Below are 267671 nucleotides of genomic sequence, written 5' to 3'. Positions count from 1 at the left end.
AGTTTCTCACGTCCAGAGGGGCTGAGTGGCTACAACTTTGGGATGAAGGGATGAGGGTGAGAGAGGCTAACAGTGGGGAGATACCATCACACATTTCCTGGGAACAGGCAGAGGTCTTCCAGGAACTTGGTGCTACCCCTTTTGCTCTTTTGTAGTCTGGTGTTTCCAGTCATGGCTGCTGACAGGTATCTTTAGCCTTCAAGGGGGAGGAGAGAAACCAGGCAAATCTAGGTCAAGTTAACCCTATACTACAATTCTGAACACATTTGTCAAATGACCAACATGTCTGCCTGTAAAGCTGAATGTCACCCAAAGGTTAAGGCAGCCCAAGAGGCGGGCACAGTATGAAGTCAGAGATGCCAGGCCTCTTCATCCCCTTCCAGCCACCCCAGACATCTGCAGACCCAGGGGACAGTCAGTGTTTTCAGCAAAAGTGGCCGGCACATCCCTGAAAAGCAACCCAGGCAACTGTTTCCACACTGCACAAGGCTGAGGTATTATCTAACACCCACGTTAGTGGGAAGTCATGTACTGCTTGGGTGTGACCTCCCAAATTAGCGATTCTTAAGTCAACTAAGATCAAATAAGCCCGCGGGTTTATTTAGGTTTTTCCTCTGTAATGCAAAGGGAGAGAGTCATTTTGAAGGACTGTAGTTTTGCTCTCACAGACGCCTGGCTTCTGAGTCAATTCTGGAGGTTTTGAAGGGCATTACATGGGAAAAGGGTTTCCTCAGTGATGTGGGAGACATTACTACTGGCATTAAATTAAGATGGTCATAGGCAATTCTATAACAATTGTACACAAGCCTAGATGAAAAGCACGATTTCTTTAAAACATATAATCTATCAAGATTGAAAAATGAAGAAATGGAAAATCCAATTAGACCTATAACTAGTATGGTACCAAATCAGTCATTAAAAGCTTTCCAAAAAAGAAAAAAACCCTGGTCTAGATTGCTTAACTGGTAAATTCAACCAACCATTTAGAGAATCCTTCTCAATTTCTTCCAAAAATTGAAGACAAGGGAACACTTCCTAACTTTTTTTCTAAGAGTTCAGCCTTACCCTGATCCCAAAGCTAGACAGTGATACCAAAGAAAACTACAGGTCAATACCCTTATGAATACTGCTGCAAATGTCCACATGAAAATGCCAGAAAATCAGAGATGGCAGAGTGGCTTAGGTAAGTGGTAGAGCAACTGTCTAGCAAGCAAGAGGCCCTGAGTTCAAACCCCAGTACTGCCAAAAAAGTAAAAATAAAAAGACATAAAATACTGGGAAATCAAACTCTGTAGCCAATTAAAAAGAATTTCACGGGGATCACCGGTTTCCGGGTCCCCCTGCATTCTCAATATGCAGTCTTTCTCTTCTTTTTTCTCCAACTAAATTCTCTGCAAATAAAATCTTTCTGACCTCTGCTAAAAAATAAAATAAAATGAAAAGAATTTCACACCATAACTGATATTTATGGAATGCATGGATGGTTCAATATATGAAAAAAATTAAAGAATCAATTTAAAGAATGGTGAAAAAAATGGTCATTTCAGTTCAGACAGAAAATTGACAGATTTTAACACCTTTTCATGGTAAAAACACTCAACAAATTTGGAATATAAGGCACATGATAAAGACCATGTATAGGCCAGGTGCTGGTGGCTCATGCCTATAATCCTAGCTATTTGGGAAGCTGAAATCAAGAGGGTCAAGGTTTAAGGCCAGTCCAGGGAAATAGTTCATGAGAGCCACATTGCTCTGAAATAACCAGAACAAAATGGACTGGAGGCATGTCTCAAGTGGTAGAGCGCCTGTTTTGCAAGCACAAAGCCCTGAGTTCAAACCCTGGTCTCGCCAAGAAATATAATTTTTTTTAACAAAAAGGAAAATAAAATCATGCATTTATAATAGCTTCAAAAAGAATAAAATACTTAGAAGTAAATTTACCCAAGGAATCAAAATTTTGTACACTGAAAATTGCAGAACATTACTGAAAGAAATTAAAATCCCAATGACTTTTTAACAGAAATATAAAAAGATGTCCTAAAATTCATTTGGAAATTTTTTTGGCAATTTTGGCACTTGAACTCAGAGCCTTGCACTTGCTAGGCAGGCACTCTGCCATTTGAGCCATGTTTCCAGTTCTTTTTGCTGTAGGTTTTTTTGTTTTGTTTTGTTTTGTTTTAAGATAGGGTGTCACTTTTCTCCCTGGCAGTCTGTGACTACAATCTTCTGGCCTATGTCTCTCCTGCAGCTGAGATTATAAATGTGTGCCACCATACCTGGCTTGTCTGTTGAATTAGATTTTATATATTTTGTAGTTATATTTTCATTTTTTTATTTATAGTTATATTTTTTAAGTGTATATACCCAAATTCTTACCATAATGCCTGATTTTGTTGAGATGGGGTCTCAATAACTTATTTTGGGGGGATTGTGGAATTTGAACTCAGAGCCTTGTGCTTGCTAGGTGGGCGCTCTACCACTTAAGCCACACCCCCAGCCATTTTTGCTTCAGTTACCTTTTGAATAGGGGCTTGAGTTTATGCCTATGCTGACCTGGACCACAATCTTCCTGTTTACATTTCCCACATAGCTGGGATGACAGGTGTGTACCACCATTCTCGGCTTTAATTGATTGAGCTAGGGGTCTCTCAAACTTTTTTGCCTGGACTGGCCTCAAACCATAATCCTCCCAATCTCTACCTCCTAAGTAGGTAGGATTACAGATGTGAGCCACTGCTCACATTTATTTCTTTTGATATTAGTGATGGAACCCAGGGCCTGTGTGTGTAAGCTCACAGTATACCACTGAACTACACTGCAACCCCTATCTGGAAATTTTTGTTTGCTTATTGTCTTGATATGTATCCTAGTCTAGCCTAGAACTCACTGTGTAGCCCAGGCTGGCCTTACGCTCAGAATCCTCCTGCTTCTGCCTCCCAAGTGCTGGGACAGTGCTTTCAACAAATGGCACAGGGAAACCGGACGTCATATGCAAAAAAAGCCAAAGTGAACACAAAAACCTTATCTTATTACCACATACTTTAAAACTTAAGTCAAAATGCAGCACACTCCACACCGATGAGTCAGTTTCCAGGGATGAGCCTGGGCATGGTTCATGGCTCCCTACATTATCCCAACGTGCAACTTGGTGGAGAACCACAGATGTAGCCCCTGCGGCCAATGGAGCAGCATACATGGCTTACGAACTAGTCCTGGGACAAATTTCTGAGTGATTTTTAGCAGTGACAGTTGCCTGGGTTCCCCAGTTGACTCTTCCAAAGAAGCGAGACATGACCGACACACACACAAAAAGATGCCCCACATAACTAGCCGTTAGGGAGATGCACAATGAGACACTGCCTCGCACCCAGTGGGACGGCTTTCATTAGCACATATGCAGTGTCCACGAAGTCAGCCTCATCACCGTCTCATTCGTAAAGAAAGGCTTGCTAAATTTTAAAACAGAGACGCAAAAGGGAGGAAGTGCTTGTGAAAGGATGAACACACTGGAAGCCCAGTGGCCCCAGGAAAACATGGAAAGCATGACTGGAAGTCCTTGAAGATCATGTCACGTTTCTATACCAGGTGCTGAGTCAGAATATCATGTAAGAAATGGTTATTTTCTAAAACATGCTAAGAAGGTAAGCAGTAAGTGCTGATCGTCACAGAGAGAAAAAACATTTAGTAATAGGTAGCACAATTTGTTTTGGGTTTGTTTTATTTGTTTACTTTTTAATAAATGGTATTGGGGTTTGAACTCAGGGTCTCATGCTTGCTAGGTAGGCTCTCTATCAATTGAGCCACTCCACCAGCTCACAATTCTTTTTATCTGTTTCAACAACAATCTTCTATTTCTCATTCAAAACCCGATAGCATCTCCTATCGTGATAAGAGTGAGCTGCTATGTTGCACAGGACAACCCTTAGAATCTAGACAGAAATAAGTCAGCAAACAAAACAAAACAAGTGTTTTTAATTGTGCATGGTGGCTCATGCCTGTAATCCCAACTACTTGGGAGGCATAGATAGGAGGATCATAGTCCACACCAGCCCAGGTTAGCAAGACTCCGTCTGAAAATAACTACAGCAAAAAGGGCTGGGGGCATGTCTCAAGTGGTAAAGCACTTGCCTAGTGTGCACAAGCCCTGAGTTCAAACCCCAATACTGAGCATTTCATATTCTAAGAAGAGAATTCTGAGATGCCCTAAATTTCATTGCAAGGGCCCAAGGGTCGAGGTGTTAGGAGAGAAAGAAAGTTGATCAGTTTCGGCTAAGGCTGGATCTGAATCTATGTAGACTGCTGTCCTACCCCAAGCTTTCCCTACTTCCTGTCATCTGGGCCCTCCTAGCAATGATTGATGTAGGCCCGACATGAACAAGTTGCACTCTCCTCCCCTCGTTTATAAAAACACCCTCAGCTCCAGGTCTAGCAGCACATTTCCAATCTCCCCTCGCCTAGCTGTAGCTGGGCGAGTGGCCCAGGACCTCTCCTTTCTGGCTGCCATCTGTAATGGTTCAACAAGCTTGAATTTCAGAGATCCCTTCCTCTGAAGAGTTTTGCTTCAGCCAGGCATGGTGGCACACACCTGGAGTATCAGCATTCAGGAGGCTGAGGTGGGAAGATCACGAGTTCAAAGCCAGCCTGGGCTACATGGGAAGAACTTCAAAAATGATGACAATTACAATGACAATGATGATAATAAACAAAAACAACCCAATTAAAAATGAGCAAATAATTCAAATAGACATTTCTCCAAAGAGGAGAGAAATGACCGACATACACATAAAAAGATGCCTCACATAACTAGTTGTTAGGGAGATGCACGATGAGACATTGCCTCGCACCCACTGGGGTGACTACGGACAAAAAAAAAGTAGGCTCACACCTACTTGGTAGGCTGAGACCAGGAGGATGGAAGTCTCAGGCCAACTCAGACAAATAGTTCACAAGACCCCTATCTCAAAACTATCCAGAGCAAAATGGACTGGAGGTGTGGCTCTACCAATAGAGCACCTGCTTTGCAAGCATGAAGTCCTGAATTCAAACCCCAGTTCCACAAATAAATAAATAAATAGATAGAACAGGGAATAGGGATATAGGTCAATGGTAGCATGCTTGCTTGATGTGTGAGGCTATGGGTTCAATCCCCACACCCCAAGACAGTAGGATTAGAAGAGAAAAGCAGCCTCCAAATAAGACTACTCCAGCCACAAAGTTAGAGAAACAGCCAAGACAAAGTAGTCAGCCAAATAGCATTGTTTCTTATCTTTTATACCACGTTAGTATAATTTGTTTTATCTCAGGATTGTGGGAAGAATGATAAATTCCTTTTATAGAAAGAAAAACTGAGATGCATGTCTCACAACCTAGTTAGAGTCGATCCTTCAGTGTGTTGAACTCATATTTTTGAAGGCAGGTCTCTTTTAGCACAAAGTGCACATGTTGCATGGTTCTGTGTGAATGAAGTAACTAAAATAGCCTAATTCACCAGCACTATGGCAGAGCCAGCAGCTGAAGGAAGAGGGCAATGAGAATTGTGCTTAGTGCTACCAAGCTTCAGTCTAAGATGAGTAAGTTCTGGGATGGATGGTGGTGATAGTTGCACGACAATGTACAAATGTCCTTAAGACACTGCTCTATACTCTACAAAATAGTTAAAATGGTAAATATTAATTATGTTTCTTTTACCACAATATTTTTTTAGCTAACAAGAAACAAGAAAAAATACTCTTAACAGCTCCACCAACAGTTGTGTTAGCAAAAAATTCTTCCCAATTACCTAATATTACTTGCCATCTTCATTTGTCAAGAGCAAATGAAATTGCTTGCAGTTATACTGATTGAATCTGAAGTAGTTAAAAGTATTAACTTTGGTGCACTAATAAATTAATTTTCAGAAAAGCAAGTGAAAAAAATCTTATGATCAAGCAAGATATCATATATTAATAAAGTATTATGCATTATGTAAAATTATGACATCAAAATTGGAGGTATGGGAAGGGCAGTGGCTCACGCCTATAATTCCAGATACTCTAGAGGTAGAGATTGGGAGGATTGCAGTTCAAGGCCAGCAAGGGCAAAGAGTTGTCAAGACCTCATCTCAACCAACAAGCTGTGCATGGCAGTGCATGATGTGGTTCCAGCTATGTGGCAGGCATAAGAAGGAAGATTGCAGTCTGAGGGCAGCCCTGGACAAAGTACACAAAAAGGCTGGGAGCATGGCTCAAGTGGCAGAGTTCTTGCCTAGCAAGTGTGGGGTCTGGAGTTCAAACTCTTATACCACCAACAATATTTAAAAATTCATATTATTACCAGTGTATCACTACTATCCTTATTATTTCTTATAACTAAGACATTTTCAAAGAAAAAACCTTTATGGTATCTTTAATGGCACTTTTCCCTGGCTTTTTTTCTTTTTTTTTGGCATGGTGCTGGGGATGGAACCCAGGCCCTTGGACATGGCAGGCAAGCGCTCTACCACTGAGCAACAGTCCCAGCTTTCCCTGCTCTCTGAAAAAGAGCCCTGCAGTTTTGACTGTGCCTTAAATGATGTAGCTGGCCCTGTTCCAGCTTCACCACTGGCAGTCTGCCCAGTGTTAAATGCTTTGAGCAGAGCATTTAACCTCTGTGTCTGGGTTCTCACCTCTCAAATGGGAACCATATTTACCCCACTTCATGGAATTGATGTGATGTGAGTGTGTGAGTTCCTGTGTGTGGAAGAGAGAGATGTGAAAAAGTGCAGGTTCTTTAAAATATTTGGTGGTACTGTTACCAATTTTTCCTTTTAATTGGCACATAATAATTGTACATATAATGAGAATTTTTTTAACCACTACCCTTCCTGGAGTCTTCAGACAAATGCATTTATGTAAGATGAAGAGATTTAATTCATTTATTATTTTCTAGGGGGCTTTTCATACTTTGAGAAAGAAGCTAAATGATTCGTTTGGTCCATAAACGTATCATTTTCACAGACTAATAATATTACAGATAGTATTTCTTCACACGACTAAGTGCCAGCTATAAACTGAAAATTATGCCAAAACACTGGACCCCAGTCAACCATCTTAAAAGCCTGAGTCTTGGCCTTGGGAATAAACTCTCCATCTTTAAGTAGCAAAGAAAAGATGGGCAACAGCAGAGCTGAGTACCCCCTCCCACCCTCCACCCCTCCAGGAATAGTCCAGATTAGGATCTGAGATCTCAAACTGCTTATATACAGAGGCTCCTATAAATGGAGGCCTGAGGGCCCAGCACTGGCAAGGGCTACACTTAGGGCCTCTGCCAGGTGAGGATCCTCTCACCTGAGGCTCAGAGCCCCGCAGCATCAAGGCAGAAGCTGGGCCTCAGCTCTGAGCTCCTACCTCACACACACCTAAGGGCATATGCCTTCTGCTGGTGAAGGTGACCCTGCTAACCAGTCTGTCCCTTTACCGGCCTTCCCCAGCCTCCCAGAGACCAGGTGTAGGGGACTGGCTCCCAGGTGTGGCTAGGACCCCGGACAAGATCCTGTGTCAAGACTCTGGCACAAACGTTGGGGCGACATCCCGAGGGCTCCCTGCTCCTAGGAGCCAGCATCTCCCCCTCCAGGGCTGGGGACAGGGAAGTCCCCTGGGCCGGCCACCCCCAGGCGGCCCTCCCACTGCCTCACCTTTGCCCTCTTTCTAATTGCCCTGATCTCATCCCAGCCTCCCTAGCGATGTTTAAAGTCCACCTCTGGGGAACACAGACAGAGTGTGCCCGATAATCACGCTCCTGGTCCTGCCCCACATCCCGTGGTGGGCTGTGCTGTGTCCCTGGATTTCCTGGGACACTGGCTGGGGTCTGAGAACAGAACCCGTGGTGCCCACCTGTGTACAGGATGAAGCTGGCAACCGGCCCGTGGCTTTTGTGGCTGAGCCTGGGGGGTGTCCTGGCTCTGGGCGACCCCAGCCCCAAGGCAGAGGAGTCCTACTCGGACTGGGGCCTGCGACACATCCGGGGCAGCTTCGAGTCGGTCAATAGCTACTTCGATTCCTTCCTGGAGCTGCTGGGAGGGAAGAACGGAATCTGCCAATACCGGTGCCGGTTCGGTAAGTGTCGTACCTGTCTCCTGTGTCACCCCTCCCCGCCCTTGGCAGACCTGCCAGGTTCAGGGCCCACAGCGACCCTGAGCAACTAGGTTGTTACCGTATGTCCGATGACATGTTGGGGATCTGGTTATCTGACACACGCCTTGCTGAACCTGATGAAAACCTCCCCTGGGGCCACTTTTTGGGGTTTGGTGGAAGGTCCTTAAGCAGAGTGGGGATCTAGGGTGTGGGGGTCCCCTAGGGAACCCCGAAGCTGATGGTTCAGAGGAAATTCTGCCAGAGTGAGGGGCTCTGAGCTCAGCTGGGAAAGACACCTTTGGCTCGCCGGGCAGAGTTCCAGGCACTGTCCTCTCGCCAGGCGCCAGAGGCAGCGTTGGGAAGTGGCATGGGCACCAAGCCCCACCTTGCCACGGTGCACCTGGGGCCAGTTCCTCCTCTTCTCCCCCTTCCCACTCCTAGCATGGTGTCATTTCACCTGCAGATGAACACTTTTTTCTTTTTCTTTTTTAATGTGGCGGTGAAAGGGGGGAAGTTTTGAACCCAGGCCGTGGGCATGCCCAGCGCGCTCTACCACTGAGCTGCACCCCAGCCCCACGCTATGTCTTTCCAAGCTACACTTTCATTAGTCTGATGGCCAATTATCCAAAGTCCTCGCATGGGGTCAGAGCTGGGCCAGGCCCTTAGCCTCACAGGAAGACGTACTTGAGAAATACTTTCTCCAGACGCCCAAGAGAACCCAGCTTTCCAGAAGGACCCCAAGACCTGAGTACTTGTTGGAGTCACTCTAGGTCTTTGTCCCTCATCATGGGCAATGGTAATGGCTTCCTTAGACACTAAGTGACCAGGAGATAATGGCTGAACACTGCTGTACAATCCAAGGTTTGCCTCAGGAAGAGTAAGCATGAATGGTGAGGCGAGGCCATTGCTCCCTGTGAAAACCTCCCAGGTCAAAGCTGGACCCCCAAGCCGCGGATCTGTGCAAGATGAACTGGAAAAAACCGCAGAGGCCTCGTCCCACCCGAGGCAGGAAAGGGTTAACTCGCTTCGGAGGTAGAATCAATCCAGGGGTTTTCACTAATACCTGGAGCAGCAAACACCTAACAGCAGGAGACCTTTTTAGGGTATTAAAACCAAACCCTCCTCTTCCTTCTCTAGCAAAACGGCATCCGAAGAGCTCAGTATGTTTGGCTGGCAGGGCCCTCGGTGGGGCAGGGCGGATGTCCCCAGCAACTGGTGGGGGATGGGAACAGTCAACAGCACAGAAGGCAAAACACTCTGCTCGAGGAGGGGGTCTCACAAACACAGGAAAATAAGGGGTTCAGCCGAGTCACCTTTGGAACCCTGTGGGGCTGAACCCAGGGCAGTGCTCAAGTTGCTCGTGAACAAGCCATCTTTCCAACAGATCACACCTAATCACTAACCGTCTTCGCGACCCGTTTCAGTCTGCTTTGTGATTTACCTCTCACGCACAAGGCCTCGCTCCTCTCTTCAAAGCAGTGCTTCTCAAACTCCTTTGGACACCCCGCCCTTGGCGGCTTAAACGGTTGCTGGCCCCACCCCCAGCGTTTCTGATTGGTAGGTCTGGGGTCAGTAATTTGCATTTCTACTGATTTGCATATCACCTGGTCTTGATGCTGTGGGTTCACGCGAAGAAAAACAAAAACCTGCTTTAAAAACTGCCATCTTGCCAGTTTCGCAAACAGTCTACAAGAAAAGTAGACGTTTCTTGGTAGGTAGTGGCTAAAGCATTGGTGGTCTACCTTGGCTAGGCATTAGAATCACGTAGGGACACAGCCTGCCACTGAGCTACACCCCCCCACACACTCCCAGTCCCCTGCAGCTGCACTTTTAACAGGTGGTCCTTAACCCGGACTTTGAGAAATCCTCATAATGGCAAACTCGTGGGTTTGAATTTTCGGTGGAAATCCCATTGGTGGTGAATTTGGGCAAGTTAACTAAGCCTTGATTGCCTCCTAACTGTATTCAGGTTCTTCTAGATGTCTTGCAACATTAAGTTAAAAAAAAAAAAAAATCCCAGTGGCTAGACACCACCCTCTCGCTCTCAACTTCTAGAGGAAATGCCTGAAGCAATGTGGATTGCCTAAGAAGGTCTCTGGAGGAAGGTCACTGGGGCAGTTTCTGGGCCTTGTAACTACTGTCCACAGAACTTAATAAAAAGACCTCGAGATAAATTCCTTCCTAGGTTTAGTTTCTAGGGGGAAAAAAAAGACACTTTTTTTTTTTTCTTAAAAGTGTCTGTAAGAGCCGGGCAGGGTGGTACACCTGTGATCCCAGGTACTCAGTAGGAGGCTGAGGCAGCAGGATGGAGAGTTCCAGGCCAGCCAGGAAGAGACCCTCCCATCTCAAAAAACAAACAAAAAAAGTGTTCTCAAGTATCAATCTTTAAAAGGTTTTTACATTGAAAAATAATCACACTGTGTATTTGTGAGGTTTCGATCTGTGTATACATTATAGAAAGATTCTTTTAACAGTTTTGAAGTACACAACACATTATTACTACCTGTGGTCATCATGCAGTATAACAGATCACTACTAATTATTCCTCCTGTCTAAATGGGACTTTGTACCCTCTGGTCACCATCTCCGTTTGCTCACTCCCTCTGCCTCCTTCCAGCCTCTGACTTATACTTTTCTACTCTCTATTTCTACACAAATGACTTTTTTAAAAGGCTCCACACATAAGTGAGGTCACATAGCATTTGTCTTTCTGACTTGTTCCAGTGTAAAGTCCTCCAGCTCTACCTATAATATCAAGAAGTTCAGACTTCCTTCTCAGCGAGACTGCATAGAATTCTATTGTGTATGTCACGTTTTCTTTATCTTCTTATGCTGATGGATAAGAAGATCGATTCCTTGCCTAGGCTATTGTGAATCATGCTGCAATGAGCATGGAGTATGGATGTCTTTCGATAGGCTAAATTTACTCCCCTTGCATATATACCAGTATCGGATTGCCCGATCGTATAGTAATTCTATTTTTAGTTTTTTGAGAAGCCACCAGAATGTTTTCCAAGATGACTGTACTAATTTATATTCCCATCTGCAGTGTACAGGGCCAGCATTTGTTGTCAGCGCTATACTTGATAACAGTCATTCTGCAATAATGTTGACATTTCATTGTGGTTTTAATTCGTATTTCTCTGGTAGCAAGAGGTGCTGGGCACTTCCCCTGTATCTGTAGCCCATTCACAGGTCGTCTTCTGAGAAATGTGTATTCAGACTTTTGCCATTTCTAAGTCAGGTTATGTTTTCCTGCTAATGAGTTATTTTTCATCTATTTACACATTTTGGGTATTAGCTCCTTATCAGATGGCTGGTGGGAAATATTTCATCCCCATCGTGGATTATCTATTAATTGTTCCCTTTGCTGTTTAGAAGCTTTTTAATTTGGTGCAAACTCACCATTTTGTTTTGTTTTGGAGAGACCTTTGTATCTGTCTGAAACCTTACAGCAAAATTTTACCAACCTACGAGTGTCTATTTTTCCAACCTTTATCAGATTCTCAAGAGAATTTAGAGCCTCAAAAAAAAAAAAATGCCCACTGGCTTGGAGGGGAGTAGATAGTCCCTGTGCCAGGTGGCCAGCCTCCCAGTTTGCTGAGGACAGAGGGGATTCCCGGGATTTGGGACTTGTGTTATAAAACAGGGCACAGTCCCAGGGGAACCAGGATAGGTGGCTCACTGGCTCACCCTACTTCATGTAGCAACTTAGTCTATTTTAGTGCTTGAGGCACAGAGCCCACTGCTCTGGAAAGTTGGCACCAACCTGCACTGCTCCTCAGGGGTTTCTAGAGGTAGGCAGAGGTCCGTTTCACATAAGGGGAACTTCATCTTCCAGGGGAACCAATGAGATGGGGGGACTGAATGCCTTAGGGAAGACAAAACCCTTGACCTGGGACCTAAAGTCCCAAGAGTTTCCCATTCTTTTCAGTGACAAACCACAGAGAGAGAAGAGCCTGGTCCAGGGTGCTGTAGACATGGCTGGTTTCATGGCTAACTCTTCCAATAAACACCCTCCTGTTTGTCTGCAAGTGTTGTAGGGCATTTCACTTGATTCAGAAGGTTTTAACTTTTATGAGATTGAATCAGTCTCTTTCTTTATGACTTCTGAATTTTATCTTTTTTTTTTTTTCTGGTACTGGGGCTTAAACTCAGGGCCTTCACCTTGAACCACTCCACCAGCCCTATTTTTGTGAAGGGTTTTTTTGAGATAGGTGCTCATGGAATTATTTGCCTGGGCTGGCTTTGAACCAAGATCCTCCTGATCTTTGCCTCCTGAGTAGCTAGAATTACAGGCGTGAGCCACTGGCGCCCAGCTGAATTTAATGTTTTGATTAGGAAACCATCCTCACGTCAAGATTGTGACAATATTCTGTGATTTTCTTCTGTAAAAGCAGTCATAGTTAATGCATGATAAATCAGCATGGCTGGGTTCCAATATAACCTCTTTATGGGCACTAAAATTTGAATTTCATATAATTTCCACATGTCATAAAAACCATCCTTGTTTTGACGTTGTCCCAAACCATTAGAAATATAAACCCCATGTTTAGCTGGCAGGCTACCCAGAGGAGGCAATAGGCTGGGCTGAGCCACACAGTTCGCCAGCCTGGCACCTTGCTCTCTAAGCAGCTCAGGCTAAGAACGAAGCACATTGTGGACACCTTGGCCCCAAGTGTCAAACCTGAAGCTGTAACTTGAGGATGTGGTCATCATATCTGATAGACTCCAACCAGTACCTTCTTTGGTGGAACTTACCTGTCAAGCTTCACTCCGAAACAGATTTCTCCAGTTACCATAAAACATATGTACAATAAAAGTCACCTCCACCACGGACAGGCCAGCCAGACAGGAATTTCATTCCATTATCTTTCAAACTGTGATATCAGACTTTATTTTTTAGGAGTTCTTAAGTGCAAAAAGGTAGAGGGTGACCCAGGAAGCTGCTCAAGTCTGTTGTGAATGTCTTTACCTGCAAAGCCATGCAAAAATGTGTTGCTGCCGAATGTGGACGTTGTTTCTTCACTTAAAAGTATTTCCTTGGTGCCTATGAAGGTAGTTTATGTAGGACACTTTTAAAAGAGCAATCAGAAGAAAAAGAAAAATCACCATAATTTCACCCCCAAGAGACAATCGCATTTAATCCTATGGCAGTGTAATTGCGTTCATATGTGTACAAAGACTGGGTTTTTTTTTTTGGGGGGGTACTGGGGTTTCGATTCAGGAACTTCACCTTGAGCCACTCCACCAGCCCTTTTTCGTGATGGGTTTTTTCGAGATAGGGTCATATGAACTATTTGCCCAGGCTGGCTTCGAACCACAATCCTCCTGATCTCTGCCTCTTAGGTAGCTAGGATTATAGGCATAAGTCACTGCACCCAGTTATTACTAAAACTGTTAAATCTATTCTATGTAGTCCCACATTCCATGTGTTACACACACACACACACACACACACACACACACATTAATAAAGAGACATCTTCAAGTTGCAGAAATGAAGAGGAAAGGAAAAGCCAAAGTGGTGAGCAGGGCCTGATGTTGCCAGTCCTCTGGAGGTTTCCTGTCGGGGCATATGGAGACCCCAGGGCCAAGAAAGAGGGTCTTAGTGCCCAGACAGAGAAAGGAAACGTAACCTTCACCTGTTAGAATTGGGAAGCTGAGCCTGGTGCCAGTGGCTCACACCTGTAATCCTAGCTACTCAGGAGGCAGAGATCAGGAGCATCACCGTTTAAAGCCAGTCCAGGCAAATAGTTCATGAGACCCTATCTTGAAAAAAACCCAATGCAGAAAAAGTACTGATGGAGTGGCTCAAGTGGTAGAGCACCTTCCTGCAATTATGAGGCCCTGAGTTCAAACACCAGTACCGACAGAAAAAATAAAAGAAACAAAAGAATTGGGAAGTTGGAACTGAGTAGTCTAGATAAAGCTGGAAGCCTGAGGAACTGCCTAGTCTTCTGTTTAAAGAGATTACAAAAACTCTACTCATGTTCCAAGGTAGCCAGGTGCTTCCGTCTACCCCAAGCATGTCCCTTGCCCAGGTGAGGGACCTGAATTCACACCCTACGTAAGTGTGGCCTGGGGTGAGCAACCCAAGACAAATAATTAAGGTAAATACTGGAGTCTCAACCATCTTGGAACTCTTATAGTCACAACACAATCAGCTGAGAAGGGCTTGGGGAGTATGACTCGGTAGTAGCATGTACAAGGCCCTGGATTCAACCCCAGCACACCCTCCCCTGCAAAAAAGTAATTGAGAAACTACTGTGCAGTTGGGTATATGAATTCTTCTGAAAACAAGCCTGACCAACGATAGGATCTTACTAAAAAATTCCATGCCATTTAAACAAATTACATGCCATTCATCAAAACAGAGCAGTAGACACTAAAAATACAAGGATTAGCCGGTTGTGGTGGTGCAGGCCTGTAATCCCAACGTTCAGAGGCTGTCACAGGAGGAGGACTCAAGGCCAGCCTGAGTCTCACTTTGAGACTCTGTCTTCAAAGTGAGAATTAGCACCAGAAGGACTGGAGAGCACAAAATAATATAATAAGAACTTAATAAGAATAGAAAACAAAACTCAATGAAAAATGAATATACCAATTTAAGAGAACAATAAAATAGAATTCTAAGAAATTAAAATGATTGTTACTGAAAAGAATATCTCAATGGATCAATTAAATAGTAGATTAGTCAACCTAGAAACAATAAAATGGAAAACAGATTTGATGAAACTTGCCCAAATTCAGTACAGAGAGAGAAAGACAAAAAATGCAAAAGGGAGATTAAGATACATAAAGGACAGGTGAGAAAAGTTCCAGCTTTTGACATTCCTCCCTCAGAGGTCTCCCTGCTCTCCAGATTGAGAACCCCGAGCGGCCCGGCAAGGCAAGGAGAAGGAAATTTTTCTACAGTGGCTGCACATTTTCCAGAAATGAAAGGAACTTGCAGCTTCAGATTTTTCCAGGCAGGACAAAGAAAAAAACTCCATCTAGATTCGCTGCAGTGAAACTGGGAGGGTGTGGGGAAGATAGAACCACTGTTGGTTCCTCAAAACATGAAACACAGAATTACAAGCCTTCTCCTTAGACACTATCTTAGTTTTTCATCACTGTCAAAAATACCCGAGAGAAACAATTCAAAAGAGAAAAGATTTGTTTTGGCTTACAGTTTCAGAGGTTTGGGTCCAAGGTTGGCTGGATCCATGGTTTGGGCCTGAGGTGGAGCAGAACATCATGGTGGCCTCACCTCATGATGGCCAGGAAGCAGAGAGACAGCAAAGGGAGAGGACAAGACATCCATCAATGTCACTACCCAGTGACCTGCTTCTCCAACTAGACTCCCAGTTTTTAGCCACCCCCTCAATTGTACTATCATATAATAAATCCATCAGGAGATTAACCCATTGATTAGGTCAGAGCCCTTGGGATCCAACCTCCTTCCCAAAGACCCTCAGCTGGCAACCAAGCCTTTAACACAAGGGCCTTTTGAGGGACATTTTGTATCCAAGCCATAATGAGTATATGGCTCCCCAAATTGCAAACAGATATTAAATAAAGCTTACACACAGTTTTTCATAGCAGCACTATTCATAATAGACAATCCAAATGTTCACTGGTGGATGAATGAATAAACCAACTGTGGTATATCCCATGGATGGAATATTATTCAGCCCTGCTGATACATGCTATGACACAGATGAAATATGAAACGTGCTAAGATGGCAGTTATAGATGTTATAGATATATGATTCCATTTGTCTGAAGATCAGGTAGTCAGCCTATAGAGACAGAAAGCAGATTGTGGTTACCAGGGCTGGGGGAAGGAGAACAGTGTGCATATCTGTGTCTCACCCCCAATTCATAGGTTGAAACCCTAACCCCCAGTAGATGGCCTTGGGAGGCAACGCCCTTGGGAGATAATTAGGTTTAGGTGAGGTCTTAAGGGTGAGCCCCAAAGACAGGATTAGTGTCCTTAAAAGAAAATTAAATCCATGTGAGGGTACCAGGAGAGGACAACAGCCATCTGCAAGCCAGGAAGAGGGCCCTCACCAGACACCGAATCTGCTGGTCACCTAGCCCTGAAATTCCCAGCCTCCAGAACTCTGAGGAATAAACTTGATGTTTGCACACACACCCCAGTCTATAGTACTTCTGTTACAAGTACTTCAGCCCAAGCTGGCTGAGATGTCTTAATGTACAAAGTCTCCTTTAGGAGTGGAGAAAATGTTTTAGAACTAGATAGAAGTAATGGTTGTGAATGTATTGAATTTTAAACTTTTTTTTTTTTTTTTTTGGTGGGACTGGGGTTTGAACTCAGAGTTTCACACTTGCAAAGCAAGAGCTCTATCCTTGAGCCATACTTCCAGTCCATTTTGATCTGGCTATTTTGGAGATGGTGTCTCACAAAGTATTTGTCCAGGCTGGCCTCAAACTACAATCCTCCCTATCTCAGCCTTCCAAGTAGCTAGGATTACAGGCACTATCCACTGGTGCCTGGCAAATTTATACTTTAAGATGATTATTTTTACAGTATATGAATTTCATCTCAATAAAAAAGAAAACAGATTCTATCAAGAAAGTGAAAAGACAACCCACAGAATGGAAGAAAATATTTGCAAATCCTATCTTACAAGCATTTGTTTCCAGTATGTATAAAGAGCTCTTGCAATTCAACAGTCAAAAGGAAAGTTCTGTGAAGGTAGGGGATATAAGGATATGTATTGAAAAATGGGGGGGTGGGAGGTAAAAGGGTAAGGGAGTGTCATGGAAGGGACTGAACAGACCAAAGTAAAGCACATTCACAGTGGGCATACATTGAGTCACCCCTTTGAACATTGATTTAAATATTAATAATGAAAGACAGGACTGTAAAATAGGCACAGTGTGTGTGGGGGGGAGAGGTACTAATGGGAGGAGGGAGGGTGAAGGAAGGAGATCAAGGTGACGGTATATGGTAGGTGGACTTCATATGCCTATATGAAACAGAACTAAGACACCTCTTGCAATGGCTTTAAGTGGAATGGGAAGGGGGCTGAGGGGGAGAGACGATGGGGGCAATGTAAATAATGTACAATATAAATCTAACTAGAATTTTCATTACGAATTCCCCCCCCGTATAATATTATATCCTAATAAAAAATTATTTAAAAAATAGATAGGAGAAAATATTTTTCTGAAAAAATATATCCTCCAGTTCCATCCATTTTGTTAAAAATAACAGGAATTCATTCTTCAAATTATGGATGGATAATATTCCATTGTGTATGTATTCTACATTTTCTTTATCCATCTGTGAGTACCTTTCTGTTGTGAATAGTGCTGCAATAAACATGGCAGTGGTACTTGTGGGAGGGGGAGAGGGAAGGAAGGAGACTAAAGTGAGAAATATGGTAGATGGACTTCATCTACCTATATGAACTAGAGCAAAGAGACCTCTTGCAATTGCTTTAAGTGGGACAGGGAGAGGGGCAGGGGGGAGACAGAGGGGATGATCTAACCAATGTACAATATAAGCCTACTTGGAATTGTCACAATGAATCACCCCTGTACAACAAATATATCCCAATTAAAAAAAAGAAAAGTAAGCCAATTATAGGTTGGGTGGAGGATTTACATATCCATTTTTCCATATCTAAAGGGCCAGCATGGGGGGAGAAATGGCCCTGACAATGTATGCACAAATGAATAAATTAATAAAGAAAAATAAATAAATAAAGGGCCAGCAAACATGAAAAGATGCACAGACATTAGGGAGACACAAGTCACAACTCTATGAAATGTCACACCCATGAGGACAGCTATGATAAAAAAAAGCCATAACAATGAGTGTTGGTGAGGACATGGAGAAACTGAAACCCTCATATACTGCTGGTGAGAATGTAAAATTTTGCAGCTGCTCTGAAAACAACCTGGCAGAAACTCAAAAAGTTAAATGGAGTTATTACACGACCCGACCACTCCACTCCTGGAGAGAAATGCGTGCTCACAGGAAAGCCCGTATAGAGACCCTGGTAGTAATGATATCTGCAACAGCCCAATGTGCCAAAAATCCAAATGTCCATCAACTAGTAAGTAGACAAACAAAATCTGGCATAGTCACAGAATGCAATACTTTCTTGTAATAAAAAGAAATGAAAAACTGACACATGCAAGCATAGATGGATCCTAAAAACATGGCAAACACAAAAGCCTGCAAACTGTAGGATTTAATTTATGTGAGCCGGCCAGAATATTAATAGAGATAGAAAGTTTATTCAGTTGTTGCCTAGGGCTAGAAGAGGGGAGATGGGGAGTGATTTCTAATGGACTTGGGGTTTTCTTTTTTGAGATGATAAAAATGTTCTCATAGATTGTGGTGGTGGCTGCACAACTCTCAGTGTAGTAAAACCATGGACTTGTACACGAGTAAGTGAATTGTGGTATGTGAACTGTATGCCAATAAATCTGTAGAAAATAATGAAATGGAATGGAACTCAAATCATAACGGCCACCACAGCAGTTACGTGTTCCAAGGTATCCCATAACTCAGCAGTTGAATAGCAAATGTGGTTTCACACAGCTTCGGAGGACCAGGAATCCTGAGTGGCTTTTCTGGATGGCTCTGGCTCTGAGTTCCTCCTGAGGCTGTAGTCATGCTGCCAGCTGATGCCACCATCCCCAGGATAGCCTTCCAAACTGATATGGCCATTGGTGGGAGGCTTAGGTCTTTGCCACATGGTCCTTTCCATGGGGACTATTCATGACATACTCCCCTCCCCACAGAGACAGAGAGACAGAGAACGCCTCAGACAGAAGTCACAGTCTTTGTACCCTAATCTTGGGAGCAACATCCTCTACTTTGGCCATATTCTTTTGGTCACAGACCAATTTGGGGACAATATACAAGGATAGAAACACCAGACCGAGGGGCTCACTGGGACCATCTTGGATCACAATTTTACACACGTTATACCACAGCAACAAATACCCAAACACACCATGGCAGGAACTGCTTATTGTCCCCCAACCCTGATTCTTCCCTTTTCTATGGTAATAGTAACGCCCTCCTCTCAATTTTTAGCTGGGCTCATGGCTGCCCACACTTAGTAAAGACTTCATTTCCTAGCCCACCTCCGGGACTAGCTGTGAACAGTTGATTAAGGTCCGACTAAAGGAAAGTAAGAGGAGGTGAGGTGTGTAACACTCTGGGGTATGTTTTTTAAAGAGAATGACTGGATCCTTCTAACTGCTTCCATCCTGCTGCTGGTAATATGATGTTTGTTGAGGGCATCTTGGATCACGAGAGCCAGGGCTACACGCTGAGGCTGCTAGAGCAGAAATCTAGAAGCAACCTGTGTTCCAGAGGAGTGCTGGTTTCCGGTACTAGATTGATGGTTTTTAATTGCAGATGGGCATATTCCCCGCTGTTTAAGGATCTGAATAATGGGCAGAAGCTGCTGCTGGAGCGTCTGCCCACAGTAAGCCCCACTACAGTGAGCAGACCTCGCCATGGCGCTGCAGCTCGCCCAGGAGCGAGGAATCACCCTGCGCGGCAGTGCCGAGATCGCGGCGGATTCTTCTCATTTGGCATCAACAGCATTTTGTATCAGCGAGGAATATATCCTTCTGAAACCTTTACTGGAGCAGAAATATGGACTCACTTGCTCGTCACTACTGATCCTGAGCTCATAAAATATCTTCATAATTGGTGGAACAACTGAAGGGTTGGCTATACAGTGTTCTGTTCAGAAACTGGTGGTAGCTATCTCAAATATTGAAAGTGGTGAGGTCCTTGAAAGATGGCAATTTGATACTGAGTGTGACAAGACTGCAAAAGAAGAAAGCACTCCCAGAGAAAAGTCCCAGAAAGCTATCCAGGATGAAATCCGTTCAGTGATCAGACAGATCACAGCTACAGTTACATTCCTGCCACCATTAGAAGTTTCTTGTTCTTTTGATCTGCTGATTTATACAGACAAAGATTTGGTTGTACCTGAGAAATGGGAAGAGTCTGGACCACAGTTCATTACCAATTCTGAGGAAGTTCATCTTCGTTCATTTACTACCACAATCCACAAAGTGAATAGCATGGTGGCCTACAAAATTCCTGTCAATGAGTGAAGGGTAAAAGGTCAGAAGAAAAGAAGGATTGGACTCAAAATGAAGGTTTTACAACTCTTCTGATACCCGTGGGTTACAGAGAAGAACCGTAAAGCAAAAACCGTGAAGAAACACTCTAGAGAGAGAGAAAGTGAGAGAATCCTTACAAAGTGGGCAAGGAGGAGTTTAAACGTCACATTGCTCTTTGCATGCATTATCTCCATCTTCACACAGTCCTGGAAGGGCTTTTATCTCCATGTTACAAATAAAATAATTTACATTCAGGAACAATAATCCGGAATGTATTCCCAAAAAAAAAAAAATGATCTGAATAATGTAAGTATACAGGAGAAATAATAACGTACGGGAAAGCACACCAGCACATAGTGCTGGCCTGTGTTTAGAGACTGAGTATCCTGAAAAGGCAGTTGTCTTCAAATTAACCTCTAAATTCAATGAACTTTTAACCAAAATCCTGACAATATTTCCTGCAGAATTTGCTAAGTTGACTCTAAAATTCACCTGCAAGGTAAAAGTCCAAGAATAATCCAGACACTTTTGGAGGACTAGTAAGAAGGGTGACTTTAAAGCAGACTTATTATTTAAAAATTAAAATAGGAGGATGTACAGCTCAACTGTGCCTGAGTTGTGACATTTAATTAAATAGAAAAAAATATTTATACCAAGTTTGACAGATGTTAACATTTATTATGCTTGCAATACTTGGGTACATGGGTGTTTATTTCTCTGACTTCAGTTTTGAAACAACTCATAATACAAAATAAATAAAGATAAAATACCTGGTGGGAGAAGATTAAAAGAAAGAAGGAAAGAAGGAAGGAAGGAGGGAGGGAGGGAGGGAGGGAGGGAGGCCCTGCTGTGGGCCTCACCATGAGGACTGATTCAAAGGTTTTTCCTCAGTTTCCTTGCTGTTGCATCTCCTACAAAAAAGACAGAGAAACAGCAACAGAGCTTAGAAGCAGGAAGTCTGAATTTACATCCTGTTCCCCTGCTTACCATGTGACCTTGGGCAAATTTGCAACTTCTGAGTCCCTGTTTTCCTTATCTGGATAATGGGATAAAAGACCTATTGCAGATGACTGTCTTGAGGTCATCTTATGAAACCTGCCCTTGGCACATCTGACAAAACTTCTCTGCACACATTTGCAAGATGATAAAAGAACTCAACTGCCATGTAGAAGAGAAGAAAGTCAAAGCTTTCAGACAAGTACTGTTGAGTTCAAGGATACAAATGGCTGAAATGTTGAAGCTGGGGCTTCTTTGCTCTTGAGTCAGTAATGCTTTGTCTACACCTGTGGAATCTAACTTTCTTCAGCCAGCCTTAAACACTTTTGGGACACTGTAAACTCTGATTCTGTTAGCGTGTGACCAGGTAGTGTTCTGCTTGCTGTGTGTGGTATGTGCTCTTACCATGGCCAGAGGAATAAGAAACTGTGAAGTTGTTGGTTTCACCTTGGCCTTTACCTTTAAGGTCATGCACTAGGGAAAGGGTAAAACAGTTACTAACTAAATTCTCAAATTCTTTGAGATGAGGAGAAAAATGCCAAAATCACCTGAAGGTTATTGTTCTTTTATGATGTCATCATCAACACTATCTAAATGGTGATACTTGATGTGGAATGGTGACTTCTAAGGGAAAAATGGAATATGATTTTGGAAAATTATTATTTGATGAATGTTCCTAAATACTTCATTTCTAAATATTTCTTCCTGTTCTCCCCTCTCTTCATTCCGCTAGGAAAGGCACCGATGCCCAGACCTGGCTACAAACCTCAGGAGCCCAATGGCTGCAGCTCCTATTTCCTGGGTCTCAAGATACCAGGAAGTGTAGGTACCGCCACTGTTATTTTCTTGATTGACGGGTTTTCTGGAATCGAATCAAGCCATGTAATTAGGAATTTAAATTGGATCTGGAGGAAGGGAAAGAATTTTCAAAGATTCCTGACTTCTTTCTCAGAGGCAGCTGTCCCTCAGAAAAGCTTCTGATAGTGGATCAGAACTTGGAAATCACCAATGACATTAGCTTAAACATAATTTAAGCTGGGTGCCGGTGGCTCATACCTGTAATTTTAGTTACTTGGAAGCTGTGATCAAGAGGATCATAGTTCGAGACCTGCAGGGCAAATAGATTGTGAGATCCCATCTCCAAAATAACCAGAGCAAAATGGACTGGAGGTGTGGCTCAAGAGGTAGAGCACCTGCTTTACAAGTACAAGGCCCTGAGTTCAAACCCCATACCAACAAAAGAAAACACCGTAATTTAAAATAGATCTGCCAGGGTTGACTTATCAGTGAGCCACTCCAGTGATGGACTGAGCCGGCTGGAACTGGCCAGATCAGCTTGATTTCCAGGCACTGACTTCACACCGATAGCGCCAGACCAAGTTAATGTGGCGTTCTGACATTGTAGAGACCTGCATTCACCCACCAGGCTGCTTGTGAACATTTGTTAGCATACCACAGGCCCTTTCTCAAACCATTGACCTCTCCTAAAAACAAGCGATGAGTTAATATTTCTTTTTAAGACTTCTCCGAAGCCCTTTGACCTTCCCTTTAGAAAAGACAGAACTGTAAAATGAGGCTAGAGAGAATTCATATGTAACCTATGCTCTTGAACTATGTCTTAATAAGGCTACCCTTCATTTTTATGCTGCTTCAAGAATTTTTACTTTGCAATAATTTTCTTTTGGAGCAGGTCAGTGGGGAAGGGAAGAAAGGGTCTCTCTCACTATGTAACCCAGGCTAGCCTTGAACTCAGTCCTTCCTACCCTTTCCTAAGTGCTTAGATTACAGACGGGTACCACCGTGCCCTGCTACTGTTCAGTAATTTTCTAAGTGATATAATGTTTATTCTTCTCATTGAAATACCACTCACTTACATGGCATTTCCATGCAGATTATAAAAGATACACTTTCCTCAGGATGATTTTCTCCTGTCTGTCAGAAATGTGTCTTAATATGCGGATTTAGTTAGACAAACAAACTTGACTGCTGGCTGGATATTTTTCTTAATCAACACATAAATCTAATGTCTCAGAGGAAGATGCTCCCTAAATATGGCTCCCTTGTGCCTTGTACAACCTGTGTGCCCAGTCTTGTCCATAATCACGTTTATATTAGAGAGACCACACATTTTTCAGCCATGAATGTAATAGCTATGGAAGTGGCACGCACACTGTTATCTAGAACTAGCTCATGAATTTTAATCAAATTGAATGGTGGCCTCTGCCCTCATGTAGTTTACAGCTACCTCTGACCTGATGCCTTTTTAGTTTTGGGGCCAAGGCAAGGCCCCAAAACCTTGCCTTGGCCCTGATTTCTTCAGGTATCAAAAGGGAATTTATCCATAACTGTAGCACCCAGGCTTGTGCCTCATCTAATGATTTGGATTATCTCCTAATTCAGTAATGCTTTTTGGCTTAAAGGGGCATTTTAAGCTGTGAAAGTCCTTATTCTGCTTTGGTGGCCTTGGAATCAAAGATGCCCAAATGCAAAAGACCTGTAATTGCTGATAATCATCCCTTGGCCATACCCTGAAACCAGATTTGCATAGCTTTCATCCAAGCCCAAGTCTAAGTTATCAGAAAAACTGCAAGAGATTCTAAGCTGCATTCTGTCTTGATTCACCCTGCTGCATTCTGTCTTGATTCACCCTGCTCCAATCTATTTCATATGCCAGACAGTGACCTCTCCCCTTTGCTATTTTCATTGTATCCCCTCCTTGCTCAAGATTCCTTACTGACTCTAGTTACTTTGGAAGTCAAGGCTATTTGTCAATTTGCCATTCTCCATAATTAAAAAATTTGGGGCTGCACCTGCATCCCAGCTAGGTGGGAGGCACAGTTAGGAGAATGGAGGTTCATGCCAATCTGGGCAAAAAATTGAGACCCTATCTGAACAATAACAAAATAAAAAAAAGGACTGGAAAAGTGGTTTAAGTGGTAGAGCACATGCCTAGCAAGCACAAGTCCCTGAGTTCAAATCCCAATACCACCAAAAAAAGTTTTGTTCTGTCTTGTAGTGCTGGAGTTCAAATTGAGACTTACATGTTAACTATCCCGAGCTATACGCAAGGTTTTTCTATACACACACACATACTCGCACACACACACACACACATACTTTCCTGCTAAGATCTTTGGAACACTAAACAAACTGACTTGCTCCCATGTGATCTGTCCAGTTTTCCTTTCTCCGTGTGCCCTTTGCTGAGTCTACCCTTACTCCTCGTAATCCTCTCCTGGTATTCTTTCAAGACCCTCTTCAAAAATATTCCTGTTTTAAAACATGTGGCATTTGTGATCTTGCTCAGTTTATGCCAAAATGCTCACAACTGCTTATAGGAGACTTCCACATGCACGTGTGTGTGTCTGTGTGTGTACACACTTACAAACCAGACTCCTTGTGGTCGGGAGCTGTGCACTCTGCACCCTCCTTTGCTCCTGACACGTATGCACACCTTAAAGTGCTGGAGATCAGATGAACTGAGGCGAATTTTTCTAATTCTTAGTCTTAGAATCCTTTTCTCAAACAGAGTATCAGGTGGAAATGTTAACTTTTAATTGAATGTGGATGTCCTGAAGCTCTGTCCTTTTGACTTCCCTTCTGGTCTCTGTTTTTATCACCATAGCTGCCTATGGGTTTGAAAATTACCGACATCTCAAAGAAAAATGGGCCAGAGTCACTTAATAAACTCATAGCTAAATGATAATCAAAACTTAGCATCCTGTGACTCAGAATGTCCCACCAAGCCCTCCATGTTTCTGGGTTGATCTGAGTAGGTGACAGCCAGTTGAGAACTGGCTAGTCAATACTGAGGTGGGCAAAGCTGCCCGAGGTCCTTGGTCTAAACGTGGCATTTTCTTCCTCCTGCTTTCTCCCTCCCTTTCACAGATGGACCTGGGCATTCCAGCAATGACCAAGTGCTGCAACCAGCTGGATGTCTGCTATGACACTTGTGGTGCCAACAAATATCGCTGCGATGCAAAATTCCGATGGTGTCTCCACTCCATCTGCTCTGACCTTAAGCGGAGCCTGGGCTTTGTCTCCAACGTGGAAGGTAGGTCTCTTAAGGACATTTACGGGTGACAGGGAGTTTTGCTCCTGTTTCCACACAGAGAGGTAGCCAGGGCCTCTTCACTCAAAGCGATCATCCGAGCTCACTGAGCTTGCTTTCTGGAATGCTGTGCCCAGCTCAGGAAAGGTGGGGCAGAGGCTGGGCTCTGCTTCACTAAAGTTCTTTCTGTGCTGCCCACAAACTGCTGGCACAATGCCTGGTGGAAAGGACCATCCCAATGCCTTCCAGGGAAATAAGAATCGTCCTTTAAGACTGGAGAAAGAGTTGCCCAGCTGGCCTGGGCTACCCATTCCACAGTTAAATAATTTTCCATATCAGCAGTTACTCTACGTAGGACTACTTGGTTTGGCTTAAGCCCCTTTCTTCATATTTTGTCTGGGTAGCAATTTTTTAAAATACCTCTTTTAAAAATTTGTTTATATATTTATTCATATGTGTATACATTGTTTGGGCCATCTCTCCCCCCTGCCCCTCAGCTCCCCTGCCCCTCAGCCCCCCTGCCCCTCAGCTCCCCTGCCCCTCAGCCCCCCTCCCCCTCACTTCCAGGCAGAACCTGTTCTGCCTCTTATCCAATTTTGTTGAAGAGAAAACATAAGAGATAATATGAAAGACAGCATTTTTGCTAGCTTGAGATAAAGATAGCTATACAGAGAGATTCCTAGCATTGCTTCCATGCACATGTGTATTGCAACCCAAATTGATTCATCTCTACCTGACCTCGTCACTACTTCCCAGTCACCTTCCCATAGTGGCCTCTGTCAGTTTAAGATTACTTTATTCACTCTACAGTGGTTACATCAACCACTTTCAAGTTTTAGGTAAAAACCTCTCTTTTTATTTGTAAATATACTTGAGAATAATTATTTTTCAACACTACTTAACTACTCAGTGTCTAGCACTGACTCTGAAATCTTTTTTTCCCTAATTTACTTAGGAAAAGTTTAAATCTCTCAGTTTCTGAAGCCAGGTATCATTAGCATCTAAATATTTAGATGGTAAAGGTTGAAATTCAGGCTTACAAAGACTGGCCCTGTGCTACTGAGCATGCCTGCAAAGAGGAATGGTGAGAATGATTCATAGATCAATGTCTAGAGTGTAGTCCTCAAGTAAATGCGTGATAGCTGGGGATATGAATAATTAATTGGGCCCTGTAAAAGGAGATCTGTTCTATCTTGTGTCTACAGAGGCTGAAAAACAGCTTGCTGCTAATCTAAGGTCAGGTCAAGTTACTTCCTCTAAACCGTGTCCTATTGGTTCTTTCTCCTAAATATTTCTCTGCTTTCCACTTGCCTGGTTACTGCAAATTAACCCTGTCTCCGTGTTCCTTCCAATCCATTCTCTCCACTGGGACCAGCTGTATATACCTGTGAATTTGATTGTCCCTACCCCCAGGACAAGTCATTCCATGGTTTTCCTTTGGTTTGACATGCCTGCCCTTCCTGATTCAGCCCTAGGCTACCTCCTCCAGCATCACTTTGGATAGTCCAGGTTCCTCTCTGGACTCCTGCCACTACACACTCTGTGGGGGCTGGGGGGGTGGTCCATACCTTCCTGTCCCTGCAGTTCCCTCTGCTTGAAACACCCTGGTCATTCCTTTGCTGGTTGTGTCAAAACACCTTGTTTGAGTTGTAATTTGTACATAACTCACCCACAGAAATGCTTGTTGAGTATGTTCCCAGAGTTAATCAACCCCATGATCAATTTTAGTGCATACTCATCCCCAAAAAGGAACCCCATAGCCATTAGTAGTCCTTCCCCTAACTACCCCTGCTCAAGTCAAGGCACCACAAATACACTTTCTTCCTCTGTAGATATGCCCATTCTGGACATTTCAAATAAATGGAGTCATATGATAGGTGTTCTCTGTGCCTGACTTCTTTCACTTAACGTTTCTCTATACTGTACCAGTGCTTCATTCCTTCGTATCGCTCACTAAAATTCCACGTGTGGCTTTAGCATATCTTCTCCAGCCATTCATCAGCTCCTGGAGATTTGCATCGTTTCCATCCTTTGATGGTTGCTATGAAGATTATGTAGAAGCTTTGGTGAGGGACTACGTGTTCATTTCTCTTGGACACGTATGTCAGAGAGAAACTGCTGGTATTCGTATGTAATTCTATGTTTATCTGGAGATTTGCCAAACTGTTTTCCCAAACAGCTGCACCATTTTATATTCCCACCAGCAGTGTATAAAAATTTATCCATAGTCTCACCAACACTCAGTATTATCCATCCTTTGTATTACAGTCCATAGAGCGTGTGAAGTTATATTTCACCATGGTTTTGATTTGCAGCCCCCTGACACTTAATGGGCAAGCGTCTCGATGCGTGTTGACCATTGACTATGTGCTTGGGAGAAATGTCGATTCAGATCCCTTTGTTCCCTTTTGATTGGGTTGTTTGTCTTTTCTACTGAATTCTAAGAGTTCTTTATTTCCTGTCCTCCGATAGATACATGATCTACAAATGTTTTCTCCTACTGCTGCTTTTTCTCCCACTTTCTTGTATGACAGGAATTTAGCATTTTGATTAAATTCAGTTTATTCATTTATTTTTCTTTTGTTACTTCTATTTTTGGTGTGATATGTAACAATAAGGCTTTGCCTACCCACGGTCAAAAGATTTACTCATGTTTTCTTGTAAGAGTTTTGTCCTTTTTACTCTTACATTTAAGTCTAGATTCATTTGAGTTAATATTTGTCTGTGATGTGAGAAAGGGGATCAACCTCATTCTTTTCTCTGTTGATACTCAGTTGTTGAAGCACCATTTGTTGAAAAGAATATTCTTCTGTTGCACTCTGTTGAAAATCAGTTGACCACAAGGATAAGCACTTATTTCTAGATGTTACATTTTATCCTATTGAGCTACGCAAGTACCATACTCTCTTTACTGTAGTTTTGTAGTAAATTTTGAAATCAAGAAGTGTCCTTAAATCTTGTTCTTTGTCAAGATTGTTTCTAATATGCTGGACCCCTTACATTTCCATTGAGTTTTGGGGTCTTGAATTTCTGCAAGAAATGACAGTTGTAATATTGATAGGGATTTTTTGAATCTGCAGATCAAGTTGAGGAATAAACTTGAACAAAATTATGTTTTCTGATCAATGAGCATAAATGCCATTCTGTTTATTTAGGTCTTCCTTAATTTCCTTTCATAATGTGTGATGGTTTTTATGGCACAAGTCTTGTACAATGTCCCCTTTTAGCTTTAGTTAATTTGGGGATAGGGTCTCACATTATGCCCAGGCTAGCCTGGACCACTATCCTACTATTTGTGCTTCCCCCATGGCTGGGATGACAGGTATGTAACACTGCACCCAGCCATTGGTTGACATAGGGGTCTCATTAACTTTTTACCTAGGCTGGCCCCCATACAACCCCCTACAGATCTGTGCCTCCTGGATTCCAGGCTTGAGCCACCATGCTTAGTCCCCATTTTAGTCTTTTTGATACTATTATAAATGGAATTGTTTTCTTGATTTTATGCTCATGTCATATATTGATAATGTATACAAATACAATTGATTGATTGTATATTGACCTTATATCCTGCATCCTGAAGTGATTTATCACTTGAATAGATTTTTAGTGGATTCCTTAGGCTTTCCTGTATATGAGATGTCATCTGCTCTCATTTTCCTTTCTAAGTGAATGTCTTTTCTTTCTTTCTCGTGCCTAGTTGCCTTGGCTGGAACGTCCAATACAGCATTGAATAGAGGCGATGAGTGGACAGTCTGGTCTTCTTACTTGCCTCAGGGTAAAGCATTAGTCTTTCACCATTCAGCATGATTATTAGCTGTGGTTTTTTCTAGATGACTTTATCAGGTTGTAGAAGTTCTCCTCTTTTTCTAGTTTGTTGTTTCCATCATGAAAAAGTGTTGCATTTTTTAAAATGTCTTTTGCATCATGTGGTATTTGTTCTTTATTCTATTGATATATATGTTATTATATTAATTGATTTTATCATGTTAAACCAACCTTGCATTCCTAAGATAAACGCTGCTTGGTCATGGTGTTAATTCTTTTTATTTCATGTTACTGAATTTGTTTTCTAGTAGGATTTTTGTTTGTGTTTGTGGTGCGGGGTTTGAACTCAGGGCCTGTGCTAGCTAGGCCATCTGAGCCACACTCCCAGCCCTCTTTGCTCTAGTTATTTTCAGATAAGGTCTCACGCTTTTTGCCCAGGCTGACCTGAGACCAAAATATCTCTACCTCTACCTCCCACATAGCTGCATCTACAGGCACATGTCATCACACCTGACTTGTTTGCCATAAAATTTGTCCTTTTACGATGTGTGGTTCAGTGGGTTTTTCGTATATTCAGAGCTATGTAACCATCAGCATAATCTAATTATAAAATATTTTCATTAGCCCCAAAAGAAACACCAAATCTGTTAGCACTCACTCCTTATCACCTCCTCCCACATCTCCTAGCAACACCAATCTACTTTCTGTTTCTATGGACATTTCACGTAAACAGAATTACACAGTATATGGGCCTTTTGTGACTGACTTCTTTGACTTAGTGTAATGTTTGCAATACTTTATTTTTGCGACCATTCTTGAAGTTTAAATGTCTTATTTCCTCTGAGTTGCCATCCCTAAGAGCCATGCCCCCAAAGGGACAGTAACCCTCTCTGTGGGTTCCCACACCACCTCGGGGTCACTTTCATCAGGGTGCAGTGTAACTATCTGTTGCCTTGTCCGCCCTGATCACCTCCTGGTGAGGTCCTTGAGCTAAGGATGGTCTTGTGTCTCCATCACTGGCTGACCAACGAATTTAACACACACATATGTTTTCAATCGATAAGTGATTTGCATCCCATACTTGAATAGGGAAAGCTCAGAAATCAGAGGTGGTGTCTGAGGGAGTATTTGCACAATGGTGTGAGCATAATGGTATGGGAGATTGATTATTTTGACTAGGGATCCTTCTTTATTGGATTGGATGGAATTTTCTGGAGAAGATTCTCTTAAGTATAGGCTTAAAAAAAAGTTCTCTATTCAGATGACTGCCTCTACTTTTCTCTGTGTGTTGTGTCATTTTTGGAGACACACTGCCTCTTCACACTTCTGCTATGTGGGCTAGTCCTCTCTTGACATTTATGATTCTCCTCGTCTTTTTCAAGTAGCCTGCGATTCCCTGGCTGATACTGTGTTCAATACTGTATGGACCTTGGGCTGTCGACCTTTTATGAATAGTCAACGGGCAGCTTGCATCTGTGCAGAAGAGGAGAAAGAAGAGTTATGAGGATGAATCATCCTCACAGTTTTGAGTGATACCTTGGCTGTCTCAGAGACAGTAGCACGGCAGATGTGTGTCATCCTTTCTTCCAACAGTTTGGATACCACAAAGCAGGAGAAAGAAAACAGCAAGTCTTATCCTTTGAGGCAAGCTGAGAAAAAGGTGTGGCGAGATCAAAGACTGTTGTTCACCTTAACAATGGTCTCCCTAACGAAGACACGTTTGCCTGGGAGTTCTCTTCTTAGCTTACAGACTAGATGGCCAGCAAATCCTGCAATTCCAAGACCCAATTATTATGACCATAGCAAAATTATGGGGAGTCCAACCATTTGGGAGACAGTGACTTTCCTCTGGCCCATGTTCCAGTTGCCAGTGAGCACCTCACATTTAATAAAGTGTACTTTTTAGAAAATTTGAAAAGAGATGAATGAATTCCATGTTCACCTATGTTTCCATTTCACTTAGAAGAGGACAGAACCCCACCTGGTAAGTTCCACCAATGGTAAAAATGATTCCCACTGGTGCTAGAGAGATAAAGACAGGTGGAGAGGGAAGGCTTACCTGATGGAGACGAAGGTCAGGTGGAATCAGGGCTCTGTGGTTCTGGTTCTCCCTCCAGTGGCCTGTTCCGTTGGTATTCCCAGACACTAAGCCATGTTTGAGTCGGTGCTAAGTCTTCAGATGCATTTGGTCAGGGCTGGGGAAAGTTCCTGCCAGCTCTGGGGATTGAGGGACAAATGCCTTTTGGTAACTGTTGCGCTCAGCCTTGATCGTGGATTAGTACCACCTGAGGACAGTTTAAAGCAAGCCAGTGAGGACTCAGGCTGGTGGCAATGCACTGGCATTTATTAGTGCCCTCCAGGCGATTCTGATGCCTGGGGAAGGCTGAGGGCCACTCATCTAGATCAGGTATTGTCCAGCTAAGTCCCAAGGTCCACATTTAGTCCAAAGCCTGTTTTTGAACAGTTCTTTGGAGAACAGCCGCGCTCACATTCGCTTGCCTTGCGTTTGTTTGCAGCTGCTCTTGCCCCGTGACCTTAGGGCCAAGTTGTGACAAGGACGGGACGGCCAGAGAGCCTAAAACATTTTCAGATCAGCCCTTTACAGAAAAAAGTTGCTGACCTCCGCCGAAATCATTTGCTCCTTCCCTGGCTTTTGTTAATTTCACGGGTTCCATTTAGTGGCCATCATTGTAGCCACTTCTAACAAGCAAAAGGGAAACTTTTTCGGGTGTGATGTAACATTAATTGCTGTATCAAGGAATTGGATTGAACTGCAGGTAACATTGAGCTTTGTGGTTTATATTTATTTCAATAAAATTTATTAAGCACCTGCAAAATAGAGTACGGAATAATTATATGCCTTTTCCTATTGTCTTGCTGACCTGCGGGCACCAAATACCAACACACAGGACAAATGGGACCACACTTTGTTTATAGTTCAGTCATTGAACCAGTTAAATGCATGTTGATGAATTTATTAATATTTGTTAAGTGAAAATATTTCACTTTAGGCAATATGAAGACATCAAAAAAAATAACATGCAAGAGAAAAACCAAACAGCATTTTCTTATTACACATGGTTTTATTGATAAAGTTCCAAAGCTCCTATAACTGTTTTGTGTTTGAATTGAAATTTTAGGGTATAATTTTACTTAGACATTTAGGGAGCCATTGGGTATTTAAGTCATAATTTTAGTAGCAATTTAATTTTTTAGGTTGCAAACTTGAAATATCATATCCAGCTTCTAACTTGCTTCATACTTAATCGTAGGAAAGAAATGGGGGAGATGGAGTGAGCTCCCTTCTCGGCTGTCCACATCAGGAAGCCGGAGCCCCACCCAGGCCACATTGGCGGGCAGTGCTGTGACCTGACCAATGCAGGGACCAGCATCAGTGAGTCCGCTCTGGGCGTTTGTCTAGCCTCACAGTACGTGGTTATACGAAGGCAGGCCTTCTAGGAGGTTCTCCGATGTTCTGCACAGCATGGGGAGAAGTTCCAAACAGGCCAGCCTGTAGCCGGGCCTAGTCCTCCCAGTCGATGTGGATGGGGCCGCCCGTCAGCGTCTGGCTCTCCAGACCAGCCCAGTCCTCATCGGCCCCTGCCTGGCGACGCACTCGCCGGTGGCATCCCTGGGCGCAGCGGGAACGCTCGTCCAGCATTCCACAGACCAGGACCCGGCAGTGCAGAAACACCTCCTGAAAAGATGGCAGTGATCCTTAGTGAGAACATCGTGGGCAACAGCTAGAAGCCAGACACCAGCTGGTGTTCCACAAGCATTCTCTCGCCTAATCCTAAAGGCAGCACTCTGCTGCATTTTGCAGATGAGGAAGCTGAGGCTTAGGATAGGGAACGTGCCCAATCCACGCATTTAGTAATGTGGCCAAGTTGGGGTTGGAGTCATGAGGGCGATTTAAAACTTAGACCTATAACTTCCGCATTGGCCTGGGGCAGAAGAGATGTGTTTGTGCAGCAGTGTCTCACAAAGAAGTTAACATCTTCATTCTCCATGGCAAGGGCTGGGAATAACACTGGCTGCTTGCACTTCTGTTGTGAAATGACAAATCCTTTCTGTAAGGAAAGGCTCACACCTAACAGAGGAGGGAAGTGGGGGTTAGCCATCACCGTCAGCACTTGTTCTGGGGTAATGACAGAGGAAAGCAGTGATATGAAGGCAGTGTGAGAAAGAATGTTGGCCTCTTGAACTTTCTGTTGTTTAAATGTTTCTAGGACTATTAAAATAACGAAACTTCTGCCTTGTCACATGGTAGCCTTTTTGGGAGAGCCCCTTATAACCTATATCTATGGGAATATGTGGTTTTTGTTTGTTTGTTTGTTTTTTAAACTGTAGCATGTTCAATATACAAATAAACTGTTAGGGCAATAGTTTTTTATGTCCACCTTTCCCATGTTTATCATTTTAACAATGGCTTAATATTGCATTAAGTTGATACATTGTGGCCCTTGGTTTAATTTTTTGAGAACTTTTTGTTTTCTTTTGGCTTTTATCACCTTAAAACAATGCTCTACACACACATTCAACAAATCATTTTTTTTGGTTTTTTTGTTTTTGAGAAACTGCCAGAATTGGACTTGTTAAAGAATTATGATGATATTGTCAGATGACTTTCTAGAAAGTGTACCAATTTTTATTGCCAGTGTATATGTCTTATAACTTTGCAAGCATTGTAATTTTTAATTTTTATAAATTTAATAAGTATAAAGTGGTATCTTAAAGTTGGTATTTTTAGGCCCTGTTTTTATTTCCCATCTCGATACTTGTTTTTTTCTGTGAATTTCCCACCCTATCCTTTGCTGTGAAACTGACTGACTGCCACCATGGGGGCCCTGCTATATAACCCAGTCTGGCCTTGAACTTGGGCTCCTCTTGCCTCCACTTCTGAATACTAAGATTACAGGTGTGTACCACCATGCCTGGCTCTGCAGTGGCTTTTTCACCCCTACCTGCCCACAATGACTTCTAATTATGAGCCTATTGTAGTCTCTTTGAATAAGCACTGTTGTTTTGTGTGTGTGTGGGGGGGGTGGGGGTGATAACTGTGACATGCATGATGGCATTAAACCTCTCTACCAGTTTCACCGTGTTTTTCCCAGAGGTGAAGCAGATCCTTACACTGGGCTCTTAGAATGTCAACACCCTCGGACACCAAGAAGCATGGTTTAGGGCCTGGATTACAAGATGCTTATGTTCAGCTCACCTTGTGGTCTTTGCCCACAAACTTGAAGACAGGGACCTGGAAGTGCTTTGCTAGGTGATCTCGGGATGAGTACTGCTTCACTGAGTCATCAGAAATGCAGCTGAAAGCAGGAGAGACAGCAGATGAGACCTGGTCATTTCCACAGAGGTGGGAAGCAATTCTGTCCAACACATTTGGCTTAAGGAGAGGGACAATGGGTGGAGCAGGCTGGGCTGCACTTCAGCTTTTGGAGAATGAAGGAAGGAAAAATGAAATCCCCTCCCAGTGAAGGCATCTTCAGACACACCCTACTCACTATGACCACACCACTCTTCACCTGCTGACCCCACAACTGGGTACAGCACTTCCTGCTCCATTAACTGGTTAAGTATTAGCAATATGTACAACATTCGTTTCAGAGACCTGTGGCTGAAGGCTATCTCTTTATTTGTGATACATTGCAGGAATTCTGACTTTGTGTAGTTTATTATTGATTGAATAATTTATTAAATTATTAAATTTAATAAGTGGTAACTGGACAGTACCAGACACAAACCACTGAAGGGGCTGTAAGGGGAAAAAACCACAATACATATGTCAAGGAGCTGCAATCTGCACCTAAGTTTCTTATGGAATAACCAGTTTTCTTGGGGAGCAGTCATTCACCTGGAAGTCTTTTAACTCCTCTTTTCTCAAATGTATTGGTAAGCTGCAATTTGATAGGGTTTGGAGACTTCATCGTAGGTCTACTGCTTACAGTGTAATTTCCAGATTCACCTCGGGGCTAGCTTGGAAAGGGAGTTATTGATGCCCCTCACTGGGACCACACCTTTAGATATTGCTGAATATTTTTTCCTGAAAGGCCAAGGGTCACCATTCCAAATTCTAAAGGAACTTTTTTTTCCTGGTCAGAGTTGCCTTTTTATGAATACTTAAATAGTTTTTTTTTCCCCAGTGGGCCAGGAGAAAAGTGGGAGTCAGATATAAAAGCCTCTGAAACAAGGTTCTCACAACACATGCTCACAAAACCACTTTCTAGTTATTGCTAACTGCTGTCTTGGTGCTGTTAAAAATATAATGAAGTTGTTTAAAAGGAAGGCATCATGACTGGCATTATTGCTAGACTTTATTCTACCACACTGGAAAGGATCTAAATTGATGATGTGGGTTTTTGCTGTTTCTTATATTTATCCATTCTTATTTCCTGAGATAAAATTAATTTATACATCTTATGCTTTATAATAAACACCATTTGCACATCTGGATGTGGGTAGGATCCTCCCTGGGTGTCACATCGAGCATGAGTACCACTTCGATGGGGAGGCAGCTCAGCGGGGCACTGGCCTAGCATGACCAAGGCCCTGGCTTGCTCCCCAACACCCCCCCAAAAGATGAGTAATATGGTCTGTAATGGGCAAGGAGTTTACAGTCTACCATGTAGGATAACAACAGCAACACTTGATCTTGATAATAAAATGGTACCTTCATCTGAATGTCTCAGCGTTTTCAATTTATCTAAAAATACCATATTTTTCTTTAAAAAAGAAAATAAGGCAGAGAGGGTTACTAGAAGGGAATACACTAAGAACAGAACCAGGACAAATTTTGGCTCCTGACTTGGTTTTTGCTGCGATTAGACAATGCTAGTTCTGACAACTCCAAGTTCATGTGCTGAAAGAAACAGGGCATCGGAGAATCCACAGTAATTATTTATCAAATATTTATCAAACTTTGTTCAATACTTGGTTTTAGTATTGAATTTTCTTTTTCTGAAGATTCACTTTCTAATTATAGTTTGCTTGGGCTGGTATTAAATTATTTTGCATTCTCAGAGACATACCAACTAAAACTAGAAAGAAGTGAGTTGGATCTGCTCGATAGCAGAGGGATACCAGCCTGATTTAAATCTAAGCTGAGGACAATGAATACCTTTTAAAATGAGCAATAAAACAAAATATATATAAAGTGTATGATGTTTACTCTAGGTTTGTTCATTGGCCTCATTACTATTAAAAACACTCATCCAGTAGTTAGCTTGCAAATATTTACTGGGCCTCCCCCGCCCCACACTCACACACTCTCTTTGCTAAGCTTGAGGAAGAAGGGAAAAGAAAGAGGCTTCTAGTTCACCACAGGATAGAATCAGGGAAGGCTTCATGGAGTAAAAAAGCCCTTCAGAGTCTTGAAGGGCCAGAAAGAATCCGACAGGAAAAGAAAGTTTCAGGCAGAGGAAATAGTATGTGCTACGTCAGGAGGCTGCAAGGAACACCAATTTAGGAACTGTCAGTAATTCCCTCCAGCAGAAGCAGAAACTGAAGAAAGCTAGGGTCAGAGGGTGAGGCCAGTGAGCCAGGCTGAGTCAGGTTATCTCCTGAACCTTGCTCTTGTCTGTCACTGTGCATGGCAGTTTGCTTACAAAATAGGCCCACTCCTGTGGTTTTTCAGTTCTTGCCTTTGCTTCTTTCTTCTTCTTTTTTTTTTTTTTGTGGTATTGAGGTTTGAACTCAAGTCCTCAAGAATGTTAGGCTCTACCACTTCAGCCATGCTCCCAGCCTAGCTATGCTCTCTGCCACACACACATTTCTCTTTTGTGTGTACTAAGGGTTAGAAAAATAAATAGTGCATTTTCTTAGAATGGCCTAAACAAAGGGAATAGTCCTTCATTGAGAGTCTAAATAACAAATATGTAAGCAAATTTCATAGCATTATTGAGATTGCAGGTTACTCATTCCTAGTAAGGGAGTTGTAATTATATATATATATATATATATATATATATAAAATATATATATTTTTAAAGGTAAATAAGAGGGACAGGAGAAAACATTCCAGGTGAGAGAAACGTCCATTATCTTGATTACAGAGGTGGTTTCAGAGAGTATACTCCAGAACTTACAAACCATACACTTTAAATACATCCAATTATTATATGTGAAGAGTATTCTTTTAAAGCAGTGAAAAAACAACAACAACAAAAAAAAACAATTAAAAGGAACAAAAAGTCCATGCCCCTCAAAAGTAAATCTAGCTGGGAGCCGGTGGCTCACGTCTGTAATCCCAACTACACAAGAAGTAGAGATCAGGAAAATCTTGGTTCTGGACCAGCTGGGGCAAATAGCTTGCAAGACCCTATCTTGAAAAAATCCATCATAAAAAATGGCTAGCGGAATGGCTCAAGTGGTAGAGTGCCTGCCTAACAAGTGTGGGGCTCTGAGTTCAAACCTCTGTACTGCCACAAATGACAATACTAAAAAAGGCATGGCTCAAATGTTAGAACACATGCCTAGCAACCACGAGGCCCTATTTCAAACCCCAATATCACAAACAGGAAAAAAAAGATAAATTTTTAATGATGCTTCTACTTTCTGGGGATCACTTCTGGATGGCACACCTGAAGGGCTGTTGATCCCTGTATTCCAGACGTCCACAACTGGCCACCTGAGCAGCTCAGAATGATAAATTTGCCCTTCTCTGTAAACAGCTGTGGGAATCTGAGGCCAGAAGCACTCAGAAACAGCTAAATTTACCAACCAGTGGTTGGAAGGAGAGGGTATAGGGTTTTGCAGGGATGTGACAAGATCCTATTTTCCTTTTGAAGGATTTGGGGGAAGGGAAGAGCCTGTGAGGCTGAGCTTTGAGAGGTGGGTTTGGGAGGCTGTGCCTGGAGGCTGTTTCCCTTGCCCAGGCCTGGAATTACAACAGGAGGAGTGGAATAGAGGAGACAGGGTTGGACACTGCATTTTTTTTTTCAAAGATTCTCAGCTGACTCTTTTGTGCATCAGGGATTGAAAACTCACTGTACAAGGGATCGACTGAAGCAGGTGATAGTTGCTGTGGTGAGTGACACAGAGACGCACAGGTAAACTAGAAATTTTCAAGAACCCGCAGGTCAACAGCCAAGGGATTAACCCGAAGCACACTGCACCCTGCCTACTAGACCCACCCAATTCATGGAACTGCACTTCTGACCTGGCCTGAGATGTGGTCCACCTGACACTTAGAACAAGGGAGAAACACATGTGATCCTGCTGGGGCTCAGGGACAAAGGCTGTGAGCATTGTTAGCTTTTCAGCCACACCTCAGGACGTGTGCAGTTCTCCACCTAGATGCTTAAGAGCTATCCTGAACATCTATGTTTTCCTCCTCCTAGAATCCGCCAAGCTTCTCATCTCTCTCCTTCGTTACCACATTTCTCTTCTTGCTCTCAGCCACCAGAACAAGGCACAGCCGGGACTCACACCTACCTGTCTCTCTGTATAGGCTACTAGACCTCACCATTCCAACCATAAGCAGTGAGTCTCTGACCTTCACCTTCAGTCCTGATCTTGTTTCTGAGCCTCATACACATTTCCAACTGCCCACCATGCTGCTTGTGCTAGGTATTCACAGATATTTCAAGTGTAACATTATTCAATATATTATTTTGTAGGATCAACTCTTTTTTAAAATCTCATTCTACTTTTCTTACCTAATGTCTTTTCATCTTGGTTAATGGCCTCTGGTCAGTCACCTGAGCTACACAGCCGGGTCATTTTTTACCCCCCTCACCCCCCCCCCCCACTAACGCGTTGAAACGGGTCCTGAACTATGAACTATGATCGTGGTGCAGGTTTAGGCCTGGGGACTGGGGGACGACGGTCCAGGCAGCATAGTTACCCGTCCTGGATAAGGTAGTACTTGAGGATCTCATCGATCTTGGCAGTGGGGGTGGCAAAACAGGTCTCCACCAAGCTTTCCAGGCCGCTTACGTGCACCAGCGGCTCAATGCCGAAGTACAGGGAGTCACGGAGCTTGAGCGTGGGCAGGGCCTCCCGGTATGGCTCCTCAAACTCGTTGTCCTTGAAGATCTCCAGCGTGAACGGGAAGATGCCATGATTTCGGCCCACCATTTCCAGGGGCAGGTTTCGGAGGTTGGGAACATAGCCCTCGGAAATGGTGTACAGGCGTGGGAACTCACAGGTCACTGGGATCAGAAGCTTGCTGGTCCTGATGATGATGTCCCCGCTGCTCCCCGGAGTCTGCTTCGGTAGACCTGTCACAAGGTTGGTGGCCACGATTTTGTCATTCACCACCTGTGTCAGGCCAGTGCAAAGAAAAATCTGTTTATTTCCACAGTTTCTCCTCTTCTCACCTTTTTCCCCTAAAAATCTGATACATCAAAGCACATTGCAGACTTAGTAAAACACCTGAAGGGTTTTTGGTTTTGTTGTATGTTTTTTTGTTTTTGATATGTGATCTCCTAGTGTTGCCCAAGTTGGCCTTGAACTCTTGGGCTTAAATGATTCTCCCACTGCTGCCTCCCGAGTAGCTAGGATTACAGGCACTGAAGCTTTTTTTTTAATTGTGTCACCCTCCCCCAAGCAATACATCCTGACTTTTAAGAGTTTTATGCAGGACTTCTTAAGCCTACACATTCCTTTCGAGCAGTGCTCATGAAAACTGATCCATGCAGAATCAGCAAATTCCAAGCCCTGGTGTTTGAGAAGAGGACAGCGTCCACATGTTGTTTCCTCAGGAGCTGGAGACCTGGCGATCCTGTGGCAGGTCCAGCACTGTGCTGGGCTCGTCCACACAGGGAACTCAGCACCACGTGAATGCAGGTGATTTCAGGTCCTTAGCTCCAGTTCCCTTGGCTTTCCTGTGTACCAGCCTACTGCAGGCATCAACATTGGACCATCCACACAACAATCCAAACTGGAACACCTGTCCCTTGTTACCTGCCCCGTGTCTCACCGAAGCTTAATTAGCATTCTGGTTTCACTTAGTGGAATTGATAAATAAATACTCATGCATGCAAATGAGAGCCAAGGACTCTGCACTGACCTGTATTTGGGTCCTTTGTGCTCCATCCATCATTCTGGTTAACCCACCATCCTGGTTACCCTATTTCCATGGGGTCATGCCCAGATGCCTCTCCCCAGCATACAGGGCAGGCCTTTGGAAGTGTTCTCTATTGCCTGCTCGCCAGCCTGAGCTCCCTGCCAGGCAGCCTGCACCGCACCATTCCCTCAGCACAGGTCGTATGGCCCTCTCTCTAAGACTTTGCTCACTTGTTCTCCATCTGAAAGGCTCTTTCTTCTCCTCTTTGCTTGTGTAATACACACACACACACACACACACACACACACTCTTGTCCCCTTTCTGGACTTCCAGAGGCCCTTCATCTGTCTCACTATTCATCCCTCGTTTATGTTTTAGGTGCTGTAATATCAGTGCTGTGTGAGCACCTAACAGTCAGGAGTTGTTTTCCATATTCCCCTCTGACTCTCTAACACAGGACTCTGTGAAGATTTGGGGTAAAAGAATAAACCTTTTCCTTCAACCGGGTTCAATACTTGCGCCCACTCACTCCCCACAGATGAACCATCAGCTCAGTCTCTTTCTCCAAATAGAATAACTGGCCAGAGGGGACATAACCCACCTCTCCGTACCTCTGGCACACTGAGACACTAGTGGCTGTTTAAGAAAAGGAATGGCAGAATTCTTAATTCCATCTTCTCCCAGTGCCAGACAGGAGCTCAGTGACACACTTGTTAAATGAATGACATCAAGTGTTTTGAGCTTCATCCATTCATTTATGTGGAAATATCTCACCTATGAGATAGTTACACTGCACTTCTCTGTCGACTACCTTGCAAGAAAGTGGGTTTTGGTCATTTGCCATGTCCACAAAAGGAACTTACATCAACCACTGTGCCACACGTCTTGAGGGAGAAGAGGAGGTTGACATGGGTGCCGTTGGACACTCCTCGGCAGGAGGTATTGGTCAGGAAGAGCTCCAGGCCACCGACCAGCTCCCTGGGGACACTCACTTCAATGGTACTTGACTTGCACAACACTGGGACTGTGAGGAAGAGGGCACCTGTTAGAAAGGGGAACCTGCATTGGGAGGAAGGTAAGGAGGGCTTCCGGGGGACATAACTTTTCCTCACACAACTTGTGCTTTTGGTTCTGTCTTCCAGGAAATCAATTGATAACTAGAGCCAGCATTCCTAACTTCCATGATTATGGTCATATAATACTCCTCAGATATTGTATTCAAGTTTCCATTCCACAAACATTTAAAGTATGGCTAGCGTAACTCCATAAAGTAAAACACCTGGATTAACTTTCAGTGCCAACACAATTTATTGGCAATACAGGAAAAGCACTGCTTTGATATAGGCTCAAATGACACAACAGTACTGGTGATTTTACTGTTAATTATTGCCCCATAAAATAGAGGTAATAAACACAGTGTTAGCACACTTGGGGAAGGCTTCCAAATTGTCCTTTCAGGGCTCAGTAAACCATAAACTCTGACTATAAATTCCACTTTAACTTAATATAAAAAAGATTGCTTTTTCCTTAGTATGTGCGCTTCTCCAGACTCTACAAATACATGAGAGTCCAAAGCATGAGTACACATTGTAACAATGGAATATATTAAAAAATCAGATGTAGGTACTCATTAAATATTTGCTGGGTGAGTAAATTAATATTCAATATTAAGAACAGATTTTCAGAAAACAGTTCTCAGAGGACTGTTGCTGAGAGAAGAAGCCATCCTCAGGAATTCGACGAGGAGGAAGTGTAGCTCAGAGCAGAGGTCCAGCTCATCCGTCTTCTACCTTGACAAGTGTGGTTATCTTCCGATAGCACCAAGCCCCGGGGACACTCGCACTGGTAGCCTTTCTCAGATCCAAGGCAAGAATGGCTGCAGCCGCCATTGTTATTGTGGCATCCTTCGATGTCTGCAGTGAGAACCAACAGAAAAGGGAGTCATCTCCCAGCCACCTTTCTCACAAATTCTGGCCTTAACATCAGGGATTATACTTGACTCATGGCGGTATCCCTGGGATCTAACCCAGTAACTGAGACATGTAGGCAAGCCCACAAAAATGTTTAGTAAATGTTACGGCTACAAAGACCAAACTTCCACCATCCTGCTGTACCCACATAAACTGCTGTTCAGGCTTCTTAGAGGATCTTCTTCAATTTGGTTTTGTCTGACGTTTTTCTCATGGGGTCCTAGGTATTTAAGTATAAATTCAACTGGATGAGCTGGGTAGATCCGAGTTGCTGCAGATTGGCTGGATCATTGGCCCCTCTTCCAGATAGCACACTATAAAAATGAGGCCTGGGGACTGGCGACATGACTCAATGACAGAATGCATGCCTTGTATGTACAAAGCCCTGGGCTTAACCCTGAGCATTACAATCTTCTTCATCATCACCATCGTCATTTTTGTGGGACCTGGGCCTTATCTTGTAGGTTAGGGGTTGTCAAACTAACCTGCTACACATTGTTATAAAGAAAATTTGGTATTTTTTCATACTGGGATTTTAACTCAGGGCCTACACCTTGAGCCACTCTACCAGCCCTATTTTTGTAATGGGTTTTTTTGAGATAGGTAGGGTGTTACAAGCTATTTGCCCAGGCTGGCTCTGAACCACAATCCTCCTGATCTCTGCCTCCTGACTAGCTAGTATTATAGGTGTGAGCCACCAGTGCCCAGCATAAATAAAGTTTTGTTGACACACAGCCACGACTGTATATTTACCTTTTGTGTATGGCTGTTTTCTCACTGTAAGGGTAGAGCTGGATAGTTTTGATTGATTCTGTATGGTCCACAATGTCTAAAATATTTATTATCTTGCCTATTCAGAAAAAGTTTGCTGATCTCTATTCTAGGTTAAGATAACAGAAGAAAATGTTTCAAAAAATCTGAGATGCTCAGGGAATGATACAGTTGATTTCTAGTACAGATATAGCCCTATCAGTTTAATGATAGTAAAAAAAATTTATTTGAAACATCAGTAAATTAATTTGAGCTAAATCAATTTTTGTGAAATACAGAGGAAGAATAAATTTGTGATCAATTAATCTTTGCAAAACTTAAAAGACATTAGGTATCACCTGCTTATAAAGCTATATATTTCAAAAGGCTATAAGCACAGTTCATGAACTTTTGAAATAGTTTAAATTACATATAAAAGTGTGGAAGAAAGTATAAAATAGGCTATAAGATGTTAAAATCAAAATTAATAGTTTTTTTAGTATAGAGATAGAACCCAGAACCTCATATATGCTAGGCAAGTGCTCTACCACTGAGCTGTACCCCAACCTCCAAAATGACTTTTGTTATCATTTTATTTCTCTGAATTGTATTTCAATATTTGTAAAACAAAGGGCTCACCCTAGAGGATCACACAGGATATTCTGAGGTCTAAAAATGCCAAGCCAGAAATAAGCTGAAAATCTAACTTGCCTTAAAGCATTTAAAGTTTCTTAGAAGGATAAACCTCAGCATTTGGAATGGACATACCTGCTGTGGGTCAGTTTTGTTACCTTCCTTCTACTCCTCTGCATTTTCCTATACTTTTATATAGTAAAGCAAAATATTAAAAATCACTTAAAATTTTAAAAAGTTAATTAATTTTTAAAAAGATATAGCTATTAAATAGTCCCACTAAAGAAACAAGTATGCTTAGACTATTAATAAAAACTTAAGGGTTATAAATGGGAGTATTACTCTTCTAGTATAACTCATACATAATTTTTATCTTTTGCTAAAATATTTTTCAGTTACAGTTTTAGGTTTAAAGATTATGTGAGTTAAAATGTTATCATTCGCTGGTAAATGGATGGAATTGGAGAACATCATTCTGAGTGAGGTTAGCCTGGCCCAAAAGACCAAAAATCGTATGTTCTCCCTCATATGTGGACATTAGATCAAGGGCAAACACAACAATGGGATTGGACTATGAGCACATGATAAAAGCGAGAGCACACAAGGGAGGGGTGAGGATAGGTAAGACACCTAAAAAACTACCTAGCATTTGTTGCCCTTAACGTAGAGAAACTAAAGCAGATACCTTAAAAGCAACTGAGGCCAATAGGAAAAGGGGACCAGGAACTAGAGAAAAGGTTAGATCAAAAAGAATTAACCTAGAAGGTAACACACATGCACAGGCAATTAATGTGAGTCAACTCCCTGTATAGCTATCCTTATCTCAACCAGCAAAAACCCTTGTTCCTTCCTATTATTGCTTATGCTCGCTCTACAACAAAATTAGAAATAAGGGCAAAATAGTTTCTGCTGGGTATTGAGGGGGTTGGGGGGAGAGGGAGGGGGTGGAGTGGGTGGTAAGGGAGGGGGTGGGGGCGGGGGGAGAAATGACCCAAGCCTTGTATGCACATATGAATAAAAAAAAAAGATTATGTGAGTTAATCATAATAGTGCTCATGAATAATTACAAATGTTCCTCATGGAATATTTCATTAATATTCAAATATGCAAAAATTATTGCATAAAATAATTAAGATTTAAGGAGAATTCAGGAAATTACCTTTGTTCAACAAAATTTAAAATATATTTAGCATTGCTATAAGGGAAGTAGTTAACAATGTAAATTCAGATGGATGAACACTAGTCATAATTTTTCCTTTTGGGTAGCATTTTATTATTTTGAGTAGGAATAAAGTGAATTCTTATAAGCAGTAATATCACTATTAATCCACAAATTCAATTATCCTGTAGGGAAAAAACAAAACCATTTATCTGTCTGTGTCACACTTTTTGCTGAGAGTGTTATAAAAATATAGTTTGATGAAGGTGGAGGGGATGAAAGTTTAGGCTGTGATACTTTGCAGAGGTAAATGTGCCTTAGAAAAGGAACATGATCTGAGTTTCATATGACAGATTATCTTTTTGTGCTACTGGGGTTTGAACTCATGGCTTCGTGCTTGCTAGGCAGTTGTTCTACCACTTGAGCCACAACTTCAGCCCTAATAATAGGCTGATAAAACATCATGGTATCCCATAAATTTGCACAATTATTATGCCAGTTAAAAAGCAAAGGTAAAAATAATAACAGTAGACACTTGCCCTTCAATTATTTGATACACATGAGGAATTCTTTTTTGTTACTTAGTCATATAAAATGTATATAGCTGTGTACATTTTCTGTTAAAAGTAGATCATGACCAGGTGCTGGTCATGCCTTTAATCCTAGCTACTTGGAGGTTGAGATTGGGAGGATTGTGGTTCGAGGCTACCCTGAGCAAATAGTTCAGGAGACCCCATCCATCCAAAATAATCAGAACAAAATAGACTTGAGGTATGGCTCAAGTGGTAGAGTACCTGCTTTGCAAGTGTGAAGCTCTGAGTTCAAATCCCAGTCCCACCAAAAAATAATAGTAGAACATTTTATTTATCTCTAAAAAATGTATTAATCTCCGATAAATACAAGGCACACAGAGGTAAAAATGGCTTCATATAAAATCAGTTTCCCAAACCTCCAAGACAGTAAGAATCACACATGGAACTTGTTAAAAATGTGACCGCTACAGCTCTACCCCAGCCTGCTGTGGCAGAGACCTAAGAGAGAGCCTAGAGGGGCTGGGTGTAAGGTCCTGTGATTGTCATCAGCAGGGAAGGCTGCCACCTGTGTCAAGCTACCTACCTGCATGATCTTGCTTCTCTAGGTGTGCCCCTTGGAGAGGGGTCACCTAGAAGTTATTTGGAAATGCAGTTATCCTGACCAGATCCCAGACCTACTGAATCAGACTTTGTATTTTACCAAGATCCTACATGATTCATGGGCACGTGTAAGTATGAGAAACAGGAAATACCCTATTTTAATTTCCCCAATAAAAATATGGCTTTCTGCCTTTTGCAAAATTCCCTGCTGTTAAAAATCTTGGAGACAAAATTGACCCTGAATTCTGTCTATAACATACATGCCGTCACTCATCATGAACCCTTCTGTCATTTCTTTAAGCAGCCAAGTGGTTGCTGTCCTCTAACCCAAAGGCAACCTCCCAAATGTCAGAGAACAAGCCAGTTGCTTCCTTCAGACTCTGGACTTGAGCCCCTCCTCACCAGCCTCACCTTCGCAAGTCTTGCCATCACTCCTTAGCACGCGGCCAACCCCACACTCGCAGCGGTAGGAGTTTTTGAGGTTTACACAGATCTCACTGCAGCCGCCATTGTTCTGCTCACATTCGTTTTCATCTGTAGAAGAGAAACTACACCATCACCAACTGCTGAGCAACTCCCTCCAGTCCCAAGTCCTTGAGCAGCTCCCCCTACCTCTTCTCAGATCCTGCTGATAACACTGCACCTCCCCAGCTCTCCCACAATGATCGGTGTCAGTGTCGTCACTTCTGGTAACCTGGTCTCCCCAACAAGTTAATTATTTCATCTCTCTCTGCTGAGCCAAAGGCGCCCAACTGCTTGTCACTTCCCTCCTCCAAGGGCAAAATTGTTGGGAAGGAAAAGCCTGGTGTGTCCTGGATACACCTGTTGATTTGTATTGGTAAACCTAGATTTCTCCAAGGAGTTTCTAAAAAGTTGTTAACTACAAGGTCACAAATCACACTGTGTTTTAAATCATGAAAGTAGCTTATAGTGCAGGCAGAAATAGCTGATGAAATATTTGTGAGCTAGTCTTGGCTTAGAACATGATCAACTGCCTAAAAATTTATTGTAAGTATTGAAATTCTCTCACATTATTCTCAAGCAATGATTGTTCACTGTTTTAAGAATCTGTTGAAATATTTGGACTCTTGCCATAAAAAAGGCATGTTGCAACAAATGTCTACCTCTTTCCTTCTGCAAAGAAAGGGAAGATTGGGAGCTAAATTTGTCATGGCCTCCTGGGATAACCAGCCTAAATACAGGACATAAGTCAAGGACTAGGGTTTAATCACTCACAAGGTGACAGGATGCATGGCCTTGGACCCACAAAAGGAGATGAGTTGGAACTGAAACTCAGCTTAAGTCCAGGATCCAGAAAAGCTATCCCTCTGCTGTGATTTGGATATGGTTTGTGTGAACCCACAGGTTCCTGTGTGGTAAGCTTGGTTCCCAGTGTGGTGAAGGTTCCAGGTAGCAGGACCTTCAAGAGGCAGGGCCTTGTGGGATAGTTAGGTCATCAGGGCACTGTCCTTGGAGGGGATTAACATATTTCTTGTGGGATCCCAGTTGCTCTCTGACTTCCTGTGATCTCTCCCTCCCATATGTGCTCCTGGCATGATGCCGTCTGCCATAAAGCCTTCCTCAGAGCTGAGTGGATGCTAGCGCCAGGTCCTTGAGTCTCCACAACTGTGAGCTAAGTGAACCTCTTCTTTAGGAGCTACCACGCTTCAGGTATTTCATTATAGTAACAAAATGGACTAATACAGCCCTCAATCAAATCAAGAGTAGAACCTTGCAGGTAGCCCAGGGAAGCAATCAGGAGGCTCTCTGCCTGAGGCTCTACATGAGAGAAAAGTCTGCCATCACAAACAATGAAACCTCGAGCCAGAGCCTGCCATGGCTGAAGTAGAGATTTATACTTCCCACATAGTGAGAGGAACTTAAGCTGAAAGACTGATACACAATTTGGCCTGGCCTGGCCTGGCAGAACGTCTGTGGTTCCAGGCAGAAATATTTGACAAACTGTTCAGTGGTAAAACTGCCTTGAGCCAGAGCCTCAGAACAACACTGACAGCAGAGGAGGTTCACCACAAAACACTCCACACAATCCACCAAGAGAGAGGCCACACCAGGCAACAAGAGGCTTTGAGCACCAGAAAGATAAAATGAAAGGAAAGTAGTGACAACATATGTGTAAAAAGACAAGGCAGAACTGAAAACAGAACTCGCAGAAGTGAAGGGTGCAGTCACTAAGACTGGATTCCCTTCTTTCCTGCCCTCACTATGCTGTCACAAAGGGGTGATTAGAGGCCAGTCCTAAATGTGGACGTGGCCACACCTGTACCTGGCTCCTTCAAGGTCTCCATTCCAAGCCTGGACTGCTAACGTTGGACTGAATTTATTTTAGTGTGAGGGAGAAATAAACTGCTATTTATTTATAGCCAGCTTAGACACTCTAAACTCCAGCACTTCTGTTCTTATTGCTATACCCTAGAAAAGATCTCATACACGAAGTGTCATTTTTATGTTAATTTTAAGAACTCATAAAACAATACAATACTCAGGATATGGTGGTGAATGACTGTAATTTCAGCACCCTGAGGCTGAGGAAGGAGGATTGTGAGTTCAAGATCAGCTTGGGCTACATAGTGAGGCCTTCTCTCAAAAAACAAACAAAAACAAAAAAGCAGAAGAACAAATTATATAGTATCGTGTCATGGATACAAACATAAATAATAAATAAATAATAAAAAATAAAAGCATAAGAAGAGGGATCAGAATAGATTCTGACTTCACAGCTGACCTTGGAGGGTGAGAGGATGATGGGATGGAATGTGGCAATTTGATTTGTGACTGCAAAATTCTATTTAAATTTTTTAAAAAAGGAAGAAAAATTTAACCACAGTTAAACATATCTGTTACATATCTGTTTTTATTATTTTCTTACACTCTTCTCTCTGATTGAAAAAATATATAATTTAAAATAAATAATTGTTACATTTAAGTGAAAGCTAAATGAAAGCTGAAATTGACATATGCACATTAGAACAAAAGTCTGCCTTTAATTTCAGAGGACTTGTGATCTCTCTGAAGTTCCACAGACCCTAGGTAGGAACTTGGGGACTTGAGAGGCAAAGCTGTTCAAGATATATCATCCAGGAAGAGATGTATGTGCTATGCTACCTTTGATATAAAAAGAAAAGGTCAATAATCACACAAATATTTGTATTTTTATCTCTGCTTGAACAAACCCTGGAAGCACACACAAGAAATTAACACACTTTTTTAGAGCACACTTTGAAATGAACTTACAGCATATTTAATTTGGATACTAATTTTTCATCAGAAACATTTTGGTCTGTATTTACAGCTACCAAACACAGATGAAAGTTGTCCCAAACATTTTTGGTTTTTCCAATGACTGAATTAAGAATCAGTTTTTAATTTAAAATTAACTAACGTTATGATTTGGAACCTCAAGCACACTGCTCCACTGCCACTTGGGACAGATGGCCACTGCTGCAGATAGTGCAATGCTGGACTGTCCCTAATCACAAAGTAAATCTGGCTTGAACTTTAGTCATGAACGAAAAAGGCAAACATCACTGCAAGTGTTCAGAGGCATAGACTGAAACAGTGATGGAGCACTGAGGAAGAAGAGATTTTGATTTGTCCTTTTGATCACAATAGCCTGTGTCCACCTCATGATTAGTTTCTTACCAAAGCATGTCTGTCCATCGGGACCTAGCAAAGTTCCTGGAGAGCACGAGCACTCGGTGTCCAAGCAGCTGCCCTGGCAGTCCTCGTCACAGATGTCATAAAAATCTGCAGAAGGATAAAGGTCACCTTTCATAAGAGGTGGGGACCAGAGGACACTCACTCTTGAGAGTCTCATGAGTACAGTCATGGGGTGCAAGTTCCCAACCACTATCACGAAAATTCTCCCGGTTCAGGACTTGCACACTCAGTGGAAAGAGAGAAACTGCTCTGGGCATCTCCTGTCACTTAGATCAGTGATTCCCAACTTCAGGGCCACAGGCCTGTAGGTGGTAATAGGGTTTCTGAAAACCTAATGCATCACCAGAAGTGAACTACAGACTAAGTCAGGATTATGCTTTACTTTTCTACGGACTCTTGGAGGGGCTGGGGATGTACCTCAGTGGTACAGCATTTGCCTAGCATGTGTGGGACCTGGGGTCAATTCCCAGTACCACAAATTAAAGAAAAAGTATACAGATTTTGATGGAAGTAATAACACAGAAATTCACTTAAAGGTATTACTGACTACAAGAAGCTTCTTCTCATTACATATCATTTTAATAAATCAGTGGATAATAAACACAATGCCATATGTGCATGTCTGAACACTTACCAACTGATCAATCTAAATATCTTAAAAAAGGGTTCTCTATACTCAAAAACTTTGGAAATCCACTACTGAGATAACCTAAACCAACTTTTCATTTTCTAATATTTTCTTTGAATGGAATAAGCCAAACTAAATTAAAACTGATCAAATTCATAGTTCCTTTTTCCTATTTCTTCAGGAGCTTTTCAGAAATTCTAAAAATAGATCTCAGAAAAAATAATGCCTTGGAGATATCTTGGGCCCCAAATCAGTGTTGTTCAGACTCTGAGACACTACTGCCACCATGACTGGATTTCATGTGGCACTTTTTTTTCTCTTTGATTCCATCTGTGGCCTTGCTGGGGAGGAAAAAGAGCCCAGGAATGTACTCACGGCCACAGTAGACATGAAAGCAGACGCTGGGCTTGGCCAGACGATACACATAGTAGCCTCCAGAACAAGCCTTGACCTCCACTGTGGTGTTCCACAGGCAGCAGTTCCCTTTGAAGCTGGCACAGGCCTGGTGTTGCACAATGCCGTCACTTTCGAGGGGGTGGCTGCCATTGAGCCAGACAGGCGCATGGGTTCCACAGTGGTTTTCTGGTATGCAGAAGGTGGGCATGGCATCTCCCGCCATGCCCGTGAAGCGGTACCACTCCCCGTCCACGTGGTTGTCACACAGAGGTGTGCCTTGAGACTCATCAAATTGGTGCTCAGTGTTCCTCCAGGGTTCATTCAGGCTGATGTAAGCAGAACAGGGATCTAGAGCTGAGAATTAAGAGAGACCTCAGAGCCTCCTCATGATTTTTCAGACCACAAGGCCAACGAATGGCCTAAGTCCACCTCTTGCTCTTGCATTTTGGCTTTTTGGGGGCCATTCTGGGGTTTGAACTCATGGCCTCACACTTGCTGTGCATTTTGGATTTTTTTGAGTTCGTTATCTACAGTCCTCAAAGAGGAATTGTTTGAGGCTCCTTAAACTTGATTTAAACAAGTTTCATAAATGCCCTTCGCAGCATTATTTCAAACCTATTTAAGATTTTTTTTTCCATTTCCTTTATTCATATGTGCATACAATGATTGGGTCATTACTCTCCCCTTCCCCCCACCCCCTCCCTCTCTCCCCTACCCCCTCACTTCCAAGCAGATACTGTTTTCCCCTTATCTCTAATTTTATTGAAGAGAGAGTATGAATATTAATAAGGAGGACCAGGGGTTTTTGCTAGTTGAGGTAAGGATAGCTATATAGGGAGATTCCTAGTTTTGCTTCCATGTACATACGTGTTACTTTCTAAGTTGATTCTTCTTCTTCTCAAACCTATTTAAGATTTACTGTTAGCATCGGACTAGACTTTTTATCTAGAGTAATCGTTTGATGGAAGTCTTGTTATTCATAGTGTTTGCATCAGGAGGCTGCATTTTATGAAAGCAATTGACTAATTTGTCTAGAGGAACTGGCCAGACTTAGAAGGGGTTGTAGGCATTAGTTACTTGAGAAGAAGCTGAGAACTAGTTTAGAAAAAAAGAAGATTGAAGAAAACATCTATCACTTTTCAGAAATCTGGGACAGGGGACTGGTAGTGTATCTCAGTGAGATTGGCAGGAACAAGGCCCTGGGTTCAATTCCCAACACAAAAAGTAAATTAAAAAAAAAGTGGAACAGGCCTGTGGAAGAGGAGTTAAGTATTCTGTTACAGAGTGAAAGTGAATTGTGGAAAAGCACAATTTAGTTCATGGGAGAGGCTATATCTCAGTGTACCTAGCTCCCCATCTTTGGAAATTTTCAAAAAAAAAAAAAAAAAAGGATCTGGGTGGCTATATGTAAAGAAGAATGTTGCATTCGTGGGAAGTTCAACTGGATGAGTGTGTAAAGCTCATTCCACTGAAAAGGAAAAGGCCTCAGACAAAGTTAGCTGCTTTGAAACACACAGTACTCTGGCAAGGGGTCACCAGAGATGATATGACAGTTTGGGACAAGAAATAAGTAGGACATTGCATTTTCTGGAAATAACACATTTGCAGAGCTGCAGAGGGCAGGAGTAACCTTCTCTTTAAAATGTCCCTGACGTGTCTCTACTGAGCCCCAGATGGCTGTTTGATGTCCCTGGAGGGGAATAAATGTCCTCAGACTTGCTTGCCTCTCAAGAGAGAAAAAAATGTCCTCCTTTGCTCTCCTGCCTGTAGCTCTCTTGCCAAGCACAGCTTCCAGAGCAATTTCACAGGTGATTTTAAATTCATAGAAATATTTCACTCATCTCCCTGGCTCTAATTTTATAAGGAATGGTTAGATACTTAACCTTTAATGGTTTCTACAGAAATTCCCGTAATGACTGTTCCATAATTCATAAAGTATTCCTTATAGTTAACTGTCATTTCTTATGTTGTTAACAAGTTTGCTTCCCCTCCTATTGTTGGGGAGGTATGGCATGAGGAAGAAAAATTTATCCACCATCTGCTGTAAAATAACAATAAATTCAAACATTAGCCACTTGATATTTTCTGACATTGAATACTTCCATCCCACTCCACCCCTTTTTAAGACAGTCATTCAATCTTTAATAATCTGACCACTGTGCTAAGTCCTGTTTCCAGCCTGTGTGGAGCCCAGAATCTGGAATTATGCATACTGACCTTGAGCCACCTATACAAAACAGCCTTGTAGGTTCCTCCCAAAGGGTCCCCTGCCTGCATAAGCCTGGGTGGTTCATGAGAGACCAGCTGCAGGGCCCAGAGCACAGTCCCCATCTCTTACCCTAGGGCTGCTGTACCTGGCAAGCCACCCTGGTTTAGTTGAGATCGTCCCCTTTGCAGGCCCTGTGCCCATGCTGGGTTTGGAAGCCTCTTCCCTTCTGCCCCTTCCTTTCCTCCCAGTTCCCACTTTCCCACCTCTCCTATTTCCCCACTCCCTCTCTCTCCTTTTCTCACTTACCCCCTCCTCCCAGGCCCCCAAGTTACCCCTGTGCTGAAAGTACTGGGGACACCGTGGGGAGGAGAAATAGGAGGATATGGAGATGCTGGAGGCAGAGTGAACCTGGAGAGAGGGGAGGGCAGGGAGGGAGCAGCTAGGAGCAGACTTTTATGCCTGAGGACCCTTGGTTAGTTAAGGGCAGCAGACACTGGGTAATTAATGGCTCAGGAGCTCCAGCCTATTTTGGGGGACAGTTCTGATTTACAGAGTAATCGAGAAGCTAGTACGAGAGCTCCCATATACTCTGCACCCAGTTTCCCCTCACACACGGTGTGGATACACAGTGTAGCTTAGCATGGTGTCAATTAATGAAGCACTCTTGATTCCTTATTATTAACTCAAATCTACAGTTCATACAGATTTCCTTAGCTTTTACCTAAATCCCTGCCTGTTCTAGGATCCTATTCAGGATAGGTATATTGTATTTCACTTTCCCATCTCCTTAGGGTCTCAAATCTATTTTTAATGTGTATCCTTAAAGGTGAGAGAGCAAGCCCTAAATCATGGCAAACAAATAAATCAGGGTCTAGTACTGAGCTATGCAAAAGTGCCAAGAAGGATGGTTCCTTTCGCCCTACCTCCACCCCTTCTTGCAATGAGAGCTTCTGCTCTACAGGAGAAAACGGTGAGCGGGAAATGTGCTAGTAACTGAATACCAACTTCCCTTGCCTGGTTGGCTACTTTTGCGCCAAGTCTGGGACCTCTTGCTTGGTATGTGCAAAGAATCACACACATTTTCAAAGGTCAAAACTAGTAAGTTTGTTTTATCCAGATCGGTGTCCCTTTATGAGGACAGAGCTTTCAATCCCCTGCATTCATTAAAAAGAAACCCAACTTTATAAATAATTTTCTACTCTTAAAGTTGGAACTTGTAAAAGTATCTACTATAAAGAGACTGGAATTCTTCTTACACATGCTCCAAGAACTATTTAGGTCATGGAAAGGTGTTAGGGCAGATCTCTGGAAATTTTGCATGCTCACACAAGAGGCTAAATGGAACAAATAACAGAATACTCTGAAAATATATTTTCACAGATTATAAGTGACTTTCCTTACAGGATTCTAGATCCAGGATTTAAAGTACTAAAATCAAATTCCCAATACACACCAACAAATTGCAACAACAAAAGTATATCATGCCAAGTTTTGACAGGAGACTCACCCCTGGGTGACACTGGGTTGACCGTGATGAAGAAGTAGGTGAACACCAGGAACCAAGGCATCTTTCTGGATTAACCACCAGATACAGAATGGAAAATCCTTTTAATACCAGTTTTCCTTTGTCCCCTTCTCAAGCGCTTAAAAAAAAGGAAGAAAGAAATGTCTAGGCTCTTATGAAGAAACACTTTATCAGCACTGGCTGGGTTCTTATCAGAGGAAGAGGATGAGGGGGATAAGTGTCCACTGCTCTGGCCTTGACTCCAGATACAGGCATTGCTTGATACTGTCAACAGGGTCATTTTACTGACATTTTTCTTTAGGAAAAAAAAAAAACCCTCACAATCCCTCATCCTCCTATTGTTTTCTTGCAGACTTCCCTGCAGGCAAACCTCCAGTATCTTATCCAGAAGGGAACTCTAAATGGGGGCCATCCCCTCACGTCAAAGTCTCCTTGTGTGACTTCTAGGAATTGATTTCAGGATTTTGCAGCCATGGCACTGCACAGCAGTCACATCAAATGGGAATAGGATACACCACATTGATGGAACTGGTTGTTAGGAAATGTCTTGGTCAGAAGGTCAAGTAGCTAACAACAGCACACAAAAAAGTAGTGACAGTCTGGGGGTTAGGCAGTAGTCTATCATTTTTTTTTTTGGGCAGGACTGAGGTTTGAATTAAAGTCCTTGTGCTTGCTAGGCAAGCACTGTACCAACTGAGCCAGGGCCAATATGCTCTCAAAACAAGCTCCTGCTTTCTGATCTCAAAACTTTTTTTTTTTTTTGGTGGTACTGGGGTTTGAACTCAGGGCCTTGCACTTGCTAGCAGGGGCCCTACAACTTGAACCACTCCCCCAGCCCTTTGTTAGTTATTTTTCAAATAGGGTCTTGTGTTTATGCCTGGGTGGGTCTAGATTGTGATCTTCCTATTTATGCTACTCCGGTAGCTAAATGAGAGAAGTACACCACCATGCCCAGCTTTTTATTGGTTAAGATGGGGTCTCCGGGACTTTTTGCCAGGGCTGGCCTTAAACCTCAATCCTTTGGATGTCTGTTCCTGGAGTAGCTAGGATTACAGGCATGAAACACCTCATCTTATAGACATGAACTTTACCACATGCTTTTTTTTTTTTTTAAGGTAATTCAAACAATAATACCTAGTGTTTCCCCAAATGATCAAATGCTTCAGTGTTATTTCACTAAAACATGGGGTAAAAACTTAAAATTAGGAATTACTCATTAAATCAGTAATACTCTGGAAAGTTCAGTGTCAAAATTTATGGGAGTTTTACTTTTAGACAAAGGAGGAAAAGTGTAAGGACCTGTATATCACATGTCGCCAGTCATAGCCATAGTAACTTCAGGTGTGAGGGTTACTAGCTCCTTGAGGACAGTGCTGAGGACATCTGAACATTAGCAAGTATTGTTACTGAAGATGATGTGAAAAGGAAGGACAGGAGGAAGGGCAGGGAAAAGGTTGGTTTATTTACTACTACTTTCAACAAAGATCTGAGGGAAATACAATTTTTTTTCTTCTAATCGAATTTTTTGGTCTCAAAGATTGATGCTTTGAACTTTTATTTCTGCACTCTCTCATCTATGTTAATTTTCCTAATAATCAGATTTCTAGTGACTGGGAAAAGAATACTGCATTGGGGAAGCAATCTTTAAACTTGTTTTCATAATCTCTTAGCACTTCCCCCCACCCCAAATTATTGTGGCCTCTTTCCTCTCGAGGCATCAGTTCAATGAAACTTCAGTGCTTTGTAGAGGATAGGTGGCAGCCTAATTCACTGTGTTCTGCAAGCAGTTACAGTCTAGCAAGGGGTTTCTATTCCCTAAACCTGCAGCCAGCCACGTCTCACTAATGTTAGTAGAGCACAGGCAACTTGGGCACTAGTTTGTTAAATTGCAGTTTGATGGCAGCAATGGGTAACTCTGGGACTACCCTCGGCAGGGAAGTGCTGCTCACATGTCAGTGCTTTTAACAGAGAAAATAAAATCCCACAATTTCCTGTCTCTGAGAAGCCATCTGAGTACTTCATATGTGATGCAGAGAAACAGAGGACGTGTGTGTGAGATAAACCCAGATTTGCTGCCAGGATTCATGGCAGGAGTCAAGGACTTTTACTAGATAGCCCTTTGGCTCTGTAAACAAGAATTCTCAGGATGGTAGGATTGTTTTCCCCCTCATTTCCTTTTTCAGTTGACCTGCCTGGTTTTTTTTTAGATGATGGAGAACTTTAAATATGTACATAGAGCAACAATGGGTATCTGGCTGCAATAATTACTAATGTTTTATTAATCTTATTTCATTTATATACCAGTATGAATTTCTAAGATATGGTTTTTCTTATTTGCATAATCATAATGTCATTATTACAACCATGAAAATTAGTAATAACTCCTTAATACCTAATACCACATTCATAAGTTTCAAACATGTCTTTTGATCTGCAGTCAGATGCGTTTTCATTGTGCCACTGGCCTTCATTCAAACATTTCTTTTTACTAACGGTTTGAGTGAGGATTCAAACAAGATTTATGCTGTACATTGCATTTTGCTGCATCACATTAAATTTCCTTTCATCTATAACAGTCTTGCCTCCCTTGTGCCCCTGTCACTTGTTGAAGAAAGCCAATCATTTGTGCTATAGAATGTCCCATGTTGGATTTGGTTGATTGGTTATCTTTCATCTTCCCCTCTCTCGTATTTAATTTTAATGCTTGTTTCCAATTTTTCTAAAGTATTTAGCTATTAGGATTTAAAAAGAGAAATACTCTGGTAACACTGAAGGAATTTATTACACAGAGGGCATTTAGAACACATCAGTTAGGAGGTGGGGACCTCTATCTGCTACTCTGGAGAGCTCTCAGGTAAAATGGCAAGTTGTAGGTCATAACTGAGACATGGGAGTGGTTTAGATTGCCCATGGAAACCAGGGTCCAAGATGGAGTCTTGGGGAAGCCTAACATCAAAGATGTGGACAGATGCTGGGTGCTGGTGGGTCATACCTATAATCCTAGCTGCTCACGAGACAGAGATCAGGAGAGGCAGTTCTAAACCAGTTTGGGCAAATAGTTCATGAAAGACTATCTCAAAAAACCCTTCACAAAAAAAGGGCTGGTGGAGTGGCTCAAGATGAAAGCCAAGTTCAAGCCCCAGCACAGCAAAAGAAAAAAAAAAAAGATGTGGACAGAGGAAGAGGATGCTGTAAAGAGACTTATTGGAGGAAACCCAACAATGGAGTCCCAAGAGCTGAGGTGTGGGCTGGTGGAGGGGCTTGAGTGCTAAGAGCATCTGCCTAGCAAGCACAAGGCCCTGAGTTCAAACACCTGTGCTGCCAAATAAATAAATAAATAAATAAAGCTGAGGTGTTTTAAGGCGATGGGGCTGCTCAGCATGTGATGAGTTTACAAAATATATGCAAATGAAAATGTATAGTGCATAGCTTTATATTCAGTGCTATTAATCTACACATTTACCATAAAGAAACAACCACAAAACGCATTATGGAAGACATGGAGTTTGGACTTATTTGGCAGAGCTAAGAACTATGAGGTTGGTGGCAGAGATAAAAATGAATGACAATACTTACAGTTTTGGTGAAGCTGAGTCCCCAAATCTAAATAGTTTCTCTTTTCTATGAAGTCATTCCAGAGAAGTCAAAAAATTCACCCTAAACATATTTGCTTTTGAAGGCATCTACGGGTTCACCACTACCCTCTGACAAACAGGGTACCACATTAATATAAGACTGGAGTTCTGACTGCATCTTTGTTTCTATTTATCAAAGTCACCATACTCACCAATCCTCCAGCCACTCGGTTTGGATTTATGGATGAGTGGTGACACTCTGTGCTTCAGTTTCCTTCTCTTTAGAGAAAGATTGTTTAGATCAATGGTTGTCAGAATCACCAGCTAGGCTTGTTAAAATATAGATTTCTGGTTCTACTCCTAGATTTTGACTTGCCAGGGAGGCAAGAACTTGCATTTTTAGTGATTCCCAAAAGATGCTGAATTCCTGCTCCAGGGACCACACTCTGAGAACTTGTCTACTTTTTCCAGCCTTGGAAGCCTATGTCCACTCAACACAACTACATTACCACACTTAGCAACAGATTTAATACTGGCCATGATCTATCTCTAATGAAAACTCACTATGGTTTTTCATTGTGACAAAATTTACCACTGTAACCACTTGTTTGGTTTAGTGGCGTTAAGTATAATCACATTGTGCAACTGTCACCACCATCCATCTCCAGGACTTTTTCATCTTCACCAACCAAAACTCCATAGTACCCATTAAACAATAACTTTCCTTTCCCCATTCCCTAGCAATCACCAGTTGTACTTCTGTAAATCTGACTACTTTAGATACTTCATACAAGTGGACTCATAAAGTATTTGTTCTTTTGTGACTGGCTTATTTCATTTAGCATGACTTCAACGTTCATCCGTTATATTACATCAGAATTTCCTTCTTTTATGACTGAATAATATCCCATTGTATGTATAAACTACACTTTGTCCACCTATTCATCTGTTGTTGGACACTTGGGCTGCCATTTTGTTTATCCATCCATCTGCTGATAGACTTGGGTCTGCTCCTGACTTTTAGCTATAGTGAGTAATGCTGTAAGGAAAGGACTGTATTCCAGAAGTGGAATTGCTGAATCACATGGTAATTCTTGGTAGCTTTCTCAGGAACCCTTAGGATGTTTTCCACAGAGCATATATATTTCAATCTCACTAGCAATGGGAAGGGTTCCAGTTTCTCCACATTCTCACCAACGTGTTTTATTTTCTGCTTTTCAGTAACAGCCATTCTAAATAGTTATGATTTGCATTTCTCTAATGATTATAGTGATGCTGATCTTTTCATGTTTATTGGCCATTTATATATCTTCTTTGGAGAAATGTCTAAGTCTTTTGCCAATAAAAACATTATGTTTTATTTTAAAATAATCTTTAAATTGTATTTTAGAATAATCTTTAGTTTGTAAGCTCCCTATAGGCAGGAATTTTTTTTTTCTTTTTTTGAGATGGGGGTCTGAGTGTGTATATAATACAAGCTGGTTCCTACCTCAGCCCCTTATGCACTGGGATTACAGAGCTGTGTCACCATGCCTGGCTGTTTTCATTCCCTGAGATGAAAATATATTCCCTGAAAAAGTTAGTTAACAGAATAAATGTGTGGCATATGTAGATATTATTTGTTGAGATCAAACAATGGCTTAACATTTTCAAACTTATCTTTTTCTATCTTACACATCTGAGACATATACCTGACCCATCTCAGGTATGTCAGTGGTAGGAGGCAGGACCACACTTGTGGAGGCTCTCTGAGTATCACCTCGTACTGCACTAAAGCAACCAGATACTCAATACATGCTTTTGATATGCCTTTGACAGATGTGGCTGCACGGGGTATTTTCCTGATTAGTGATCACTGTAAGTTTGAAACTATCTCTGAAAATAATGGATACTTAAATCTTATCTTATCCTTGAACAACTTTCTAGAATCCAAGGTAATCCAGGTGGTTTGAGGCAATGGAGCTTTTTCCTGTCAAAGGAGATGAGGAGATTGGGCTCAGTTCTGCTGCTGACCATATTTATGTCTACTGAGGTCATGTGACCTGTTGGTGGTGCTGGAAAATTAGAAATATAAATGACCATCTTAGGTTCATGAAGAATTAGTAAAATGTCTGTTTTGACATACAGAGTTTAGGAAAAAAGCTTAATTTGATAATGGTATTTTTATAAAACCCAATTTCAAAGTAAAAAATCTTTCCACTGAGAATCACAGGAAAATAAAGTTTCTGTCTTGTTTTGTTTTAAAGAACGAGATGCTATAATTCAAAAATTGAATAAGTATTTATTGTTCCAGAAGGTACATTGTTTTTTATACATATTTCATAAATGATACAGGATTGTACACATGTTCAATATTTTGCTATTGTAAGGACTTTTCTCCATGTCTTCCCTCCCTTACCTCCCCCCGCCAAAAGGATTTGCTCATTGCACTGTGCTGTTTCTTCTTAAAAAACCCTGCACACAAACAGGATAAATGGTTTAAAAATAATCCACACAACAAAAACAAAGGAGGGAGGGTTGAACAACGGGAAGGAAGTGGGAGGTGGGCTGGGGAGTGGAGACATGCATCCTTTCATTCCGTCATGCCAGTGAAGGGTGCTGGTGAGGCAGCAGCAGTCCTGGCTGGCCTTCAGCCTCTGCAAGGCACGTGGAGTCTGGGTTTGTCATTCTATCATATACAATGATCCCAAAGGAGGAAGAAAAAGAAAACCTTTGCCACATAAGGAGGGATGAATCATGTGAGAGAAAAGAGCCAATCAGCTGTGTGGCAAGCCCCCATCATCCTGGCCATTCTGCCCCAGAACAGTTAAAAACAGGATATTAGACACAGATTCCTTTGACTCTTCAAGTACAGATGCCACCTGGAAACATGGTAGAAAACATTTTGATAGAGTATAAGATTAATGTTTCTTCCCCTCAATTTAAGATAAGAAAAAATAGGTGGAGAAGGTAGGCTAAAGAAAGCCATAGAAATGTATTCCTGTATAAAGATAAACTGCACCCTTTGAGATCCACACCCTTGATTTACAACCTGTGGTGAGGTGGGAGGGCTCACAAACGGAGTGGAAGTCTGTGTCCTTGTACTACCAAAGCCTCCAGACACCTCAGTGCCACCTGGGTGGCCTGGAAGGCTGTCACAAGCAGATAAACAGCAATGAGATTAATTCTGGTTCTGAAATGGCTATTGTGCCATGATTTTTAGCCAATTTATAAACCTTTTATCTTCCTGATTTGGTAATAGAGCTGAATATCCCCCCTCTGATCTGAGTTGTAGAGGGAGTGGGGATTTTTCCTCCTTTGAAAGACTAATTCATAAAAAAACAAAACAAAACAGAAAAACCTCATGCAGTATTGCCAGTGATTTCTAGATACTGATCCAAAGCACGGGATATACAGATAGTCCAAGTGTCAATTACCAAACAGTTACAAACTGGTTCTAATCATCACTTGGATAAAATTAGCATAACCAAAAGATATAGGTAGGTGGTCAGAAAAGGGGCCTAGGAAGGAGACATTCCAGTAACTTTGCAGAGACTGGGTCTAACTTGAAATAAATGTGAATGATAAGGCTAGGACTCTGCTCACCACCTATATATCATGAGGATTTATTTTTCTGGTATATTTACTCCTATGTCAAAAAATAAAAAATGTTAAATTAAAAAAAACAGAGTTGAGTGGGGCGCTGGTGTGGTACTGTTTTGCTGATTCTACAAAGAAGATGCAAGAAACGAACACCCCCAGCATCATTCTCTATGAACCTCTATGAATCTCTATGAATCTCTATGAATGGCATCATTTCATCCAGAAACTGAGGTGCTTGATTAAGACAATAGTCACTGAGCCCTTTGAGCTTATATTCCACAATACCTGATCCTTAGATTTTAACATTCCTTTCTTCCCTAAGATCCTTTTTGTTTTATAATTAAAGGTAAAAACCCTCTACCCCCCACGAGGCTCCCAGCTTCCACCTGCAATGCTTTAATTAAAAAGGCAAGAGTTATAAACAGGTCATCTCTCTGCCGGGATTCACAGGCTCTTTGCAGATCAGTCTTTTTCACCAATTTGTCGGAGGGGCAGATGTACTTGTAATGGGTCTCTCAGTCTCTTAAGGTCCATTTCTGCCTAAAATAGAAACAAAAGGTGAGAAAAACTACTAGTGCAGCTTTCAATGACATTACTAACTTCCAAGAAAAGGAAACTGTCAGGGTGAGTGTGATCAAAGTACATTACACATACACATATATGAAGTTAGCATAATGAAACCCACTAACTACTGCTTGAAAAAAGGGGGGTCAGTTAAGAACAGAATAGAGGGGGTGAGTTTAATCAAAGTACACTGTATGCATCTATAGAAATATCACTGTGAAACCCTTGTGTACAATTAATGTACGCTTACAAAAAAAGCACCAGGGATATGGCAATGAACAACATAAAGTCTCTGTCTGTATGAAGCTTATGCTTTAGTGGAGGATGTAGCCAAACTTAAAAATATGGAATGCATCAATAGTGAAAAAATAATAGTATACTTGTAAGTATGTGTTTTATATCTTTCTTCCTTGTCAGTGAGTAAATTCCATGAGGGCAGAGGTCATGTCTACTATGTTCATTGTTACTTCTAGAAGATTCAGCATGGTGCCAGGCACATAAAAAGCACATAATATGTATTTTTGGACAAAAAAAGGTAAAGAAGAAGAAACTGTATTTGTTCCACTAGTAGAGAGTCAAAGATCGTTTCAGTTATTCTGAAAATCAGAAGACAAAGGGCTTTAACCCAAAGCACAGGACAGCAAAGATGAAAGTCCAGAATAAAACTCTGTCTTTGGCAGTTTCAGCAGCTAACAAAGCCCACCAGAGAAAGGCAGTGCTATCAGAGGATAGGACTCCAGAGCCTTAGGATGTAGCCAACATCTGAGTCTTACATATTGATAGCATCTTTCTAGTGAGAAGCCCTCTCACACACCTTTGCAGGGAAACAAAATTTTAACTTATACTACTTAAGACTACTTACCCAATGTCTGTTAAGTGTTTTACTTAGCTGGTGAATTTCAGTACAAGGATGTACAGTCAACTGCACCACTTTCAAATCCTCCCTTGCCTGTGAGGAGCTGGGTTAATAAGCTTTGGGTGGGGCTGAAGCATCTGTTATCTGTACAATTCTAGAGATGATTATGATTGGGATTACCTCCACACAGCTGCAAACCACACACACAGCAACAGAAGACAAAGTGTACTCAGGCCAAGGCAGAAAGATGGATGAAGCCTATTAAAAGCACAACCTCATCAAAAAAGGCAGAGAAGGCCCAGAGAAGAGCAGGTAAGCATTAAAGAGGATGGAAGAGCTTCTCTAGAAGCTAAACTGTGACCCCCGAGGTCACAAAAGACTATGGAGAAAAGAAATGAGGACTTACTCACTAAAATCAAAGGTATCAGATTGAAGGCAGCTCACCCAGAAATTTGAAAGAGGTATAGGCCTCATGAAAAAAAAAAAAAAAAAACAACAATCTTTTTAAAAGAGATTCTTCTAGTTAAATAATACTTGACCTATGCCTGGCAAAAATTTCTCGTAATCTCTTTCTTATACCTGGATTTTACTTTTGCCCCATTGCTACCAACATTTTAGTTGAAAAGTCTTTGGGTCAATAATTATAGAAAGGAGAAAGAAAAGCAGATAGCTCTAGTTGAAAAATAGACAAATTTAAAGGAACAAAATAGAAAAAAAAAAAAAGGTCTAAAAATTTCATTGTGCTACAATTAATAGGATAGATGGGACCTACCCTCTCTTTATCTGCTCATGCTAGAAAAGCTACAGGAGTATCTACTGCTAGAATAGTCATTTTTATTAGCCGAGAGATAATTTATACAGGAAAAAGAGGATTGGGTCATTCTTTTAAGTTTACCATTTGAAGAACTGTGGTTATGGACAATAATAATGCCACACACGATGGGCCTGGGATTTCTTCTAGTTTTTACAAAACGTACCTGAGCAATTGCATCCTTGAGTTGATTGTATCTCTCTAGGTCAAAACGTGACTTTTTGGCTCCTTTATGGAAAAATAGTAAGTATTGTCTGTCTCTGGCTTCTGGGTAAACATATTCCTAAAAATATAAAGAAGAAATGATCTTATTAGTCCTTAGCATACTATCCTCACAAAATAAGCATTTCCCAACTTGACTGGATATGACACTTAAGCATTCATAAAGACATACTGACATGTGTCATGTTAAATATTTAATTACTCCTTAAACATTTTTGTTTTGTTTGTTTTTGTGTTTTGAGACAAGTTCTTGCTACATTTTCTGGGCTGGCCTGAAACTCCTGGGTTCAAGCGATTCTCTGGCCTCAGCTGGAACTACAGGACATGCCACTGCACCAGGCTAAAATTCCTCTTTTGTAGCTGCGGTCTATTCATTTTCATTGATGTTATATTATATTGTATGAATATTCATAGGTAAATACCCACTCTACTATTGATACACTATGGAGTTATTTTCTGGTTTGGGCTATTATTATAATACTTTCAGGAATGCACCTCCTATGTCATAGGGCATGTGTTCAAATTTAAGAGGTGATGGTGCCGGAAGTGGTAGACCATGTGTGAAATCCCAGCAATATGGGAGGTAGAGATCAGGGAGCTTGAAGTTTGAGGCTAGCCTGGGCAAAAAAGTTAGCAAGACTCCATTTCAACCAACAAGACAGCCATGGTGGCACATTCCTGTGGTCCCAGCTACATGGAAGGCCACAGGTAGAAGGATCATGGTCTGAGGCTAGACCTGGACAAAAACGTGAGACTCTATCTGAAAAATAACTAAAGCAAAAAAACAAAAACAAAAACAGGCCCAGGGGTGTGGCTCAAGTGGTAGAACTGCACAATGTTCTGAGTTCAAACCCCAATATTGTTAAAAAAAAAACCAAAAAACCCCAAAAATGTGATGGTAAACAGGCTTCCAAAATGGTTGTACCAGCAATGATCCTACCAGCAGGATGTGAGAATTGCCCACTCCACACCCGTGCCAACACCTGGTTTTGCTAGTCTAAAAAATGTCAGCCAACCTAGCATTCGAGCAGCAGTATCATTTCACTTTTAAACAGGTTTACTGACACATACCACACATACACTCTACCCACTTGCAGTATATTCAGCAGCTAGTAGTATATTCACAGAGTTGCGCAATCATTCCTACAACTTAAGAACATTTCATCACCCCCAAAAGAAACATTTTATCCTTTTTTTTTATTGGTACTAGGGTTGAACTCAGGGTTTCACACTTGCTACCCAGGCGCTCTACCAGCACTCTGTGACTTGAGCCACACCTCTGGCCTGACATTATATCCTGTATCAGACACATCTCATCTCCCTCAACACCTCCAGTTCTAGGCACTACTAGTCTACCTTCTGTTTCTACAGATTGCTTTTTTGTTTTCATATAAAACGAATCATACAACATGTGGGCATTTGTGTCTGGCTTCTTTTACTTAGCATGATGTTTCCGAGGATCATTCATTTGTAACAAGTATCAGTATTTCATTTCTTTTTATTGCCAGATAATATTCCATCGAATGGATATACCACATTTGTTTCCCATTCATTAGCTGATAGCATTTAGGTTACTTCCATTTTTTGGTTATTGTGACTAATGCTATTTGAAATATCCATGTGCAAGTTTTTGTATTGACATGAATTTTCATTTCTCTTGGAGAAACATAGCATTTTCCTAATCATTCATGAGGCACAGATCTTTTCATTTCATATATTACTGGCCTTCTGCTTGTCTTCTTTTAGAAATGCTATTTGAAGCTCTTGCCATTTTTTTCTTTTGGATTGATTTGTAGATTTATATTCTGCATATGGATCGTTTGTTGGATTTACATTACTGTAAATATCCCCTTTTAGATTGCTTACCCCCTTCCCGGTGTCCTTAAATAAACAAGTTTACTTTAATGTAGTCAAATTGTTTACTCAGCCTTTCTGGTTAGCACCTTTCACTGTGTAAGTCATGCTCTGTTCCAGTCACTCATATATTCTATTTCTCAGGAGCTTTGCTGTGCTACTTTTCATATATAGATCTCTGATCCATCTCAAACTAGTTTTTTCTTTATTGTGTGAAGATAGGGCCATTTCATTTTTATATGGATATGCAATGTCTATAGCACCTTTGTCCTAGCACCATTCACTGAAAAAGACTCTCCTTTCTTTGTAGTGCCATCTTTTAACAATCATAGGTTCATGAAGGCTGGGAACATAGTTCAGTGGTAGAGTGCTAACCTAGCATGTGCAAGGCCCTGGGCATGACACTTCTGCAGAATTTACTCCTCTAGTCATGGACATACTACAGCATTCCACTCATTAAGTCTCCTTTATGTTTTTCTGCTAGAGGCCTTGCAGATCTTTTGCTTTCTAAAGTCTGGGGATATAGCTCAAAGGTACAGTGCTTGACTAGAATGTGTGAGAACCAGAGTGTGATCTATAGCTCTGAAAAAAATAAATAAATGACCTTTTGTTTTATGGTTCTTTTTCTGAGACAGGGTCTTACTATGTAGCCCAGGCTGGCCTTGAACTCACAATACTCTTGCCTCTGCCTCACAAGTAGGATTACAGATAAGTGCCATCACGCATGGCTAAAAGGCCATTTTAAGGTACATCTTAAAAAAAACTTCACTTTCTATGTGTTGCTGGCATACAGATATGCAGCTGACTTACATACATTGACCTATGGTCACTAACCTCATGCAAAGCATTTGTAGATTTTACCTAATTATCTGTATAAATAATTTCATTTATTTCTCCCTTCCTTTTCCCTTTTCTCCTTCCTCCCTTCCTCCCTCTCTCATTTTGTGGTGCTGGGGATTGACCCCCAAGTCCTTACGTGTGCTAGATAAGTGCTCTACCATTGAGCTACACTCGTAGTCCTCTTTTACTTTTTTTTTTAAATGTGCAATATTTATGAATAATGTCACTTTTCTTATTTCATATATTATTCTTGTCTTCTGCATTGGCTAGGGTTTCCTGTTCAAAGCTGAATAGAAGTGGTGCTTTCCCTGTTCCCAGATAACAGAGGGGCACCAGAATACTTTGTCTAGTTACCCACTCCAGAATTACATGACACTGTTGTATATTTCAATACTCTATGTACTTTAAATTCCATAAGAATTTGTCATTATTGTTTTATACATTAAATGTTCATTTAATTCACATATTTACCATTTTCTTTGCTTTTCATTTCTTCCCTTTTCTCACATTCCATCCATGATAATCTTCCTCTGCCCAAAGAATGCCCTGTAGTATTTCCTTTAGTGCAGACCTAATGGTGACAAATTCTGTATTTGTCTGAAAGTCTTTATTTCCCCTTCATTTTGCAAGATTTTTTTTTTCTGAGTACAGAATTCTAAGTTGATGGCTATTTTCTTTCAACACACTGAAGGTGCTGCTCTACTATCTTGTGGCTTTTCACTGTGCTGCACTTGGCCCTTTGAAAATAAGCTTTTCTTTCCCTTTGTGGATGCTTTTTAACATTTTTTCCCTTTGGCTTTGGTTTTGCTATTGATTTTTCTAGATGTGCTGATGTCTTTCATCATTTTAGAAAATTCTTAGCCATTAACTAAAAATGTATTTCTTCTAATTCTTTCTTCTTAGAGTCCAATAAAATTAAGTTTGTTAGGACTTTCCACTGAATCCTCTGTATCTCTTACCCTTTCATATTACATATTTCATTATTCCATCATTATTTGTCTTTAGTTATGTCTAATCTGTTGTTAAATCCATCTTCTATATTTATTTCTAGAATTTTCATTTGGTTCTTTTAAAAAAAATCAAGTTATCTGCCAATATTCTCAACCTTGACTTTTATCTTCTTGAATATATTTATTTTACGGCCTAGCTCTGACAATGCCAATATTTGATCCCCTATCTGTGTCTGCTTCTAATGCCTATTGTTTCTGTAGAAATTTCCCTGTGTGTCTTAGTTGTTTCGTGCATGACTAAACAATTATTTGCAAAATTACTAGTCACATAATTTAAGGTTTAGGATGATGTTATCTCCTTCCAGGCATTACTTACGCTTGCTTCTGCCTGAACCTGTATTCACTTTGGAACTAGCTAGAGTCTAGGATTATCCCAATAATTTATATGAGTGAAATGAATAAGTGATGAGCTACAGTCTCTAAAAGAACCCTACAATAAGCTCATCCTTATTCTACAGATGGTGACTTTCAGAAGTTCAAAACCAAAGAAGGAGTATTTCACTTGCTTTAGTGATCCCTGGGTATTGATCTCTATGGCTCTGGTCCTTCAAGGTTATCAAGGATGGATCAGCTTCTAGGTCTCTCAGTCATCCCCCCTCCCTTAATTGACTTAAATCCCCAGAGGAAAAAGTATACCTAAAAACTAGGCTCACCTTCTTGGGACTCTTATGAGCCTTGCCTAGTCATTTTTGTTATTTTGTTCTCTAGTATCTTCAGGCAGACATGTATTATATTCCATCTAACAGCTGTAACTTACCCTAATGGGACTGGTCTGAGTGTCTAGACCAGTTTTACTGCGACAACTATAAGCAGAAGTAAATATTTTAATTATTGATAGCAAATATTGGATAAATGGTAAGTCAAATGGTCTGTGGAGGCCTTTTAAAAATGGGTAAAAAAAATTTAGGTCTGAGGACTGGAGGCATGGCTCAAGTGGTAGAGCACCTATTTAGCAAGCTTGAGGCCCTATGTTCAAACCTCAGTACTATAAAAAAATAAATAAAACCCTGATGTTTGAGTCAGTAACATGGAGTGAAGGAATAATTGCTGGATTAAGAACTTGAGATAAAGCCCTCTACCATCATCTAAATTACAACTAGGTTACTTACCTATCTTTACCTAGGATGTAAATGTAAATTAAATTTATTCAAATCTATTCTATGCTTTCTCTTGTTGGCCACAAGCATTAACTGAGCAATTATGTGCTACAATCTAGTTTAAAAATTTTGTGATTTGACAGTACACATGCAGATAGCTTAGTTATGAGAGTCAGAGAGGGAGAGGTTAGAAACATAAAAAGTAAACTGGGATAAGACACTAGAAGGAGAGAATGGGATGAAAAGCAGGTCAAGGGGCTGACACTGAATAAGAAGATGCCACCTCTTCTTTGAGCTTAAAGGAAACAGTATAAAAGTAGGTACAGATATAGTTAAACTCACAGGGTTCAGCAATTAGAAAGCTTATATCTATCTGTTAACTTCAATTTTCTACAAATAGGAAGAAACATTAGGGTGGGATGGAGAAGGTCATGTAAATTTTTAGAATACCTGCAGTGGGGGTTTAGGGAAGGAAATTAAATGAGAAACACAAGCAGTGGCCCATTCCACACTAATACATGATTTTTGTCCAGTATCCTGGATATAGGATAAAGGGCTAGACTCATGACAGATTAGGAGTTTGTAGAGTACTCATGGTAGAGAGGGGCAGGGATACTAGGATACTGAGAAGAGAATGGATACCAGTCTAAGTCAGACAGAAAAGGAAGCAATACAGAGCAATATGATGGCTAAAACATTAAGAGGAAGATGCTAGTAGCCTAAAGGTCTGGACGAGGTCAAAGTGGAGAGGGAGTGAGTAAGAGGGCTAGAAAGAAAAGAAGTATGATCAGAAATCAGCACACAGATTCATATTATAAGTGAGGCAGTTCTAGGAAAGAAGGTCCTGAATGGCCACTGAAGTGGTTTGCTGGAATAAAATATAAGTAATGGTTGTTGAAATTGAAAAGATGATGGATAATAAAGGTTAGGTCATTGTTTCTCAACTATGTTTTGCATTATGACCCCTAAAAATCTTCTTCTAGACATTTTATCTTTTCCTGATTGCCCTTCTTCCCCCAAAGTTTAATATTACAGATACGCTGTAGATAGTGTTTATATATTATGACATCTGAGGCACCTTTACTCCCCAAGAACCAATTTTCACCCCTTTGGGACAACATATTCTCTATTGAAAATGCATGGGCTAGACTGTGGGATGGGTGTTCCACACATGTGCTCAAGTCACTCCAACTGTCATTTCTTATTGTCAGACTCCTTTTCCACATAATGGAAACTGATACTCAGATTTCATTGAAATATGTTAGTTAAATTCAAGATTCTACTAGATTTTTTTTTTTTTGAGACAGAGTCTTGCTGTATAGCTCAAGCTGGCCTTGAATTCAAGATCCTCCTGCTTCTGCCTCCTGAGTTCTGCGATTACAAATTTGCACTGCTGTTTCTGGTTCCACTGGATTTTATTATTTGAAAGAACTTGCATCTTATAAAGATTCTTTGGGGCTTAATATATTGTTGGGATATATTCAGATTGCTAAAAAATGCAGCAATCTGCATTTAGAAGACTTTAAGTGGTATTGAAGAGCATTCTGCTTCATAGTTGAAGAATATTTAACACACATTTTATTTAGTTAATGTTTTTCTGTTCATAGTGAAGAGTGACTAAATTGTTTACTACTATTATTTTGCAACTTGTCACTTGGGGGCAGCAACAATGTTTTAGGAAATACAGAAGTGGAACATTTAACAAGTAGGACAGATAAAATATTAAAGATCCAACTATGTGACAATGAGAAGAAAAAAAGTGCTGACGTGTGTTCAAGTCTAATACCAGCATTAATCTTCAGATCAAGAAATCATTTGTAAAACAGAGCTTTTTGCAAGCAGTAATTATTTCCCTGTTTCCCTGTAACAAGACACATTTGAGTTCAATTCCTGGTGCTATAATTTAATGCTTGGCAGATTACTTATCTTCACTTCCCCATCTATAAAATGGGGAACATATACTTATAAGGTTGAGATTAAATGTATGAATGTACATATTCATATTACTAGATGTAAAATGCCTGCCACACAATTAGCCTCAAGAAAGGGTAATTAATAGTAATGAACATGCAAAAGGCATGGGAATTTCACAGAAATTGGAAGAAGGCTTAAACTTCTCAATAATCAAGGAAATGCAAAATCCACAAGGAAATATCACTTTGTACTCAAGTGACTGGCAAAGGTATATATCGGAAGTAGGCTCTAGATATAAGGAATAACTGAAAAGTTCTAGTGCACGGCTGAAGGCATGGCTGGCATTTTTTTTATATCTTCAAGTCAGTGTCTTTTAGATATAAGGTAGGTTGTTACATCATAAGGAAATAAAAATTTAATAAAACCAAATACCCAGCTTTAAAATATATTATAGTCTAGTAGGAGGAAAAAGACATTGCACAAATAATTATAAATAAGATAGCATTGGATGGGTGACATGAGAGGCACAATGTACTCTAGTAAGAGGGAAAAGAGTGAAGCTAGCTGGAGGAAACTGGTTAAAAGTTCATGAAAGATAAGCATTTAAGTAAGCATGACAGGTAGAGATCAACAGGGAAAACTTTCCCAGCTGAAATAATGGTGAGAAGTAAGGAATAAAGTGGTGGGAGACTCAGGACAGCTTGGGGGAATGGAGAATATAATTTGGTTTGCTTGCAACCCATAGGGAAGTTGAAAGACATTTGAAAAGGACAGACTGCATGCAGTTATGAATACTCAGGCTAAAGGGGAGGGAGAGGAGTGAGAGGGAAACAAATGCAAACCATGTACAGAGCAGTGACTAGGTATGATTGGTACCCTATAACAGCTCTGTTCACACAGGGACTAGTGTGAGCCAGACATGGGAGTAGATGCAGCCAACTGTGGGCAGACATCCTAAGGACAGTTTACTTTCTTTCTTCTCAAGTAGATACATTTGGGAGGCCCAGAAAGGTTAAATAACATCCTGTGTTTAATTTCCCACATAAATATAGGTTCATGATCACTGCTCTAACAATAGAAAGAAAATCCTATGTTCAAAAGCAGACATGTAAAATAATGTGAAGCAACTCTCAGCTTTCTTCTGATACATAAGAAAATAGAAATCGTTTCTCATGTGTCTCAGTTATTTCAAATGTTTGCTATTCAAGGCAATGCTAGGTTGGATCTGTGATGGTACCACAGATACAATAATGAGTGATGCTAGAGACTGGGGAGTAGCTCAGTGGTAGAGCATGTGTTTAGCATGTGTGAGGCCCTGGGTTTAATCACCAGCACATAAAGAAAAAATGATAAATCCCTCATACTTCCCAAAGTGACACTATGAACTTCCCAAAATACTTAAACCAGCACTAGCAACACAATTAATTCTGGATACTGGTGTTTAATAAATAAACAAGACTTGGTTGATAAACAGACCAAGAGTATAAAGTGATTAGGTATCTAATTTTTACCTTTTTATGAAGTAAAAGCAACAATTAAGACACTTATTCTTTAACATACATAGATACAGAGTTCAGATTAAGTATTTGGTTAATTATCACCAATTCTCCATTCTAAGAACATGGACGCGTGCGTGCGTGTGTGCGTGCGTGCGTGTGTGTGCGTGTGTGCGTGCGTGTGTGTGCGTGTGTGCGTGCGTGCGTGTGTGTGCGTGTGTGTGTGTGTGCGTGCGTGCGTGCGTGTGTGCGTGCGTGTGTGAAGGATAAATGAGTCCTTTATAGAGAACTGGCCTTGGAAAGACTATGAGAAAAAAGAGAGATACTCTGACTACCAACTTCATTACCATCTCACCAAACTATGTGAAGAGGAATTCTTACCTGGCGCGTCATTACGAAATATGCATACATTGCCATGGCACTTCCATAAGTGATGAAGTAGGTGACTGGCTCCATGATGTCCCAGGAATATTCCCACCAGGTAAGCCGGGCCAAAATGCCAAACTGTGTGGCCATGTAGGCAAGACCACCCCAAAGCACCAAAGTGGTCCTCTTCTCAGCTTTTCTGCTAATTTCAATTCGTACCTTTTGGGAAATCATAAGGCATTCTGACATGGAATTGATTTAAAATTTATTAAAACTGTTCTATGTCCAGTAAAGAAATTTTAAGAAATCAGAAAAAGCACAAATCTAATAGTGGTTGTTCTTTTCTTTAATCCTCAGAATCTAATTTCTTAAAATGAAAATGTAGTTGTGGGGTGGGTATGGTAGTACACTCCTGTAATCCTGGCTATTTTGGGGGAAGAGATAGCAGGATTGTGGTTTGAGGATAGCCTGGGCAAAAGTGTGAGACCCTATCTGAAAAAAAAAACAAAACTACAAGCAAAAGGTCTTAGATGTGGCTCATGTGGTAGAGTACCTGCCTAACTAAGTGTGAGGCCCTGATTTCAATCCCCAGGATCACAAAAAACAAAACAAAACAAAACAACCTCCCACCACCGCCCCTCCTCCCTGCCCTGGCCCCCCTCCAAAAAAAAAAAAAATCCAAGCAAAACACAACCAAAAAAACCAAAACTGTCATACATTGTATAACTATGCATATATGGTGGTGGTCCTCTAAGACAATAGTGAAGCTGAAAACTTCCTATCACAGCTGTTAGAATGTCATAGCCACCATACAGCACTCACATTTGAGGTGATAGTGTATAAACATATCTACTACACTGTTGTCATATAAAAGTAGAACATATACAATTCTGTACAGTGCATGATACTTGATAACAGTGAATGACTATGTTACTGGTTTATACTTTTAAACATTGTTTTAGAGCGTACGCCTACTTATAAAGGAAGCTTACTGTACACTGGCAATAGCCTCATAAATCTCAGATGCATGTGTTCCAAGTGCAACAAGAAGGCATTACAGTGACCGACTATACAATCTAGGTTTGTATAAGTCCTTCTATTACATTCTCACAAGAAGTCACCTAGGGATGCATTTCTCAGAATGTACCCCTGTCCTTAAGTGAACCATGAGTGTACTTCTTGCATTATCATAAAAATTAAGAGTAACATATGTTCACTGCAAAACATTCTGAAAAGTGTAAAGAGGAAAAATCAATCAGCACTCTACTATTCTCTTAGCATTTTAGGATTTACTCTTTCTGATTTTTGTGTGCATGTACATATGTAAGAATAGGAATAGCTATGTGAATAATGCATTTAAAAATTGGATCAAAGAATGCATACTGTTCTAGAATTTACTTTCCTTTTTTTCCCCATCCCATGTCTTCCCATTCACAATACTGACCAGGCACAGAACCTGGGCTGAGGTGTATATGGGATGGGTTTACTTTGCTTCCTCTATCTGTATAGGCAGTGTAAGAGCACAGCCTGTAGTAAGTGCTGGAAGGCCTAGAATTTATTTTCCTTAATGCATCATAAAACTTTCTATAGTAAATTATACTTAGATAATAATTTTAATAGATGCATAATAGTCCAGATAATATTCATTCTTTACTTGGCTAACATCATTATATACCTTTTCTGATAAACAATTATTCCAACCTTTGTTTTAAAGATGTTAATTCTGGTTAAGAGTGGTGCATATAGACCTCAGAGCTCTAAGTCCACTATCAGGCTTCAAATTATTCCTTTTAAAGTTTTCATTAGAAATTTTTTATGGTTCAGTCCTGTAAATTAGTAGACTATAATTTGACTGACATAATTCAATTACATAAAACTTGGAAGAGAAACAGGAACAGGTGAGGAGAAAAGCCTGAGACTGGATTTTCACCTTCTCCAGGGGAGCCAGCTGCTCTTTAAGGACCTCTAACCTCTCGATAAGTTCCCTTTCCTTGTTCAGCTGGTGCTGCTCGATGCACAGAGTGGTGTAGAGCTGCTGGACCAGAGTCTTCACATCATTCAGCGTTGCTGCGTTTTCATGGCTTAAGAGGTCTGAAAGACAGGGGTTATGTTACTTTTTATATCTCTTAAATGAAGAGTTGTAATTCTTGGGACGAGTAGCCAATGACAAGATAACAAAGCAGATGTATCCATTATAGGAACCCTACCTTCAGTATGAAAATAAAGGAAAGTAACAGTTCTAAAAAAAATGAACTGCCCACAATTCCAGAAAGTAAGCTCATATCTGGGTGTCTCAAACATTTTGATAGCAACAGCCACTATTATATAATTAGTCTAAATGTTACTAATGTGTCTATGGTTAAGGAAAACATTAAGAAAAATAATTAAAATAATAATCTTCAGGGCTTGGGGATTGCTCAGTGGTACAGCACTTGTCTAGCATGTGTTAGATCCCTATAATCACAAAAAAGAAAAAAAAATAAAGACAAAAAAGCAAATGTTAAAAATTAGTAAAGAGGTTTAGAATCAATCTGATTATGATATTTATTAAAATGTTGATTTATAATTTATCTGTGGTCCTGCCATTTTAACTTAGTTTTTCTCTTTTACAAACTCCTGAAGAAAAAAATAACAGTATTTCAATTTGCAAATACGAAGGTATAAATAAAAATACTATCATCCTAATAATCTTAAACTCCATACATCTTATCCATAACACACTAACTTTTACTTATTCCTGTTGAGGAAAGACAGAGACTAGCTGTGCGAGCCTCAATATCATATTCTAATGGGGATGAGGTTAGGAAAACGATTCAAAGAGTGAAAGAAATTCTTTGAACATTTTATGCTGTAAGTAGCATGTGTTTCCAGAAATCTAAAAATTATGTTTGGAGAATCTAAAAAAAACTCAGTTGATTACTGTTGCTGAATTAAAAAAAACCCATCAGAAAGCTTTTGTTTTAGACTCTTGTTAGCTTTAAATGTGACATTTTGTTAGGTATGGCATAAGACCAGCTCTCTTCTAAGTCAAACTAAGACACGGTAAGAAATAATCATATACTTCAAATATTCTTCATGGGTGACTTTTAGTATAGTAATCAAAGCAATTCAATCAGTGAAAAAATTAACATGAGAGTGACAAATTGGATTAGCAGAGAGCTGAGATAGTAAAATGTGACACAGCATCTCACATGCTTCAGTAAACATGCACTGAGTTAATGCAAGCAGAAAGAACAACATCCCAGGCCATGAAGGAAATGTAAATTAAAACCATGTAAAGATTCCACCTCACTCCTGTTAGAATGGCTATCAGCAAGAACACAAACAACAAATGTTAGCAAGGATATGCTGGTGGGATAACAAACAACAAATGTTAGCAAGGATATGCTGTAAATTAGTATAACCACTATGGACAACAGTATGGAGGCTCCTCAAAAAACTAAAAATAGATCTACCATATGATCCAGCAACATCTTTTCTAGGGATATACCTGAAGGAATGTAAGTCAGGTTACAGTAAAAGCACCTGCACACCCATGTTTACTGTAGCATTATTCACAATAGCTAAGCTATAGAAACAGCCAAGATGCCCAACTACTGATGAGTGGATTAAGAAAATGTGGTATTTATATACAATGGAATTTTATTCAACCACAAAGAAGAATGAAAATTTGTCATCTGCAAGTAAATGGATGGCATCATCCATCATTAAGAACATCATCTTAAGTGAAGTTAGCCAGGTTCAGAAAGCCAAAGGCCACATGTTTTTTCTCCTAAATGGAAAATAGACCTAATACAAATACAAGCAATATTATGAAAAACAGGTCATGCTAAGGGGAAGTCACATATGAGAGAGGAGGGTAAAAGAAGGAAGTTAACAAGGTGAATATGGTTGATGTACTTCCCATACAAGAATGAATGAAGAATTTAAAAACCTGTTGAAGTCACTGTAAGAAGGGAACTAAGGTAGAAACAAGAAAAACAGAGGGGATGAACCAATTTGGGTTATAGAAATGTCATAATGAAACTCCTTGTATAGTTATCTTAAACAAACAAAAATGTCTTCTTTCAAAAACACAGAACAGGAAGGTAAAACAGGTCCTGTCTGGGGGATGGTGCCAGTGGGAGGGGAGGATATAAGGAAACGGTGTAGGAGGGTGAATGTAGTAGAAATATTATGTACTCCTACACGAAAATGGAAAAATGAGACCTGTTAAAACTATTCCAGGAATGGGGGGAGGAGGGATAAAGGAGAATGATGGATGGGGTGAATTCAACTATGGTATGTTGTAAGAACTTTTGTAAATGTCACAATGTACCCCCAGTACAATAATATAATTTAAAAAAAATGAAGACATAAGTCTTTTCTGGGTACCAGTGGGAGAGAAGTGGGCAAAAGGAAAGGGTGAATGAGGATGAATATGGTGGATGTATTTTGTATTCATATATGAAAATAGAAGAATGAAACTTGGTGATATTGTTCTAAGAAGTGGGGAGGGAGGAAAAGGGAGAAAGATGGAGGGGTTAAATCTAACTAAGATATGTTATAAGCACATATGTAAATGTCACAATGTATCCCCCTATATAAATATTCCAGGCTAATAAATTTTAAAAATAAAAAAATAAATATTTAAGACAAAAAAGGGGAACACTTTGATTTCTGAAGTCATCTATGTCAACAGGGCCTTCTTTAAGCAAAGCCGCAGTGAACGTTTACATATGGCTTTAAATTTGGCACAGTTGCCAGATGAAGAAACTGCACTGTAGAGGGCAGAGATAACCTGCCTGGAAGGTGGGCAATAAGTAGACTCCGTATCTCCTGACTCCTAGGTCTAGAGCTGACACAATGCCTCTACCATTCCCATCTAAATATTCCCCCTGCAAGCTCTGTTTTCTTTCAAAAAGATAATTCCTGAAGTAGATCTGCATTATCTACATTAAAACCCTCTCACAGACATCCCATGTTATGCTCAAGAAAATGACATAAGTAAGCTTAAAGACAAATTTATAAAGGAAGAATCTGAGTCCTAGAGAGATAATAAGAAACATTTTTGTACTAGGTATTGGTGTAGTCACTGCTGGGGGATCAAATAAGAGATGCTTTCTCTCCCTAATGAGGTCTAGAAGTGACATTCACAAAGTCAGTGAGGCACAGGGAATGGGAGATCTGGCTAGTAGCACACAGACTTTCCTATTCTATGCCCTTTCTTTTAACCATAACCTGAGGATCTATAAAATCTGAAATAAGGCTTGGCATTTGTTTAATAAGAAAAGTAAGTTTCTATTAGAATATCATTCACTGAAGACTTCTTAGTTTAAAAACTAACCCTCTTACTATAGGTTCTATGTAGAAATTTATTATTTTTGATTAGTTACTATTTTTTGAGATTGTATCTCATGATATAGCTCAGGCTGGTCTTGAACTTGTGATCCTTCTGCTTCCACCTCCTGATTGCTGGAATTACAGACATGCATCACCACACTTGGCAAAATTTCTTTATTATTGGCAGTACTGGGGTTTGAACTCAGGGCCTTTTTTTTTTTCATTTTTCTTTTATTATTCATATGTGCATACAAGGCTTGGTTCATTTCTCCCCCCTGCCCCCACCCCCTCCCTTACCACCCACTCCGCCCCCTCCCTCTCCCCCACCTCAATACCCAGCAGAAACTATTTTGCCCTTATTTCTAATTTTGTTGTAGAGAGAGTATAAGCAATAATAGGAAGGAACAAGGGGTTTTGCTGGTTGAGATAAGGATAGCTATACAGGGCATTGACTCACATTGATTTCCTGTGCGTGGGTGTTACCTTCTAGGTTAATTCTTTTTGATCTAACCTTTTCTCTAGTTCCTGTTCCCCTTTTCCTATTGGCCTCAGTTGCTTTAAGGTATCTGCTTTAGTTTCTCTGCATTAAGGGCAACAAATGCTAGCTAGTTTTTTAGGTGTCTTACCTATCCTCACCCCTCCCTTGTGTGCTCTCGCTTTTATCATGTGCTCATAGTCCAATCCCCTTGTTGTGTTTGCCCTTGATCTAATGTCCACATATGAGGGAGAACATACGATTTTTGGTCTTTTGAGCCAGGCTAACCTCACTCAGAATGATGTTCTCCAATTCCATCCATTTACCAGCGAATGATAACATTTCGTTCTTCTTCATGGCTGCATAAAATTCCATTGTGTATAGATACCACATTTTCTTAATCCATTCGTCAGTGGTGGGGCATCTTGGCTGTTTCCATAACTTGGCTATTGTGAATAGTGCCGCAATAAACATGGATGTGCAGATGCCTCTGGAGTAACAGTCTTTTGGGTATATCCCCAAGAGTGGTATTGCTGGATCAAATGGTAGATCGATGTCCAGCTTTTTAAGTAGCCTCCAAATTTTTTTCCAGAGTGGTTGTACTAGTCTACATTCCCACCAACAGTGTAAGAGGGTTCCTTTTTCCCCGCATCCTCGCCAACACCTGTTGTTGGTGGTGTTGCTGATGATGGCTATTCTAACAGGGGTGAGGTGGAATCTTAGTGTGGTTTTAATTTGCATTTCCTTTATTGCTAGAGATGGTGAGCATTTTTTCATGTGTTTTCTGGCCATTTGAATTTCTTCTTTTGAGAAAGTTCTGTTTAGTTCACATGCCCATTTCTTTATTGGTTCATTAGTTTTGGGAGAATTTAGTTTTTTAAGTTCCTGTATATTCTGGTTATCAGTCCTTTGTCTGATGTTTAGTTGGCAAATATTTTCTCCCACTCTGTGGGTGTTCTCTTCAGTTTAGAGACCATTTCTTTTGATGAACAGAAGCTTTTTAGTTTTATGAGGTCCCATTTATCTATGCTATCACTTGCTGTGCTGCTGGGGTTTCATTGAGAAAGTTCTTACCTATACCTACTAACTCCAGAGTATCTCCTACTCTTTCTTGTATCAACTTAAGAGTTTGGGGTCTGATATTAAGATCCTTGATCCATTTTGAGTTAATCTTGGTATAGGGTGATATACATGGATCTAGTTTCAGTTTTTTGCAGACTGCTAACCGGTTTTCCCAGCAGTTTTTGTTGAAGAGGCTGCTATTTCTCCATCGTATATTTTTAGCTCCTTTTGAACTCAGGGCCTTATGCTTGCTAGGCAGGTGCTCTACTACTTGAACCACATTCCCAGCCCCTTTAAACTAATTTTTCAGATAGGGTCTTATATTTTTGTCCAGGATCAGCTTTGGACTGCAATCCTCCTACCTCTGCCTCCTGAGAGGAGACTGAGATTACAGTTGTGCTTGTTTTTTATGATAGGGTCTCACAAAATTTTGCCCAGGCTGGCTGTGAACAATGATCCTCCCATATCCAGCTCCTGCATATCTGGGATTACAGGCATGTGCCACAATGCTGAGCCAAAATTTATCTTTTATATCAATCTTTTTTGACTTCCTTCTCACTCCAAGGTTGTAAAAACACTTGTCTTTTTGTTCTTTCAGCATCTTTAATATTTTTTTCTTCTTTAAGATTTAATTTTTTGATTCATATACACTCTGACAAAGAATTTCTAGGTATTTTTATTACATGTACATGAATATACTTCTTAACTGACATACATTTAAAGTAATCTGATGTTGTATACAGACTATAACAAAAGATGAAAATGAGATGAAAGTCCACTAGTAAGTTACAAACTGAACAGATAACAGGTGATATAAATTCAAACAATGTACAACATAGCAGCTGTGAAGCAGAATGAGATACTGATATGATAAGATCTTCAAGATTTATTAGGTGAGAAAAACAATTCAGTGATTTTTATAACTTTTTAATGTGCAAAACTAGTACTGTGTTTCCCAGACTATCCTTCCCTGTCTTGTTCTGAATTGGGGCAAACCCAAAGAGAAATACAGGTAGGATTTTGAAGCCCTTATCCTCTGGAGGATGGTCAGTAGTGAGAATGCTGTAGGTACCTGCAGTGCCTGTTTGCTTCTGCTGTGTCCAGCTGTTCCTCTCAAATGTTACTTCCATTGACTTACAGAGAAACCCAGGCCCCCAATCAGATCTAAAGATGTCCTGTTCAATATGGTGGCCACTAGCCACATGTTACTTATTTTTAATTGATTATCTTAAATTGACAAATAAAAATTGAATATGCTTATTATGAGCATGTTTTGAAATATGTATATGCTGTGAAATGGCTAAATAAAGCTAATAAAGATATACATTACCTAATGTACTTTTTTTGGTGAGAACATAAAATCTACTATCTTAGCAATTTTCAAGGATGTAGTACATTGCTACTAACTATAGTCACCATGTTGTACAATAAAGCATTTAGAAACTTTTCCTCCTAACTGAAATTCTGTGTCCTTTAATATTTCTATAGGCTCTCATATGTTAAATTTAAACTTAAATTAAAAATTCAGTTCTTCAGTTACATTAGCCACATTTTTAGTGTTCAAAAGCCATGTGTGACTAATGGCTACCATACCGGACAGTAAAGAAATGGAACATTTTTAGCATCACAGAAAAGGTGTTTTTTTTTGTTGTGCTTGTTGTTTGTTTTGGCAGTGCTGGGGACTGACCCCAACGCCGGGTGCCAGAAAGTTTTATTTGACAACACTGTCTGGAGAATTTTTCTGACAGTATAGCACTCTATTACAGTGCTACCACAAAAACTGGCTGTGTGTCGATTCCCACATTCCCTGGTCAGCTTTGATTTGCACACTTGTGCTACTGCTTCAAAATGAATGCCTTTGTTCTGATCCTCCAAGCGCTTCCTTTCAGACTCTTACATCTTCAGGTTCATCTACAACTGTACAAGGTCTTCTTCCTATACCTATAATAAATCCTTTATTCTGTAATATTTATATAGTTCTGTTTCCCTAAATGAACAAACAGTATGTATTGCATGCTACTACTTCTTGCATAAAAAGAAAACTATGTATTTACATTTGCTTATGAATGCAGACTATCCTGGTAGGAGACATAAGAAAGTAGTAACAGTGCTTGGTGATGTGGAAGAGAAATGGGTATCTGGGGTATAGGGATAAGAAGACGATTTTTATGTAAAATTCTTTAAGACTTCGGGAATTCAGCTTTATGAATGTATTACCTATTCTAAATAACAACAAAATAATGTGCAACCACAATACTGTCTAACAGAAATGAAAAAAAAAAAAAAGAAAATGATAAATCATAGGAAATCTCATAGATGTGCAATTCCACACCTGGCTGAATAACAGTTATCTTTCTAATTATGTGTCAATAAAACCCCAGCAAACTCAAGATGCTTTATTTTGTCAGATTTTCTTGACTGAAGGAATATGGCTCCAAGATACCATGATGGTGGAGGAGAATATAATCCTGAGCTACTGACACTGAAAAATCTGCCTACAGGGTGGAAGTGAACTCATAGGAAGAGGGAAAAGAAATCTGCTAATGGCTTAACAACAATGTTTTGGGATGATTAGCGGATGCTTCACTAAAAAGCAATTAGACAGTGGGGAGGGGGGGGAAGGAAGAGGGCAGGAGGGTAAGGGAGGGCAGGCGGGGGGAAGGGGGGAGAAATGACCCAAACATTGTATGCACATACGAATAAAATAAAAAATTGTAGGCTAAAAAAATAAATAAATAAAAATAAAGTCTTAATACTAAACCAAAAAAAAAAAAGGCAATTAGAAGTTTTTTAATGTTTCTGTACATGCCATCAATTCCAGGATAATTAAGGTACAGAAAGATAGGGGACTAGGAGTAAACTTAACAAATGATGTGAATGACCTCTACAAGGAAAACTATAAACTCCTGAAGAAAGAGACTGAGGAAGACTATAGAAAGTGGAGAGATCTCCCATGCTCATGGATTGGTAGAATCAACATAGTAAAAATGTCGATACTCCCAAAAGTAATCCACATGTTTAATGCAATTCCCATCAAAATTCCAATGACATTCATTAAAGAGATTGAAAAATCTACCGTTAAATTTATATGGAAACACAAGAGACCACTAATAGCCAAGGCAATACTCAGTAAAAAGAACAATGCTGGAGGTATCACAATACCTGACTTCAAACAATATTACAAAGCAATAACAATAAAAACAGCATGGTACTGGCACAAAAACAGACATGAAGACCAGTGGAACAGAATAGAGGACCCGGACATGAAGCCACACAACTATAACCAACTTGTCTTTGACAAAGGCGCTAAAAATATACGATGGAGAAAAGACAGCCTCTTCAACAAAAACTGCTGGGAAAACTGGTTAGCAGTTTGCAAAAAATTGAAACTAGATCCATGTTTATCATCCTATACCAGTATTAACTCAAAATGGATCAAGGACCTTAATATCAGACCCCAAACTCTAAAGTTGGTATAGAAAAGAGTAGGAAATACCTTGGAACTAATAGATATAGGCAAGGACTTTCTCAATGGAACCCCAGCAGTTCAGCAACTAAGAGATAGCATAGACAAATGGGACTCATAAAACTAAAAATCTTCTGCTCAAAAGAAATGGTCTCTAAACTGAAGAGACCACCCACAGAGTGGGAGAAAATATTTGCCAGCTACACATCAGACAAAGGACTGATAACCAGACTATATAGGGAACTCAAAAAACTAAACTTGCCCAAAATTAATGAACCAATAAAGAAATGGGCAAGTGAACTAAACAGAACTTTTTCAAAAGAAGAAATTCAAATGGCTAAAAACACATGAAAAAATGCTCACCATCTCTAGCCCTTAAGGAAATTCAAATTAAAACCACACTAAGATTCCACCTCACCCCTGTTAGAACAGCCATCATTAGAAACACCACCAACAACAGGTGTTGGTGAGGATGTGGGGAAAAAGGAACCCTTTTACACTGCTGGTGGGAATGCAAACTAGTACAACCACTCTGGAAAAAAATTTGGAGGCTTCTCAAAAATCTAAATATAGATATGCCATTTGATCCAGAAATACCATTCTTGGGGATATACCCAAAGGAATGTGACACAGGTTACTCCAAAGGCACTTGCACACCCATGTTTATTGCAGCACTATTCACAATAGCCAAGTTATGGAAACAGCCAAGATGCCCTGCTACCAACAAATGGATCAAGAAAATGTGGTATTTATACACAATGGAATACTACTCAGCCATGAAGAAGAATGAAATCTTATCATTTGCAGGTAAATGGATGGAACTGGAGAACATCATCCTGAGTGAGGTTAGCCAGGCTCAGAAGACCAAAAATCATAAGTTCTCCCTCGTATGCGGACTTTAGATCAAGGGCAGACACAACATGGGGATTGGACTTTGATCACATGATAAGTCAACAGCACACAAGAGAGGTATGAGGATAGGCAAGAAACCCAAAAAAAAAAAAAAAAAAAGCCAACAAGATAGCATTTGATATCCTCAGTGCAAAGGAACTAATGCAGAAACTTTAAAGCGACAGAGGTCAATAGGAGAAGGGGACCAGGAACTAGAGAAAAGGTTAGTTCAAGAAGATTTAATTTAGAATGTAAGACACATGTACAGGAAAGCAGTGTGAGTCAATTCCCTGTATAGCTATCCTTATCTCAAATAGCAAAAACCCTTGGTCCTTCCTATTATTGCTTATACTCTCTTGTCAACAAAATTAGAGATAAGAGCAAAATAGTTTCTGCCTGGTAGCGAGGGGGTAGAAGGGGAGAGGGAGAGGGTTGGGGGAAGGGGGAGAAATGACCCAAACATTGTATGCACATATGAATAAAAAAAAAGGGGGGGGGGAAGGCCCTAGTGACACATACCTGTGATCCCAGCTACTTGAGAGGCAGAGAAATGACAGTCAGGACTCTCAAGGAGAGTGTGGGGAAAAGCTGGTGAGACCCTGTCTCAAAAGCAAGAAGGCACAATGATCCACCCCTGTGGTCCCAGGTAGTAGGGAGGTGGAGGTAGTAAGATTTTGGTTCAGGGCCAGCCAAGGCAAAGTTAGCATGAACTGGAACATGGTTCAAGTCGAAGAGTGCTTGTCTAGCAAGTGCAAGGCCCTGATTCCAACCCCTAGTTCCCTCAAACAGAAGAGACATGCTAATACAATGGTGTTGAAGATTCTTTTCAGCCACATATATGGTTTGGACTACCTAGGTCTCTAATAAGACAATCATTATTGCTGATGTCTAATTTTTCCCATTCAACTACATCAATTTCCTTTGGATGGATAAATGGGGAACAGGCCTTTAGTGGTGCCAATCAAAATGATTCTCTTAGCATAAACAATTATATCCTCCAATGGTATTGAGAATATTCTCTTCCTTTCCAAGAGTAAGAGAAAGGTAGTTAATTTTTATTTCAACATGGAGGGGGATGAAAGGCTTTTGTGCTTCTTTCTATATCCATTCTGTACTTAAATTATGAAAACATTTAATTGAGACTATTGTTTTCATTTCATCTTGCAGTGGTTGGAAGATCCAGCTATGTACAGCCATGGCTATTAAAAGAATGTGATGAAACTTGCAACTAGTCTTACTGTTATGACTTGTCTCCTTTTTCCAACTTTGGATACACATCCCCTTGTTCCAGCTTTGGGGTTAGGTACAGAGCTGTCGACACCTAAAGGTCTACAGTACCTACAGACTGCCAATCCCACATAAACACAGAATGTAGTTATATTAGACTACATGAATGAGTCCTCTATCCTCAGTGCCTGGTGTGTGTGTATGTGTGAAATTACAGTTTACACAACATTCATAGAGTATTTTTAGTTCCAAAGTTCCCTCAAACAGGGAAAAGAATAAATAAGGAAGACAAATTAAAGTTAAAATGGGCAAGGAATAACTAGAAAAATTTGTGTTAACAATTTTCAGGCTGTCCTGGTTAAGTTTTCCTCTTCTAACATTTATTATATAAAGGAGATGTGTTCATGTGCCTCATATATAAATAAAGCCCTAGTGCTAGTCTTCATTATCTGATTTCTATAGTGCCTTCTATTTCTTTCCCCCATTTAGCCTTTCCTCTAAAGGGTTACAGTGTAGGGAAGAGGAACCTGCTTACTCATCTGCATGGACTGTGTCCCTCTTAAATGGAGAAATTCAAACAGCTCTCTTGCTGCACTCAGTAGAAAAGACTGGTGGTGCCTTGGATGCCAGCAATACCTTCCTCAACCATTCAGGAAAACAATATGGTACAAAGAATGGTCAAACCTATTTTTCATTTTATATGAAAAAGATTGTCTTTACTGTATTTTACGGGAACAGAACGACTATCATAAAAACAAAAACAACAAATGTTGCTAAGATGTAGGGAAAAGGAACCCTTATACACTATTGGAGTTGGAATGTAAATTAGTCTACTCACTAAGGAAATCAGTACAGAGGTTCCTCAAAAAACTGAAAATAGAACTGCTATACGATCTAGTTACACAACTTCTGGGTATGTCCCAAAAGAACCAAAGTCAGCTTACTATAGAGATATCTGCTAACCCATGTTTATCATGGAACTACTCATAATAGCCTATCTATAGAATTGGCTTAGGTGCCTAACAGACAAAGAAAATGTGATTTATATACATATACACAATGGATTTTTTTTTTCAGTATTGGGGTTTGAACTCAGGACCCTCCATTTTCTTGCTAGACAAGCACTCTACCACTTGACTCATATCCCTAGCCCCCCCTTCAATGGAACTTTTTTTTTCGGTGGGACTGGAGTTTGAACTCAGGGCTTCCTGCTTATAAAACAGGAGCTCTACCACTTGAGCCATACCTCCAGTCCGTTTTGCTCTGGTTATTCTGGAGATGGGAGTCTCAAAAACTATTTGCCCAGGCTGGCCTTGAACCACAATCCTCCTAATCTCAGTCTCCCAAGTATCTAGGATTACAGGTGTGAGCCACCAGTCCCTGGCTCACAATGGAGTTTTATTCAGCCACAAAGAGTGAAATTTTATCATTTGCAGAGAAATGGATAGAACTGGACATTATCATGTTGATAGTAAGCCAATCTCACAAAGGCTAGTACAGAATGTTTTCTCTCATATGTAGAATTGGGGTGTGAGGAAAGGACATAAAAATAAGAGGGGGAAGATTAGGGATGTAAGGGGGAAAAGGGAGTAAAGGGATAAGAAAGGGTAATGGAGAGAATGAATTTGATCCAAGTATGCATGTATGGAAATGCTATAATGAAACCCAGTACTCTGTAAAATTTACATATGCTAATAATAAAACAGAGAAAAATAATCAGGGAAAACATAGTGTCGACTTATTCTCATTAGCTAGTAACAGAGCTAAAAGTGCTTTGATACATGAATTTATTTATTTTTTATTTTTTGGTGAGGAGCATTACTGTGTATTTTTATTACAGACTTCCCATCCTGAAAATTATGATTTGCAGGCCTTGGTGGAGCTGAGGAGCTTTCATACAGCCAGGTTTAAGAATCTCTAGCGAGTGCCTCCTTTGAGGATACTTTTTTTTTTTCATTTTTCTTTTATTATTCATATGTGCATACAAGGCTTGGTTCATTTCTCCCCCCTGCCCCCACCCCCTCCCTTACCACCCACTCCGCCCCCTCCCTCTCCCCTCCCCAATACCCAGCAGAAACTATTTTGCCCTTATCTCTAATTTTGTTGTAGAGAGAGTATAAGCAATAATAAAGGAACAAGGGGTTTTGCTGGTTGAGATAAGGATAGCTATACAGGGCATTGACTCACATTGATTTCCTGTGAGTGTGTGTTACCTTCTAGGTTAATTCTTTTTGATCTAACCTTTTCTCTAGTACCTGGTCCCCTTTTCCTATTGGCCTCAGTTGCTTTTAAGGTATCTGCTTTAGTTTCTCTGCATTAAGGGCAACAAATGCTAGCTAGTTTTTTAGGTGTCTTACCTATCCTCACCCCTCCCTTGTGTGCTCTCGCTTTTATCATGTGCTCATAGTCCAATCCCCTTGTTGTGTTTGCCCTTGATCTAATGTCCGCATATGAGGGAGAACATACGATTTTTGGTCTTTTGGGCCAGGCTAACCTCACTCAGAATGATGTTCTCCAATTCCATCCATTTACCAGCGAATGATAACATTTCGTTCTTCTTCATGGCTGCATAAAATTCCATTGTGTATAGATACCACATTTTCTTAATCCATTCATCAGTGCTGGGGCATCTTGGCTGTTTCCATAACTTGGCTATTGTGAATAGTGCCGCAATAAACATGGATGTGCAGATGCCTCTGGAGTAACAGTCTTTTGGGTATATCCCCAAGAGTGGTATTGCTGGATCAAATGGTAGATCGATGTCTAGCTTTTTAAGTAGCCTCCAAATTTTTTTCCAGAGTGGTTGTACTAGTCTACATTCCCACCAACAGTGTAAGAGGGTTCCTTTTTCCCCGCATCCTCGCCAACACCTGTTGTTGGTGGTGTTGCTGATGATGGCTATTCTAACAGGGGTGAGGTGGAATCTTAGTGTGGTTTTAATTTGCATTTCCTTTATTGCTAGAGATGGTGAGCATTTTTTCATGTGTTTTCTGACCATTTGAATTTCTTCTTTTGAGAAAGTTCTGTTTAGTTCACATGCCCATTTCTTTATTGGTTCATTAGTTTTGGGAGAATTTAGTTTTTTAAGTTCCCTGTATATTCTGGTTATCAGTCCTTTGTCTGATGTATAATTGGCAAATATTTTCTCCCACTCTGTGGGTGTTCTCTTCAGTTTAGAGACCATTTCTTTTGATGAACAGAAGCTTTTTAGTTTTATGAGGTCCCATTTATCTATGCTATCTCTTAGTTGCTGTGCTGCTGGGGTTTCATTGAGAAAGTTCTTACCTATACCTACTAACTCCAGAGTATTTCCTACTCTTTCTTGTATCAACTTAAGAGTTTGGGGTCTGATATTAAGTTGAGGATACTTTTTAATCCATGTCAATGAGTTCTAGTCACAGCTCTCCATCCTTAGGAGTTCTACTGGGATGAAGTCACAGTCCACTTCCATGGAGTCATTCCTAACTGCAGCAATGGTGGCCTGAGCAGCAGCCCAGTGTTCTTTCCCCATCTCAGGTGCCCACTGAAATTCTCCACAGGCTCCCTCTCATCTTTGGGTCTCTCTGTGCCTTTGCATGCATTTAGTTTCCCCTGGAAAGTTCCTGTGAGACTGAATCCTCTTCATAGGTCCACCTCCCATACACCCACCCTTCTTTTTGAAAATCCATAATGACTAAACTCTTTCTACCTGTACTCTGGATATTTATACATGCCTTTATCACTCTGATTGGAGAATATGCTTGAAAGAGCAGGGTCTATATCCTAACTCAATTTTCTCTCCCAAAGGCTTTATTACCTATTAAATGATTATTGGCCAAGAAAATAAAACAGAACCAAGGATAAATTTCAGCCCTATGCTCAGGTTCCTCTTTTCTGCCTCAAAATATTCCTGACTAGCAGATGTGTTCATGCCTCTGCTCCCTTGTCTCAGGTACAGTACTCCCAAACAGAACTCCTGGCAGCAGCCTGGCTTGACCTGCCAGCCCCAGGCTCTGCTCAGCTGGGGTGCGCAGCAGCAAAGGATAGACAACCCGGCAGGATCTGGAGCTTTCCAAGCTCTCTCTTTTTTAAAAAATTTTTAATTTTATTCATATGTGCATACAATGTTTGGGTCATTTCTCCCCCCTTCTCCCCGCCCCCTCGCTACCCGGCAGAAACTATTTTCCCTTATCTCCAATTTTGTTGAAGAGAGAGTATAAGCAATAATAGGAAGGACCAAGGGTTTTTGCTAGTTGAGATAAGGATAGATATACAGGGAGTTGACTTGCATTGGTTTCCTGTGCATGTGTGTTACCTTCTAAGTTAATTCTTCTCAAACTAACCTTTTCTCTAGTTCCTGGTCCCCTTCTCCTATTGGCCTCAGTTGCTTTAAAGTATCTGCTTTAGTTTCTCTGCATTGAGGGCAATCCAAATGCTATCTAGTTTTTTGGGTGTCTTACCTATCCTCATACCTTCCTTGTGTGCTCTCGCTTTATCATGTGATCAAAGTCCAATCCCCTTGTTGTGTTTGCCCTTGATCTAATGTCCGCATATGAGGGAGAACATACAATTTTTGGTCTTTTTGGCCAGGCTAACCTCACTCAGAATGATGTTCTCCTATTCCATCCATTTACCAGCGAATGATAACATTTTATTCTTCTTCACGGCTGCATAAAATTCCATTGTGTATCAATACCACATTTTCTTGATCCATTCGTCAGTAGTGGGGCATCTTGGCTGTTACCATAACTTGGCTATTGTGAATAGTGCTGCAATAAACATGGGTGTGCAGGTGCCTCTGGAGTAACCTGTGTCACAGTCTTTTGGGTATATCCCCAAGAGTGGTATTGCTGGATCAAATAGTAGATCAATGTTTAGATTTTTAAGTAGCCTCCAAATTTTTTTCCAGAGTGGTTCTACTAGTCTCTCTTAAAGCCACAATCTCCGCCACTGCCGCTGCCGCCACTCCGCATCCCTCTGGGTCCTGGCCAAGGGCTGCCCTGTGACAGAAGTGCCCCGGTGCCCTGATACATGAATTTAACTATTAAAAAGTTCTTTAAAATTATATATTAATACTGCTACTGAGTTTACCAAATTCCACCCTTCAATTTATAATTATTTCTATAAATTACACCTTTTGCCCTTGCAAATGTCACGCCCTAATCAGCTTCTAGAGAAGCTGGGTAGATACCCAAAAGTTCTGAGATACAGATAAAGCAAGAGTTGTCAGGCTGTCAAATCTCTAGGTAATAAAATATAATTTCCTCCATTTTCAATTTTTTTATTATTAACTTTTCTTATTCAGCTTGGAAATAGCTTTATTTAAAAAAACTACACAATTCATTTCTGTTTGAAAAGCACAGTATTTGACAAATGGTTGGTATTAGCCATTGTTTTAAATAAAACTTTTAGTTTTTGACAACATAATATATGAAAACTCAACTTTCTGATTGCTATACTTTGTATAGGAATACATGAGTCAATTTTTAGAATGTTACCCATAGAAAATCTAAACAGAGTAGATTCTCTAGGTAAATCACATACATCACCACCACACAAAAGCAACCAGAGTAAAGCAGGGCCTGCACTCACGCTGTTTAATTTTGTTGATTGCGCATTATTATTACTATTAGTGGTTCTGGGGTTGAACTCAGAGTCTTGAGCTTGGAATGCAGGTGCTTTACCAGTTGAGCCATGCTGTCAGCCCATTTTGTGTTGGTTATTTTTGAGATAGGATCTCATTTTATGCTGGGCTGGCCTGAACTGCAATCCTATTTACACTTCTCACGTAGCTAGGATGACAGGCAGATGGAACTGCACAGAGCCATTGGTTGAGATGGGGTTCTCATGACCTTTTTGTCCAGGTAAGCCTCAAACTTCAATCCTCCCAATATCCACCTCCTATGCAGTTAGGATCACAGGTGTGAGCCACTGTGCCTAGCCTACTTTTGATATTTTAAAGAGAATTTCTACCCCAGAGAATAAAGAAGAAAAACACATTAGCATAGTTGATATATAGCTAACAGTCCTCAGTATGCACATTCAGTTATTAAAACTTAGTAAAATCTGACTTAGTAAATGTCTTACTATTTAAAGGATACTTTTCTATAACTTTTCTTGGCTAGTTCCTTCTCCATTAACTTGAATGAAGAAGAGAACATGGCTTCTGAACAATTACAACACTACCCATTTAAACTTATTTGGTTCACTCAATATAAACAGACCATCTGAGTCAATTTACAGTGCTTTCTCTCAGAGTATTTTGAAAGAAAAAAGAATAAGCAGAATTCAGAAAAGAATCACTTCTGATTTTTGGGAGGCAACGAAAGAATAGGACCATGCAAGGCATTATGAAAGAGCTACACTGACAATTTTGACATGAGAAAGGCAGAGAAAAGGTAAGCAAACAGATTGCAAAGAAGAGAGCACAGCTCAGAAAACACCAAAGGAATACACAGTGTAGGGAAGGTAGGCAACATGTAGGAGGGAAAGAAAACTTTGTAAGGTAGACATGGACCAATTATGAAGGCATTTAAAACTCTGGCCTTCACTCTGAACTTTTTCCATGTTTGATACAATTCTTAAAAGCAGGATTGAAAACAGGAGATGCAGAGAGGCAGAGATCAAGAGGACTGAAGTTTGAGGACAGCCAGGGAAGGGGATGAGTTCTGTGAAACTCCATCTCAACCAATGAAAGCGGAGTTTGGTGGCCTGTGGCTGTCATCTCAGCTATACTGGTAGTGTAAATAGGAGGATCAAGCAGCCCCCTGCCCCCACACACATAAAAGTGAGACCCTATTCTCTCTTCTAATAATAACTACAGAGAAAGGGCTATAGAAATAGCTTAAGTGGTAGAGTGCCTAGGGAACAAGTGAGAAAGGGATTAAAAAAAAAAATAATAATAATAATAAAAAGAGATGTCCAAGGAGCCAAGGAGATTAATGGAGGGAGTGGGGGTGGAAGAGCCTTCGAGCAGCAGTATGTGAAAAAAGTATCAAGGCAAATAGAGAAAAGTGGTCACAACTCAAAAATGCTGTTTTAGGGGCATTATCCACACTGGGCAGAGCCATATTGGAGCCTGGGATGAAAAGATAAATCAGTAATACTGGCTCTATTTAAAAATTTAAATATTTTTCTCATCATGGATTTTTGCATTGACTTTGTTTTTTATAAACATTACCTTAAAATATTACTTACTTTTATTACTTACTTTGTTTTTCGAAGTTCTTGGCAGCTCTTAAAATTTACCCTTGAGGTGAGCACCTTATTTTTCTTCCAAATAAAAAGCACACACACACACACACACCCTGACTTAGGATTTTTCAGTTTTACAATGGCAAGGAAGAAATATACATTCTAGTGATTTGCAGTAGGATCCTCTCTTGAAGTGCTAGGCAGCAGCAGTAAACTGCAGCTCCCAGTCAGCCTTGCAATTGTGAGGATAAAAACTAATAGTCTAAAATATGCTGTATTGCCAGCATTTTTTGATATTATGTTTTGCATTTTTGTATTCCATCAGGTGTTAAAAAATGCCCATCTACATGTGTACACAAGATAGTCAACATTTTATTACATGGTAGGCTGTGTTAGATGATTTTGTCAAAGCATATGCTAATGTACTTACATTCTGTGCACATTGAAGGTAGACTAGGCTAAGTCATGATCTTCAGTAGGCTGGGCATATTAAATGGATTTTCTATTTACAATGGTTTTATTAACACCATTGTAAGCCAACAAACATCTGAACAATAATTGACTTGTAGGCTGCAGAACTTAAGCCATTAAAAAATCCAAAAAGATTAATACTTAGTACAGTGTTTAAGAGAACAGAGAAGCCCATAATTTATTTTAAAAAGATTTCCCCTATATTACTTTAATATTATAAAAATAGTATGGCTTTCAGCCTGTATGTTGGAAAGGAGCTTAACTTAAGCAGAACATTCATTTATGTGAAACAGTGATAATGCCAGATAAATAAGGCACTTTAGGACCTAGGTAGAATCTAAGTGGTTTTAGTGGACTAACCAAGTGCAGGATGAGCTCAATGAACTCTTCAACTGAAAGAGTCTAATTAAACATGAAACTTTTAGCTTCCTGTGGATACTGTCTATTTCTCAGGATTACCCAGGGAAATACAAAGTTCTTTGTAAAAGCCCTTCCCACATTTCTGAAACCTTATCAAGGCTCCTTTTTTACCTCTCTTTGGTGGTCGTACATGATACGTTAAGTCATTAATGACCAGCTTAAAGTCATCGAGAAGGAGGAGATCTATCCCTGTGGAGGCAGCAACTCGAACGCCATCTGTAAAAATGTAAATGAAACTTGTTATATGTCTATAATTATTAAAGAATGATTAGGAAAAGTAAGTCCTAAAAAAGATTCTTTAAATTTCCTCTTCCCTTTTGTTTTATTTACCTTCTTGCTTCATCCACCAGTTCTGAGTTAAAGTTTATGTCATCTGCACCCTTTGTGTTTGTGTTTAGGCCAAACCTGAAGATTTAATGGCCTGGTTTTCTTTTTTTTTTTAATGGTGATACTGGGGTTTGAACTCAGGGCTTTATGCTTGTTATGCTTGTTAGGCAGGTGCTCTACCACTTGAGGTACCCTGCTAGCCCTTTTTCTGTGATGGGTATTTTTGAGATAGAGCTCACTTTTTTGTTTGCCCGAACCACAATCTTCCTGATCTCTGCCTTTCAAGTAGCTAGGATTATGGGTGTAAGCCACCGGTGGCTAGCAAACAATAAGCTTTTCATGTAACTACATGAAAAATAATGAACAATTACTATACACCTACGTATAGATCTATAGGTGTCAGTTGGAAATCTGGGTCACTTATCAGTATGGGCTTCCCAGTGTTTCCTAAAAATGCAATACTTTCCAGCATAGCCACTGATTAATTGCCAATTAATTCAGTATGGACTTGCATTGCTGGATGAGCTTGGAATACTTGAAGCATAGAAATAAATAAGTACAGAAATGTAGTAATTGTTAACAACTGGTAAATCCAGGTAAAGGGTAAGGGCTACTTACTGAAGCAGTATTCAAGTTTTCTGTAAGTTTGAAAATTTTCAAAGTAAAAGTGAAAAAAATCAAGGCATTTAAAAATAAACAAATATTATATCAAGTGGAAATTTTTAGTTTCTTGTTTTATATTTTTTTCAAATCACATGCTCTATTTTGGTAAACATTTATGTAAAAAACACAAGCTCTAAAAGGAAGCTCAAATATTTTATATCTCTAGAGATGAGGGCTCAACTTGGAAAAATTTATTCTATAGCCAAAGTAATGATAAAAAGTCTCAATAACATAAAAATGTGATTGCCTGCTCATTCTTGCCTATGGCATTTATGAGTTGCTTTTGAAGGAGACTCCCTGTGCACAGACATTTGCTAAAACTGAAAAATTACTTCCTGAGACCCACTGAGAGAGACCTCATTTTCTCTCCTTTACTTGCTAAGCAAAAAATATTTTCTAACTTAACAGGATGACATTCATTTACAGTGACTCATGTATCTGTTGAGAAATATTTTTTGGGGAAATGAGGAGTTAGGTGAGAATTAAAAATGAAGGTGACTCTACCTGATGAATAGATTGCAACTCTGTCAATTCCCCGGTCCTCTTCTTGCAGTTGTCTCAAAAACACACCAACAGAATCGGAGATAGGTTTGAGCGTGAACTGGCAGCGTTCACGCCGGGATGGTAGCTTCACGGATATCACAGGTAACCCATTTTGATAAACCACTGTCACATCTGAATGAAAAAGACCCAAACCATATGATAATCAGATTTTAAGTTAAAGCCACATTACTACTATTCTTATGTGGAGGTCTATCATTATCTGCCAGTGTGGCTTAAGATATTTTCAGAGAAGGTTTAAGAATATACATGCCCCTTTAGTTTTAGTTAAAGGTTATTCTGGGAACTGACTTATGGAAGATCAAACAGATCAAAAGAATTAATTATTCAGATAGGAAAAAACAAGCAAGGAATTCTCTTCTGAGTAAAGAGATGAAGTATAGTTCTTGATATACAAACCCGGTTCCATTTGGCAAGATTTTATTAAATAGTCAGGGATGCTGGGATAGATGCCACAGTCTGTTGGAGGTGGCTGTTAGGATCCAGAGCTGTTGAGAATCCCTAGGGAATGACATCTTCCTAAAATACACTTATAACTGAGACTCTTACTCAAGGACAATCAACTCATATTCACTGTACAGTATTATATTCACACTGCCTGGTAAGTGAAAACTTCTATTGTACAATATGGACATGTTGTGATATAACCCAAACCAATTCCTTTCATGTTCTTTTGAACCTCTTTCTGAGCTCAGCTAGAAGCCAAACCTCAACTCTTTTGGAATTTACAACAAAAAGTTATGAAGAGAAATATTATAAGCTATATAACTGACAGGATCTTTTCTTTTTTTGTGAGTAAAGCAGGAGAGTTTGTGATAGAAAAATAGCAAAGAGTAGAGCACCCAGAGCTGGGAGGGGTCCCAACAGAGGGTGCCCTGATAGGATCTTTTCTACAATATGGCACAGAATTCCTTACTTCCTTATTTTCTTCCTCAGAAGCCTTTTTTTTTTTTTGTGGTGGTACTGGGGTTTGAACTTAGGGCCTCACACTTGCTAGGCAGGCACTCTATTCACTTGAGCCATTCTGTCATCCCTTTTTGATTGGGTATTTTTTGAGATAGGGGCTTGTGGAACTATTTGGCTGAGCTGGCTTTGAACTGCAAGTCTCCTGATTTTTGCCCCTAAGTAACTAGGATTACATGTTTGAGCCCAGTGCCTGGTTCCTCAGAAGTCTTTTTCTTCTTTTTTTTGTGGTATTAGGCCTTGAACTCAGGACCTAAACCTTGAGCCATTCCACCAGCCCTTTTTTGTGATGGGTTTTTTTAAGAGAGAGTCTTACAAACTATTTACTGGCTTCGAACTGTGATCCTCCTGATCACACCCCATTTTGTTTATTCACTCACTGATAGACATTTGGGTTGTTCCTGCTCTTTGGCTACTACGAATAAAGCTTTTATGTGTGGACAAGTTTTCTTGGTATAGTCAGCCCTCCGTGTCTGTGACAGATTCAACCAACAGCATATTGAAGATATTCAGAAAAAGTTATCTGTACCAAACACGTACATTTTTCTTTTTTTAATGTAACACTTCACGAATTTGCATGTCATCATCGTGCATCTTCTTTGTATAGTTCCAATTTTAATATATGTGCTGCAGAAGCAAGCACTGTACATTTTTCTTGCCTTTATTCTCTAAACAACACAGTACAACAACTATTTACATAGGATTTATGTTGCAGTAGGTGTTATAAGCAATCTAAGATGATTTAAAGTATATGGAAGGATGTGTGTAGGTCATGGGCAAATACTACACCATTTTATATAAGGGACTAGAGCATCTGCAGATTTTGGTATCTGCTGGGATTCCTGAAGTAAATTCCCTGCAGATACCAGGGAAGGACTTTCCCATTCTGTTATTTTTTACCTAGTCATATCTTTAAAATGGGCTTCCTATAAGAAGCATACAGTTGTGTCTTGTTATTTTATCTGAACTGACAATGTCTGCCTTTTAACTAGTGTGTATAAAATGTGCATTTAATGTAACTGTCAGTATGACTACGTGTAACATCTTTTTGCTTCTGCTTTGTTTCAACTGTTCTTTTATCTGCTTTCCTCTATTCTTGCTATACATTAGATTATTTATTCTTTATGTTTACATTTAATCTCTACTATAGGCTTTTAATTATACCTTCTTGCTTTTCTGTTTTTTGTTTTTTTCTTGGTCCTGGGGTTTGAACTAAGGCCCTTCACCTTGAGTCACTCCACCAGCTCTTCTTTGTGATGTTTTTTTTTCGATAGGGTCTCACGAACTATTCACCCAGGCTGGCTTCAAACTGCAATCCCCCTAATCTCTCCTTCTTGAGTAGCTAGGATTATAGGCGAGAGCCACCAAGCGCCTGGCTGCTTTTCGATTTTTTAAAGGATCATTCCACAACAGGTGCTGGCAAACTCTTTCTATAAAGGGCTAGACATTGAATATTTTAGACTTTGTAGGTTATAAGATCTCTGTTGCAACTACAAACTGCCACTGAGGTGCAAAGTCAGTCTTAGGTAATACGTAAACAAGTAGGCATGGCTGTTTTCCAACAGACTTTCTTTTAAAAAAATAAGCAATGGGCTGGCATTGGTCTATGATTCATAGTTTGCTGAATCCTGCTCTAGGGCTTATAATTTTCATCTTTAACTTGTTATAGTCAATTTTCAAATAATATCTTATCACTTATGGTATAGTGTAGAGACTTTTACAATATGCTTTCCTTCTCCCTACTTGTATCCTTGTGCTCAGACATTTTACTTCTACATCTTATAAGTCATACATTATTATTACTATTATTATTATTGCTTTGACAAGTGACTATCTTTTGAAGAAATTTTAAAATGGGGAAAATGATCTTTTATATTTACACACATATTTGTCCTCTGATGCTGGTACAGACCCAAATTTCCATCTGGTATTATTTTCCTTTTGTCTGAAAAGCTTCCTTAAACATTTCTTGTTACACAAATGTCTGGCAATGAATTCTTCCCTTTTTTGTATGTCTGAAAAAGTTTTTATTTCATCTTAATCTTTGAGAGATATTTTTACTCTATAAAAAATAATTCTAGCTGACAGTTTTTCTTTTTCATACCTTTTTTTTTTTTTTTTTTTTTTTTTGGTGGTACTGGGGTTTGAACTGAGGGCTCCATGCTTGCTTAGCAGGGCCTCTACCACCAAAGCCACATCTCCAGCCCTTTTTGCTCTGGTTATTTTGAAGATGCAACTTTTTTGTCCAGGCCAGCCTGGACTGTGATCCTATTTTATGTTTCCCTTTGTTGCTAGATGATAGGCATGCGCCATCATGCCCAGCTTGTTTGTGGTGATAGGGTCTCGTGGCCTTTTTTGCCTGGGCTGGCCTCAAACTGCAATCCCTCCAATCTCAGCCTACCAAGAATGCAGAATTATAGGTGTGAGCCTCAAGTGTCTGTCCTTTGGCAGTTTTGAAGAACTCATGCCAATGTCTGGTTTTGCATAGTATATGATAAAAAATTTGGGCATATTCTGATTTTTGTTCCTCTGCATGTAATATGTCCTTTTTCCTCTGCCTACTTTTCACATTTGCTGTTTATCATGGTTTTCAACAATTTGATTATGATGTGCCTTTGTTTTCTTTATGATTATTCTGCTTGGAAACTGATAAATTTCTTAGATTTGTGGGCTCACTGTTATTAATCAAATCTGGAAAAAAATCTGACAATTACTTAAATATTTTGTCTCCCATCCTTCTTCTTATAGGATTCCAATTATACTTACGTTAGATAATGTGCTACTGTCTTATATATCACTAAGGCTTCCTTCACATATTTCAGTATTTTTCCCCTTTCAGTTTCATTTTGGATAGTTCTGATTGTTATATACATCAATGTCACAGGCCTTTTCTTCCATACTGTCTGATCTGTTACTTCTAGCCACGTGGTTCTTCCTTTCAGATATATTTTTCATCTATGTAAGTTTCATTTTTTTATATCTTCCATTTCTTTTCATGTTATGCATGTTTTCCTTTTCCTCCATGAATACAAGGGTCATAGTTTAAATAGCTATATAAACATCCTTGGGTATTAATTTCATCATCTCTGTTATTTCTAGGTTGATTTTGGAGGGGTTCTTTTCCTGCTTCTTCATATGCCTAGTCATTTTTGGTTGTTGGTTATACATTCTGAATTTTGCACTGTTAAGTGCTGTATTTCCTTTAAAGACTTTAAAATACTCCTTTAAGACAGAGAATCTTTTATTCTAGGACCAGCTTCCTCAGTTTAGCTCATTTGGGAGTCTCTATTGAATGTCCGCGTATTCAGTGATGTCCCTTTAACTATATGAAGAAAAGTAAAATGATGCCTTGCCCTTGTATGAGCACCTCAATTCATTCACTTTACAGCTCTTGGTAAAATGAATTTCCTAGGAAATTCTCTAGCCTGGTCTTGTGTTTTAGAATTTAGTCAAAGCCTCATGGGATGCTTATGCAGATTTCTGGAACTCTTTGTCTTTATAGCTCCCTTCTCTCTGGATCAGTGTACACAATTTCTAGCTACCTTCCTGTTCACAAATTCTCATTCCTGTTCTGTCTTCTTGAACTTGGAAGCTGCCTCAGGTTGTCTACTGAGGCAGTGTAGGGGTCAACTGTGTTTTCCTTTCCTCTGGAGTCACGGGATTGTGCTGCCTATTTTCCAAAACTGGACAATAGGCTCTTTCTATGTTCTGTGTTAGTTATAACAGGACAGAAATTCCCACAGCAGTCACTAGTCATGGATACATGATTTAAATTTTTACATAAAAACTAAAAGAAAAAAAGTCCAAAATCTCTATTACCTTTTTCCTTCCAAAGGCATACATATGCTTTCTAAGGAAAAACAGGTCAAAATAATAATATACACCTAACACACAGCATGCACTATCTAACATTTGTAACATCTAGATACATTTTAAAAGTTTGTGGACCTTTCTTTTCGAAAAGAATCCTTAGCAATTAATCCAGTGTTGGAAACTTCTGATAATATGAACATTTCTATCTCTTCTGCAGGCAGTAATGATAATAAGATTATAAAATTAGGAGGTTAATTTATTAACCTGGCATTTACCCCAATTATATTCTTTCTATAAGTGAAAAAGACCCATTCAATAAGTAGAGTTGAATTTAAATAAAAGACAGGAATCTGTTAGTATTAAACATCTAATATTTGGAAGATTTCAAGAATACATCAGTTTCACGGGTAAGTGCTTAGAAATTACTGTTTTAAAATTACTGTTTTAAAATTACTGAGACAAACTGAGGGGGTGAGGGGTGGAGAGGGTGGAGGAGGGAGGCAGGGTGGAGAAATGACACAAACAATGTATGCACATGTGAATAAATGAATAAAAAAAAACTGAAAAATAAAATAACTGAGACAAAGTCAACAGAGAAAGTGGAGGTCTTTTGCACCCAGTTTAACTTTTTGCTTTAAAGAACATGAAGCCTTTCAAATAAATAAAGCATGAAAGCTTTGAGCAACTCTGCACGGAATAATACATTTAGGAGCTGACAAACATTTAGTGTAACACTGCTTTTAAAATATATCCCCAGGTCTCCTTCTTGGGAAAGAATGTGTGGGACACATTAGATTGTAATGTTTTTGTTTTTTTTTTTGGTTTGCAAACAAAAAAAGAACTACCAAGGTACCTCAAGTTTAACAACAGATAAAGTAAAAGGCTGGATGAAGAGAACAGTTACAATAATGACCCTTGTCAGCTACCATTCTCTAGAGAGAAATATTCTTTTAAAGTGTAAATTGCATCAAGAGACTCTTTGGATTTTAATCATTTGCTTTGATTTCCATATTAATAAAATAAAAAATAATCTAAATAGGCTCATCATCAATGAGCTTCAAAGAAGATTAGAAATTCTAAGGCATCTACTGTGAACACTTAGAGCCAGAACAGGACAACAGATTTAAGTTTAAAAACAAAACGCTACAGAACTGTATAGACTAAGAAGAGTAGTACAGGAACTACAAACATTTAAGAATGAAGAAAGAATATATGTATATATATATAATTTTATTTACTTATTTATTTATTTATTTATTTCTGTGTGTGGTACTGGGGCTTGAACTCAGGACCTTCACCTTGAGCCACTCCACCAACCCTATTTTTGTGAAGGGCTTTTCGAGGTAGGGTCTCCATGATCTTCCTGATCTCCTCCTGAGTAGCTAGGATAACTGGCACCTGGCAAGGAATAAATTTTTAAGAAATGCCTTTGAACCAGGTACTGGTGGCTCATGCCTTTAATTCTAGCTACTTAGGAGGCAGAGATCAGGAGTATAGTGGTTTGAAGCCAGCCTGGGCAAATAGTTTGCAAGACCCTTTGTTAAGAATACCCAATATAAAACAGGGCTGCCAGAGTGGCTCAAGCAGTAGAGTGCCTACCTAGCAAGTGTGAGGTCCTGAGTTCAAACCCTAGTACCACAAACAAAACAAAACAAAAAGAACTTTGAGGCATCAGGAGTAGAAAAATAGTCACAAACACCAGGCATGGTTGTATGTATCTGCAATCTCAGCACTCAGGAAGTGAATTCAAAGCCAGACTAGGTGACAAACACAGTAAGACCCTGCCTCAGAAAAAAGATAGTAATAAAATGTAAATGCTTGTCATTTGGTCAAATAATTAAAACAATGCTTACAAAAATTACATAGACAGGGCTGGGGGCATGGCTCAAGTGGTAGAGTGCCTGCCTGCCTAGCAAGCATGAGGCCCTGAATTCAAATCCCAGTGCCACCAAAATAACCCCCCCCCCGCAATCCCAAAAAACTCCATGTAGACAGTCTGGTTGGTGTTCAAAATAATGGGTACAATATATCACTTGATGAATGTAACCATATGCATCCTAAGGGCTTATGATCAAGGAGAATTGGTAAAATAAAGAAGTACATGTGGGTGTTATCTGCAAAGAAATCTGGACTGAACACTGTATGATCTGCCTTGTGATCTGTTTTCCCTTCCCCTTTTGGTAATATTCTGCATTCTATGACATATAATCATAGAATTTTAGTGCTGGCAAGGCAACAGAAGTCATGCAAACACTCTTCTTTTATGGCTAAGAAAAGTAAGTCCAGCAAGGTTAGGTTAACATTCCTAAAGTCACACAATTCATCTGATGCAACTTGGATCTCATCATTTGACTAAAAATTAGGCTACATATTTTAGGCTGCTAAATCCAGTGGAAAATTTACTCCTTAACTTACTTATTTTAGAAGCAACTAACAATGTTAACTACTCCTTCATTTTATAAAAAGTTTTCCTTTTGGTCCTATGATATTGCATTTTTCTGGTTCTTTACTTTTCTGTCTAGACCTTCTAATTTTCCTTTATTGAATATTCTTCCTCAATTCATCCCTTAAAAGTTTCTAAGTGCTTTATCCCAGGCCTCTGTGCTTCTCAATTCGCATACTCTCTAGGCAATCTCATATCCTCCTAAAGCTGCATTCAGTTATCTGCTGGGTAGTGAGGGTTCCCACAGGCACAAATCAAATTCAAACATCTTAAAATTAAATTCATCATCCTCTAGCCACCCATAATTTCAATCAATAACGTTATCATTATTTAATATCTGCCCAAGTCAAAAAGTTACCTTGTATCTTTGACTATTCTTAGAGCCAGACTGGATGCTCCTCCTAACTAACCAGTCATCACTTCTTTTCATTCCAATGCTTCTAATCCCTCCAATTCTCTCTATCACCACCATTTTAGTCTAGGTTTCTGCCATCTCTTTTTTTCTGTCATCTACACTGTAATTAAAATCCTTACTTCATTCTAGCATTGTTCTGGTTCAATTATTCTCAATGAAGCAAGGCGATTTTTCTTTCTCTAAAGGAAACCACTATCCTGAAGTTGGTAGTTGGTGTTTATGATATGATTCATGACACACGTGTACATATATGCAGATACCCTTGTGTGCTCACACATATATCTCAATGCATAATATACAGTGTCATGATAACTGGCTTCTAAGATGGCTTGTTATGATGGCTCTCTTGCTATGAGTATTTATGTACTTGTGTAGTCCCACCCCACACCAAATCAGGGCTGGTGTGTATGACCAGTAGAATACAGGGGAAGTGACAGTGTATAATTTCCAATGCTATGTCATAAAAGACTTTGTAGCTTCCACCTTACTTTCTCAGATTACTTGCTCTGAGGAAAGCCAGTCATCATGAGGATGATCCTGCAGCTCTATGGAGAAGCCTACATGAAGAGGTGGTGTCTCCCACCAAGAGTTAGCAATAATTTGTCACCTGCATTAGTAAGCCACATTAAAATTGGATCCTCCAGCCCCAGTCAAGTATTCATAAGTGGTGTAGCCCTAGCTAACATAGGACTGGAACTTTTTTTTTTTTATTCATATGTGCATACAAGGCTTGGGTCATTTCTCCCCACTGCCCCCACCCCCTCCCTTACCACCCACTCTGCCCCCCTCCCTCTCCCCCCTACCCCCTCAATACCCAGCAGAAACTATTTTGCCCTTATCTCTAATTTTGTTGTAGAGAGAGTATAAGCAATAATAGGAAGGAACAAGGGGTTTTGCTGGTTGAGATAAGGATAGCTATACAGGGCATTGACTCACATTGATTTCCTGTGTGTGGGTGTTACCTTCTAGGTTAATTCTTTTTGATCTAACCTTTTCTCTAGTTCCTGGTCCCCTTTTCCTATTGGCCTCAGTTGCTTTAAGGTATCTGCTTTAGTTTCTCTGCGTTAAGGGCAACAAATGCTAGCTAGTTTTTTAGGTGTCTTACCTATCCTCACCCCTCCCTTGTGTGCTCTCGCTTTTATCATGTGCTCATAGTCCAATCCCCTTGTTGTGTTTGCCCTTGATCTAATGTCCACATATGAGGGAGAACATACGATTTTTGGTCTTTTGAGCCAGGCTAACCTCACTCAGAATGATGTTCTCCAATTCCATCCATTTACCAGCGAATGATAACATTTCGAAGAAACATGGTTATGAGTAGTGGTATATACATTTACACTTGGGTTCCAAGACTCCAAAATGGTTCTCAAGTTGGGTGTGTGAGACTAGAGAGTTCATGATTTGGTTTCAGGGAGTCTATTTCACTATAAAATTATATGTAAAATTTCCTATGTGTGTGTGTGTGTGTGTGTGTGTGTGTGTATATATATATATATAAATTTGTCTAGAGAAAGAGTCTAGAGCTTTTACTAGAGCCTCAGGGTATTTATGACACAAGAAAAATGAAGAACCTGTAAGATTACTTTGGTAGGGAGTTTAAACATTTAAGATAATGTATATGTTTTATATCAGTTACTATAATACAACTAGATTTGTCAAATGATACTTAACAAGCAATCAATGAGAGGCAGTGTAATAATATACTAGGTATATAAGTATCACAATTAAATAATGTTGCATTTTAAACTTTGTAACTTTTTAAAAAAAGTAGTCAAGCCATCATGGGATGCTGAATATTACCCAGCAGCAATGACAAAGAACAGTGTATGATGATAGAAATGCCTGTTGACGCTGACTAAATTCTATTTACTAGAGTGCCTGTATATCACGTAGAGTTTCTCATGATATACTGACCTAAGGTAAAATTAATTTAGAAGTACATATTCAGAAAGATGTAAAGGTAGAAGGTAGTATGGATATTGAGCTGCATTGAACAATTTTGTGCTTTTATTTCTTTTTAGCTAATATGAGCTGGTTTTCTTAAGAACGGCAAATATTGATAGATATTTTGGGAGTCGTTTTTTTTAAAAAGTTGCTATGGAAGGAAGGGAAGGAGGGAGGAAGGACAGAAGGAAGTTTAGTTTTTGCAAAAATACTGCTTTCAACTTCTCATGCAGTATAGGAGTAACCTACTAGAATTTATGCCCTGGGAAAATATTCAGCCATACTCCACTACAACTATACCATCATTAAATTATTGAACTACTTCCATATGGATTGGTATATAGGATTGGTAAAGGATCATAGCAAATGCAATTAAGTGGTAAGATAAACATAAATTCCAACGTAAATTCATTAGCTCAAATTAAATTACTGCCACTGAATTTCATAATAACCAATGGTACTTGAGCTTCCTGATGTAATGTGATCTGGTTGATTATTAAATGTAACTACTGAATATATACTGATATATGCTAACATTGAATATATAATGATTTTAGAGAATATTTTAAAATAAAATTCTGTTAGTTCAGCAAAAACCGAGAGGATTCAGCACTATAAATAATTATTTTTACATTGAGAGAAACTCTCTCTTGAAACTATCTAATGATGCAACAGTAATAGAGGAAGGTAATGGGATCTGGGAGTGGTACAGGCATAGATGTGGACAGCCTCTGTTTGGCTGTGCAGTATACCAAGACAGTGTTGGGGGAAGAGAAATACCCACCCACTGCTCTGGGGGGCTTAAGGAGTGAAGAAGTAGGTGACATTATGGTCCTCTGACTCTCAGCCTTGTGAGAAATTCTGGTATCTAAGTATATACTGGTACTGAGTCTTCACTAGGGGGCAATACACCTCTTTGTTCTCTGACTGCAACAAAGTGGAATGCTGGTTTTTAACTTATATATTAATTGGTTTTTCTTTATCAGCTTTTTTATATCTTTAAGACATAGGAAAAATAAAGCTTCGTTTTGGTTCTGGTCCATTTTTCCTTTAAACCTTTCCATACTACAAATAAGTAAGCATAAAAGGGTATTTCCTCTAAGTTTAGAGAACTTAGCAGATATGAGCATATTGCTTATAAATTTAGATAACGCAACAGCTTTCGGGAAGGGGATTCTGATAACACTTCAAGATATATACTGACTAAATACAGAGGATTCTAAGAGTTTTATGATTCTTCAGCTTTAGGTGACCTTGTAAATTTGCAGGATACTCTTTCAATGCTTGCTATCTATGAATTAATGTTTATAAAGTTGAACTTAGAGCTCTATGAAACTAGATTTTACACAGAAGAATCATTTTACAGTAAAACCCTAAGCCAAGCAAAAGGAATTATAACTGTACAATACCAGGTAAGAGAAATGATAATAAAAGTTAGAAACATGTCTCACTCCACTACTATACAAACAACCAAAGCTTAGACCCCATTGCCAGCTTATAGCATTGTGGATATCAACAAGGGATCACATGTGATCCCCAAGCATCTGTTGACCCCCTCTCCCCATGTCAAGAAAGTAATTGTAGCCCTAACCTAAGGGAAGAGAAAAGATAGCAAGAATAGAGGGTCTCAGACTTTCAATTGCCTCTGTCTAGGCCCTGATGCCACGAGGAGCTAGAGTGTTTGATCATTATCCATGGTGTGAAACCCAAAAGAATACCAAATATGGCACTTCTGTGATCTTCACATTAAATATGACCTCAGTTTTCAAAACATAAATGAACATTCCATAACTTATGATGATTTGATGGATTATTGGTTTTCCTTCTCCTCAAAACTCACTAGATCCTCATCCAAATTTTATTGCCCCTTAACTCTCCCTTCTCTCTTTGACCCCCAAGACCTCCTTAAGTGAAACAGTAAGAACAGGAAGCACTGAGCATAAGGAGGGAAACAAAAAATGAGACATTAAAACAAAATGGATTTGCCAAAACTCACCATCAGAGGGCACAACAGTACTGCAGTAAACAACTCCCAAGTTCTGCCAGGAAGAGAGCCTTTGGTGCATCTATAAAAATAACAGACATATCTACTGTCAAGAAAGAACAACAAATGTTACACACGTTTGGGGAAAATAAAAATAGCTTTTAAGTATGTAAGTAGTATGTATTCTTTATAGAAAAGTTTAAAAATAGAGAAAAAAAGGAAACAAAAGTCTTTCAAACTCAAAACATCTTAACATATCAACAGTGAATATTTTGGTGTGTTTCAATATTATAAATGAACACATGTACATACACATAAACACACATATTAAACAAAATTTGAATTATACCTGACAAACCATTTCCTACCTACTTTTAATTAATACTGATTTGAAGAGCTATCAAATCTAAACTAAATTTTCATGCTTCCTCTTCCTCCTGTTAGCTTTTACTCATTTATTCACTTTTGGTGATATCAGGGTTTGAACTCATACTTGCTAGGCAAGGGCTCTACCACTTGAGCCATGCCTCCAGTCCCCCTGTTAGCTTTTAGATCTGCATTTGCCCCTTGTTTTTTAGACAGATACTAAGTAGATATAACATAAATTTACCATTATTTGGGTCTTTCACTCTCCTTTTTAAAAATTTGGATAGGCACCCTCAGTCCTTGAGTCCTTAATCACTATGTGCTTCAGAATGTCAGAAGAAAATCCATACTCAATTTAGGTACTCATAACTAAAGTAAATTTCAGAAATAATACTAAAGACATTTATAACTTGCCAATGTTTAATTTTTTTTTTGTGCCTTTTCCCTTTCCAGGTCCAAAAAGTATCAAAAAAGGAAGAAAGGAAGACATTAAGTGACTAAAAACCAATGTTTTGTTCTTAGAGTCTGTTATCTTCAACACAAAGAAAAATCATTTAGGACTGACTATGACAACATGTATCTTAACACAACTACAGCACATGGCAGATTTACTTCATTTATGTAAATATTAATTCCCACCTCCTTCCAACTGAGTATACAGAAATGTGAGACTGACACTGACATCTATCTAGCTATCTAGCTATCTATCTAGCTATCAACTATCTATCTGGCGGTACTGGGATTTTTAACTCAGGGTTTTGTACTTACTAGGTAGGTGTTTTACCACTTAAGACACACCTCCAGTCTGAAACTGACATATAAAAAATATAAATTATTTAAAATTTCTTGAGACAAGGTTGTAGCTAGTTTAGTTTTTCAGGTTTATATCTTTGATTTATTAGGAGTTAATTTTAGTTCAATGTAAGAAGTAGAAACATAACTAATTTCCCTCTAATACCACAGTGAATAATTAAACTTTTCCTCATTTATTTGATATGCTAGCTTTATAATTTTCCAAATACCTACTCAGATGAATTTGGATCTATTTCTGATCTTCTGTCTAACAATGTATCTGCTCATGCCCTAGTAACCACATGGTTTCAACATTCTAGTTTTGTACCATGTTTAAATTTTGGGTAGGGCTACTTTTCTCTCATACTTTTCTTTAAGAATTTTCCTGACTATTCCTGCTGATTCATTTCTCCACATCCATTCATCATCTGAAGTACTAGGGATTGAACCCAGGGACTCATGCATATTGGCAAGTTCTCTACCACTTGAGCCATGCCCCAGTCCCTTTTGTATGTGTTTTGTTTCTGAGATAGGATTTGCCTACTCTGCCTGGGCTGGTCTCCAACTCACCAATCTTCCTGCCCTACCAGTACACCACCATGGCAACATCCATACAATCTTTAGAGTCAGTTCATCTAGTTACACACATGCATACACACAATTCTATTAGTTTCAAAAAACAGTACAGTTTAGAGGTCAAAGGCACTTATATAATCTGGAATCATCCTGCTCCAGTTCAGGTTGTAGTTTAGTCAGTTACTCTGACTGCAACCTTAGGAAAGTTTGTTAGCCTCTTTGTGCCTTGGTTTCTATACTGAAAACTGGATCAAGAGTACTGCTAAAACCTCCCACAGAAAGTCTTTATAAGGACTGAGTAATATGCCTGATAAACAGCACTACAATAAACTTTAACCAGTGTTTTAAGATCATACTAACTCCATGAGTTAACATAAAGGAATCTAACATCTTTATGACTTGGAGTCTTTTTAACCAAAGAACCTTGTAAGCTTTTCCCTTTACATCTCTATTTGTATCCTTGAGAAGCATTTTAAAGATTTCTTCAATATTATGTACTCATGTATGAAAATGGCAAAATGAGACCTGTTGAAACTATTCAAGGAATGGGAAGAGGGGGCATAAAGGAGAATAATGGAGGGGGTGAATTCAACTGTAATATATTGTAAAAACTTTTGCAAATGTCACAATGTACCCCCAATACAACAATAATGTGATAATAAAAAAAAGATTTCTTCATACAAATCTAGTATCCTCTTTCTTTGTGTAGTGCTTTTTGTACTGTCTTGCACAATATTAAGATCACAATGTCTGTATTTTTTAGTTTACTGTTACATCTCTGACAGTCCATTCATTTGATTATCCTTTCTGCATTTCTTTTAGGAATGTCTCAGTAGTTCATTCTCCTTGTGATCTAATTGGGGAATCTTTTAATAGGAAAATTTAGCCTCCCTTATTTACCTTTACATTACATACATATTTAATCATTTTTCTATTATGAAAATTTACATGTTGTCTTTATTTCTGCTTTCTTCTTTAAAGTAGTTTACTAAAGCCAGGCATGGTGGTACACATCTATGATCCCAGCACTCAGGAAGCTTCCCCAGTAGTAGTTGGCATTACAGGTATGAGCCACTGCATGTGGCCTGGTTATGCTTTTTTTTCTTCCCATCTACCTTCAAGTTTAGTTTATCGTATTATTTCTCTTAGAGTTTGCTTTTCACTTCATCTATGCATCTAAGTATCAACTACCTACCTTCCTATTCACTTCTCTCCACTCTAACACTTAAGTTGCTGAGTTTGTTTTAAGTGACAGTCTTTGACAGCAGGATATAAAACATGACTTTATACTATTTCTGTCCCTCATTCTCATAACTTTCATTACTTCTATCATTAGTACACTGTCACATTCTGCTCTGTAAACCTAACTTTCATGCTTGTTCTATCTATATTCTATAGATCAATGGGCTGTATGCCTACTGCCAATTCTTCAGCAGTAGTTTCTGCTTTCATTTCGTGGTTGGCTGAGCCTCTCCTGTAGAAGGGCTCATGAGAACTAAATTTCCTGAAGCTTGACATGTTAATTCCTAAATTAATCTTTCCTGGAGGACTTGGTAAAGTGTTAGTGTTGAATGTTGCTCTGGAGTAATCTGAGGCCATCCACTTCCTTTGGGGCATTTTGTACCAGGCCCCCAGCCTGCAACCATAGGTGTCATGTCTTGGAGTCTTTATTGGGTCTGCAGCCTTTATATATTGTGCTTTGGAATTGCAGAGCTCTGCCTGGGGTGCCAGAGATGGACCTTATACTTCTGCTTCTTACTCTCATTCCTAGTTTAAGGTGTGAGAAGAGAAGGGAAAAACCCATGCCTTTACTAGACCATTATCTGTTACATAGTAACTTTCAACATTGACTTTTCAAACATACATAGAAGAGAGCAAAGAGTGAGAAAATCCCATGTAACTGTCACTTGCTTCAATATTTAGCAACATTTTGTCCAACTCAGTTCCTCTACACCTACCCAGTTTCCCCTTCAAGTGTCTTAAAGGAAATTCCAACCTTTTATTACTTCACCTAAAAATGTTCAGAATAGATCTACTGTAACGTTTGAAACCGGAAGCTCTCTGTCCTCTATGATTTTTACAAATTATCCTTACCAATAATAAGAGGTTCTTGGTGAGGCAGAGAACTACATAAATACATGACTATTTATGAGTAATTTTTGTGAGATGCCAGAACATGGGTAGGCAGAGCCACAAAATTAAGCTTTATCAGAATACAGCTAGGCTCACTCATATCTTTAGCTGGTTAATCTACTCTCTCTCTACAACAGAATTCATTAGCTGGAATTGGGTAGCTGGGAGAGAGCTGAGTAGCTGCCACAGAGGCCACATGGTCAAAGCCTAAGATACTTAACAGTCTGGCCCTTTAAGAAAATGTTTGCTGATCCTTGCTATAGAACAAAGTTTCTGTAGTTTTGGGATAATTTGTTTTCCAAAAAGCTTTCCCAGCCAATTTCTCTAATGACATTGGCAATTATAAAATATTATTTATTTATTTATTTAGAGACAGGGTCTTACTATGTTGCCCAGGCTGGTCTAGAACTCCTGGACTCAATCCATCTTCCACCTCAGCCTCCTGAATAGCTGGGACTTAGAGCCACCATGTCAGCTCATTTATTACATGTTCACAAACACACATAAAAGTGCTTCTCTTTCTTTAAACTGTCTCATGGTTTACTCCCTAGCAAGGCCAACAGAAGAAAAATGATTTTGCTCTTGCCTTTTCTCCTTGAAATGTGATAACAACAAATAAACACATAAAAGAAAAACACAGAAGTGATTATAAATGCTCAAGACCAAAGAAACATTATTATTTTAAGCTGTTTTCCGTGACTTTTCTAGATCAAAAATATTTTGTTCTGTAATTGTTTATTCTTAATCTGTAACAAGAAAATAGCTTTTACATTTTTTAATTTTCTTTTTAATTGCAAGCTTTTAATAAATACTTGGCTAATGCTGGAGTTTTCAAAATATGTCAAGAAGTTTGCTGAGGGTGGAGCTAAAAGTGGTAGAGCATGTGTTTAATATGCACAAGGCCCTGGAATGGAGGATGCTGTGCGTGTGTGTGTGTGTGTGTGTGTGTGTGTGTGTGTGTGTGTGTGAAAGAAAGAGAGAGAGAGAGAGAGAGAGAGAGAGAGAAAGAGACAGAGACAGAAGGCAAAAAAATGAAAATTCAGAGCTGGTGGAGTGGCTCAAGTGGTGGAGCACCTGCCTAGTTCAAACCCTAGTAACACCAAAAAAAAAAAAAAAAAAAAAAAAGGCAGAAACATTTGGCAAATGGTATATATTATTCATATATTCCAATTTCACAGCTAGAAACCAAAGTTAAAGTGAAGCAGAGTATGTACAAAAACAATCAGGTTCACACCTGTAATCCTAGCTACTTGGGAGGCAGAGATCAGGAGGATCAAGGTTAAAAGATAGCCCAGGACAAATACTCTATCTCAAAAAAGCCCAACACAAAAACTGGGCTGGGGGAGTGGCTCAAGTGGTAGAGGGCCTGCTTAGCATGTGTGAGGCTCTGAATTTAAACCCAAGTATTGCCAAGAAAAATCAGAGAAGGGGTAACTGTAGGCAATACTAATGCCAAATGAACAAGGAGATTTGGTACCACCACAGTCCCTTGAAAAGAAAACCTAAGTTTATATTTTTCATATAGAATAGTCTACTGCTTTGATAAGTAACTTGCGAACTTCAAGGAAAAGAAGAGCTTTAATGGGCACCCTGTATTAAAACATTTCCCTTTAACCTTAACCCCAGGGGAGGAAAAATGCCCATCAGCATCAATATTAAGCCTCCAAAATACTGGAACTTTAAAACCCCAAGACATAGGATTCAAGTCAGCGAAAAAGTCAAACCTTAGTGTGCTTTGTCTCGAAAGAGACATTTCATGCCCTCAGACCAAATTATTAAATTCAAGCCAAAACTTATTTTTTTAAAGTCCTTTACTTCTATCATAAATTATGCAACTCTCCCTATATTCACCTTTCATAGTTCTGAAGAGCAAACTCCGCAGGCTATTTCTGCCAGCAACACGAGAAGATTGTTGAGTCTAAATAACCTGTCAATACCCCCAAAATATTCATAGCCAATTAGACACGAGATGAAAAAAAAGGAAAAGTGTGGAGAAAAAGAGGAAAAAAATTAATAAAGGAGAATAAGGTTAATTTCCTTATTAACCCAGCTCCCTTTATTTAAGAAAATACTGAGATCTAATTTCATTAGGAAACAAATATCTAATAACTGTATCAAAGTACCCCAAAATATAGTATAGTAATTATATTAAGTAGCTTTAGATAGAACAAATATGTATTTGTCCAAGACTAAAACATTATAAACAGCTTCACTATGCCACAAAATTTAGATGTGTCAAACTATATGCTGCACTTCTTGTTATATTTTCTTCAGTATAACATTGGAATGCCTGTAAAGATGGATTTTTTTAGTACAGCTTCAAAGTCTCTTTTTAAAGACCAGAGTGCTCATCTTTCAACAACTTTGCTAAATTTGTCTCCAAAGCTTATACGCATTCTGCGATTAACAGAGTAAAACTCTTTCAGTTGGTCTAAAGCAAGACATACCTATAGCAGTTTCTATGACTTGGGGTTAGTATGCACCAAGCTCTTGGTATAATAAACATGGAGATCTGATAGAGGGGGGACACCAGTTAGACGATGCGGGCCCACTCGTATAACTCACAATCTTGAATTTCATTTTCCCCATCTGTTAAATCAACAACAACAAAACTGACTATTTCACAAGACTGCTTTTAACTGAGGATAAATGGTAATATAAATGTGACAACACTTGTAAGGCACTTTGTTTCAACACTTTAATGTTCAACAGAAATATAAACTCAAAGCAAATTTTCAGTCTCCTTAAGGGTTCGACTCTTTCTGTAAAGAATTTAAGTATAATGCATTTCAAAAGCCATAATACCTCTACACAGAGATGTTTACAATATAAACACCTTGCAATGTTAAAACATCTCTTCAGGTAGCATGACAGAAACACAGAGACTAAATTCAGGATACATTTATTCTCTCTCTCTCTCTTTTTTTTTTTTTTTTTGCAATACTGGGGCTTGATCGCAAGGTCTCAAACTTCCTAGGCAGATGCTCTATCAATTGAATCATGGTCCCAGCCCTTTTTTTTCTTTAGTTATTTTTCTAGTGTCTCATGTTTTTGCCCAGGACGGGCTTCAGACCTGGAATCCTCCCACACAGCTAGGTTTACACACACACACACACACACACACATCACATCCTGCTTGTTATTTGAAATGGGGTCTCATTAACTTTATGCCTGGACTGGACTTGAACTTCAATCTCTACTTCCTGAGTGGTTAGGATTACAGACATGCTCCACCATGCCCAGTCCTCTTTTATTTTCCTTTCAATAATTTATCAAGGAAATAAAGTTTCTCATACAGTTTAAGTGAAAGTAGTATTTATATTTTGTAAGTTAAATTATATATTACAGCTTAACACAGAAATTACTCATCCCTCGATTATTTATGTTTACTACATTTTATTAAAACATGGGCCAATATTTTCATCTCTAGAATAGATTATAACTTTATAACAGAACTCATGATTCAATATATACCTTTAATTTCCAAGAGAATTTCACATCTATAAAACAAGATCATAGCAATACCTTTTGCTGCATCTTTCAACATCAGTTTTCTAGTTAAGACATCAAATCTACCAAAAATTATCAATGAGGTTACTTAAAAAATAATACCTGTTCACTAAATAGTACTTTGTGAGGATTAAGTAAGAGGATATATATAAGTATACCTTTATTATTATGTTGTATAGTTAAGGTAAGTCTTTAGCCATAAAATTCTTTACCACTGTTGATCTGTCAGGAGAATAACACAACAGAGACCATAGATCTTAACTATAATTAGCTATATATCATATCATTCAACTTAATATGAATTGGTAAAACAGTCCCTTTTTGAGGCTAATACAGACAAGTATCTATTCATTTAACTGTTGTCAAGCACAGCTTGCTAAAGCTGACTTCTCTGACATTAGGTTTTGAAATCAATATTTACATTCCAAGGTTGAAAAGATTAGTGACATCTGTAGTATATCACTACTTATGAAGTTAAGGTAATTCAGTGTTATCTAATTTCGTTGATAAGGAATGTTTCTTGGATTTTGGTATGACCTAGCTGATACTGTGTTAAGAACCAGGGTCCAGTTTCAGGAATTTGTCAGTCTGAGTTAATCCTGCACCAACATTTGGAATGTGTTTACACCCGGATGGCTGCTACATTTGCATTAAGAATGAACTTTCACTCTTGGGGCTCAGGACAGGTATGTTAATGATGCCAGAGCAAGAAATTCCTGCTTTTTTTCCTCCAGGGGAACCAGAGTTTGAACTCAGGACCTTGCACTTGCTAGACAGGTGCTCTACCTCTTGAGCCATATTCTCAAGCCCATTTTGCTTTAGACGTTTTTCTAATAGTCTTGTGTTTATGCCTGAGCCAGCCTGGCCACAATCCTCCTTTTTACCCTCCTATTTAGCTGGGATTACAGGTGTGTACCACCACACCCAGTGTTATTGGTTGAGATGGAGTCTTAGGAACTTTTTGTCCAAGCTGGCCTCCCTCTGCAATCCTCCTGATCTCTGTCTCCTGAGCAGAAGGGATTATAAAGTGAGCCACCATGCCTGGGAAATTCCTGCTTTTCTTAAATGACAACTTATCTTCCCCACTGTAAGTTGGAAAAAATCTTGATTTCATTCCTTTCCTTCTACTTGTTAATAACCTACTACTCATAAGGAAAAGTGAAAAGTGTGCTTAGTGACCCCTTTTTATCATTTAAAAAAATATTTTTAAACTAACATTTTATTATGAAATTTTCAAACACAAAGTTGAAAGAAATTTACAGTGAACGTCCTTATATACTTTGCCTAGATTCTACATTATCATTTATCTACCCACCCTTCCATTTTATACAAATTCTTAATTCCTAAGTTTATTCTTATTAACATAAATTAACTGTCCAAAGGAATTTCACAGTGTATTTCTGTACATGCATATAATGTCCATCCCATTTATTACTCTCTTAAAAATGTATTGGATTTTCACCTTTTTTTTTTTTTTTATCATTTTCCCACACTGCTTCTAGAGTGTGTCCATGTTCCTTTGCATTTGCCACACTGTATTCTAATGATCTGCTTAGACGCCTAACTCACCTCCAGGGTTTCAATCGACATTTTGGTGCCTCTTAGCATACCAGGAGAAAGTCGAAACTTCATAAATATTTACTTGACTGTCGTGTTTTGTCTTCTTCCTTAGACTCAATTTCACTGACAATTATTCCATTGTTCCCTTGGGGTATTATTAATAATTTTTTATTTTACTGCTGGACTACTTTGAGAAATAAGGAAGAAATTATGATTTCTATAGGCATTTTGGGAATATTCAGAGCGGAAATTTCTTCATTTATATGTTAAAAGTCTGTTTTATTTTTGGCTATTGCAGGCTTAAATGTATTCCATGCTGTATTGAGATGGTTTTAAATATACTGATTATTATTTTTAAACAAAAACAAATGCAAAATCCTTACAGACTCATTATCACATAAAACCTAGCATTGTACCTTTCAATAATCATTTTACAAATTCAAAGCAAAACACATATTTAGATTTCAGGGAATGAAATCACAGTGTAAACATGATGAAAATAGGTACTCCCAGGATTTCTTAGATAAATAACATAGACGGCCTGATGTTTTGATTGACAATAAAAAATGGAACTTCATGTGGTTGTTCTTTTGATTGCTCTGCTCAGCAATGGTTCTTTTCTCAGCTGAATTCCTACTTCCTCCTATAGCACCATTAGAGTCTGAGGCATCTCGTTATTTGTTGACATAACAATACTGGGAAGATACTTGCATCTAAGTTAACATGTTGGAATAAAGCTTCCTTCTTAGAAGTGGCATAAAAGTTAGGAAAATACAAAGAACTTTTAAAAAATACTTCCTTTGGCTTGATGGGGAAATAGGTATTAAGTTATATTATTCTCTATACTTCAGGGAACTGCAATATTTTATAGATTTAAAAGTATTTTTTTTCTGCTTTGCTGATACCTGAAAGCCATGAGAACCTAGTGCTGGTTCTATGTAACTGGCACTCAAAATGTTGCCCTTGAATCTGGAGCATGAGCATCACCTGGGAGCCTGCTGGAAATGCAGATTCTCAGGCCCTGCCAGGGGTCCCGAATCAGGACAAGGAAACTCACATGACCAACGGCTGAGGAGCCTGGAAATGACAGCCTGATGGTAGTAAGCTAGGTGAAGTACTCTCAGACCCTCTACCTTTCTCAAGAGCCTGGCATAAGGAACGAGGACTCATGGAGAAATAACAATGTATTGAGAATTCGAAAAACTAAATTCTAGCTTCATGGCCCTGAACCTTAGTTCTTCTCCTCCATAAAATGAATGGATTAAACAATAGACATTATATGATCCTTTCAACTCTGAAAGTCTGTGAATTTAAGAGAATAAGTAGCAATTCCTTCTTTCCTAACACACATCTCACATCACAAAGCAGTTGAGGAAAGTGGCTCAAGAAACGAGGCCTGCTTCATGACATGGGGCCTTGTCTAGCAGTCACTTTATGTTTATTCAGGTTTGAAACTCAAACCTTTCCTTTTCACACTTGGTTTCTGGAAGATGCACAGTGGTGAATAACTTAGAAAGTGGGTGGCTGCTATTAATAATTCCCCTCACTGCTTCCTTTGTTCTTGAATGCTGAGAAAAACAAAGTTAATAGAAAGGATTCCAGAAAAAGACAGATTTTGTATTGTGCACAAAAGCAAGAGAATGTTATTGTTCTTAGGGAAAACATGGCTGAAGGAAAAATGTGATGTCTAACAATTACTTTCAGTGAATTAAGGAAAAATAAAAATAACACGCATATGTGCATATGTACATGTGTGAAGTGAACATGTATGTATGTACACAGAGAAAAAAGCAAATGTAGCAAGATATTAATGACTCATGAATCTGGGTGAAGGGTATAAGACTGTACACTGTACTCTTTCTGCAATTTTTTATAGCTTTGAAAATGTTAAAAATAAAAAACTTGAGTAGAAAGAACATAAATATCTACTGATCCCAATATGTCTCTTTATTTTTCTACTTTTAAAAGTAAGATATATTAGGTTGGGTGTGGTAGTGTACACCTATAATCACAGCTACCAAGGAGGAGGAAAACTGGGAGGATTGTGGTTCAAGGTCAGCATGGACAAAAAGCTAACAAGAGTCCATTTCAACAAACAAGCCAGGCAAGGTGGTGCACAGCTATAATCCCAGCTACACAGGAAGATAGGTAGGAGGATCATAGTCCAAGGCTTGCAAAAGGAAAAAAAGTGTGAGACCCTATCTGAAAACATAACTGAAGCCAAAAGAAGGATTTTCCATGACTCAAGTGGTAGATGCCTGCCTAGCAAGCTTGAGGTCCTGAGTTCAAATTCAGTACCACCAAAAAAATCAAAGTAAAATATATTAGATTTTTCTGTAAACTTAAAAAGGTATCAGAAAAGCTGGCCAAGACAGAAGAAAATCAGTAAATGGGAGATTCTGTAGTTTATATTCCTATGTTGGTTCTTTATCTTGACTTTTACTTTTAGGCTTACTTAATTTTTTCTTAGGTAGGGGAAAGAAATGGTCGGGACAGTTCATCTCACACCCTCCATTGTATGTTAATGAAGTAAATGAGTTCAACCCAGAAGGGGGCCTTTAGTTCTTTCCGTTTTTTGCTCCAGCTTTAGCTAATATTGAAAAACAATGTAGTTACCACTCAGAAATATAAATAACCACAAGCTTTTCTTATTCTTCTGCAATGGGAGGGACACAACAGCTGCTATAAAATCCCTCTCGGCCCTCCCACATGCTAAACAAGTGTAATCGACTTACGACTTATACCGCAAGAACAGAACACAAAAAGAGTTCTAGGTTAGTAGTGGCTTTGTTTCAGAACTCCTTTCCCATTTATGCTTAGTTATTTTACCTAGTTAAAAACCCACTGAGCATGCATGCATTTCCAGCCTAAGTATCCTGCTCAATTTGAATCTCAAACTAAAACACTAGTATCACAATCACTTACCAGCTAACAATGCTACCCAACAGGAATGCCAAGAGAACCACCTGCCATTAATTGGAGATTTAAATTAAATGCTCTGGCTTCATAAAAATGCAGAAATTTTGATAACCTCTCTTCCTTTTCTTTACCTTCAGCTAAGGGGATTTATATCAATTTGCTTGATTAAAAAAGCCTTCAAAAAGCCATCCCATCATTATTTTAGGTCTAGATTCCACACATGAGTGAAAACATGCTACACTGATGGTGACAATAACAAGAACAATAATGGGACATGAGTGAGTAAAGGGGACTGCGTGGGGGGAGCAGTGGGAGAAGAGAGGGCAAAAGAAGAGGGTCCTGGGTGGAGGAAGAGATCAAAGAACATTGTATATGCTAAGTATAACAATGACATAATGAAACCACCAAATACTTTAAAGGGAGGATGGTGCTATAATAGGGAGTATAACAAATGGGATGAACTTGCTCAAAGTGCACATCTATGGAATTATCACAATGAAACCCCCTTGTACTATTAATCTGTGGTAATAAAAAATGAAGGAAAATAGCCATCCAAGGTGTAACTTCAGGTAATTAAGCATGTTTTAAAATTTCAAAAGAATGTCACTAAAATTCTTAAAAGTTGTGCAAAAAGAAAAATCAAGTAAAAAGATGATTTTCTGTCAAGCTAGGTGGGCTTAAGCCTATAATCCTAGCTACTCAGGAGGTAGATATCGGGAGGATCATGGTCTGAAGCTAACCCAGGCAGAAAGTTTGCAAAACCCTGTCTTAACCAATGGCTGGATATGGTGAATCCCTCCTGTCATCCTAGATACTCAGGGAAGCATGAATAGGAGGATCTGATCGAGGCTGGCCCAGGCATAGAGCAAGGCCCTATCTCAAAAATAACCAATGCATACAATCTCTTTACTGAACTGGAGGGAAAAAAACAACGCAAAAAAGGTCTGATAGAGTGCCTCAAGTGGTAGAATGCCTGCCCAGCAAGGGAGAGGTCTTGAGTTCAAAACCCAGTACTGACAAAAAAAAGATGATTTTCATATATAATTTAAAACTGAAAATGCTCAAGCCAGAATGGTTCTCAGCCTACTCTGTCTAACATCAGCTGATCTCTCCTGACTAATTAGGGACCACATGGGGACCAATGACTTAGCAAGCAATTCTAGTCACAGCCTCACACAGTTGGAGAAACTGGCAGATTCATATATATATATATATATATATATATATATATATATTTATATTTATATTTATATTCATATTTATATTTATATACAAAGAAAGATTCCTGGTACTAACATCATTACCACCCTCTTTATTTTGTAAGCAAGCACAAGACCCAATTTTTCCAATTATTTTGGCTTGTTGTAAGCAGAATCTGAAGCAACTAATGACAAAAATATATACCACAAAATAATAGTGGACTATTTAAAACTTTGAAATAGAAATTTATAAGAGCAGGATCAAGAAAAATAAAGATATAACTAGAAAAAAAGATTGGGGACAAGGAGTATGTGGACCATCGAAACCTCCGAATTGCTATTTTAAGGTCCATATTTGGCTCTAAGCCTCTATGGTAGGCAGAATAATGACCTCCCAAAGATGTCTATGTCCTAATTTCTGGAATCCAGATATGTTATGTTATGGGCAAAGGGAAACTGAGATCCCAGATGTAATTATGGCTATAATGAACTGAGTCTAATATATGAAGATTATTCTGGATTATCTGAATAAGACAGACAAATGCTCCCACAGAATCAATCCTTTAAAAAGTTAGAAGAAGATGAAATTGTGGCACTTCAAAGAGATAGCAGCATGAGAGACTTGAGGACACTCCCCAGTGTTCTGGAGGAAGGGGCCATGAGCCAGAGAAGAGAGGCAGGCAGCCTCTGGATGGAAATGGCTTCTCCTCTATAGTCTCCAGAAAAGAGCCCAGCCTTATGGACACCTTTAGTACAGTGAAACCTGTGCTAGAGTTCTAAACTAATGAACTAGGAGATAAACATTTATGTGGTGCACTGGGGATGTAGCTAGGTGGTGAAACAAGTGCTTACCATGCATAAGGGTTTCAATCCTCACCAAAACAACAAAACAACAACAACAAAACGTACTTTTTTTTGGCCATTACTGGGGTTTGAACTCAGGGCTTTCCACTTGCTAGGTAAGTGCTCTACCTCTTGAGTCATGTTTATGGATCAGAATTCTCAACATTGTTCAGTTACTGCTTTTGCCTGAATTCATCTACATATCCAGTATATTTCCGGTGGGGGAAGGGATGATGGTCTTTTCAATACATCATGCTGGGTCATATCGATAGCATATAAAAAAAATAAATTTAATCTTGGCCCCACCTGTTATTAGGCAAAAACCTTGTAAGTAAAATATATATATAAATAAGAAAGGTAAAACAATAAAGTTTGTTACAGAAAACAGAGAAAAAGATGTTGATGACCTTCACAAAGGAAAAGATTTTAATAGGACTATTGTAAAAAAAAATTAAATTTGTTCACTGGGGTAGCATTAAGAAAGAGAAGAAGCAGGCTAAGAATAGAAAAAGGTATTTCATATATATATATATATATATAAGGCCTCCAGCAAATGGCTCATATCCCAACTAAATAAAGAATTTCGATAATCAGTAAGAAAAAAAGACAACGTAACCAAACAGCGAGTAAGAAATTTCTATGGGTACTCAGAGAAGAGTCTCTCCCAGTGAGCAATAAACGCTGAAAAGGATTTCAACCTCACCAGTCATCAAGAAATGGAGCCACTAAGAGATAACGCCATACGCCCACCAGAAAGGCTAAACATTGCAAAATCAATTTCATGTATTCACAAAATGTGGAGCATGTGCAAATTTTTTTTACACTTTTATTAACATATATTAGTTGTACAGGCGGGTTTCACTGTGCCATTTCCATATGTGCTTACAATGTATCTTAATTAGATTCACCCCCCCCATCATTCTCTCTCACCCTTCCTCCTCCACTCCTTAGAAGGTATATCAAGCATATCTGCCCACCTTCAATGTCTTCCCGTTTGCCCTTTCACTAGCATCTGGAACTCTTACACAGTACAACTAGATGTACGGAGTAGCACTTGCCACTTTACAAAATGGACAGTATCTATACATTTACACTGAATACACTCATACTGTATAGTCCAGCAATTCCTTTCCTACCTATACATCAAAGGGTATGCAGATAGGGCTGGGCATGGTGTACACACCTGTAGTCCCAGTTATGCAGAGGCAGAGGTGGGAGATCTTGGTCTGAGGTCAGTCCCAGGCAAAAATGCAAGACCCTATCTGAAAAATAAACCTAATGCAAAGAGAGCTGGTGGCATGACTCAAGTGGTACAGCACTTAAGCAGGCACGAGGCCCTGAGTTCAAGTTCAAACACTAATACTGTACCCCAAAAGTGGAGGGGGCATTCATACATTTCTCCCTAGTCCTGACCCCTGACAACTTCTGATCTACTTTCTGCCTTTATGGATTTGAGTATTCTGGACATTTCATATAAGCAGAATCATAAAAATATGTGGTCTTTCTGTGACTGGCTTCTTTCACTTAGCAAGTCTTCACTTGTTGAAGCATGTTATTAGTACTTCATTCCTTTTAATTGCCAAATAAAATAGACATGACTTTTAAAAAATTTCATTAATCAGTCAATGGACATTTGGGTTATTCCCAGTTTTTGGGCTATTAGGAATAATGCTACACCAGATGCTGGTGGCTCATGCCTTACAGCCTAGATAATTAGGAGGCTAAAACTGGGAGGAGGTCAGCCCTGAGCAAAAAAGTTGGTGAGATCACATGTCAAGGGGGAAAAAAACACAACTGGGGGCCACTGCCCTACCATCCCAGCTACAGCAGGAAGCATAAAATAGGATTGCAGTCCAGGCTAGACTGGGCAAACAGTGAGAACCTATCTCCAAAATAACCAGAGCAAAAAGGGGCAAGAGCATGGCTCAAGCAATAGGGCACCCGCCTAGCAAGCATGAAGCATTTGTGTACAAGTGTTTTGTTCTCCACCAGTACTGTGATGGCTCCAATTTCCCTACATCCTCACCAATGCTTCCTACTGTCTGTCTTTCTGATGACAGCTCTCTCAGTGGACGTGAAGCGTGGTATTGATTTTCTTCTCCCTCACAACTAATGATGCTTAGCATCTTTTACAGTATTTATTGGCCAACATTGTATCTTTAGTGGAGAAATGTCTGTTCAGATCTTCTAAATTGTACTGTCTTTTTTAAAGTTAATGTTGATTTCACAAAGTCATGTTATTCTAGGAGTTTGTCCAATTTATGTGAACTTCAAAATTTATTGGCATAAAGTTGTTCCAAACACCTTAACTTTTTTTTTTTTTTCAGCGCTGGGATTGAACCCAAGGGCTGTGCTCAACTACTGAGCTGTATTCCAGACCATTTTCTTATTTTTTAAATGGCTATAGGATTTGTAGTAATAGTTACTTTTTTCCTTAATACTAGTAAACTATGTCTACTTTTCTTTCAATTTGTTAGTGTTAATTACTATTTCTTCTTTGAGATACATTTCAAATTTGGAAGATTTACCAGTAAAAATGACTCATTCCCATAGCTAGTGATGATGAGTTTAATTCCACTGTGGTTACAGTGTATGGTTTCTATGCTTTGAAATTTATTGGGATTTGCTTTATGGTTCATCTTGTGGTCAGTTTTGGAAAATGTTCTGTGTGCACTTGAAAACGGCAAGTATTCTACAGTTGTCAGATGTGGTATGGGCTTTTAATATCAGCTGAGTTAAACTAACTCTGTGTGTTTGTGTGGGGGGTGGGGAGGGGAAAAGAGAGGGAGAGGGAGAAAGAGAGAGAAAGGGAGAGAGAATGAACAAGCGAGATGGGCTTAACTTTGTTTCTTGACTGATTAGAAAGCTATTATTCTACCCTTGTGAAGTCAGGATCATCTCTAACAAACTGGTGTGAAGAACAGTACAAAAGTAATATGCTGCCATCCTAAACAGAAGAGAATAGAAGGAAAGTAGAAAGGCATATTTGTTGCCTTTTGGTGACAAAACCAATTTCATGTAAAGCATTCAAAGATACAGCAGAGCATTGTGAAACCCTCCTGTAATCCCAGCACTCAAGAAGCTGAGGCAGGAGGATTGCAAGTTCTAAGACAGTTGGGTTACACAGAGATGCTGTCTCAAAAATCAAAACACCCGGGCCTTACAGACCTTTGTGTCTATCCCTAATGCCTGGCACACAGTAGGACCCAGTAAACGTTCACTGTGATGGAGGAATGAGCCAACCAATGCTTCGGTGCTGCAGCATCACCTTCTCTGTTTCCATTTTACCCAACCACTTTACGGGAACTTGTGACTAGTTCAGACAGTGTCGCTCACCTAAGACTGCATTTCCCACGGACTCCTGAGTCAGCAGAGATAGTGGCATAGTGAGTTTTGTTTTGACTACCTTGTAATTGATAGAATTCATGACACCCTCCCCACCAAGTGGGAATGACAGATGTTGTATGTTAGGTGTTGAAAGCAAAATAAATCATTTGGGGGAGAGGTGAGGGATGTAAGTGGAAAGACAAAAAAAAAAAAAAAAAAAAAAAAAAAAAACCAAAACAAAGACTCTAGATGTCTTATTAAGACTAGAAAAAAAGATTGGACTGGGTTGTTTGAATCTCTGAAGTTACGAAACCCAATTAGTTTTTTAAAAGTTTCTTTAAAAAAAAAACAAAAAACCAGGGTCTCATTGTGTAAGACCAGGTTGGCATCAACCCCACTGAGCCTCCTGCCTCAGCTTCCCCAGAGCTGGGATTTTAAGTGTTCAACACCACACCTGGCTTAAACCAGCTTTTTATTTATTTATTTATTTTTATTACTGATATGTGCATACAATGCTTGGGTCATTTCTCCCCCCTCCCCCCACCCCCTCCCTTACCACCCCCTCCCTTACCACCCCCTCCCTTACCACCCAACCCGTGCCCCGCCCCATACCCAGCAGAAATTATTTTGCCCTTATCTCTAATTTTGTTGAAGAGAGAGTATAAGCCATAATAGGAAGGACCAAGGGTTTTTGCTAGTTGAGATAAGGATAGCTATACAGGGAGTTGACTCACATTAATTTCCTGTGCCATCTGTATTACCTTCTAGGTTAATTCTTCTTGATCTAACCTTTTCTCTAGTTCCTGGTCCCCTTCTCCTATTGGCCTCAGTTGCTTTAAAGTATCTGCTTTAGTTTCTCTTCCTAAACCAGCTTTTTAGAAGGAATATACATTCTTCAAAAAATTCCTCACACATAATTCATAATATTTAAACACCACCTGAAATTCAAATTAGCTACTATATTTTACATAAAGGGAGCACTGCATTAGGAAAGTGTCAATCTTTGTATTTTATGCAGGCTTTGGAAACTAAATGTTTTAGTGTGAAAAAATTAAATCCTATAAACCTCTTTGATTTTCATCGTTTCCTACAGAATACAAACCCATCATTTCTCATAGACAAGAGTAATAATCACAGGGAAGGCAGAAAGTTAACAAAAATGTGACAGGGGCTTTAGAGATACAGCAAAAATCAATTGGCGAGTGGGTACTGAATCTAGGAAGAGAATTTGATGTACAAAGTTCAAATTTGGGTCTCAGCACTGAGTTGTTAAAAGGGCAGAATATTGTGTGGAGCCTAGTATCATGTCACCATTTGGAAAACAAAACACTACTTTTTTTTTTTTGAATTTTTTTTTATATTCTTTTTTTTTTAATTCATATGTGCATACAATGTTTGGGTCATTTCTCCCCCCTTCTCCCCACCCCTCCCTTACTCCCCCCACTCCCTCCCTCTCCCCCGCCAATACCCAGCAGAAACTATTTTGCCCTTATTTCTAATTTTATTGTAGAGAGAGTATAAGCAATAATAGGAAGGAACAAGGGTTTTTGCTGGTTGAGATAAGGATAGCTATACAGGGAGTTGACGCACATTGCTTTCCTGTACATGTGTGTTACCTTCTACGTTAATTAGAAAGAGAATACTTATTGGACGTGGTAGGGAAACCAAAACTTCAGCTTAAGATTGTAGGATCACTAAGAAATTCTAAACAAATGGATGAAGTCCAAAGGATATCTACTTGATCATTTGCCAGCAAAACAGCAACTCTTGTTATACCTCTCTTTCAAAGTAGAGTTGAAGCAACTGTGACAAATAATCACCCAAACGTTTACTCTCAGGTGTGAGAGGTCAAAAGCAAAAGTAAGAAGTCACCAACTTTTTTATTTGCTTCCACCAACTAAGCTAGGCAGTCCATGAAAAATTATGAAGAATCAAATCAAATAGTTCTTATGGTGCATAGGAACTTTATCTCTTACTGACAAAATTCTCTAGAAATATTAGCAACAGCAACTAAATGCAAAGCATGTAAATACATACTATACATATGTGTGACACCAATGAAATATTCTTTGAAGTACAAATGTAAAATAAGTGGATCACATCTTTTCAACACATTCCCACTGACAGAAGGTGCCCACTTCAAGCACAGTTAATACTTTTTGCCCTATAACAAATATATACCATTCACTTTCCCCTTAAGACTTTTTTTGCGGTACTGGTGCTTGAACTCAGGGTCTTCACCTTGAGTCACTCCACCAGCCCTACTTTTGTGAAGCATTTTTCTTCGAGAAGGGTCTCTGGAACTATTTGCCCATGCTGGCTTCGAACTGCAATCCTCTGGATCTCTGCCTCATGAGTAGCTAGGATTACAGGCGTGAGCCACCGGCACTGGGCAATGACTAAATCATGTTTTGTTTTGTTTTATTGGTGGTACTGGGGTTTGAATTCAGGGCCTCATGCTTGCTAGGCAGGTGCTCTACCACTTGAGCCACTTTACCAGTCCAGACTTACCGTCAAAGGGGAAATGTGTTCCTCATTTAGTTCAGCAGGAAAAAATATTTTCTATAGGTCAAAACAACTATTCCACTATATTTTTCAGTAGACAATATATTAGTTATAACATTGGGTCAATGTTAAGTTCCTTGAGAACTGTATCATGATTATTCAGAAGATTGTCCTTGTTCTCAGAAGACGTATGCTGAACTTTTTATGGATGAATTGTCATCGAAATCTCAAAAAGCTCAGTATAAGAAAAAGTAGACATCAGCAAATGTTAACAACTTGTGAATCTAGGTAAGAGGAATTAGGAGGTTGACTGTATTATTCTTTCAACTTCTGTGGATTTGAAAATTTTCAAAATAAAAAAGTAGGAAGCAAAGTACTTCTTGAGAGTCCCTAAATGCTAAGGTGGATGAATGAATGTAGACTGGGATACTGCAAGTTCTCACTACTTACAATATGGTAAGCATTCTTTTATTATAAAAATAAGGTAGGGAGCTGCAAAAATCACAATGGGTTATTTTCTTGATCAAAAACATTTTGCTGTACCTAAGTAAAGGCCTAGTGGCACTGGCTCAGGGGGCTCACTCAGGTTCCCGCCACCCTCCTATGGGAGGCGCTTCCTACCTGGAACACAGTGTTAATTCCCTAAGGCCTATCTTTTATTAAATAAAAATGCAAATGTACAACACAGTGTCAAGTACATAAAAGACAGAGGTGCTTATGTATGCCGAGTGAAGGTTTCTCATCTCTTTTCTTTCTCCATTACTACTTTGCCTTCTCACCCTTCAGTTAAAACAGTGTAAAACTTCCTGGCTTACCTCAATGTGTCAAATGAAAAGTGGTCTAAATCCCTCTCTACTATGGTTTTTAGAGATGCTAGTTAATCTAGACACCATTTCCATCAGCTTCCCCCCTGAAAATTTCAAATGTCATCCAACATCCAACATTTTAAATCTTTTTCTGCTTACTCTGCAGAAGAAAGAATTATAAGGAGACAACAAAGTAAAAAATGGCATGTTTATACAGTAGACTGATATTCCTATAAAAGGAAGACTAAGAGCATCAACAGTTAGAAATAACTTTTATTTCCAGGGTATAGCACTGAGTGCTGGTAAGTTAAATGTCATTGAATAGTAAGCATCATTAAGACAATACTTGAACAGGATATAGTGGTACACACCAGTAATTCCAGATACTTGGGAAGCAGAGGCAGGAGGATCAAGAATTTGAAGTCAGCCAGAGGGCAAATTTAGCAAGCCCCTATCTCAAAAACAACAACAACAAAAATCGCCCTGCGGTGGGGAGGGGAAGAGGAAGAACACTCTGAGTCAGTGCTGTTGTACTTGACAACGCTTGTCTTTGAGGATGGCAAGAATATCACCTTCTCCCTCTTCAGATTCAATACTACTAAATAATTCAATAATTGATTTTCAGTAACAATTACAATGAATAAAAGCTGGTCAAGTCTATAATTAGGTTGTGTTAAGAGTTCAAGGTTCTAAAATGGGAATCTTAGAAGTCAAGAAGGCCAAAGAACTTTGGTGGCTTCTCAGAATAGTACTCCTTCTTTATTTTCATAAAATGAGTCAGCAAAAATTCTGTGAGTGTCATAATTACCACAACAGAGCAATCATGGTTTGCTCATACCTAGCTAATCCTCTCCCAGTAATCCTACCTCTGAATTAGCCCATGAAAATCTGAAAAAGTCACAGACGAGAACAATGACCCAGAGGAACTTCTCATTCTAAACCACATTTTAAAAATCCAATATTCTTAGAACAGTCGCTTAATTATGTGTTTAAGTCTTTTGACTCCTCTATTATTTCCTATTATCTAATTCTTTTCCAAGAAGGAAACAAACTGTCAATTCTGTTTTCTAACAGCTGCTTCCCATTTTACAAATTCTAAAAGAATAATGCAAGTCAAAATATTATCCACATTTAGAGGTTAGAGTTAGTACTTAATTGGATTTTGCTAAGGTACTTAGTATACAAAAGGTCATTCAATAAATGTTAATTTCCTCTGAGACAAAAATCTCAGAGCCCTCTGGGTCACCAAAGTTCATTAAAATGTCTACTAATGTCTCACTATTTTACAAATATAAGATAGTTGCAGCTTTTACTGACACTTAAAATGCTTGCTGAACCGGACTGTAAGTCTTCTGAAAACGGGAACAGCAGCATATACTTCTTTTAATGATCGTTTACAGGAGCCGTTTAATAACTGTCAGGTTAAAGACAATAGTAATTCTGATACTCCAGTGATTATCACAAGGAAAGTCTAAAGAACAGATTCACATGCTTATCCAAAGTAGCGTTAGTTCTCCTCAGATAGTATAGCAAGCTACATACCTTACGCTCTATTAGGTCAGTAGAGTCAAATTGATTCACTGCAGGGAAAGGATATTTGATGAGATGGAATTTCATAGACTAACAGATCCTATTACTAAATTCTGTCAATGGTGTTAGGTTAAGAAACAACACACCTGAGGAGTCTATCCTCCAAGGTAGAAGCTTGGTCACTATGCTTACTGTGCCCAGGATGGATATACAGAAGACATTTGCTTTGCAATAGAGGGGCTTTATGTCTGATGTTATAGTAATTCTGTAATGAGCAACAGAAGTGGAAGGGAAACAATCAACCAAAGACTAATCTCCTGCATTTCACTGTTTTTAGGGTGAGTCAGAGGGAGGAGTAGAAGAAACTGACCTCAATAAGTAATGATAAATCCACTAGTAGTGAAAAAGAAAAACATATTATTGTTAGTTGTCTACATAACACGTTTTTATTAGTAAATTAAGTTGTTAAATGTAGCTAATTAAATGACATTATGTTTTTACTCCTTATTATGTTTATTTGTTTGCTTTATTTTTCTGGCTGCCCAAAAGGTTCTTTTGCAATCAAGTTCAGTAACTTTACCAGGTTATGTCATCATTCCAATTATTATTCTGAATTTGTAGGTAAAACACACCAACTGACCAGAAGGGAATAGCTTTCTTTTACTGAAGTGCAGGAAGCCAGAAAAATTCTATTTTGCTTAAATGATTGCTAAAGGTTCTATTGTAATTGACTGAATAACTTTATTTTTTGCCTATTCCTACATGTTATTTTAAGTCTTTTAAAGTTTTCATTAAATTATCTGAAAAGTATGATGCAAAATGGAAGATTTGCTAATGAGTGTTGAATCATGGCATAGCAGTCGTTAAAAGATCCCTACTGAGGTTTTAAAAAACAAAAACATTATGAAAAATATTGAGACTGGCACAATTTTTAACCATGTTCAACTCTAAGAGCATTTTTTGATTCCTATTTATGAAGGAAAAATGGGACACATTTGTAGTTCCTTTTATTCCCTTTTCCCATATGATTTGTTATTTTTATAACATCAAGGTTTATAAGTTTACAGTTTATTCTGACAGTATAATTTCCACTGAGGTATATTAGCTCTGTAATGAACTTACTTCTTATATTATTTTTACATGGTTTATTTCTGAATTCTTCATTTTGATTCATCTTTTGATAGATTTTTATCATGATTTGTTAAGGTCTTATGGATGTCATATTTGCTGAGCTTTTCTATGCTATGCCACATCCGTATGTTGTATTTCTGTTTAAAGTATCTGGTTGGTTAAAAAATCTTGGGTTAACCTCTTGACATGGTAGATATTTCTTCATTGTTTTCAAACACTGTTTTTGCTGAGGAAAAAACTAAGGTAAGCCCAAATCCTGCCCTTCATTCCACTACTTATATCAAGATATGCCTTGAGGGCTGGCGGAGTGGCTCAAGTGGTAGAGCACCTGCCTAGCATGTGTGAAGCTCTGAGTTCAAACCCCAGTACTCTTAAAAAAAAAGATTAGGGCTGCAGATGTAGCTCAGTGGATGAGTGTGTTTGCCTAGCAAGCACAAGGCTCTGGGCTTGAAATCCCAGTACCACAAAAAAAAAAAAAAAAAAAAAAGAAGATATACCTTGATTTCAGTTGTTCAATAGCAATTATTCCTGGGCCAAGATTTTAATTACTTCAGAAAAAATTTCTCCTAATTCTAAATATTATTTTACTTTTGGTTGTACTCTTTTTCTTTTTGTAGGAATGGGTTTGAACTCAGGCTTCTCACTGGCAAAGCAGTGAGTTGTGTTTTTTGTTTTTTGGGGAGATGGGGTTTGTTTTGTTTTGTTTTCTTTTTTTTTGTCTGAAGAGGGAGTTTATTGTCTCACATAGAGGTAAGCCAAGAAGGAGAGGAGAAGGGAGAGCAACCCAAGGGCTGGGGAGGGATGGCATGGGAACTGGCCCTGGGCAGGGCTCAGATGCTAGAGCAGGCTGAGGAGCCACTAGGAGCTGGATGGTACAGCTGGTAGCCAAGGCCTTTGTGGTGCTGGCTGGAGCTGGTGAGGGAGCTAGAACTGGAACTGGAGCTGAGTGGAGTTCTGGAGATGGTTCATGAGTCTGGCCTTGAACTGGCCCCACAGGTGCAGGCTGTGCTTCAGCTTATCATGGAGAAAGTAAGCTGGGTACTCCAGGTAGGAGCCAGTCTGCTCAGTTTCACCTTGGACCAGGGCCAGTGCTCTCTCAGGCTGCTGATAAAGCCTGGGAAGTAGGTGTGCAGTCAAGCATCCAGGAGGGAGCCTGCTGCCCACTTATCTGCACCCTACAGGGTCTCCTTGTCCCACAGATGTGCATTCATATCTAGTGAGGCCAGGAGGCCATTGCATCCCCTACCAAACCTGAGTGCTGCCTGCTCCTCAGTTGTGGTTTTTTTTTTTGTACCAGGGCTTGAACTCAGGGCCTACACATTAAGCCACTCCACCAGCCCTTTTTGTGTTAGGTATTTTTGAGATAGGGAGGAGCTCAAGAACTATTTGCCCAGACTGGCTTCAAATTGTGATCTTTCTGCTTCCTGAGTAGCTAGGATTACAGGCATAAGCCACTGGCACCTGGCTCTAAATAAACTTTTTTAAAAGATGACCATCTCAGGTATTTTTTCACAGTAATGGAAAACTGATTAACACAATAACAAATATGAAAAGTTTAATGATTTGGTTTCAGATTCAAGTATCACAACTAATCTTTCAGAATATACACCTCATCCCTGTTTTGCAAAGAGAAAAGGCACCACCCCCACAAACCAGAAAGAGAAACTTCCTAAGATACCATCAATGCTGGCATCTGAATCTTGCTTGGGCTTTCAGACTCTGGAAATGTGAGAAAATGATTGTCTATTGTTTAAATGCTTCCTCCTCAACCATAACAATGTTATATCAAGTTTTTGTGTAGCATCAGATAAGAATATTCATGGTTATTGGAAAACGCTATTAAAATGCTCTACATATTCATGCAAAGGACACACACACACACACACCACAAATGGATTTTGAATCCCAGTTTCCTCATTTATTAGTTTTGTGATTCTGAGCAAGTTCTTTAAATGCTTCAAGCTTTGCTTTCTGCATCTATAAACCCAGATGCTGAGAGATGTCAAAACACTAATGCACATAAAGCACTGAGTGGAGTATTAGCACTAAAAACAAATTCCTTTTGTTACTATTACTATTACTACAGCAGCCTGTGATCTTGTCTTTCTGATACATCCGTCAGGGTACACCAGGTGCCCTCCATTAAGAATGAATACTCTCTTCAAAACACTTTCATTGCTCCTAGTTGCTTAAAGCACAAAGCCAAAACTTCTCAGGACTTTTTAAAAGCTTTCTAGAAAATGAACCAATCCTCACTCTTCTTCAATGTACTCAAAGGATACATTTTTCTGAAACACTTTAAAAATGTGTTATTAAAGTCTTATTTTTCTATCTAATAGTTATCCATCCTGTAAACATAAAGATTTCACCTGGATATTTAATAACATTTTGGGAACTTTATTCTTTAGTCAAAATTATAAATTTCGTAGGATTTTGCAAGCCTTTGAGGCAAGTGTTTCAGATGCCCATGACTGTTCCTACTCACAAATTTCTACAGAAGACTTATCTCACTTCAGGGTAAACATTTACCTGAATCCTTTCTCATCTGGCTGGTAATGAGCTCTGCATCAGAAGCCAAAGACATGAGGATCGGGCTCAGTTTCAAAGATAGCAGGTGGAAAGAAAGGTAAGCCAACTGGTGAAAACGATGACAGAAGAAACCTAATATCCCCTGAGGTGATGACATGGCACTGTAAAACATCACTTTTACTCCAGATAGATAGGTATTCTCTCTGGAATTCTTTCTGGAAGACTAACTCAAGTTATTCTTCTCCCAAGTGTTCCTTAAAGAAATCATCTATCTACCATGAATAAAATTGTCGTAAGTTTGTCCATAGATTGTTAAACAGTCTCTTATTTCATGCTGCTAACTGATTAAATTGCATTTAAGTGACTGTTCTCTTTGGAAAAGTAGAGGCTTATTAAGTAAACAGAATCTGGACAGAGACCAAAAGGTCTCTTTCCACTTTTCCCCCCCTATTTCTTTATCATGTTAATAATGTGCAAATACATGTTAACAGAATGTTATTTTATGAATAATACACATTTCTGAGTTGTAAAAAATAGATTCTCAGTATACTCTTGTTGGCCAGCCAACCAAAAACTTCAGTTAAAAAAGAAAAAGTCCCTCAGGTCTATTTTCGAAGCATGCCAGAGGAGAGCAAGAGAGAATACCTATCTATCTGGAGTAAAAGGAGACAGAACAAAGTACTGGACTCACTGTTCCAATGAACAATTCAGAATTGAGTCACTCCAAAGCTAAAATTTGGGCTTTCTTTGATTATATCATGATGCTAACCTCTTTGTCTAATAAAAAGGACAAACAAAAAAGAGCTCACTAAACATAAGCAAATTTCATTAGTTCTCTTAGCACAGAACACATTAAAGTTACCAGTTCTAAGGAAAAGCACATTAGGGATTAAAAAAAAAATTTCAGAGCAAGAGCATTTGGCACAATGCAAGTCATTAAAATATTATTAATCTTAGGTAATGTAAGTCTTCAAAATTCTTAAGTTTTAGTTCAACTATTGGTACAAGCTGAATCTTCCTTATGAAATGCTTAGGATCAGAGTGTTTCAGATTTCATTTTTGGTTTTTTTTCTTTTCTTCAGATTTTGGTATATTTGCATAAACATAATGAGATATCTTGGAGATGGGACCAAGTCATTTATGTTTCTTATACACATAGCCTGAAAATAATTTCATCTAACAGTTTATTGCTCCTGAGTTTTGACTGTGACCTACCACAAGTCAACTGTGGAATTTTCTACTTGTGGTATCACGTGTTCATTCAAAAATTTTGAAATTTGGATGGGTACAGTGGCTGAAGCCTATAATCACGTTACTTTGGAGGTGGAGATTGAGAGGATTTCAATTTGGGTCAGCAGGGGAGAGGGGGAAGTTAGAGAGACTCCATCTCAACCAAAAAGCTGGGAGTGGTGGTATGTGCCTGAGATCCCAGCAAGGCATGAAGTAAAGGTAGGAGGATCACTGTCCAAAGATGACCTCAAGCAAAAAATGCAAGACCCAATCTAAAAAATAACTAAAGCAAAAACAGGGCTCAAGTGGTACAATTTGCCTAGGAAGCATGAGGGCCTGAATTCAAATCCAAGTACTATCAAAAAAGCTAAAACACAACCCAGAGAAATTGGAGTAATGTTGCAAAAATCTCACCTCTGTGGTTTTTTTTTTGTTGTTGTTAACTCAAAAGACTAATCAGCACCATATTCATATTTCAAGTTGGCACATAATTTTAGCAAAACATTATCAAATAAGATTAAGACTATTTGAATTTGACTAGTTTTGCAAAATGGTTTTTATAGCTATGTGAGAGCTATACACTTCTCCAACCTCATCATGTACTCTGTCGTCCTCACTCCTTATTTCCCAGCCCAATGCCTTCCTATAAGTGTCCAACCTTGTTCTGGTCTATTGTCTCACATAGTTTCTTTTCTCCACCAAGAATATTCCTCCCACAGAGTTTTTACAGGATTGTCCTCTGATCATTCAGGTTTTACTAAATATCCTCTCCTTTCAGTGTAAAGTCGCTCAACAGTTGATTTGAACACAAAACTCAGCTTTATTCTGTTCTTGGCTCTTGTCACAATGTGATTCTTTCTTTCTCATTGATTTGTTTATTGTTTCCACCCTCTTCCCTCCTGCCTACACCACCACTAGAATGTGAGCTTCCCAACTGGTTCCACTCTACATTCCTGGCAACAAGATCAGTGCCTGGCACATGAAGAACATTTTCATTCAAATCATCAGTGTATATGCAAATGAATTAATGAATCAAAGGCCTCCATCTAACTGCCTGTAAAGCACTGAGGTGCTTGTTTGGATTCTGCTTCAAGTGAACTCACTGAAAACATTTATGAGACAATAAGGAAAATTTAATCAATAGCTAGATATTTGATGTTACTAAAGTGATAACAGTACTGTGGCTATCTTTATACATTAGAAAAACAATGAAGAATTTAACGAAGCATTTATAGGACAGATGATTTGCATAAAATGATGCAATAGGTTGTGTGTGTGTGTGTGTGTGTGTATGTTCAGGGAAACGGGTGAGAGAAAAATGAAATAAGATTGTCCATGTATTCTTAACTGATGAAGGTGAGGTAATGAAATTCATTAAACTACTCCTTCAATTTTCACAATGACTTTCAATTTTCATAATGAAACACTAAAAAGAACAATATAAAATGGAAGTTTAAGGATTTTTTTCACCCCCTCTATTATATCCCCTGAACCCTTTCTCTCCTCTCCCTTTTTGCCCTCTTCCCCTCCCCCAGGCTTTTCAGCTTGCACAGATAAATTAATAAAGGAGGATGTTACTGAGGAACAAATTAAACAGCCTAGATTTACAACTTTAGATTTCATCCTTTGTGGTAAGTAGTGTCAGTTCTTGCCACTAATGCAGCTTCCACAGGCTCACTCAATATTTATCCTAAAAGGTAGATAGAAGTTGTGTGTGTAGGGGTGAGAGTCAACTGAATGAAGAAATAGATGAAATATTAGAGAATTATTACAGGTTGTGATGAAATGGTTTCTAAAACAAACATACAGACAGGAAAAACATAGCAAACGAACTACTTTATAAGCTAAATTCTCTTCTATAATAATATAAACCAAGATGGATTACCCAGATGGAAAAATCCACTTAATTCTGCTCTTGAAACTATTGTTTTAAGCTTACCTTCTCTTACATAAAACCCACAAAGGTTAACAAATACAGAAATGAGTCATAAGTAATACAAATAAAATAAGATATAATTCTCTTGATACACGACCTGAAGGTTGTACAGAGAATGAAACCACTGTTGGTTAAGCTAGACTGAAAAGCAACTCAACACAATTACTCAGGAGTTATAAATATTTCACAAAGTAAATGTGAGTAGTGATGTTCTTGTGAAGGATTTAACAGATTTACCAGATCGCTTTCCATAGGCACTTACAGAATAGGGGTAAATACATGAACAAAAGGGTTTTAATGTTCAAATAAAGGCATAAAACACAAATCAGAAAGGTGAAACTTCACAATGGAATCAATGTTCTGTTTGCTGTTTAAAGCAAAGGCTAAATATTTTGAAGCTACAGACACAGTGTATTTGAGCAGGGCAGGCAATGAGAGCTGTGGCTATCTAATGGCCTTGGGGGGTTAAATATTTGCCTGTACCATAATTTTCCTTTTGTTCAGTTTCAATTCAAACACAAATTTGTAAAACTTTTTCAGGTTCTCACCAATTTTACTGAAGACCTTTTAATATACGATTAAGAAATCTTGGCCAAAGCTGTTAGCTTTGAGTCTCATAAACCTTTTCTGTTCAAGAAATTCAAACTTATATTTTAATTAAGCACAAACTTATTTTAGAGACTGAAAAGTGAAGCTGAGAAGTGTCTTATTAATGAAAATGCTGAAGCTATTGAAGCAATGCCAAATGATTATCGCAAAGGAGGCAAGAAAGATGGGCAGGGGTGTTAAATCCCAAACACTCAGAGAGAGAGAAAGAGAGAGAGAGAGAGAGAGAGAGAGAGAGAGAGAGAGAGAGAGAGAGAGAGAGAGAGAGAGAGAGAAAGAGAGAGAAAGAGAGAGAGAGAGAGAGAGAGAGAGAGAGAGAGAATACATTTACATTAAGAAGTCACCTCTAGAGCCATTTGCAAATGACTCAGTCCTTCAAAATAAAAAGACCAACCTCTTAACTGTGGAACTTTCCTTTTTTGGGGGTGGAGGATGGGCAGCAGTAGAGTTTGAACTCAGGGTTTAGTGCTTTCAAGCAGGCGCTGTACTGCTTGAACCACCTCCAGCCTCTATTCCTTCCTTTATGTTCTGGTTACTTTGGAGATAAGGTCTCACTTTTTGCCCAGGCTGGCCTGGACTGTGATCCTTCTATTTTAAGCTTCCCAGTGTATGACAAGTATGTGCCACCATACCCAGCTTTTATTACACTGAGATGGAGGTTCATAAACTTGTTCAGAATGACTTCGAACCTGGATCCTCCCGATCTCAGCCTCCTAGTAGCTAGGATTACAGGTGTGAGCCACCAGTGTTTGGCTGAACTTTCCATTTTTGAGGTGAACACTTGGAATCGCAATTCCTCAAAGGCCACATTTTTATTCTGAAAGGAAATTTCACTAAGTGTGGAAAACAAGCTTGAGAGTTGTCTAGAATTTATTACCTAGAATCTTCACGAAACAGAATGTTTCTTATTTTCTACTTTTAGAATAAAGTAGTAATTCTTAAGAAAACAAACAAGAATTATCAAAGATCATATAAGAAGTCTGTGAGTCAGTGTTGGTCCTAGCCTCTCAAAACAAAGTAGAGGTTATGGGAAGAACATGGAACTAGGAATCAGAAGGCCAGTATTGGCTAACATAGTACCTCCCTCTAATCCCTACCTCACTCCAAACTTGGGTTTCTCTCTGTGACAGGAAGAGTGGCTTATATGATTTTCAAGGTCTTACAAGCATTTTTGACCTGAAGATTTTATACTATAATTGTAGGTGGTTCAAAACAGATTTATATTCATAATGATGTCTCTGAAGTAGCTGGTAATAGAATCATTCAAGTAAGAATAAGTATATTCATTACAGGGTGTGTGTAAAAATAAACAGCACTGATCATTATCTTTTGGAAACTAACAGCAAAAAGGACTGAAAGTGTTATAAATTAATACTAATTATCTAGAAAGAGATTTAATCAATTAGAATCCCTCAATACTCCCATTTCTAAAGCATTGTAAAATTTCTATCACACACCAGTAGTTACTTTAATATGTGGTATTACATCACACCAGTGAAAGTACTATAAACTTTCTATAGAAATTGCTTAAAGTGCTATGAATATGGTACTTTGGGCCTTCATCCAACCCCATTCCTCCAAATTAGCGATAATATGATGATTTTTTAATTTCTTCTTTCAGTGGAAACTATTTTTTAAAAAATCTAATACCTAAGATTTGGGTTCTTTATTGTGTATAAATTCTATCTCAATTTTTAAAAACTCCATGTTGATATGGTTAACAAAAATCAAACACAAGTCAAAGATTGCTCTAGGTCAGTACAACTTTCTCTTTCACTCAGCTTTATGTTACAAGATGTTTGTTTTTGTTATCAGTAATTCTCAGCCTTTCAAATCAAGAGAACAATTCAGAGACTATGATTTTTAGACAAGAAGTTGTAAAGATATATGGACTCGTTAAGTCATTCAGTAAATAAATCTTGACTTATACATGAATAAGAGGCCTTTCCATCTTTTCTGGCATCATTTGTCAGGCTGATTATTTTTAAAAAATCATTAGTAACTACAAACTATTATCACCCAACCAAATGTTAGATGTCCAGTATGTCTCAAAAGAAACTTTAAATTCATCACGTATTATATGTAATCCTTAAGATATGGATAGGTAATTCATAAAAGAAGAAATACAAATGGCAAGTAGCCTGGAAATATGTTGCATCTTAATAATAATGACAATTATTAGAAACAATGACATGTGTTAGTTTTTTTTTCTTTCAGACTGGAACAGATTAAAGAGATTTAGCAGTATTTAATGTGACCTCTTTACCCTGCAATTCTGCTTTCAAAAATGTTCTAGGGGGAAAACAATGTTCTGTACTAAAATTGCTACAAATATACAAAGACATGAGTGCTTATTGGAAATCAGCTTCATGAAGGCTGGAACTTAAGTTTTGTTTACCAAAGTGTTTGCCACACCAATATAGTGCTTGGCACACAGTGAGTGCTCCCTAAATCTTTACTGAACGAATCAAAGTTTACTGCAACACTGTTAATTATATAGAATATTTGGAACCCATGTAAATATATTAATAAACATCAGTACTATAAAGTAACAGCTGTTAAAAAGAATGAGTTTGAGTCATCCATATATCTATGAAAGCTTACTGTAAAGATTTTAGGTGTCAAAATTTAAAATAAAATACAATTTTATGTTATAAAATACAGTTTGATTTTATATTTGTGTTAAAATACATATGAGTCTATATTTATGCTTAAATTGTATCTACAGAGTACTTATCCATAAGAGAAAAGTCTGGAAAAATCTGTATCAAACTGTTCACTGTATTATCTATAAGGAGAGATGCCTTTTGCATTTTATTCTTTAACACTTCTGTATTGTCTGTCTTATAAATATCACTAAGAAAAGATTTCTAAAAATTAAAAAAATAAACACACCTACACAAAAATTCTAGGAGGATACGTAAAAACACAACAGTAACCTTTGGGTGCTGAGACTATGAGTTGTTATTTTTCCCTCTCTATGCACTAATTTACTAAAAAGACAGACTGAGTAGTGTTTGCTTCTTCTCATGCACTATACATAGTTTTCTTTTACTTTTTATGCATTATAAGCATGTGTTTTCCCTTTATGCATTTATGTACTACTGTCCAAATTTTAATCACCATTATTACTTTTGCAATTAGGGCCAAATAACAGTAAAAAAATTGGAAAAGTCTACATATTGAAGAATGCAGTAATACTGTTTTATTATCAAGCTGAAACTCACAGAGGTTAGGTAACATACAGTCATATAGCTGTTCATGAGATATCTAGACATTCCCCTTGGAGGTATCATTCAGGACGGAGATATAACAATTAGGAATAACTACGCAAAAATAGCTAAATTGCTAGTTATCATAAAGGTGAAACAGCAGGATGTACAAGGTGAAACAAGCTGAAACAACAGGAAACTCTCACTTCTTAGACCATCACAGTTCAAGTAAACAAAAATAATAGGGAAGAAGCTGTTTAAACAATCTATTTGATAAGCTATATTATAGGTGTAGGTTATATTTTATACCCTGAAAGTTCAAAAACAAAAAACTATCAAATGCCTTGTAACATTTAGGGAAAATGACCCTTAAATCACAATGAAAACCTCAATACATTCTAAGAAGAAGCAAAAATAAAGAAAACATTTTTTAGTCTTAGTGAAATAAAACTAAAAATTCATAACAAAAATCAGAAAGTAAAAAATGTAATTCTATATTGGGCATGTTTGACCACTCCTGTAAGCCCAGCAATCAGGAGGCTGAGGTAGGAGGACTGAGAGCTCGAGCCCAACCTGGGATATATAACCAGTTCTAGGCCAGCCTGAGGTGTTATGCTACTTGGAAATTTTGTCATCAGGGAGGAAACAGGATTATTTAAATTTCCCTGTTAAAGCTCTGGCCTCACATTAGGCAAGAACAGATATTTGTCTAGTTGCTTTAAAAGTTTCTGAGTTATATTAAAGTACTATATGTGATTTAAGGCAATGGTTCTGAGATCATAGACCTGTGTTTTATGAAAAACTCTTGGTGGATCAACATGTTTTAACAGTTACAAAGTGGCATATATATTATTTCTTTTTGATGGTACTGGGTTTTGAATTCAGGGCCTCATGGTGCTCTACCACTTAAACCACGCACACAGCCCCAGAGTGGCATTTTTATAGCTGTTCATTTGTGCCAAGAAAAGGACACCACATTATAGGTTCCTCACCAGAAGCCAGCATTTCTAGTCATCAGAACTGTGATCAAATAGGGAAATGAATATTTAACAGTGTGCTGTTTATTTGGTGTTTGATGCAAAATTTGGCAGAAATCCTGGAATGTATTTTTCTTAGGGTTATGGTAGAAAGCATTTTTAATATTATAATAAACAGATATACTTACCATATAGAGTAATTAAAAATACATGCAAAGTTCAAATGTAAAACAAGGGATTTCAAAGAAATTTCACTCTTGCCAAAGACACCCCTAGGATCCTTTGGGTTATACTTCTCAATCTCAGATATTAAGGGTGCTTTAAGAGAATAGTTTAAAAATCACTTACTTAGAGTGACTTTTTTTTTTTTTGTAATGATGCTAGTTGAAACTCAGTAAAGTAGGCCATGTGTACTTCTTGGGGCAAACAAGTAATTATAAAATCAAAAGTAAAAGTTTCAGAGCACAACTCTAGGTGACTAAAAGTACTATATGTTTTACTTACTTGGCATTGTCCCAACTGAGTGTCAACTGAGTGTCTCACATAGCTGGTTTCCAGGAAACTAAAGCCCACCCTTTTAGACAAAAATCTTCTTAAATTTTAACTTTCTTTCTTTTGAAGAATGCCCAAAGTATTTTATTTTAACTTTATATTGCGGAAAATTCTAAATACATACAAATGTGCTATAATGAACCTCTACATACTCATCAAACAGATCCAACAACTACCAAGTATGGCTGATCTTATTTCACCTGTACCTGAATCCCAATTCCCCAGTAATACATTTTCTGAGTCAAGCCCTAGAAATTATGTCATGTTATGCACTAGTATTTTAATCAAAAGATAAGATTTTGAAAACATAATCACAATATTGGATGCATATATACATTTTCAATTTCTAATAGCTTTAAAGGAAAAATTTCTAAAATTTACTCATTTTTCTTAAAGCATACTAAGTATGAAACAACTTTTATTTGGTAATCTATAGTCAATATTCCTGGATGTCAGATCCTTCAATATAAAAAAACCTAAAACGTCTGGGATGGGGTGGCAGGTAGAGGCAGGTTAGGCCTGAGGAAGTTCTGATGAAGGCTTATAGGAAAGTGAGAGGATTTTTATTGGAAGCTAGAGTGGGGGAAAATTTGATTTAGGCAATAAAATCCTGGACTGGGAGTTGTTAGTGTAATGGAATATGAACTGGGAGGGTGGATAGAAGGAGTGAATGTGTTTTACATGTGGGAGGGATATGAATTCTATGGCCAGGGAATAGACTGTGGCAGACTCCTTCCTAAGGATGGTCCTCACAGTATATCCCATTCAATAAGCTCTTCTTACAATATGATGAAGTTGATATTCCTCTTATCAAGAGGTGGGTCTATGATTTCTAAGACTAGATGATAAAAGGTAACACCACTTTCACCTGGTTCTTTTGGGGATGTTCATTCTTAGAATCCAGCTAACATGCCATTAGGAAATCCAAGTCAAAAACCCTTGGTCCTTCCTATTATTGCTTATACTTTCTCTTCAAGAAAATTAGAGATAAGGGCAAAATAGTTTCTGCCAGGTAGCGAGGGGTAAGGGGGGGTAAGGAAGGGAGTGGGGGAGGGTAATGGAGAGGGCGGGGGGGAAGGGGGGAGAAATGACCCAAGCATATTAATAAAAATTAAACAAAAAAAAAAAAAGGAAATCCAAGTCATATATAAATCCCATATGTAGATATATTCCAGACTACAGCACCAGCATAACACCTCACATAACACCCAGCTTCAGCCAGGCATGGGTAAGGAAGTCCCAGCCATCATCTGATTGCAACCAAAAAAAGATACCCCAAGCAAAAAATCATCTCCCTGAGCTGGACATGATGGCACGTGTCCATAATCTGCATTTAGGAGGCTGAGGTAGGAGGGTCAAGAGATCAAGGCCAGCCTGGGCTATATAACTGAAATCCTGTCTTTAAAAAAAATGAACAAAAACAAATAAACCAAAACAAAAAAGAAAAAAACCCACCTTGTTGGCCCCAATGAATCCAAAACACTAACCACTAATTTTGATTTCTTAAAGTAGTAACCAGATCTTGGTATATCCCTGTTTTAACAAAGTATATATTCATGGTCACAAGGTATATTAGGGTATTAAGTGGTCCTAGACTACTGAGCTGCTACAAAAATGTTTTACTAGCTCCTCCATCTCTTCCTTTTGGGTGTTGCTCTCTTTTGAGTGGTTTCAACATCTGGCTTCCCATCTGTTGGTTTATTTTGCCTAAGTGAGAGTCCGGGACAGGTTTTGCATCACTATTGTGATAATGCTTATTTCTAGGGTACCTGCAGTATGAGTGAAGGAAACCGTGAAAAGCAGCATAATCATCCACTGCCACCAACATATACTGAACATTAGCCAAGCAATGCACTATATCTGACATGCAATGATGTCATTTCATCTACAAATTAAACTCCCGAGGAGGTATCATCATTATTCTAGATTCACACAGAGATTCTGAGTGACTTTACCCAAGGTCAGACATCTGGAAAGTGGTAGAGCCAGGATTCAAACTTGACCTCAAAGTCTCCCTATAATTTACTACACATATGGCTCCTTTTGACAAAGAGAACTGAGGTGGCAATCTCTTCTAGAGACAGTCATTTTTAAATATGTAGTAGAGTTTTAGAATTAAAAAAAGAATTTCACACAAAAGTGAACATGTTCACAAGGGGAAAAATGTAAAATAATTTTATATTCTTTACATAAAGGTGCAGAGATAACTTCATAACCAATGTACCTGCACTGAAATAGTAATTATTCAGATTGACCGCACCTGGTGATTCATGAAACGAAATATTGGGACTTGAAAGGCTTCTTCTTTCTTCTCCTCCTTTTTTCTTCTTCCTCTTCCTCTTCTTCCTCTCTCCTCCCTCCTTCCTCTTTCTCCTCTCTTCTTTTTGCAGTACTGGGTTTTGACCGGAGGGCCTCCTGCTTGCTAGGCAGGTGCTCTGCCACTTGAGCCATACCTGGAGACCTTTTCCTTTTAGTTATTTTTGGGATAGGGTATTGCATTTATGCCCACGGCCAACCTGGACTTCTATCCTCCTATTTATGCTTCCATGTAGCTGGGATGACAAATGTGTACCACCGTACCCAGCTTTTATTAGTTGAGATGGGGTTTTACAAACTTCATGCCTGGTTGTCCTCAAATTGCAATTCTCCCACTCTCTGCCTCCTGAACTGCTAGGATGACGGGCTTAAGCCACCATGCCCAGGTTGAAAGGATTCTTAATGATTAAAAGGTGAAAATAAAAGTAACTTCTGTATCTAAAAAAGCATTATAATTAAGAAGAAACCTCAAAGAAAGAAAAAGGGAGGAAACAATAAAGCCTTTTCAGCATTATTTTTAAAGAGATACATTATCTAAAGAGAATTTATCCAAGGGCTAGCAAAAAAAAACTGACCCCATTTATCCTGAACTGGAGGTAAAGATGAGAATGTTATGAAGACAGTTAAAACTCAGCAAGAAGTCAGATAATAATTACTAATCATTATGGTTTTCAGCCCATACGTAACATTAATTAAAACTGTATCTTCCCCATTTCTACAGCTTATTTTGACAACTCAATATGGTAAGAGACAGCCAGGAACTGACTAACATTTTAATATATAGTCATTTCACAATTTAAAGGATCTAAAATGGCATGAAACCCATCACTAGTTTGAAACTGTTAAGGACAAGGCAAAGCAAAAAGACAAAATGTGCCAGCCACCACATCTTACCACTCAGCAATGAGGAGCTCATTTCACTTGAATCTTAACATGGACTTGCAGCCCCTTCCCCACATGATCACTGTCTTCTGGGGAGAGTCAATCATTCAGAAGATTATCCACTAAATAAGTAATAGAGCAAGGCTTTCAAGATTTTGAAAAGCTTCCAAAATATCTAATCTGCCTACCTTTGTCAAACCATAACATATTTCTTTGTTTCTTATTTCTCTATAAACAAAATGAAAAGCACTGTTATGATTTAAAATATATACTGGCTTTCAGATCCTCAGAGATTACATTTCAACTGAAGTGCTATTATTCACAAAAGTACTTCTGCAATCAAAGCTTTCTGAGCATAGAGGCATACAGCATGCCTCATAGCTTTTCTTATGTAGCTGCAGCATTCCCTAGATACAGAGCTAAAAATCAATAAGCACCAGGGAATCCCAGGAATACCCAGAGTTATTTCCTCAATCAGAGATCCAACTTAATAGGAGATGTACATTTCACCTCTCTACCTTCAATACCTTCATCTCTATTCATCTGCAAAATAGAATTCAAAAATAAAACACATTGGAATTATGTTTCAGTCTCCTTAATACCACTATTTCTAAGAGGAGTACACAATTCACCTTGGATCCCATTCAGTTAACAGTCTTTACATATTTGATTAGACTTCTAGGAAGAACACTAAAATAATTTCCTATGTAGTTGCTCCCCCACCCTCAAATGGGGATGGAAGAAGGGGAACAGAAGTCTCTGGAATTATCTACAATTTATTTCCTTTTTCTTTCTATGGAAAAGACTAACATTCACTAGAAACAGACAGGAATATCTTTTTTTCCCCATTTCCATTGCTGAATTTTGCAACATGAAAGACAAACACTAGACTTAGACCAAAATGCTAGTGTCAGAACTACAGGGATGTAGGGTTAAGAAAGACCTACAAAATTCAGAATTATGAACTGCAGTTTACATTTTAAGTGGTCTGTGATGTACAAGGCACAGACCAGGTTCTCATAAAGTTTGCTGAATGGACCACTGTTCAAATTAGAACCAAAGCCAGCAAATATATTACATGTGTGTAACCAGAAATAGCTGGTGGGCCACATAGTGAGAAAAGAAACTGACATTCTTTTCAATATCTCTGATCATGCTGGATGGTTTACAAATTTCTTTTCCAGTGCTCTGTATTGCACAGTGTGATTTATGAAGCTTAGACAAATCTGGAATTATTTTAAAGGAGGATGACTATGTTCATGCCATGATCAGAAATAAAAATCTAAATTCAGAAACCCAGAAGTGTTACAAACACCAATATATTGATAATCTTTTCTTTGAGTGCAAATTCGATAGAGAATAAAAAGGGAACAGGTCTTAATAGGGACTGATGGAAATGAAAAGGGAAAGGTAGGGATCTTAGAGATAAAGTTCACCAATCTTACATATGAGGGAAAAGGATGAGAAGGAGAGCTAATACTGTGTGCCAAATACGGCTTAATCCTACTTTATGTAGATGTAGTATGAAAATGGAACAGTTCCCCATAAAACAAAATTTGGGAGAGCTCAAAACAAGATTGATAAGAACTGCCTCTTGCCACCATTCTACAGTCTGAGCCGCACCTAGTTTCATCCCTTGCACAACAAAGCCCCACTGTCCCTTATCTCCTGCCACCTCTCTTTGTCTGTCCCTAGTCCTTGCTTTCTCCCAAGTGCTACTTAAGGCCAAACCTGCTGAGAAAAGCTGCTGTGCCATTTTTTCTTCGCAGCCAGCCAGGCTGCTTATTAAACTCTGGACATGAGATACCCCTCGTGAGCCTCCTTTGTGTGCGGTGTGTGGCGTTTTCCTAACAAAGATAATTAGACTACAAAATGAACAAAGCTAGCATTATAAATTCTTACGAACTGTTATACTTACTTGACACAAAGCTAAACCTTACACAGCTCTAAATGCATTACAGAAGATAAACTTTAGAAATGCTGTATTATAGTTAATATGTAACAGCATCCACTCAAATTTAAGTCATCTGACTCTATTGGCTATTAATACTACATACTACCAAAGAGAAAACGTGAATTATATAATATTTAGATCTACAAATCTTACTATCTATTGTGCTGAAATTATAGTCTTCAAGGCTGGAAGTGTAGCTCAGGTGGTAGAGCACCTGCCTAGAAGCACAATGCCCTGAGCTCAAACCCCAGTACTACAAAAAAAAAAAAAAAAAAAAAAAAAGGGAGGGAGGAAGCAAGGAAGGAAGGAAGGAAGGAAGTTAATAGTTTTAAATATCTTAGCTGTTTACAAAGTTTTCAGACATTCACCACCTTTTTAAATCTGGTTAAGACACCCAAAGAAAAAGAGTGAGAAGTTACAAATCTGTTCTCTAATTTTACTCACCTTGTAACCCAAACCTATTCCTTGAAAGTTTCATGGAGTCACTACAACAATCACTCTAGAAAACACAAATAAACCAGTGCGGGCACTCTTAAGTACAGTTTTACTTTTTTCACTTAAAGAAAAACACATAGGGGTTTTGTGAAAACAGCAAAACTGGCCACAAGACACCAGACCCCATTCCAGACTGTTTTCAGAGGAAGGAATATGGACAGACTCATCAATTATTGTCTTTAGTCCTTTCTTAGCAAATGTGAGCTTTATTCCAACAAACCACCTGGTCTACTGCAGAATCTTTTACAACAGGGGATGTTACAGACTAGCAAGTACTCTGCCATAAGTCAATATCATCATGTATTATTAGGTGGCAAGGCAAAATACAAAGTGATTTTTTTTCTTGTTTTGAGACAGGGTCTCACTATGTAGCCCAGGTTGGCTTTGAACTTATGATCCTCCTGCCTCAGCCTCCACGGTACTGGTGTGCTACCACACACAACCAAAATGATTATTCTTCTCTACCTGTCTCTTAACAATATGGATGTGGTGTTAAAATTACCAAACAATGCACTAGATGAAGTTTATTCATCATTAGTTTATATGTGCAACCACGTACACCAGCCTACTACCTATATGTTTGTACCATAATTCCATTGTTTCTGTACTACCCAGGAAAGCAGTCACTGAATTGGTTAACCCACTAGAGGCATATGCTCAAAGTCGACAACTTTATTTGGGGAAGGGCTGGGTACCTAGTGAATGAATAAGCTGAAGCTTCCCCCATAGACTAGAATACAAAATAGAATGTATTCTTGATGCCTAATAATTGTTATCACTACCCTCAAGTACAAGGTATCAACTCAAGTGTCTATTATGTACAAAACACCACTGAGGAATGTGAAGTAAATAAAGAAAGACGAGGTCTATGACTGCTAAGGGATCACAATCTAATCAATAAGGCAAGATACAATCATAAAAATAGACATTGGTTTATAACAGTGCTTAAACACCCAGTGAGAGGTCAAAGAGAAACCAAATTTTCAATGAGGAAAAAGATTATTGTGGGCTAGGGTGGCCGGAGAAGGTTTCTTGGAGATAGGACCACAGCTGGGTCTAGAAGGAGATGTTATTACATAGGTAGGAGGATAGTGGGCTTGTCTTCCAAAGTACGTTTTCTTCAACTTAATATAATTTTGTGTTACTAAACTCAGAGAAAGTTTATCTTTTTAAGCGAGAGACTGAAATATGCTCCTTGAAAAATTCCCCTTGCCTATATATAATTTTTCTTTAATTTTGGCTATGTGAAGTTCAGGATGTAAAGACTTAACATGTAAAACTTCAAACTCACTTATTCTAACAGGAATGGCATGTTTTTAGGAGGTCTGAATTTAGTGAGAAAACCAGGGAAACAATTTCTTTTTGTGCTTCAAAATAATTTAATCCCAACAAATCCGTGAATTAGTAACCATCATCCGCACTGATCCAGTAAGAAAACTGAGGCCCAGAGAGGACAGAGATAAGAGTCTGATACATCTGATTCTAAACATGTCTCTTTCTACTATGTGACTCATTTTTAGGCAGCAGAATAGTGGCTGCTCACTCTACGCTGATGTGTTCAAATACAACACAAGATAGGATAGACATTTCACAAACAAATCCAGCTAGAATTCCACAAACAGCTAGGTAGAGCTATGTTAACTAAACTGGGTGACATCTCTGAACATTAATCTCATATCTAATAAAATGATTTCTTTGGCAAATTAGTCTGTTACATATTATCATCTCCTTGAACTTTTCCTACATAGCACAGTACTTTATTCAATACTGTCTTATTTATTTACTGTTTATGGACAACTTTCATCTCAAACAGGTAAAAACCAGCTTGAAGGTAAGGATATCGCTATTTTTCAGACTCTCGAAAGGGCTCAACATATTCCCATAGTATATATTCATTTAACACCTAGTAATTAAGAGTTGCTGAGCAACACTCTTTTGATTTCTATAAAAATCTCCTTTCCAAAGGGATTCTCTTCATTCATTTCTATTATTACCTTGACAACTGACACGAAATTAAAGTAAGTGGTTGCACATACATTATACTGTTTTTCTTACAAATTAAACCAATGCAAAAACTGCTGCCATTATAGGGTCTTAAAACAGACATGATCAGAGACAGAGGTAAAGTAAGCCTTTATTTCCATGAAATGAGCCAGTAGGAGAATTTTTCAGACACTAAAAATGAGTAAAATTGTAATTTTGAGCTAACATGCAAACACACAAAAGCAGCTCATTTCAATCTCAGATAAATGCCTACTTGACAAGCATGACTTCCTAGAATACATTTGGCTATTTTACATTCTGTTTCCTTATTGTCACTAAGTGTGACAATCACAAAATGTTTTTGAACATTAGGATATGTTTCTATTATGCACATTTTAAAAACTCTGAAATGTGTTTTTAAAATGGTATGTCTAATCTCTGCATATGACAGGCAAGTTTACTAATCCACTTGGGAGGAGGTAAGGAGATGGATGAAGCCAGACGAAGAAAGAGAAAGAGTTGTAGCTTCAGTAAACACCACCACTAACCTTGATGCAGAGGCATCAAGGTTATTAGGAAACTGCTGGCAGCAGCACCACCAGGTTTGTCTGGAGCAGCCACCTCTACCATTTGCTTAGCTGACTATGTGATATATGTGGACATTAAGAAGATTCTCCTGCTGGGTCATGAAAGTGCATCTGCATGCCAAATAACTGGAGACAGGAAGAGACCTGGGCAGAAGAAAAAAGGGACCCCTGTATGATATGGAATCCCAACTCATTTGACAACAGCAACATTCTTCTTGAACAGCTATACCAAGCAAGTAGAAGACATATATACCAAGAATCAGCTGATTAGTGTTTTAGAAGCATTCCCTGTGTGCTTTTTGCTACTCATTCCAACGAGGAATTATCATTTTAGAGGTGAAACATATCAGTATTTAGGAAGTACCTAAACTGCTCTGGGTACGAGGAATGCCATGAAAAGGCAAAGATGTTCTGCAGTGCACCTCAGCCTGAGAGGCAGAGTAACAGCCTGTCCTCACACACACCCACACACACCTAGGGGCAGGCTTTCCCCAGAATCCTGCACTGCAATGAGATTGCAACCTCACTTCCCTGCACAGTGCCACATTAACATTTAAGGGAGCTACCAGGAACAGAGAGGGCTTTTCCAGACATACAAGGACATCCAGAGATTCAATCCCTGCACATAATTGCTTTGTGAGACTTTCCAGCTAGCACACTTACTTAATTTTTTTAATCTCTCCTACCTCTAAATGTAGCTGCTTAAAAACTGCATTTGCTTTTGCTCAGGAAAATTATGCATAATTACAAGGTGGTTTAATTTTAAGTGAGCAAATCACATTTATATTAATTAGCTTTAAAAATCACAATTACTATCTGCACAAGAGATATGCTTCTAAGAGATTTATTAAGAAAAGTGAGCAACACTTTCCAAATGTGACACTATTAATTTGATAGAAAAAAAAAAAAGAAGAGCCTTTGTATTTCCCTTTTAGTCAAATTTAAAGTCCTCTCTCTCCCCTTCCCTCACCCTCTATCTCTTTCTCTTTCCCTCTCTCTTTCATTATACAAATTGGTTAAGAGGGACAGAAGGGAATATTCTTTGGGAAAATACCAGCCACATCCCCCTCCCCCAATAGATCCAGTAAATAGGCTACTAAACCTTGCAGCACCAACAGGAAGGGTTAAGCAAGAACCAACACCATCCAACAGTGCCCAGTCTTCCCCCTGGCTTCCCTTGAATCAAGCAACAGGGTTAATTATGTGAAACAGCCAAAATGGTACAGTAATTGGATATTGACTTTTGGGGGCTGGTAATTCCTATAATGCCTATGGCTCCTGACTTTCTAAAAAGCTTTTCTTTAACCTCCTATTGAAACTAAAGAATTGAGGACAAAGTAAAAGAATCTTTTGGAAGGAAGGAAGGGTTGGGGAGAAGGAGGGAGGGAGGGAGAGAAGAGAAATCATGGGAAAGATCTTTCCCACATACATCTGATTTTAGGGATTTGTTACATTTTCTTCCCCACTCCACCCTACCCCATGTATTTTCCTTGGCATGATCTCTATTCTTTCCTTTCCTTTGAGAAAATAAACTGTATTTGCTCTATATTAATACTTTAATACAACAGTTCTTGTCCCTCCAAAAATTCTCTTATCCTGCATGATATAACTTGACATATTTTTCCCTCAGAAGAAAATGAGCTGGAAATCCTAACACTGTCCCACTGAACAGATGGTGTACTTTTACCAGGTAGGAAGATCCAATTTAAAAACATTCTACACAATGACATTTCCTAGCCAATGTTGAATATGTGAAATACAATGGTTTTATTCAAACTATTTAATGAAGTACTTAGGGTAGATATTGATTATGCTTAAAGTACATTCTGCAAAAACTTCAAATTAATGGAGTTATTGCTTCCTTTTGCATGGTTGGAAATTCCCTTCACGCTTTCCTATAGAACTGCAGGCTACAAATTGCTCATATTTGCCTTGGCCTCAGTGAAAGACATCCCAGTCACGAATATTTCTAAATTCCTTGGATAGTTCTGCAAGATGCTGGTTCATGGCTAGATACCTGCATTACTCACAATAACCTCTGTTGTTCTTGGCCTTGATACCTACCAGCCATGATACATGGAACCTGTATGCAAGGAACTTAAAATTTGTAAGAGAAACTAGACACACATCCTTGTAAAGTTAAAAAAAAAAAAGTTTCATAGACAAGATAGAAATACAGTTTGACTTTCTGAAATAGGTAGTTTTTGTTGTTGCTTTGTTTTTTGAGTCAGGGTCTTGCTATGTAACCCAGACTGGCCTGGAACTCATGATCTTACTGTTATCAGCCTCCCAAGTGCTGAGATAAGTAGGATTTTTTAAGTGGAAATAAACCAGAGAGTATAGGGAAGAGCCTGAGTAAGGGAATACACCATACTGTGAAGGTAAGAATGTAGTAGGTGCTCTGCAAGTAGAAACAAATGAATTTAAGTACTGCCATACCTTTCTGCAAGTATTCCAGAAAGGAGTTTTCAGGTAGACTAAGAAGGGGTATGGCATTCTTATATATTGCTAATTCTGTGTTCCTCCCTCCTGAATGTGTGATCAGGAGATTCTTTTGTATGGAATCAGAAAAGGTGGTGCAGGTTCTGGGAGAGAGTACAGAGAATTTGTGATCCAGGAACTGGAGAGAAAGTCTGCAGAGTCCTAGCAGAACTCTGGTTTCTCTCATGGAAGTGATTCCAAACATCTGATGAGGATAAAAATGTTTCCCCTTTTTTGTAGCCTATGCATGGCCACAAACTACAGTGTCCTTGTTCTCTTGAAATTGACTGGATTTTCTACAAGAGATCCTGTCACTAAAATGGATTCCAGGACTCATTATCCCTTTGGCCAAGCTGCAAGGACCTTACATGTATCACAGCAACTAAAGTAGAGGGAAAAATAGAAACTGACATGAAAATAGATTTATTTTTTTTCTGAAGAATGTTTGGGAATTAAGCAACTTGTCATTCTCATTCTTTACTTAGAATTAGCTCAGGTTAAGCTCTTCTACCTAAGTCTCAACTGATTCCTAGTAAAACAAATTTTCTGCCTGTGTACAACCACACAGCAATCTGTTCCAAATACAACCAGGAACCTCCAAGCCCCCAAAGGCTTGTTTTTACCAGAAATGGGATAAATGTCTGATGCCTCATACACTGTATACTTTGTTTACTTTTTGTTGTTATTTTGAGGAATCTTCACCCTTTATAACTGAAATCACCTTAAGCTGACTTTAACTTCACAATGATTCACTCAAAACTAATAAATCTAAGGAATCCAGGAGGCTGTATCCAAAAACAGTGTCAGAGGCAAAATAAGCCATGGAAAAATTCTGAAAGCTTATAGCTCAGACTAAGAATTTGATTAGTTTATACATGTAAACAAAGAGGTCTCTCCTGGCTCCAAGCAGCCTCTTCCTCAACAATTTCTTATTCCCAAACTCCCTGACAAATTCAATTCTAATTTCTCCTGATTACCAATAACAAGAGGCAAGTCCTACACCCAAAATTTCCCTAGTGTATTATCCCCATTCTCCCCACTCCAGTATTCCAAATCTTAAAATTATATAAAGATGAAAATATCCCCAAATTAATAAATATTAATTGAATTGCATCTATGTGTCAGTCAGAACAATTAAGTGGGCATCCCAAATGTCATCAAATTAAAATATATCGTTCTGTGTTTCGTTGTATTTGTGTTACATTTGTAGACTGTTCTTAGTTATTTAAGTGTCCTTTCCTATCTAAAACTTCATTTGACTCTCACAATAAGAGAATATGAAGAATACTGGAGAAAACCACTGATGCAGTTGGAATAGAAAAATCCAGACACTGCTTTTCCGAGTCTGTCCTAGAACTTTCCAGGTAGATTAGAAGGTTAGTAGGCAGGACAGGAGAGAAACTCTTTATGGTTTCATCTAAATCAAACAACCCTGATGTTCCTGTTACAGTTAAGAGATTATGGTGAATTTGTTGAAACAAGTGATGACAAAAGTACCTTTCCTTCTCTCTTCCTAACTCGTTTATAATAGCCAGACAGAAAGACACACCACAACTAGCCAAACAGTATTTTATATTACTTTAAAAGAACTGGCACAGCTATTTTTAAATACATATTTGAGATTAAATCACATACTGTAAAATTCACCCTTTTAAAGTGTATAGTTCAGTGGTTTTATTACATACATAGGGTTACGTAACCATCACCACTGTCGATCTACTTTCTTTCTCCCTAAGTTTGCCTATTCTAGCAAATGGAATCACACAATCTGTGGCCTTTGGTAGCTGGCTTCTTTCATTTAGCACATTTTCAAGGTTCATCCGTGTAACAGCACGTGTCTGTACTTTACCTGTTCGTATGGACTAACACTATTCCATTGTATGGATATACCACTTTCCACATTCAGATTACCCATTCATCAGTTGATAGTTATTTTGGCTTTTTCCAGGTTTGGGCTGTTAGGAATAATGTTGCTATGAATATATGTACATATTTTTGTGTGAACATATATTTTTATTTCTTTTGTGTGTGTGTATATATATATATATATATATATACATATATACATATATACATATGTACATATATATCTAGAGAGGGAGAGAGAGAAGTGAAACTGATAAATCATATGGGAAACATAATTATTATTAAATTATAATAAGTTTTTAAAAATTGTAAGGACTTGCATTTTAGATATAAGCCCTTCATTAAATATAGGACTTGCAAATAATTTCTCCCATTTTGTGGGTCTTTTTTCCTTAATGGTATCATTTTTTTAGCACAGAAGTTTTATATTTTTATAAAGTCCAAATATCTATTCTCTTTTGTTACTTGTGCCTTTGGTGCTATATAAAAGGTCATTTCACTAATCCAAGACTATGATGAATAAAAGTTAGTTTTTTATGTATTTAGACCACCAATTCTACCCCAAATCCTCTGATACTTACTTCTCAATACATCCAAACATTAAGTATTCTACTAATGCTTCTTAAAGAAATCTCTCCTGGCCTTGGTGGTGGCTCATGCCTATTTACTCAGAAGATGGAGATAAGGAAGATCTTGGTTCAAGGCTAGCCCAGGCAAAAAAGTTAGCAAGACCCCATCTCAACCAACAAAAAGCTGGGCATGGAGGTGCACACCCATCACCCAATTATGTGGGAAGCATAAATAAGAGGACCACTGTGCAGGCCGGCCAGTCCAGACATAAATGTGAAACCATATTAGAAAAATACCTAAGGCAAAAAGGGCTGGGGGTGTGGCTCAAACGACAGAGTGCTTACCTGGCAAGCACAAGGCCAAGTTCAAACCTCAGTACAGAAAGAAGGAAGGGAGGGAGGTAGGTAGAGAAGGAGGGAAGAAGGAAGCTAGCTAGTTCTCTAGAAGGTTTCTGAACCACTCTAATCTGGACTGGTCACACTCTTAACCTGATGAATAACTGTCATCTCAAGATGTGCACTTGCTATCATTCTGAAGGTTTCCTTCACCTCTAAGATCTCATTTCCTAGATACTATCTCCTTCAACATGTGTGTTCTCATTTTGGTAAAGCATAGGTTCCAGTAGCTCCCTGAAAAAGAGTGCTTGAGAGGAAAAACTGGAGACCCTTCATGTCTAAAAAATGTTTTCAGTCTCTCTCACTCTTACCTTGAATATTGGCTAAGCATAGAACTCCAGGTTAAAAATAGTTTGGAGGCTGGAGATACAGTTCAGGGGAAGAAATGTTGCCCTTCAAAAAAAGTTTTCCTTCAAAATTTAGAGGTCATTTCTCTATTGCCCACTAGCTTCCTGTTGAGAAAGAAAATCTGACTTCTGATCCTACAAAACTTGTTTTTTCTCTCGATTTATGCATGATTTTCTTTTTTAAAAATTTTTATTTTATTCATATGTGCATACAATATTTGGGTCATTTCTCCCCCCTTCCCCCCAACCCCTCTCTTCCCCCCCCTTTCCTCCTATACCCCTCTGCCCTTATCTCTAATTTTGTTGAAGAGAGAGTATAAGCAATAATAGGAAGGAACAAGGGTTTTTGCTAGTTGAGATAAGGATAGCTATACAGGGAGTTGACTTGCATTGATTTCCTGTACATGTGTGTTATCTTCTAAGTTAATTCTTCTTGAACTAACCTTTTCTCTAGTTCCTGGTCCCCTTCTCCTATTGGCCTCAGTGCTTTAAAGTACATGATTTTCTTTTTGTCATCATTATTATGAAATTTCACAAAGATGTACTTTTGACCGAGTCATTGGCAATTAATGGACCATCTCCATTGAGAAGCCTTCTGTCCTTCAGTTATGAAAAGTATTGTCAATTTGTTTCTTTGATGAGTTCTTCTCCATTTTTTTCTGTTCTTTCTTTCTGGAATTCCTATTACTTAAGCCTCTTCTTGTTATTGAAATTCTTGAATTGGCCATCTAACTTTTCTATTTTTCTCTCCTAAGTTTTATCTCTTTCTTTTAGTCATATGTTCTTGGTCACTTCACATTTTCTATAGTGTTCTATATTATCTTGTTTTAAGTTTGTAAGATCTGGTTTGCTGAATGATCCTTTGTTAGTGTGTCCTGTACTGCGTTGAGGACATTGTATTTTCTCCTTTTGTATCTGAAGATTATTTAAAGAAAAAGGTGTAGAATTCCAAGAGTCATTAGAGGCTGATGTCCAATGGCAGCTAGAAGATGAATTTCAAGGTTTTATCATGTTTGTTTTGTTATTGTTTTAAAAAAATAAGAGTAATTGGAGGTGGGGAAAACATAGAAAAAGACCCAGGGATAACAAATCACTTCTATTCAGAAGATATTTTTCTAAATGTCTTTCAGTGAGTATTATTTCCATACTGCTTTTAACTTACATAAAGAAAATCTAGGGGCTGGGGATATATCTCAGTGGTAGAGTACTTGCCTAGCATGTGTGAAGTCTGGGTTCAATCCCCAGCATAGGAAAAGAAAAAAAAAAAAAAACAAGAAAATATGATTTAATTAGTAAATAAATGAAACCTTAATAATATTACTTTTGAAGCTTTCTTTCTTTCTTTTTTTTTTTTCTTTTCTGTTTTTGGTGGTATTGGGGTCTGGGCCAGGGCCAGTACTGGGTATTGAACTCAGGGCATTGTGCTTGCTAAACTGGTGTTTTACCACTTGACCACACTCCCATCCCTTATGTGCTTTAGTTATTTTTCAAATAGAGTTTGACATTTATGGTACTGCCAGCTTGGACCACGATCCTCCTATTCATGCTTTCGGTGTAACTGGGATGACAGATGTACTCCACCATGCCAGTTTTCATTGGGTGAGATGGGTTTCCTGAACTTTTTGCCCTGGCTGCCCATCTCTGCCCTCTGAATACCTAAAATCACAGGTGTGATTCATCCCACCAGGCATAAGTTGCCATAATGGGCCTCAAAGTTCCTTAATACCTATTCTAAACTAACCTCTCACTATGCATGTGCAAGTGCATGGTGGATCAGAATTCTTTCCAAGAAAGTAAACTTAGGGGTACACAGAACAAGGACAATATGGGATTATTTCCCCTCAATCTTGAGCTTCTATCACCAAAGCAAATCGAGTATCACAGTGTCTAAGGTATAAAAGACAACTAGGTAGAGAACGGATAGGAGATTGAATTCCCTTACACTTTGATTGTTCTTTCTCTCAAAACATCTTATCTATTACCTTCAGCATTTATCATATAACAAATCCTGGTCTAGACAATAGCTAGACAAAAGCTACATATTATGAACTGGGTAGGCCTAACTAACTTTCTTCTTGTAAAGTAGGTTAAAAGCATAAATGAAATCACAGTACTTCTCAAACTAAAACAATTATTATTTCACTACAACATCATATCAAGAGTAAAGAGCACATTTCTCCTCTATACCTTTTCAGATTGGGAAATTAGAAAGAATATTTTTCTCACAAACCTTTGTCACCTGCATTCCTTCTTTCAATGTGATAACATAAGAAATACATATTTGGTCTCTGTCCCTGGTTCCTTAGCACACAGCTCCCTAAGACCACTGGAATCTTCAGGGTGATAAAAGTGTTTTTTTGTATGCTAATGAGATGACTAGTAACCCCTAGAAAGCTTCAGGATGGGGGCTGATCACATGATCGACCAAGGCCCTGTACCATATTAAGTAACATTCATAGGTTCTAGGATTTAAGTTATGAGCATCTTTGGAGGACCACTATTCAGCTTACTGCAGTTGATAATCTGGCTAGTTTTAGTAATCATTACTCAAAAAGTTTTTTGCAGGCCTGAAGTACCAAGGAAACCCCCTTAGACCATCAATATACACTTTTTAAAAAATGAAGGGCAGGAGGGTAAAATAGCTGTTTTTGGGGGTGGATATCAGTGGGAGGGGGGTAGGCAGAAGGAAAAGGTGAATCAGGGTGAATGTATTTTGTATTCCTATATGAAAATAGAAGAATGAAACCTGTTGAAATTGTTCTAAGAAGGAGGGAAGGGAAGAAGAGGGAGAATGATGAAGGAGGTAAATCTAACTACAATATATTGTAAGCACATATGTAAATATCACAATGTATCTCCCTATACAACTACTATATGCTATTAAAATTTAAATATGTATATATATATATATATATATATATATATATATACACACACACATACATATATTCAAATTCAATTCAAGTTTTGTCATCCATTTCCTGCAATACAAAGAATATCGGAAGAAAGAAAATAATCTATTTGCAAAGAAAGTACTATGTCCTTCCTACCTTTGGTGGGTCAATGCCTCTGGAAAAACAATTGGCTAAAGATTTGAAGAATAGCAAAGACTTGTGACTCAGCAGTGAAATGTGTAAATATATTGCCATCGAGTCTCTGGAAGTAAAGTATTTCAATCTTCCACTATCTCATGCCCAAAGACTTTTTCTATTTCATAAAAATTAATAGCAGTAAATGGGAACCTCATAGGCTAGTGCTGTTATGAATTCATCACAGATAACCTGAATCCAAAACTACTTCATTCATTCTATACCCAATAATATCCAAGGATAAATGGTTTACATAATTCCAGTATTTTCAGCTGAACAATATACCCTTCTTAGAATTTGCTGTATGTTCTTCACCATCTCATAACATCAGTAAAAAAAAAAAAAAAAAAAAAGCTTAAATTACTGACACTTTTCTCATGTTACACTATCTTCATATTACTATATTTTTGTAGATGAGGTAAAGAAAATAATAGAGCATCATGAAACAGCTTATTAAATGGACTGTGTTATCTAAATTTGTAAATAAGTTGTAAGAACCTTTCCATACCATCAGTTCCCCTTTCCTCATGCTGAGGCTGTAGTAGTGATAGCAACGTGGCTTAAATTGAATGTGAACCTTCTTTCTAGCTCTATAGCAACTACATACTGTCTATCCAAAGAAGAGAATATTGTGAATTGAGGAAGATTTATTTAATACTGGGATTTTAAAAGAAATTCTACATCTTTGATATAACGTAGTCCTATTCACACATGTAAAATATCCAAAATTAGATCAGTGAATACTTTTGTCCTTACCAATATTTAAGAACAGATAAACTAAAAACGCTTCTACTAGAAAACTTGGAGAAGTACTAAATAAAAATATAACAAATACCTTTTAAAATGCACAGACAAGCACACAAGAAAGTCAGAAAAAATCCTCATGGGCCTAAAAGTGAAATGAAAACTGAAAACCTCCCTTAGGGAGGAGTTCCATGGTCTGGGTGATCTACAGGCTTGAGTTTTAAAAACAGGGACCAAAATAGATTATTTTTACACTGATATTCATAGTAGCATTATTCACAACAGTGAAAAAGTGAAAATAACCCAAATGTCCATTAACAGATGAATGGATAAACAAAACATGATACTTGTATTCAATTATCTTCCACCTTAAAAAGGAAGAAAATTTGATACATGCTGCAAGCTGAATGAACCATGAAAACATGCTAACTGAAATAAGCCAGACATAAAAGGATATATACTGTATGAATCCACTTTTAGGAGGCAATTAAATTCACAAGGTAGAATAGTGGTTATGGGGCCTATGAGGAAGAGCTATGGGAAGTTACTGCTGAACAGCTATAAAATTTCCTTTGGGAAGATGAAAACGTTCTGGAGGTAGATGGCGTGGCTATAGACCAAAAATGTGAAGGTACTCAATGCCAACAAATGATACACTTAAGAAGGATTAAGATGGTGAAGCTTATGTTGTGTATATTTTATCACAACATGAATAAATGAAACTGGGAAAAACACAGGTGACTCAAAAAACAGTAATTAGTCTAATTGTCCAAAAATGAAATTGCACCATCAAAGGCCTAAAATAAAGCAACTATCAACTTAAAATTCTATATGCAACTAAGCTATCACTAAAGGGTAAGAGAAAATGAAAACCTTTTCACAAAAATGTAGCTCGAGAATTTACCATAAATATAGCAAGAGAAATTACTATGACAAGATGTATTTTAGAAAGAGAAGAAATGGTGAATAAAAAAAGTAGCAAAGATTGGGGTAAATCTAAATTAGCATTACATGTATATAAAATCAACAACAATAACAATTTATAAGAAAAGTAAATTGAATTAAACACTAAAAGAAAAGGACAGAAGAATGTTAGGATTAAAAGCATATTAAGGTTTCTGGACTGTATGGGGAAGACAGATATATGGACACATATATTAAGTAGAAATGTATGTTAAAATTGTAAGGACAAATATTAAGAGAATATATAAAGAACATATAACTCCTAAGCACGTATAGAGGAAAATGGTCACAACAACACATATTTAGAAAGAAAAAGCAGGAAAGGAGGAAAGCATAAGAAAACAAAGTATGGAAATAATAGGATAATTAGAAAGTATAAAATAAGGTGGTAAAAATAAATGTTAAGTAGAGACAATTTCTAAAACAGCAATGTGAGGAGCTCTGTGGACTATCTACCCAACAAAACAACTATAAATGAAAATAATAAAGGAAAAAAAACCAGCAAAACCACAATCATTTAAAGTATGAAAAATTGTCCTAAAAGCATACAACAAATGAAGAAACATTATTCAAGAAAACCTACTAAATCAAAAACCTATGGCATTTGAGCCATAACCTGCTCTCTTTCTATCACCTGTACTGAACTTTAGCATGACAGAAGATTCGCTCTAGGTGAGTTCTAACAATAACAAAGGGCTTCTTTTCCCCAAACTCCAAATGGAGGACTATAGTATCTTCCCGGGAGGAGCAGGCCACCCACATTTTTCATACTCCCATTACTATGTTGGTGAAGTTCTATATACAGGCAAGAACTGCTAAGAGGCCTGGAGTACACTTCCTCTAACCAGACCCTATTAATAGGACAGAAATTCCACCCTGGCAGTCAAGTCAAAAATACTGCAACCCAATTACTCTCACCTCCACCTATTCATAAGATGAAGCATCCCACATGGAAGAGGTCCAGAAAATCAAGCAGAGGTATCTCATCTCTCTGGCAGAATCAGACCTCTATCCTCACTCCCAGCCTCAGATTAACAGCCCAGGTTTGGCCTGAGGGTAGAGGCAGGCCATAATAATCTTTTACCAGTATGAAGAAGATCAAACCCAAGATCAAACAAAACAATGGAGATTTTGGTGGTGAACAATTTAGAGGCAACTAGTAGGTCTATTAAAAAAAGAGAAATCACAGCACTACTGGAATTTGACTAGAGAGAAACCAGGAAGAGAAAGCTAAGAAGGGTACTTCTGAGTTCAGAATAAATCTCAAAGGCTGGTCTAGAAACCACTCCTATTGCAAACTGTACTGCATCAAAATGTGGAAAAATTAATGCCATTGGCATTACCAATAACGGAGCAATCTAATGGATAGGTTTGATACCCACAGAGGCAAATGGCTTAAAAGAGAGAAGAGGGAAAGGGACAGTTAAAGAGAACCCTGCCCAAACCACCATTATTCGGGGTGACTCTCCACATACCAAGGACTATGACCTCAGAAGAGAGGTCATATATAGAGACTGTATACCATAGGTGAAACAGACTTCACTAAAATGGCCCAGCAAAGACACTAAACAAATAAGTAAATAACAACAACAATATCCAGATGGATGAGGAAGATGGAAATGGAATTAGTACCCTCATTTGCTGTGATATTATCTAAAATAAGTTTTCAACCAAAAATTATGACATGCAAATAAACAGAAGAGTATGACCGATACACAGGAGAGAAACACAGCAACAGAAACTGCCTTTGACAGAGCTCAGATGTCAGACTGAAGAAGCAAACACTTCAAAGCAACTATTACAAATATGTTCAAAGAATTAAAAGAAACAATGTTCTGAGATGCTAGTCCAAAAAAAAAGCCTCAATAAATTTAAAAGGACTTAAACCATACTAAGTATGTTCTCTAAGTACAATGGAATAAAATCAGAAATCATATAGAAGGAAATTTGAGAAATTCACAAATGAGTGGAAATTAAGCTCACTCCTAATAAATGGAGCAAAGTTAGAAATCCAAAGGGAATTTGAAAAATATTTTTTGGCAGTATTGGGAGTTGAATGAAAATAATTTGAGATGAATGAAAATGAAGACACAACATAACAAAACGTGTGGGATTCAGCCAAAATACGCTCAGATGGAAATTTATAGCTATAAATGCTTATATTTAAAGAGATCTCAAACCAATAACTAAACTTCTACCTAAAGACCAGACAGTGCATGATTCTACTTGGAGACATGTCCAGTGTAGGTAAATCCACAGAGACAGGAAATGAGATTAGTGCTTGACTACGGTGGGTGGATGGGAAGGGACATCTAACAGGTACAGTATTTCTTCATGGAGTGATGAAAATGTTCTAAAATTGACTGTGGTGATAGCTATACAACTCTGTGAATATACTAAAAACCACTGAACTGCACATTTTAAATGAATGAACTGTACAGTTTGTAACTACACTTTAATAAATGTAGTTTACACACTAATAAAAATAGATACATAAAAATTACTGACACCTTTTTTCCACACACTTTCCAATTTGGTATCTCTGACACACAGCAGCAGTTTTCTCTGCCTGTATAAGCAGAATCTTGATTTTGTTATTGATGGCAAAAATGGTCAACTCCAACACTTTCATTTCCTTCAACAAGTCACTTAATGTTCATGTAAGCAAGAAATGTGAGTCCTGTTTTGTTGTTTGGACATTTCATTGACACTGACATCAAGAAAGTGGTAGCAAAGCCAGGTGCCAGTATGCTCACGCCTGTAATCCTAACTACTCAGGAGGCAGAGGTCAGGAGGATCACGGTTCAAAGCCTTTTCAAGACCCTAACTTGAAAAAACCCACCACAAAAAAAGGATGGAGGAGGGGCTCAAGGTGTAGGCCCCGAATTCAAGCGCCAGTATCACAAAAAAAAAAAGGTCACAAGACTTGAACTCTGAACATGAAGAAATTTTAGAGTTATCTTAAGCAATTTCATTTATATGCTCCTTTTTTGTATGTCTAAGAGTGATACGTAATTTTTTCCCAGTGCTAGGATTGAACCCAAGGCCTTGCACATGCCAGACAAGTGTTCTACCACTGAGCTACACCCCTAAACTTGATATATATATTTTTTCTAATAAGCATAGAATTAAGAATTCATGATAAGCACTGTCATATTTTAATAGTAATTTTTCTTATGCTGCATAAAATAATGGTGTTTTCTGATGGCATCTGCAAGACAATGAAATATGGTATATCAATAATAATCAATATGAGTGGAGGAAACTCACTACCTGAAAAGCTGAAATTGTTATCTTAGTAACTTAATTCCTATAACTTTCTGAGCCAGCATCAAAGCTACTGAATAGACACCATAAAATTGGTCAAAACTGATTTGCCCAATTCTAACTTACCAGATTTCTAACATGACAATTGAATCCTAAATTCACAGAGATTATATAAAGGTTTTTAAAACAATAAATGATCAGAAGCTTTTGTACAGAAGTTCTTTGCAAAACAGACATGTCTATTTTGCAGCCTAGTCAAGAAATAACAAAATGACTTCATAGCTAACTATTTTCACGTAAAAGGATTCTAGTTATTCCCAGAAATAGAATTTAAGAACTATTCTATGGCACGGTGATAAAGAGTCAGTAACAGGAGGGGTTAATTTGATTAAAGCACGATACATACAGGCCTGAAGCACCAAGGCAAAATCCCTTAGACCATCAATATACACACTTTAAAAAAAAATGAAGGGTCTTTTCTGAGGTACCAGTGGGAGGGGATGGGCATAAGGAAAGGGTGAATGAGGGTAAATAAGGTGATGTATATTGTATTCATATATGAAAACAGAAGAATGAAAGCCACTGAAATTGTTCTAAGAAGGGGGGAGGAAGAAAGAGAATGATGGAGTGAGTAAATCTAAGACATTGTAAGCACATATGTAAATATCACAATGTATCTCCCTGTAGAACCATTATATGCTAATAAAATATATAAAAATTTTAAAAAAAGATTGTATGGTAATTTGATGTAGAAAAATGCAATCATAATATGTCATTTTTATTTTTTGTTTTTCTTCTCTAGTTCATTATTTGCTCTTTATTTCTCAATCCTATTTTTCTTCTTGGAAAGTTTTCACTCCAAGAAATGGTACAAGTCATTTTAAGAATCTTGACATTTTCAGTGTTCCCTTAGACACTAGTTTTTCAAATTGATCTGATCATGTAACATCTGCCTAAATTAAAAGTCAAGAACCTAAGAAGATGAAGATGAAACAACCAGTACAATCTCTCCCCAAATTAAATGTACTCTGTCTATTCATAAATTCCCTTTAAATTCCTATAGCAACTCTGAATTTTTAGTTGAGGAAATTTAAAATGATTGACCAATCGCTCAAAAAGGGGAGAGGGGGGACAGATTCAGCACTCAAACACAAGCCTGAAACCCTTAATTTTTTTTTCTTTTATTCATATGTGCATACAATGTTTGGGTCATTTCTCCCACCTTCCCCCACCCCGTCCCTTACCCCCCTCCCCCTCGCTCCCCTCCTCCCCACTACCAGGCAGAAACTATTTTACCCTTATCTCTAATTTTGTTGAAGAGAGAGTATAAGCAATAATAGGAAGGACCAAGGGAAACCCTTAATTTTCATCTTTTATAAATTCATCAGAGCCTAATGCACCAGAGACAGAGAGATGAAGTAAACCAATTTGATACAAACAACCAGATACAATCAAATCAAAATATTTTCATTCCGCTAACCAGATTTCTTGAGTTCCCTTTTCAAAAGCAAGAATTCCCATGGTCCTGTGTAATCTCTGAGTCTTGCAATATCTGTGTCCCAGTTATCTTAACTGTCAATTGCAGTGTAGTACCTTTCCTAGGTATCCTTAGAGGTAAAAGGATAATTACAGACAGCAGAAAGAAAACTGTTTTAATTTAGAAATGCTTAAAAGTCCTAAATCAAAATAATCCACTAAAATAATAAAAATCTATAAAATAATCCTAGCTTGAAATAAACACTTATATAGAGAATATGAAAGTAAACTGTAAGAAAGAAAGCAGGTCAATGGTAGCTTTGACTGCAAAAGGGGCCAGGGAACCAGTGGGGGATGGAAGTGCTCATTTATTTGATTCCTATGGTGATTACATGTATATATACACTTGTCAAACTTATTACTTGTACATGTGAAACAGCTTTGTTCATTATATGGTAAATTATACTTCAATAAACTTGATTTTAAAGTGATGAAAAGATACAAAAATTGAGGCCAGATCCTATCATTTCTCCTCCACAAGAAAAATCTCTTCTGATTATCACTTCCCCATCTATTGGTTCTAGGAAAAGTGTTTAATAAATTTTATCTAGATCAGAGGAAATGTATATTTATATAAATAAGTTCATCTGAAGAACCACAGAATGCTAAACAACCTGGTTTTCAACCATAGTTGATCAGTAAGTACTGTAATAAGTACTCAAAGGATTAGAAGGCTATGAAAGACCAATTTTACAGAGAAACTAAAGTAATATGAAATGGACTAAGATCTTCAATGTTCATTTTTAATATTTTAGTCATGGGATTCTGCAATCTCCTAAAAGTATGTATGAGAAAAGATTTAAAGGTAAAATGGAAAAATATTCAAATATTCCTAGAACTCAAAGGGTTATAGAAATCAAATCATCCCTATACTACAGATTGCTAATTTATAACTTCAGTGATCTACATGTAGTGAATAGGTTTTGCATATTTTGTACTTAGCAACTATGAAAGGCCATCAAAAAAATAAAAGCTCATACTTGAGCTGCAGAAAATGTGGCAAGTCTTGATTTCACTAAAAATTAGTAATGCAAATTAAATGACTGAGCCCAGATTTAATCTACCTGAGTCTCAAGGAAATCTAGTCTTGTTATACTTCTCCTATTAAACATAAAAAGAAAGACAAGGGAAAAAGAGTTACACAAAAGATTTTTCAAATTTCCAAACGTTTAATTCTTTTCCATTGCATATATATAACCTTAGAAAGAAATAAAAATAAGGGGAGGAGGAGGAGTAAAGGAGAAAGATGGAGGCAATGAATCTAACTAAGATACATAATATGCCCCTGGTACAATTATAATATGCTAATAAATCAATGAAAGGGGAAAAAAATCTAAAAAATAAATAAAATAGTGTGAATTATTTTTATTATGGAAAGTTTTTGAGCTACTGTAACTTGTTGGTAAGAAAAGGGATGGAGGTACTAGACTTAATAATATCTGCTTAGCACTATTCACAATAGCCCAGTTATGGAAACAGCCAAGCTACCCACTACTGATGAATGGATCAAGAAAATGTGCTATCTATACACAATGGAATTTTATGCAGGCATGAAGAAGAACGAAATGTTATCATTCGCTGGTAAATGGATGGAATTGGAGAACATCATTCTGAGTGAGGTTAGCCTGGCCCAAAAGACCAAAAATCGTATGTTCTCCGTCATATGCAGACATTAGATCAAGGGCAAACACAACAATGGGATTAGACTATGAGCACATGATAAAAGCGAGAGCACACAAGGGAGGGGTGAGGATAGGTAAGACACCTAAAAAACTAGTTAGCATTTGTTGCCCTCAACGCAGAAAAACTAAAGCAGATACCTTAAAAGCAACTGAGGCCAATAGAAGAAGGGGACCAGGAACTAGAGAAAAGGTTAGTTCAAGAAGAATTAACCTAGAAGGTAACACACATGCACAGGAAATTAATGTGAGTCAACTCCCTGTATAGCTATCCTTATCTCAACGAGCAAAAACCCTTGTTCCTTCCTATTATTGCTTATACTCTTTCTTCAACAAAATTAGAGAGAAGGGCAAAATAGTTTCTGCTGGGTATTGAGGGGGGGAGAGGGAGGGGGCAGAGTGGGTGGTAAGGGAGGGGGTGGGGGCAGGGGGGAGAAATGACCCAAGCATTGTATGCATATATGAATAATAAAAATAAATAAATAATATCTGCTTAGAAAGCAAGCCATACAGGTTATTAAAACAAGGTAAGTCCCAGAAATGACCGCCTTATAGAAGGAGCCAGAACAAAAAGCTAATAAACCTTCCCTTCCTACTCATTACCCTTTCTATCATCTCTCATCTTTTGTGGTACCTCTACTGAAACAGATTCACAGATTTTACAACATTCATGGAGGAAACTGTTTTAAAACATGCATTTCTAGGGCTGGGAATATAGTTCAGTAGCTGACTGTTTGCCTAGCATGCACTACACCCTGGATTCAACTCCCAAAAACAACAACAAAAACCTGTGCATGTCTAAACAATCAATCATAGCCTCTTCAACAAAAACTGCTGAGAAAACTGGTTAGAGTCTGCAAAACACTGAAACTAGATCCAAGTTTATCACCCTATACCAATATTAACTCAAAATGGATCAAGGATCTTAATATCAGACCACAAACTCTAAAGTTGATACAGGAAAGAGTAGGAAATACTCTGGAATTAGTAGGTATAGGTAAGAACTTTCTCAATGGAACCCCAGCAGCACAGCAACTAAGAGATAGCATAGATAAATAGGACTTTACGAAACTAAAAAGCTTCTGCTCAACAAAAGAAATGGTCTCTAAACTGAAGAGAACACCACAGAGTGGGAGAAAATATTTGCCAGCTACACATCAGACAAAGGACTGATAACCACAATAGATAGGGAATTCAAAAAACTAAACTTGCCCAAAATTAATGAACCAATAAAGAAATGGGCAAGTGAACTAAACAGAACTTTCTCAAAAGAAGAAATTCAAATGGCCAAAAAACACATGAAAAAAATACTCACCATCCCTAGCAATAAAGGAAATGCAAATAAAAACCACACTAAGATTCCACCTCACCCCTGTTAGAATAGCCATCATTAGCAACACCACTAACAACAGGTGTTGGCAAGGATGCGGGGGGAAAAAAGAACCCTCTTACACTGCTGGTGGGAATGTAAACTAGTACAACCACTCTGGAAAAAAATTTGGAGGCTTCTTAAAAATCTAAACATAGATCTACAATATGATCCAGCAATACCTCTCTTGGGGATATACCCAAAAGAATGTGACTCAGGTTACTCCAGAGGCACCTGCACACCCATATTTATTGCGGCACTATTCACAATAGCCAAGTTATGAAAACAGCCAACATGCCCCACTACTGACGAATAGATCAAGAAAATGTGGTATTTATACACAATGGAATCTTATGCAGCGATGAAGAAGAATGAAATCTTATCATTTGCAGGTAAATGGATGGAACTGGAGAACATTATTCTGAGTGAGGTTAGCCTGGCCCAAAAGACCAAAAATGTTCTCCCTCATATGCGGACATTAGATCAAGGGCAAACACAACAAGGGGATTGGACTTTGAGCACATGATAAAGCAAGAGCACACAAGGAAGGTATGAGGATAGGTAAGACACCCAAAAAACTAGATAGCATTTGTTGCCCTCAACACAGAGAAACTAATGCAGATACTTTAAAGTGACTGAGGCCTATAGGAGAAGGGGACCAGGAACTAGAGAAAAGGTTAGTTCAAGAAGAATTAATCTAGAAGGTAACACACATGCACAGGAAAGCAATGCGCGTCAAATCCCTGTATAGCTATCCTTATCTCAACTAGCAAAAACCCTTGTTCCTTCCTATTATTGCTTATACTCTCTCTTCAACAAAATTAGAGATAAGGGCAAAATAGTTTCTGCCGGGTAGTGAGGGGGTAGGGGGGTAAGGGAGGGGGCGGGGGGGCGGTAAAGGAGGGAGCAGGGGGAAGGGAGGAGAAATAACCCAAACATTGTATGCACATATAAATAAAATAAAATAAAAAATAAAAATGAAAAAATAAACAATCAGTCATAAGTTAACTATATTATGCTCTCAATTCTTGTAAACTGAGGTTATCAAGCAAAACACAATGTTTTCATAAGACCTTTATTCTGTATGCCCTTATATCACATTCTTTCTAAAGGCAAAAATCATTTGCAATGCCACATTTTTCCTACTTTACAAACATGTTGTCATTAACAAATTTATAGCAGATTTGTCAACTAAACAGTGAATTTGTGCTATAGAAATTCAGGCCATCCCCTAGATAAATGTTATTGTCTTCATACAGTCAAAAAGTCACATAAATCTACTTAGAACCTCATGGCAATTATATTTCTTAATTAATCTGAATAGACTATGGCCCATATCTCAATTAGAAATATTAAAAACCGAACCTTAAACCTGTTTAGGAGAATGCAACTCTTTAAATTCAAATTATAATTGTTCCCTATTGTATAGTGTTCCTAATGAAAAACTATAATCACCATTTAAATGGTTTATAGCTTCAAGCAGGGATTGTAAGAACTCAGTCCAGCTGATAAACAAACAACAACAAAAAAATAATTGGGCATATGAACTGCAGCATATTATGCTGCCTTTCAGCCACTGAATCAATACAGACTCATATTTCAAAATAGCCAAAATTCCTACCTACGAAATACATTAAAATGCTGCAGAACCATAAGGAAAAAACCCCACCTACATGCAAATTCCATCCCAATTAGGAACCATTTTCCCTGAATCTTTTTGATATCTTCAAGTAACAAATTTCTTCTGTGGCCAAGATCATATGATCCATTAAACTGAATAATGGACTTTTTGGCAAGCCAAAAATTGTCTCAATCACCACAGCATGACAAAGGAAGAGCAAGTCAACTGACTAGCATTCTACAATGCCCTGATTCCTAAAATCACTCAGTAGAGCTGAAAGCTACAGACAGGGGAAGGCAAAATATGGCCAAATCAACAGTATGTAAATGTGGAGTGGATGCCAAAAGGGAAAAAAGCTTATTCTTCAGAACAGAAAATCTAACAGTTCAACCTAAATTGTTTTGCTTACTTCCTGATAGCAAATAGATACTTTTTGAGAAAAAATTAAGAGTTTAGGTTAATAACTCTCTATTTTTCTTCTTTTGGGGGAGGACTATTGAGGGAGAGTAACATTACTACCTTATATTTCTTTAACTTTTCCTTCTATATTCTCCTGTATCAGACGGTATGTGACCCAATAACCTAAACCAAAAAATTAACCAAACGAATTATACATAAAGGTACCTGAACTATAATAACAGCATTTTCACTTTTTTTGCCTCCAGCCTTATTCTCCCACCAAACAGTTGAAAATGATCTATCTAATGTAAAGTCCTGTACTACATTTTGAACCAATTTCAAACCAAGCATGGTTGTGCATGCCTGTAATCCCAGCACTCAGGACTGAGGCAAGAAGACCAAGAACTGGAAGCCAGCATGGGCTACACAGTGAGACCCTGTGTCAAAAAAAAAAGTCGGGGAAATCCAAGATGGCGGTTAGAGGGAGGAAGCAGAAAGCGAGCCTCCTATAGTGAATCTTGGAGAGACGCTGGAGACACACTTTGCAGGCATAATCACCGAGAAAAGGCATAACTTTGACCCCCCCACATGTCCAGCCGGCGCAGAGAATCTCCACTTCACGTTAAACGGAGAACCGAGGAGGCCCCCGGGGTGCCAGTCGCCGGCGCCCAAACGGCTTGGGAAGACGAGGACCAGGTGAGCTTCGCGGTACCGCGGTTCCCCCACAGACAAGCCTCGGCCAGAGCAGCATAGCCCCCTGGACAGACTGACCTCCACCCGGGAAAAAAGAGAAACTGAGTAATAAGCAATAAGAACAAATAAGACATGCGGGAAAGAGGGTGGGGCGACCCCACCCTCTTTATGCGTCCCCTTTGATGAGACAGCTACAGAACAACATCTGAGGCGCCATCTCCAGGATTGGAGACTATGACTTCACTGCATTTGAACTTGGAGGTTTTCCGGGTTTTTTTAAATTTTTTATTTTTTCATTTTATTTTAATACATTTTTATAAATAGATTTTTCTTTCATTTACTTTTTATTTTTATTCTTATCTTTATTTTTTTTGTTTTAGATTTTCAATCCTCTCTCTGTCTTTCTAATGTCTATTCAGCTTACTGTCGATTAGTACTCTAAAGCTACCTGTTTATACCTTTGAAATCTTGTCTGACACCTTGTTCCATTTTCTGCCTCCACTCTGTGTATTTGTTTTTCCCATTTCTTTAACTTCTTGCTTTCCATCTCAGCTCATCCTTCCATTCTAAATATGACCATTGTTATTATTACAAGCTAGAAAATACTTAATTGCACGCAGTACAGGGACAGTAACAACACCAACAACAATGACGGGAAGACAGAAAAAACAGGGAAACCAGTTTCCCCGCAGCAAAAAATTAGTACAGGAACCAGAGGGGAATGAAGAGAACAGAAACTCAGAGCCAGACTCCAACAAAATGAAGATAAACTATGCCAAAGGACCCAATGAAGCCCACAAGAATAACTTAAAAGAACACATACTACAGGTACTCAATGAGAATTTTATAGAGATGATACTGGATAGGGTCAACAAAAATGTACAGGAGACACTCAAGAAATTCCAACACAACAAAAATAGAGAATTTGAAAAAACAAAAGAAGAAATAAAGGAAACCATAGAAGCACTGTATAAACACCAAAGTGAAAAAGAGAACACGATGAATAAACAGATAAATGAACTCAGGAAAAAATAGACAACAGTAAAGAAGAAAACTGCCAGGATATGGAAAACCTCAGAAAAAAGAACGAAACAGAACTGCAAAACAAAACAGAAGGCCAAACCAGCAGAATAGAACAAACAGAAGACAGAATCTCAGAACTTGAAGATGAAATGGTAATTAAAGGAAAAACTGAAGAACTATTAATTAAACAACTCAAGACCTGTGAAAAGAAAATGGAAGAACTCACCGACTCCATCAAAAGACCAAACTTGAGAATCATGGGCATCGAAGAAGGAGAAGAGGTGCAAGCGAAGGGAATGCGTAATATATTTAACAAAATAATAACGGAACATTTCCCAAATCTAGAGAAAGATACTCCCATACAGATGCAAGAGGCCTCCAGGACACCAAACAGACAAGATCAAAATAGAACTACCCCACGACATATCATCATTAAAACAACAAGTTCAGAAACTAAGGAAAGAATATTGAAGGCTGTAAGAGAGAAAAAACAAATAACATACAAAGGTAAACCCATCAAAATCACAGCAGACTTCTCAACAGAAACATTAAAAGCAAGAAGAGCGTGGGGTGAGATCTTCCAGGCACTGAATGAAAATAACTTCAACCCCAGAATACTCTACCCAGCAAAACTATCATTCAAAATAGATGGAGCAATAAAAGTCTGCCATGATAAGCAGAAACTAAAACAATATGTGACCACAAAGCCACAACTACAAAGGATTCTTCAAGGGATTCTGCACACAGAAAGTGAAACCCAACTTAACCATGAAAGGACAGGCAGCACCAAACCACAGGAAAAAAAAAACAAGAAAGTAGAGAGTAACCTCAACTTAGATACACACAATCAAATCTTTAAACAACTAAATGACAGGAATCACCACATACCTATCAGTACTAACGCTTAATGTTAATGGACTTAATTCACCCATCAAAAGGCACTGCTTAATGAAATGCATTAAAAAGGAAGATCCAACAATTTGTTGCTTACAGGAGACCCATCTCACCGACAGAAATAAGCATAGGCTAAGGATGAAAGGCTGGAAGAAGATTTACCAAGCCAATGGCCCCCGAAAACAGTTCCTCAACATTATAAAAGCTATATATGACAAACCTACAGCCAGCATTATACTTAACGGAGAAAAACTGAAACCATTCCCTCTAAAATCAGGAACCAGACAAGGATGCCCACTATCCCCACTCCTATTCAACATAGTACTGGAATTCCTAGCCAGAGCAATTAGGAAAGAAGAAGGAATAAAAGGAATACAAATAGGTAAAGAAACTGTCAAAATATCCCTATTTGCAGACAACATGATCCTATACCTTAAAGACCCAAAAAACTCTACTCAGAAGCTTCTAGACATCATCAATAGCTACAGCAAGGTAGCAGGATATAAAATCAACATAGAAAAATCATTAGCATTTCTATACACTAACAATGAGCAAACGGAAAAAGAATGTATGAAAACAATTCCATTTACAATAGCCTCAAACAAAATCAAATACCTAGGTGTAAACCTAACAAAAGATGTGAAAGACCTCTACAAGGAAAACTATACACTTCTGAAGAAAGAGATTGAGGAAGACTATAGAAAGTGGAGAGATCTCCCATGCTCATGGATTGGTAGAATCAACATAGTAAAAATGTCAATACTCCCAAAAGTAATCTACATGTTTAATGCAATTCCCATCAAAATTCCAATGACATTCATTAAAGAGATTGAAAAAGCTACTGTGAAATTTATATGGAAACACAAGAGGCCACGAATAGCCAAGGCAATACTCAGTCAAAAGAACAATGCAGGAGGTATCACAATACCTGACTTCAAACTATATTACAAAGCAATAACAATAAAAACAGCATGGTACTGGCACAAAAACAGACATGAAGACCAGTGGAACAGAATAGAGGATCCAGATATGAAGCCACACAACTATGAGCAACTTATCTTTGACAAAGGAGCTAAAAATATACGATGGAGAAATAGCAGCCTCTTCAACAAAAACTGCTGGGAAAAACGGTTAGCAGTCTGCAAAAAACTGAAACTAGATCCATGTATATCACCCTATACCAAGATTAACTCAAAATGGATCAAGGATCTTAATATCAGACCCCAAACTCTTAAGTTGATACAAGAAAGAATAGGAAATACTCTGGAGTTAGTAGGTATAGGTAAGAACTTCCTCAATGAAACCCCAGCAGCACAGCAACTAAGAGATAGCATAGATAAATGGGACCTCATAAAACTAAAAAGCTTCTGTTCATCAAAAGAAATGGTCTCTAAACTGAAGAGAACACCCACAGAGTGGGAGAAAATATTTGCCAATTATACATCAGACAAAGGACTGATAACCAGAATATACAGGGAACTTAAAAAACTAAATTCTCCCAAAACTAATGAACCAATAAAGAAATGGGCACGTGAACTAAACAGAACTTTCTCAAAAGAAGAAATTCAAATGGCCAGAAAACACATGAAAAAATGCTCACCATCTTTAGCAATAAAGGAAATGCAAATTAAAACCACACTAAGATTCCACCTCACCCCTGTTAGAATAGCCATCATCAGCAACACTACCAACAACAGGTGTTGGCGAGGATGCGGGGGAAAAAGGAACCCTCTTACACTGTTGGTGGGAATGTAGACTGGTACAACCACTCTGGAAAAAAATTTGGAGGCTACTTAAAAAGCTGGACATCGATCTACCATTTGATCCAGCAATACCACTCTTGGGGATATACCCAAAAGACTGTTACTCCAGAGGCACCTGCACATCCATGTTTATTGCGGCACTATTCACAATAGCCAAGTTATGGAAACAGCCAACATGCCCAACCACTGACAAATGGATTAAGAAAATGTGGTATCTATACACAATGGAATTCTATGCAGCCATGAAGAAGAACGAAATGTTATCATTCGCTGGTAAATGGATGGAACTGGAGAACATCATTCTGAGTGAGGTTAGCCTGGCCCAAAAGACCAAAAATCGTATGTTCTCCCTCATATGTGGACATTAGATCAAGGGCAAACACAACAAGGGGATTGGACTATGAGCACATGATAAAAGCAAGAGTACACAAGGGAGGGGTGAGGATAGGTAAGACACCTAAAAAACTAGCTAGCATTTGTTGCCCTTAATGCAGAGAAACTAAAGCAGATACCTTAAAGCAACTGAGGCCAATAGGAAAAGGGGAACAGGTACTAGAGAAAAGGTTAGATCAAAAAGAATTAACCTAGAAGGTAACACCCACGCACAGGAAATCAATGTGAGTCAACTCCCTGTATAGCTATCCTTATCTCAACCAGCAAAACCCCTTGTTCCTTCCTATTATTGCTTATACTCTCTCTACAACAAAATTAGAGATAAGGGCAAAATAGTTTCTGCTGGGTATTGAGGGGGGGGAGCGGGAGGGGGTGGAGTGGGTGGTAAGGGAGGGGGTGGGGGCAGGGGGGAGAAATGAACCAAGCCTTGTATGCACATATGAATAATAAAAGAAAAATGAAAAAAAATATGCATCTGGGACTGCATGTGTAGGTCAGTGGTAGAGCATGTTGAGACCCCAAGTTCAATCCCTAGGACCACACACAAAAAGCAGACTAATTAGACTAGATCATCAATTCATCTATAACAATGTCTGGTACTGAGTAATTGCTTATTAAATATTCTTCTTAAACTATAACTTCTAAGCCTTATAACATATTTTTTCAGGGAACTATTTCTTCAACCAAGATTTCAAAGTTCTGTGGGATTTAAACTGGAGCAGTGTCTTCGTCTGCTCCAGGTACAACAAAATACCACACAGTGGGTAGCTTAAACAACAAAAATTAATTTTCTCATGCTTCTAGAGGCTAGAAATCTCAGATCAAGGTCTGACAGGGTTAATTTATGGTAATGGCTTTCTTCTTGGCTTACAGATAGCTGCCTTCTAGCTGTATCTTCATGTGGCAAAGAGAAAGAACTCTCATGTATCTTACTCTTGAAAAGATACCAGTTCTAAGGGCTGGTAGTGGCTCAAGTGGTAGAACACCTATTTAGAGAGCATGAGACCCTGAGTTTAATATCCAGTATCATAAAAAAAAAAACAAACAGGGCCCCATCCTTATAACCTCACTTAACCTTTTTCATTGTCTCACAGGCCCTATCTCCAAATAGTCACATTGAGGGTTAGGGTTAAATGCATGATCTAGGGAGGAACACAAACGTTCAGTCTATGTCATAGTATAACCTTATTTTTGTACCTAGAGTTTTTTATTTTAAAGCAAATTTTATCGACTTTATTCAAACTTGCTGTTTCTAAGATGAGTAGGACCATTACCCTACAAGGAGACTTGAGAACAGAACATAATATAACCTTAATGACACAACTGAATAAATGCAGCGCTACAAAATGAGTCTTTTACCTTTGAAGCTCATTCCATTAAATCCTGCATTTTAAGAACCTCTTTTTCCAAAAAGTAGTATCATTGCCTTCGCTTACGTTACTTCTTAAATCTATCTTTAAATCTATATTCAATAATAAAATGTAAAAATACTATTATGGAAAAGGGAGGGTTTTTTTTTTTAAGTCAAATTTCTCAAAGCCAAGAAAATAAAGAGAGTCTTTAAAACTGGAATTTAATTAGCTTTATGGTTTTGTGATTTCTGCTTTTAAAGAAAACCAGAAAACTGATACATTCAGAAAAATCATTTGCCTATTTTTTAACTAACATTCATCAATAAGCCTAATCCACCCCTAGGCAAATTGAAGTAAAATAATTAGTTCTATGCTGGTGCAGTGGCTCAATAATCCCAGCTACTCAGGAGACAGAGCTGAATCGTAGTTCAAGGTCAGCAGTTTGAGGCCAGCCCACGCAAAAAAAAAAAAACAAAAAACCTTAGTAAGGCCCACATCTCAACCAACAAGCCCAGCATGGTGGTGCACACCTAAAATTCCAGCTAAATGGGAAGACAAAGTATTCAGGTCCAAGGCCAGCCCCAGGCAAAAACATGAGATCTTATCCAAAAGATAACTAAAGTAATGGAGGGCTGGTGGCTGGGCTCAAGTAGTAGAGCAACTGCTGAGCAAGTACAAGGCCCTGACTCTAAAAACCTAGCAATGCCAGCCATATATATGTATTTTTTCCAGCAATTGAACACTGCCTATTCATGCTTTCAGAAAAGAGCAACAGGTTGCGGTAACAGCTCTATTGGGCTTTCCCTTCACGGGGCGGAGACTTTGCATGTCATTTCTCTGTGTACCAGCACACAATTCCACCTGTGTGTATTACACAGCATAGGTGGTTGCTTCCACGAATATTTCCAAGGGGAGAAGGAGCAGAAGTTTTTTGGGTTTCTTTTCTTTCTTTCTTTCCATTTATTTATTTATTTTTCTGTGGTACTGGGGTTTGAACTCAGGGCCTCATGCTTGGGTACCACTTGAGCCATGCCTCCAGCCATCGAAGCAGAGTTCATTACTGAAGAGAATCTGACTGACTGTTATCTGGTAGGTACTACCAAATACTTCTTCAAATGGTCACTTCAAACCACTATTGTTAACAATAAATGAATTCTTTTCCTCTTTTCAGAGATTTAGAAATATAAAATCTGCCTGATGTTATTCTAATTTTATGGCCTTTTTTTGGACTACTTTTATCCTTTAGCAATGACATGCAGGTTGCCACCTCAGTGAAAACTTATATTCAAAAATAGCAATTTTTACAGAGCTTTCTTTTTTTAATTTTATTATTCTTTTATTCACATGTGCATACATTGTTTGGGTCATTTCTCTCCCCTGCCCCCCTCTCCCACCCTTTCTCCCCTTTCCCCCTCAGTGCCAGGCAGGTCCTGTTCTGCCTTTTATCACTAGTTTTGTTGAAGAAGAGAGACAAACCTACCAAGGAAGACAAAGTGTTTTTGCTAGTTGAGTTGAGGATAGCTATATAGAAATATTCCTAGCATTGCTTTCGTGTACACGTGTTATGACCCATGTTGATTCATCTCTAACTGATCTTTACCCTGGTTACTGATTCCCTTTTTACAGAGCTTTCTATACTTTTGAGGTGGGGGGGGGGGAGTGAGGGGCATAAGGGAAAAAGAGAGATGAAGTATTTTATACTTGTTCTTACCCAAATTACACTTTTTTCCTGAAACAACAACGTCTGTACTCACTGTGCAATAATGTACCTTCCTGTATTTCTTCAGCTGGAAGAGGTAATGGTGGTAATTTCCTGGTGCTAATCTCCAGATTTCCTGCCATCTCCTGTTTTACTGACTGTGCAATTATTATACAACTCTCAAGCCACATTTCACAAAGAACACAGTTAGTTACAAGACATGTGAGGTTATAACTCTATGGCTCCTCCCATTTAAATCCTGAGGTGTCATTAGTTAGCATCACCCAAGCACTGAGAATGGGTAGTATAGGATCCTAGTGTCATTTGTAATTCAACCAACAGGTACAGCACAAAAGAGAAAGAGGAAAATGTTTACAGTCAGAAAAACTTGAATTGAAAGCCTAACTCTACCACTAATTGGCAGTATGCTATTACATAAGAGTACAAGCTCTGGGGCCAGACCTGGACTGAAATCTTGCTTTTAAGACTACTGGGTAAGGTGGTTCCATTTGTGCACAGTACACAGGCACCAAGGAAGCAAAATGGGGCTGAGCTCACTAAGATATCCTGGAGCAGGGGCAACAGGTACTGAAAGAAGTGGCAGCTAACCACAGGCAACCAAGTTACTACCCAGAGTAGTGTGCTAGGTCAGAGGAAGTTCAGCTTCCTAACTGGTTCACCACCGTGGGCGGACCTTTTTCTAATTCACCCAAGTGTCTCATAACTACTGGTGACTTCGCCTGTTTATTCCACTACTTACTACTAGCTTTGTAATCTAGGGCAAGTTACTTAACCACTCTCAACCTCAGTTTCCTCATCTGAAAAATACGGTTGAAAGCAGTAATTGCCTCATAGTGTGGTTTTGAAGGTTACATAAAATGATGCAAGTTAAGTGTTTACTGTGATATTAGGCATTAACAATACACAATAAATTGTAATCATTAATATCACAATCTCTTGAGCCTTATCTACTAAAATGAATACCACCTACTTCACAAGACATTTCTTGGGACTTGGGGGAAAACAGCTCAGTAGCAGAGAACTTGCCCAGCTCGTAGCAAGGCCCTGGGTTTGATCCCTAGTACTGTGAAACAAAAAAACAAACAACAACAAAAAAATCAAAGACATTTCTTAGTTGGGTGCATTCGCTCATGCCTGTAATCCTAGCAACTCAGGAGGCAGAGATCAGGAGAATCGCGGTTCGAAGCCAGCCTGGGCAAATAGTTCGTGAGACTCTATCTCAAAAACAAAAACTCCTCAGAAAAAAGGACTGAGTGCATGGCTCAAGGTGTAGGCTCTAAGTTCAAGCCCCAGTACCACATAAATAAATAAATAAGCAAATAAACAAATGAATAAATAAAAATCAAAGACATTTCTGGGGACATTGAATTAAACTTATTGATAATAAGCAAGCATTTTTACAAACTATAGCACATTATGTAACAATTGGTAAATATAAAAAGTTTTGGTACTTATCATTTAATAAATGTACAATCAATGCTAAAATAATAATGCTATTGTACTGACAACTCATTTAAAAATTTTCCATCACATATTCTTGTTATGGGTATAACTTCTTTTAAGGAAGATAAACTTGTTCAGGGATAATTTCGTTGTTCGTTTTAGCAGTGCTGGAGATTGAACCCAGGGTGTCACTCATGCTAGGCAAGTACTCTCCTGCTGAGCTGAGCTGAGCTGAGCTGAGCTACACACCTCCAGCCCTCTCCTGGTTCGTTTTAAATTGTGAGAAAAAAGGAGAGAGATCTGCAAACAATACAAATCTAAGGAGTTTAAGACCAACTGGTATCCAGTGGGAAGGGGGGGGGGGTGATCTATAACCAGGTTTGGAATAATTAAAAAAAAATAAAAAGTCATCATAGACATTGAATCTTTTTGCTTAAAATTAAATAGAACCTCTCAATAGGAAAGACTGTATTTTATATCCACATGACATGCCCAAACCACCAGATTTATATAAGTCTGGAAACAGAAGCCCATTTTCTCTGGACTTAAAAACAGCATTCTTCTGAAACCGTTTGTTGATTCATTTCAACCTCCAAATAGGTATTAGATCCTACTCCCTTAAGAAAGGGTTCCTTCTACCCATACTGCAATGTTTGGAATACTTAAGACTTCTGTTGCCATAAATTCCAGGTTTATAGTCTCCTAGCAGCCATAACTCAATTACAAGGAACACACATTTACCATGGGCCTGCAAGCTAGAGGATTTAATAGACTTCCAATTTTGTAAGTGAATGGTGCTTACTGTGATCCAGCAGCAGGCAAGACCCAAAACAACTACTACCACTACCAGATCTTGTATTTCCTTCCAGTCTGCCTTCAAATTTGCTCTCAAATTTTGTTATTTTGTTATTAGTCACATTTATTATGCCCACCAGACCAGAAAGCTAGCTGCACATTTAGGGATCTAGTATAAAGAGAAGACTGTTTTCTCAATTTCATCAATGCCTGTATCTTCTCAGCACATAGACATAAGGCCTGTTCTTGTACTTACTGTGGATTATTCTGTCCATTTAAGAATCATTTTGATGGGACTAAGAAGCTCTGGACTAAAATCGGACCTATCGGGGTTGGGATTTAGCTCAGTGGAAGAGCGCTTGCCTGGCAAGTGCAAGGCCCTGAGTTCGGTCCCCAGCACTGAAAAAAAAAAGGAAAAAATAGAAAAAAAAAAGTAAAACAAATAAAATTGGACCTATCACTAAATAGTGTTATGCCCCCAGCATATCATTTAACCTTGATGGGTCTTTTCCCACATGCTGCATAAAAAGGAATTTTTTAATATATAAAATAATTTATATGAAAATAGTTGTTTCTGCCAACACTATGTAATACAAATATTGAAAATTTTCTGCATTAGATACCTTAATGCACTTTATGTTGCCAAGCTGGCTTTGAACTCTCATCCTTCTATCTCAGCCTCTCAAGTACCTTGGATTAGAGGCATGCACCACCACTTCTGGTTTACCTTAATGCACTTTTATTTATTTTTATTTATTTATTTATTAATTTTTATTTTATTCATATGTGCATACATTGCTTGGGTCATTTCTCCCCACTTCCCCACGTCCCCTCCCTTACCCCCCCACTCCCTCCCTCATTTTAGTCAGGTTTGCCAGGGGTCTGTCGATCTTGTTTATTTTTTCAATGAACCAACTTTTTGTTTCATTAATTCTTTGTATGGTTTTTCTGGTTTCTATTTCATTGATTTCAGGTCTTATTTTTATTACTTCTCTCCTTCTATTTGTTTTGGGATTTGCTTGTTCTTGTTTTTCTAGGAGTTTCAGATGTATCATTAGGTCATTGATTTGAGATCTTTCAGTCTTTTTAATATATGCACTCATGGCTATAAACTTTCCTCTCAGAACTGCCTTTGCTGTGTCCCATAGGTTCTGGTAGATTGTGTTTTCATTTTCATTGACTTCCAGGAACTTTTTAATTTCCTCTTCTGTTGCATCAATGACTCCTTGTTCATTAAGCAATGAGTTATTCAGTTTCCAGCTGTTTGCATGTTTTTTGTCTTTATTTTTGTTGTTAAGTTCTAGTTTTACTGCATTGTGATCAGCTAGAATGCATGGTATAATTTCTATTTTCTTATATTTGCTGAGGCTTGCTTTGTGCCCTAGGATATGATCTGTTTTGGAGAAGGTTCCGTGGGCTGCTGAAAAGAATGTATATTGTGTAGAAGTTGGGTGGAATGTTCTGTAGACATAAACTAGGTCCACTGATCAAGTTGGCACTCCGTTTGTCACTAAGCAGGAACATTCTATCTATTGCTGCTAAAGTTCTCCAAAAAATTAACCATTCAAATATCTTCTTCAACAACAACAAAAAAACAAAACAAAAATTTTGCTTTCAATCTAGGATAAGAAAAAGTCAAGAGATCAACTATGTAGTTATTCCATAATATACAGAAAAAATACGTAGCAAATAACTCTTGTGTTAAGAGTGGGTGTGGTGATACACACCTGTAATCCCAGTACTTAGAAGGCTGAGCCAAAAGGATCTCAAGTTGAAAGCCAGACTAGATTACACTGTGAGACCCTGTCTCAAAAAAAAAAAAAAAAAAAAAAACAGCAACAAAGAGAGGAGGTTGAAAAGGGAATTGGAAAAAATATATATGCAAATTATTTTAACTCAGTTACATATACACAGTCAATGTGGAAAAATGAAGATGGCAAACTACAGCAAAACCTACCAAAAAACAAATAGCTGGATTTGTGGAAAGAGCAGCAGATTTTAATTATACCACAGAACAGTACTCAGGAACAGCAGCCACTGAGCACTAACTTCAAATAGAAGTAAAAGTATTACACAGAACTAAGGTTATCTTCTTTTTCAAGTCTAATTAGTTTATACATCTAAATTTTTTTCTTTTCTTCTTTTGTTTGTTTTTTTGTTTTTGGTGGACTGGGGTTTGAACTCAGGGCTTCACACTTACAAAGCAGGTGCTCCACCACTAGAGTCACACCTCCAGCCTATTTTGCTGTGGTTACTTTGGAGGTCTTTCCGTGTATTTGCCCAGGCTTTCCTTGAACCACAAGCCTACCAATCTCAGCCTGTCAAGTAGCTAGGATTACAAGAGTGAGCCACCTGGCTCTGCACATCTCAATCTTCCCAGATTTCTTCACAGATTTCTTTCAATGAAAGCATTTACCCATCTAGGTGATAATGCAAAATTAACTTGTACTTGTCAAAGTTATATTCCTTTGTTCTAAGTTCATAATATAGTAATTTACACAATAAAGTTAAGATTGCAAGCTTCTAGAAGTAGAAACACAATTTGTATAGCACCTTAAATGAACAAGCACAGAAAAAAAATGCTTCCAATATTAGAGTAATGCCTGACATGTAGTAGATACTCAGTAAACATTTACTGAATAAAGGAATTAATTATCACAAAGCTTATTATTTTCTCCTCATAAGGATGCCTGTACTAAAGGGGCTCACCTATATAGCTAATCACTGGTCAGTGCCATAACTACAACATAAGGACCAACTGTATCCCCCTCCCCCCAAACTCACCCATGCCCATGGGATACCAAAATCAAATACAGAACACTTGTTTTCTCCTTTCCCTGTCTGCCTTGACTAAAATCCTAGCCATATTTACAGCTTTTACACCCAACACATCACCCCAGGATTTGTGCAAAGAGCAAGCTGCCCTTCTAATTATTTCTTTGGAAGACACACCATTCCTAATTTAGGTTCACTGGCGCGTCCTGTCTCCTCCATTGGTTAAACTCAATCCCTGCAGTCTATCTATAGTCCTGGCCCTGCCTATGGGAAATAGATTCCGTTAAAATTAATGATTCTTGGGGAGAAGGGAATAGAAATATAATGGAGAGGGGAACTTATTCAAGGTACACTGTATATATGTGTGGAATTATCACAATGAAATCCCCTTGTATTATTAATGTATGCTAATTCAAAAATGAAATTTAAAAAAATTAATAACTCTTCAATCAGGAACAGTGGCACTCAGTGCCAGTAGTTCTTGGGAGGCTGAGGCAGAAGAATCACTTGAGTTCAAGAGTTTGAGGCCAGCCTAGGCAATAAAGCAAAACCCTACTTCAAACAAACAAAATTGATGACTTCATTATTAGGCATACTATATGTGTGAAATTTGGGGGACAGGACATCTAATCTATTTATCTTCTACTGAATCCAACTAGGTATGATTTTCACACAATCTCTCTGACCAACAGGCAAGTACTCAATGAACAGAAGAAAACTATAGCCATTAATTTATAAATGAAGAGATTGACCAGCAGTGACCAGAGAATGTGGCTGTAAGAACTGTATTCATCTGAGCATTAATTACTTAGTCAAAGGCCTAGAAGTCAAAAAAGAAAAAAAGAGAAATGGTCGAATGGTTACAAGTCTGAAAAAAGCCCTACGATGTCCGGTGGAGGTGGCATACGCCTATAATTCCACCTACTCCAGAGGCTGAGGCAAGTGGAATGAAACAGAAGTTTTAGATACAAATAATCCACAAGCCACAGCCAACCTGGAAGCAAAACACAGGAAATGTCAACAATGGTGACCACTGACCACAGGGAACATGGACATTTCTCACAGTCTATATGCCTCTCATTCTACCTGGTATGGAAATACCTTCTACTATCAGACTTCCTATGCACTTATCCTTTTCAGTAAGCACCTATAAATCATAGGAACATTTTAAAAGTATAATTTGCTTATGACAACTGAAATCTGTATTTAGTCGTGGGAAACTAAATGCTGCCCTCTCAAGAGCTCAATTATTAAAGTTGTTAACTATTGTATCTGATGGGGAAAAGACTGCTGTGTTTACAATTAAATATGCGAATAAATAGATACATTAACTCCTGACATTTTCCAGAACAGCCTACATGATGCCAAATATTGCTGGAATCTTTTTACGCATGCAAGAAATCTTACCTATTAGATGTTGAAACTCTTCATCTCAGAGCCATGCTCTCATTTCCCTACTGCCACAGTGTCCTGGCAGAGCTAATTAAGAGACACAACCACACTTAACGGCAGCATGTTGGCTTCCCCAGCAGAGGAGCAAATGACTCACAGTTCCTTGGAGTTTGAATTCACTCTTGTACTACATTAGCTTTTTATGATCTGGCTGGACTGGAAGTCAGAAATCCAAAAAACAAACAACATACAAACTACTCTTGGGGATAGGAGTCAGAAGTCAGACAGAAATAAAGAATTTAAAAAACTGGTAAATAAGAAGCTTGACTTGGGAAAACCATTTCTAGGGGATATTCTGTTGTATCACTGTTATGCTCACATACAAATTGGGGAACTTCCTATTTTGAAATAATGGAAGAGAAAACTTCACAAAAGAAGTTCTGGCTGGTCACAGAACAACAAACAAGAAAGCTCATAATTACTCCAGCAAGAGGAAGAGACACTATCTGATGGAATCAAAATGAAGGAGCAAATAAATCTTAATTTTCTTCACTGGCTAACTTCAGGGGAGAGAGGCTGAATAACCACAGACTCCCAAAACCCCTTCTGTGAGAGAGTAAGAAGTAGCATTTTTTTAAATGGAAAATGTTTTTCTGTATCATAAATAGAAAAACCTGAAGGACTACTCCAAGGGAAGCTATTAAAATTCTAAATTCACCTAGAACTGAAATTAATACTTGCAAGCTATAATTCAAAAAAAAACACAAAAGCTTCTAGTCTGACTTTATTGCCTTTCCAATTCCTAACATAAGATTTAAAAAATCCTATTTGCAGGCAGGGGATGTGACTCAAGTGGTAGCGTGCCTACCCAGCAAATGGAATGTCCTGAATTCAAATACCAGTACCACAAAAAAAAAAAAAAAAAAATCCTATTTAATGCAATATAGTTTAGATTCAATTGTACTAAGCATAATCCCAAATTTTATTTTTTAAAGTGTATAAATGGTCTACATTAAATTTGAATATGAACTTCACTACAATGTATGCTAATCAGCTTTTTGTTTTTTGGAAGCCAGTCAACAAGTCAGAGTAGTCAAAAAATTTTTAAGATAAATTACATCCATACTCCTCAAGTCACAATTTCTACTTCAGTATTTTATTACAACTCACTGTGTATCTACACAGTGCACACCACAATGGCATGACATTTAAACTATAGTATTTGCAGTATTTAAGCACACACAGTATTTGCCTTCCAATACATATCCAAACATATTTTACATTATTATGTTTAGCTGATGATAATAATGTTAAGAATGTCCTTCTAATAGTTTAAACAAATTCACGAAGAATGGAATTTTTTTTTCTGGTAGAAAAGGAACAGGAGGACATTCCCATAAAAAGAAGCAAAAAGTAAGAGAACCATAAGGTCTGTCTGGGGGCGGGAGAGGGTGAGCCTGAAAGGCTAGACAGGGTTCAAACCTCCAAGGGCTCTCAATACCAAAGCTTGCAGGTTTTAAGCTTATTTTCCAGGCAGCAGAAGACTTTAAGTAGAGGAATGACCATTATGAGCTGTGCCAAACAGAATTTCCACGGATAAGAAATTAAAGTTCACATCACATTTCTTTATACTCTGTTATTTATAATCAATTCTTAACAGCTGAAATAAGAGGCTAGGATGTGAACAGTATGGCTGTTAGTACACATCTCCTTTTTCAAAATAAAGACGAATCCACGTTGCTTTGCTTACCATGAACTTACTAAACAGATCCTTTGTCTTCCTGTCTCATTTCACTAAGCAAACAGTACCAACCAGAGGAAAATGGCTCTAACATTTTCTCAATCTACAGGCTAAATGCAGGAAGTAGGACACACACAATGACTGTACATGACTGGTTCTTCCTCACTCCAGAAGGCTACTGTTTTGTTGTTTCTGTGGTGCTGGGGATTGAATCCAGGGCAAGTATGCCAGGCAAACATTATACCACTGAGGTACACCCTTCAGCCCCAGAGACTATTTTTTATTTGTTGGACATATACCAAAGGAGGAAAATATGGGAGGAATTTTTCAGTGTCCCAGGGCATCTATTCATATAACTTTACTCCAGTTTCCCCTCCACTTTCTTCAAATAAATTCTTCTGACTACTATAAATACAAACTTTATTCCATTAACGAGTTAAAAAGCTTTTCCAGGGCTTTTTATTTATAACACACTGTAATTCTGTCCTTAGTTCCAGTCTAAGTTTTCTCATTCTTTTAAAATATTTCTCCAGCTCAAAATTTCCAGAAACCTATTTTAAAGATACATATTTCTTGAATTGAGGTAGATAAGTGATTGGGGGGCAAGGGGGAGAGGGTGGAGAGTAACTACTAATAATTATGGAATTTCTTTTTTGTGTGATAATAATATTCTGGTGTTGAATGTGGTGATCACAACTCTATGATCATACTAAGAAAATACTTTAGCAATCTGAATAGTGGACAATCCTGGATATAATGTTTGCTGTTTGACATGCTGTGCTAGGAGAAACTGTTCTGCTAGCATTTGATCAAAGAGTTATTTAAAGGAGTAATGTATGGTACATAAATCAGAGCTCAAAAAACTGTTAAAAAAAAAAAAAAGGCTGGGAATATAGGTCAATGGAAAGCACACGGCCCAGGGTTTTAACCCTGAGCACCAAAAACTCCACAAAAACAAACACTTCTGAGAATGCAAGGTGATGACTGGGAGAGTTTAGAATATGTTACAAACAACTACTATGGTATCATCTGAGAAGGGTCTGAAGTTTAGAGAAAATAAGTGAAGAGCTATATTTAAGAAAAGTTTTTCTAGCCATTTACAGCATACACAACATAGGCCCTCCATGCTTTACTAACAAGACCAAAACACTGGGGGAAACATTATAATGAATTATAAACAAAGACTTGCAGAAGCTTTATTAACACTGAAAGCAATGGGCCTGTGAAAGCTCTTTGATTAAATTCTAGTGGAACAAGTCTCCTTAGCACACTATGTCACACTATGTCAAACAGCAAGCAGCTTTATGTTGACATCAAGAAACAGCACCCATCCACTGAAGGCATGGCTCAAGCAGCAGAGAGCATGCATAGCAAGCATGAAGCCCTGAGTTCAAAGCCCAGTACTGCCAAAAGATGATAATAATAATAAAAAAGAAACAGCATCCAAGATTGTACAAGATTGCTAAATCCCTGGTTTAAAAAAAAATCATCAAAGGCAAAAAAATCTTAAGCAAAGGAAAGGAAGCATATTATAAAAAAAAATCTCTTCATTAACAAAATGTTACAGATTTTAAAAGTATGTGACAGCCCTGTTAATATAATACAATTTTTATGTTTTTAATCTATCAGTTTAAAACAAATTTAAGGAGCTAGGTATGGCAGCAAACACCTATAATCCCAGCACTTGGGAAGCTGAGGCAAAAGGATAGACAGTTTGAGGCCAGCTTAAGCCATAGCGAGATCCTGTTTCAAAAAAAAATTAGTTTAAACTTCAGAAAATGGTAAAACTATACAGTCCAAGAAAACTTTCAAGAAAGAAAAAAAAACTAATTTCAATCTGAAAGGGTCCTATTAGTGTCTGGGAAAAGTGAAAATTATTCTGGAATAATAAATTCCATTGGTACCATTAGTGTATTTGTCTGCACTGTACAGAAACAGCAAAATCTTCATTTTTTTTGCATACAGTACCAGGGTTTGAACTCGGACTTCATGCTTGCTAGGCAGGCACTCTACAGCTTGAGCCACTAGGCCAGTCCCAGATACAGCAAAAACTTAATCACTATGTCTATCTAATAAACATGGATACCTGCTAAAAATTTTTAAAAAGAAGACTGCGGATATGGTTCAAGTGGTAGAGCACCTGCCTAGCAAGCACAAAGCCCTGAGGTCAAACGCTAGTACCACCCAAAACAAACAAAAAAATAACTGTCAAATAAAAATAAATGCTTCAGCCTTTCTATTAAAAATAATGATTTTTTTTTAAAATAACAATATATACTCAAAGCACCTAGCCACATTGTAAAATTTTGGGGATGCTCACATCAATCAACTATTGCCATCTTCACCAATTCAGTTTTTAAATCCTGAGTTAAGCAAATATATTTATTTATATATAAATAAAAGCATGTGGCAGAAGTGAAGTATTTAAATAATCAAAATTCTAAACTAACATTTACTAAGAAAAAAATTGAGGGGGAAGAGAGGAGGTGTAGCTTGGAGTTTTTGTTTACAACCTATTTACTAAAGCAGCTTAGCAACATTTTTCCAACAAATGTCTCTAGGAGGCAAGTATGGGTCATAGTGCTGCTTTCTCAATAAGCATAAAGGGCCAACCCTTGGCCTCTGGGGGATATAACAGAACCATCTGAGGGAAAACAAGATGTCTAGGTTCGAAGGAAGTACTTTCCTAAGAGAATACAATTTTTTCCACTCCTACTTTCTTTTAGAATTAACAGCCTTTACACAATACAGGAGGAGTTTTAGACTGCAACAGTTGGGGGAGGAAATGAATCACAGAAATTTGTCAGAATCTTAGTATTTAGTTATCTCACAATCCAAACCTGGAGGCTGAAGGTAAATCTGAGCAAGAATGCCCTGCCAAAGCCCAGCCAACTTTCATTGTCATCATCCAGAGAAGTTCAGAAAGGAATAAAGGTAAACATTAAGCAAAGCAGCCGTCCAAAGGCTAAAAGAAAAACCCATATAGCCAACCCCTCTATTTATATACACTTTTTAAAACATGCAGGCACAGGAAAGGGATGATCCTCCTTGTGACTGTCATAAAGGTTCATGCCAACAGCCCTATACTAAGAGACAGGGTAACAAGAGAAATGCATAACATTAATTTACCATAATTTTACACAACTGAAGACCCAAAGACCCAAGGGTGAACCACGTATTTTTAAGCTTAGGTTTGATGAAGCCTGATTAGGCAAAAGGGGTGTGAACACTGCTAATAGGCAGAGCCCATCTGTTCAGATGCATCCTGGCCTCTCTCAGCAGTATTTCTTCTTCCTGGAGTTGGGATGCAGGACTCCCCGCCTCGCATTGTGAAATGATGGTCTTATGGTCTCATGATCTACCACCATACAAGGTACATCAGAGAATTCTTTTATGGCTAACTCTAAGACAGAAAGGCAGAGGAAGATAAAAGTAATAATACTTTTAGGTTTTATGGCTGGCTTTGGGAGAAAGGGGCTCTGGTGTTTATTACCTGTCTTGGGGATCAGGAATTCTAGTTTCTGTGGCTTGTATTAGGGGAGACTGAGGGATACGAGACAAGAGGACACAAGAATACTACCGAAACCTTTCTTTCTGAGGTTATCACTTCGGGGGTATTGTTTCTAAGCCCCAACACATGCAAAGGGTTTAACAAACTAAAAGGGCTTCCATTAATTTACTAAGTTAATTTTAAAACTTTTAAAGTATTAATTTGTGTTGATCTGCAAAACAGAAATATTTGTTTACAACTGCTTTTTTTATAGAATATATACTCATTCTAAAAGCTAAAATTAAGTACACAGAAAATGAGTATCTGCAATCCCTTTCCACAGAGACAATTAAAACTAAAGTCAGTATTTTGCAGTATTCTGATTATAAAACTTCACAAGGATCCACAAAGGTATTGTGCGTAATAAAGAACCTTCTCCACTCTGTTGGGGAACTTGAGATATGAAAATATTTTAACAACATGTATATGTTTTCTTTATCCATTTATGTGATGATGAGCACCTAGGCTTGCTTTGCCTCTAGTAGTAAGGGCCAAATCACACTGGGCACTCGAATTGAGTATGATGTCAACTGAAACCCTTCAGGAAGTTACATGTTACTGGCTATTAAACCACAGTGCACTCATCTACAATTACACTATTATTTTGGAATCATATGTGGAATTTTACTCCAATTACTCCATCGTGAAAAATTTAGTCTGTCTTTGTAGTCTGATAGCTATTTTCAATCTCTATTTGGAAAAAAACCCACACTTTAATTATATGACTTATTATTACTGCCAGCTCCGGGTCATATACAGACATGCAAAGCAAGTCATTAATATTCCAAACCTGTTATTAATAAATATATTGAACACTGAAATACTATCCAACAATAAAAAAATAATAAAATGCTGATACATGCTATGGACATGAATAGGCCTTGAAAACATGCTTAGTGAAATAAATCAGACACAAAAAACAAATGATTCTTCTTATATAAGACACATAGAATAGGCAAATTCATAGAGATGGAAAGTAGAGTAACTTAGAAGGGTGGGGAGAGGGAGTGATTGCTTAAAAAAGTTTTTTTTGAGGATGATAAAAAAGGTTTAGATGGAGATGGTGGTGATGGTTATACAATACTGTAGAAGTATTTAATATCACTGAATTATACACTTATGAATGGCTAAATATTGTTATACATATTTTACCACAATAATTTTTAAAGGAATCACAAGGTTATCATGCTCAGTGGAAAAGCCTAATCTCACAAGGCTTCATATTGCATGATTCTATTTATACAGGATTCTTAAGATTGCAAACCTATACAAATGAAGACCAGATTAGCAGTTGCCAGGGGTTAGGAATTAGGGGAAGAAAACTGGGTGTGTTTATAGAAGAACAGGAAGCCAGATCATTGGGTAAACTGGATATTTTTTTTTTTTCAGTGCTGGGGATTAAACTCAGGGCCATCAGTGTGCCCAAGCAAGCACTCTAGCACCAAGCTTCATACCAAGCCCTGTTTTGTTATCTTGACTGTGATGCTGGATACAGGAACCTACATGTGACAAAAATGCATCCAGATCAAAATATAAACCCCCACACACAAATAAGTACAAATAAAACTGAGAAAGCCCAAACAGATCTGTGGATTATATTAATGTCACCATCCTGGTTGTGGCACTATACCAGTTCGGTATGTTGCTACTGGGGGAATCTCTGTTATGGGCACATTGGATCTCTCTATAGTGTTTCTTACAATTGCATGTGAATCTATAATTCTCTCAAAATTCTCACTTAAAAATAAGTAATTTTTTAAAATAGTGAACAAAATGGCAAAGTATAGTGATCTTCTGCTACCAATCCCCACTGTTTGCTATTACTATGGTCACGAACATTAGACATCTGCATCCTTTCTATTCCAATTCTTTGAGGGCTTGTTCAGCCAATAATGGTGTGCTTATAACATTTCACTCCACTACTAGCTTCACAACCACATTCAGAAAGGAAGGATATTCTGCAGCAATCACCTCCTCAAATATTCTTTACTGTCCTCTATCTACCTATTTATCTATCTCTCTATCTACACGCATGCTAGGGATTATACCCATGCTCTCAAGTTTGGGTTTGAGAGCTCCATCACTGAGCCACAATCCCAACCCAATACTTTTTTTTTTTTGGCTGTGGGAAGGAGGCAAAGTACTGGAGTTTGAACTGAGGGACTATGCTCACTAGGCAAGCATTCTACCACTTGAGCCATGTCTCTGATCCTTTTTTGTTATTTTTCAAAAGTGTCATGCATTTCTTCTCAGGCCCAGCCTTGAACTGCAATCTTTCCTATCTATGCAGGATCACAGATGTGTACGATGACAACCAGATTGTTTATTAAGATGGAGGGGGTCTCACTTTTGCCAGGGTTGATCTCAAACCTTAAGCCTTCGAAGCTCCACCTCCCAAGTAGCTGGGGTTATAGACATGAGCAATCACACCTGGCCATCTTTTAATCACCAATTCTAGAATCCTGCCCATGTCACTAGTGTTTCTTTGGTCTGATATCTACTTTTGTTCTAGTTTCTAGAAGAATAATGTACAATTTTCTATCACTTCTCTTATTTTCTAAGACCACAATTTCATTTGCAAGTTATTATTCTCCTTCTTCTTTTAAGGCGAAGTCTCACTATGTAGTAGCTCGTGGCCTCAAACTCACTATGTAGCTTAGGCTAGCCTCAAACTCAATCTTCCTGCCTCAACCTCTTGAGTGCTAGGATTACAGACAAGCACCCCTACTTGGCCATATCCAAGTTCCAATACTGTAAGAGTTTAGTTTGGTTTTGTTTTTTTCTGGGAGAGAGAGACAGGGAAAGAGAGGCAGACAGACAGACAGACTCACTTGCATTCACACCCAATTTCACATTCTTTTCCTTCATAACATCTGTTCGGTAAAATCCTGCTTAAATCCAGCTCCCCTCCTACTCTACACCATATATCCCAGAGGGTGACTGAGACTAGAGAAAATTCTCACAACCACACTAACAAGTCTCATCTTAAATTCATCACTCTCACCCTCCATAGGCCCAGAGATTTGTTAGCAATCCTTCTTCATTGTCTTGGTCCATTCAACCTTCTACTTCCCTATAACTGCTCTCTATGTTCTTTTCTCTCTTCAAATCTACAGCACCTCCTGTTCATTGCCACTTATTATTTCACTGGGTTGTGTGGAGTGTGTGTCAGTAGTGAGGGGGAGGGGAAATAGAAGCTCTCAGAAGAGATCTTTCCTATTCTTCCAACTCCGACTTCCCCTCACTAACTGTGCCTGTACATACATGCCCTACCTTTCTCCTTGTTGCTATGGATAACCTAGTTGGTTCCTATCTAAAGCCAAACTCTTCTACTGTGTACTTAACCCCATCCCTTCTTGCCTATTCACAAACTATTTCCAGGAATTACCTCTTCTCTATCATGAGCAACAATATTTCTTTTTCTTCTGAGTCCTTCCCAACATCATATAAACATGCTGAATACCACTCATTTGCAATTAAACAAAAGCTTCCTTAGCTCTGTTCTCTCCTCTAGTTACTGCTCCCCTTTAAAGCAAACCTCCTTGAACAAGTTTCTAAACTCACTACTTTCAGTTCTTCTCATCTCAGTCTTTTAAAAATATACTCTAGTCAGGCTCTTAGTTCTCAAAATTGCTTCCTCCAAACTGCTTTCATCAAGATTTCCAGTGACTTCCACATTATCAAACCCAATGGCCAATTTTCAATCTTGGTCTTAAACCTATTAGCAGCATTTTACATAGCTGATCACTTCCTCTTCTTTCATGTGCTCTCTCTGTATGGCCTCCAGGACATCACTTCAGTTCTCACTGGTGGCTTCTCTATTCCCTTCACTGAGTCGTGGAGAGCCCCAGGACTCACTCTTGAAGCAGTTTCTCCTATACTAGCTTTAAAGTTCATTTATATGTTTTAATTGTATGTTATAAATGTTTTATTTATATGTGCTGACCCCAAAATTTACATTTTAAGCTTAGATTTTTTTCCCCTTTAACTCCAGACTCACATGTCCACTGCATCTCCACCTGGATATCTAATAGATGTCTCGAATTCAACATATACCAAAATGAACACCAGATTCCCCCCACTCAAAAGTATTTATCCTCCCACAATCTTCTCCTTCCTCTACGTTTCTCAGACCAAAAACTTTATAGTGTCCTCCTGACTCCTTTCTCTCACACAATATTCTCCATCTGTCAGAAAATCTTTTTAAATTTCTTCTTCAAAATGTGTTTAGACTCCGTCTTTCACCATCTTCGTTACTACCATTTTGTCCAGTCTGCCATCATCTCTCACTTCTTATCACAAAAGCCCTTTAGCTTTGTCTTTCCTGCAGTCCTTATTCCTCCAATGTCTATTTTCAGCACATCTACAGAATGTATCTTTAAAAAATTCTAGGTAAAATGACACAACTTCTCTACTCAAAACTCTTCATGGTTTCCTGAATCATTCATAGTAACAGTCAAATTCCTTCACATCATCTGCCAGACCCTACCTTTCTGACCTCACCTCCCACTACTTCCTCCTTTGGCTTAGTCTGCTCTGCCACTCTAGTGTCCTTCTAGAACATGCCAAGCTTATCCTGCCTCAGGGCCTTAGCACTGGTTAGATCCTTTACTCTGATATTTCACCCCACAGATCCCTCATGGCTCACTCCCTCTACTTCAAAGTCACATCAGTATGGCCTTTCTTAACTATCTGATATAAAAATAGTATCCCTCCTCCTATCCCAGCATTCCCTCTTATCCTTTTTTATTTTTCCTTAGAGCATTTATTGTTATTTGATTTACTATACATGTATTTGCTTATTGTCCCTCTTTCCTCACTGTGCTGTAAGTTCAGGGAGAGCAGAGATGTCCCTGTCATATATGCCATGTACTTTCCATTCATCATCACATATTATTTTCATAATGACTAGAATAGAGAGGTATTATTATGTCCATTTTATGAACAAGGAAACTTTGTTTCAGAGATTTTAAAAAGTAGCTTTCCCCAAAATCTATGGCTAGTAAGTTGCAAGCTATTCTTCTGATTAAAGTATAACTGACTCCAGAAACTGTTATCTTTCTCTTTTTTTTTTTAATCTTTATCGTTACCACCATTACTAATGCTGTAGTTTGGATACTGAATGTCCTCCAAAAGCCCATTGTTGAAGGCTTGCTTCATGACACTTTTAGGAGATGGTGGAATCTTTAGGAGGTAGGGCATAGTGGAAGGAAGTTAAGTCACTGGGGACTTGCTGTAAAGAAGATAATATGAACCCAGCCTTTCCTCTGCTTGCCTGCCATGAGGTGAATGGTCTACTCATCACATATTCTCTCCCTGGTGTGCTGTGCCACCACAGTTCCAAAGGCAATAGAGCCAACTGTCACAGACTGAAGCCTCCAAAACTATGAACCTAGAACCTTATGAAAAAACAATAAATAAATAAAATTTTTGAAAATAAGCAGACTTAGGTTTGTTTTATATACCTTCTGTGAAATTAAGCTGTCAGAAAGACTAGTAAAGATTGAGATGTTCCAATTTAATCTATGTAAAATTATCTGAACTTCCCCAAAATATGTAAATTAGAAACATTTTATATAGAAGGAACTATACATTGAGTGCCAAGAACTTGCCTAAATACTATTCAGACCTTGCCTTACTTTATCTTCACAACTTTAGAAGACAGCATAAAGCACTGAGTTCAAACCCCAGTACCACAGAATGAAAACAAAAAAAACACCAATCTTACATGATAGATTTTTATCCATCCCATTTTATAGAGGAGAAAACTGAACTCTGGAGATTAACGTGGCTTTTCCAAGGTCAAAGAAGAAATGGTGGAGCTAGAGCTTGAAACGCAGCCTAACACAGTCTGCTCTTTCCAACCCTCTTCACCTTCCTCCAGCACTTCTTACAGGTATCTGTTATCTTTTTCCACTAAATACTAATCAGACACAAATGCTCTTGGTGAAAAATTACACCCATATTATTGCTACTAGATGTATAAGAAGCATTTGAAAGGGCCCTTTTGATCTCATGGATGCTCTGTCCAATTTAATCAAGCTAATCAATAGTCTATATTTGCTACTCCAAAAGATGGAACACATGCTGGCTATGAAAACTATTCTCATAATCTAGTTAAACCAGCTATAAATTCCTTAAATATCCACATTCCTGGTGAAGGAAGGTAAAACAATCAAAACGTTATGTGCAAAACCTTGCAGTACTAGATACAATAGATTTCTTATATTCCCAGTGAGGTCTTTAAGGTGTATGCCAGAAACCAACAGCAGTTGTATGATAAATTCAGCAGTCATGTCGTCCCTGCTCAAGCAGATTCCTTAGAAATTTAATTCAGCTCACCAGATCGTGCCATGCTTGAACTAGATTAGCAGCGCTTTTCAATTTCTTCCACTTATCTGTCTTTACACATCAATAATCTCCATTCCAATTTTTTAAATTATGACAATCTCTTGGTGACAGCATTCAAAAGCTCTGAATGACAATGAGAAGGACATAACAACTATCTTCTTTAAAAAGTGATTTTATGAGTTACCAGTTCAAATAAGTGGATAGGTGCTACATTCATAATGAAATAAAAAGAAGCTTTAAAAAGACATTCTTATTCTTATAACATCTGAGACAACCCATTTGTGCTGGGATTACAGGCATACACAACCACACCCAGCTTATAATGCAATTATTTCATGAAATGGAACAATCAGCATACATTTGGAGTTGCAGCCTTTTGTTATTTCAAAGCAGCCAAGAGAGCTAGCACAGTATAAGTAACTGGAAGCACAGTACACTGTTCCTGGACACAAAGTAAGAAAAATAAAGAAGTGACTTCTTTCAAGGTCTACAGGATGGGACACTAGAATAAAAAACAGAAGGCTTTGTGTCTCTACTCATTGGACATGCAGTCTTTCTAGTATTTATCTTTCTTAGATCCCTCATGCTGTTCTCCTGAACAATATGTCAATAATTTTAGTCACTCCATGATACCCAATAGTTCATAGTTTAGTAATAACAGAAGTGCCTTTCTTATCTACACACCTATAATTATATCTCTATTCTTGACAGAGCATCTCAGAGGAAAAAGGAAGTAAGTTGAATGTCCTCAGACTTCTGTTAAAACCCCTCTCCTGTGTTACCTCATACTACACTTCCTCTCACTTATACACTCCAGCCCCAATAGTCAACCTACTGCTCCTCCAACAAGCCATGCTGATACAACATCCATGCCTCACCCCAGTCCCAGGGGCTTTCCACTTATTCCATCTACTGAAAAGCTTCTCACCCATATCCTTCTGTGGATTTCTCCTTGGCATTTGTCAGCTTAAGTATCATTCTCTCAGTGAGGCCTTCCAACTAGTCAAACCTAAATTGGTCTTCCAATCACTCTCTATGCTGTACCTTTAAATAGACTTTTTTTTTTGGCAGCACTGGGTTTGAACTCAGGGCCTCACACTAGCTAGGTAGGCACTCTACCACTTGAGCCACTCTGCCAGCTAAATAGCTTTTCTTGTTTTGGGGAAATTTTCCTCTTATAAAGCCTACTAAGATAGAAGTAAAAATTCACTTTCCCAGTCTCTTTTGCAAACAGGAGGCAGGTTTGTGGCCAATATTCTAGGACTCTAACACACCCACATGATATTTCAATTAGGAAGTAAATGATGTAATGGTGACCCAAATGGAACCCATTCTGAACATTTCAGTGTGATATTTGTGGAAATGGCATAGGTTCTCATAGATCTATCCCATACTCAGCAAAGACAAAAGTTCTAATTCCTGTTCCCATGGCAAAAGTAGAGCTTCCAGTGATTTCTGCCCAGTGGTACAATTTGGGCATTGTTTCTGGCTAAATAGACTCCAAGACTGATTCTCTGGCTTCCATGAAGAGTCTATGAGAGTCTATGAGCTATCTGATGTCCATCTAAAAAAGAAAAAAGTCTACCTGCTTACACTAACTAGAGTGAGTTCTGTCCCGAGCAACTAAGAGCTCTGACTCATTCTTCCTAATATTTTTTTTCATGAGATCCTTACTATGTAGTATTTCCTTAATTATTTCATTTCTTGGCAGCCTCACCCCATAAAACATAAACACTCCTTGAAGACGGGGACATTGTATAGCTCACTTCTGTAAACCCAGCATTTAGAATAGTGCTTCATATACAATCGGCACTTAAAGGGAAAAAACAAACCTTCTACTACTATGCAAACATATACTCAGGAACCAGTTGGAAAAAATTCAAAACATCAGTGCCACAGGACTTAAGAGCTAAAAGTGATCAATGTGGATCAGAACAGTCCAAGAGGCTTTATGAAGGAGAAGACACATATGTAGAATAATGAAAAGATGGATTGCAAGCAGGGGTGTAGAAAGGGAGTAAGATGCCTTCCAAAGGATGATAACAAAAGAATGGCACTGGGAATGAGTGTGGCAAATACAGAGAAGTACGGGATTAGGGATTAGGGAAAAGTGTGTTGAGCTCAGTAGATGAGACGATTATGAATGGTTCTGAATGCTAGACTTGGGGAATGTTCTATTTGATGATGTTTTAAGAACACTAATCCTCAATGAGTATCTGTTCTTTATTCTAGATGTTATCTGCTATGTGAAACTATAAGAACTACCCACACATTTTCTACAGAGTTCCCTCTCTGAACATTGGTGCTCTATATTTATCTGTTCAAGCTGAGAGACTACTAGAGAGATTCTTATAATTAATCCTCTTGGAACCGAGTGAATAGCCAATTTAAAAATAAAAATCTATTACCAAAATGGTCTTTATTTCCTAACCCCTATCATCAAAGTCAGGTTTTTAAAATTGTATCAATGCCATTTACCATCTAATCTATTAGAACATTACATTGGTTCCAAGTACATAAACTAGAGCTCTGACAAAAGAATTTTGTTTTGTGCTAAAGTAACACAGCCACTTCAAACACAGAAAGGTGACTGATTTTATAACAGAACACTTTTAGCTAGATTGTATGCATCCAGCAAATCCTATAGCCAATGACAATTAAAAGCTATATAATTCTGCTTTATGATTTTATATGAACCAAAAGGGATCCTTAGGAAGACTCTAAGGATTGGTTTTGGAAAGTGATCTGGCAGTAATTACTAAATGTGTATATGTATATCCTTTGAACCAGCAATCTCGCCCCATTGATCTCATTTTAAAATGTACCAGTATGTAAGGACATATACAAGGTGCTTACTTCAATGTTCACAGTGACAAAAAATGTGGAAAAAAGTGAGTCAGTAGGGGATCAGGTAAATAAAGGTAAAGCCATACCATGGAATAATCTTTTATGTAATGACATATTATACAACCAGTGAATTAGTGACTTAAAGCTATTCTAACTGGCTTAGAGGAAGTTCTATTATTTATTACTACTTAAGAAAAGCATGACACAGAAAAGGATGCATAACGTTCCAACTTTATAAAACTATATAACTACACAACATGTGCTTGGAGGAATGTGTGTTGACAGATTAAAAAATAAGGTAATTATTCAAGTATGGAGAAAAATATGGCAAGATATATGCTACATGGTTACCTTGAAGCAGACTAGGGAGGAAAGAAGGGGAGGGAAGTAGGTAAGACAGGAGGAAATAAATATAAATTCACAGTTATATAAAAGTATGTGTAGGTTCAGAAATTAATATTTTTAGAAAAAACTTGAAAGTGAAGAGTTCTTAAAATCAGCTAATCCAATGTTCTAGATGATCCAGAGGTTCATTCAACATTGAATAGTGCCTATTCTGTGCAATGAACTGGGAAAAGAGTTGGCATTTCCTTTATGATAACAGATCTATAAACAAAAAAAAAAAATCCGATTCCCAACAATGTTCACAACACATTAAAGTTGATCTAATGAGAGAATATTCTCCCATATGTTTAGCTGAAATTTGCTTCTCTCTAAGAAGAAGTAAATCTAGTCTAAACTGTATCCACATAGTTGTCTTCAGATATTTCAGGACAAGTATCATTGTTTTCACTTATTAACACTTACAGGTAGTTCCCTACTTTTATACATAATACAGCCTGAAATGTACCCAAGAGTTGAATGTGAAGATTCAGACTTAAAGTACTTAAAAGTGTCTTGTTTTGTCTTGCTTTTTTTAAATGACAAACTTAAAAAAAAAAAAAAAAAGCAAAAAACCTTGCAATTCAGGTCACAAAGGATTAGCTTCCTTAATATACAAAGAGCTCCTACAAAGAAAAAGATCAACATTACCATAAGAGTTAAGGAATATGAGTTTTTAGTTCATGGCAAAGAAAATACAGTACTTGAAAAATATCTGGAAATGTAGTTCAGTGGTAGAGTACTCGCCTAGCACATGTGAGGCAATAACCAGCAGAGTGAAAAGAAAAGAAAAAAACAAAAACAAAAAACTTCTCAGCTTCACTCATGTGAGAAATACAAATCTAAGTTTCTACTGAGACACCATTTTTCACCAGTCAGACATAGAACAAAAGTTTGATAACACTGTGTAGGCAAAGATAGAAGCAGAAATTAATTCTCATACTTTCCCCTTTCAGGATCACATTCTAAATTTCATGCATAAGCAATGCAAATAACAACAAAAGAGTGGAAAGGAATGTGCAACAGAAGAGACTTGATTTTTTAAAAATAGTATAGTACAGGTTGGGTGTTCCTTCCTAAAATGCTTAGGACTAGAAATGTTTCAGATGTTGACATTTTCAGATTTTTTTAAATATCTACACATATATAATCAGATATCTTGGGGATAGGACTCAAATCTAAACACAAAATTAATTTATGTTCATATATACCTTATACTAATAACCTGAAAGTAATTTCACACATTTTATTTTTACAAAAAAATTTTAAAACCCAATGTATTTATTTAGTATACATCACAAAGACTCAACCAGAGACTTAGTTTTAAGAAAAAAAAAAAAAAAAAACCAGAAACAGGGCCGGGACCTGGGAGCTGGTGTCTGGTGCCTGTAATCCTAGCTACTCAGGATACAGAGATCAGGGGAATCATGGTTCAAAGCCAACCCAGGCAAATAGTTCATGAGACCCTATCTCAAAAAAATCCAACACTAAATAGGGCTGGCAGAGTGGCTTAGGTGGTAAAGTGCCCACCTACGAAGTGTGAGGCCCTGAGTTCAAACCCGAGTGCCACCCAAAAAGAACAACAACAACAAAACAGAAATAGATAAAAAATAACAACATAACTCAAGATACAGAGTCCTGTAAAGAAATCAAGACCACCTAAGGAATACATAAAAAGAAGACACAAAGTAAGGTCACATAGTCCAGATCAGAGCTCTTAGCCAGAGACTTGCACTGAGGAGGTTTTTTGCAGCTACTTCTTAAAAGATGTGGGGTGTTCCCAGAGCTCAGAAGCATGTGTGTTCAAAGGGCTAAGGATGTTGGGTTCTCCTAACAGGTTCTGGAGGGAGCGGGATGGTCCTGCCACCATACAGGGTGGACCACTTGTCCTTCTGATGTCCAGGCAGATGTTACTCTGGGTGTCCACACTAGGACAGCAGCAGGGCACAGGAACTTCGTCAGGCATACTGTAAAGGGAGCCATTGGGGAACTCTAGGGAGAGCTTATTCTCACTCAGATCTTAATATACTACGCCATCTGCTCCATATCTGAGTCAAGGAAGGCAGCAGACATCAGCTCTTCCTGTAGCCTTCTGCCCACAGTACACCTGGCAGTGACCCCATTAGGCTCAGCTCCTTTATAGTCAGCAGCAACATTACTGGCAGCTGAGTCACGGTTTGGGGAGGCCATCTGGGTGGCACTGGTAGGGAACAAGAAGCCAGAGAACACAAGTGCAACGCAACTTCACACAGTATTTTTAATGCACCTGTACTTTGATTGAGATCCATTACCTGAGGTCAGACATGAAGAATTTTCCACTTGTACTAGAATTTTCCAGCACATCAGTGTTCAAAAAGTTTCATATTTTGGAGCACTTAGAATTTCAGATTTTTGGTTTAGAAATGCTCAACCTGTATATCCACACAACTATATGAAAGCTATATGAAATAAGGCAAGTTCATTTCTTAATATTCTTGGTTACCAAATCTATAGACAGAGAATGGCCTTAGAAAATGTCTATCTTTTTACCAAAATAGAAAATAGTTCTTGAGGATGACATCTCAAGTAGATGAACTGTTAACGACTAAACATCCATATTGTTGTGTTAGAGGTGTGGCTCAAGTGACAGATTGCCTGCCTACCAAAGTGAGGCCATGAGTTCAAACCCAGTATGGCCAATAAATAAATAAAATAAAATAACTGTATTATCAGTTGTCATTTATGTTGTTACTTCTCAGTATATAAAACCATAGGGCAGTAACCAATTCTATTTACACAGCAATATAGTACAATGGTCAACAGGCAAATATGGGAAAAGAATGTCTTTATTATTCTTAAATGTGCCACCAAAAACAAAATTGATTTTTGTTTTTTGGAGGTGAGGATGAAACTGAGGGCCTTCAGTTGTACCACTGAGCCATTCTACCAGCCCCATAAAATCTATTGTAAAAAGTATGTACAAACACAAACACTAATGTAGCTACTCTTTGGAATATTATGTTACCATTTAATGTGTACAACAGGTTTATCAAATATTTGGATAATGCTAAGCAAAGGAAGCAAAACAGTTACATGGTTTTATGTTGGTATAAACATGAACTATTCTTTTATCAGAAAACTAGGTAAACAAGGGCTGGTAAGAGTGGATCAAGTGGTACAGCAACTGCCTAGCAAGTATGAGACCCTGAGTTCAAACCCCAGTAGCACAAAAAAAAAAAAAAGTAAACTCCATAAAAAAGAAGTTTGGAAGGAACACAAAAATGTAACAATGGTTGTCTCTGAGTAGCAATTTTCTTCCTCCTTCAATTTTTCTATATATCTCAACTTTTTCATGATATTTAATTCTTTAATAATGGGGGGAAGCTTTCAAAAATGGGTGGGCCAGGCATGGTGGAGCACACCTGCAGTTCTAGAACTCCAGAGGCTAAGGTGGAAAGATCACTTGAGGAATACAAGGCCACCATGGAAACATAGTGAGATTCTGTCTAAAAAAAAAAAAAGGATCATGATTCTGAGTATGTTAGAATATTCATAGCATCAGATACATGAACAGAAAACTAAGTTTATCTTTGTTCTGTCTGACAAAATGTGACTGGAAGAAAAAGAAGAAGAAAGAAAACAAATCCTGGCAATAAGTACAATCAACCTTGCTGCCTCATTTAGGCTATACTTAAACCAAATCAAGTGGAAGTCTAAATTGTCTTAATATAGAAAAAAATAAGGCAGCAACTAAGGTCAAGGAAAAAGACAACAATAACCTCATGAGAAGACATATACCTTTTTAATAATAAATCAGTATGCTATACTAATCTACACACTTTAATTTTATAGAGAAAAACTTCCTCATAAACCCATTTTGATCTTCAGATAAAGCATACAAATTCTATTTTTTCTTTACTTACACAATACCAAATACACACTTAACTATATAGAGAGAAAGAGTTGAGTGTCTGTGAGGAGCTTAAGTCAAAAAAAATTTAAAGTGTGGGATGGGGATATAGTTCAGTGGTAAAGCACTTGCCAACCATGTGCAAAGACACTGGGTTCATCTCCAGCATCACAAAAAAATTGTTTAAAAGAAAGAAATTTAAAGTTGCAAGTACCAATAACAGGCCTTAACTGATTCATTTCTATGTGTCACAGATATTTTCATCTAAAAATGAAAAGCTTCTTTTTCAGCCTTGAAAGCAAATATATCCATTATCCCCACCACAGACAACACTGCCTAGAAATAGCAGTAAAAAATCCCTACAGCAAGACATCAAACAGGCACAAAAAGACTACAGTGTTTATTAGAAATCATCTGAGAACAACCAATAAAATAATTTTTATACAGGAAAATCATGGAAGAACTTATTAAGAATATTTGCGCAGAGACTTGAAGGAGATAAGAAATAAGCAGACCTACATGTGTTAAGGAGAAGAGCACTCTACTCACAGAAAACTGCAAATGCAAAGACCTGTAAGGTGGGTGCATGTCTAGAATGTTTGTAGAACCGCAACGAGGTCACTATCACAAGAACAGAGTGGGCAAGAGGGAGATAGCAGCAGATGGGAGACAGACAGGGAGCCAAATGCTCAGCAGTGGTGTGCTGAAGCCGATAATGGCTAGAGAGCAGATTGTTATACATTCTAGAACTTTGAATCAGCCAGTGTGGGAGTAATTATACCAGGAAAAGATGCAAATGCTACAAATCAGAGGCTTTCTCCCCTCTGGGAATCTGGTTTACCATCACTACTTCTGACTACCTGAAGAACTTTGTCTTTTATTCTAAGTGAGATCAGAAGATACTGAGCCTTCTGCCTGGTGTCATCACTCCCACTGCTAAGGTCTGACCATCAGGAAGAAGGGACAAAAGTAGGGAGACTAATTTGGAAGCTGTTAATAAAATCTAGATGAAATATGTTGCTGGCCTGAACCAAAATGCCAGTGGTAAGACAGTGAGAAGTAGTACTCTCTGGATAAAAAAAGCTGTTCTGATTTGAGTGAGTATGCGGCAACAGTTACCAAGCTTTACATCTACAAATCAATAATATCTAACTCTAGCCGGGTGTGGTGGCATGAACCTGTAGTCCTAGCTTCTAGGGAGAATGAGCAGAAAGATTGCTTGAGCCCAGGAGTACAAGGCCAGCCTAGGCAGCAAAGTGAGATCCTGTCTCAATAATAATAGTAATGATAATGATGATATCTAATTCTAACATCAGCATCTCATTCCTGATTCTAAAATAAGACAGCTAGGCTCATTAAGTACGTCAAGAAGCTCAAGGAACCAAGACAAAGTCTTAGGTTCTGTGTTAGGCAGACTTTTTGTTGCTATGACAAATACCTGAGAAAAACAGCTTAAAGGAGGAAAAATTCTTTTGGCTCACAGTTTCGAAGTTTCAGTCTATGGTTCACTTGCTCCAACACTGTGGGCTTCTGGTAAGGCAGACCATAATGGCAGCAGGACTGTGTGAGGAGGAGGAGGCTGTTCTCTTGGCAAACAGGAGAGAGCAAGCATGCCTGTGCTAGTGATCTTACTCATCTTTCCCCTTTTATTCCATCCGGGCCCCCAGCCTATTGGAAGGTGTTGCCCACATTCAGGGGGTGGGGGTGTCTCTTCCCCTGATTTGCTGTCCCAGATGTCAATATCTCTGGAAAGCCTCCACAGACACAACCAAAAGTATGCTTTATTAATCTAAGCATCTTTCAACCCAATCAAGTTGACAATTAAGATTAACCATCACAGATGCACATTATGTCTTGAGCTAAGGGTTCTATTATCATTTGAACCAATTAACACATACATGGAATACCTATTATACAATAGGGTCCTGCAGGAGATTACAAAAAAACACCATAATCCAAGCCCTTTCCTAAAGGATGTGACTATCTAAAATCTAATTTAAAAAAGATACAGATTCAAGGAAGTAAGATCACAAAACATCAGGGGGCTGATGAGTATTCCCTCAGAGGGACCTGAACTATGTCTTGGGGAGAGGTTTTTTTTTTTTTTTTGTCTTTTCTTTTTTGGTGCTGGGATCAAACCCAGGGCCTCACGCTGAACTATGTCTTGAGGGATGGAGAGAGTGTGGATGTACAGGGAAGGGAACAAGTAAGGGTGTACTAGGCAGTGAATCTGCAATGTGAAAGAGCTAAGAAAAAGGTGGGAATGCACTTGGGAGTTAGGGCACACCCTACTCAAGGCATTCAAGAAAACAGAGAAGAACTGGCATTGTGTACCTATAATACCAGCTGCACAGGAGAGCTGAGGCAAGAGGATCACTAGTTTAAGACTAGTCTAGGCAACATAGTGAAACCTGTCTCAAAAAAAAAAAAAAAAAAAAAGGCATATGGAGATAGAGGCTACAACTATGAAGTGTGCAGACATACATTTGAACTCCTAATTCTGTCACTTTCTAGACTGGAAAAGTTATTTAGACCCCTCTTTCTTCTGTTTCTTCAATAGCAGCAATTATAGTACCTAGTTTAAAAGACTGTTGCTCAGAATAAATTAAATTATAATGTACACTGCTACAGGATCTGGAAGTTACTAAGAAGTCACTAGTTACCAAAAATATTATCAATAAAGATGAAAAACATATTGGAATTATAAAAGGTCTTGAATATCATACCAAGGTGGAATTTGAATTAAACTTGATAGTGGCAAGCCAAAATTTTGTGGCGGGAAATGAGGTAGTGAGGTTTTCTTTCTCCCTCCCTTTTTCTCTGTCTCTGTCTCTCTCTCTCTCTCTGTCTCTCTCTGTCTCTCTCTGTCTCTTTCTCTCTCTCTCTCACTCTTTCTTTCCTTATATTTGTGGTGCTGGGGAATAAATATGGGTCTTGCACATACTAGGCAAGTGCTCTTCCGCTAAGCTACCATTGAGGTTTTAGAAAGGAAATCTGACAGGAAGATTAGAATGGGTTGATTACAGAGGAAACACTGAAAGCTGGGACCTATTTAGGCAAAGGTTCAGACACATAAGAATCTAAACAAGGGAAGGGTACTGATAATGGGAACACAAAAAGCAAATCGATGAGAAAGGCAGACTCCTACTAGGACTTAATTAATAAATAAAAGGGTGAGACACTAAACTGTACACTGAGAAAATAGTTAAGATGGTAATTTTTATGTTATATGTATCTTACCACAATTTTAAAAAGGTGATAGGAAAGTATTACAAAGGAAAAGGGGAAATCCAAAATTAATTTTAACCCAAGTAACTGGGAAAATCAAAGATACCAATAAGAAAACGCACAGAAGGGCTCCATTGGAGAAGAGGATTCTACATTCTGGTTAAGTGTTAAGAAAAGAAAAAGTAAGATATGCTGAGAGGCAAGACTGGTGCTCACTCACTGATCTAACAAAAGCAATCAGTGGGAAAGAGAACACACTATCACACATGAATGCACTAACAGACCCAAATCACAACTACTTGGTCTTTTTTTTTTTCCTCATCCCAGCAGACTGGTCCTTTTAAAACCTAAGCATGTCCCTCTACTGTCAAAACCCTCCAATGGCTCTCCACTTCATTTTGAGTAAAATGCAGTCTTCAGTGTCCTATAACATCACTAATGTCTTTTCCCCTTTCACTCTATTCCAGCCACTCTGGCCTTCTTGCTGCTCTGGGGAATGCAGGGCACAAAGCTGTCTCAGATCTTTTGCATGGTCTGCTCCCTCTTCCCCTAAATTTCTCACTCTTCCAAGTCCTTGATAAAATGCCTCAATGAAGCCCACCTTGCCCACTTCCTTAGTTATTGTATTTTAAGTTTTTTAATTGCAAATTGACAAATTAATTATGTATATTTATGGAGACAAAGTGATAATGGCTTCTGAATACAACACAGAATAATTAAAACAAGCTAATTAACAAATTTCAACACCTCAAATACTTATTTCTAGGGGGGGAGAATTGAGCACCTATTTAAAGTTGAAATTTATACCCCTTTACCCTGCACTTACTTTTGCTTCCACATCACCAGTCTACTTTATAAAATTTGCTTACTGATTATGCCTGTGGTTTATCATCTGCACCCTCCCCCACTGAAATTAACTCCAGGTGGTTAGGAATCTGTTTTATTGTACCTCCACTCCCAAGAACAGTGTCTGCTCTGTAAGTATTTGAGTCAGTAGATAATATTTATTTGGCTCTTCCATACCAGTTCTAAAGAAGTTCTCTGGCTCTAACAACCAGGATGCTTAAGTAATCTCATTCCAACAGCTCAGGTCCTGGGGTTCCTCTCGGGTCCATGGCTCCACCTGCCCATGGGCTCCATGCTCTACTTATGTCCAACCTGATCCAGTCTCTGGCCCACCAGGATCATGCCCCAGATACTAGGATCCAAGCGCAGGAGAGACCACACTGCCCAGCAGGTTCAGCAACTGGAAGGTGCTGTACCAGCTGCAAGGTCCAGGGAAGAGGACCCAGCAGGGGTGGCCTGGGGTCCAGCATCAGCTTGTAGGCTGGCTGTAGGTCCACAGCAGGGATCCATAGCACAGTGAGCACAAGCAGTAGTCATGTGAAGTTCCCCACACACACACTCCCTGCTGGCCAGGGCTGCACTGTGACTAATTAGTCTTTACTATAGCAGAAGTGTAGATGGACATCATGACTTGGTGATTCTACTTAATACAGACCGAGAAGAAAAAATAGCAACCTCTAAGGCATCCCCCATACCAGGGAACAATAAAAAGAAGCCATTACCACCACTGATTTTATTCATCTTATACCAATGACTGTAATACAACAGCACCCCTCATAATCCTGTAATTCTGGCCCCATTTATTCTATACTGTAAGGTTAATTCATTCAACCTGTTCTCCATATGTCCCTTAAATGTTCACAGTGAAACTGTATGCTTCTCTAGAAATGCTACAACTTTTTAATTTTTTGTACATTTTTCCTTGAAGAACATGCATGTGAAAAACATATAAGCTTCATTTTCACAAAGTGAACACCAATACCTAAACCAAGAAAGAAAACATTATAAGCATCCTAAAAGCTCCTTCATATCCTAGCCAAACCCTTTCCTCAACCCTCCCAAGCGTAGTCAACTTCCTGACTTCTGATACCACAAATTAAATTCACCCATTTTTGAAACTGATGTAAACGAAATCAGGTATGCACCACTAGTGTCTGGATTCCTTTGCGCAACATCATATTAATGAGATACGCAAAACCCTGTTTTTGTTGTTTTTTTGTTGGTACTGGTCTTTGAACTCAGGCCCCTGTTCCTGCTAGGGAAGCACTCTACCACTTGAACCAAGTCTCTAGTCATTTTTGCTTTGGTTATTTTTTGAAATAGGGTCTCATCTTTCTGCCAGGCTGGCCTGAACCATGATTTTCCTATTTATAGTTCTCTGTAGCTGAGATGACAGGAACATGGTACCATGTTCAGTTTTCTTATTGGTCAAAATGGGGTCTTGTGAACTTTTTACCTGGGCTGGCCTTGAACACAATCCTTCTGATCTCTGCCTCCCAAGTAGCTAGGATTATAGACAGGCATAAATCACTGTACCTGGCTAAGATTCACAAATTTTTATATGTAGCTTTAGTTTGTTCATTCTAACCACCACTTAATATTTCTTGTGTGATTATGTCACAACTTGTTTACTCAATCTACTGGTGATAGGCATTTGGAAAATTCCAGTTTGGACTCTTCATCCATATGTTTTGGTGACTACAGTAAGCCCGCCTTATTTGTGGATTTATTACACAAGATTTGACCAAGCACAGTCTAAATAAATAGATAAATAATCAAAAGAAATTTCAAAAAAAAATTTTAATTCCTGTGTGCACCTGATGCAGCTCAGTTGATGTGGAGAAGCTCTGTCATTTCCATGTTATAATCAGTTGTTTTTAAATTGCTGTGTGATCTGCTGAGTGTTTCCCTACCCTTAATTTTGTGAAAATTTAATCTCCCAAAAAAGCAAATGATGCTCAACGAGCAAGGTAAAAGTTATGGTAATTCTCCCAAGCCAAAAAGGGCACCTAGTGCTGGGGATGTAACTCAGTGGTTTAGTGTTTGCCTAACGTGAGAGGCCCTGGGTTCTATCCCCAGTAACATAAATAAACAAATAAGGCACCTAATATGCTTAATTGAAGTGATAAAGTGAAAATTTTAGATTTGTTTAAATCCAGTTGTATGTTTAGCAGAAGTTGGAAGACATTATGGAAAAACGAATCATGCATCCATAATACAGCACTGGCTCTACGCACCCTGAGTAATTGTAGTTTTTCCTCAACAACAGTCTCTTTGGCACCATGTTTCCCACGGATACCAGTGGTTTACTGTATATGCACACAGTTCTGTTGTGCATAAATATAAGAGTGGAAGTGCTAAGTCAAAGGACATGCATTTGTTCAACTTTAGAAGAGAATTAAAGAACTTTTTTGTAAAGGTCTTTATATATGAACAATCATTGATTCATAAAAAGGTGCTAATTTCAAAAGGCATTTTCAGGAAGAAAAGCACCCTGAAGTAGACAGCTGATCCACATGGTTCCCAAAGGAGGCAATTCACTTTAGAATATTTTCACCAGCAATTTAGCATATGATGCTTCAAATTTGTCTTTTTTAGAGCTAATGTAAAAATTAAGAAACAATTCAAGAGTCACTAATATCAATAAGGTAAGGTAACAAGATCTTGGACATGTTACGGGGAGATATAAATGTTGCAAGTCAGAACTCTGTAGTATCTTTTTTATCAGAATATTAGAAACTATAAGGGACTTCAGACCTTGTCCAACTATAGGCGATCACATAAATGCCTTCCACCTCAATAAACATGCTAATAAAACTTAATTTATCAATCCCCAGTACTGATATATACATAGAGAGAAAGACAGAGAGAGAGAGAGACAAAGAGAGACAGAAAGAGAGAGAGTCATTTAATCCTAGAACAGAAAAAGACAAAAACATTGGGAATCTGAGTAAAATATGGGCTTTAGTTAAGAGTGGTAGATGAAGATTGGTTGATTAATTGCAACAAATGTGCCATAGTAATGTAAGATATTAATAACAGGGAAGGCAGGAAGGGGTGATATACGGGAATTCAGTGTACTATCTTCACTACTTATTTGTAAGTAAAACAGTTCTAAAACAACATTTTTAAATGTCCATTTAAAACTATGCAACATAATCTGCAGATTCTAATGCACATGCTAAGAGCTATTAGACAGACAGACACAGACACACACACACACACACTTTCTGTCTATGAGCTTAGATTTAGATACACAGACATGTAAGGAAAGCATTCTACCTACGCCAATTTTGGTTTTGCACTTAGCTATACAATTATGAACAAGGGTTGGGCTTCCTTTTTTATTCCATCTAATCTAACCTTTCTGAGTTGTATATATAAACAATGATTCATTAAGACGCAATCCTTCAGTAATCTTCAAATAACAACGACAAAACAAAACAAAAAACAAATTTCAAGTGAGGTTAATATTCTAAAAATCACATCTTTGTAGTTTGAACCATCAAGTTTTTGCGTATACTTCAGGGGGAGTAAACAAAAAGAAACAGATGCCTTTCAGCTACTAGCAGACCTAGAGGAAGGGACCCTGGGCAAGGAGGCAGGAGACCTAACCTCTAGTTTCAGCCCCACCACTAATTTGCACTGTGTCCTCAAACATCTCTAGTATTCAACTCATCATTTCAAGTCTATTTTAACTATAATGATTCTTCCATGGATCAAGAGGTACTGTCATTATCACTTTTTGGCTATGCTAGACATCATAGTTAAATCTTTTATCCTTACCTGTTCATAAAATCTTTTAGAGAATATAAAAAAATAACATCCTGTCACCAAATGAGTGCATAAGCAGAGAGAAACAGAAAGAGAGAATATAATGAATAAAAGAAAACACTGGACTGCCAGCACAGCTTTCCATTTCATTAACTTTATGTTAATAATCATATCACTACATATATTGCAAATATTTACTTACTAGTCGGCATTATTTTTGCATAGGTCTAGGCTTTCTTGGTTTTATCCTCAGAAGCTTATTTAAAATCAATTGTGATTTTTGTTTATTTTATTTTTACGGTACTGGGGTTTGAACTCAGGGCTTCACGCCTCCAGCTCAACTATGGTTTTAGCAAGTTTATATCCAAATAAAATTTGAAGTTTGGCTCTTCTACAGTAGGAGTTGACTTTTTATAAACTTTTTATAAAGAGTCAGATAATAAATATTTTAGATTTTTTTGAACCAAATGGTCTCTGTGGCAACAACTCAATTCTGTTGACAATATATAAATGAACGGTCCGTATTTGGATAAACTTTTATTTACAAAAACAAGCAACAAATTCAGGCTATATACAGACTGACAATCCCTGTGCTATAATAATGGGGCAGGAAAGTCAACTGGAAAGATAAGATTTTGTAAGCCACATCACAAGTTCACACTAAAATAAACTGTTTTGTTTGCGGGGGAAAATGCTTATGAATCATGATCTTCACATACCTGCGAATGTTCAAGTTTCCCCTGTGTGAACAGGTCACGTCACCAATACCTAAGACAGAGCAGGAAAACACTCTCCCTTACAAGGTTGTTATGACATAACAGGGGATGTGCTAATTTATATAGGCAAAATTTACAAGACGACCTGCAAAAGTAAAATACCAGGTTTTAGCAAGTTTAGCAATGAACACAGAAACCCAAACCTGATGGTCAACCATGATTCCCTTGATACATTAGGCCAAGGAATTAAGACCAATGCCAGGGTCATTGGCCTTCCTAAAAGAGTGATTCTGTTTTAATGCAAGCCAGTTGGTTTATATGGCAGACCCTTGGTCATCCTGCTCAATTTCTAGGAGGTGAGAGTAACTTACTACTCTGGGATGGGACACCAGTTGCCCACTATCATGAATGATCAACTCTATCATCCTTTGGGATCCACCCTAGCAAATGTTTCATCCTCTAATAGTCACTAGTCAGCTCCAGGTCAACCACCAGGTGTTCAACAGCAGGCTAGAGCAAAGAGCTGGCCCACAATGATCAAGCAAGTGCCTTTTTAAAAACTAATCTTAAGAAGTTTCTCTACATGGCTTTGCAAAGTAAGCAAAAACCATGCCAAATAGTAAAAAAGGCACTTACTTGACTCCCACAGGCCAGCTCCACACTCTAGCAGCTAAGATGTCACTGGCATGGTACATGGAGAGGGAGGTAGAAACGATATCTTGCCAACCACTGTAGGAATGGTAGTGAAAGACCTAAAAGAACAGAAAAAGTAAAGTCAATATCAAAGGTAAAGGCCCTTCTGAACCTGCTGACATGGGTACTTCAGCAAATAATGCCAAAGAAAGTCTGGAAAGACTTCCTCTAGGTTATTCTTAGCAACTAGTTATTTCTGTGACCCTTAGGACAGGAGGGCACTTTTAAAAAGAATATAAATTATTGAACGCAGAATAAATCCAGATTGATCATGAAAAACCATAAAATATTTTATTTATTAATCTGAAATAAAGTTAAATATTTGATTACCACATGGTAAATAAAACTCAAACAGATGTAAAAATTGGGACTCTAAAGAAACTCATAAACTAATACTTTTAGAAATACTTTTAAATTAAAAAGGGAATATTTTTCACCCTATCTCTGTGCTTCCAGGAAAAAAACAAAACTGAGAGCTTTAGTAAACAATGAGGAAATAATCTTAATAAAAGGGGATTCTGACAGTAGATGTTTCAGGTTCACTTGCAAAACTTAGAAGTCTTGTGCACTTTAAAAAAAATCCAAAGAAAATGCAGAAAAAGAGCAACAGTGAAAAACAAAAACCCATTCTTAATCGTCTTAATCACTCTCTTCCTTCTGTCTAATCATTCCTTGGGGCAGGGGAATGCACTTCCTTTACTGGAGGTCCACTCAGCACCCATTCCCTCAGAACCATGGAAGAAACAAACTGGCAGCTGAGGCAAATCATTCTTGATGCTCTGGAATCTATCAAATAAAAAGGGCAAAGAGAATTTTTCATTCTGTTTAAGTTTTAGCCAAAAGACTATTCTTGCACAGTTTTTAATTCTAATATGCTTAAACTTGATCATTCTTTAACAGACAATCTAGAAGTTCAAACTGCCCAGGTCTCAATTTAATTAGAATGGGATATTCGCTGATGACAGCATATTTGGCCAGACTACATCTTGAGTGCTAAGTAACATTTTCTTCTGCGCTTTGGCGTGGGTTTGCCTTGCCTTAGCTGCCATCCCTGGAAAGCATCCCATTTATTAGTGTTTTCCCTGCTGCCTCAGCATTTCTGGTTAATGCACTATATATCAAATCATTTGGAGGGACAACCTGAATGAAGCTCCGCACTGTAGGTTTTGTAAAAATGCTCAAACTATTATCAAGGATGCTACAAATAAAAAACAAAAGCATGAAATTTAAAAGATAAAATTTTAGATTACTTTTTAAAATAATGACCACTACTCTGGAGGCAGAGATCAGGAGGATGGCAGTGTGGGGCCAGTCTGGGCAAAAAGTTAATAAGACCCCATCTCAACAAACAAGCTGGGTATGGTGGAGCATGCCTGTAACCTTGAGGGGCATGGGTAAGAGGACTGCAATCCAAGGCTGACCCTATCTGAAAAATAATTAGAACAAAAAGGGCTGAGAGTGTGGCTCAAGTGGAAGAGCACCTGCCTAGCAAGCTCAAGGCCCTGAGTTCAAACTCTATACCACTGAAAATAAATTAACTAAAACAATGAGAATTTACATGGGCTAATATACAAGATTTATAATTTAAACAAATATTTATTTCACACCAATGTAAAAAAGAAGTATCCTCATTTATTCCAGATCTCCTTTTTCTTTGGCTTGCTCCATAAAATCATGACAATTCAAGAAAAGTCTTTTTGCCATAAAAGGCACCATATCCTCTGCAGATAACTGTAAACACACAGAAATGAGTTAATGCCAACAAGTTTCCATTGTAGCCCATCTGCACTTGAACAATCTGAAGACTCAGTGGACTAAGCCAAGCCTTTGCTGCCGCAGCTCAGTACTCATGAGCTCACTGTGTTATAGCAGAAGCTCTTCTGAATTTTGCACAAGGCATGTTCATCTGGGGGTAAAATATTACCCTTCTCTGTCTTCTTGGAAAATCCAAAGGGTTTTCCCAGGAATATGACAAACAAGGAAACTGCATACCAAACAAGGAAATGGGCTTTTTTTGAAAGTCAAAACAACATCCCTAGTCTAACTTTTACAATGACATAACAGATTCCTCTTTGCTGTCCCTCAAAATATTCAGCTAAAACGACATTTAGTCTACAGGAAAATGACTAAATATATGGAATAGAGACAGAAATGCCACAAAGTAGTTAAAAATGAATGAACCAGAACCACATGTGTCCACTAAATCTTTTTGAAGTACTGAGAAAAAGAACAAACTGCAGAGGAAACATTCAGTGTAACACCTTGTAAATAAGGTTTTAAAACATGCTCGGAATACTATGTAAGAGTTATAGATTCATATACAGCAAAAGGATAAACACACATATGGATAGTAAATACCAAATTTGAGAGAATGTTACTTTTGGGACAGAGGATAGGAAATAAGACCTAGGAAGCAAATTTGGGGCTGCAATTACACTGTTTAATTTTTCAAAGCAAAGGATATGTATTACATTACTCCACTTGTTTTTAATGGACATAACATACTTTATAGTTTAAAAAGAAAAGATATTTCCCTGTGTATGTCTGACTGAACTGAACATAACTTCCTTACAAAGGCTATCCCCAAGCCTTGCAAGAAAAAAGCCCTGTGGTGACAGAGTGGCCTTTCCAAGACAGCCTCTTTGGAAGCACACTCATCAGTTGTGTCTGTCTTTTCTTTCAGAAGTCCTGTGATTTTCTGATGTTGGCTGTGATGTGACCTTCGGATCCATAACTCAGGGCCTCAGCTTGTCTACTTTTAATCTTTCCAGAATTCTCATTTTAGGCAAGACATCTTTATAGTTAAAAGCACTAGCAATAACTAACAAGAAAGCCACTATATATTTAAAGCTCACCCAACTCTGTAGTACTTGGGTATGCTAAGAACTTGAAATCATTCTGAATCAAAGACCAATACAGAATGAGATATTCACTAACTCGAGTTCAGCTCTCCATTAAATAAATTAATATCCCAAAATTCTCTAACATGTTATACTAAAGTTCTCTTGGACCATTTTGACTGTGCTCAGACAACATTTTGTCTTGATATTTAGGTCGGATCTTAAAATTTCTTTTAAATATTTCATTTTCTTTGGGGTTAAAGTAAGACTAAACTGAAGAAACAAAACCAAAATACTAACTTTTATGCACATAAAGTCAGGTGTGTGGATGTGAATATTGGAGTCCCCTTAAACACTACCACTTTGTGATCAGAAAATGAATTTTGCTGTCTATTCAGTAGCTTCTGACACCAGCACTCAAAGATCAGGGCAAGAGGGGCATGAGAAACTGACAGATCAAGACAAACATAAGCTGATATCCTTCTGTTTATGGGAGAAAAAAAAGAATTCCATCAAGAGCAAATGAAAAACATTCGATCTTCTCATTAGGTTTTTACCACTTACACTCCTTTCAATCTATCTTTAATACTTCTTTAAAATATTCTGACATCTGTATTCTGTTTCAAAATGAAAAATAGGTTTTATAACACTTGGCCACTTGCCATAGCCCTGATTCATGACAGCTAGCAGAATTCTGGCAGTGCAAAGGCACAGGATACAGTGGGGACAGAATGGAAATTCAGAAGGTTAGCTCCAAAATAAAACCTCCCCAAATCTGTCATCTTTGGAAAAAAAAAATTTGTGTGTGTGTGTGTGTGTGTGTGTGTGTGTGTGTGTGTGTTTGTGTGTCTAAGTAATCTAGATCTGGCAGAACCTCTTTCAAATAGTTCTTTTCTCTTTTCTCAGTACCCTACACTGTCCAACTCCTACCAATATATGCCAGGTAGACATTATTGTACCAATTTCTTCTTGCTATTGTTTGGAGGGACAAAGCTGCAGGGGACGGAATCCAGGGCCTCAGGCATGATAAGCAAACACTCTACTTCTGAGTTATATCCCTAGCCCTATGTACCAATTTCTTAAATTGCTTTTTAACATAACAGTTCTATAATCTTTTCCCACTACTGTTATTTAGCCTTTTATATAGTTCTGCTTACTTCAGCAAAATGTGAACTGTTTTAAGATTATTAGCTGCTGCATTAATCAGAAGTCATTCCTTCATGTTTCTATGATTTCCATCACGGTAATGTGTCAGCACAGGACAAAATCATCTACAGCTGCCATCCCTCAGAATTAAAGCACTTAGACAATAGTCTCTAGAACTGTTTACCTCACTGACTCTCATCCATCTAACAGTGACTGAATGTCTATGTTCTTGACACTGTACTAGGCTCTGTTTAGAGTTGGGCGAATTTATAGACTTCTAGTATTTATTATGAATACATAAATATTATGAGCAACTAATCACTAAGGTTTTTACACTGAGGATTCCAATAGTGTAAATAAAAAGGAAAACATTTTCTGTTTCAGACTGGAAGGCCACACTTAAAATTAACTTACTAGTACAGTTCCATCTTACTTCGACACTCCTACATTAAATGCTTGTCCCTTCTCCCAACTCTCTGGGCTCCCTACATTTTTACCTCTTCCACTGTTCCCTCAATGGTTGAGTTGGAAAAAAGACAACAGGAGAAAGATGGGACAAAAGGCATAATGAACTGTTGAAGGGGAAGAATACAGGGTAAACTGTCCATCAAGATGTCAGAAGCAATTTTGAAAGCTGTTCTAAAAAGGAACTAGAAGGCTGTTTATCTTTACTTCAAGCTCTTGCCCCTTTTGAAAATACTGATACCTGGGTTTGTGATTTTATACAAGCTGCCCAATGAGACAAAAGTTACCCGCAAAGTGTAAAATAGAAATGAAACATGTCTCACAATTCAAAGAAGCCCTTTAGGTTCACTTATTCAAACATCCTTATTCAACTTACAAAATTGTTATGACTAAAGAGGTTAAATAACTTACCCAAGATCAAACAGCAAATTAATGGAAAAGAGAGGAACAGAACTCAGATTCCTGACTCTATGCACCTCTGTAACTCTCTTCACTTACTTACATTTATTTTGGTAGAACACACACACACCCTACTACCACCTCTTTGTTTATTTAACTATTTCAGAAAACTAACAAAAATACTGTGATGGTACAGCAGTCATTTGCTCATAAAATTTCATAAAGCTTACCAACAACACTGAAACATGACTTACTCTTTGGTAGAGCAAATATTACAACTTCTCTAAAAAACTATCAGTGTTATCAAAGAAACAGATACCTACTTCCATATTATAATACCTACAATACTGAAGAATGTATTCTTTCTAAATAAAGCAATTCAGTAAGGTACCTAGTCAACTAAAATGCGAATGAGTCACTTCAAATAATTTGTTTTATTTGTATTTTTATACCTCTTGAGAAGACGGGGTAGCAGTAGCAGTAGGAATCTCATATTTATATAACTATTGTGGAAAGGAAGATTGCTAAGAAAAGGTTTCATGCTTAGGAATTGCTTAAGTTACAAAAAAAAATGGTCTTTTATTGCACAGTAAGGTGACCATATATATCATAATGTACTGTATTTGAATGTTTTCACCACATAAAAATAAATGCGGAAATAGATTCTTTTACATTTGAACATTATACAATGCATACATGTATCAAAGCATCACACAATACTCCATAAATAGGTACAATTTTTATGTATCAATTCAAAAACATTCTTAAAGACAAAGAATGATAAGACCATCATCATACAATGCTCAAAACAAGTTAAAGCTTTATTAAAGAGCTCTTTCTCAAATCATTTACTGTAAAATGGAATGTTAAAGAGAACAAAGTCAAAGAAAATTACGCCAAAGTACTCCTCTAATGAACATAACATTAAGACCTACTGAACAAAGCTTTGGAAACCTATAATACACAGAATGCAGTCTTTCACAAAGATCTGCTGAGTGCTTTTCATACTGTGTGTACCTTTTCATACTGCTGTGCAAATCTTCCAAATTCTATGGGGAAAAGAAGGGGAGGCAGGAATGTGAGAATAAGTTAAGCATCAGATTTGATAAATTTAAAAATCACTTGAAGTAACTAAAGCACAATGGAACATTTTTAAATATAAAATTAGAGGCATAGAAAAGACAACAAAGAAACATTTAGCATGACTATAAAAGGGAACACTTCAAAGATGATCAAGAAATAAAGTTTCAGTGCCTGAGTGATATTGAATTGAACTGCCCTTCTTCCTGGTAATAGCTAAGAGATAAGAACTTGGTGACTGGGCATGGACTATCAACTCTACTTATGAAGTGTCTCTCCTTTCTACTCCCTTTTCTCTATCCCCACTGCTACTGTCCTAGTTAGGCATCTCTTACCTGGACCACTGAACTGCCTCTTTACTGGTCTCTGCCTGTCTGGTTCCATCCTCTCTACCCTCCCCTCACATTGCTGCCAGTGTGAGCTACTTAAAAGCACAAACCTGATCAAGTAATTCTAATCCTTCAGCAGTTCATCTACTAACAAGCAGTATTTTTTTTTTTCAAACTGTGGCTTAAGTTGTAAAATCAATTTGAGGAGCTCTCCACCAGTATTTGTTGAATAAAACTGAACAAAAACTATGTTTGACTCATACACAGTAAATGTTATTTCATGAATTTTTTTAGTTTTACCTGTCTACAATGTGTACACATAAAGCATCATGATATAAACATACTTCTTAACAAACTTAAACAATTGTTTAAGTTTACAAAAAAAAAAAAAAAAACACTGACATACAGAATAAAACTTCAACTCCTTCACAAGTCCCCTTGCCATCATGCAGTCTGACCCCTCCCCACACACAGTACAATGGTTAGGAGACAGACACTGGAGCCAAATTGTTTAGGGTGGTATCAATGTCCCTGCTCGATTTGCTAGCTGTGTGATCCTGGGCAAGGCACTTACTGTGTGTCACTCACTGCTGTAATCCTAGGCAAATCACTTAACCAATCTTAGGTAACTCAGTTCTACTATATATGAAGTGAAAGTAACAACTGTATCACATCACAGGTTAACTCAAGAATTTAGTGAGGTAATCAATGTAAAGTGCTTGGCACAAAGTATACTTGCTACATGCTAATTACCACTGGTACTGCTACTACCATCCAGACTCCAACTATCTTTTTTTTTTTCTTTGTGGAATTGGAGTTTGAACTCAGGGTTTTGAGCTTACAAAGCTTACACTACCACTTAAGTCACACCTCCAGTCCATTTTGCTCTGGCTATTTTTTGGAGGTGGGGTCTGGTAAACTATTTGCCCTGGCTGACCTTGAACCATAATCCTCCTAATGTCAGCCTCCCAAAAAGCTAGGATTATAGGAGTGAACTGTCTAGTTCCACAGATATTTCTGAATGACTCCAGTTTAATATTTCTAGGGTCTTTATTTTCTGTCTGTACAACGGGAGTAGTATTTTGCTTAAAGGACTGTTATAGAGTACACTAGAAATGTTTCATAAAACTGGCCAGTATAGAAGCAATACTCCATAATTACCAGGTCTGCTGGAACCATTTTGGCAGTCCAAACTAAATTAGCAAGATCCCCAGGAGGCAAATACCTTAAACTTCAGCCAGCTAATGCCTGGAGGGGAAAGTGGGAAAAATTTAAGAAATGTGGTCCATAAGAAAGACTTTAAGATCTCTTAGAAGAAAACTGTAGTAGATGCTTAGAAAGATAAAGGGCTAAAAAAAAAGTTCATGACACAGGAACAAATGAGCCTATCACATCCTCAATTTCCTCATCTATAAAACTTAGATAATGATACCTCTCGTAGGGTTAATGGTGAGAATTAAAAGAACTAGCAATACCCTCAGATCTTAAATGTTTTCTTCTAGCTCTATTTCCCTATTTATAGAGGCCAGTAGTTCAAGCTAACCTATTTGTTCTCTTGCTACTTGACAAATTATCAGTCACATTAACTTTCTCTGAACTAAAGTTTAAAGCAGACACAAATACTCTTATTAAATATCCTGTTACACCATTTACAAGGCAAGAAAAGAAGTATTCAGTATTCTCTTGTTACCTCTAAAACAGTGTAGTTTAGGACTGTATGTTTCTGACTGTCCTCTGAACAGTCTCACATACCTAATGGGCTCCTCGGCAATTTTGTGGTGATAGTAACATGTTTTCTCCAAATGATAAAATGGACAATAAATACCAAGAAAAAAATATGTAAAAACTGCAACTTTAGTAACACACATGAAAAAGTAAACATCGTACTCTCCTGGATTAATAAATAATGGCTAATGTCATTAAAGAACCTTTGGGAAAGGCTCTTACTATTGAGATGTCAAAATGTAATTTCACTATCCAGTCATTCTAGAACTGCATTAGAAAAAGTTTAGCTTTAGCATACTATTAGACCTAGTTGGTGATGTAATTTACCAAGTTATATTTTTATTAACATAAAAGATTTAAACCCATTCACAGTTTGTGGGCTAATAACTCACTGAACATTAAAATTAATTTGCTTGAAGTCAACTTTCATTTTTACATACACTGCCTTTGCAAGCATTTAACAATGCAATCAAATAAATAAATGCAGTTTCCCTTTTGTTTTCAACCAGCAGAGGACAGATTTTTTTTTTTTTTAAATACATGTCCTCAAGCTTGATCTATATCAGAGAGTACTTATTCAAGACTGAGTTTGAGTTTAGCTACTTTAAGAATTTGACCCCAGGGCTGACGGAGTGGCTCAAGTGGTAAGAGTGCCTGCCTTGCAAGTGTGAGGCCTGAGTTCAAACCCCAGTGCCAAAAGAGAAAAAAAGAATTTTATCCAATTCACTTTTTAAATCCAATCTTCGCAATTTAAAATGAAGTGATTTAACAGGAAAAGAACTGGGCAAGTAAATCAGTATATATGCAATTCATTTTCAGCTCTGTATTATGAAAAAAGTCATTTCATCACTCTTGCACTTTCTTCCTCAATAGCTACTTCAGAACTACAAGTCTAGGACTCTTTGACGTACATGCCTTCTACAGTAACATCTTAGTTTTCCTAATAACATGTTATTCTAGTAATTCTAATTCATCCATGAGCCCTTTGTTTGGCAGTAATCAGTCAAATTAAGGGCAAAAAATTCAAAAGTTGAGACCTAACTGAGCAGATAGCCTGAAATATTTAAAAGGTAATATTGACTTAATCACAGAAAAACAAACAGTAATTTTAAAGAAAGGCTGGAAGGGTGCAAAGTTAGATTGCAAAAAGAATTAAAAACAGAGCTCTGGTTCAAGTAGTAAAGTGCCCTAAGTTCAAACCCCAGTACCACCAAAAAAGGAAGGAAAGAAGAAAGGAGGGAGGGAGGGATAGAGAGCGGGAGGGAAAGAAGTAGGGAAGGAGGGAAGGAAGACATCCTACAATTTAACAGATAATGATATCAATATCAACTGCTATTGCAGAAGATCTTGATTTCTAACAAGAGGCAGTTCCTAAACAAAAATATTTAGCTGTCAATTTATTGTCTTTGATATACCATTCTTGATGCTGCATTTTCTATTTAGAGTTCCTTTTGGAGTAATGAGTTCCATTATGCAGGAAATAGAGCCCCTTGGGACTTAGGAAAGTTCATAGAATCAGAATTTGTTGGGTAAACCCAAGTTCATTCACCCAAATATTTTACAAGTTTGAAAATAAGATTTTAAGATGAATAAAAGGATGGCTGCTTCCTTAAAAATAAACATATTTATACAAAACATATAAACATATTTATACAAGACCCTTGAAATCCTAATATTATAATAAAATAAAAAACAAATTCAGAATATGATTCAAGCATATATTTATAATAATCTGGGTAATTATCATACTTTTGCTGACTACAGACAGCATAAATCCACCATAAAGAAATGTAATATACGCTTGGTGCTGGTGGCTCATGTCTGTAATCCTAGCTACTTGGAAAACTGAGATTGGGAGGATCAAGATTCAAGGCCAGCCCTGGCAAATAGTTTGAAAGACCCAACCTCCAAAATAACCAGAGCAAAAAGGACTGGAGGTGTGGCTCAAGCAGTGGAGCATCCGCTTTGCAAGCACAAAGCCTGGAGTTCAAACCCCAGTCCCACCAAAAAAAAAAAAAAAGAAAAAAAGAAAAGAAACGAAACGAAACGTAATATGTAATCAACTGTCACTGGCAATACCAAGATTTAAAAAATTACTCAAATCTGGCTTCCTAATCAACAGGCTACTAAAGAAGTCAAGGGGTGGGGATAAGACATACAGATATACATCTTATCTCCCCAGTAACGTAAAGTGCCCAGAAATGAAACATTTAGAGTAGATTACAAATCACTGTCAATCTGCATCCTGAAGATAATAAATCCATCAGAATTCGGAGGGAACAGAATAGAACAGAAAAGGGATTAAGAGGCAGTAATCACACAAGTAAAGATTCAAGCTAGGACATTTTTTTCAGTACTGGGGCTTCAACTTGGAGCCTATGCCTTGAATCACTCCACCAGCCCTTTTTATGAAGGTTTTTTTTTTTTTTTTTCCCCCTCAAGTCAGGGTCTCACCAACTATTTGCTCAGACTGGCTTCGAACCATGATCCTCCTGATCTCTGCCTCCTGAGTAACTAGGATTACAGCTGCAAACCACTGGCACCCACCTCAAACTAGGACCTCTTGAACCCACCTGTGTTTTAACAAATTTTAATCCCAGGTCTATTATTTACCACAAACATAACCTAACAAGTCGCTTCCCTCAATTTCCATTAGGGCTATGAAGTAAGGATGTTTGGTTCAAGAGGAGTTGTAGGTCGTAATCTTCATCCTGAAATGGACCTTAGGTTACAGGAGTGATTGAGGGTGATTAAGGCTGAAATTCAAGTATAAAACTGCATAGAGTATTAGTATGTAAACATATGGGACATTCAGGGACAGTACTGAGACTGGCTTGAGTACAATAGAGTATTTGGGCTGGGATAGATCTGGCAAAGGAACAACAGGCCAGACCATAGAAATTTGATTAAAAAATTAGGGTTTGGGCCTGGCTTGTGGTGCATATCTATAATCAGCACTTGAGAGAATAGTGGAGGATGGTGAGTTCCAGGCCAGCCTGGACTGCACAGTGAGACTGTCTCAAAAAAAAAAAAAAAAAAAAAACCCTAGGACTTGTATGTCAGGCAAAGTAACTTCTGTTCAAACTTTCAGGTTAAGTGTTGAAACAGTATCCCTGCCAAGGAACTCAGGTTAAGTGTTGAAACAGTATCCCTGCCAAGGAACTCACAATGTATAGAAAGAGACTGCCACAAACTTTAACAGTACAATGATAGACTTAACTCAGCACAGTGGTCGATCACTAGGAAATGTCAACACTCAGGCTATCATAATCAGAGATGAGACAGTTTGATAGTTTGATTTAGCCAAGGAATGACACGGCCCACAATGAAAGTCAGTTCCCCTTGAAAGAATCAGCCTAGAAAACAGCAGCCCGATTCACTAACCATACAGAAAGGCACACAACAAATGGTCTTAGTTATAGTCTCAAGTTGGAGGCTCTTTACTCAGAAAGGGAAAAATTACACTGCATGGCGCTAAAAATACTGAAAAGGCCTCTGTACCTTTATACCTATTCAACTGAAAGGTGTTTTAAAGCCAGATACATTGGTGTGCACCAGGAGTCTCACCTATCTGGGAGACGGAGGCTGGAAAACAAGAGGATCTCTTGATACAAGAGTTACAGGCCAGCCTGCACTACAGAGTGAGACCCCCCCATTGCCTCCCCCCACCACACACACACACACAAAAAGATTTGAAAAAAGGAACCCTCTTACACTGTTGGTGGGAATGTAGACTAGTACAACCACTCTGGAAAAAAATTTGGAGGCTACTTAAAAAGCTGGACATCGATCTACCATTTGATCCAGCAATACCACTCTTGGGGATATACCCAAAAGACTGTTACTCCAGAGGCACCTGCACATCCATGTTTATTGCGGCACTATTCACAATAGCCAAGTTATGGAAACAGCCAAGATGCCCCAGCACTGACGAATGGATTAAGAAAATGTGGTATCTATACACAATGGAATTTTATGCAGCCATGAAGAAGAACGAAATGTTATCATTCGCTGGTAAATGGATGGAATTGGAGAACATCATTCTGAGTGAGGTTAGCCTGGCTCAAAAAACCAAAAATCGTATGTTCTCCCTCATATGTGGACATTAGATCAAGGGCAAACACAACAAGGGGATTGGACTATGAGCACATGATAAAAGCGAGAGCACACAAGGGAGGGGTGAGGATAGGTAAGACACCTAAAAAACTAGCTAGCATTTGTTGCCCTTAACGCAGAGAAACTAAAGCAGATACCTTAAAGCAACTGAGGCCAATAGGAAAAGGGGAACAGGTACTAGAGAAAAGGTTAGATCAAAAAGAATTAACCTAGAAGGTAACACCCACACACAGGAAATCAATGGGAGTCAATGCCCTGTATAGCTATCCTTATCTCAACCAGCAAAAAACTTGTTCCTTCCTATTATTGCTTATACTCTCTCTACAACAAAATTAGAAATAAGGGCAAAATAGTTTCTGCTGGGTATTGGGGGGGAGAGGGAGGGGGCGGAGTGGGTGGTAAGGGAGGGGGTGGGGGCAGGAGGGAGAAATGAACCAAGCCTTGTATGCACATATGAATAATAAAAGAAAAATGAAAAAAAAAAGATTTGAAAGATGTTTAATGTCAGGGGCAAGTTATGTTTATAAATCTGCAATTACATTTACCAATTAGCTGAAACTACTGTATTGCTTTGGACTCATTCTCCAAACTTTTTAAAAGATGTTTATCCAAAAGATAACTCTTAACCAGTTGTAGTATTTCACATCTGTAATTATAGCACTTGAGAGTTGAAGGCAGGAAGATCATGAGTCCTAGGCCTGTGCTACATGCAAGATCTTGTCTCTCAAAAAAATTAAAAAAAGATGACTTGAGCAAAAAAAAAATAATAATAAGCAATACTATGATTGATTATGCCCCCCTAGCTCTAATTTGTCATCCCTACTACAGCTGAACAAAAAGTGGCACAAGTTGAACTTGTGATCCAGCCCAATGCAGACTGCCATCTGCTGCACACACACAGGATGTCTCCACTGCTTCAAAATTCAATCTTAGTGTCCCTCCAGGACCTTAATCTATTCTTTTTTGCAAGTTGTCTGTTCCATATTCACCTAACATGTGCCTCAAATCACAGCTACTTACAGAATTCCCATTCATGGAGTTTTGAAATACAAATAATTTCCTAACAGACAGTTAATTTTTTAAGGGAGAGAAATGCAAAAGAGCCACTGCAGGTTACAATTTAAAAAGAGGGAAGAGGTATCATAATATCTGGGGTGGGTAGAAGTCCTAAAACTGTTACATATCCACTGTGCAATGTTGGCCAAGTCTCTCCCCTTTTAAGGGCCTCAAATTCAGGCATGAAATATGGAGAGTTACGTCTCCAAGAGATACCTTTCATATTGAATGTCTTGTGAAGAAGCACAGGTTATCAGACGAGACACCTACATACATGATTGCTTCAGAGCAATCACAGAAAAATTTAAAAATCTATTTACATGCTCTAAATAATTAAGTTAGGTTCAATTTTTTTCCAAGTCTTAGAATTCTAAGTTCATTTACAAGTCACCATTCCCATGACAACACTTCTGCCCTTCAGAAATAACACTTCATTTTAATTGTGCTTCCAGTTACAAATTCAGCACATCACTTTTACCCACCCCAGAACAGCACAGAAAAACACTTTCATGAAGTATCCCTGCAAGGAAGACACTCACAAACTGATGGGTTTACACAGTGGAAAACACATGAGGCACAAATTTTCAAAGGCTACATGAATACCACACCCAAACAGCATTAAAAATGAACTGTGTGAAGTCAGAAGGTGTCCTGTCAAAAAAGATAGACAACTTGGGAAATCTTTAAATAGTTTGGGGGAGAGAGGAATGCAGTAAGATTTTTGAGTAGTCTTAGGTTTTTAAGAGAACAAAATACCTAACTGGAGGCTATTAAACATGCAGATCTGAAATGTACTATAGAAATGCTCAGCTCTCACTCAAAAGCTTCAGCAAGGCCCTATCTCAGCATGCCAAATAAGAAAAGTACAACTTCCTCACCATGGCTAACAATAGCGATACTATCTTGCATTTGCAGAGAATCATGCTTTCATAGCTCTTCAAACAATTTGATGCTATGACAGGTCTCAGGGTATCCCTCTCTGAAACCCTCCAGTTTTTCCTCTAAGAGCAATGTCATCAGAACAAGACAGGTGATGTGTTTGTAGAAGGCTGAAGGCACTCCTTTCTCCTATCAGGCTGTCTGCAGTGATCCTCTAATTACCACACTGTGTAACTTCACCCTAGGAAATAAAACCTACACTCTTTTTCTCAGAGTTGGCCAGGGACCAACACATATGGGTCTCAAAAGTCCAAAGGAAGGGAACCTGCTGACTTGTTAGGTTAAGAACTCCATGCCAAGTTGATCGCTTGCAACTGGAAAAAAAAAAGAAATCTCTCTCTGTTCTTCCCCCACCCCAACCCCGCACCACAGCCACTCCTGCACACACCCCAAGGCTGTTCAAACAGAAACTCCTTTTCATTGCCAGTCAACGAAACCCAGCAATAACTGGTTAACACAACCACCAAATCTCTGTCTCTGTGAACAACTTGTCATATTCGCTCCTCCTGTGGCTGCTGCCCACCCTTTCCTTCTGCAGGCACTCGTGAAGCTAAGAAAGCAGCCGTCCGAAAGGACCACCGAGGACCTTTTAAGGACCGGAGAGGCTGGAGCTCGCCTCCTGAAGCAATGCAGCATCCATCTCGAGGAAGCTGGCTCCCCGGCACACACATCAGGAAGTCAGAGAGAGGGATAAAGTTTGATTTTCCGTCTTGCCGGTTCCTGCAGGGCCAAGACAGGGCGGAGGTACGGTCCCCCCCCGGGGTCCTGGGGTGCTCTCTGGGGACAGTTCCAGCAGCATGGCACTGCCACTCTCCTCACACACAAGGCAGCCGCGGCAACTCAGGACACCCCAACCCGCCCAGAGGAGAAAGGGGGACAACTTGCACGGGGTCAGTTCGGGAGCCTTGGGGCAGAGCTCTTAGGAAAGGAGGGAGGGACCGAGATCGGAGGCGGGTCACCGAGAGGTTCAAGTGCCGTCCCTTCCCCGCCCTGGTGTCCCCGGTCCTGCGGGAACATCCCCGCCATCGCCCCTCCTCCTCCTCTTGGCTTCCTCCCGCGCGCCCTCCCTTCCCGGTCGCCGCCGCAGGCGCCTGAAGGGCACGGCGGCTCCTCGGTGCCCGGCAACCTCGGGAGCTGTCTTGAGTTGAGGTAACTCGCCCGCTGCCCCGGCGGCCTGCCCGCCCGCGGCTCCCACACGCCGGCGCCGCCCCGCCCTCCCGGAGCCGCCGGGCGCGCTCGCTCACCGTCCGGTGCTGCTGCTGTTGCCGGTGGCGGCTGACGCCCAGCCCCGGGAAGCAGCCGGCAGTCAGCGCTCCACAGCCGCTGGCGCCCCCGCCGCCGCCCCGGGAGGAGAGAAGCAGCAGGAGCGATCTACCTGCGGCGGCCGCCATCTCTCAACTGGAAACGGCGCCGACCCAGGCAGCGCAGCGGACGGCCGGGGCGGGGCTAAGGCCCGCCACTCACCGACTCCGGGCCAACTGCAGCCCTGGGCTGTGTGAAGGAGGCGGAGCTTCCTGCGAAACCCAATCGACAGGCGGGAGAACCACACTTGAGGCTGCCTGTCACTTCCAGAGTTACCTATGGTGGGACACAGTCAATTACGGGCAAATTCTAGGGAGCCGGTAATTGGCACCATAGCCCGGCGTAAGAGAGCAATAAGAGATGGCATGTTCGTTAGAGCTAGGGTAGGGCAACGAGAGAAATAGATGTTTGTACAAAGCTTCGTTCTAAGTTGAGTTCTGAGTGTTCTAAGTTGGCCAGCTAGGCACCATTGCTAACATTAACAAGGTAGACTGCAACCCGACCACATGCCCAGAGTTAGCGTTCATAACTGATAGTATTGAGATATGCTGAAATAAACCCTACACCATAAAACAATGATGGTGATATAATAAAAGAACGGAGAAAATTATTACAATATCAAAGTACAAGAATGAGGACATGCAATCAGAGTGAATTAACAGCTGTACACATTTCAAACACTCAAATTTATTTCTCCAGCAGCCTTGAGCTGTACACATTTCAAATACTCAAATTCTCCAGCACCTTTATACTGATGTCTCACTCTCTCCGGAAGCAATACTGTTTCTTACTATACTTGGCCTGTGAGCCTTTATTAAACTATAGAAATAGAACACGTTGATACTGTAATAATAAAAAAAAAGTAAAGATTATTTTAATGAAGTTTCACAATTTTGCTAAAATATCCATTAGAATACACTTTGGAATAACTTTTAATCACTTTCTCTTGAAAATACTTCTTTCAACAAGAGAAGTGAGTACATAATTAAGGTTCATTGAATACCATATAAGAAAGAAGATTTGGGATTCCTAAATTTCCTTAAGAGAGGACTTCTATGTTATCTCTTTATTATTATGAACGGGCTAATTCTCACATATCCTTTTAAAATCTGGAGCAGAAGAACAATTTTGAAATCAAATATAAGAATTATTCTAGATTTTTGACAACATGCTTATAGTGTAGCCTTAGGTAGTAGGTATAGTATAGCTTTTATTTTTGACTGAAATATTACTTTCTTGGCCAAGAATAGCTAAATAATGAAGTGGAACTTTTGGATTCCACTTATGCCCAGTCCAGAACAGTAAGATGGTGTACTTCTCCTGGTAAGACTACCATGCCACTCACCCTAAAAGCTTTATTGCCCAACAAGTGGAACCTGAGAGCTCAGGAATTCGCTCCCATTCAACAGCTGCATAAACTAATCCCCTACTTGAAAATCCATGACACTGTTGGAACAACTTCACTCATAATCGCTTGCCACACATCTATATTTATCCCAACTGCATTGTATCATATCTATGCTATGCCTTTCCCCCCTTCTCTCTGTCCTTCTTGCCTTCTTACTCAGAGCACCACAGATTAGTTTTGTTTCTGTTTTCTGTGCCTTTGCCAAGTCTGCTTAGAAGCCAAGATTGTTCTCTCCATCCCTAAAATTTTCCTTTGAGAAATTTTACTGGAATTGCCTTTCCCCTATTTTTTCCAAGTATGGAAATTAAATGTGCACCATGCTATGCTGAGACTTAGTCCTGTGCATTTGCAAAAGAACCACACTAAATAGTTCTTTTTTAAGTGCACAAACCTGAAACTTGCAAGGGGGGGAGGGAATTATCAAAAGCTTTCTTCCTATCAATTTACCAAAATGTATCATCTTTTATCTACCAAGGTGAAACCACTGACATACCTGAGGTAGGCTATGTAATGTGAAGCTCTACTGACTAAACTAGTTTCTTATAAAGCAGGTCAAGCAATTATTCTAAACAAACATCAGTTATCTTCTCATAGAGAAAAACTTTTTCAGGCCTGCAAAGAACATATATGAGTTGGTTGGCAAGTGTGATAAGGACAAAATATAGATAGCTCAACAGAAAGTAATCCTCACACCTGAAAAAAGTAATGTTCATTGAGCAATTCCTCTGTGCCGGAGACCATGCTGATCATTTGAGAGACAATACATTTGTAAAGGATTGAAAAGAAGCCAGTAAAAACTTTAAAAGAAGGCTGGTGGCATGGCTCAAATGGTAGAGTGCCTGCCCAGCAAGTGCAAAGCCCCGAGTTCAAACACTAGCACCACTAAGAAGTTGAACAAAACCTCAATATCTTCCAATAGGAAATTGGTTAAATAAATTAGACAATCTTACAACAGGGTATTACTCATCCAGTCTTAAAATGAATTATCCATGAGGCAGGCTTGGTGGTACACCTCTATAACCTCAGCATTTAGGAGGCAAGAAGCAAGAGATGGAGAGTTCCAGGCCAGCCTGCACTACATAGTGAGACACTGTCTCAAATTTTTTAAATGAATTATCCTATCTATACTTGTAAAAATGAAAGAATATAAATCATAGTACATATGATCCTTTTTAATATATATTAACATGTTATATATAATATATAATAATTATTTATAATTATAAATTATCTGGAAGAATAAATAAGAAAACCTATTACCTCTGGGAAGTTTTAAGGAAGTTATTCCTTTAAGGAATATAAATTGCTCCCACCTACATATTATTTTTATAGTTATAAAAACATGGCCACTGAAACCTACATGGTTGCCAAATTGTTTCTGTGCCGATCGTTAAAAGCAGGTTGATCTTTTTTTTAAGCTAAAACTAATCAGAACAGATTTCCTGGAGCATGAAACCTTAACTAGGTTCCCTACTAAAATGTACACTGAAGTCAAATCCTGAGTATGACTCAACACAATGAAGTATTTGCCTAAGCATTCCAGAAGAGTGAGGCTGGGTAGGTGATGCCACAGTTCCCTGGCATGTGCAAGAAAGCATGAAAGGAATCTACTCAGAGGTCTGGGGACTGTGTCTCATGGTTCACAAATAATGTGAATTATTATTCAAGAAAGATCAGCAGTTCTGATCTTTCAGGAAAAAGCATATGAAAGAAGAGGCAATAGAAAGGGGGTAAACTTCAAATATTTCTCAAGAACCAGCCTAGGCCTATTTGCTGGTATTTTTGTTTCTCTCTTTCCAGAGGTCATTATTCCCATTTCTCTGAACCCATCCATCTGAAGTCATCTTTTCATCACCACCACTCACATTCCTGACTTCCTAATTTCTGTTCTTTTTCTGTTAGGTTCTCTGGATCATAAATATTTATAGTCAGTATAGCTGAGAAGAGCTCAACTCTTAAATCCCTCTACATATCTTTTCCTGTCTATATCTATTCTCACTTCATCAAACACACACTCATTTTTCCTTCCTCATTTTTCTTTCTCTTTTTTTCTTCCTCCAACATTCCCACTCCCCCTACTTTAATATAGACCAACTAGAGATCAGAGATATACTTACATATTCTCTCTAAAAGCATTTGTGTGACAGGAGGCTTATGTCCTGCATCCAGAGGATGACTGACTCCATATTTTATAACTCAATGACTCTATGATCTTATATTATTTTAGATCATGAATATCTATTCTGCAAGTTTTTTTCTGTCAAGAACAGAGCACCAGCCAGATTCCTGTGGCTCATGCCTATAATCCTAGCTACTCAGGAGGCAGAGATCAGGAGAATCGAGGTTCAAAGCCAGCCTAGACAAATAGTTCACAAGAACTTATCTAAAAAAACCAAAAAATCACAAAAAAGGGCTGGTGGAGTGACTGAAGGTGTAGACCCTGAGTTCAAACCCCAGTACCACAAAAAAAAAAAAACAGAACCCCAGGAAAGCATTGGGTTGGAAGGGCACGGCTTATTCAAATACAATTGTCTTTGTTCCTGTTTCTTAGGATATGAGAAACTGGTAGAGAGCTATAAAGTTGTCCTTTCAGTGTTGGATTTACTGGTGGCCTTCTATTGTCATTGCTATTTATTAGACTTTTGGATCTAGGAAGTCTTTTGCCTCTAAATGAAATGATTCAAAGGGGAAGACACTAATTTTGCACAAACCGCAACTCCTAAATACATAGGAATTTTCTTCTGTTTATGCTTATGAAACCCAACACCACCCATTCTAACATATTCCAAAGTGCCAAAAGATCATAAGAACTTTCTCTGACAGGGCTGAACTACAACAGAATTCCAAATGGTGAAGTGGCTCCCTTCTCTCAGCAGTCTCTTCCCCAGCTATGTGGTCTCCGTATTCTGAACATTCCCTGAAACTGCCTACTGCCAACTCTTTGCCCCTATTGTGCCTGTAAACCATCTCTTACTCTTCCTCTGGATATTAGCTTGGCCTTCCCTGACAGTAAATGTCCAGGTAAAATTAAGCTCTCCTTCTTGCACGCTGTCATAGTTTGTTGTTTGACTTTTCTTCGTTGTTGTTTGGTACTGGTCTAGGCTGGCCTGACTATGAGATCTATCACTTGCCGTGATTAGTAGACCTAATTTAGCTGGCTCGGCCTTAGTCTCCTCTGCTCATACTTCCAGGTATATTCTGTAGAGAAATATTTGTTACTATCTTTCTACTACAGAGCTCTCCCAAGTAAGAGTTGCCAATCTGTCAAGTTAATTGAAGCTAACTCTAGATGATGTCAATAACTGATTAAATTGTCTCTTTTTGCACAACACATTTAAGAGGCCTCTCATGATGACATCTAAAAGAATTTTACAAAGCATGACAGGCTAAAAAACAACAAAAACATTTGTGGGAGTCATACCTAGCCACATGAGTCTGCCTACTTCACAATCAGATAACATCTTTATATTATGCTGGATTTGATCCAGATTTCAGCTTCTCTGAAACTAAACTAATTTACTGTCAAATTTTTATATTTCTTCTTAATTTTGATATAGCATGTATAATCTTTACCAGTACTTATTTACACAGGAACACATAAGGATTCTGGGCTCCAGTTTGCAGTTGGTGGGAGGCAGGAGGTGGAGGAAACTGTGGGCAGGAGACTGGTCACTGCCAGTTAACAACAGGTGTGACTGCTGCTCTTTAAATTTAGCCACTGCATTTGTCTCCAGCCATCAAGGCAACCACAGCTGATTTGGAAAGGATCAAGGAAAAGATGACAGAAAGGGTCATATTTATTAAAAGACAAGAGAAAAAAAGTTGTTCTCTTTTATTTAATAAACACTAGCCTAAGGGATGGCAAATAGTCTGAGCCTTGGAACATGTAAAGACAACTTAAAGGAATGAAAGGGGAAGGAAATTATTCAAAGAGATAATAATCATTAACAAATCATTCCTAATTAAGTACTTTAAAAGCCATTCCAGCTGCCAAAAAAACGTGGGAGCAAAATCATCTAAAATTTGGGTGGAAGCTCAGAAAATAATTACTATTAATTCAGAGTTTGGATAAGAGTGGGGGCAAGACTTAGATGAATACAATTCACTTATTCATCCCATCAGTCAGTCAGTCAGTCAGTCATCTAGAAAAATATATTAAATGTCTTGTAAATTCATACATTATCTAATAGGAGAAAAAGGCAATATGTGATAAGAAAAATTTTCCAAAATGTGCATTCCTTTTAGCATGGTTTCTTTTTTTATTTTTTTTTTTTTTGAACATGTACAGGCTTTAATTTTAAAGGATATACATTGGTTACATGAAAATCTACACCAATTTATATAAGGAACTTGAATGTCCAAAGATATTTTGGTATCTGCAGAAGTCCTTGAACCAATCCCCAGCAGATGTCAAGGGACAACTGTACTCATGAGTTTATTACAATGACAACAGCCTAGCATAGTTCCCTTTTCTGAGACATTCATTTAACCATCCTGACTTTGACTTTGAAATGGAATCAATTTTCCCCATAACTTTGAGGTCCAAAATTTATATATAATTCGAAAGAATGAAAACTCCCTCGAGTAATCTCTGTGCATTAACATAACATAAATTTAAAACGTATTACCAATGTAATAATCCCCTGCCCAACATTACCAAGAAGACATGAAGAAATGGCAGATTTTTTTACTGATTAGTCTATTTAAATAGTTTTTAACTATTTCACTGCCTAAAGAACAAACTAAATTTCAGGAAGTCTCAGAGAAGTATAACACAACATTGTGTTACTTTCTTCATGCCTTACATCCTTAAGATGTGTATATTAAGTTTAACCAGGACCCTTAGGGATATCCAGGGTTGGGAGAGTAACTCAATAGGCTCATTAAATTTAAGTGGTGTCATGGCATCTCCAGCTGCTGTTACTTTAAAACCCCAAAGCAATTAGGCCTATTCAATAGAATTAATCTACTAAATCAAAATGCTTTGTTTATTATCAGAAGAGAAAGTTTGGGCTGGCAGAGTGGCTCAAGTGGTAGCAAGCATAAGGTCCTGTGTTCGAACCCCCATAGCTCAAAGAGAGAGAGAGTGTGTGAGAGAGAGAAAGTTTTTCACATAACACCAAACACCACCATTAAGTTCTTTTGAGGGGTGCAGTACTGGTGTTTGAGCTGAGGAGCGCATGCTTGCTAGGCAAACTCTTCTACCACTTGAGCCACATCCCAGGTCCTTTATATTTTAGTTTGTCTCAGATGGAATCTTGAACTTTTGCCCAGGGCCTTCCTCAGATGGCAATCTTCCTACCTCTGCCTCCTGAGTGCTGGGATTACAGGCATAAGCCACCAGGCCTGGCTTGGTGATTCTTTTAAAATTGGTTTTTACTCTTTACCAATCAATTGTGTTTTGGAAGGTGAAAAATACAAACCTAGACAAATAACTTTTTATTTGCCAGCATGGGCCCTTCTCCCATAAATAGCTTGGAAAACAAATGAATCTTGTTGAATCAAATTTTACATATAAGCTAATAGAGAAGGCTAATATTGAAATTAAACCCTACGTTAGTAATATTTGGAGAGCATCCTTTAGAATGTTAATTCTCAATCTTTTTTCATCTTGGCAGATAAAATTTTAACACAGTGTCATCACAAACAATAGCTCATTAAAAGCATCTGAGTAAATAAGACAGACGTTGGATTTATAAACATTCTGTGTATAGCTGCATCTGACATTGCGCCCAGTTTCCTATTACAAGGGCCTGAAATTTTTCTTAAATTTAATAAAAGAATCTTTATTGCAATTGCAGTAATGGCTAGCCCTGAGTCCTAAGAAATACATTCACTATCTCAATAAATAAACACGACTTGTTGGTTGAATTACTATAACCAACATAAAAGTTCTGGCCTGACAGAGCCTACCATGTAATGATAACAGATAAAGGAAGCAAGAGAGCATTGGAAGAGGCCATCTAACTCAGATTTCAGGATTAGGGAAGGCATCTCCTGGGAGGTAATATTTGGTGAGATCTGAAAGATTAATAGGACTAAATAGCAGAGGAAGAATAGTGAGATGTGGTACTAGAGATGTAATAGAACAGGTTCCATGGGATTGTATAAACCATATCAAGGAATTTGGACTATCCAGACAAAGAGAAATCTTAATGGGTTTGACAAATGGGAGAGATTATATTAGAGATTGCAATGACTGAAATCAAGGAGAGGAATTGGGAGAACAAGGCAAGAAATGCCTGTGATGTGGGTTGTAGTATTGGCCATAAGAAAAGAGAGAATAGACTAATTTGAGAGTTACAAGTTGAATCTAAAGGTATTAGTGAGTCAGGTGCCAGATACTCACACCTGTAATCCTAGCTCATGTGAAGCTGAGATCAGGAGGGTCACAGTTCGAGGCTAGCCTGAGCAAACTATTGTTTGAGAGACCCCCATCTCCAAAATAACCAGAGTAGGGACTAGAATAGGCTCGAGTGACAGAGTGCCCGCTTTGCAAAACACGAGGCCCTGCGTTCAAACCCCATTCCCACAAAACATAACCTCAGCAAAATGGACTGGAGGTGTGGCTCAAGTGATAGAGAACCTGCTTTGCAAGTGAGAAGTCCTGATTTCAAATCCCAGTACTGCCAAAAAAAAAAAAAGGTATTAGTGAAAGAGCAAGAAGGTATTAGTGATTCTACTATACAACATAGTGATTCCAGTTAATAACAATATGTTGTACTATTGAAATGCTAAGAGCAGACGTTAAGGGTTCACGCCACAAAAATATGTTAATTAGTTAATTAACTCCTTCTGCAATGTATATATACTTCAAAACATCATGTCCTATTATGATAAATACATACAATTTCATCTGTCAATTAGAAAGGTATTCATGATTAATAGGATCAGGTAGAGTAGCACCTGAAAGAAAGAGGAGGATTTCTAGGTGTTTTTCTTGGGCAATAGGATGGATTGTCAATGTCATATGCTGAAAAAGGAAATGTGAAAAAAAGATTTGTTGGGGAAAGAGAATGAGTGAAGTTTGGTAAAATTGTATGTCAGCTGCCTTGAGATATCTAAGCAGTGATGTTCATCAGATAGGTAGATGTTTGAGTCTAAGACATCTGAGCTCTAGAAATAGACGTGGTAGCCATCAGCATAGAGGTAGTTGGTAATTGGAGCCATGGGTGTGGATAATACCACCCAGGATGAGTATGCAGAAGAAAACAAGACCTAAGACATTCTTTCCATATAATGTGCTTAATAAATATTGATTTGCTGCCAGGTGTGGTAACTCACACCTGTAATCTCAGCATTTGGGAGGCAGAGGCCAGCTTAGCCTATGTAAGGAGACCCTGTCTCAAAAATAATAAATAAATACATTTGAGTGAATGAAAGAATAAAAACATGAGTTCTTAATAAAATCTACATTTTTAACATTTGCACAGGATTTTTTTAAATACTGACATTCACTGCTCTCACATAGCTTGTAATATATTCTGGGATGTGGAATTTTTTAAATCTATCTACAAGATTCTTATTTTATTATAATGACAACATGTGTAAAGTCTCTAAGCTGAGTTCTAGTACTTCAAAAGAAGCAAGCTGATATACTTGACCCTGTTCATTGCATATAGTTAGTGATCAATAAATATGTGCTCAGAGATTTGTGAAATGGATGAATAAATACATAAAATAAAATACTTAGTCCCATGGTCTCACAATAAGCACAGTTACGAGGCCTCTACTATCTACTCTTAATGTTCCTTGAGGTGCTACAATTAAGAACAGCACAGTAATTCAGTCCATTTAATCAAAGGAAATACATTTTGAATAACTAAGGCTGCTTAGGCATCATTGACAGAGATCTGGCATAATATACTCAAAAAAGAGCTCATGTCCAAAATATATAAAGAACTCTTACAAATCAGTAAGAAAAATAGGCAAAAGATTGAACAGATACGTAACAAAACAGTACATTCAAATACCCCAGGAAACAGATGGATAGGCACTTGACTTCATTACTGATCACTGAAATACAAACTAAAACCACAGTACAATATCATGGCTAAAATAAAAGATGAAAAATACCAAGTTTTTGCAAGAATATAGGATAATCATGACTGCCAAAAGATTGTTGATCAGAGTATAAATCGGTACGATCACTGTATCAACCATAGTCTAGCCAGAAAACAAGTCACACTAATCATTTGAAGTAGAAACAACTTAATATACAGAATTGTTAATGAGGGCCCCTTCTCTAAGTTTTAATAATTCTAACCATTTCCTTCTGCTTTCGTGCCCAAGTGGTTATAGCTGCTTCTAGTAATTGCTACTTCATGATCCACTAGAGTTATCTTTATACCCTTTCAGTTACTTAGTTAATATTTTTAGCTAGTTAACAAGTATCTACATTCATTTATCTCTGTCCAAAGAACCACTATAAGCTAGGCATGATGGCACACAGCTATAATCCCAGCACTTAAGAGGCTGAAGCAGGAGGATCTCAAGTTAGAAGTCAGCCTGGTCTGCATAGGAAGACCCTGTCTCAAAAACAAACAACAACAAAAAAGATAACAAGAAAAAACTAGTATTAATTTTGTCTCCTGATCAATACAGAATTGGTTCCAAGAATGATCACAAAATAGACCTTCAAATACAGGGTTTAAGAATAGTTTTGATCCAGTCTTTTTTTTTTTTTTTCCTAGTGATACTGGGGTTTGAACTTGGGGCCTTACTCTTGCTAGGCAGGCACTCTCCTTGAGCCAGTCTTTGGACTTGAATGCAGTGCTGAGCTCCTCATGAATAAGAAACTTGATGCTAGCAATCCAATGCTGTGCAGTATATTTCACATTTAATTAATTACCACATATGGATGAATGTGACTAATTACCTACCTACTGAGGCAAGTGCCTTGAGGGCCCCAACTGTTGTGGGAAGTTGCTAGCTGAGTTACAGGACAGTGAGGCAGTTTAGCAGGAAGCAACGTTTTATTGTGTCAGCACAGACCCAGAGGACTCGTGTCCAAAGGCTGAGCCCCAAGAACAATACCCTTGCAAGCAGGTTACAGAGGCAACAGCATTAAAAACACAGGTGTAACCCATATATGGTTACATGCAATTCTATAGGCTACTTCAGCCTAGTGCTAAGTGCCCTTCTTCACCTTTGAATTCTTTAGGTTTTATCTCTCTGCTATGCCATCCCTTCCCCCCTGCTACTTTATCAGAACTCAGACCTAGTTTGTTTTCTTCTGATCCTCCTCCCTGCTACTCAATAACTGTTGCACATTACCAATATGGAGTAATGTTAACTTCTAGAACTGTCCAGTAGCCTGGGACCTGACATCTAAAATTATAGGATCTCATTGTTACTGAAAGTGAGTGTTTAGCAACAAGAATTTTAAGATTAAAGTTATACAATCTTTATATCCTGGTAGGCAGCAATAATCCTGCCATATCCTACAGGAATAGGTCAGATTTGGAAATTTTTCTGGGAAACTACTTTGTATACATAAGAGAGATTAGTGAGCTATTATATTAAAAACTGGTCATATTTTAGAAAATATTTTTATTAGCATGTATTAGTTGTATGGTGTGGGGGAGAGGTTCATTGTGACGTTTCCATATATGTTTACTATGTACCTTGGATTCACCCCCTCCATCATTCTCCCTCATCTGCCCTCCCCCACCAGGCCATGTTTTTAAAACAAAAATTTCTATTACAAACAGAAAAAGACAGAGTGAAAGATAGAAATGAAACCAGGCATGGTGTTCAACACCATGCAATCTCAGCACTCAGGAGCTGAGGCAGGAGGATCAGGAGTTTGAGGTCAGCCTGAGCCTTATAGCAGGATTCTGTCTCACAAAAAACAAAACGAACAAAAAGAACAAATTAGTAACAGATGTAGGATGACTAACATGGTCACCAAGTACTGAGTACTTACTAGGTAGCAGCCACTGAGTGATGGTGTTGCTCACTTAATATTATAACCTAAGTTTGAGTATTCCTCTTTCAAATCAAAGTAATTTGTCTAAATTCAATGTCCAAACTCAGGAATGAAGGACCCAAGCTCCTACATCATTTATGTAATCTGCCTCTCTGGAAGTCACACTCTTGATAGACAGCCCAACATAATTCCATTAATACTGCAGTTCCGCCTTGCTTTTTTTCTTTTTCTTGCTTGCAGTGCTGGGGATTGAACCCAGGACTTTGTGCATGCGAAACACACACTCTACCACTGAGCTACATCCCTAGTCCAGCGTTGCTTTCTTTCCTCCCAAGCCATTCAGTTTGCAATGGAACAAAAGCAACATAGAAGCTTAGAGCTGAAAAAACTTGAAAGGGTCTCTAATTCAAGCCTCTCAGGTCATAGTGAACTCATTGAGGTCTAAACATGTAACCAACCTTCCCAAGGCCACAAAGCAGTGGCAGGCTTGTAAGCCAAGTTTCTTAGCTCTCAGGGCAGTTCTCTTTTCCCTGTACCGCAACATCTGTCCCTTCCACATTCTATTCATTTGGAGTGGGTGTTGTAGGGTCCAAAGTTCTTGTTGACTCTTTAAATGGACCAGCAGATAAGGCACAGGAAGGACAGGTCATTAAATGCAAACGCTCTACTTCCTGATCTGTATACACAGACAGCTACTCTGTGCCGGCCTGAAAAGTCCCTTTGTTTTCCAACTGCTTCTCTACATTAGTTTTGTCTTGATTTCAAACCCTCACATTGTTTGCTCCTTTGGGTTGGAACACTAGAAACCTCTGTTAAAATGCCAGTGGATAATCTAGCTAAAGAAAGGTTTTGTCACTACCCTCCCTGGAATTTATTTATGTGATCACCATTCACTTCCTGGAACAGTCGTCAAGGAGTTGAGACAGTGGAGAGATTAGGATTTTCACGGCAGAATCAAATGGTTTAGAGTGAGTTGATAGATTAAGTAGGCTAGAGGGAACTGCAGTGAGAGGCCATGGCCACGCTCATGTAAGTCATTGAGCACCTGGGAAGGCAGGAAGGAACAGGAAGTAAGAAAGAGGTACCAAAACAGAGGTGGAAAATGGAGCACCTTTGTACAAATTTGAAAACAGAGGTGGAAAATGGAGCACCTTTGTACAAATTTGAAAACTCTTTTTGGAGTATGGTTCGGCTGTGTACTCGTTCGTAGTTTGTGTTTGCTAGGCAGAATAAGACTGATGAGGTTAGGCCATGGGCTACTATTAGTGCTGTGGCTCCTATAAAACTTCATGGAGATTGGATCAAGATGGCGACGATCACCCTTCCACTTACCTGGGAGAATAGAACACAGACTCAATTTCTACCTCAGTGGTCCCCATGTATGCTGATCAGACTTGTATCAAGCACATACATCTTAATGCTGCCAAAGGACTGCCCTGCCTACCACCCTTGACATTGCTACTCTCTCCCCAAGATAGTCAAAGGAAAAGTGCCTGGGTATAGTCCTCACTGAACTTCCTGAATTCCGACTCTGGGCAGTCACTGTCATCACTAAAAACTCAGTGATTAGATAGAATTATCTCAACTTCACAATGGAGCAAAATAATGGGCCAAGAGCTTAAATAATTTTCCTGAGGCACATAACTAAGAAGTCATTCAAAGAGGCTAAGTACTGAGTATGGAACTGAGTCAAATTGAGGTCTTCTGACTCATGCTTATTTTGTTTCACTCTGCCACGCCCAATCATAGAAGACTGCTTCCTAGAATATGTATAGTGGCACACTCTCCTCATCCTCTCCTTGCCATTACATTCTCAGTTATGCCAACCCTTTGCCTTCCTACACAGCACTAACCTTCAATGGCCTAATTTATCATAGGTAAATAGTGTCTTATTTGTAAATGGGCCATCTGGCAGGAAAGATAAAGAAGCAGACCCTTTGACAAGGTTATAAGTAGGTTAATTAAGTCTAAATTTCAAAGTATGTTTTAGATCAGAGATGTAACTTGCTGGTAGAGCACTTACCTAGTATGCTTAAGGCCCTTGGTTCGATTCTGAAGACCATTAAATAAATACATACATAAATACATACATTTTTCTAAAAACTGGAAGGAAGGAAGGAAAAAAGGAAAGAAGGAAGGAAGGAAGGAGGGAGAGAGGGAGTGAGAGAGAGGGAGGGAGAAGGGAAGAAGAAAAACAATGTTAATTATAATACTGAGTATAACCTATTAGCAAGGTGTTATCCTGGGTGCCCTCTGAATTTACATTATAACAACTTGTTTAATCTCACAATATTCTTATGCAGAAAACACTATACTAGCTTTCATTTTTCAGATGAGAAAAATGTGACATTGGGAAGTAACTTGCTAGAGATCTCCTGGGTGGTAAGTAGTAGAGCCAAAACATAGATGGAAGCTATCTAACAACAGAGCCCCACAGTGAGCTACTCACTACTCTGCACTATTTCCCCTGGTGTGGAACACTTCAGGACATGAGAAAGATCTGAGAGTGAAAGCCTGTAGAACCTTAAATTTTAGCTCAAATATAATCCCTGAGCCCATAGAGGGTAGCTTCATGATAAATACAGAAACAAAAGAGAGAGTTTGTATTTATAAAAATAATTTCTTTGACACATTGATTCTCTGGATATGACTTAGTACACTTGGTGGTATGCACTTTTTGGTACATGCCATGATTTGATTTTTTTCTGTTTTTTTCCACTCAATCATTACTGAATAGCTAATATTGAACTCTTGCTGTGAATAAGGCAGATAGTGACTACTATTAAGCTTGGTGCACAATGAAGAACACTCAGATATTTATTGAATGGTTGGTTAGAGAAGGCAGAGACTTTATCTGAAGTTCTCTAGATGTAGTTCCACAGGACTTAATTATCAATGCTTTTGATAATTTCATCATCAAGTTGTAAAGATGATATTACACTGAATTGGGGCTGGGTTAGAGTCTATATCTGGAGTAACAATTTGTGAACGGAGAGTATGAGGCAAATGTTCAATAATTGTAAATTTTCCAGGGAATAAGTCGAGAGTAATTATTTGAGGCTTTTTACCCTAAAGATTTAAAGTTTCTCTCTACTAAGAGCAGTAGGTTGCACTACCATCAAAAGTTCATAGCTCAGTTAATTCACTTGTATCTTCTCCCTTGTTTTAGAAAGCCTAAGAAATCCTTTATTTATAGCAAGTCCAACTCACAGTTCTGACTTCAGGATTCTACCTGCAACCGTCATGTTTGGTTTACAATACCCTTGACAAACCTCAAACAAACAAGCATATGTGCCCAAACACTAGAAGAAATGCACTTCTACACCATTGCAAGAAAAAGACCCACAATCTAACGTCTATACATTGCTGAAGAAATATATAGTGAAAAAAATAGGTGCATAAAATAAACAGTCCCACATCCATTTCCTTTTTTTTTTTTTTTTTGGTGGTACTGGGGTTTGCTAAGCAGGGGCTCTATGACTATGACTTGAACCACTTCACCAGCCCTTACATCCATTTCTTTAAAAGACATCAAGAAAGCTAAAGTTGATCTAGAAGATGCCTTGAAGGCAAAAATCCAAATATCACCCTAGCTTTTTGTGACATACTAAAAAGTATACTGAAAATGGAACTGGGCACAATGGCTCATTTTGTAATCCTAGCTACTCAGAGGTGGAGATTGTGGGAGGGGAGTGGACAAGAGATCACAATCAAGGCCAGTCTGGCCAAAAAGTTCATGCGGCCTCATCTCAGCCAAGAAAAAGCTGGGAACACTAGTCTGTCATCCCAGCTACACAGGAAGCATAAGTAGGATTGCCACGTCAGCTGAGGCATAAAAGTGAGACCCTATTTGAAAAATAAGGAAAGGAAAAGGGGCTGGGGGCGTGGTTCAAGTGGTAGAGTACCTGAGTGCAAGGCCCTGAGTTCAAACCCCAGTACTGCAAAAAAAGGGGGGAAAAAAAAGTGGTTTTGGAAACTTGAATTCTAAATCCAGATCTATTCTTATGCAGTTCTCAAGATCTCAGGCCAATCATTCAATCTCTGCTTCCCTATCTGTAATATGAGACTACTCAACTCTTCAGGTTGTTGTAAAGGTCAAAAAAGAAAAGAAAAAAGTGGTAGAATGCCTGTTTAGCAAGCCTGAGGCCCTGGGTTCAAACCCAAATACCACAAAGAAAAGAAAAAGTAATATACATAAAACTATGTATATTAGTACATAAACTGGCATACTAAAAAAGTCATTTTAGTTAAAACCAGGAATATTATATTAAAGATGTTCCTTTATCTGGCAATTTGTTGTAAAAACAACAAAAAAAATCCCTAAGAATTAGGAAGAAATGAGACCTTTGTTTATTTGGGCCCTACCTTTCTGCAGTTCTGGTTAATATGAAAATTTCACCATTGAGGAAGTCTCTATGAACTTTATATTCCTTCTAGACAGGGTAAAATTCCCACACCCTTGAAAATACTAGTATGCCTGATAAGGGAACCATGTGTCAGCTCATCTAGTGAGAATTCTTCTCACTGTCTTGCATCTCTTAGAATCTTTTTCATTAGGTGAAAAGCCTCTTGGTTTCTGAATTTTGACCAGTCTCATTCATGCACATCTACAGGGTTAAGCCACAGATGTCTTAAATATAGGTCAAAAGATGCCGTCCCTCATCTGTTTTCTCCTCTTTTCCCTGGTCTACACTCAGAGCCAGGAATGGAGCACATTACCCCTCAGACTGACACAATGGACTTGCCAAGCCACTGAAAACCTGAGCTCTCCAGCTTGCTGATTCACACCTTCTTTAAGCAAAGATGATTGTTTTTAACATGTAATGTCTTTTTTTTTTCTGACTCCTAATGAGCTTCAGTCAACCAAGTTTCTTTTACATTACACAAGTAAATATTGAAATAGATTAAATGACAGTGTCCAAAAGAATTTCAATTCGACATTTTTTCCCTGAGGTAAGCCAAAAAATGAATTATTCTGCTCATCTATAATAAAAAATTAACTGAACTAATGCTGGTTAGACTCTTATAGCATTAAGCTGGCACTTTTTGATGAAATTCAGTAATTTAGTCTTGCAGCTTAATGGCAGGATCAATGAACAAGGTGGGAGAAAGCTTGGATTCTATTTGCAGTTCTGACTCTGGCTTATGACCATTGCTTTGTCCTGACCGTCTTCCATTATTACTTGAAATCTCAATTATGCTACCAATGCAGAATGACTTGGAAAAAAACACCCTGTAAGTGAGCAAATAAGATGATGCAACTGTTTTATTTCTGCAATTAACATACAACTGTTGTCTCAGACAAGAAATTCTCTAACTTGGTACCTTGGGTTTTTAAATTTGTAAAAACATGATAAATTATTTGCTTGAGGATGGGAGTATATCTCAGTGGTAGAGCACTTCTGGGTTTCATCCCCAGTTCCACAAAAAAAATTTTGTTCTTTCCTCTCAGTTGCCTTACAGAAATAAAGTAATGAGCAGGGAAATAGTGTCAACGCTACAAAATATTTTTTTTCTTTTATTATTCATATGTGCATACAAGGCTTGGGTCATTTCTCCCCCCTGCCCCCACCCTCTCCCTTACCACCCACTCCGCCCCCTCCCTCTCCCCACCACCCCCTCAATACCCAGCAGAAACTATTTTGCCCTTATTTCTAATTTTGTTGTAGAGAGAGTAGAAGCAATAACAGGAAGGAACAAGGGTTTTTGCTGGTTGAGATAAGGATAGCTATACAGGGAGTTGACTCGCATTGATTTCCTGTGCGTGTGTGTTACCTTCTAGGTTAATTCTTTTTGATCTAACCTTTTCTCTAGTTCCTGGTCCCCTTTTCCTATTGGCCTCAGTTGCTTTTAAGGTATCTGCTTTAGTTTCTCTGCGTTAAGAGCAACAAATGCTAGCTAGTTTTTTAGGTGTCTTACCTATCCTCACCCCTCCCTTGTGTGCTCTCGCTTTTATCATGTGCTCAAAGTCCAATCCCACTGTTGTGTTTGCCCTTGATCTAATGTCCACATATGAGGGAGAACATACGATTTTTGGTCTTTTGGGCCAGGCTAACCTCACTCAGAATGATGTTCTCCAATTCCATCCATTTACCAGCGAATGATAACATTTCGTTCTTCTTCATGGCTGCATAAAATTCCATTGTGTATAGATACCACATTTTCTTAATCCATTCATCAGTGGTGGGGCAGCTACAAATATTTTTGATCTCTCTAGAAAGTTGTTATATAAAGAGAAGTCTCCTTTTCATTATTTCTACTGGCATTTTTAGGTACTTAGTGATCCTCAAGTTTGGGCCAAATCAATTCTGTTTGGAAAACAGTATACTGTTTATACTGTCATTCTTTACAGAGCCTTTGCAGAAATAGAGTAGGCTACCGAGAATATGCTTTAAGAAAACAAAATTGTTCCACGGGATTGTTGGCAGTTAGCAGTTCTTCTGAATCACATTATTATTCCTAATTAAGAGGCAGCTTATTGATTCAGCGATGTCTTTGGCTATGTTGTCTAGGAAGCAAATATCAGCTAACAATTGAGGATACCACCAGTTGATCCTAACTATTCTAGGATTTTTGCAAAGTGCCTGAAAAAGGTGTGTAGGCAATGAGGGTTCTTAAGATCTAACAATAGTTGACAGCTTCAAATTTGTTTAATTCGAGGTGTGTGTCAAACCTAAGAATTTTATAAGGATTTTAACTTACCTGCGTATAACAAGAGGATTGACAGATAAGTAATCTATCTGATTGCTAAAAGAATTATTGTCCTTATAACGTCCATCTTAATTTTCCTCTCATGTGGGAGTCTCAGCCTGTTGCTCAGGCTGGCCTCAAACTGAGCTCAAGTGACCCTCCTGCCTCAGCCTCTGGAGTAGATGGAACTGCAGAAGTATACCACTACAGCCAGCTTTATTTTAATTTTTGAAGATTATCACGGTAATGTAGTTTGTTCTATAATCTGCCACATTAGAGTCCTATCAGATCCAAAGCTCAGGGTTGGGAGTGTGGCTCAGTGGTAGAGCTTAGCATGTACAAGGGGTCCCAGGGTCAGTTTCCAGCACCAAAAAAAAAAAAAAGAAGGAGAAAAGATCCAAAGCACAGACAGGAAAGGAAACAATTCTCAGGCCAAAACTTGACATGCTATTAATTCAAAGATGGTCTGAAAGATCAGTAGGGTAAATTGAATAGAGGGATTAGGTAACAAAAATCCCAGCCAAGTCAGACCCAAGATGTAGGGCTAGGGTGATAACTGACAAAGATCGTGGAAGGCAGATCAGAACTGTAGACACCTGGCAACACGTGTTAGGGGTTTGTAACTGGGAAACTGGAGTCCAAAGGCAGGTAATGCAGTTACTTTGGTTACAAACATACTTATAGAAAACCTTTAAACTCCTTAAGGATCTATCTTCATTCATTTATTCAGTAAATATATATTAAGTACCTGTGTAGGCCAGACACTCTTCCAGACGGGAATTTGCAGTGAACAATACAAAGGTTAGTGACTTTGTGCTGCTTACATTCTACTTGGGACAGGGAACAGACAATAAACAAACCAGTTAAAGATATAGTATGTCAATAGAAATAAGTCTATGGAGAAAATTTAAGTGGGGAATTCTGAGGTGAAGAGCCAGAGCACAAATACAAACAAGGTAGTTAGGGAAGGCTTCTCTGAGAAGGTGGTATATAAACAAAGATTTAGGAGCTGGGGTGTGGTTCAATGGTAGAGCGCTTGCTTAGCATGTGAGAGGCCCTGGTTTCTTCATCCAAACAGAGACAGAGAAAAAAAATACCCAATCAACCAAAAAAGAATTAGAGAAGGAATCACGAAAGTATCTGGGAAAGAACCTTCTAGATGGAGAATTCACCATTCTCAGCACATTTGAGGGCTAGAACGAGACCTGCATGGTTGAGTAGAGTGAGGAAACAGAATAGTAGATAACATCAGAGAAGTAATGGAGACGCCACTGATGCTGGGCCCTGTAGACCACTGTGAGGACTCTGGATTTTACTTGGAGAGAGATGAGAAATTATCAGAAAATTCTGAGCAGAGGAAAAACACAACATGACTTATAGCTTAAAAGGATCAGTCTGACTTTTGTTTTGAGACTAGAATACTGATGGCAATGATATAAACAAGACTATTTAGGATGAAATTTTAATAATCCAGGAAGAAAGAATGGTAGCTCACCACAGGCTTGTAGTGGTGGAGGAGTGAGAGGTGGTTGGAATCTGGACATATTTTGAAAGGAGAGCCATCAGGATGTACAAATGGTCTTGAAACATGGAAATAGGAAGGCAGTCAAAGACAAAACCAAGATTTGGGGCCTGACAAACCAGAAAAATGGAGATATTATTTATTGACATGGGGAAGGTTGTGGGAGGAATCTCAGTTTTCTTTGAAGACTCATACCCTAGCACTGTGCCAGATACATTGCACTGTTCAGTGGATACTGATAATCTAATCTGAACCCAGTTTCTGTGTATTTGGGTCAAGAGTTGTTCTGATACAAGACTGACTTGCTAGTTTCTAAACTAGGGTTTTGTTTTGGACTTTGGGGCAGTTAAAACCCACAATGTGCCAGAGCTGTCTTGTATAAGAAACAATTGCTAAATTTTCAGGAGATTACAAGGTATTAAACACAGCCATTATTTAAAATTAAATTATATAAATTTACAGTTGGTAAATTATATCAAAAATGAAAGTAAAATCACTTAAAACTCATCACTCCTTATTTCCCTACATTTTACTATTGTCTAGGCTCTGAGATGGAAGGGGAGGGGCAAACTGATATATTTTGTAATTATACATATGTACAAGCACTGCACACAGAATATTGTAGTATTGTTATATAGGAAGATTCTCTGTTTAGGTTAGCAAGGGTTGGGGACTAAGAAAATAGTAGGAGTAAGGTATGGAAGGAATTCCACATAGCAAAAAAGGCCTTCCATATTGACCAAACTAGTAATTGCTAAGAGAAATGAGCATCTCCATTCAATAATGACTTAATAGAATTAAACTTGGTCCAAATTACAGACAGGGCAGATTAACAGTTTTGGACTGCTTCTTTTTACATTTGATATTGATATTACAGAAAATTAGGAGAAAGCAAGGACTGGTCAATGCCAGTGAGACTTTTCTATAAGGCCTTTAATAAAAGAAACATCAAGAATTCTAGACACTGATTATTTCAGTGAGACAGCTAGGAAAACAGTGCAAGTTATTTTATTGTTTTTATTTTATAAGGAAGAAAGCTAGAATCCAAGTATTACTAAATTGTTGAAGAAAGCAGAATGAGTGATTCATTCTGTTGGAGGAGGAAAGTAGGAAGTCTAACATCCTGGCCATTATAAGATGGACAGCAGTGAAAAAGTACAGCATTTAATGATCCAGTTTTTCATAATAAACAAGACTAAAATATGTATATCAGCAAATGTGGTGGTACATGCCTGTAATGCCAGCACGCAGGAGGCTGAGGCAGGAGGATTGTGAGTTTAAGATCAGCCTGGGCTACATAGCAAGAGCCTATCTTTTAAAAAAATGAACAAACAAACAAATACAACCATGTGTATCAACTACAAACATGGCAATTAAAACAACAAAAAGTTAAAAGTGACTAAAGAGACTGAGAAAAAAAATACATCTTTAATCTTCAATTATCTCCAAATCTCTCTACTTTGCTTATTCTGTTTCCAAAACTTCAATGTTTTCCTTTTTCTTAGATATATTCGCTCTCCAGCTTCCATTCTTCCTCATTGGCTTTCAGTTTCAAAGTTTCAATTATATTTGTCCATGATGTTTTCATAAAGTTGTTTTCCACAGCCCAGTAAAATTTCATATTGAGCAGAATCTTTCGGTTTGAGTTTTAGTCTTATTTCCCTAGATACATTTATGGATATAGGGATATGTAATTAATGGGTCAAAGGGTAAATGTTTGTCAAGACTTTAAACGATGTGTCACAGGACCTGCTTATAACACCCTATTTGTTTGTTTTGCTTTTATAGTGCTGGGGAGCAAACTAGGGGCCTCTCACATGCTAGACAAGAGCACTATCACTGAGTCCCCTTGTTTATTTGATATGATGGTTTAAAATATTTATTAAGTTCCTGCCTAGCAAGCATAAGGCCATGAGTTCAAATCCCAGTACTGCCAAAATAATAATAAAAATTAAAACTTTTAAAAAGAAAAAATAAAATAAAATAAAATATTTATTAAGTTCCTAAGTGAAAACTGATATTTTCTTCACTTTGTTTGAATTGCTTTGATTACTAACAAAACTGAACATTTTTCCTAAATGTTTGTTTACTAATATTATGTAATTTCCTATCCTTTCTTGGATGCTTAATATAATAATATTAACTTATATAAGCTCTTTATATAAGAAAGATACTAGCCCTTTACAGTTTTTCAGATATTTTCCCATTCAGTTGTTGCATATTTATTTTGGTTACTTTACAAAAATCTGCTCATACTTTCTTTTGAGTTTTTTTTTTTTTATTGCTTCTAAGTATAAAACTTAATCACTCTCCAGAGGCTTATTACATATTTATTCAATTCTATATTCTTCTGATTTTTCCATTGTTTAATATTTTATACTTTCTCTGGAATTTATTTTGATGTATAGTACAAAAGGGTGACCTACAGTATTTTTTCCAATTTTATAAGCATTTTGTTTTTGTTTTTTGGATTTTTGTTTTGTTTTGGGCAGTGCTGGAGTTTGAACAGAGGGTGTTGTGCTTGCTAGGCAGGGGCTCTACCCCAATAGCCACGCCCTTGGCCTTATTTTTGTTTTTCTTTGAGATAAGTTCTCACCATGTAGCCCAGACTGGCCTGGGACTCACCATCCTCCTGCCTCATCCTCCCAAGTATTGGGATTATAGGTGTATACTGGTACACACAGCCCAAATTCATAAGCATTTTGGAATGCTGATCCTTTCTTTACCATTTGGCACATTAAATTCATATATACCATTGTACTATTTCCACACTATGTTATTTTTTTCCTTTTACTTCTCTGTTTTAATGTAATAGTTTTAGTATATCGTTATATTCTGTTGGTTTAGTCCTTCATAATCAAAAAGTTTTTTTATCTTCTATTATTTGTATTCTTATGCCAGATTAAGTGTTAGAATCATAGTAGATAATACAAAGATTTTGATAGTAATTACAATCTTTTGTTCTTTGATAGAACCATAGTTATTTCTCCAATATGACCACTTCTATTAACAATTACTAATTAAGTTAACAATAAGGAATGAAGTACACAAAGTGGACTTGCACTATCGAATTCTGCAGTATTGTCTGAAACACTGCCCATGTCTCAGAGTCTGATGGAGAAAGATTTTTTAAGACTTTAAAGTGACAAAACATCCATACAAAGTTCTCCCTGGGAAGCTGTTTTATGATTTGGAAGATGAAAGCTTTCACTTTGAAGCAAATAAATACAATGAACGTGAAAACTAAAGTGATTGAAAATGTAAATTTAAAATGCTCTTGCATATATTATATATCTTGCAATAAACCTTTCATAATGCTGCTGAAACGTAAGCCTATGTGTTGTGAACAACATAACAATAGAGCTAATTGTCCTAGTCAAGTTATTTTTCACATACGTTAATTTGCCTGGGAATCACTTAGAACCTCCTAGAAAGGAAAAAAAACTCTTTCTCAAATTTAATTTTTCTTTAAAAATGATATTTTTGAAAACCATATAGACATTGAGTTTCTCTAATTTATCATAAGTATTTCTAAGTACATAAAGTAAAAATTAAATTTCATGGTCATAACATGAACTACTATGCTTCATGCTTTCATATGGGGCCCTTACAGGTCTCCACTCTTATCTTCTCTTTAACATATGAGCACATCTCAGACTAAAGGCAGAAATTTTCAAATTGAAGTATTTTCCTAGGCTCCTATAGCAAAGATTTAGAGTCTTATACATAATTTCTCCTAACAATGTCTAAATCTCTTTATTATGGGACAAAGGTGTCAGTTCTCCAAAACTAATTGGGAAACTGGACTTGCCCAATAACAGAGCAGTTCTTTGTACATAGAAAACATAAAGTTGAGTGAGAACTCAGGAAGAACAGTTTCAAGAGCCCCATATCTCTTTTCCAAAATGATTCTATCAAAGATATTTCATTAAAGTATTGGTTTCCACTATAATTGGCTCTCATTAAAAAAAAAGAAAACCTACCATGTTAGAAAAGAATGTCAAGAGTGTCAAAGCATTACTAATTTATATGTTCTTATTTGTAATTCATTTTCCTATTTGCTTTCATAATCTCCATTTTGTATCTTCTGCATTTGATTTGTTCTGTTTCTTTAAACAGAATATTTATACATTTCTAGACCCTTTTTATTACTTGATTTCCTGTTGCTGAACCTTGCTTTGTTATCTTAGTAAAGCATAAATGGTATCTTTGATGTAACTGTGTTTACTCCTGCAATTGAATAGCCACACCCTGGTAATTAGAGATTTGATTGCTATTCAGAATACGGTACAGTCATCACCAAGATATTATGCCACAGGCTGCTAAGCAAACACTGTTTTCCCTGAATCTGGAAACTAACAAAGAAATTCACCAAATGTGATGCATATTCTTCATCTTTATGAAATTAATAAGCTTAAAATTTCATAAGAAAGATCTCATACTTACAAATGGATTATTTTCTGTTTTCAGCAGCTCATAAAAGTCGGCTTCCTTCTCCTCACCCCAACTAATAACCTGCAAAAGTTCTAATGTTATGCAGAGAAAAATGTTATTCAGGGAATTTTAGAATAAGGGGATTCTCAGAGAAAAGCATTAAGAAGTCAGTCAATGTTAAGTCTTACTGCTTTTTCAGAAAACAGTAAGAGTTTTTAAGAGCTATTTGAAACAACAGAGATAGTTAAGTAAACTATACTTAATATACACAATAGAATAGTAATCTTTAAAAACAGTGACATAGTCTATATTGACATTTGTGTTAGTCAGATCTTTTTCTTTCTTTCTTTTTCTTTTTCTTTTCTTTCTTTGAGACAGGGTCTTGCTATGTAGCCAATGCTGGCTTTAAGCCTTTAAGCTCAGGACTTTCCTGCCTCAGCCTCCTGAGTGCTGGGATTGAAGGTATGTACCATGACAGCTGGCTTTGTTAGTCAGCTTTCTGTCATTATAACAAATACCCAGATCATCAAATTTTAAAGACAAGAGGTTAATTTCAGCTAACAGTTTTAGAGATTTCAGCCTATGATTAGTTGGCACCATTACTTTGGGTCTGTGGTAGAACATCATGGTGCCAGCACATGGAGGAGCAAAACTCTCATCTTATTCCCGAAGAGTGAAAAAAAGAGGAAGAAGGGTCCAGGGTCCAGCTAGTCCCTTTAAGGGTGTACCCCTAAAAGCCTAAAGATTTCCTGCTAGGTTCCACCTCTTAAAGATTCCACCACCTCCCAATAATGCCTTGATGAACACTTATCCAAACCAAAGCAACATGGAAAGATGTTTATGATTCATAAATTGATAAAAGGCTATTAAAAACATGATCTTGCTTTTGTTTAAAATAAGAGAAAAATATATAGTTTTTGTTTGTGGGTATGGGAAGACATATATCAAAAAGATAGTGCTTGGGTGTGGAACTCCAAGTAACTATAATTTTCTTCATACTTTTGTATTTGCTGATTTCATACAATAAACATTTATTATTTTCACAATCAAACAAAACAAGAAGGACATTTCTATTCAAAAAAAGAAGAAATATGAGTTGTTTGGCAATGAGAAAAAATGTCTTTCTCTGTATTTCTCCTTTTTTATTCCTCTCTCTCTTAATTTTGCTTGCCTCTGATTGACTTGCTACTCCTGTAGGTTCTAGCCCCAAGGTGGGAAAGATGACAGCCCCTAGCTCCTGACTCTGATAAAACCATACCCACATGTAACTCCAGCAGACAGAGACAACATTCCTTGTTAACTCTAGCAGAAAGTCATAGGGCAGACTGTCTTGACTTAGATCATAAACTAATGATGTGGTGGGAAGTGAGTGGTAGGATAGGGAATGTAATTTTTATGGTCAGGAGCTATAGGAGCCAGGGAAGAGCTAGAATCCACAGTGAGTTGGTCCTGCTACAGTTTGGATCACCTCATAGCTAATGTGTTAAAGACCTGGTCCCCAGGGTGCTACTATTCATAGACAGGGCCTCATGGGATGTTCTCAGGCCTTGGGAGCATGCCCTTGAAGGTGACTGTGGGACCCTGGTCTGTTCTACTTTCTTTTGTTTCCTGATCTTAATAGTTTTGTTTTGGCACATGCTCCTGCTGTACTGCACTACCTCATCATAGGACCCAAACTGTAGGTCAGCTGTCCATACAGGAGCCTCCAACACTGTGAGCCCCCCAAAACCTCTCCTCTTAAAAGTTGACTATCTCAGATATTTTTCTATAGTGACAAAAAGCTAACTAACACATATCCTAGGAGGAAAGAGGAGTTTTATCATCTAAAGAAGGGAGGAAGAGATGCTAAAGAGACTAAAAAAACATATCCAGTACAATATTCATTTAAACTCATAATAATAAATTTTAAAAGACATTCACACAGGGTTTTTAATATTTGTGAACTTCAAACCACCATCAATATCTAAACTGCAATACTCATTCATCCAACAAATATTCACCAAATATCTCCTCTACCCAGTACCCTGTATCCTACTGGGACGAGAAGCAAACAAAACACAAACAGACCAAATACTCCTACCCTCATGGATCTTACATGTCAGGCATCAACAACAACTCTAAAAAATGAGTCTAGAATTGTATGGAAATTTTGTTGCTGTAGTTTCAACTAAAGAAAAATGCAATTAGACTTTCAGATAATTCTTTTTTCACTTGTCTGTGAAAAAAGACAATAGTAAGATCCTATTCTTGAAAAAGAACCCCAAAAAACCCAGCCCAGACGAGTCATGAGAGGTAGAGGCAAGAGAGAAGAGTACAGGCTTTGGTGCCTTGGTATTAACGAAAAATTACCTAGACACACCGCCAAGCAGCATCCTTGAGCTTTTAACTGGGTTACCTAGCCTGCCCTTACAGAGACACTGGGCAAACCAATCCTGAGTATATTTCATTTCAAGCAAGAAATATTTTTATGTTGACTCAGTGACAAGCAAACTTCTTTTTGCAGGCCAATAGGTTAAAGTACGTAGATCAGAGCAAGATATTTACTTTGTGCCTTGTTAGTGGCTACCTTTGGTAAAGCAAACACCTAGCACTGAATTTGAAAAGTTTTGGAAGAGAAGTCTGAAACAAGTTTTAGCTGATGTACCTTTATCTATTTTTTAATAACTATTAAGAACATAGGACTGGGGATGTAGCTTAGTGGTATAGTGCTTACCTAGAATGTGCAAGACCCTAAGTTCAATTTCTAGTACTGGAAACAAAAACAAAAAACACAGAAGCTGGGAGCAGTGGTGCATGCCTATAATACCAGCACTCAGGAGACTAATACAGGAGGATTGCAAGTTCAAGGTCAGCCTGAGCTACATAGTGAGACCCTGTCTCAAAACAAAAACAGGAAAAAAAGAACATACCAATGATAATTCCCTAACACGTTGATTCTCAATGTTGGGTACACAGAATAACCTTTTAAAAAACTGGGATGGGAGCAAAGGTGGGGACTGGATGTTGACATCCTTTAAAAAGCATCATGCAGTGTCGAGGGGTGCAGCTTAGTGCACGTGCTTAGTGCTCAAGGGCCAGAGTTTAATCCCCAGCACACACCAAAAAATTATTGTAGATGATTTCAATCTGTAGCTAGAGTTGAGAATTGCCTAAAGAATATAACATACTCAAGTAGTGGGGGAGGGAAAAGTGCATATTTTGAGCCCCAAACACAGCTATATTAATTTTATGCACACCTATTTTCACCAGTGAATAACTTGAAATCTTTATAATTTATCCACTTTTAAGAGAAGGGCAAATGCTGGGTGTGGTAGCTCACACCCATAATTCCAGCTACTTGAGAGGCAGAGATAGGAATGATCTCAGTTTGAGGCCAGCCTGACAAAAAGACCCCATCTTCTCAACCAATAAAGCTGGGTGTGGTGGTGTATGCCTGTCATCCCAGCTACAGGGAAGGTACAAAGAGGAGGATTACAGTCCTGGCTGGCCTAGGCAAAAAATGTGAGACCCTATTAGAAAAACTACTAAAGCAAAAAGGGCTGGGGATGGGGTCCAAGTGGCATAGCACTCACATAGCCAGTGAGGCCATGAGTTCAAACCCTAGTACTTTCCTTTCATTCTTCTTTCTTTTCTTCCTTTTCTTTTTCTTGTTCATACATTTAATTACTCATTCATTAAATAAGTTTTTAATAAGTAAGTACTGTCCTAGCTAATAAGGATACAGAATAGAATTTATGCTTCCATTCAAGCATTACAGAATTAATAAGGTAGCACAATACATTCATCATATTGATGATAAATTTACTTAAGAGTCTCAAGTAAAATTACATCTATTAAAAATAGCTATAAAAATACATACTAATCTTCCCCCACTGGATTTATTTTATAAAAAATTGTGTTGAAGTTTGAGTAGTGTTAGGCAAACATCAACATTCCTGACCTACTGTGTTTTCAGTGAGTCATATAGTAAGCTATCCATCTGTCATAGTGTAATTTTCAAACTTTCATATATTGAATGAAAGAAAATAAATGGCTATAATTTGTTAGGTCCCACATATGAAAAGACTCAGCAATATTATCAATTTTAGGAGTCTTTAAAACTCTACAGATGTCTTTGAATATTTTGTGAAGTTCTGTTACTTTGAGTATACCAAACACTTCCCAGAGACTACAGCAGCATAACTTGATACTTAGCAACTTTCCAACTGCCAAATCAGGTTACTTTGTAGGTAAAGGCAGATCCTTACATTATTTGATGGTAAATAGCTAAATGTTCAAGTCATTCTTTGCCATTTTTAAATTTTAGGTTGCAGCTTAACAGCTGGTTAAAAAACCACTTCAGGGGACTGCGAGTGTAGGTCAGCAGTACACTGCATGCTTGCATGCCTGAGACTCTAGCTCAACCCTGAGCACAAAATAATAATGATAAACAAACTGCTTCAAGGGCTGGGAGTATAGGTCAGTGATAGAGCCCATCCTTAGCATGCATGAGGCCCTGGGTTCAATCCCCAGCATCAAAAAAACCAAAACCACACTTCAACAGCACACTCCAAGACTAGGATTGCTAGATTCTTCTTGGAGAGCTGGACATTATCATATTACAGCAGTTACTGATGTATTGAAAGCTAAGAACAAATGAAGTTTCGCCTCACCCACAGAAGCACCACAATCATTTCTGATGCAATAGTGTACCCACTTAAAATCAAAGGACAAAAGAGATATTTTGAAGTAAAACCAACATCAGGAGGAAAGCAGCAGGAGGATACAAAGAGAGAACAATTTTGCTGCCAAGAACAGATTCAAGGCTAACAGTTTCCAAGAGAGTAAACCTTAATCATAACATAACATTCCTTGTAACCAGGAGTTTTATATTGCTACAATCATGTGATTGTAATTATTATAGCGTGAGCTGGCTTACAAGAAGAAAAATACAGTCAAAGGAGAATCAACATGAAGAAAATAAAGTAATTCCAGGTCTGGGGTGCTATGATCTGAATTTTTGTGTCCCTGGAAAATTCATATATTGAAAAGTATCTTCCCATTGTGATGGTATTAGGAGGGCTTTTTGAGGTAATTGGGATTAGATGAGTCAAGAGGGCTCTGAGTTGGTCAGTGCCCTTGTAAGAATCCTAGGAAGCATGTTTCTCTCTGCTGTCCATGATGTAAAGATACAATGAGAAAATGGCAGCCTGCATCCTGGCAGTCTCATCCTGAGCTTGACCATTCTGGTACTCTAAACTCAGACTTTCAGCTTCCAGAACTGTGGGATATAAAGTTCTGTTTATAAGCCACCCAGTCTATAGTAATACATTATGACAGCCTGAACTAAGATGGGGGGTCGATAGAATTACATTTGTGAGATATATAACTATTTGGTTATAAACACATAACTACATATAAACTATTCAGATAAATCCATTGTGGCTTAATATTTACTAACAATAGTAATAGCTAAGAATTATGGATTGCTTATTTTGGATGAGGCACTATCTCATTTAATCCTCACAACTCTAATTACTATTATTTCAATTTTCCTAGTGAGAACAATAAAGCCCAAAGAACTGAAGTAACTTGATTAAAGTACCACAGCTGGGATTTGAGTCATAGACTTACCTGATTTCAAAGCCTATGCTTTTAACTACAGCAAAATTCACTGTCCAAATTTACAACTAGAGTTGGAGTTGTGGCTCAAGTGGTAGGGTGCCTACCTAGCAAGCCTGAGGCCCTGAGTTCAAGCCCCAGCACAGCCAAAAAATAATGATAATAATAATAATAATAATAAAACCCTTATGCATAATTTGTCCTTATTCTGTAACCCATTAATACATTGGTTCTCTCCTTAAATTTACCTCTAGAGATTATATAGTTTCAGCCATCTGACTCAGAGGGGATTACAGCACTTTCAATATGTCTCTGCTTTTTGCAACTACTCTGGGCATTTTACAATCTATCTGTCATCATTAATGTGGAAAAACACTAATGGTGATACAGCACACTGGCAAGTAGTTGCAAATAGGAAGCAATTTGTAGCTGCTGAGTGTGCAACCCACAAAGTTCAGGTTGCAACCCTCTAGTTGGGTAAAGAAAGCAAAACCCATCAATATAGCTTTTGTAACTAATTACAAGGAAGACATTGCCTAGACTAGTTGCTCCTTAAAAATGAAAAAAAAAAAAAAGAACAGGTTCTAAAAAGCCATCAGACTTCCTTTTGAATTAAAAGTAAGCGAACCCCCTCTCCACACACACACATCACGCACATGTTCATATTTGTGTCCAGATTGTCGTGGACTTTGTTAGTTTAATGGGGATCCAAGGTATGTTGTTAGATTAATGGAGATACACGCCTCTGTTGGGGGAAACTGTGATAGTAGATAGGGAAGTAATTCATTTTTAGAAAATTTTTTTAAAAATGAAGTTTCTCTGGCAACACCAACTTCTTTATGATGTATCAAATGGAATGAGTCAATATACATCCAATATAGGTCTCCATTCAACCTCTGAATTTTAAAAGCTTTTTCTATGTTAAATTTCACCACTCATAACCTTAGGTTTTATATATTTCCATGATCTTCATTTCCATATATATATTGGAAGGTTAAAAAAAACCACTGACTCAAGATAGGAGGAAAAGAGTTTTTGATAATAAGCTTCAAGTGATAAAAATTATGCAGAAGAGTAACTTGCTTTGGAAACTTTGAGAAGTGTATACACAAGGACATTTCTAACCAATGCTATATGGTAATTTTTGACTAATAGATAAGAGTTGCATTTTCCGTGGTAGCTGTGCCGTCAGAATGTCTAGGGTCATACTCCAAAGTTGATATTGTGGTTTGGGTTCCCCAATGGTATAGTCGAATCTTGGTGATGCAAAGACATTACAGTTTAACAGGGCCCTTAGCAACTGCAGTGATATAGCACAGAGCTTTTCACACTTTATGGTGCTTAAGAACCACCAGGAGAGCTTATTAAAGCAGATCTCCTTGCTCCAGATATTCTGACTCAGTAGGTCTATGGTGGTGCAGGGAAAATTTGCATTTTGGACAAGCTCTTAAGTGAGACCAAACTGGCCTCTCCAAGACCACACTCTGTAGCACTGATCTAAAAGTTGAGGTGAATTTAAAAGTTCACAAATTGTGAACTTTTATCACATTCCTGTCTATGTGCACCTGATGGCTGTAGGAAGTAGCCTCTGAGAAAGGTGAAAGTTGGCAAAAGGTATGGCCTCATTGACTGGATTCTTAGAGGGGGCAGTGTTCAACCTTTAAAACTATGCCACTCCCATGATAAACTCATTCCTGTGACAAGGATATTAATCTAATCATGACGGCTCTTAAAGGTCCCACCTCTTAACACTGCTGCCCTGGGGATTAAGTTTCTAACCCATGAACTTTGGAGGACACACTTGAGCCGTAGCAGATCTCGTACGCAGAAATTAATGGGAATGTTTGTTGGGTTTAGACATAAGTTAGGGAAATAATTCATCTGGAAGCAAATGTCCTGATTCTAAGCAATTCACAGTTGTAATTTGATGTCACTAGACCAGCAGCATCAGCATCACCTGGGAATTTATTGGAATGGAAATCCTTAGGCCCCACCACACACCTACTGAATTAGAATTCGATTTAATCAGCCTTCCAGTTGACTGTAACGCATGCTAACATCCGAGATCACTGCCAGACTAGTGGTTCTCAGATTTCCTCTGCATCAGAATCACAACCACCTGGTTGCATTTGTTTGCAAGACAAATTCCTGTTCCTTTGCTACAGTGAGGCTAACTTTGAAATACTTTTGGAAATACCAGTGTAGACACATTTTGAGAAATACTGCCCTGAACCCGGGGCTCTTAACATTTTTTTGACCAGGAACCACATGTTACAGTAGGACTCACTCAATACACTCTTATTTATAACTAAAACAAGGATTTCACAAAACAATACTGACTCTTATGCATGCAATGAATGCTGATGTTTTTTGTTCTGTTTCATTTAAAAAATGTTAGTGATAGAACCACTTCATTGATTTTATGACCCACTCTAATGGGTTACAACTGCAACTTGAAAAATAAGCCCTGGATCATTGCTTCTAGTTTAATGTGTTTGTCGGTTCTAATTCAGTAAGACCAGTAAGACGACGGTGTGTTGGGGGCAGGGCTGATCTTGAGAGCCTGCGTCTCCAAGAATCTTCCTAGAGCTGCTAATGCAGCTGAGGCATTTATTACACTCCCAATAGCAATGCTGGGACCAAAAGGAGCACAAAAAGTGACAGTAAACTTGATGCTGATTCATGTAAGGAATAGTCCTTTGTTTAGGATAGTGAACTTTAGAAGAAATTGCAACTATGTTAGTGGTGTTGTGTCCCCTGTAATAGACAGCAGCCTATCCTTGATCACTGTCACTATTTACAGACTTCAAACTCTCAATCTGTGAGCATAAGCAGACACAGATTTTCAGCAGATTATGTAAGATTAGTGCATTCATGAGAACTCATAAGAAGATTTTTGTTTTTATCAGCTACCTGATTTAATCCTGGAGTAGGATTAGTCTTACTCACTCTTGGCTAAATATCATAATTGGAAAAATAAAAAAATCAGGCTTATGTAGTTATAGAACAGTGATATACGTGCCTTGGAGTATTTTAATAACACAATATGAGAGTTCTCACATACTCCATACTCAGTTTTTCCTGTTATTAACATCTTGAATTACTGTGGCACATTTGTTGTAATTGATGAATCAGTATAGGCCATTGTGATTAACTGAAGCTTATATTTTATTCAAATTTCCTTTGTTTTTACCTACTCTGTTTTTCTCTTCAGTTTGTTTTCTCTTTATTTGTTTTTAACCTCGGATAGGCATGTCTTCTATAACCCTTTACCTTGTTTCAGTGAGGATTTGGTTCTCTCTAGGTCTGCTAACGTATGCTGAGATTTGCCTTCATGATCTTTCTTGAGACCGTCTTTACATTCCTTCTGTATTACATTTCTTTCCTTTTCTGGTAGTCTTTCATTGCCTATTTATATTTAAAAGTAAGAGACTGAAAAGCTGGAATGTACGTTTGATGTGTGTGTTTTGTGTGTGTGTGTGTGAGTGGTGTGTAGCTTGTACCTGGTGGGCATTCCTATAAAGGGAGTGGGTGCGAGAAGCTTCTGTCTGGGGGCCATCTGACTGACTGTTAACATGCTAGGAGTTAAGTGCGGGAGCAAGAAGTTGGGGGAAGTCTCAGGATTAAGGATCTCATCTAATCATCCCCTTTTAAAATTTTATGCTTCTATCCTGCCTGATATCCCTACATTCACGGCCTTTATAGTACAGTTCAAGAGGTGTCACTTGAGTACCGGAGACTCTACCAGGAAGACAGAGGAATCAGTGAGTCTGACACTCTTTGCACAAGTGAACTATCAACCTACTCCCCTGCTTTCAACTCGCTTCTCAGCTTCAGATAGGCCTGGGACCTCCGGTTACTAACTTTAGAGCTTCTGCAGCATCATCAGCTTGCTCTTTGTGCTTCTTCTTTGGCAAGACATGTCAATTTCTCTTTTTCTCTGTCTTACCAAATTGACTACTTGTCCCTCTGTTTGGCATCATTGTTTCCTTTCCATCTTCATCTGCATCTAATAATCAGAACTTATGATTCCACCTCCCAAATATCACTGAAATTCAGCACCACCCTTCTGTTCTATTTTCCCTGTTTTAGGGTAAGCCCTTATCATCTCTCTCCTTCACTGCTATACTCTCCCTACACTCCTGTTTTTATTTTTATTATCAGATCCCACACATTGATATATACACTCCTGTTTTTAATTTCTACCTACCTCCACTGCTTTATCCAGCTCTGTCTCTCAAAATTTTTTTTTTAAATCATAGGTCTAATTTTTCCGCTTGTCTATTTAAAATTCTTTAAAGGGCTTCCTATAACTTACTAGAATGAATTGCAAATTGTGTGAACCTCCTTCAGAATCTAGACCCCACATACTTTTCTAATCTCCATTCCTTGTCACCATCCTCACTGTACTACTCTAGTCTGACAGCAAAGTACTTATCATTCTCTGACACATCTTTAGGATGTCCCAACTCCTTTCTCCTTCTTACATGTCCTTCCCTTTTCCTCTCTCTGGAAAAGTATTACTCATCTATCCCAGCTCAGGTCAAATACCACCTTCAAGAAGCTTTTCCAATCTTTCAAATGAGACAGTTATTCTCTTCTCTGCATTTTCATAGCTCTTCTAACAAACCTCTGTGAGAGCCTTTTTTATGTTGTACGGTGATTTTTTATGAGTCTATTTCTCACCCAACTGGTTCCATTCATCTTCGTATTCTCTCAGTCTCTGCTCTCCCCCTTAGGATACAGTACTATACCCAGAACATAGCAGAAAGCAGCTAACACATATTGATCCCTGGGGTACTTAATACATAGTTTTTGGAAAAATGCAGGCAACACATGAGAAATCTGAGGCTGTCTAAGAGAGTTCTGTCTCTTAGGATTTCTTAACATCCCAATTATAAGCGTTTACACAAACAGGTATTTGTAGGCATGTGTGTGCGTTTCCTTAATTGTGACAAATGACCAGGAAGACATATAATCTGAGACAAGCAAGACTACACCTCTGCAGGCCTGACTGCAAGGCATTTTGAAACTGGCTAACATGTCTCCAAAAAGTAGGAATTTCTATCTCTGTTTACTGTGGCATGCATCCTCAGTGTCTTATACATAGTAAGTGCTTGTATTAGTGTGGGTACCCACAGGAAACAGATGGCACACTCAAAATAGAATAATTTGAGGGAGACCATTTATAAAGGTGTAGGGGAAGCACAAATGACAGTGAAATAACTTGGAGCTTAAAACAGTGAAAAGCTGTAAGCACTGCCCTTGGTCTAAAAGAGTGACTATGTACAGCAGACTGCCCTCCCTTAAGAAGAGCAATGACCCCAGTCACAGCCATCTAACTACTGGAAGGGCCACCCCCATGAGGTGTACAGCTCACAGTGTTCGAAAGGAAATAGAAAACCTCAGGCTTAGAAGACCGGTATTAATGTGGAATATAACAGAGCCTTCCTCTCTTCACATCCCCCAATTGGCCTCCAGTGCAGAACTTTTTTTTTTCACTCATATACAGTTCTTTTTCCTACTATACCCAGCAAAGTCCCCATGCAAAACGCAGCACAGTACTCCCAAGCAATGACTACCAGTAAATTACCGTTTTGTGTGTGTGTGTGTGTGTGTGTGTGTGTGTGTGTGTGTGTGTTGAGACAGTGTCTTGCTATGTAGCACAGGCTGGCCTCGAACTGACAGTCTTCCTGCCTCAGTTTTTTGAGTAGCCACTGAGACTAGCTTGGTCTTTCTAGTGTGAAGTAAGCCCATAGCCATCACCTGGGGAAACAGAGGTTGGGCCAGCTTCCAGAGAGAAGGTTCTGCCAAGTGCTAGACAGGAAAACTTAACTTTCTTTTTTTTTTGGCTCCAGTCAGTGAGGCTAGTATTCAAGTTTGGATTCTGATCCTAAGAGAGGAAATAAGAATGTGAATCAGCAAAGTAAAAATTCTACAGACCAGTCAAAAAGTGGAGTTAAAGGAAAAACATATATAAGATTGTTATGTATGAATGTGTGGGTGTGTTTATGTGTGTGTATGAATTTATTTATTTAGAGACAAGGTTTCATTATGTAGCCAGGCTATATCTTCTTTCCTCTGCTTCCCAAATACTGGAATTATAGACATGTACAACCACAGACAAATTGGATATGTTAATCAGAGTAAGATTGATTTCAAACCCATGCTGGGGGAAGTGACATTTCTAATATACTCTTAGGCAGGATACGGATTGATTCAGATATTGGGTACAACTGAATTCACAGCAGAAGATCTTAGGTAACTGCAGCTTACATAGCAAGATGCAGAAAGGAATAATAGGCTGCTTTTCTTTACTTTTGCTTCTCCTCCCAATTTTCAGCTTTCTAAATTAAGCCAAAAGAGTTTTTGTTTTTGTAGTTTTGAAGCAGGGTCTTGCTTTGTAGTCCTCAGGCTCACAATCCTCTTGCCTCAGCCTCCTGAGTGCTGAGATTACAGGTATGCACTACCACACCCAGTTAAGCCAAAAGCTTTTGCTGTGACTACTTGACTAAAATAAGCATAGGTTACCATAATAAATACCATTTTTTTACTCAGTTATCTATTATTTTTTATGGCTTAGGTATGTTCTCAGTAATCTGTAATGACTCTGTAAGGCAGATATAATTGTACTTTACAGATAAGGAAATGGAAATTTAGAGTAATAAAGCAAAGAAGTTATAGCTCTAAGATTTCAATCTGAGCTTATTTGGCTCTAAAACCTGTATTATTTTTCTTTTCCTTTTTTTTTCCTTTTTTTTTGTTTTTTTGAAGTTTTAGCAAAGATTTATTTTAGTATAACAGAATAAAGTATGGAGAAATGGAAAACAAGGATAAGCATTTCCTGCTCCCTATCTAAGAAATGGGAGTAAACCTCTATTATTTCTAATACACAGCTGCCTCTGCCATCCCATTGACACCATGATTTCAATCAACCTTGAGTCTCGAAATCCTTCGGGTTATGACAAATGATGAGGACAAGTGAGTTTAATTTATTCAGGCCATAAGAGGATATATGTTAGCATACCAACAAATAATAATGTGCTCAAGAATAACAAGACTATTTTATTCATCTTTAAATTTGTTCACGTCAATTATACCTGCCATATTTGGAGAACTTTCTAAGAAAAATCCTCTTACTCATGGGCCCTGATGGCAGGACAATCTTTGTATTGTACTATGCTACTTTTGTCTTTTAGACTGTCCCTCCCCATAAGTATGACCAGGGAAAAAAACTGACTTTAGAGATACTGGTCATCAGGCTAACTGATAACCTCCCACAAAGCCAGGCATGGTAAACAAAACTTGATGTGGCTCAAGTGGTAGGGAACCCACCTCACAAGTGTACAAGCCCCAAGTGCCACCAAAAAAAAAAAAAGAATTGAACCAATTGCCTGAGTTTTTTTTTTGTTGTTGGTGGTGGTGGTTTTTTTTTTTTTTTTTTTTTTTTTAACTCAGACATTGGAATTGGCAAACACAGAGAATATCAGGTAACAGGGTAAGAACTGAAACCATGTTGGATCCATGGCAGCTCTGAAGCAGAAGCTGTGAAATTAAATAAAACTCATAGTGTTAGTTCAGTGTTTAGAGTGCTTTCCCAGCATCCATGAGGCCCTGTGTTTAATCTTTAGCACTGCCAAAAAATAGAAAAACCACACACACACACACACACACACCAAATCAACAAAAACATAAAAAATATAAAGGTGGTTCACTTTAGGATTTTTTTTTACTTTATGATGTACAAACGCATACCCATATAAACACTCTGTTTCTCACTTCCAGCATAGTAGTCAATAGATTACATGAGTTATTCAATACTTTATTATAAAACTGGCTTTGTGTTAGATGACTTTGCCTAACTCCCAGCTAATGTAAGTGTTCTGAGCACATTTAAGGTAGACTATGCTATGCTATGATGTTCCACACATTAGGTATATTAAATACATTTTGACTCATGATATTTTCAGGTTACAATGGGTTTATTAAGTTAAGGAGCAGCATATAATTTAAGGACCTAAGAAGAAGCAAAGGGCGTATAGAAATTAGGATAAGTTGAGGAGAGTTTACTACAGAGGAACTAATTATAAGTGTGTGGAGAAACCCTGTTTAGGCAGCAAGGGAGCTATTATCACCCATAGACTTGAAGGGACAGGGTGAAGGGGAGCTTAGGAGGGAAGAATTGTGTAGAGTGAGTCATCTTGAGAGGAGCAGTGGCTTTTGGTTAAGGGATATGGCTAGTGACTGTCTAGGGAGGGGACCATGGAGAATAAATACACTGACCTCATTCTGTTCATATGATCCATACAGGCCAGGCTTCCTGCAAAGAGCACTATGGAGAAGGGAGAAGAGTGGATCTAATGGGGACAGATTGAAGATATTTTGGGCATATCAAGATAAAAAACAGGGCTGGTGGAGTGGCTCAAGTGGTAAAGTACCTGCCTAGCAAGCATGAGGCTCTGAGTTCAAACCCCAGTACCACCAAAAAAAAAAAAAAAAGATAAAAAACAATAAAATGATAAGTAAACGGGGGAGAACAGAGTAGACATGTGGAGAGAAAAAGGTGCTGTGTAAGAGAAAGACAATATCTTACCCAAAAGAGCGGCTGAAAGGGTAGCTCCTTCCTAGAGTAGCCGCAGATCCTGTCTGTCCAGCCTGAGATCCTGCACTAGCTTTTGTCTCAGTGGAACTTTTCAAGAGACACTCTTCCTTTAAAACAGTCTATAAGCAATTCTCCATTTCTTGCAACTCCAAAAGCTTAAGAAAACACTATGCACAAATGAGAATAGTTTATTCCTCTTAGAAATCCTGCAAACAAAGACATTCAAGACAGGTAGGCCACTAACTGGGGATGAGTTATAACACTTTCCTCAGCTTTTTGAAAAGTGTCCAAATTTAAAAATAAAGGTGCCAGAGTGAAAACCACCTACTGTCAAAATTGAGAAATTACAAAACTGACCTAATTAAATGTACTCTCTTGGATTATGGAAAACATAGGCTATTCTTTAAAAGAATCACAGACCATTCTTCAGGAAATTCAGACAATAGTACGTGTTGTTTTCTTTAACTGCTTTCTCCCTCAGCCTTGTTTGTTTGCTTGTTTGTTTTCATGGTGCTGGGGATTGACCCCAGAGCCTTGTTAGGCAAGTACTATACCACTGAACTACATTGCCACCCTTTTTATTGCTCTATCGAAGCACTGTGCTACACATATTTAAAAGGTGCATGCTGATGAGTTTGACGTAAGTATTCATGACCGCAATCAAAATAATGTTTCCATTTGTTCCAAAATTTCTTCCTTCCACTTGGCAATCCCTCCCTCCCTCTACTCACATCTCCAGGCAACCAGTGATCCACTTTCACTCACTACAGATTTAATTTGCATTTTCTAGAATTTTATATAAATGGACCAACCAGAATATCTTCTTCTTTTGCCTGATTTTTTTTCACTCAGTATAATTATTCTGAGATTAATCTATGTTGTGGCATGTTTTTATTGCTGAGTAGTAATCTTTATATGGATAACATCTCAATTTGTTTATTCATTCACATTTGAATAGACTTTTGGGTGGTTTCCAGTTTTGTTTATTATTCAACTATCAAATTTAAGAAGGAAATGGGAATGGTATTTTTCTGGATGACCAGGAGGTGTTAGAAACAATTGCTTTGGTAAATGAAAATAGAAAGCCCTACACTTGCAGTCAGGAGATTTGGTTGGTCATTTGCTTTTACTGGCTATGGGACTTGGGGCCAATAACCTTAAACTTGCTGAGCCTTGATTCCCTCAACTGTAACAGAATATTAGTAATACCTGTTTCCCTTATTGCAGTGCTGTTCACAATGGCCAAGATAAGGAGTTAAGCAAGGTATCCATCACCCCACTAGCTGAGGAAGAAAATGTGGTATATATACTCAATGGATATTATTCAGCCATTAAAAAAAATAAAATCCTGTGATTTTTAACAAAATGGATGAACTGGAGGACATAATTTTAAGTGAAAGAAATCAGACACAGAAAAAGAAATACTGTATATTCTCACTCAATTGTGGAAGCTAAAAAAACTCAGATAAGAGTAGCTGGTTAGAGACTGAGAAGTAAGTATAGGGGGATGAGGTATACCAAAATACAGTTTGAGGGCTGGTGGAGTGGCTCAGGTGGTAGAATGCCTGTCTAGCAAGGGTGAGGCCATGAGTTCAAACCCCAGAGCTACCAAAAATTTTTTTGAATAAAATAAAATACATTTTGATAATGGAAATTAGTTCTGGTGCACAGTAGGGTGGTACATAGTCTACAACAATTTGCCATATATTTCAAAATAGCTAGAAAAGCATCCAGAGGTTCTGTTATTTGAGAAGATAGAAATGCTAATTATCCTGATCATTATACAGTATATATATGTATCAAATTATCATATCCCATAAATATGTACAAAAGGTCTGTGTCAACATAAAAAAAAAAAAACCTCTGAAGGTTTTTGTGACAATTAAAGAAGAGATTTCATACATTTAACTTTCATTCAAATATTAGTATTACTACTATGAAATGAGGGGAAAGAATTAGCTGGTCTTAGTCAGCTTGGACTGCTGTAAGAAATATCATCAAGTAGATGGTTGAAACAGCAGAAACCTAGTTTTCACAGTTTTGGAGGCTTGGAAGTCCAGGAACAGAGTGCTATCATTGTCAGGTTCTAGTTAGGGCTTTCTTCCAGTATTAAAAATACATGCCTTCTGTGTCTCCAAAAGGCAGAGAAAGGATAAGTGTGCTTCTCTGGTGTTTTGTTTTGTTTTTTAAATAAGGGCACTAATCCCAGCATGAGGACCCCATCCTTAAGACTGTATGTGAACCTAATCACCTCCCCAAAACCCCATCTCCAAATGCTACCACATTGAGTATTAAGGTTTCAACATAAGAATTTGGTATTGGTGGTGGGGGTGGTATAATTTATCCATACTGGAGCCCTCTTTACTTTTCCAGACCTACTTATGGATGCTTATAATGAGATGTCATGTCTCTGAGCAAAAGTGTAAAATATGTCATCGAGGGGCACAGTTCTTGCTTAGCATGCACAAGCACATGGCCCTGTGCCCAGAAAAAAAACAAAAACAAAACCAAAAACTGGTCAATGTCTTTTTCTTCTTCAAGGCTCCATTTGTTTTCTTATACCTCAGTAAGTTATTCTTATATCAAGTACACCATGAATATTTATTGAGATAACAATAAGTACTTACATAGTGCTCTGTACATCACAAGCATTTCAGATACATTATCTTAGTCTGACACTTGGTGCTCCCCAGGAACTAGGTATAGAAGATAATATTACCCAAATTAGCAGATGAGGAAACTGAGGTTCAGAGAGGTTAAAAACGGAGATAATATTCCAGCTCTTCAAATATCAGCTCAGAGCGAGTTCTACTTTGGCACACTGCCTACCACATTCTGGACAGGATTAGGTGGGTGCTTTAGCCTCCAGCTAATAATAATGTATAGCATCTTTGCAGGATAAAAAACTAAACTTTATTTTTAGGAAACTAAGACAGTTGGTGGCATTTTGATATCTACATTGTAATGTATGCTTTTACAAGAACCACAGGAAATTTGAAAATATTTGGGATAGAATGTTAGTACTTTATTGGCAAAATTTGGAATAGATATAACTATTATCTCTTTCCTCTTAAATACACTGCTGAGCAAAATAAGAATTTAAACTTTCTATAAATACTGC

The 267671-nt window shown here is 38.5% G+C and overlaps 3 protein-coding genes, 1 non-coding gene and 3 pseudogenes across 11 annotated transcripts; 2 read left to right on the top strand and 5 right to left on the bottom strand.

Annotated features, from left to right (window-relative positions):
- Positions 1 to 7696: 7696 nt before the first annotated feature.
- Pla2g12b (phospholipase A2 group XIIB) lies at positions 7697 to 31978 on the top strand. 4 transcript variants are annotated; one of them, XM_074079109.1, is made up of 5 exons: positions 7697 to 8072; positions 21934 to 22022; positions 25089 to 25254; positions 28952 to 29029; positions 30405 to 31978. In XM_074079109.1, the coding sequence occupies exons 1-5, from the start codon at positions 7862 to 7864 to the stop codon at positions 30521 to 30523; spliced, it is 663 nt and encodes a 220-aa protein (XP_073935210.1). In that variant the 5' UTR covers positions 7697 to 7861; the 3' UTR covers positions 30524 to 31978. The 4 variants fall into 4 exon arrangements, with proteins under 4 accessions (XP_073935210.1, XP_073935211.1, XP_020022143.1 ...); XM_074079110.1 differs by lacking the exon at positions 28952 to 29029 and having other exon boundaries at positions 7698 to 8072; positions 30613 to 31978; XM_020166554.2 differs by lacking the exon at positions 28952 to 29029 and having other exon boundaries at positions 7698 to 8072.
- Positions 17490 to 20952, top strand: LOC141424633 (mitotic spindle assembly checkpoint protein MAD2A pseudogene; annotated as a pseudogene).
- A 111-nt stretch (positions 31979 to 32089) lies between the features above and the next one.
- On the bottom strand, positions 32090 to 54257 carry Oit3 (oncoprotein induced transcript 3). Its single transcript, XM_020166552.2, has 9 exons — positions 54100 to 54257; positions 50363 to 50737; positions 49342 to 49446; positions 46093 to 46215; positions 41827 to 41949; positions 40900 to 41060; positions 38873 to 39288; positions 34238 to 34337; positions 32090 to 32716 (listed from the first exon to the last, which is right to left on the bottom strand). The coding sequence occupies exons 1-9, from the start codon at positions 54158 to 54160 to the stop codon at positions 32543 to 32545; spliced, it is 1638 nt and encodes a 545-aa protein (XP_020022141.2). The 5' UTR covers positions 54161 to 54257; the 3' UTR covers positions 32090 to 32542.
- A 5696-nt stretch (positions 54258 to 59953) lies between these two features.
- Positions 59954 to 226477, bottom strand: Mcu (mitochondrial calcium uniporter). 5 transcript variants are annotated; one of them, XM_074079106.1, is made up of 10 exons: positions 226305 to 226442; positions 210909 to 211024; positions 210276 to 210417; positions 105937 to 106006; positions 94306 to 94476; positions 92923 to 93027; positions 74235 to 74395; positions 72320 to 72523; positions 63672 to 63788; positions 59954 to 61814 (listed from the first exon to the last, which is right to left on the bottom strand). In XM_074079106.1, the coding sequence occupies exons 4-10, from the start codon at positions 106004 to 106006 to the stop codon at positions 61737 to 61739; spliced, it is 906 nt and encodes a 301-aa protein (XP_073935207.1). In that variant the 5' UTR covers positions 210276 to 210417; positions 210909 to 211024; positions 226305 to 226442; the 3' UTR covers positions 59954 to 61736. The 5 variants fall into 5 exon arrangements, with proteins under 5 accessions (XP_073935207.1, XP_073935206.1, XP_020022149.1 ...); XM_074079105.1 differs by having other exon boundaries at positions 210276 to 210324; XM_020166560.2 differs by lacking the exons at positions 210276 to 210417; positions 210909 to 211024 and having other exon boundaries at positions 59954 to 61810; positions 226305 to 226477.
- Positions 73722 to 73853, bottom strand: LOC141425346 (small nucleolar RNA SNORA51). Its single transcript, XR_012450406.1, has one exon. It is a non-coding gene; the product is annotated as a small nucleolar RNA SNORA51 (small nucleolar RNA).
- LOC141425262 (U6 spliceosomal RNA) lies at positions 95875 to 95968 on the bottom strand (annotated as a pseudogene).
- LOC141424814 (ubiquitin-conjugating enzyme E2 C pseudogene) lies at positions 182970 to 209561 on the bottom strand (annotated as a pseudogene).
- Positions 226478 to 267671: the final 41194 nt, after the last annotated feature.

This window comes from Castor canadensis, chromosome 7, assembly GCF_047511655.1.
Source record: "Castor canadensis chromosome 7, mCasCan1.hap1v2, whole genome shotgun sequence".
In the NCBI taxonomy this organism is placed as follows: Eukaryota; Metazoa; Chordata; class Mammalia; order Rodentia; family Castoridae; genus Castor; species Castor canadensis.
Note: the sequence above shows the minus strand (reverse complement) of the source record. Positions and strands in the feature narration are given on the sequence as shown.

Excerpts from the sequence above, each read along its gene's own strand:
- Pla2g12b (XM_074079109.1), top strand. The coding sequence starts at position 7,862 with ATGAAGCTGGCAACCGGCCCGTGGCTTTTGTGGCTGAGCCTGGGGGGT. Across the intron at positions 8,073-21,933 it reads CCAATACCGGTGCCGGTTCG|GAAAGGCACCGATGCCCAGA; the intron begins GTAAGTGTCGTA and ends TCATTCCGCTAG. Across the intron at positions 22,023-25,088 it reads GTCTCAAGATACCAGGAAGT|ATGGACCTGGGCATTCCAGC; the intron begins GTAGGTACCGCC and ends TCCCTTTCACAG.
- Oit3 (XM_020166552.2), bottom strand. The coding sequence starts at position 54,160 with ATGCCTTGGTTCCTGGTGTTCACCTACTTCTTCATCACGGTCAACCCA. Across the intron at positions 50,738-54,099 it reads CAACCCAGTGTCACCCAGGG|CTCTAGATCCCTGTTCTGCT; the intron begins GTGAGTCTCCTG and ends CTTAATTCTCAG. Across the intron at positions 41,950-46,092 it reads TGATGGCAAGACTTGCGAAG|ACATCGAAGGATGCCACAAT; the intron begins GTGAGGCTGGTG and ends TTCTCACTGCAG.
- Mcu (XM_074079104.1), bottom strand. The coding sequence starts at position 226,451 with ATGGCGGCCGCCGCAGGTAGATCGCTCCTGCTGCTTCTCTCCTCCCGG. Across the intron at positions 94,477-105,936 it reads TACTGTTGTGCCCTCTGATG|ATGTGACAGTGGTTTATCAA; the intron begins GTGAGTTTTGGC and ends TTTTTCATTCAG. Across the intron at positions 61,815-63,671 it reads TCAAGGATGCAATTGCTCAG|GCAGAAATGGACCTTAAGAG; the intron begins GTACGTTTTGTA and ends TTTCTATTTTAG.